At 45.2% G+C, this 208,619-nt stretch overlaps 1 protein-coding gene and 1 long non-coding RNA gene across 11 annotated transcripts; one reads left to right on the forward strand and one right to left on the reverse strand.

Moving 5' to 3' along the window:
* The first annotated feature begins 9,626 nt into the window (after positions 1–9,626).
* On the forward strand, positions 9,627–138,895 carry NACC2 (NACC family member 2). 10 transcript variants are annotated; one of them, XM_044268744.1, is made up of 8 exons: positions 9,627–9,820; positions 98,126–98,349; positions 98,445–98,529; positions 103,465–104,383; positions 115,887–116,069; positions 125,824–125,929; positions 128,117–128,214; positions 129,611–138,895. In XM_044268744.1, the coding sequence occupies exons 4-8, from the start codon at positions 103,522–103,524 to the stop codon at positions 130,114–130,116; spliced, it is 1,755 nt and encodes a 584-aa protein (XP_044124679.1). In that variant the 5' UTR covers positions 9,627–9,820; positions 98,126–98,349; positions 98,445–98,529; positions 103,465–103,521; the 3' UTR covers positions 130,117–138,895. The 10 variants fall into 10 exon arrangements, with proteins under 10 accessions (XP_044124679.1, XP_044124680.1, XP_044124681.1 ...); XM_044268743.1 differs by lacking the exon at positions 9,627–9,820 and adding an exon at positions 89,208–89,315; XM_044268745.1 differs by lacking the exon at positions 98,126–98,349.
* On the reverse strand, positions 132,301–148,041 carry LOC122919621. The gene is made up of 2 exons (XR_006386812.1): positions 147,839–148,041; positions 132,301–132,802 (listed from the first exon to the last, which is right to left on the reverse strand). It is a non-coding gene; the product is annotated as an uncharacterized LOC122919621 (long non-coding RNA).
* Between the last annotated feature and the right edge of the window lie 60,578 nt (positions 148,042–208,619).

Below are 208,619 nucleotides of genomic sequence, written 5' to 3' on the forward strand. Positions count from 1 at the left end.
GACCCATGTCCTTCATTCTCCATGTCAGTACAATTACAACAATACCGCATTTATATACTTTTTATTTTTTTATAAAAAAAACTTTGGAAATAAATATTTTTTTCATTGCATCACCCTATTCTGACCCCCGTTTTTATTTTTATTTTATTTCCATCTACGGAGCTGTGCGGACATTTTTTGTGGGGTGATCTGTAGTTCAGTGATACTATTTTTGGGTGTGTATGGCTTTTTTGGTAATTTTTTATGCAATTTTTTTGGGGGGGGGAGGTGAAGCAACAAAAAAAATGCAAATTGTTCATTTTGATTTTTTTTTGTCTGTTACTGTGTTTACTGTATGGAATAAATACACTTATATTTTACTAGTACAGGCATTTTGAAACGCGGCAATGCCTATGATTAGTGTTGAGCGAACTTGTGTTTTAAGTTCGGCGTCTAAAGTTCGGGTTATCGAAGTATCCCGTTATGGATTCCGCTACCACGGACCATAACAGAATTTAGCATCCATAACGCGATTCTTCGATAACCCGAACTTTAGACACCGAACTTAAAACACAAGTTCGCTCAACGCTACCTATGAACTTTATTTTATTATTGTTTATTGTTATTATGGGGGAAATCAGGTGATTTAAAAAAAAAAAAAAAAAAAAAAAAAAAAAAAAATTAAGCCCCCCCTCCCCCAGGAGGCTTGAATATGTGATCTTCAGATTGCTTCTGCCTTAGGGCTCATTTACAAAACCGTACATTCGGTCTGCATCCAATCTGTTTTTTTTGCGGATAGGATGTGGACCCATTCTTCTCAATGGGCTCCACAAAAAGATATAACATGTCTGCAAAACGGACAACAATAGCACATATCTACTGGAGTAATAACAATAAAATAAATAATTGGCGTGCACAAGGCCGGGTCCATGTTTTGCAGACCCCATAACACATATGGTTGTGTGCATCGGGCCTTACATTGCAATGAATTATCGTAAATTCTGCTAAAATGTTTGCACCAAATCCAAAACTACCGCGTGTAATTCATGCAGTTATATTGCAGATCTTACCCTTCCATTGAAAAGGGCGAGATCTGTGCCATAAATCCACGTCAGGCCAGGAACGAAAAAGCAAAGTGTACATGAGATTTGTCTAATCCCATCCATTTTTCTGGCACTGCGGTTTTTCCCATGTACAATCCGCAATGTGTGCAGATAGCCCAAAGCCGGGACTCTATGGCGTCATACCATAAGCCATGGTAACTCGCATACAATAGAGCAGTAATAAGCAGAGGGAGGGTATTCGGTTGGTCTTTACGTCGTTATTGCACGATGCCTAACAATTTGGGATTTTTGGAGACGGCGGTACGTTTTGTTGCAATGCAGTTTCCTCAACACGGGCAAGAAAACAGCCCCCGGAAAGCCCTGACCAAACGTACAACCATTGTGCCCGGAACCTGTATAATGCACAACACTGGTCCTCAGTGCTATTATATCACATGGAACCTTAAAAAGGATTATAGGGAAACCCCTACCGTACAGCCAGCAATGGAGATCCATATCTGCAGCAGAGAAGAAGATGTGGGCCAGGCTTTCAGCCCCAGGTGGTGGAGTCCATGTGAAGCCTGCACAGGTGTGACAAGGGGCAGGACTGGAGATCTGTGAGCTCTGGTCCAGGTGTGTCAGGAGCAGGTTCTCCAAACCTCAGACAGGAACATCTCTACCTCTATGTCTGGAGCTGTATACTGGCTCTGCAGCCCTCTGGACACCAACCCCTCATGGACTGTTTCTACCAGGTCTTCAGGATGAGGTAAGTCAGATGCAGGAACCCTTGTTTGTAGAGGGTGTTGGGTCTTTTAGTGTAGAAGGTCAGATGAGGCCCCTCTTTTTGTCAAGCTACGCTCCTTCCCACTGAGTGGTGAGCGCTGCTCTGGAGAATTAGCAACAGAGGCACGCCATTGTATTGCACATTTCTAGGTTAGGGATTCTTGGCGTCATTTAATGTCTGTCTATAGTGTCGTTTTGTGTCACATTAATTCCACTGACTTCAATATAAGTTGCGTGCGACACATCTGCAGCTCTGCTGTATTTTCTTAGCCAAACCACAGCTTAAGGGCTCATGCACACCAATGTGGGGTTTTTTCATGTCTGTTCCATTTATTTTTATTTTTTTGCGGCCCATATGCGGAACCATTCACCTCAATGGGGCTGCAAAAAAACAGAAATGACGTTTCCGAATGTCTGCATGTCCGTTTTGCAAAAAAAGTCCACGTGATGGACAAGGATAGGACTGTTCTATTAGGGGTCAGCTGTTCTGTTCCACAAAATACGGAATGTTCACGGCCGGTATCCGTGTTTTGCTGATCTGCGATTTGCGAACTGCAAAACACACCCATGGTTGTGTACATGAGCCCTTAGGCTGGGTTCACAAGTAGTGATGGCCAGTTCGCAGTGTTCGCCGACGAACACATGCGATCTGCCATCTTTATTCCCAAGCCCGGCGATGCAGAGGTAGGTCCTTACCTGTGCCTGCGCCGCGAGCCGCTCTGAAACACATGCGGTCACCGGGAGCAGGCAGTTCCTTCATCGGGCTGTTCTCGGAACTGCCTGCTCCCGGTGACCGCATGTGGTTCAGATTGGCTTGCGGCGCAGGTACAGGTAAGGACTTACCTCTGCATCTCCGGGCTTGGGAATAAAGATGGCAGATCGCATGTGTTCGTCTGCAAACTGGCCATCACTATTCACAAGCGACTGTTTAGCTTTGGATTTTCTGTGGCAGAAAAAAACTCGCCACAGGGTTCGTTCACACACTGCAGATTCTGTTGCAGAAAAGAGGTAGTTTTAGTTTTGCATTGGAAGGGGTGAAATCCGCAGTATAAACTGAAATGCTGCAGAATAAAAATCTGCACCACAGGTCAGTATGGCCGGTCTCGCACAAGCAAGTTCAACGCATTGGACTCGCAGCGTGCGTCAGCGAGAGCACCCGTCCTGACCTCCCAGCACTGCCTGTGTCGCATAGCATTATATTGATTTCTGATGCTTTGTAACCCTTAGGCCTCATGCACACGACCATATGTGATTTGCGGTCCGCAAAAAATGCGGATGACGTCCATGTGCATTTTGTATTTTGCGGAACGGAACAGCTGGCCGTAATAGAACAGTCCTATCCTTGTCAGTAATGCGGAAAATAATAGGACATGTTTTATTTTTTTGCAGAACGGAAATACGGAAATGGAATGCACACGGAAAAAAAACGGAACAGACACAGAAAGAAAATACGTTCGTGTGCATGAGTCCTTAGAAGTCTGGAATGTATGGTATAACTCTGACATAATGCTGTCAGTGTTAGGCTCCATTCACACGTCCGTGGTGTGTTGCGGACCCGCAAATTGCAGATCCACAACACACCCGCCCGACACCCCTATAGAAATGCCTATTCTTGTCCGCAGCTGCGGACAAGAATAGGACATGTTCTATCTTTTGCGGAGCTGCGGACCCGAAGATCGGGGCCGCACTCTGCAATTGTGGATGCAGACAGCACACTGTGTGCTGTCCGCATCCATTCTGTTCGAACCTGTTCCGTAAAATTGCGGAACGGATGCGGACCCATTTTGCGGACGTGTGAATGGAGCCTTAGGCCTCCTGCACACAAACGTGTACGCCCTGTGGCCATGCTGCTGAATGAAGATAGAAGGATCTTCATTCAGAAGGACCTGCGCTGACGTCACCACGCTCACCACGTGGTGAGCGCGATTACGTCATCAAATCTACAGAATACCTAACCCAAACCCGAATTTCAGTGAAAAAGTCCAGGCTAGGGTCTGGGTACCACATTCAGTTTTTTATCACACGCGTGCAAAACTCATTGCACCCGCGCGATAAAAACTGAACAATGCAATCACAGTCAAAACTGACTGAAATTGCGTGCGCACTCGCGCGGGTTTCCCGCAATGCACACGCGAAGCATCCGGAGCAAATCCAGGACGCCCATGTGAAAGAGGCCTAGGTGTTTGAAGAAGACCTGAGGCTATATTCACAGATTTTATTTTTTTTTCCACTACAATTTCAGAGCAGTTTCTGTGCTGAAAAATGGGAGTCTACGCCACCATTCATGCGTTTTTCCAGGCAGCTCCAAGAATGGATATGTCCAATGTCCCTGCGGTTTCTGTGCGAACAGCAAACCACAGTGGGAGTCGGCTTGCGGATTAGCTCCATTGAATGCGCATCCGTCATCACTGAAAACTGTCTAAATTTTTTAAAACAGGGATGTGGCTCAGAAATCGTAAAATGCGCCAAATGTATGAAAGCCGTGCCCTGAGGTCCATGTGTGGCAGAAAAATCACTAAAATAAAGTGGCCTAAATGGGAGGAAATGCTCAAAAACCCCAAACCAGTGCTTATAACCGGGGGAGCAATTCCTCCGCATGTGATCCGTTGCTAACGTCAATCCCCAGCAAAAAAATGCATACAATGGAGGATGTCGGCAGCGGACCACATGCACCACAAAGGCATCCTACACAAGATGGAGCAGTGTGTGGATGAAAATATACAAATACATAAATCACTGCAAAAGGTGATCCCTTTAGCCAATGTATTCCAGTCAGGAACCCAACGGAGCCCTTTTGCACCACCATCGAGGTATCTCAGTGTGGCATGCAGTGCAGTGATTTATATACATGTGTGGCAGCCATGAGGCGACGCAACGAAGGGAAGTACGCATGTCCTCCTTTGCACCAGAGCATTGCACCAGAGATAGAATATACTGATTGTACACAGGTCAAAAAACGCAGTAAATGAAGTATGTCTAGCTCAACCATTAAGGCTAGGGCTACATGGTGACCTATAGGGTACAACTACGTGTGTCGCAACATATTTTGTAAGTCTATGGTGTCGCACTGCGATGTGTGACATACGGCGACACGACTGTTGCACAAAAAAACATCCTGAATGGATTTTTTGTGACCGTTGAGTCGCAGTTGCAGCATTTTGCACATCGTAGTGCGACACCATAGACTAGCATTACAAAATATGTTGTGCGACACGCGTTGCCATGTAGCCCTAGCCGAATACACAGCATGTTGCAGAGGGAGAATCTGACAGGACCAGGACCGGTCTAAAATCCCCTCAGAACCAGTAGGGCCTCATATCTAAGGCAAAGAACAGCAGTCGCCCATAGCAACCAATCAGAATCCAGCTTTTATTTTTCCTGTGGAGATTAGAAGATGAAAGCAGCGAGCTGATTGGTTGCTATGGGCAACAGCTCTGCCTGTTCTTACAATGGAGGCTCTCGGTCTATATAGAAACCCTATGAATGCTTTATAAAGGGGGTTCCATGTTACGGTTTGTACATTTTACAGCTCTCTAATCTACTTTACTTCCTCCCCTTGTCAAGATCTCTGATTGCTGTCAGTAAAAGAAAATATACTGAGGCTGCAGCTGGGGGCTTTCTACAATTATATCCAACCTAGTCCTCTGTGGACAACATACAGCGGCAGTACATATATATATATTTCTATAGTTTGCTGCAATGTATCAGTGCAGGTAAAATATGTCTCACACAGGATTGCCTAGGGTATGACCACGCAGCGTGGCCGCCATGTTTATTCGGAGTTCATTGTTAACGGCCGTGCGGTTTTGCTGATCAAGATAAATTGAAAAGCGAATAAACAGTTTGGTTCTAATTAGTTAATGTGATGCTGCTGCGGCACGTATTGCCATGTGGTACTTGGCCGCGTCCCAATAACAGCACGGCTGCACCGCGTGGCCATGTCCTAAGTCTCAGATGTGAGAACTGCCTATACTGGGTTTTAGTTTCTAAATATAAACAACTAATTTTACATTCAGTGACAGCAAGCAGAAGTTTTTAAAGGAGAAGTGTACATGTTGTGAAATTGTTGACTTCTTTAATAAGTATTCCTCGACTGAAAATTGGGTTAAAACCTCTTTTGCAGCAAGCACATAGAATTCTGCAAGTCCCATTCACAGGAATGCGACAGCCTCAGAAACCTCTGCAGCAAATCTGCTGCATGTGAATACTGCCTAAGAGCAGTTGGAACTTATGGGCAATCTGTGGATGTGTCCCAGGGCCTGTGTTTTGCAAGGGGTGACAGTGTGCCGCCCTATCCTTTTGCTGCCCCCCTTATTTTAATGATGACATATTGAGCTGACGGCATGGTTGTGCACATTATATTAGTGTGTGAATTAAAGCGGTTGTCCAGCCTCTTCTAAGTGATAGCCTAGGCCATCACTAGCTGATTGGCGGGTTTCAATGCTCTCATTAAAAAACGATCATAATTGAATGGTGTTATGTCTGTTAACCACTTAGTGTACTTTGCAGCCATCTTGTGGCCATTGTTATATTTGGTTTATGAAGTTATCTATGCTGTACTTTCTATCATTCATCTGCGAGCTCACATCCTGTGTCTTTCAGTCTTTTCCTGTTTGTCAGACATGCTTCACAGAGCTGGAAAGATGATTTTCCTTTGACCTCTATCTTCATTTTAAAAAGTACATTCAATGAATTAGCTAAAGTGTTAATGAATACTGAGAGACTTTTGAGACTTTCTAGCTAATAACGAGAAGCTGGTAATTTTCTACAGTAACCATAAGGTTAAATATTATTTGGAGGGAAAAAGACAGACTTGTTTACCACCAAAACCAGGCAGACTGATCTTTTTAATGTCTGTCTGGTTTAGCTGTATGGTTATGTCTGGGGAAAACTGCTGGCATTGCCATTGAGTATCATCTTTATAACTGAATTTGTGCTTAAAAAAAATGGTTTTGGAAATTTAGTTGAAAATTTTAAAAATGGCTTCTAACGTCCTAAAAAAAAAAAATGACATTTACAAAATGATGCCAACATAAAGCAGCTGTATGGGGAATGTTGACTGATAACTATTTTTTATGAGGAATTACTATCTGTTTTAAAAAGTTGAAAAATTCAAATGTAGAAAATTCAGAATTTTTTCACATTTTTTATAAATTTGGGATTATTTTATTAATAAAGGTGAAAAATTTTGACTCAAATTTACCACTGTCATGAAGTACAATCTCAGAATGGCTTGGATATGTAAAAGCATTCCAAAGTGACACATCAGCTTTGCAAAAATCGGCCTGGAATTTAAGGTGAAAAGGTGCTCTGTACAGAAGGGGTTAAATATTTATTTATTTATTTATTTATTTATTATTATCATCTCAAATGCAAAGTAAAATAGAGTGTTGTCCATAGTAACCACTCGGATCTCCATTATCTGATTGGTGGCTATGGACTGTTCTCTTCCCATTGCACACATTTATATAAATGCAGGCTTGGCATCTGGGCATATAGCTGGAACCTGGCATCTAGAACACCCTGCTCCTCCTCCCCACCCACCAATATATTAGGACAGCACATTCCTCTGTGATGTGGTCATTGTTACATGCCTGTAGGATATGTGATATGCATGATATGTTCATGTGACGCAGGGAGCTGGTTTACAAGTGCAGAACACATCGGACACTGTTGTCAGATATAGCACATACCAAGCTGGATGATGGTATGGTTACGTCCATGCATGTGGGCGCTCCACCCTGACACTCCTACGATTTTCAGCGTCGGGGCAGGCCGTAAGATCGTTTCACGTTGGATCATTATTTTATTTGTTGTCTTCCTGAAAATGGGTCTCCAGGTGTCGTTCCTGGTGTGGCGGTACTGGTGACCTCCAGCAGTCCAGCTGTTGTGAAACCACAACCCCCAGCATGCTCCATTCACTTCTGTGAACAGCTGAGCAAATATGCATGCTGAGAGTTGTAGTTTCACATCATGATACTGACCCCTGCCTTACGGCTACGACAGGAAATGTAAACTTCTACTGGACCCTCCTCTGTTAGTCATAGCATGGAGCCGGTCACTTCTTGCTCTGGAGGACCCAGAACTTTGGGGAATATCCTGGACAGCCACGTCAAGCTTAATTTCCCCTGAGGTGGCGCTGTAGGAAAATTCAGCATCTTTCCCTGTGATCAATAAAACGGGATTTCTCCACTTGGAACACCTCGTTAAACTCTTAAAGGGAATATCCCTTTACAACAATTTATCCCCTATCCACCGGATATCCCTGATCAGTGGGGCCCCGACTGCTGGGTCCTCCACTGACGACTAGAATGGGGGCCCGTGTCCCGCTGTTTGAATGGAGCATTGCGTCTCCTCTACTCTGTGGAATTGTGTGGGACTGACGGAGAAGATAGTCGAGCGCTTGAACATGGTTATCTCTGGCAGTCACATAAGTTGAATAAAGAGGGGAACACAGGCCCCCATTCTCGTGATCGGTGGGAGCCCAAGCGGCCAGACCCCTGCTGATCAGGCTTTTATCCCCATTCTGTGGATAGGGTTATAGGTTCTTGTAATGGGAGAATGCCTTTAAGGCCTCATGCACACGACCGTTGTGAGTTTTGCGGTCCGCAGAACACAGATGACTTCCGTGTGCGTACTGCAATTTGCAGACTGGCACGGCCGTTGATATAACTGCCTATTCTTGTCCACAAAACGGACAAGAATAGGACAGGTTATTTTTTATATTATTTTTTTTTTTTTTTGCGGACCACGGAACGGAGCAACTCCGTGTGGTGTCCGCATCTTTTGCGGCTCGGATGTAGACCAAAACTAGGGTCATGTGCATGAGGCCTAAAGATGGCCTTCGGGTACTTATGTTTTTTGGGAAAGGCAGCTTGGAATAAAAAAAAAAAAAAAAAAAGAGAAACCGGATTTTTGATATGAGACGTGAATGGGAAAAAAACGTAAAAAAAAAACCATCTAGCGCATGCTGCATTTTGAAAAAAACAACAACATTAAAGCACAAAGATGGAGCAAAAAAGCCACAAAAATTGTGAAGAAAACAGTAAAAGCACAAAAATGGGGCAAAAAGTCACAAAAATATGCGGCAATAAATGCGCAGCATTTTCCCTAAAATCACCCTGTCGAAGGAAACCTTTCACACTGCAGGCAGCAGGTTATAGAGGAGGAGGAGGAGGAGGAGGAGTTGAGCAGATTGACATATAGTTTTATGGCAATAGATTTGAAATGTATTTCTTTCTTTTCCATGTTTTTTCTATGCTTAGGAGTCCAGTAGGCGGAGCTAATTGGTGACCTATGTATAATTATACTCTGGACCGCCCACTGGACTCCTAAGCATCGAAATAGCAAAAAAATGAGTAAAATACAAGTTATACAGAATCTTTTCCCATAAAACTATATATTGATCTGCTCAGCTCCTCCTGCTCTTTCACATGGTGCTGTCCGATTGCACTGCATTTTGTGATGACGGGTGCCCTTTAAGAGAAAGCTGGACTGCACCCATCCTCCTACGCTAATGCATAACTTGACAGATGTACCTTTCAGGACTCTTGTGAAAGCTGAGTCCAGAGCTGTAGTGGCGGGCATATTGATTATAGACACCCAGCTTTCCCAAGAACAGATATGACAAGTAAGAAATAACTGAATTTTAGAAACACTTTTTTTATTTAATTTTTTTATGTTTGTTTTTAGGATTATTTTTAACACTTTCTTTTTTCCTGTGACTGTTTAGATGTTATGACATATTGACACTCAACTTTATTTATACTAATGCAAACTGTTTTGTCCCACCGCAGGACGTGGAAAGCTGTCCCTTTAAATTCCCTGTTGCCATGGAGGGTGAGGTCAGAGAAAGTCCATGTGAGTTGGAATCACTTCCTGCTGCTGCTGTTTGTATCTGTGAAGTCTGAAGACCAGGGAGCGAGACAGAGCTTGTCTGGGTGCCTAGCAGAGGCCTGGCCATCCCTGCCCATCCGAAACCTGGCGGATATCCTCCTCAATGGGCACGTTGGCAGGTACGTCCCCGTCGTTATCAGCAGTTTTGCAGACGCCTTGCTGTTTGCACGGCAGGAGTTTGCTAAAAGAATGCTTGAAGTTGCTGTGGTCGTGTTGTCGCTGTGCTGCAGAGCTTGCAATTCAGTGCAGTCGGCAAATTTTTATTTATTTTTTTTGCAAAAAGTTAATTGTAAATCTAAAGAAGACTGTATCCGGTGTCTCCGCCGCATTGTACGGTTGTAACGTCTCATTTCATCATGTGCCAGCGCTCGTGGGGTTGGCAGATCACCAGCATCACCTGACGCATACAATAAACTACTACTTTCTGCAAGAGCCACGTTAACCCCTTGTGTGTCAGGGTAGCGTTTGCTCCTATTCCGCCGGCGTGGAAGTGACCGCCACGATTGGATCACTTGGGTTGATAATTATTTTTTTTTTATATATTTTTTTGCGAAACCCAATTCGCTTGCATGGAGCCCCCGTCGCTGTAGGTACCCTGTGTGTGCCTATATTTCAAAGCGGAGAATTTACCGACTTTGCATTTGGTAAATTCGCGACAACTAGTCCCCGCCCCTTGGTACACGCCCAAACTGTGCAGGAACGCCCAGTTGAGGGCAGGTTTTACATAAGCCACGCCCATTTTATGTCCAGGACAGTCGGAATTTGCAGGGACTGTCTCTGAAAATTACTTTCTGTCCCTGCGAAGCCAGGACTGTTGGCGACTATGACAATGGCAGCTGATGGAGCGCGCTATGCTAGAAATTGGAGGCATACGGAGGTGCAGTAGGGCTCCACAGACTTCTATGGGCAACATATTGGACATGAGCCCTAAAATCGGCAGTAGGGCTCATTTGTGATTTAAGACTGGTTCATTAGAATCATAGGGGGTCAGGGCCTTGTGTCTATAATATCCAGCTGTATTACAGTCTTAAAGGGATTTAGTAAATGGAATTTATTATGAACAGAAAGTGAATACAAAGTACTTACTTATTGTTATTATACATATTGCTTCCTTTGCTGGCTGGATTCATTTTTCCATCACATTATATACTGCTCGTTTCCATGGTTACAGACCACCCTGCAATCCATCGGTGGTGGTCGTGCTACAGGGAAAAAAAAACCTATGCGCTCTCCCAAGGTCGCACCCAGCAGAGAGGCCAGCGCTTTATTCCTATATTGTGCAAGCGCTACCACTGCGGCTGGATTGTAGAGTGGTCATAACCATGGAAACGAGCAGTGTATAATGTGATGGAAAAATGGATTAAGCCAGCAAAGGACAATACATTAGTAAGTGCCTTGTCTACATGATAAATGCCATTTGCTGAGGTGAGACAACCCCTTTTAAAGAAGCTCTAGGCTGTGGACAATCCCTATTTGTTACAAGGGTCTCTTGACAATACGCTGATTACAAAGCATTCCTCCGCTGAGACCTCCAGGAACCATCTGTAATTTGATGGGAAACTTGGCAGTAAGCGTTCAAATGCCCTGCAGCGCCCCCAGAGGGGGAATAAAGCAGTACACAGTTCCCATTCAAGTCAATGGGGCAGACTTAGTAATTTTATCTAAGATTTAGACAATGAAAACCTTTTTTGACTGTCAGACTAGACTGCCTAGAAATGCGCTAGATTGCTGATGCTGAGTGATAAATCTGGGTCCATTCACACGTCCGCAAGTGTTTTGCGGATCAGCAAAGCATGGATACCGGTCGTGTGCTTTCTGCATTTTGCGGATCACACATGGCCGGCCCTGTGATGCAGATGCCTATTTTTGCCTGCGATTGAAGAATAGGACATGCTTTATCTTCTTCTTTTCTTAATTTTTATTTTAATTTTTTTGCAGGGCAGCGGAACAAAAATACAGATGCAGATAGCACACAGTGTGCTATCCGCATCTTTTGTGGCCCAATTAAAATGAATTTTCAGCTTTGCGGAATGGATGCGGATCCTAAACTACGGACGTCTGAATGGACCCTTAGAATGTCTAGTATTGATTGGTACATCCACTTTGGCGCCGCCGCAGCCGATTCACTTTGGCGCCGCCGCAGCCGATTCACTTTGGCGCCGCCGCAGCCGATTCACTTTGGCGCCGCCGCAGCCGATTCACTTTGGCGCCGCCGCAGCCAATCTCTGGCCGTAGCTGTGAACTACTCCACTGGGGTCACATAGGTAATCGACATGACTTAAGGGATCAGATCACCACTGTGGTCAGCAATTGGCTGCAGCAGTGTCGAAGCAGATATTGACAGCTGGGGACCAAAGCATGGCAGCTGGAGCCGAGAGCAGTACTTCCCTATGCAGGTCTCCCCTTTAAAGGGGCTTTCCTGCTAGAGATATTTATGGCATAAATATCTGATCCTGTCCATTAATCCTATAAATGTCTCTGGCTGGAAAACCCCTTTAAAGTATGCACAGTATAATGTGACTGCTTCAACTACTGTAAAGGCCTTGAATCTTCATACATGTTCTACACACCCAGGAGTGTAATTATAGGGAAATCTGGTATGGCATGTGCCCCGGGTGCTGGGGCCCTCTGGATGGGGACATATGGGGCTCACTCTTTTAGGCCCTGCTGAACTTAATGTCCTTTATTTTTTTACTACTAGCCGTTACTCTTGCATATTTGAGAAGAGAATCATACAGGAAAAAATAGGTGAGTGTCTGACCACAGAGAGAGCTTTGCATTCATAGTTGCGACACCAAATCATGGCTGGGTGGTTTGTGGTTTCCTTGGTAAGAAAAAAAAAGGTGACAAAGAATTCTGCTCTAAAGCAAGGAAAAATGCAAAAATGAAGATTTTAAATATACGGTTTTATGGTGTGTGTTGTCAGTTATGTAAATGTATGGTATTATCATCAAAGGCCCAAAGCCATGACTAACTCATCATGGGGCCCATGAACGGGGACCTCTGTTCCGCCTCATGAAAGTTTGAAGGTATGCAAATGATATACTGAAGAAGCTGAGGACCAAGGACCTCTTTGTGTGGCTACTTGTCCTTTGGGGCCCCATGATTGCTATGAATCGCTAATTTGAAGTGCGGAGAATCTCCGTGGACTGCAATAGTCAACTGTAGTCTATGGTGTACTATAAGCGATCAAACGATCACGATGATGTAAAGAACTAAGACTCCCCTCTCCACCTTTTACATCTGGCACACCTTGGGGGACAACCTTAAATGGGTAGACTTCTTAACCTCAAGACAGTCAATGATGACACCAGGAGATATATAAATAAAGTTCTTTTTGGGTGAGAGGAACTGGAACCCATCTATTAGAAGTTTGTACGCTATATCGAACACTTTGGGTGGTCAGCTCTTCCGTAATCATACATTTCTACACCACCTCCACCCCACATTTCCAAGTGGTCTGAGGAGCTACCACAGGCTACACCTTCTTCACTCTTGAAGGCTTCTTTTCCAATGAATATTTACCCTCTGTGTGAATTGCGGAAATGAAAAATAAATAATTAAAGACCTTGCAAATTATGCATCAGCCTTCTACTACCCAACAGAGATACAGGATGATTGTCTAAGAGACAAGCCCCAGAGATCTATATCATAGTACCATTTATTCAAGCCTTTTGGAACCTTTACTAACACCCTTTTAACTACCTTTACCCCCCACCCTTCGTTGGGCCACATTTGATTGTATTGACCCAGAAAGTCCGGGTTGTCATAGACTTTTGGGACAAAACAATCTTTCAGACTTCTTTCTCCTCCACCATTTAAACTTTTTAGAGAAGGTATCTTAAGTTATGTGTATAGATTGGGTGAATTTGGTTCGGTGAGGCATGGAAACGTTCTGCCAAGTCTTAGTTGTACAGAGTGGCTGTTTTCAGTGGACATCTTGGTTTTTGGTGAAGACCCAATTCCTAACGTGTAACCTTTTTTGGGATCCCGTTCACCAGTGTAATTGCCCTGATGGATTTGATTCTGAGCGCCTCTGTACTGAATTTCAGAACATACATTTGTTTGACTATTGTTTGTACAATTATTTTTTTAATTTTTTTTGTTAGCTTAGACTAATGATATCTCCCAGAACGTGGTTAGCACCTCATATTATAATTTTGTTTTTCATTGTGTAGACTCAGGAATACGTTGGGTGTTGACTTTGTTTTCTGTTCGAAAAAAAACTAGGGGCTGTTTTCTTATTTTATTTGTTTGAAAAGATCAACAAAGATAAGTAAAAATAGTTTTTAAAATATAGAAAAAAAATATGAACATGTATAACAAGTCTAAATCTCTCCCCTCGCAATTTTACAAATAAGAAAAAAATCAAACATCGTTGGTTTCACTACATCCAGAAATGTACATTATGTTAAAACCTAGAAATGGTTTTTCCTGCACGCTGAACACCGTTACAATATCAAAATGCTCAAATTGCCCTTTTTTGGTCATCTTGCCTCCATGTTATACATTTTTTTTTAAAAAGGTGATCAAAAAGCTTACGTACCCCAAGAAGGTACCAATAAAACTACAGCTTGCCCCGCAAAAAAACAGAATGTCAGAGTATAGCAACGCAAAACATTATACTTCAAAGTTATTAAGTAGTAAAGCATAATAAAAACTACCGTATTTTTCGCCCCACAAGACACACTTTTCCCCCCCAAAATGGGGGAAAAATATCCCTGCGTCTGATGGGATTAATACGAATAGTATAGTGGAAGCACTTATAAATGCCGTAGGACCAGGAAGCGGTGAAGGCTCTGTACCCGCTGCTTCCTGGTCCTTGGCTGTGCAGTGGCTGCGCACAGCGTGAGGGCACTTCTGTGACCTCACGCTGTGCGCCTAAGTTCACAGCATAGCTGGCGGCAGGAAGAGCAGGAGGAGCGCCAAAGGTGAGGAGCGGCGGTGTCCGGAGCAGGAGAGGTAAGTGGATTTTTTATTTTATCTGATCTGAGGCTGGGGGCTACAGGCTGCAGACATGAGGCTGGGTGGTTGATCTGAGGCATGGGGGTCTGATCTGAGGTCTGATTGGGGCTGTCAGCTGAGGTCTGATTAACATCGGGGGTCTGATTACTGGTCTGATCTGAGGTCTAATGAAAAATATTTTTTTCCTATTGTCCTCCTCTAAAACCTAGGTGCGTCTTATGGGCCAGTGCGTCTTATACAGGTGTATATATAAATTTGGCATCACTGTAATCGTATTGTGATGTGGGCTTCTCAAACAGCTGATCATGGGGGTGCCGGGAGTAGAACCCCCAACAATCTCATGAGGGTAGGTCATCAATATGTAACTCCTGTAGAACCACTTTATGGCTGGTTGACTTTGGCCCACAACACACGTGATGCTACATCGCTACTAGTGAAAATGAATGGAGTCACATTTTGACCAGCAAGTTACCACAACTTGACAGTTGTGAGGAATCCTGCATAGCCCCAATACAAGATCATCCACATGGCAGTTGCCTCGCCAAGCTGGAGAGGGGCCAGGTGACCATGTTCTTAGCACAGGTGTAGGCCCAGAAGTGGAACCTGCTTTTATCAGACACCCTCACATATCCACAGTAGGGAATTCCCCTTTAATCTTAATGATAGAACATTATGTAGTTAGCTCCCTCTAGTTATGGCAGAAAACAACCATTATTTTATTATTTTAATCATTTATTATTTAACAGAAAAATTTAAAGTCTGACTGCAATAAAGAGTAATGTCTTAATGAACGTTGGACCTAGAAATGAAATGTTGTGGTAAAAGGTGGTGGTTTAAGATTTCTGTGGATGCACAATGGACTTTCACTTCTTGGAGAGCTTCTTCGGGCTGAGACCTAAGTCCAGAACTGTTCTGCAGACACTTTGGACCCAGCAGGTGCTGTTATTTTGGATTCTGACAGTATTCTCACTGGTAAAGTGCTAATTTGCAAAGACCCCAAGATAGAAAGTGACACCCCAACCAGCAAAGCCCTAGCAGTGTAGTTTGTTTCAGGTCAGCAGTAGTGGCGTCGCTAGAGGGGGGCGAGGGGGGGCAATTGCCCCCCCTATGTTGTTCCTTGCCCCCCCGGGTGCCCCCCCGCTGATTCCCCTGAGTGAATACTAATGAGCGCTTCCATTATGGAAGCGCTCATTAGTACCGAAGAACCAGGAAGTGGTAAACGCTCTGTACTCACCACTTCCTGGTCCTCGGCTGTCGGCTGTGCAGGGCTGCGCACAGCGTGAGGTCGCTCTGTGACCTCACGCTGTGCGCGCCAGTTTAGAGCACAGTCGACTGAGGAGGGAGAAAATGGCAGGCGGCGTCCGTCCAGGAGCAGGAGAGGTAAGTGTTTTTTTATTTTATTTTATAAAAAATGTGGCTGCTGGGGGCATTATGGGGGCTAATAGGAGGCATATGGGGCTAATAGGAGGCATATGGGGGCATTTAGACGCATATGGGGCTAATTGGAGGCATATTTGGGGGCTAATTGGAAGCATATTTGGGGGCTAATTGGAGGCATATTTGGGGGCTAATTGGAGGCATATGGGGGCATTTGGAGGCATATTTGGGGGCTAATAGGAGGCATATTTGGGGGCTAATAGGAGGCATATTTGGGGGCTAATAGGAGGCATATTTGGGGGCTAAAAGGAGGCATATGGGGCTAATAGGAGGCATATGGGGGCTAATAGGAGGCATATGGGGGCTAATTGGAGGCATATGGGGTCTATGGGGCTAATTGGAGGCATATGGGGGCTAATTGGAGGCATATAGGGGCTAATTGGAGGCATATAGGGGCTAATTGGGGGCTAATAGGAGGCATATGGGGGCTAATTGGTGGCTAATTGGAGGCATATGGGGGCTAATTGGAGGCATATGGGGTCTATGGGGCTAATTGGAGGCATATGGGGGCTAATATGAGGCATATGGGGGCTAATATGAGGCATATGGGGGCTAATTGGAGGCATATGGGGGCTAATTGGAGGCATATGGGGGCTAATTGGAGGCATATAGGGGCTAATTGGAGGCATATAGGGGCTAATTGGGGGCTAATAGGAGGCATATGGGGGCTAATTGGGGGCTAATTGGAGGCATATGGGGGCTAATTGGAGGCATATGGGGTCTATGGGGCTAATTGGAGGCATATGGGGTTAATTGGAGGCATATGGGGGCTAATTGGGGGCTAATAGGAGGCATATGGGGGCTAATAGGAGGCATATGGGGGCTAATAGGAGGCATATGGGGGCTAATAAGAGGCATAATGGGGGCTAATAAGAGGCATAATGGGGGCTAATTAGAGGCATAATGTGGGCTAATGAGGCATAATGTGGGCTAATGAGGCATAATGGGGCTAATATGAAGAATAATGGGGGCTAATGAGGCATAAGGGCTGATATGGGGGCTAATGAGAGGCATAATGAGGGCTAATGAGAGGCATAATGTGTCATCCACAGATGCCCCCATAACAGTGTGTCTTCCACAGATCCACCATAACAGTGCGCCTGTGCACTGACGAGAGACAGAAAGAAGGGGAAAGAATCCGCGGAAGCAAGCAGAGGACGGCACAGCAGACGACTGAATAGCTTCTTTTGTAAGTAAATTGTTTTATTATAAATGTATACCTGCATACCGCAACTCTCTAGTATTTTGTAATCTTATTTCTATATACTTATTTTGTTTTTGCCCCCCCATTTTTGACTGTGGTATCTTTGTGCCCCCCCTATATATTGTTCCTAGAGTCGCCACTGGTCAGCAGCATCCATACATTTGAACCCTTTATATTGGGCAGGTATATGATGTGATCTTCAGTCTGACCACCAGCCCAGAACATGTTCTCCTGTAGGTCAGTCTATCGATCCCTCCTCACCAAGCTCCACTCACTTTATTCCTCTGTATGTACTTTCATAAGGTGCTGCTGGAGATATGTCTGCCCTAAGACAGCAAGAAAGCAGTCATCTAGTAGGGAGTCCATACAGTGATTAGTGGCGGTTATAAGACTCCCCTCAGTATATGTAAGCACTGTGTGCACAATTTCCAGTGTATCCTATGTGATGCGGCTTCAACCTGTCTCCCCTGCCTCCTGCTTGTAAGAGTTGACAAGTAGAAACTTATCACAAGCAGGAGGCAGGGGAGGCAGGCTGAAGCCGCATCACAATCTCCAAGGTGAGTTGGCCAACAGAAGTTCAAGGTCACTGATCTGTCCCTGGCTAACCTTAGGACCCTGAGCAGAGCAAGTGCGGTGCGAGGAACCCGAGGCATGATGGAAAATGTAGACTGCATAAGGGAACCATATCGGAGGGGAAGAAGGAATCCAAGATGAAGACGGCACATAAATGGCATTACTAAAATAGGTGCTTATATATATAATTATAATGCTCTATATAGGATTTTATTTTTTTGCCAGAGTGCTTCTTTAAGGCCAATCTCAGTCTTTCACCTCAATAAACTAATGCTTTACTGGCACTGGCTAATACCCCTCCCCACTCAATAAAAACTAGCAATATTTTATGCCCCCGGTTTACAATAAATGATTGGACATTTGGCCCGGCCTTCTTAGCAGGATAACTCTGAGTACAATATGTCGCCTTTAAATCATATTTGCTGTTCTTTAATATGCATTATTCAAACCTGCTTATCCCTAGGAAAAAAGAGTCTTCAGACAAGTACTTTATGTTCTCTGTGTAAAATGCTCTCCTTCGGATTGCTTTAAATGGAGACTCCATTACATGCTGACTCATTAATCTGCATACTGCTGGTGTGTTCCTTCCTTTTAAAAGGCATTTATGTTGTGTTGTGGGCAGCGATGTGCCCGTCTGCTTGCCAAGCGGGTATCTAGTGTATTGAGTAATTGATGATCTATCACATTGTTTTATCTTTTTGAAAGCTAAAATATTAAACAGCAGTGAAAGTTAGCGTCAGTAAACCAAACCAAAGCCTTTCTTAAGTTTGTTAGGGAGAAACTTCACTTGGGTTGCAACTTTTGTGCTTTCTGTGCCAGCTTTCTCTGGTGCATCCCTATCCTTCGATGCTGTGCTGACATTTTGGATTATTTCATGAGGAGGGTCATACATAAAATAGGATAACGGGAAACAGGGCCGGCTCCAGGTTCATGTGGGCCCTTGGGCGATAGTCTCAGTGGGCCCCCTTGTGGCATTTTGCACACCGCTTACAGCAATGAAACTGCATGTATTATAGATAAAATACCTTACACAGAGCGGATATATGTGAGTCAGTCCTTATGTGCCTACTTTTATTTTCTATCCAGTGTTTTGGTCTCACAGATATGTGCCCCCCTCACAGTAGATATGTCAAGATATGTGCCCTCCTCACAGTAGATATGCCAAGATATGTGCCCCCCTCACAGTAGATATGCCAAGATATGTGCCCCCCGCACAGTAGATATGTCAAGATATGTGCCCTCCTCACAGTAGATATGCCAAGATATGTGCCCCCCTCACAGTAGATATGCCAAGATATGTGCCCCCCGCACAGTAGATATGCCAAGTTTTGTGCCCCCCGCACAGTAGATATGCCAAGATATGTGCCCCCCGCACAGTAGATATGCCAAGATATGTGCCCCCCGCACAGTAGATATGCCAAGATATGTGCCCCCCTCACAGTAGATATGCCAAGATATGTGCCCCCCGCACAGTAGATTTGCCAAGATATGTGCCCCCCTCACAGTAGATTTGCCAAGATATGTGCCCCCCTCACAGTAGATTTGCCAAGATATGTGCCCCCCTCACAGTAGATATGCCAAGATATGTGCCCCCCTCACAGTAGATTTGCCAAGATATGTGCCCCCTCACAGTTGATATGCCAAGATATGTGCCCCCCTCACAGTTGATATGCCAAGATGTGCCCCCCTCACAGTTGATATGCCAAGATATGTGCCCCCCTCACAGTTGATATGCCAAGATATGTGCCCAGCGCCCCCTTCACAGTGGTTATGCCCAGATGTGCCCCCTTCACAGGAAGTGAAAAAAAACAAGCAATAAATCCTCCTGGCCTCAGTCACCCGGCTCCTCCCATGATCTGCGCTCCCCATCAGCAGCAGCAGGATACTGTGACACATGGCGCTGCTCTGTAGGAGGAGCAGAGGCTGATTCCCAGCCTGCCCCGCTCCTCCTCCTACACAGATCAGCAGGACGATGTGTGAGGACATCGTGCTGCTGCTGCTGTGGAGCGCTGGCGGCTCATTGGTGGAGAAGGAAACTAATAGTTCCCTGCTTTAGTGGCGTGCCTAGGGTGTTTGGCACCCGGGGCGGGTCCTCTCTCTGTCAACCCCCCCCCCCTCCCAAAATTGTACCCCCTCAAAGTAATATTGCCCTCATTGTACAACCTTCGCAGTTGTTTTGTGCATATGTGTGGTGCCCCCTCACAGTAGTTATATCCCCATTGTGCCCCTTCATAGTAGTAGTGCCCATTGTGCCCCCTTAATAGTAGTAATGCCCTCTGTGCCCCCTCCATAGTAGAAATCCCTACTGTGCCCCTTCACATTAGTAATGGCCTCTGTGTCCCCTCCATAGTAATAAAGTCCTCTGTGCCCCCTCTGTATTAAAAAAACTCAGTAACTGCTCACATACCTCTCTTCCCTGCAGACACAGATCGCTCTGCAGCACGGCGAAGCTTATGCAGATTTCCGGGCTGCAGGCTGCGCCCACACAGGCCGGCAGCGCAAACGGTGCCTGCAGGCTGAATGGTGGAGCAGGGAGAAGTCTTCCTGCTTCACCATTCAGAGCGCCTCCGGCCTGAAGGAGGGGAGGAGCCAGGGGAGCTCCCTGCGCTCCAGCAATGAGCGCCTCCATCTGTATTGATGGAAGCGCTCATTGCTTCTGTGTTCTGCTGGCACCCCCTAAGAGCGGGCAGCTGGGGCGAACCCCCCCCCCCTTAAACCGCCACGTCCCTCCTTCTAGTGCTTCACAATTATAATCAGCTGTGCAGTGGGCCCCCGCAGGAGCTGTGGGCCCCGACACTTGCCCAGGTATGCCGGGTGCTGACGCCGGCCTTGACAGGAAAAACAGACCAAAATAATAACTATAATAATCACCTCTATATAGTAGAATCAATATACTTCTCAGCTTCAGGTAAGTTCGGGCAAAATCCTCCCACCTCATGTAGACTACTCTACTCTAAAGTTCCCCTCTTTAGATTATCTTAAACTGACTGCTAGTTGTTTTATAGTACTATTGCTGTATTATTTAGTCACAATATGGCACTATAACTCTATGACCATATGGTGTTGGCGGTATATCTGTGAAGGTTCTCAATCATTCAGATAATGGTATATCAGTGGCAATAAGTCAAAGCTACTGGACATTTTCCCCCCTTGAAAATGTTTTGCCAGTCATCCGACTAGCTTTCTCAATTTAAAAAAACTTGTACAAAGAATTTCCAGCATTAAATACTGAAGACTCATGCTTCAGTCAGCCTAATCCATGAAGCATGAGTCACCAGTATTTAATACTAGATTCTTTGCACAGGTTATTCTAATTGAGAAAGCTAGTGGGATGACTACCGAAATGTCTTTTGTTTTTACTACTTATATCGCGGCAGTAGTTTTTTCCCTTTTTTTTGCCACTGAAGGACAAAACAACAAATATTTTGTAAGATATATACAGTTGAAACCAGAAGTTTACATACACTATATAAAAAGACACATGTATTCATGTTTTTCTCAATATCTGACATGAAATCAGAATAAACCTTTTTGTTTTTGATCAATTAGGATTACCAGTAATTATTATTATTTGCCAAATGCCAGAATAATGAGAGAGAGAGAATGTTTCAAGGCATTTTTATTACTTTCTGCAAAGTCTAAAGTTTACATACATTTCATTAATACTTTAGTTCAATTTCCCTTAAAGGGCTTCTGTCACCCCCCAAAAGTCATATTTTTTTTTAGGCTAAGTAAAATCCTTATACTGCGAATTTTTCAATATATAGTGCTCTTACCCTTTTCTGTTGGCTAGTTTCTTTAAAAACGGCACTTTTATAATATGTGAATTACCTCTCTACTAGCAAGTAGGGCGGTTACTTGCTGTTAGCCGCCACATCCTCCTTTCAAAAAAACGCCCCCTCCTCCTGCTGATTGACAGGGCCAGCGAATGCTCTCCTCCACCGGCTGGCCCTGTCTGCAATTCAAATCCCGCGCCTGCACCTCATTCGGCGCAGGCGCTCTGAGAGAAGGACGCTCGCTTCCTCAGCACTTCCTCAGTGCGCCTGCGCCAATGACGTCTTCTCTTTCGGGTTTAGAGGTGACGTCATCGGCGCAGGCGCACTGAGGGAGTGCTGAGGAAGCGAGCGTCCTTCTCTCAGAGCGCCTGCACCGAATGAGGTGCAGGCGCGGGATTTGAATTGCAGACGGGGCCAGCCGGAGGAGGAGAGCACTCGCTGGCCCTGTGACACGGACGGTGTACAGGAAACAAGACAAAGCAACATGCATATATGACTCACTGGATCCAAAGCTAAGGAACCAAGGGGAGACCCCTGCACAAGACCTAGCCCTTTACCTGGCTGCTCAGCCTATGCAAAGATCCCAGAGGTGGATGGTTGCATATCCACGTACCTCGACTATATAACCCCTGAACACCCTACAATAGTGAGGGGACACGACCACCGGCTCCCTACACCAGACACGGAGGGAGTCAGGGTCACCTGGGATCCAGCAAACAGAAAATAACAGATGAAAGTACAGCACTTAACTTTAGTAGCAGACTGGGAAATGGGATCAGCATGCACACACACTCCAGGAAGAAATATAAGCCGCCCAGTAATGCATCATGGGGAGGAATTTAAAGGGATGCAATCAGTCCAACTACATGACAGCTGAGAGAGGCTAACGAGATGAGGAACTGAACAGCACAACAAAGAAAACTCGAGGAGGTTCTGAAAGGCTTCTGTCAGAGCTTCTCAGCTGTCTGGTTGTGACACCCTGTCAATCAGCAGGAGGAGGGGGCGTTTTTTGAAAGGAGGATGCGGCGGCTACCAGCAAGTAACTGCCCTACTTGCTGGTAGAGAGGTAATTTACATATTATAAAAGTGCCATTTTTAAAGAAACTAGTCAACAGAAAAGGGTAAGAGCACTATATATTGAAAAATCGCAGTATAAGGATTTTAATTAGCCTAAAAATATATATGACTTTTTTTGGGGGTGACAGAAGCCCTTTAAACTGTATGACTTGGGTCAAACATTTTGGATATCCTTCCACAAGCTTCTCACAATAGTTGGTCAGAATTTGGCCCCATTCCTCCTGACAAAACTGGTGTAACTAAGCCATGTTTGTTGCTTGCTTTGCTCGCACCTGCCTTTTCAGCTTTGCCCATAAATTTCCAATAGGATTGAGATCAGGGCTTTGTGATGGCCGCTCCAAAACATTGACTTTGTTATCCTTAAGCCACTTTGTAACCAGTTTGGCAGTATGCTTCAGGTCATTGTCCATTTGGAAGACCCATTTCCGCCCAAGCTTTAACGTCCTGGCTGATGTCTTGAGACGTTGCTTCTGTATTCAATTTTAGTTTGTCAAACCACAGGACATGTCTCCAAAAATATAGGTCTTTGTTCCTGTGTGCATTTGCAAACATTAATCTGACTTTTTTATGTTTCTTTTGGAGTAATTTCTTCTTCCTGGCAGAGTGGCCTTTCAGCCCATGTTGATACAGTACTCATTTCACTGTGGATATTAACACAATCTTACCAGCTTCCGTCATCATCTTCACAAGGTCTTTTGCTTTTGTTCTTGGGTTGATATGCACATGTCGGACCAAAGCACGTTCATCTCTGGGACATGTCTCCTTCCTGAGCGGTATGATAGCTAGACATTCCCATCTTGGTTGTACTTGAGCATAATTGTTTGTACAGATGAACGAGGCACCTTCAGGTATCTTGAAATTGCACCCAAGGTTTAGCCAGACTTGTGCAAGTCCACAATTCTCTTCCTGATATCTTGGCTGACTTCTTTAGATTTTCCCATGATGCTACACAAAGAAGCAGTGGGTTTCAGGTGTGCATTTAAATACATCCGCAGGTGTGTCTCTAATTAAGGCCTCATTCACACACCAGTGTTTTGGTCAGTGATTTTGAGCCAAAACCAGGTGCGGCTCTAAACGCAGAACAGGAGCAGATCTTTCCATTATACCTTATGTCTGTGGAGGTTCCACACCTGGTTTTGGCTCACAATCACTGATGGGAATCACTGACCAAAACACTCACGTGTGAATGAGGCTTAACTCAGATGTTGCCAACAAACCTAACAGAATCTTCCAAACACATGACATCATCATATGGGCAGTCCAGAATTGTTTAACGGCATAGTAATCTTAGTGTATGTAAACTTTTGACATTGTAGAAAGTAATAAAAATGCCTTAAAACATTCTCCCTCTCCCCCTCTCTCCCTCCAAAACTGCCAAGGAGGTAATATAGTGGTTGCCAGTGAAATAGTCCAAATTTTGGTGTTACCTTATATGACACGTCATTATTTACGTGGCTGGTTGTCCTTTAAAGAGCCTTCATCTGCCCTGCCAAACATAATCATTATATGGAGAGAATTTTGCTCCAGTGAACGGAAAAATGCATTACAGAAACCATTCAGAAATTAGGACTGAACAATATTCTACGTTTCAGCATCATATTCCAGGAGCTGTAATCATTATCCTGCCGAGCACAACGGCAGGGGCTCAGTTTATACCGAAACCCACTGAGAATGTTATAGGCTGAGTTTCAGGATTAGATGTAGAGCGGAGCTGTATATGTTGTGGCCGCGCAGCCGTATGCAGTGAATTTTCCATAGCTATAAACCATTGTTACTGATGAGACAGATAAGAATTACAGTGTGCTTTTGCCAGCTTTAAGCAGGGTCAGTCCTGACACTGAGCCTCGTTTGTGTTTGGCATCACATCTTAGGGCAGAATCGTGGGCAGTTGGTTCTGGTTTTGGTGTCATTCACTATAGCCTAACACTAAACTGGACTGTGCTCTTGCCTGGGGGCCTGCCTGTGTTTAATGGAAAATTTGACCTCAAAATGAAAGCGGTTGTCTCGTGAGGTGATGTGGAAGTCACAAAGTTGGGTCTGGATCTTCCTCTAAGAACCAGAGCCCAATCTGGCAGACCTGGCCCATCCATGTAATATGGTCAATATTTTTTGATTTGCTTGTAATACTACATGACCAAACAAATGGTGATTGCATATAGAGGAGGGGTTTGTCTTCATAAGGCCACCTCTTTAAACCAAATTAGTGAAAGACCCTAGTGGCAAAGGCTTTGCTCCAAGATGTGCTTCACAAGGCATCCTCTTCTTCAGAACCTCATGGTCGTGTTGTTAGAGGACCACATTATCACAGGATCTCCATACCCCTGCCTCACTTTCTGTATACAAACCCCATGTAGAAGATATGCTTGATTATAGTACAGTGATACTGTTGGACTCCTACGCTTTGGGTAATGGTAGGGTCTCAAATGAGGCCATAAGGACGGTTAACACGGAGGTTCATAAAGGACCTTGAAGATCTTTACAAAGTGTCATCTTCAGAACCTCATGGTCGTGTAGTGAGAGGACCACATTATCACAAAGGCTGATTCATTCTCCGGATCTCCTTAACCCTGCCCTGCTTTCTGTAGACCAGTTTATGAAGGATATACAGACTACATGTAGATGTTATGGTTGATTATAGTACGATGATACTATTGGACACCTAGGCTTTGGCTAATGGTAGATTCTTTTCAAAAGAGGCCATAGGGACAGGTAACACAGAGTTTCATGATGGGCCTTGCTTACCAAATTGTCAGGGTCCACTGCTTGTATCGTAGAAGAGGGGACATTTATCTTAACTCAGGAGTGACATTGTGCTGGTGAAGATTAGTGAGAGTCCTTCCATGGTAAGAAGTCAACCTCTTTTCACTGTGGTGGTCTACTGGTATAAATATTGTATTGTCGCCCTTGGTTCCTGATTGAACTACTGAACATCAGAGTTCAAGCCCTTTTAAGAATCGAGCTCAATATTTTAGAAATAAAGGGTTAACATTATACCGAACTTATAACTGATGGTTAATAAAGACAGGAAGCAAGGATGAAATCCAGAGGAGCTCGTTACTGGAGCTGTTTTCCCACCTTAACATCTTAAAATAAACTTGACACCTTACTCCTATTTGCAGACTCCTTCTTGAACCGTCAGGCTGTTATTTATCAGATTTGGAGGAAATGGATATTGTGGGAGTAATAATATGTGAGTGATCCAAGGTACCAGGTGCGAAGTAAGTTTAGAAGTCCATACGGTGCTCCTACTGGCTTACTTTAGAGCAGTGACTTTGGGGAGAGAGTGGCACCTATGGAACTCCTATGTGTTCCACCCATTTATATCCTCCTAAAAGTATCCAGTACCTTTAAATCATAAGTCACGTACATGGTCCTTTTATCACACCCCAAAATTAGTTCAGACTGCAAATCTGACGCCAAAGTGTGTGTACCATTACTTTGAGAATCGGTCTGACAGGTTTTAGCTGAGAGTGTAATCCTATGGGGAATTGTAGATCTTCAGTACATGCATCTCATCCACTTGTAGTCCCTTCATTCTGCTGATTGGTAGGGATCCTGGGACCACAACTTGTGCGCCTGGGTGACTCCATTTTGCCAAGTATAATAGATGTGAATATTATTACAGTACGTTGATTAGTTTTCTTCAGGTAGGCCATCAATATCAGATAGGTGGAGGTCCAACTTCAAGGAACTCCACTGATGATTGAAGGAGCCGCATGGAACCCCAGCAAGAACTGCTGCCTCTTCATTGCGTTGTAGGCACCTCTTCATCCATTCTGTACTGCAGCACACTGCTAGTCCCGTTTAAGCAAATATGACTATGCAACCTTTTCACCTGCTAAATGGTGAAGAGGATGCACCACTTACTGAAGGGCCACTTCAAGCATCTGGTCAGTGGCATTGCCAGAAGTTGGGTCCTATCGATCTGATATTGGTTACCATGTTGGCGGGGGGAGGGGGAATGGAAAAGAATTAAATAAAATAGAAAAAGGTAAATTGCTTCTCTGGCAACGCTCCCCACTGGGTGGTGTCTTAGGCATGTGCCCTCAAGTGCCTAGTTAGAAAAATGGCCCTGAGTTTGTGACTCGCCTTGGTCAACGAGTCTTGTTTTGGAGTATTCTGCATGTTCACGTTTCACATTGGTAGCCCCCTGAATTATTCGTAATGACACAAGGGAAGATGAGCCCTGGTAGCTGGATTCACCCACTGATTGAGAAGAGTCCCCACCGTGGGGCCTGCTGTGGTCAGCTCATAATAATTGGGCCCATCCAATGGTGCCTTTTGGAAGAGGAAACTCCAGATATCACAGAGGCCCATTATAGATTGTAAGGACCACTCAGCCAATCCTTGGCCAAATTCGTCACCTCTCTTAGCCGGTAACTGAGCGGTCCTTTCCTGGGCCAGAAGACCAGACCAAGAGGCAGAGACTAGCAGGAACCCGTTAAGCTTCAAAATCGGAGCAGCAGCTTATCGGAGTGGGTGATCAATCGGCCGCCCCTTCTCTCCCCCGGACAACTCCTTTTAGGAAATAATAGAAAGAGGACATTAAAAGTCTGTAAATTCAGAAAAGTACTTGTAAGGTTCTGAAAATAAATGTTTGCTCCTTTTTGTGCTGATTAAGTTATCCTTCACTTCTTCCTAGGGGTGTTATGTTCTGTATCGACTGCTTGAGAATGCCAGGCACATAGTCTGCCATTTATTTATGGTAATCTTACTGCTCAGCAAAACCATTTTGCTTCCACACGTTAGAAAATGCCAGGGGAAAAAAAAAAAAGGGCTTTGTGTATAGTAAGTTCTGGACATCTATGGAGAAGTTAAAAGGATTCCTGCTTCTGGATTACAAAAAATTCTCTAGGTCAGGGATGGACAACCTGAGGCTCTCCAGCTGTTGCAAAACTACAATTCCCAGCATGCCCAGACTGCCTACAGCTATCAGCCTACTGCAGGGCATGGTGGGAGTTGTAGTTTTACAACAGCTGGAGAGCCGCGGGTTGTCCATGTCTTCTCTAGGTGTATTTTACTACAAATCTGATTAGTAAGGCAGAAAGAGGAAACCTTGGTTGGGTTGTTGCCCTGGCTTTTTGCACCCAGCGGTAGTTTTACCTTGAGCTTGAGGCCACCGTCATCTGGCAGGCTTGTCACGGGACATGGGGGTTCTGCAGATAGTTGCGGTTCTAGAGGTGGGACTACCTTTTTTTAACAACCCGTTTTATGCAATTTCCCATCTCTTCCTGCACTAGTAATCAGATTTTCCCCAAAATTTAGTTAGAGAATCTTTGTAAGTAACATAAGATTGTTGCAGCAGTAGGATGTCGTATTCACTATAACCCACCCCAAGGGACTAGGGGGGTAGAGATGTAGCCACTGCACCCCAGCCCTGATTTCTGGGTGGGCCTAGAGGCTGCCATTACTCTAAATGGCACATGGTAGGTGGGAGGCCTTATTGCAGATTTTTAGCACTATTGCGCTTCTGCCCACCCTCTCCTTATATCCAGGTGATTTTATTGGAATTGCCTCCCCATGACTTACTACCCATTCAGCTGCCATAAGCGGAATGTACTGTGTTTCGGCAGGGTGCACAGTATTGTCTTAGACAAAGGGAATATTTCCGAGTGGGGCTGAGGCTCGGTAAGGCAAGACTGTCATGTTACGGGAAGTTCTGTTTGCTTTGGACAGCACTGAATAATAAGACATTTGACAGGCTGTGTGTACAGAAGTAAATCGACTCTACTTTACGGTGACGCCATTAGTAAGGCATGCCCTCCATTTATCTCCATGGTCCGTACATTATATCAAGTGCAGCAATGGTTCAGGCAGAGGCGAGTGTGATTCATGAGCGGGCGATGCCCTTCACAGCCCTGCGCTCCCTGGACGCCAATTCCCTTTCTGTGCCTGCTGTACGTTTTCCGAAACAAAGGAAGAAATTAGATGGGGAAAAAGGTAAAGAGGCTATGGTAGTGGGGCGGTGCGAAATTCCGAAATCTAATATTTAGAATTTGGATGATAAATTTGGTGCATCTTTGGTTTACTTTGCACCAAAATTTTGCCCATTTACCACTAAGTCATGTCCCCTTTCCCGATAAGCCAAGCCCGTGAGGCAGAAAAAGTGCCTAAAACACATAATAAATGTGGCGCAAAGCATGTGCAGTGCCCCGGAGGAGTACTGCAAAGGGTTAATTGTTGTTAAAAGGTTTACTTTTAAGGTCACCGAGTTAAAAGTTGTGATTTATTGTTAAAGCACTTATTTATTTCTGTACTATGCATGCCTAATAGGAATGTATGGGCAACAAACGGTTAACACTGGCAAAACTGGTAATGTTACCAGGGTGATGGACCGGGTCCACCCCTGGTCGATTTAGGAGTCTTAGGCAGCATTCACATCTCCTTTTTAGAGATGATCCGGCATAAGTTCCACGCTGTCGGCCGGACAGAAACTGCTGCATGCGGCGTGATCTGTTGAATCCGGTGAACACCGACCGTCTGGAAATGTGAACGTGGCCTTAACAGAGCTACAGACGAGACCGACATGTGCAAGTTCCTGCAAATTATTTATTTATAGCGCTGACATAGTCTGCAGCGCTTTATAGACATCATCATCACTCGCTGTCCCCAGTGGTGCTCACAATGTAATCTAGGAGGTCAGAAGATCAGAGATAAGGCTTCACATGAGCCGTCAGCTGACGGGACAGAAGTGATACTCTGCAAACACTGACTTTTAAGCCCTGTATCTCAAAAACGCACAACATTTTTTAATAAGGACTAATTGAATTATAATTTTTTTTTGCCTTTTGCCCACAGTGAATAAAATGCAATCATGGGGCAAAAATTGCTCCATAGGTGTTAATAGCCTTTAATTTCTAATAATGTACGGACGGTTACTACTTCCCTGCGTGCACCTTAGGCGTACCTTGTACTGGCTTGTAGAGATGAAAGGGTTAAAGGGTTTGTCAAGGATTAGAAAAACATAGCTGCTTTATTCCAGAAACAGTGCCACCCCTGTCCACAGGTTGTGTGTGGTATTGCAGCTCTGCTCCTTTTGATGTAAATAAGACTGAGCTGCAATACCACACACCATCTTTGGAAAGGGGAGGTGCTGTTTTTGAAAGAAATGGGTTGCGCCAAGTTAATTTATCTACAAGCATCTGATTGGTGGAGGCCCAACCGCTAGGACACTCGCTGATCACGAGAAGGGGGTCCCCTGAATACATGTAGCGGCAGGTCACGTATGACCGCTGCAGCGCCGTTCATTCTCTAGCAGAGGGCTGTACTTGACTTTCTCCACCGGTCCCATGGAGAACGACTGGAGCTGCAGCGGTCATGTGCGACCTGCCACTCCAGTTAAGAAAAAAGGGACCCCCATTCTTGTGATCGGTAGCGGTCCTAATGGTCGGACCTGGGCCGATCATATGCTTATCCCCTGTAAAGAATCTAGGCACAGATGCAGCATATTCACCATTTTTACCCTTCATTGTGCCTCGCATATCTGGTCACCTAGAGAATTGTTCATCCTGGGCCTCCTGGTTCATGGACAGAATGTGGGAATTACAGAAATGCCTGGGCAGTTTTACATGATTTATTTTATTTTTTTACCTGTTGACCCACAATCCCATTTGTTTGAACACCCTATAAGTGAGACTATAGCGTTGCTCATCCTGATCTTTCAGGTTCACAATCAGAATTTCATAGGTGCGGTGACACTTACACGGGCAAAGTAGCAGGAGAGAGAAAATTTGCATGAACCCCCTAGGGGCGCTGTAATATCTGTAGAGGATAATGCGGAGGGGACTCAGGTGCCTTCTGGCTGGTGGTGCAGCAGTCTCCGGCGGTGTCTTGGCATATTCGGCTTTTGCATGCTTGGCCGGTGAAGGCTGCAGGACGTGGCCGCTCTGCCCCATCAGTGATTCAGCCTTGGCTCAGTGCTGGGTATTACCTACAGAACAGGAACTTTTTTAAATCCAGTGTGAGATGAAGACGTATTTTCATCAGCCCCTCGTCATGAAACGCGTAGCCTTCACAGCAAGATGAAAGCCCATGAAATCCAATCCACCTCCTTAGTCCTTCCTCGGCCCTGCAGTAGCAAAGTAGCCTTGTTTCTACCCTTTCATAAAGGGGTTAGAAAAGCAACAGCGCCACACCTGTCTGCAGGTTCTATGTGGTATTGCAGCTCAGACCTATTTGCATTAAAGGGGTGTTCCGATTAGATTTACAGGGATGCTCCACCTGCAGCTCTTCAGCTGTTGTAAAACTACAACTCCCACCAAGCCCTGCTCTAGGCTGTCCGGGCATGCTGGGAGTTGTAGCTTTGCAACAGCTGGAGGGCCGCAACATTGGGCATCCCTGGATTAGAACAAGTTGTCCACTGGAAAGGTGGGGATCCGACTGCTGAGATTGAGACTGGAGGACCCATTGTGCAGCACCCGTTCATTCACCTCTGTGGGACTGCCTCAGATACAGCGCTCCACTATTTCCAATGGGAAAACGTGTTCTAAGGCCTCATGCACATGACAGTTGTTTTGTGCGTCCGCAAAAAAAAACGAATGCGGCATCCGTTTTTTTGGGAGGATCCGTTTTTTTCCACAGATCCCTTGTAATAAATGCCTATCCTTGTCTGCAAATGTGAAAAAAGTAGGACATGCATTATTTAATTTTTTTTGCTGAAGGGAAACGCGGACAACGGACGCGGAACACTAACGGATGAACTATCAGCATTTTTTTGCTGATCCATTGAAATGAATGGGTCCCCATCCTATCCGCAAAAAAAAAAAAAACGGAACGGAGGCCGAGAAAAACAACTGTCGTGTGCATGAGGCCTAAATGAAATACCCCTTTCATGAAACCTAGTTGCAATCCCAGACATAACCCATGGACAGGGGAGGCGCTGTTTCTGGAAGTGAACAGCCATGTTCTTCATTCCTCTAAGGCCAGTACGTGCGGTTTGGGAAATCCGGTACATGTGATGGCCGACCGAACTCGCAGCATCAAGTGATTTATGATGCTGTGAGTTCCAGTCTGAACACGGGCTGCCGTGATCTCTTACCGTACCCGCATGATGCGGTGAGTACAAGATGGTAGACCCGCATCGAGCTGGAACTTACGGTATCATAGAGTTTAGATCAGCCAAGCCGATGCCGATCCAGCAAATGTGCCGGCCGTAATTCCTGGACCACACGCACCTATGACATTAGTATTGATTCAGCACCTTGCAGATTGTAATAAATGTGCTTTATCCCAAAAAATTTGTACCATTAGGACAATTACATAACTAGCAATTCCCACCAGTTATACAGGGCTCTCGTGACCTCCTCCTACTGCTGCTTTCACTCTGGAGGACCCACCATGCCTGTGCATTACACAGCCGCCTCACTGCTTTCAATGGGAACCGTGTAAAACCTCATGTCACCTGTAGGGGCAGTGCATGGAAACGGAATACTTGCTGCACAGAGACCTCAATACTAGGCCGGAGAGCTGACACTCGTATTGGCCCCTCAATACATAGACTTGGGTGGTGTGTGTTGTTTTTTTTGTTTTGTTTTTTATAATTAGCATTGCAGACATGCTTACAGCGACTATTATGTGACTCCAGGTTATCTGGCTTAAACGTCAGGTGAATTACCCACAGTGCACCTGGTTCAGGGCACTGTGACCTGAATATCCTGATGTTTAATAACTGAAGGGGCGGCCCGCAGCGCTCAGAGTCTGGCAGTCTGCCCCTGACATGCTATGCAGATGTCTGCTACAGCGGTGATCATGTGTATAGAGCTATGCCTCTGTAAACGCCACAGGGGTCGCCATGCTCCGATTATATGCACGGTGTACCTATCCTGCTCGGTTATGTTTATCTGTTTTGTGTGTGTGGGAAATAAAGCCACTTTTGATCAGTTTTCCCCTCTGAGGTCTCCATCTCTAACTGTCCACTCGTCCTGAGGTAGTGAGTGGAGACTAGCTGCTCCGATGTCTCCTATACACAGCACACAGAGAGAAGAGGAGATCCTGGAGCAGCATGGAGGACATTATACAGCTACTGTAGTGTAGCTGTGGATCTAGCACAGGGGTGAGACGGTGAAACATTTGATAGAAGCAGTGTCACTCTGTTTCTCTGCCCTTCTCTCTCTCTCTCTCTCTCTATGGTTGCCCACCTTCCATAGACATCTATGTGCAGAAGCTGTAATCTGATCCCTCAGTCTACAATTCACACGGAAAAATCAGCGGCAGAAAAATCAGTAGCAGATTAGTAGCAAATTTCTAATTTGGTGGAAGTCTAATAGGCGGTTTTACAGGAGTATTAGAAAAGTTTTTGGTTGAGGTTTCTCTGACTTCTGTGAAATCCTCAATCAGCATGTCACTTCTCAAGCGTTTTCCAAATCGGCTCCTGAAAAAACCCTCTATCATTTTACACTGTGTGCACGGCGGAGTTTTTAACATTTAAAGGGATATTCCCATCTTGGACCTTGAGGGCATATCGCTAGGAAATGCCCCCAATATCTGATAGGTGGGGGTCCCACCTCCGGGACACGCACCTATCTTTAGAACGGAGTCCGCAAAGTGTCAGAGGGAACACTGCGCATGCGCGGCCGCCCTCCATTCATTTCTATGGGAGGGCTGAAAATAGCCGAGCGCTGGCTCAGTTATTTCTGTGAGCCCCATAGAAGTGTATGGAGTGGTGGCTGCTCTTTCCATTCATTTCAATGGGATTTCCAAAAATTGCTCAGCTATTTTCGGCAATCCCATAGAAATGAATGGAGGGCGGCTGCCCAAACACGGTGCACCCTCTGTCACATTGCGGGCTCTGTTCTAAGGATAGGGTTGGGTCCCAGAGCTGGGATCCACACCTACCAGACATTGGGAGCATACTCCTTTAAAAAGGGCATCTGTCAGCAGTTATGTACCTATGACACTGGCTGACCTGTTACATGTGCGCTTGGCAGCTGAAGGCATCTGTGTTGGTCCCATGTTCATATGTTCCTGAAATTATGTTGTAGTATATGCAAATGAGCCTCTAGGAGCAACGGGGGCGTTGCCTTTACACCTAGAGGCTCAGCTCTCTTTGCAACTGCAGCGCCCCCTGCACTTTGATGGTCAGGACCAGGCAGTGAAAACTTCATCATGTCTGCCTGGCCCTGTCAATCAAGGTGCAGAGGGAGCGGCAATTGTAGAGAGGGCAGAGCCTCTAGGTGCAATGATAACGCCCCCGTTGCTCCTAGAGGCACGTTTGCATATATTATATTAAATCATTTTTCTCAGCAGTGCGGGCACATACGAACATGGGACCAACATGACTTCAGCTGCCAAGCGCACATGTAACAAGTAAGCCAGTTTCATAGGTACAAAACTGCTGACAGATGCTCTTTAAAGTCAATGGGGAAATTGTTAGTGAGTTTTCCTGCTGAAAGTGTTAGATTTTAGCCGTGTGAGCATACCCTTAGTGAGCTGATAATCTGTCCCTGCCTTTCCAAAGATGGATTTTACCAGTGAATTAGGAGTGAGTGATAAGTGCAGGAGACAGACAAGCAAGAGAGGAGTATGATAAGTGGAGAAAGAAGCATTTTTCTGTGATAAGATATATTACAAAGTTTCTTTTCTTTTCTGGTACTATTGATTTATCTACAAATTTCTCCTTCAAAGAGCTGTAACGTCTGTGTATATATGGACCTGTAGGTATGTTCTAGGGACCAAGCTTTTAAGGAGGAGGGGAAGTCAAAATTCCAGCATAGCAGAGGTGTCGTTTTACCATTGATACTAGACTGGGATAAGAACTGGATAGTCTCTGCTAGAAACATATTAGGGAATTGCTATTTAAGCAGTACATTAAAATAGATGTATCTGAAGCCCTTTGACATGGTGAGCCTGGGGACTTCTGATACTGTAATGACTGATTTGATTTGTGTGCCTCGCCCTCATTCTGATGCGGAGATCTCCACGTCAATGCATGTGATCACACACCATATGTGTTTACTTCGTGAGTTGGACTGAGACCGGAGCACTTCTTCACACGACTGGATCCTGCTCCTTCTGCACGGAGGTCTTTTTTTAGGTTCCTTATAAATAGACTGATGTAAAGGTGTGCGGAGCATATGTTCTAATCTGAGAAGCAGTCTGCGAGAATCAGGCAATGGGGTCTGGAGCCGCAGAAAAAGAAGCTGCGAGGGGAATTACGGTGTCCTACTTACTGGATTGTCAGCAGGATCAACCCTATCAATCCTGGTAGGGTTGATCCTGCTGATTAAAACCATATCTTTCTTTCCCCGATCCATTGCTGCGTTTAGGAATTATTTTTTTTTTTTTTACTTAGCAAATTAGGCCTTCAAGGGCAGGCTCTGTCCACTTGGCGCACCTTTGCTGCTCCTCTCTGCTTCCCTGGACACTCCCCTCTCCATTTGATTGACAGGGTCAAGCTTCTGATTTATCTTGTCTGGCCCTGTATCCCCATGCCTGTGCCAGTCAGTTAATCCTCAGCGCATGCGCTGTAGTCTGCTTTGCAGCAGGGCCAGGACCATAAGATGCGCTGCGCATGCCCCAAGGATAAACTGAATGGAGTTACGGGCCAGGTGAGATCAGTCATGTGGAAGCAGGGGGGCTGATGGAAGTAGTGAGGAGAAGCTAAAGTGCACCGAGTGGCTACATCCTGCCTTGGGTGCACTTAAAGGGGTTGTGTCAACTGGAACTTTGATGAAGTCAGATGCAGGGGCCTCCTCTGAGACCCACATTTATCTTTAAAACGGGACCCTAAAAGCTAGGAAACTGCACTGTACATGCACAGTGTGCTGTGCTCCATTCATTTCTGTGGGAGTTCCTAAAGAAGCCAAGCAAGCGAGCTCAGCTATTTTCGTAAGTCCCGTAGAAATGAATGGAGAGCGAGCGCGGCTACCACTCTATTCACTTCTATGGGACTGCCAGAAATAGCCGGCCATAGAAATGGAAGGATGGTCGCTGCACAAGCACGACTGCTCTCCGCTCACTTTGGGGCTCCCAATTCAGGGTTGATCCTGCTGAAAGATGCACTTTTAAAGAGGCTTTTATCACCTGTATGATCACCAGGGGTCCGACCACTGGGACCTGAACACAGATCGTGAGACCTGGGATCCCTGAGTCCCCTGTGTGAATGAAGTGCTGGTGTCCATACGTGACCATGCTGCATTCATGTCTTAGGGACTGTACTCGGGGGACCTCCAGCTTTGTGATCGCCCGGGGGCCCCTGTGGTCATACATTTATCACCTATCCTTTAACCCCTTCAGTTATCAAAAATATTCTGATGAATCTTTCTGTAGGATGGCAAGCACTTTCCCAATGTTCCATGCTTATCAGCACTGTAGGAAGGACCTCTGTTCATCCTGCTCTTCCTGGTTCATAAATAAAATACCAAAAATTAACTATGCAGGCAGAAGAGATTGCAGTAGGGGGCGACTTTAAATTTGCCATGAAATTTGTCATTTTGTGTGTCTGGGATGCTGGGGGACAACCCCTATAGGTACTATAATGGCTGCCATTAAAGGGGTATTCTTATCTCTTAATGTTATAGATAACATGGAGCAAAACATTCTGATTCATAAGTGTCTGTCCTAGCGCTGTGCCTATCGCTGCCTATAGTAGAAACCCAAATCCAACATCTCTATTGTGCAGTTCCTCTGTTATTCCTCCTGGAAATATATGACAGAGGCCGCATTCACACATACGTGGATTTTCACGGACTACGGTCCGTGAAAACTAGGCCTGCTGAGTGCACGTGCAAGCAGCGTCATTGGTTGCTCTTCGTGCCGCCGCTGTACAGTAATACACTTGTATAGATCATACGAGTGTATTACCGTACAGCGGCGGCGGCGGCACGAAGTGCATGGCGTCATAGCAACCAATGACGCCGGGCGCTCGTGCACTCGGCAGGCCAGGTTTTCACAGGACCGCGCTTTAGGAGCTGATGGAGGCTCGGCTTCATACTATACATACAGGGCCTATGAAGGAGCGTTGACCTCTTATATTTTTACTGTGTATAAAACCTATATACTCACAAACTGGAAATAAGACGCATTGAGAAATCGGCACAAATTACGCAATCATTTTATATTTAACATGAAAGTTACAAAACAGACGTCAAATTATCGAGTCATTTCCGTAAGGGAGAAAAATGTGATAAAAGAAACTTTTTGAACCCCATTTGGTACTGGTCTGAGAACTCTGTAATCTGGAGCCTCTGACTTATTGAGCTTGTAAATGCAGATGGTGTTAAAGGGCATCTGTCAGCAGTTTTGTACCTATGACACTGGCTGACCTGTTACATGTTCGCTTGGCAGCTGAAGATCATCTGTGTTGGTCCCATATTCATATGTGCCCGCATTGCTGAGAAAAATGATGTTTTAATATATGCAAATGAGCCTCTAGGTGCAACGGGGGCGTTACCGTTACACCTAGAGGCTCCACTTTCTCTGTAACTGCCGCCCCCTCTGCACTTTGATTGACATGGCTAGGTGAAAACATTATCTCCCCTGGCCCTGTAAGATGCTCTTTAAGGAGCACTTGGCAGCAGGATCAACCCCATCAAGCCGGGCATTCTGCCTGGTAGGGTTGATCCCGCTGATTAAAATGTTACCCATCTTGTGACAATCAGTTGCAGCGTCACTGAGAAAAATTATTTATGTAAATGAAGTAATCAGTGCACCAGGGGGAGTGGCCTAGCCTCTCGGTGCACCTGTTTTCCATTGTTGGCCACGCCCCTTGGGGCACTGAAGCCTTCACTTGCATAAAAGATTAATGGGGTCATTTATCAAACTGGTGTAAAGTAGAACTGGCTAGTTGCCCGTAGCAACCAATCAGATTCCACCTTTCATTTTCCAAAGGAGCTGTGAAAAATGAAAGGTGGAATCTGATTGGTTGCTATGGGCAACTGAGCCAGTTCTACTTTACACCAGTTTGATAAATGACCCGATTTTCACAAGACCGGTATCGTTTTAATCAGCAGTATCAACCCTACCGGACAATAGATCTGGTTTGATCCTGCTGGCAGGTGCTCTTTTTAAATGGGTTTTCTAGGATTATAAAAGTGGGTTTTCTTCCAAAAACGGAAACGCGCCTGTCTGTAGGTTGTATCTGGAGAAACACAGCTGCTTTCTGCCAAAACGCAGTGCGGTATTGCACCTGTGGACTGGTGCAGCGCTGTTTTTGGAAGAAATCCATGTTTTTTCTAATCCTGGACCACTGCAGTCAAATGGAGATTTCTATTAAGGACAGCTCCAGTGCAGTCCAGTTTGCATGGGGCCGAGCTGCAATACCAGACACGGCCTAGGGACAAGAGTGGCGCTGTTTTTGGAAGAAAATCTTATGCGTTTCTGATCCCGTACAAGGAAGTCTCTGCCTGGATATGTTGTGCCCTTATCCCCAGCGTTCAGAAAGTTGAGATATTTCTGCAGGTTTGAACAACAGGACATTTACTTATGCAAATGTCTTCCATCTGGCAGGGCGATAATTGACATTGATTGGTTGCACCAGCTCTGCGGTCATGAATATGAAGACGCCTGGTTTTTACGGAGCCGTATTTTATTCTCATCGATAAATAAGTGGAGTTTATTGCACCTAAAATTACATGGGAAACCGTACCTAGATTTTATGACTCTACTGCTGGGTGTGTCCGAAATTTTTGTATGACGGCCGGCGCGCACAGATTTATAGGCGAATTATCCTGAGATCACAATAAAACGTTCCGCATTGGACAAATGTTCCTTTGTATTATTTAATCGGCCTCTTTAAGGAGACAGTCAGTGAGTAGGTACCTGATGATGTCCACTTAGATTCTCACTATAGTTGTTGACTGCCAAGAGATCTACTGAAGTGATGTCCTCTTTAGATTAGCCCTACTGTGTGCCACTTATAATGCTGGTGTGGTACATGGGCATGTGGGCCCCCCCCCCCCTCCCTTGGACACCTGGGCCTCCTGGGGTATCTGGCCAAGTTGATCCACACCCTAAAGTGGTGTGGCTGTGGGATGTGGCTTAACACAGGGTCGCTATCATACTGTAGCTCCCAATATTAGCCATATTAATGCCCCCATTAGTGCTGCCCAGAATTAATAATGCCCCCAGTAATAGTAATGCCCCCATCAGTGCCCCCAGTGAGATTAATTAGTGCCCCACAGTAAAAATGCCCCCATTAGTGCCCCCAGGAAGAATAATGCCCATATTTGTGCACCCCAGAAACAAGAATACCCCCATTAGTGTCCCCCAGGAAGATTAATGCCCTCATTAGTGCCCCCGCAGGAATAATGCCCCACATTACAGCCCCCCAGTTAAAATAATTCCCCCATTACTGCCCCCAATTAAAATATGCCCCCCATTAGTGCCCCCAGTTACAATAATGCCACCATTAGTTCCCTCTTCTCTGTTTCTGCAAAAAAAAAAAAAAAAACACCCACCTCCTCCATTTGCTCGCGCTGCGGTGAACACCCCCTGCTGACTGGAAGCTCAGGACAGGACCTGCGCTCCAGCATGAGGACATCTCGCAGGTCCTGTCCTCCAGTCTGCAGCGGGAGCAAATGAAGGTGATTTTTTATTTATTTATTTTATCATCATTATTATTATTATTATTATTAACACCGGGGGAGGGGGGAATCATATGTTCTATTTCGACTGTCCCCAAGCCTTCTTTGGGCCCCTGAAGACATGAGCTTGTTCCAGTTTGGTCTTGACGCCGATTTACTGGGTAATGAGGACCTGTACTGGGGGCGTGGCCTCTCCACAGCAACTGGGAAATGGAAAATGGGCTGTAGGCCCCAGCTTGGGCTGTATTCACGCATTCCATCTGGATTTCTCATGTATGTTACGACCCATGGTGGGTTTCCTTGACCCAAATACACAGCATCATAGGGATCTCTGAAGCTGTGGGTTTGGGTCAGTATAAAGGCAGATGGACGTGTGTACATGGCCCACAGAGTGTGGTGGCGTCAAGCAGCCCCTATATCTCTGTAGGGTACAGGGGGTTGGAGAAATGTGGCTATGGTGTGTGACAACCCTTGTGGCTGATGGGAACCATTAGTGGTTGTCGCCCAACATTGGTTTACTGTTGGCCTACATCAGGGATCAGCACCCTCTGGCAATCCAGCTGTTCTGAAACTACAACTCCCAGAATCCTCCTTTCACTTCTATGGGAGTTACAAGAACAGCCAAGAAAGTGTGCATTCTAGGAGTTATAGTTTCAAAGCAGCTGGAGTGACGAAGGTTGCTGATCCCCGGCCTACATGTTAGCTGATGAACTTCTAGGCCCATCGTATCCTGGGTAGGTTCAGTGATGACAAGTCTCCTCAAAGTGAGGGGCGTAGAGGATATTGTCTCCACCTCACCCCGCCAAATGCAGGAATGCTCATGTATTGTGAATCAGTGACGTTCTGGACAGCAGTGAGTTAAGCAGAGGCAGCGGAGGGGCTCTGGGCCAAAACTGGCAAAAACCAGGTCAGCACTTTCTGTTTGGTTTCATGAGATGTGGGGGGAGGACTGTGCGGAAACTGATACTCATTATAGATGCCTCTCGGGACAATTAAAGGGACATGTCTGATGGATTTGTAATATTTGTCTTCATTCATGAACATCGCCTAGTTGGATGGCAGTATGACAACGCAGCCATTGTGGTCCAATGCAACAACGATATGAGGTATGATAACATAGCCATCAAGGCCCAACACAATGACCATATGAGGTATGACAGTGCAGCCATCGTGGTCCACTGCAGTGACCACGTGAGGTATGATAACTCGGCCATCGTGGATCAACATAACAACCATATGAGGTGTGACAACACAGCCATCGTGGCCTAACGCAGAGGCCATATGAGGCATAACAACATAGCCATCATGGCACAGCACAGAGACCGTATGAGGCATGGCAACATAGCAATCATGGCACAGCACAGAGACCGTATGAGGCATGACAACATAGCCATCATGGCACAGCACAGAGACCGTATGAGGCATGACAACATAGCCATCATGGCACAGCACAGAGACCGTATGAGGCATGGCAACATAGCAATCATGGCACAGCACAGAGACCGTATGAGGCATGACAACATAGCCATCATGGCACAGCACAGAGACCGTATGAGGCATGGCAACATAACCATCATGGCACAGCACGGAGAACGTATGAGGCATGGCAACATAGCCATCATGGCACAGCTCAGAGACCGTATGAGGCATGACATCATGGCACAGCACAGAGACCATATGAGGTATGACAGTAGAGCCACTGTAGCCCAATGCAACCCACCATATGAGGTATGACAACACAACCATTGTGGCCCAATGCAGAAGTCATGTGAGGTATGACAATGCAGTCATTATGGCTCAATACAGTAATAATATGAGGTGTGATAACACAGCCATCGTGATCCTATGTAACAATCATGAGGTATGACAATGCAGCCATCGTGGTCCAACGCATCCACTATATCATGTATGACAGCCAACATCGTGGCTCATCTCAACGACGATGAGGTATGACCACAGCCATCATGACCCTTTACGTTGTACTGCAGTCCATAAACAGGTGCATCCCAACTGCAACTTTATGACCTCTACCGCAGCATAGCCTTCACCTGATCGTGCAGTGATATGGCCGTCAATATCATGTCAATGACACCTGCTGCGCTTTTCATGCAAAAACTGTTCCAAGAAAGGACATGTTGTTGTTTTTTCCCCTGTGCCACGGTTTTATGAACCACGCATGGAAAAAATCCACTTTGGTGGATTTCCCATAGAAAACATGATTTGTGAACATATCCTAAAAACATGGATATCTCCTACCCTCCAAAATATAGCTTCTTGCTACTTTTCTCACTTTCTACTTCAATGGATGGTGGCACATAGACTACTCCTTCAATGTGCTGGGGTCTAGCATGATCTTCATCTATGGATGAAGGACCAGAAGGGTTGCCACCATTGCTGGTGACCAGTCATGGATGGTGAATGACCACCTGTTCTTCAATGCATATGATCCTTCGATAACGCTCCCCTAAGTTATATTGACATTCGGGAAGAATTATGACATCGATCCTATCTGGTCTACAAGACCGAGAAACTGAAGTGATGACACCATCGCAGGTGAGTAGTGGAAGGTAAAACATCTACCTGGTCTTGAATGTCCTGGCTGGTCTACAGGCAATTTTTCCATCTTCTATAGAGAAGGGGTTGCTGCCACCACGTGACATTTGGAATGGCTTCTTAGCTTGTCTCCTTCAGACCATTCATGACCAGATATGGCCAACATTTATCAAAAATTTTTGGATTGCACCATTTGAATGGTCTTACATATATGTATATGGCCACGAGGCTCTGAGGTTCAGTAGGGTGACATGACCCGAAATGTGCGGCACATCGAGGGTAGGTGGGTGGGTAGGTTGGTGGTATAAAGAGTTAATGGCGGCAGCTGAAAGTGACATCGACACAGTTTCGTGAAGGCCTCAAAGTACATTAGCTTTTTAACCTTGTCGGATGGAGACAAAATGGGACTGAGAAGAGCAGCGCTAATATGTACATTTAAGTCAGCCTGACCCATCGCAGATAAAATATTTCTCTTTCTCTCTGTGCAAATGTAAAATTATATACTGATTGAATTCTTTTTATGGCTATTAAAATTCAGTTTTGCCCAAGGGTTTTTCCGAAGTCACAGGGACGGTGCCATTAGCATCTGGTTTTCTGCTGCAACGCTGAAACGATAATGCTAAATTGCTACAGCCACTTAGTAAGATATACGGGAGGCGCGCATAAAACAAAAGCGCTTGCTTACCCCACGTAACACCTTCCACGGCATTGTTAATATGTGATTCATAGCCACGGATCGGCTTCATGTGTATTTAGCATAAGCGTGCGCGGCACAGTGACGGGCGGCGGTGGGCAGGCACCAGGCTTTGTAGTTTTTTTTTTGGGGGGGGGGGGGGATTATAGAAATGCAGTTTTAATGATGCTTGAAATGTGAAGAGGTTTAGAAGAATACTCCAAATACGTGTAAAAACACCGGACCACCCAGTGCTTTTGTACAGTCATGTAAAGGAAATACGTCCATTAAGATTACGAGGTGTCGTCTGCGGTAAGCTCAAATCCAGTAGTGCGGTGATAAAAAATATAACTTGAATATCAGATTTTTTTTTTTTTTTAATTTGCTGGTCTTGTGCTCAGTGTCGCCTTCTGCTTGAATCGGGGACTTTCAAGGAGTTTTCCCAACTTATGATGGCCACATATTTCCCATGTAGCGGTCTTGGAAAGGTGGTATTGCATGGTGACCATACATTTGGGTGGGTTGCTCAGACAGCTGACGGTGTTCTTTCGAAGCCTCCATAGATGGTGAGCAGAGCAGTGCCCTAATAATTAGCCGTAAAAGAGCCAGATACACAGCGCTATACGGCATCCAGGGCTTGAACAGTGAAGGTTATATCTCTGGTGGTCTAGAGTAGTTATATGTGTAGAAGAAAAAATTTTGGAGGGTTAGTCCGATCTTAAGGAAAAAAACAACAACCAAAAGATAGGAAAAACTAGAGGCGCCAGTGGATAAGGAGAAATCGGTGGTATATTGGCGATGGATCGATAGCTCCAGGTAAAGGAAATGAGTTGTTGGTACAGATTGTAGAGGGATAGGCAGCTAATGGGATAGCAGTCAGCGTGTATGACAGATGAGCGAGAAGCAGAATGTTTGTGTCAAATGGGTTCAGAGATGAACCCAGGTGGCAAAAAACTATTTTGTGTCCCATATAGTCAACGCCTAGAGTGGAAAAAACTGTGCAACAGAGGCTGATATAGTAAAGGTCCCAATTCTACACCAAAGTTAGTGATCCCCACTTATTAACGTATATTGGAGATGCACAGACGGTGGGCTGTAGTAGGGGCAATGGCCGTCCCGTAGGTGGATAAAGAGAGACAGTGGGACTGATGTTACCTTGCAAGTGACTAGAGCGCAATGGAGAACATTCAAATATCATAGAAAACAAAAAATAAAAAGTATGAACTTCTTTTTTGGAAATATGAGCTTTTACTCACTTCACAGGGGGGTGGTTCCCTGGATAAACTGAAGACACCAGGAAACCTCTTAGCCAGAATCGCTTGTAGGATAGTGGAAGTTGAAGGCAGCCACAACGGCAAGAGCTTCTGTTCAAACTCTTTATTAGTAGTATATCCGGCTCAACGCGTTTCGGGGGGAATTCAGAACAACCCCTTTTATCAGGAGCAACATACAGGAGAATACTAGAGTAGTGAAAAGGTTAAGGTCTGGATCACTTATGGTCTAAGGCAGTGAATGGGTTAATGTCACTATACCTGGTGGTGGTATATGGCCGTGGAAGGGTTTAGGTCAGACTGGATTAGTGAAGGGGTTAAGGACTGTTCCTGGCGATCTAGGGCAGTGAAAGGGCTAATGATAGGTGTAGAGTGGCGGATGGGTTGATTGATGGCTTACATTGTGGTGAAGGGGTTAAAGTAAGGAACCCCGGTGGCATAGGAAAGTCAAATAACTACATTTAAGTCCCTGTTGGGGAGCAGTTTTTAAGATAAGGAACCATGAGGTTGGGGACGTCGGTCCTGTTAACCCCATGGTTTTAAGTGACTTGCATTAACCCATCCTTTCCCACAGGCAGAGGCTGGATGTGTTGCTCATCTGTACATATGGACTGTTGTGTGATGCAGTTTATTGCTGTGAAATATTGGTCATTGGTGCTTTATGTATATAGGCTCAGGCTTTGTAACATATAGTTAGTAAGAGAGTGTTATATTGTGGTTTACTCTTCTGTTCGTATAATATGACCTCCAAAGGGTTAATACCTATACTGCAATAGGCACAGTTTAATCCATCCATCCATCATATGACCTTTATTATATAGAGGGTGTTTCCATGTTGATGTGTGCAGGACCTTTGGTCACATGAGCATCCTAGCAGGTCCTCAAGTCTATAATGTGCTGCTTATAAATAGCAGTATTTTGGCCTCCCCAGAGAGATTGGTTATGTTACTCCATGATGTCCATCTCTATGGGGGAAGGGGGGGGGGGGTCAGGTCCCTGGCATGTGCCTGCTGTGGGAAAGCTTAAAGGTAATGGCTCTGTGAAGCCGCAGAGGTAGGTCAGTCAGCCAAGTATCTCTGCCTGAAGAGTTCTGCAATCTTGATGATGAAGGGTATAGATGAAGCGAGAGAGTTGCAGTGGTGCCAAGCCTGGGGAGAGCAACTGAGAAGAAGAAGTCCCAGTGGAGAGGTAGAGGTCAGTGGCGTAGATACTAATTGCGGTGCAGTAGGGGGTAGTGGCACCTAGCCAGTGGGACGTACGCCCTGGCTCCTGCAACATCCTAGCGCAGATAGAAAAGTCAAGACAGCAGGAGCTACTGAGATAGGACCCTGAGTGTATCAAGACTGAGCGGGTGTTAGTTCTAAGAGGGTGTTAAAATGCCATGACTGAAAGGAAGCCACTGCATGTCATCCGGCTGCTGTAATGGTAAAGTGCTGAATCTTCCTGTGAAAAGACTGAAATGCACTGAGTAAAGTTATCTGTTCTGCACAAGCCGTCTAGTGACTTATCCTCCTGAGTGAAGACCTGTACCCCTTAGTGGTAAATGGCAAACTTCCATACCATGTGGTTGGTACAAGTGGAAGGATTAATGCTTCATACCTAGGTTCCTGTGGTTATTTGTATCTCCAGGCTGTGGCGATATTCTGGCTTATAGCTTCCATTTTCCTCCCAGCACTGATCAGAGGTGAGGGCATGGAGGAATAGAGAGGACTGTGCAGCTGTTGGCTGCACGGTTCTCTCTATGATCTGGTGAAGAAACGTTTGTGTTCTGTCCCAGCATTGTGGGGGAGCTTTGCATAGGGGCAGACTTTCCATAGGTTATGATATCTCCTGTGGGAGGATGGTTTTAACCATGTAGGGTTGGGTGCTTCTTTAGTTTTTCTGCCAGGCAGGGCCCACAACAGTGAGCTCAGGCTAATAGATGGATAGACATAGAGGCAAGAGTTGTCTTGTTAAGCTGTGCCTTTAAAGGGAACCTGTCATCAACTTTATGCTGCCCATACTAACGGCAGTATAAAGTAGAGACAGGTGAGTGGATTTCAGCGGTCGGTCATTTAAAAGTTAAAAGTAAGTAGTTGCCGAGAACCAACATCACAATCATTGCAGACTGGGCCTGGAAAAGAGTCCCGGCCACCTGAGAAGAGTCCTGGTTATTCATATATTCCTGCTCTCCTGCTGATGACTGACAGTCTTCTACCTAGTTTTCTCCCTTTCTCTCTAGGAGACAACAGATGGGCGAGAGAGCAGGAGATTATGAATAACCAGGACTCTTCTCAGGTAGATTTGACTCTTTTCCAGGCCTGGGCTGCAATGATTATGATGCTGGTTCTCAGCAACCACTTACTTTTAGCTCATGGGTGACACATCGCTGACATCAGCATTTCTGTCACTATTTTATGCTGCCCTCAGTGAGGTCACCATAACGTTGATGACAGGTTCCCTTTAAATGAATGCAAAGAAGACTGGTAGGAGAACATCAAATTTTAAAGGAGTTGTCCCATCTAGAAGGCCTTCTTCTTTTATTTATTTTTATTATTTTTTTAAATAAATACGCACCGGACTTGCGCCAACCTGTATGGTTTTCACACTAGGCACTGTACAGTCATATGATGTGGAAATAACTGTCTCATTGCTTTATAGAGGCTAAGCTAATAGAAACCAGCAGAATTAAGAATGGCGCTCTGGATTTGCCGATCATATCTTATAGCCACATAAGTTAATGCCAGATTTCAACAGAGGCTGCAAGACGTTTCAAAAACGCCAAACCTGATCTTTTCCTGGTAGACCCATATCCGGCATCTGTTCCTGGGGACATAACAATAGGGGGTGCCCTGAAGCTATAATTACATAAACCTGGACACTCCCTTTAACTCCATGTAGGGACCCATCCCCATGAATGCATCCTAAACCATGTTGTCTCCATTGTCTCAATCAATATCAGAATATTTGAGGGCCGGCCATTTCTTCGTGGTAATGACGATTTCCTGGATGAATGGAAATCTCCTGCGGCTTTTGTATTCCTGCCAAGAGAGAAAAAAAATTCTGCTGTTCCCGATGTAAAATTTTCTTTGTTTTGAGGTAAGGGGATCAATGGGACGGCTGTATGTCAGAGCGCACATCTGAGCCGGCAGAATTTATTAGGGATCATAAAATATACACTGAGATTTTTCCCTCTCTGCATCTCTTAAATTTGAAGGGATTTATAAAGTCGGGACTTAACCTCACAAGTCGTAAACTCCGGCATAAGTGAAGATAAAATTAGCTAATGAAATCGACCCCTCGTGGAAGCCTCTTTATGGCGATTTATGTGTATTAGTTTAGGTCACGTGCTTCGGTGGGAAATCTCCAGCTCAGTGCGCCCGCGCCAAATGCAGTGGTTTGCAAACAAGAGTTAATGGAGTGTCCTCTCCTTTTAGAAGATGACTTTTTAAATAAATGTCCTGTAAAATCTTCTTCACCACCATGTTTTCTGTAATCTGACAAAACAGTGGTAGAAGATCAACGGGTAATAAGCACAAGTGCGGTGTATACAGCGAAGTCTGATAATTCAGCAACATTGGGACCAGGCGGGCTTCGCGATCATAGATTTGCTCAATGGTTGAAATTTAAGAAGTAAACAAGGAAAATAGAGTTCTAGATTGCTCACATGATTAAGGGGCATACATAGAGCATACTTGTACAAGTATTGGGAACGGCTATCCAGGAAGGTAGAAGTGGGGGCACATGCAGTGTGATGATGCCACTCCGGCACTACACATAATTCACGTAGCTCTCCAGGAGATGTTGGGAGTAGAGTTGAGCGAACACCTGGATGTTCGGGTTCGAGAAGTTCGGCCGAACATCCCGGAAATGTTCGGGTTCGGGATCCGAACCCGATCCGAACTTCGTCCCGAACCCGAACCCCATTGAAGTCAATGGGGACCCGAACTTTTCGGCACTAAAAAGGCTGTAAAACAGCCCAGGAAAGAGCTAGAGGGCTGCAAAAGGCAGCAACATGTAGGTAAATCCCCTGCAAACAAATGTGGATAGGGAAATGAATTAAAATAAAAATTAAATAAATAAAAATTAACCAAAATCAATTGGAGAGAGGTTCCATAGCAGAGAATCTGGCTTCCCGTCACCCACCACTGGAACAGTCCATTCTCAGATATTTAGGCCCCGGCACCCAGGCAGAGGAGAGAGGTCCCGTAACAGAGAATCTGTCTTCATGTCAGCAGAGAATTAGTCTGCATGTCATAGCAGAGAATGAGGCTTCACGTCAGCCACCACTGCAACAGTCCATTGGCATATATTTAGGCCCAGCACACACACAGGCAGAGGAGAGAGGTCCCGTAACAGAGAATCTGGCTTCATGTCAGCAGAGAATCAGTCTGCATGTCATAGCAGAGAATCAGGCTTCACGTCAGCCACCACTGCAACAGTCCATTGTCATAAATTTAGGCCCAGCACCCAGGCAGAGGAGAGAGGTCCCGTAACAGAGAATCTGGCTTCATGTCAGCAGAGAATCAGTCTTCATATCATAGCAGAGAATCAGGCTTCACGTCACCCACCACTGTAAGAGTCAATTTTCATAAATTTAGGCCCAGAACCCAGGCAGAGGAGAAAGGTCCCGTAACAGACAATCTGGCTTCATGTCAGCAGAGAATCAGTCTTCATATCATAGCAGAGAATCAGGCTTCACGTCACCCACCACTGTAAGAGTCAATTTTCATAAATTTAGGCCCAGAACCCAGGCAGAGGAGAAAGGTCCCGTAACAGACAATCTGGCTTCATGTCAGCAGAGAATCAGTCTTCATATCATAGCAGAGAATCAGGCTTCACGTCACCCACCACTGTAAGAGTCAATTTTCATAAATTTAGGCCCAGAACCCAGGCAGAGGAGAAAGGTCCCGTAACAGACAATCTGGCTTCATGTCAGCAGAGAATCAGTCTTCATATCATAGCAGAGAATCAGGCTTCACGTCACCCACCACTGTAAGAGTCAATTTTCATAAATTTAGGCCCAGAACCCAGGTAGAGGAGAAAGGTCCCGTAACAGACAATCTGGCTTCATGACAGCAGAGAATCAGTCTGCATGTCATAGCAGAGAATCAGGCTTCACGTCAGCCACCACTGCAACAGTCCATTGTCATAAATTTAGGCCCAGCACCCAGGCAGAGGAGAGAGGTCCCGTAACAGAGGATCTGGCTTCATGTCAGCAGAGAATCAGTCTGCATGTCATAGCAGAGAATGAGGCTTCACGTCAGCCACCACTGCAACAGTCCATTGGCATATATTTAGGCCCAGCACACACACAGGCAGAGGAGAGAGGTCCCGTAACAGACAATCTGGCTTCATGTCAGCAGAGAATTAGTCTGCATGTCATAGCAGAGAATGAGGCTTCACGTCACCCACCACTGCAACAGTCCATTGGCATATATTCAGGCCCAGCACCCAGGCAGAGGAGAGAGGTCCCGTAACAGAGGATCTGGCTTCATGTCAGCAGAGAATCAGTCTGCATGTCATAGCAGAGAATGAGGCTTCACGTCAGCCACCACTGCAACAGTCCATTGTCATAAATTTAGGCCCAGCACCCAGGCAGAGGAGAGAGGTCCCGTAAAAGAGGATCTGGCTTCATGTCAGCAGAGAATCAGTCTGCATGTCATAGCAGAGAATCAGGCTTCACGTCAGCCACCACTGCAACAGTCCATTGTCATAAATTTAGGCCCAGCACCCAGGCAGAGGAGAGAGGTCCCGTAAAAGAGGATCTGGCTTCATGTCAGCAGAGAATCAGTCTGCATGTCATAGCAGAGAATCAGGCTTCACGTCAGCCACCACTGCAACAGTCCATTGTCATAAATTTAGGCCCAGCACCCAGGCAGAGGAGAGAGGTCCCGTAAAAGAGGATCTGGCTTCATGTCAGCAGAGAATCAGTCTGCATGTCATAGCAGAGAATCAGGCTTCACGTCAGCCACCACTGCAACAGTCCATTGGCATATATTTAGGCCCAGCACACACACAGGCAGAGGAGAGAGGTCCCGTAACAGACAATCTGGCTTCATGTCAGCAGAGAATTAGTCTGCATGTCATAGCAGAGAATGAGGCTTCACGTCACCCACCACTGCAACAGTCCATTGGCATATATTCAGGCCCAGCACCCAGGCAGAGGAGAGAGGTCCCGTAACAGAGGATCTGGCTTCATGTCAGCAGAGAATCAGTCTGCATGTCATAGCAGAGAATGAGGCTTCACGTCAGCCACCACTGCAACAGTCCATTGTCATAAATTTAGGCCCAGCACCCAGGCAGAGGAGAGAGGTCCCGTAAAAGAGGATCTGGCTTCATGTCAGCAGAGAATCAGTCTGCATGTCATAGCAGAGAATCAGGCTTCACGTCAGCCACCACTGCAACAGTCCATTGTCATAAATTTAGGCCCAGCACCCAGGCAGAGGAGAGAGGTCCCGTAAAAGAGGATCTGGCTTCATGTCAGCAGAGAATCAGTCTGCATGTCATAGCAGAGAATCAGGCTTCACGTCAGCCACCACTGCAACAGTCCATTGTCATAAATTTAGGCCCAGCACCCAGGCAGAGGAGAGAGGTCCCGTAACAGAGGATCTGGCTTCATGTCAGCAGAGAATCAGTCTGCATGTCATAGCAGAGAATCAGGCTTCACGTCAGCCACCACTGCAACAGTCCATTGTCATAAATTTAGGCCCAGCACCCAGGCAGAGGAGAGAGGTCCCGTAACAGACAATCTGGCTTCATGTCAGCAGAGAATTAGTCTGCATGTCATAGCAGAGAATCAGGCTTCATGTCAGCCACCACTGCAACAGTCCATTGGCATATATTTAGGCCTAGCACACAGGCAGAGGAGAGGTTCATTCAACTTTGGGTAGCATCGCAATATAATGGTAAAATGAAAATAAAAATAGGATTGAATGAGGAAGTGGCCTGGAGTCCAATAATATATGGTTATGGGGAGGTAGTTAATGTCTAATCTGGACAAGGAACGGACAGGTCCTGTGGGATCCATGCCTGGTTCATTTTTATGAACGTCAGCTTGTCCACATTGGCTGTAGACAGGCGGCTGCGTTTGTCTGTAATGACGCCCCCTGCCGTGCTGAATACACGTTCAGACAAAACGCTGGCTGCCGGGCAGGCCAGCACCTCCAAGGCATAAAAGGCTAGCTCTGGCCACGTGGACAATTTAGAGACCCAGAAGTTGAATGGGGCCGAACCATCAGTCAGTACGTGGAGGGGTGTGCACACGTACTGTTCCACCATGTTAGTGAAATGTTGCCTCCTGCTAACACGTTGCGTATCAGGTGGTGGTGCAGTTAGCTGTGGCGTGTTGACAAAAGTTTTCCACATCTCTGCCATGCTAACCCTGCCCTCAGAGGAGCTGGCCGTGACACAGCTGCCTTGGCGACCTCTTGCTCCTCCTCTGCCTTGGCCTTGGGCTTCCACTTGTTCCCCTGTGACATTTGGGAATGCTCTCAGTAGCGCGTCTACCAACGTGCGCTTGTACTCGCGCATCTTCCTATCACGCTCCAGTGCAGGAAGTAAGGTGGGCACATTGTCTTTGTAGCGTGGATCCAGCAGGGTGGCAACCCAGTAGTCCGCACAGGTTAAAATGTGGGCAACTCTGCTGTCGTTGCGCAGGCACTGCAGCATGTAGTCGCTCATGTGTGCCAGGCTGCCCAGGGGTAAGGACAAGCTGTCCTCTGTGGGAGGCGTATCGTCATCGTCCTGCCTTTCCCCCCAGCCACGCACCAGTGATGGACCCGAGCTGCGTTGGGTGCCACCCCGCTGTGACCATGCTTCATCCTCATCCTCCTCCACCTCCTCCTCATCCTCGTCCTCCTCGTCCTCCAGTAGTGGGCCCTGGCTGGCCACATTTGTACCTGGCCTCTGCTGTTGCAAAAAACCTCCCTCTGAGTCACTTCGAAGAGACTGGCCTGAAAGTGCTAAAAATGACCCCTCTTCCTCATCCTCCTCCTCCTCCTCCTGGGCCACCTCCTGTTCCATCATCGCCCTAAGTGTTTTCTCAAGGAGACATAGAAGTGGTATTGTAACGCTGATAACGGTGTCATCGCCACTGGCCATGTTGGTGGAGTACTCGAAACAGCGCAACAGGGCACACAGGTCTCGCATGGAGGCCCAGTCATTGGTGGTGAAGTGGTGCTGTTCTGTAGTGCGACTGACCCGTGCGTGCTGCAGCTGAAACTCCACTATGGCCTGCTGCTGCTCGCACAGTCTGTCCAGCATGTGCAAGGTGGAGTTCCACCTGGTGGGCACGTCGCATATGAGGCGGTGAGCGGGAAGGCCGAAGTTACGCTGTAGCGCAGACAGGCGAGCAGCGGCAGGATGTGAACGCCGGAAGCGCGAACAGACGGCCCGCACTTTATGCAGCAGCTCTGACATGTCGGGGTAGTTGTGAATGAACTTCTGCACCACCAAATTCAGCACATGCGCCAAGCAAGGGATGTGCGTCAAATTGGCTAGTCCCAGAGCTGCAACGAGATTTCGCCCATTATCACACACCACCAGGCCGGGCTTGAGGCTCACCGGCAGCAACCACTCGTCGGTCTGTTGTTCAATACCCCGCCACAACTCCTGTGCGGTGTGGGGCCTGTCCCCCAAACATATGAGTTTCAGAATGGCCTGCTGACGTTTACCCCGGGCTGTGCTGAAGTTGGTGGTGAAGGTGTGTGGCTGACTGGATGAGCAGGTGGAAGAAGAGGAGGAGGAAGCCGAGAAGGAGGAGGTGGCAACAGGAGGCAAAGAATGTTGCCCTGCGATCCTTGGCGGCGGCAGGACGTGCGCCAAACAGCTCTCCGCCTGGGGCCCAGCTGCCACTACATTTACCCAGTGTGCAGTTAGGGAGATATAGCGTCCCTGGCCGTGCTTACTGGTCCACGTATCTGTGGTTAGGTGGACCTTGCTACAGATGGCGTTGCGCAGTGCACACTTGATTTTATCGGATACTTGGTTGTGCAGGGAAGGCACGGCTCTCTTGGAGAAGTAGTGCCGGCTGGGAACAACATACTGTGGGACAGCAAGCGACATGAGCTGTTTGAAGCTGTCTGTGTCCACCAGCCTAAATGACAGCATTTCATAGGCCAGTAGTTTAGAAATGCTGGCATTCAGGGCCAGGGATCGAGGGTGGCTAGGTGGGAATTTACGCTTTCTATCAAATGTTTGTGAGATGGAGAGCTGAACGCTGGCGTGTGACATGGTTGAGACGCTTGGTGACGGAGGTGGTGGTGGTGGTGTTGGTGGTACATCCCCTGTTTGCTGGGCGGCAGGTGCCAACGTTCCTCCAGAGGCGGAGGAAGAGGCCGAGGCGGCAGCAGCAGAATAGGCCGAGGCGGCAGCAGCAGAAGAGGTAGCAGGGGGAGCCTGAGTGACTTCCTTGGTTTTAAGGTGTTTACTCCACTGCAGTTCATGCTTTGCATGCAGGTGCCTGGTCATGCAGGTTGTGCTCAGGTTCAGAACGTTAATGCCTCGCTTCAGGCTCTGATGGCACAGCGTGCAAACCACTCGGGTCTTGTCGTCAGCACATTGTTTGAAGAAGTGCCATGCCAGGGAACTCCTTGAAGCTGCCTTTGGGGTGCTCGGTCCCAGATGGCGGCGGTCAGTAGCAGGCGGAGTCTCTTGGCGGCGGGTGTTCTGCTTTTGCCCACTGCTCCCTCTTTTGCTACGCTGTTGGCTCGGTCTCACCACTGCCTCTTCCTCCGAACTGTGAAAGTCAGTGGCACGACCTTCATTCCATGTGGGGTCTAGGACCTCATCGTCCCCTGCATCGTCTTCCACCCAGTCTTGATCCCTGACCTCCTGTTCAGTCTGCACACTGCAGAAAGACGCAGCAGTTGGCACCTGTGTTTCGTCATCATCAGAGACATGCTGAGGTGGTATTCCCATGTCCTCATCATCAGGAAACATAAGTGGTTGTGCGTCAGTGCATTCTATGTCTTTCACCGCTGGGGAAGGGCTAGGTGGATGCCCTTGGGAAACCCTGCCAGCGGAGTCTTCAAACAGCATAAGAGACTGCTGCATAACTTGAGGCTGAGACAGTTTCCCTGGTATGCATGGGGGTGATGTGACAGACTGATGGGGTTGGTTTTCAGGCGCCATCTGTGCGCTTTCTGCAGAAGACTGGGTGGGAGATAATGTGAACGTGCTGGATCCACTGTCGGCCACCCAATTGACTAATGCCTGTACCTGCTCAGGCCTTACCATCCTTAGAACGGCATTGGGCCCCACCATATATCGCTGTAAATTCTGGCGGCTACTGGGACCTGAGGTAGTTGGTACACTAGGACGTGTGGATGTGGCAGAACGGCCACGTCCTCTCCCAGCACCAGAGGGTCCACTAACACCACCACGACCATGTCCACGTCCGCGTCCCTTACTAGATGTTTTTCTCATTGTTATGGTTCACCACAACAACAAATATATTATTTGGCCCAATGTATTGTATTCAAATTCAGCGGGATATAAATTTGAGGCCTAGTATTTAGGCGCTGGGTGACCGGTATGGATTTAGTGACAGAATTAGACTTGGAAATGCACAGAAGCGTGTGTGTGAAGTTATTCTGAATGACCCAATGTGCACCTTGAATATTATATACCCTTTTAGGGATAGATTTCAAATAGCTCTGATATAGCAGGAACCACTAAATTATGAAATTGCTAAATTGGGAATTGTACTTCAACCCAGAACAAAAAATGTGCTTTGACGGACACTAAATATCTTGCCCAGCAACAACAGTACAGCGGTAACGAGAGATTTAGCGGGATATAAATTTGAGGCCTAGTATTTAGGCGCTGGGTCACCGGTATGGATTTAGTGACAGAATTAGACTTGGAAATGCACAGAAGCGTGTGTGTGAAGTTATTCTGAATGACCCTATGTGCACCTTCAATATTATATACCCTTTTAGGGATAGATTTCAAATAGCTCTGATATAGCAGAAACCACTAAATTATGAAATTGCTAAATTGGGAATTGTACTTCAACCCAGAACAAAAAATGTGCTTTGACGGACACTAAATATCTTGCCCAGCAACAACAGTACAGCGGTAACGAGAGATTTAGAGGGATTTAAATTTGAGGCCTAGTATTTAGGCGCTGGGTGACAGGTATGGGTTTAGTGACAGAATTAGACTTGGAAATACACAGTAGCGGGTGTGTGTGAAGTTATTCTGAATGACCCTATGTGCACCTTCAATATTATATACCCTTTTAGGGATAGATTTCAAATAGCTCTGATATAGCAGAAACCACTAAATTATGAAATTGCTAAATTGGGAATTGTACTTCAACCCAGAACAAAAAATGTGCTTTGACGGACACTAAATATCTTGCCCAGCAACAACAGTACAGCGGTGGGTAACGAGAGATTTAGAGGGATTTAAATTTGAGGCCTAGTATTTAGGCGCTGGGTCACCGGTATGGATTTAGTGACAGAATTAGACTTGGAAATGCACAGAAGCGTGTGTGTGAAGTTATTCTGAATGACCCAATGTGCACCTTCAATATTATATACCCTTTTAGGGATAGATTTCAAATAGCTCTGATATAGCAGAAACCACTAAATTATGAAATTGCTAAATTGGGAATTGTACTTCAACCCAGAACAAAAAATGTGCTTTGACGGACACTAAATATCTTGCCCAGCAACAACAGTACAGCGGTGGGTAACGAGAGATTTAGAGGGATTTAAATTTGAGGCCTAGTATTTAGGCGCTGGGTCACCGGTATGGATTTAGTGACAGAATTAGACTTGGAAATGCACAGAAGCGTGTGTGTGAAGTTATTCTGAATGACCCAATGTGCACCTTCAATATTATATACCCTTTTAGGGATAGATTTCAAATAGCTCTGATATAGCAGAAACCACTAAATTATGAAATTGCTAAATTGGGAATTGTACTTCAACCCAGAACAAAAAATGTGCTTTGACGGACACTAAATATCTTGCCCAGCAACAACAGTACAGCGGTAACGAGAGATTTAGAGGGATTTAAATTTGAGGCCTAGTATTTAGGCGCTGGGTGACAGGTATGGGTTTAGTGACAGAATTAGACTTGGAAATACACAGTAGCGGGTGTGTGTGAAGTTATTCTGAATGACCCAATGTGCACCTTCAATATTATATACCCTTTTTGGGATAGATTTCAAATAGCTCTGATATAGCAGGAACCACTAAATTATGAAATTGCTAAATTGGGAATTGTACTTCAACCCAGAACAAAAAATGTGCTTTGACGGACACTAAATATCTTGCCCAGCAACAACAGTACAGCGGTAACGAGAGATTTAGCGGGATATAAATTTGAGGCCTAGTATTTAGGCGCTGGGTCACCGGTATGGATTTAGTGACAGAATTAGACTTGGAAATGCACAGAAGCGTGTGTGTGAAGTTATTCTGAATGACCCTATGTGCACCTTGAATATTATATACCCTTTTAGGGATAGATTTCAAATAGCTCTGATATAGCAGAAACCACTAAATTATGAAATTGCTAAATTGGGAATTGTACTTCAACCCAGAACAAAAAATGTGCTTTGACGGACACTAAATATCTTGCCCAGCAACAACAGTACAGCGGTAACGAGAGATTTAGAGGGATTTAAATTTGAGGCCTAGTATTTAGGCGCTGGGTGACAGGTATGGGTTTAGTGACAGAATTAGACTTGGAAATACACAGTAGCGGGTGTGTGTGAAGTTATTCTGAATGACCCAATGTGCACCTTCAATATTATATACCCTTTTAGGGATAGATTCCAAATAGCTCTGATATAGCAGGAACCACTAAATTATGAAATTGCTAAATTGGGAATTGTACTTCAACCCAGAACAAAAAATGTGCTTTGACGGACACTAAATATCTTGCCCAGCAACAACAGTACAGCGGTAACGAGAGATTTAGAGGGATTTAAATTTGAGGCCTAGTATTTAGGCGCTGGGTGACAGGTATGGGTTTAGTGACAGAATTAGACTTGGAAATACACAGTAGCGGGTGTGTGTGAAGTTATTCTGAATGACCCAATGTGCACCTTCAATATTATATACCCTTTTAGGGATAGATTCCAAATAGCTCTGATATAGCAGGAACCACTAAATTATGAAATTGCTAAATTGGGAATTGTACTTCAACCCAGAACAAAAAATGTGCTTTGACGGACACTAAATATCTTGCCCAGCAACAACAGTACAGCGGTAACGAGAGATTTAGAGGGATTTAAATTTGAGGCCTAGTATTTAGGCGCTGGGTGACAGGTATGGGTTTAGTGACAGAATTAGACTTGGAAATACACAGTAGCGGGTGTGTGTGAAGTTATTCTGAATGACCCAATGTGCACCTTCAATATTATATACCCTTTTTGGGATAGATTTCAAATAGCTCTGATATAGCAGGAACCACTAAATTATGAAATTGCTAAATTGGGAATTGTATTTCAACCCAGAACAAGAAATGTGCTTGAACGGACACTAAATAACTCGCCCAGCTACAGCACTAGGGACAGATTTAGCTGGATATAAATTTGAGGCCTAGTATTTAGGCGCTGGGTGACCGGTATGGATTTAGTGACAGAATTAGACTGGGATATGGCCAAAAAATAAACAGACTATTGCTGGTTAAATGCACTTGGTGTGACAGCTTCACCCTGATGTAGGCTTTAGCCAAAAAACAACCACACCATTGAGGGTTAAATGCACTTGGTGACAGGCGCAGCTTGCCCCTGATTTTGTATATGGCCAAAAAATGAACAGACTATTGCTGGTTAAATGCACTTGGTGTGACAGCTTCACCCTGATGTAGGCTTTAGCCAAAAAACAACCACACCATTGAGGGTTAAATGCACTTGGTGACAGGCGCAGCTTGCCCCTGATTTTGTATATGGCCAAAAAATGAACAGACTATTGCTGGTTAAATGCACTTGGTGTCACAGCTTCACCCTGATGTAGGCTTTAGCCAAAAAACAACCACACCATTGAGGGTTAAATGCACTTGGTGACAGGCGCAGCTTGCCCCTGATTTTGTATATGGCCAAAAAATGAACAGACTATTGCTGGTTAAATGCACTTGGTGTGACAGCTTCACCCTGATGTAGGCTTTAGCCAAAAAACAACCACACCATTGAGGGTTAAATGCACTTGGTCGCAGCTTGTGCTGGCGCACCACAAGACACAAAATGGCCGCCGATCACCCCAGAAAAATGAGACTGACAAACGGTCTGTGCAGCCTAAAAACAGTGAGCAATTGAGGATCAGCAGCTCAATGATCCACAGCTGCAGATCGATCAGTTAATCAAGTCCTTTGGAGGAGTTAATCTGCCTAATCTCGCCCTACTGTCGCAGCCGCAACCTCTCCCTACGCTAATCAGAGCAGAGTGACGGGCGGCGCTATGTGACTCCAGCTTAAATAGAGGCTGGGTCACATGGTGCTCTGGCCAATCACAGCCATGCCAATAGTAGGCATGGCTGTGATGGCCTCTTGGGGCAAGTAGTATGACGCTTGTTGATTGGCTGCTTTGCAGCCTTTCAAAAAGCGCCAAGAAAGCGTCACAAAAGCGCCAAGAAAGCGACGAACACCGAACCCGAACCCGGACTTTTACGAAAATGTCCGGGTTCGGGTCCGTGTCACGGACACCCCAAAATTCGGTACGAACCCGAACTATACAGTTCGAGTTCGCTCATCCCTAGTTGGGAGGCTTTACTGGTACCCGGAAGACTTGGCAACTCTTCTGGGAGGCTAGGGTGGTTCAGCAATTATGACATAGAGGTGAGAGGCTCATAGCAAAGATCTAATCTCCAGGATCAGAAAATTGATGGCCAGCAAGATATTTTTTTCAATAATAGTGGCATAAAAATGAAAAAAAAGAGTCATTGCTCACCTCCACTAATCCCCTGCTGCTGCCATTTCACGGCTGCTCTCCTGGTCCTAACTTGACAATCCAGAAATACCAGAAAAGGTCCACTCAGTCAGTCATTGGCTATAACAGTCACTCGCTTCACTGTGTGATTAGCTGGGACCAGAAGATGAAGGGAGCAGGGCAGTGCCAGGGGATGAGTAGAGAGGTGAGTAATGATTCTTCTTTTTTTTCCTTTTTTTTTTTTTTTTTAAGATGGGCGACTAATGTAGTGCCATGCCCCCTTCATCCTTACTAAGCACAATGGTTGTGCCAGGTTTTTCATGCGTCTTGGAGCAGCTCAGTCTTCCTCAAGTGTAAACTGTAACCTGGGAGAGCTTGGTGCTAGTTTGCTCACACCCTTGTTTGCAAATGTTTTGGCTGCCTCTGTTATGTATGCCAATTGGGCCTGTTGCCAGCTGCAGCTTTGGAAGCTGTTGGTGTCGTCATTACTTTAGGTCTCAGAATTTGTCACAAAAAAGTCCTGTGGACGTCCCATGTCTCTATGATGCCCTAGTCACTAAATATTAGGTAGGGATGCAACCCATTTTGTGCCTGTTTTCATAACTCCCTTAGATGTAAATGGAATGGGTCACAAGCCCTGTTCTTTTCATAGATGATGATGTATAGTCTTGTGTACACGCAGTCTTACCCTTCGGGCCTCGATGCGCTTAGCTGACTAATTCAACAGGAGGAAAAAAAGAAGGCATGACACTTTGCCATGGGCCACAAAGGCCTAGAGAATAAGGCACCTATTCCAGAGACCAATTTCCTAGCACTTATCAAATGGAGAGTCAAGAAATAGGGGAGGAAGGTAGGGGGATCTCAAGGTTCAAAGGGTTGCAAGAGGGATGGAGTTGCAAGAGGTGGGTCATCACTGCGGACACTGGTGTCTAGAGGAAGCGGGATGTAGTGGGTGGGAGACCCAGGAAGTGAAAAAATGGGAGCAGCAAGGTATCGGTGAGGTGAATAGGACTTGCTTTATATTATAAAAGCAGTTCTGACCTTTTTTTTATGCAAAAATATAACGTTCTGACAACCCCTTTAATGAAAACCTAGCATGAAATTGAAACAGAAAATAATATTGCCTGCGAGTTTTCATTCCAAGTACAATTATTGCTGCGCGCGGCCTCATTAAAAAGGTAATGCGGTGCAAAATGACATCCGTACCAAGGGCCGGCCGAAGTGGTTTTCTAGTTATTTTTACCTAAACTTCAGTTCCTTGAATGATGGCAGATTAGTATTCTGTCGCCTTTGGGTTGGCGATGGAAGGGATTGAATCTGGATCCCAGCTGAGAGATTCTGGCTGTACGCTATTATGTTGTGATATTTCATATTTTATCTCGATAAACACTCATATGCTGAATCCAAGCTTTAGATTCTGCTACGTCCACCCCCCACCCCCCTCCTTTTGAACGCCAGTTTTTTTTTATTTTTAGATTTCTCTTTGGGTAAAATAAGCCAATTAATTAGTACAACAATCAGGAGACCATAGAGAGATGGCACAAGACAGATTTTTCAGTATATAGACTTGATTTATAAATGCATGGCGTGTACGGCTTCCTGGGCTAGACAGAAACGTCTTCATACACCGCCTCGCATTTCACGTTTTCCTGAGATGTCTTCTGAGGACTGATTTGCATAGAAGCTGCCTTCTCACTAATAGAAAGTAACTTAATGTGTATTCAGGACACCATTATAATAGCAACAGCTTCTCGAATGCACTGAATCTCTCCTCGTGGTAGAAGATGATGATTTTGGATAGTTTTGATGAGTATTGGGGGAGTGTAAGCGGCCAACCTATGGAGATATCTGAGGACTCAATCATCATCAGGTTAAGGCCTCAAGATTGGAGCCTATTGGAGGCCCTATGGTTCATCATACAATGGAAGTTACCGTCTCTCCATATGCTCTCGTGAAATTGGTGGCCTCTATGTGGCAATAAGATTTTTATGGGTATGGTTTGACGGACCCGTAATATGGTCACATACATGAGTCCTAAATTGTATTGCACCTACTGCCTAAAAAGTTTGTTTTGGCCGAAGAAAGAAATGTTGAATTGAGGGGTTGTCCTTAAATGAGGACTCCCTAAAGTTAAGATTTTCGTAGTAGGCAACTCTCTGCTCTGCGTTTACTAAAATTAACGGATGCCTATTGGTCTCGAAAGGTATGCCGAAATACCTGCAGTGACTGGTAACTCACCAGAGGTCAATCAACTGTGTCCATAAAGTGGAGGATACCCAATGGTGAAAAAAATAGAGGCAGTGTTTTACCCCCATGTCTGCTTTTAATGCTCCATCTGATGCTGTACATAAAGTACTGTAATGGCAAAACACCTAATCGGGTCACCTTACCAGGACCCTGTCTCCAGTATTTTGAAACTGACCTAAGTAGGGTACCTCTTCACCACTCTATAACTGGTAGCCTCCTATCCCTGCTTTCTGATCTACCCCATTTGTGAGACACACCCTACTCTAACTAATGTTCCCGGTTTTTGCCCCGCCACCAACCCTTTGTTCATATTTATGCCCCTATCACCAGATAGTACTACACTACAGTTTATAAAGCACTGGCGCTTTCTCATACGTTGAGATAAACATCTTTTTGAGACTTTAGTTTTTTGGGGGGTTTTTTTCGTTCACCTTGATGATAGAGGTTTGCAGAGTCAGCGAACTACAAAATTCAAGCTCATGGAAACATCAAAGTACTTGGAATCATAGGGTGATCAAAATCTTTGGTAGATGAGCAGGAGGAAAGCCAGGGACGTACTGATCTAGAAGTTCGTGCGGAGGGATTCCAGAAGCAGAATAAATGTAAGAAGTGAAAAGATGCAAAAGAGAGTGCGGGATCATTTTGCTAAGTTTTTTTTTCTTGGTCACACAGCAGATGCATGGTTTATGGAGTACCGTAGTATTTTCTGGAAAATATTGTTCGATAGAAGAACTTAATGTCCAAATTATGTTAGTAGGTGAAGCAGTTTTTCTAATCTTGATCTTAATAGGTCAAGTAAATTTTTTACAACAAATTTTATATTTTTTTTTGCAGGGAACATGATTTTTCTTTGTCTGTGGCCTCATTCACATTTCCGTGTCCATTTGACATCTATGGAAAAAACATCCATGTTTTATCCGTGGAGGTGTCCATGAAGAATCTTGGGTGTCCATTTTTATCCTCCGTGTGTCATCCCTATTCCACGTACAAATTAATTTCTAGGGCAATGGTCTGTGAAATGCTGACAGAACACGGATGCCAACTGTGTTGTCAGTAATTTTTCACTGACCCGTAGACTTTAATGAGCATGTTTGGTCCGCATCATGGACCAAAGTAGTCCATGTCTCTGTGTAAACAAACATTGAAAAAAAGTGTACGTGTGCTGCCTGTGGATAATGTGAATAGCACACATCTGTGACAAATGGAAATGTGAGGACTAAATCTGGGGGACCACTAACAGAAGAATTTTCTCCACTGTCCACTAACTGGGTGTTAACCCTTGTGCCATCATGATAAAGTTCTGCCAGGTTCATGGGTTGGTCATGTACTTTAGATTATGATTAGGGATGAGCGAATCGACTTCGGATGAAACATCCAAAGTCAATTCACATAAAACTTTATTTCGATACTGTACGGAGCGAGCGAATTGTAGCACTGTCTTTATTGAAATATACTATATGGGGAGGATATGTAGCCACATCATCATCATCATGTTTCTATGAAGTTCTAAGATGACCATGTATAAGCTATATGTATGTCCTAGTCCAAATATCGGGCAAAATTAGCTCCTCAAGTGCTTTTGAGAAGTCTTAAGAACTCATCATTGAACTCATTGATGTTCTAGCAGCATGACTTTGTCACAATCTGTGGATGTGGATGCACTGTGCCAACCACCCGGTAGTGTTTGGCTGCTAACCCATTTGGCCAGCAGCCTGTCCCACTAAGCTAAGGATTCATAATTACCTGCTGTGGTCCTCCGAGCTGCCTCCGGTGCTTCTTGTGGGCATGTTACCACTGAAGCCAGTCAGCGGCTGCAACAGAGCATGTGACCCTGCCCATGCTAAGCTGGGTGTAACACTGTGAGGCCCAGAAGATGGAGACACCAGAGACAGCGTGGAGGACCAGAGTGGCGAAGAGCAGGTAAGTGAATCCTTAGCTTAGTGGGGCAGGCAGCTGGCATAGTGCCCTGGAGCAGGGATACTTTTAAGTCTGGTAATTTGTTGACATTTGGCTATGTCCCCTTCTTACTTTCACTTGAAAGGGTTAATTTCCACAGTTTTAATACTGTGTAACTGCATTTTATATGTATGTTATGATATATATCCTGATGATTTGCACTGCATTTGCCAGGCTCCGTGGAAAGGGTTATTGAATACTGAGAGACTTTTCGGTCTTTGAATAGGAAGCTGGTAATTTTCCACAGCTACCATAGGGTTTAAAGAAGACCATATTTTAAAGGGAAACAGACAGACTTGTTTACCACCAAAACCAGACTGACCTTATTATGTCTGAAGACCTGTTTTGTTTGGAAAAATTGCTGTGTCATTGCCATTGAGGATCATTTGAAGCTCTAATGCAAGTCTATGAGAGACGGAAAGTGTAACATTGTATTTGTTTGTGCTGAGTTTCTCCTACTCCAGCCCTCCCACTAAAAGGTTCTAGTTCAGACAGAAACTGTATATAAGGAGAGCAGTCTGAGCCCCTAGTGTTCTGCAGATCAGTGCTTGGAGGGGAGACTCATGCCAGTCTGCATGAGTGACCAGAAGAAGACTCTGAAATGGGGAAGCTGAGCCACAGACCATGGGTCACCAGCCCTGTGACCAAGCAGCCACCTGGACTACTGAGCTACAGACCGTGGGCCTCAAGCCTTTGACCAGGGTACCAGTCTTCTGAAAGAGAGAGAGAGGGACAGCTAGCTCAGGCCTTTCCTCAGAATAATACCCTTCTTCTGCCCAGGAGGACACTGGAGAAGCCAGCCCTGTGCCTCGCCTGTATTGTTTTGCACCTGAATTCATCCAGTAAAGAAGCACCCTGGTTACTGCAGACCCTGACTCTGGACTTATTTACCATTGGGGTGCACCACGCCTTACCATCCCTTCCTGAGCAGCAACAGGTGGTAACACCTTGACGGTGTCTGGGGGACCCAGAGTAACGTTGGGGCCACCCCAAACCCGACCACTGCACTGACACTTAGTATAATGTCATTATCACCGGAGAACCCCTTTGATCTATCAGTATGTTTTGGGTGTGTTAGAAGAAACCATAAGAACCCAAAGGAAACTCTTACAAACACGGAGAGAACATACAAACCCTGTGCTGTATATCTTCCCAATATACCTGTATCTGATGGAGCATTATGAGGATACTCACCAACCTTTGATGTTGGTAGGATCTTCATGTTTACGACCCAAAGAACTGCTGCCGGGTGGTTTTGGTTAGATTAGGTTGGCTCCACCGTCCTATCTCATCAGTACTTTCAGAGGGGGAACTGCACCAACCATTACATTGCTTTTCTCTTACAACAAATCAGATTGCAAAAATGAGGAACCGGCTTCAGGATGCCGTCCATATGGATTCATATTACCAAACCACCTCTCAACTTTTTTTTGTGGTATGATAATTTACTGAGCAAATTCTGCTTCTCTTCTCTTTTACGTCAATCCCTGTGACATTTCCAGTATGTGATGCACTGCAGCGTACAGTTCATGAAGATGACTCAGTGCCATGTGAGCTCTCGTCAGGTCTACGTTCCATGCTGAGTGCATGTCGCCCATGTTCATCTCTGACCATCTGCCTCCAAATGTTGCTGGCCAGCCAGCGGGCACTCTTTCCAAACTCGCATGAGCTTACTCCTGGAGGTCTCCTATGTGTTTGAAGGATGGAACCCGAGCATCTTGTCCGCCAGACCGCCGGCTCTCCTGTATTTTGCAAACTTTGGTTAACTTTTCAACATAGCGTAAGCCACAAGAAATCCCTCTTCTTCATTCGGTGGTTGGATTTCGGGTGGGTTTTTGCTCACGGCTGATCCCACGCTATAAGGCAACATCTGCTGGCAATCACAAAAACAATTCCCTTCAGATAATTTTCCACTTTCTGTCAATCTTTTCCTTACTTTATCCTATAGTGTGTTGCTATCTGAAGACTGGCTACCGTACAAGGGGTCAGATTAACCTGACAGATGGGCCAATGATGAGCTTAGAGATGATCTCATTATCTTTTGGGCATTACATATTTTTATTCCACGGAAAGATTTAGATGTGAAAACGTCTGTTGTAATCTAATGATAAGTGACAGATGTTGGGTATTTAACGAAGGTGGCCATACATATGCAGATTGTTCACTTGCTAACAAAGCGTCTGAACAATCTGACTTTTCCGTCCTCGTCACAATTACAATTTTTCCATATTTTTTATTTTTTTTATTGGTATGGGGGGTGTAGGTATCTGCATCCTTGGATTTTACATATGTCTGATTTTCAGTTTCAGATTGCTGAATGTTTTTTCTATATACACGCCTCATGGCAGTTTAAAGGGGTTGTCCATTTTATACAGTCCCTTTTTGTTATAAAGGTCCTCCAAAAATAATCTGATTGTAGTTTTTTCCCCACTTCTGGGAACCCTAGTGATCAGCTTTAATCTGAAGGAGAAACAGACAGGAAGTGTTCATTTCTACAGCGCCACCACTGGAGAAATGAAGCATTACATGGTGTCCATTGGAGGTAACTGGAAATCTAGGTAACGCATGCAGCAGGTCAGGTCCTCCAGAGAGAGGAAGACCCACTTTGCAGCCTTATTGAACTCCAGCTATTAATTCAGAATGGGTATAGGAATATAGGACTGTCTGTAAAGTATGTGCACCCTTTCTGAGGGTTTGTCTGGTTTAGACCGTTATTAGAGGGGGTGTCCAGTTCAGGAGTCTTATCTATAAGCCGGGACAAAGAGCGTCTCCTGTTATGTCTATGGATTAGTTGATTTAGTAGGCAGCTGTCTAAAGCTTCCCATACAGACCGCTATCATATTAAAAAAAGCTTTATTGGCACGTCCGAGTAAAACATTTAGGCCTTTCACACGGGTGAGATTTCCGCGCGGGTGCAATGCGTTCACCTCACGCACTGATGCCGGACCCATTCATTTCTATGGGGCTGTGCACACGAGCGGTGATTTTCACGAATCACTTGTGCGTTGCGTGAAAATCGCAGCATGCTCTATTTTGTGCGTTTTTCACGCAACGCAGGCCCCATAGAAGTGAATGGGGCTGTGTGAAAATCGCAAGCATCCGCAAGCAAGTGCGGATGCGGTGCGATTTTTCCCGCGATTACCATGGTGATGGCTCATGTGATGGACCATGTGATGAGCGCAGTGATGTCATCAAAGGTCCTTTACCCAGGTCCTGAAGAAAGAAGAGATGTCGGCTGCCCGAACAAGTGGATTAAGGTGAGTTAAAAAAAATAATAATTTTAACCCCTCCAGCGCTATTTTACTAAGCATTCTGTATTCAGAATGCTATTATTTTCCCTTATGACCATGTTATAAGGGAAAATAATTACATCTACACAACCTTCAACCACGCGCGTGCAAACAGAACGCAATCGTACGGAAATTGCGTACCTACTCGCGCGGGTTTGCCGCAATGCACCCGGGACGCATCCTGAGCCAAAAAGTGACGTGTGAACGAGGCCTTAGCATTGCAAAATAAATAATAGATATTGTGGACGGGGGTTCTATGTGATTTCTCCCGATCCGCCCAGCCGAGCTTGCACATGTAGTTCATGGAAAGACAACTGGCAGCAGCTTATTACCCCCCCCCCCCCCCCTATAAAAGGATCGGGCAATTGAGTCCAACCTGCCCAATCCTTATCTCTCCCGACATCAGCAGTTTGTTGGGGGAGAGTCTGGAGGCCAGGCACCAGGCGTATTAGATGGTCAGCTGGGCATGCCGAAATCAATGGGTTCAGCCGATACACATTTAATATGACTATCAGCTTTATGCTTCATTTATTCTGCTGACAGTTTCCCTCACAGATTGCTCCTGGTCGATGGGGTTCCTGTCAGTATTATTGATGGACTAACAAAAAGAGTTTGCCAAAAATGCCCTTTAAAGTCTTTCTCAACGGGTGCTAATGGTGCCCCCACCATGCAGATAGGTCCACACCCCCTTTAACCCTGTTATGCGTCGTCCCATGGAAAATATTCAAACCAGAACCTGGATCTGAATACTTTTATAATTGCTTCTAAATAAAAATCTCTGTACAGCGCCACCTGCTGTTTGTTCTTTTTCCTTATTTTTCTGTCAACCTGACTGAGGTGGTCACACATGCTCAGTTCCATTGTTCAACTGACACCAGCCGTATCTTCTGTGAGAAGCTGTGACAGTTACCAGAGAGGGCTGCAGCAGAAAGGACACCCTCCCCTGAGCTGTGATAGGGAGAAAACTGCAGCAGAAAGGATGCATCTCCTGAGCTGTGATAGGGGGAAAACTGCAGCAGAAAGGATGCATCTCCTGAACTGTGATAGGGGGAAAAAGCTGCAGCAGAAGGGACACCCCTAAGAAAGGACATGTCCCCTGAGTGTGATAGGGAAAAACTGCAGCAGAAAGGACATGCCCCTGAGCTGTGATAGGGAGTGAGCTGCAGTGGAAAGGACACCCTCTGAGAAAGGACATGTCCCCTGAGTGTGATAGGAAAAAAGCTGCAGCAGAAAGGACATGCCCCCCTGAGCCAACAGGGAGAGAGCTACAGCAGAAAGGACATGCCCCCTGAGCCAACAGGGAGATAGCTACAGCAGAAAGGACACCCTTCCCCTGAGCTGTGATAGGGAGAAAGCTGCAGCAAAAAGGATGCATCCCCTGAGCTGTGATAGGGGAAAAAGCTGCAGCAGAAGGGACACCCCTGAGAAAGGACATGCCCCCTGAGCCAACAGGGAGAGAGCTACAGCGGAAAGGACATACCCCTGAGCTGTGATAGGGAGTGAGCTGCAGCGGAAAGGACATCCTCTGAGAAAGGACATGTCCCCTGAGTGCGATAGGGAAAAAGCTGCAGGAGAAAGGACATGCCCCCTGAGCCTACAGGGAGATAGCTACAGCAGAAAGGACATACCCCCTGATCTGTAATAGGGAGTGAGCTGCAGCAGAAAGGACACCCTCTGAGAAAGGACATGTGCCCTGAGCTGTGATAGGGCGAGAGCTGCAGCAGAAAGGACATGCCCCCTGAGAAAGGACACACACCCTGAGCTTCCAGCCTGAAGAACATTTAACAGAGCACTAGGAGGAATGAATGGGGAGATTTCTGGATCCATGTGAGGTACAGGGATGGTTCATAGGATAACCCCTTTAAAGGTGTCTTCAAGAGACAGTATACAAATTCCGCAGCTTTGGTCAAGGCTTCTACTCGGTCAAAGGCGTGACAGATTTGGAAAGTCTTGGACGGGGGCAGCCCCTTACTGACGTATCTACTTAACACCGTAATCTTTCTCCATGCTGTATAGCCGCACAGAAGAGACGACGTCAGCGCAACAGGTTCTGGCCCCAGATACAATTTCTGAAACTAATATGGTTTGCGAAGGATTTGAAAAGCTTCATTTCTCTTAAAGAGAGTTCCCTCAATTGCTTCTGTTATTGTCGGTCGTAATACCGTAATAGTTTATGAAGCCATGCGTGCTTTATGACTCGGTATTAAATACGAGCTCTCCTGCCCCTCTCCCATTCTCGCCTGCTATTTCTTGAACCTACAACGCTCCCATCAGGTATGATTGACGACTTATCATACGGGGAAAGGCGGATTTTCTGGAATGGCCCTTTTCAGTGAGGCTCCATTTCAAGGGGCAGTTCGGGATCTTCCCATATCTGGGCTGTATTTTGGGGGCATTTAATGTGCATTTAAAAATAACTATTGGAATGAGCGCCCTCTGGTGTAGAAGATGGCAGGTGGCGATAAAAATGGTCATCCAGAGCCCTGTATAGATTTATGTACCATTTCTAAATTTTGAGTTCAATTCCATCTTAAAGGGGTTTTCCTGAACTTAAAGGGGTTATCAGAAGTCTAAAAGATCCCAGGACCCTCGTATACGTTATACTTACCTGCTCCCCAGCACTCACGTCGCTCCAGATCTCTGAGCGGCCGCTGCTGCATCTCCCCGTCGCGTATTGGGGAGCAGCCAATAGCAGGCCGCGATGGGGACGAGCCTCCCTGCTCAGGATGTTGGCAATATCTGATTGGTGGGGGTCCAACCCCTGACAACCCCCTTGATCAGCTGTTTGAAGGGACTGCAAGCTCTTCATAGTATTCCAAGTATAGCGCCGTGCTTTGCATAGTGGTTGTGCTTGGTATTGCAGTTCAGTCCCATTCGACTGAGCTGCATGATGGACGTGGCCAAGGAAGAGGTTGCAACATTCGCCCAAGAGCCACAGCCCTTTCCAACAGTTGCCAGGAGTCAGACCCCCACCAGATACTGATGACCTTTCGTGAGGCTAACTCCTGATATACAATATGTCCTGGAAACCCCCTTTAAGACTGCATAGTCTTGTTATAATAAATATTCTAAGGCGATTTGTCTTTCCAACTTCAGAGGTCACACTTCCATGCCTATTTTCATTCTCGAGAGGTATTGGTCACCTTCCAATAGAATCTTTCTTTCTCTCACCTTGGAGACATTTACTGGGAAAGCAGATTCTGAGGGTAAGAACACTCCTCTACGGGATGAACACACAAGAGAAATCCACTACTGCAGCGATGGCATATTTCTTAGACGATACACAACAAGGACATTGGAATTGGCAGCGATGGTCTTTGCCAGCTTGTCTTTCAGACGCCACCGCTTTCTTGAGGCCTGCAGTTCTCGCTATCTAGAACAAGCAGGGCTACAGCTCCCGGTATCCGGTCCTGATTTACGTTGCTGCTTCTGGGTATAATGGACGAAGGCAGTGGTATCTTGGGGCTTTGGTGAAGGAGACGTTAGGGGGTTGCAGCTATGGGGATCTTCTGAGATCTCAATGGAACAAGGAAGGGGTTACATAATGGAGGCTAGGGATGTTGGGAGCACAGTTTGTTATATTGACATAACCAGATCTAGTGTCAGTCAAAATTACAGGGAAATATCCGAACCCTTATGGGATTGAATGGTTTAGAAAACCCATCTTCTGAGTAAATTGAGGAGGGTCTTCTGTTCAGGATCCTCGGCTCTTGGCCAGAGTAAAGAATGTCTGGAGGTTCTGTTCTGTGTAATGTTTAGTTTCCCCTGTGGGGGAGCTGCAGGAAAATCAAACACTTAACCTGCCAGGTTTCCAGTTACAGCTGATAGCCGGGGGCACTAGTAGGAGGGCAGTTTGTGATCAGCCATTCGTTAAGGGTCCCTTCTTACAAATAAGACTTTGTCTGAAGCTATTCAATCTGCCAACAGCATGTTCTAGAGCAGGAGGAGCTGAACAGATTGAGATATATAGATATATATATATATATATATATATATATATATATATATATATCTCAATCTCTATCTATCAATCAATCAAATATATATAGCTTTGTGAAAAAATAATAAGCACAACTTGTGATTTATTGATTGAAATCCCTGCTTTTTCTTTACTTGGAGTCAGAGGCCGCCTACTGGACTCCTAAGCATAGAAAGCGCAGGGATTTCATTCAAAAAGATACAACCTAAACTGAATCTTTTTCCTCAAAACTAGATATAAATCTGCCTAGCTCCTCCTGCTCTATAAGCTGCTGCTGGCAGATTGGATACAGTTTTCATAGTGACAGGTCCCCTTTTCAGAGTTTTCCAGAGTTAAAAAAAAAAAGACTGAACAGAACGTCAGTGCTGAGTCTACTTTGTAGGACTTCATTGTCATCTGCTGTCTCGTCAGAATGTAAGTCTGAACAACAGCAGGTCCCGGTGTGGTTTCTACAAGTTAATAATAAGAGAAAGTTTTTGTTATTTTTCAAATCTGAGCCCAAAGGCATACATTTTTAAATCTTGGAAACCCCTTTAGGCAACTATGGTAATAAAAATGTAAAAATATATGCTACATTTTGAGTTGGCTCCACCTTCTTCCTCACGAACGGGTCAGACGACATTGAAACGCATAGTACAGTTTTACAATAAGATTTTTTGCCCACTAGATCCTGCCTTTTTTATTTTTCATTTTGGTGGATGGTTCCTTCGAGGTGTCTGTAGGCTGGATCAGTGGCCAAGCACGCCAGGGGATATGTGCGTTTTCCAAAGTTGTACTTCGTTGTTGTGCTCGCTGTGATGAGCATATCCACAAGTTTCTTCACTGTGGAGCTTCTTCTGTGTTTTATTGTCTGGACAGGCAAAATGTCACAGAATCGGTAAGCCAGTTAGACCATTCCAGGAACAAGCTTTACTTTTTGGGACTCTGCAGTGAGAATTTCCATAGATCTCGATAAAATAAAACTCCAAAAAGTTAAACAACAGCAGCAAACGTCTAGGTTAAGCCCCAAAATGTTTAGGTATCCATATTCCTTCGGTGGTTGTCGGCAGAACGCTTGTTGTTCTTCTTGGAATCTCTTTGCCATACAAGCCATTTCTATTTAGTGCCCCCTCCTCATCTGATATAAAGTATATCTTCAACCTAAAAGAGTCCCCATTGTCCTTTTTCCTCTCGTGCTCTTCCTCCCCCCTCCGCTGTACCAAACGTTAAGGTTTCATCATCCTTACAGCCAATAGTTTAAAATCAATTGCATGACCAAACCCTTAATTTAAATCCCGAAGGCAGCGCTTCCATTTTCCGGTGTAATAAAATCGTAATGAACTAGAAATAAGTGTGCGATTACATATTATGACTCAATATATGTTTTGTTGCAGCAGTCGCTGAATATTTTCGCTCACCGAAAAACAAAATTGCTGTATGCAAGGAGCGTTTTTTTTTATGAAGCTATTACTGCAAATGAGTTAAGGGTGAGTTGGGATTAAAGAGAATGATTTTTCGGTGGGGGGGAGGTCCCCTACTCAAGGTTCCTCTCTGTTACCAAGAGCTGAAGGCCACATAGTGGAGGACCTCTTGGACACCCAAAAAGTTCAATGGACAGTGGGTAATGCTGAATGGGGACTTGACAGCGGACAGATTCCCTATAATCCCCTTCTGAGGAGGGGCGTCCAATCTCACTTATAGCTGTCTACACCCTCTAAAGGGAGCCTAGTCCTAACCTAGTTCTGAAGGCTACTAAGGCGGCCATATACATTAGATAAATGTCGGCCAAGCTCACGGATTACGACCATGACCGAAATAAGGACAAAGAAGAGTAGGTTATGTTGGTTTTTTACATGCCTGGTCAAAGAAGATAAGTCACCACCAAGAGTGTCTAGTAATGACTTATTCCTATTTTTCACTCTGTATGGGTTGGGGGTCAAGAAGATGAGCTGTTATCTGCTCTAACTATCTTTTAGTAAAAGTTTTCATACTTCCCTTTTTTGAAGTGATATTCCAAAATGGGATGGTTCATAAATATGGTCGTGAGGTCACCTATAGTAGCCCATTCATAAAGAGTAGGGTAGTTCTCCATAAAGAGAGGTCTGCTGTCAATGAGACATCTTCTTGTCTATGGCTTACTCCAGAAGGATTAGTTGTGTGCATAATCATGGGACAGAGCCAAGGGTGTATCTGAAGAAGACTGTTATGGCATCCTGAGGCATCGCTGGCCCATCAGAAAGATAAGAACATAGTTTTAAGAGTGTTGTCTTACGTTTGAATGTAGTCAAGGCAGCAACCACCCATGTCACTACAATATAGTGATTATCTGGTCATATTGGATTTTGGTACCATAGAGTCCTCTAATTGTATTCCTTGTAGGCCCCGTCATGTTTCATTATGCCCCTCGTGTTGATACAGTCCATCGACTATGCCTCTCGCAGCTTCTCCTCGGCAGACTTTTCGGCTTTCATGTTGCACTTGAGAATCCTGCAAGTTGGATGGAGGGTGCTTATTGATAAAATGTCTTATTTGTCCTTTAAAGTCTGTCTTGGGAACTTCAGTTTGATGGTGAGATGAAGAAGGCCCTTTATCGCTGCTGTGTAAAGCTGCAAGGGAATCTGGTGTTTGTGGTTAAGTAATCTTCCTCTAATGCAGGAGAAAAAACGCTAAAGCTTCAGTGCGGCCTCCCAGGATTCTTACATTTATCTGTATTTCCTTTTAATTCGCAGGATTTCTAGTAAACAATATTAAAAATAGACCCAGGCTCAATGCCAGAGCGCGCTGTATGTGCAAAGCCGTGAACGTTGACTTTCACTTCTCATTATGCAGAGATTGTATTAACCAGAATCATTGTTAGTGACCGGTGCTGTATTGTACAACCCACTGTTCTTCAGCATTTTGTTGCATCATAATCATAAATGACATTTCTGGTAAAAAAAAAAATGGGTGTTAGTACCAGAAAAACAACCCCAGCACCTTGTCAAAGGAGGCTGCTGATTAAATTGCTCCTCGTGGGCAGTGCCATCTTGTCAACCCACCCCTCTATTCTCTGTGTACACCCCTGGTAAAAAGAACAGGGTGTAATTACCATAGAAGCAACACGGCCCCTTATCACTGGAGGCTGCAGATCAAATTGCTCCTCGTGGGCGGTGCCATCTTGTCAACCCACCCCTCTATTCTCTGTGTACACCCCTGGTAAAAAAACAGGGTGTAATTACCATAGAAGCAACACGGCCCCTTATCAATGGAGGCTGCAGATCAAATTGCTCCTCATGGGCGGTGCCATCTTGTCAACCCACCCCTCTATTCTGTGTACACACCTGGTAAAAAAAACAGGGTGTAATTACCATAGAAGCAACCCCGGCCCCTTATCAATGGAGGCTGCAGATCAAGTTGCCTCCTCATGGGCGGCGTCAACCTGTCAACCCACCCCCACTCCTCTATGTATGCCTCTGAGGGCATGGTTGTGTGTTTTGGTGGATAACCACTAACATTTTTTCCACTCTGACTTCATCTCAGTCAGTTAGAAATGACATAGATTTTCCACTTTTTACAGTCCCTTTTGATAGACTGGTAGCTAAAATTTTTTATTGAAAGTGTTCCCCTAGAGCGCCACCACATACAAAATGGAAACCAAGTAATGCATGGAAGTTATGAGTTCTTCAGAGAGACATTATTTATAGCCAGACTTTGGTAGTTGTTAAACAGGAGACTTGAAGGGTTTTTTGCACAATACAAACCAATATCCACAGGATAGAGGTTAAGTACCTAGTAGGGATCCAACCATTTGAACCGCCACACGTGATGACAATGGGGGTGTCCCATTTACCCATATGAATGGATTGGCAAGTTGAGCATGCACACTTTTTCTGCATTCACTCTCTATGGGATCGCCAAGTTCAGCAATATTCTGGCAGTCCTATAGAGATGGAAGTGAGCGGTTGGACAAGCCCTCTAATTACCGTAGACACACCGCTAGATATTCTACATATCAGGTGGACCTCAATGGATGATGCAAGAGGTAAAATTCACGTAAGAGGTTGTGGAGGTCATATGCTAAGGGACTAGGGAACAACAGTACAAAATCGACTTTGGAAAAGCCCAATATCTGGCACGAAGGGAAGCCATGCTCGGGCTATGAATCCTGGGAGATGAGGAGAATGGCACAGAAACACACTCCTCAGTCTTCCGTCTCCCCTACTGTCAGTATGTTCTCAAGAAGACAGAGCAGGTAGTAACACATGACTACAGGATCCGACTACACAGGGTTGGTTTGTAGTCTGTAACCATGGAGACACAGCTTTACATATGAACGGTAATGGGAGGATTTATATATGTAAAAGTTATTAGCAATTTTTTTTTATGTTCGATACATTTGATCAATAAAATAATGACAAAAGTTTATTTACCCTTTAGATGCTCTATAGGAGACTCCATGGTCTTAAATTTTAGAAGCGCTCCAATGATCAAAATGCGTTGTAGTGTTGGAATCATAGGCTTAAGTCCTGTCCGGGACGTTTTACTGCATACACTGCATTTGCACGTAACCTCCATTTTGACTCCACTTTAGATACCATTTTGGGGAACTGTATTACAAGCGATTGTCTAATATGTTGTCATGAGAATTCCTTGCTTTTCAAGCGGCTGTAAGTCCATAAACTGTGTCACTTGTAAAGGGTCTCTGTCCATTGAAGATATCGAATCTGGAAAATGCTCGTAGTGCAATTCCCTTTATATATTTACAGTGGGTCCAAAATATACAGCTGTATAGTGGTTATCTGCTATAGAGAAAAGTACTGTATGTTAGTGGAAACTTGACATTTTTGGATAAAATACTTATAATCTCACTTTGATTCTAGAATCAGACAGCTCAGCCATGAAATCTCGCATTGATCCGGAGGAGCGTCACAGAGCATTAGTTGCTAGATTTTGAGGGTTTGTTCATGGTGGTGCTGAGCAGGGGGTGATTAGACGGTTCTTTTTTTTCCTTGATTTACAGATTTAACAGGGATGGGTGGATAAGGACTTAACTCAATGACTGCTGGATACTGTTTTTTCGTCTACACACAGATCTTGTATCTCTCACTGGGGTCTGTTTTATACATTTATAAATATATAATGGCTGTGCCTACGTAGATTGGATCCGGTTGAATGTGTCACTGGCTGCATGTCCATTCTAGAAGAGGTAGAAGAATGCATGCAACCCCTAGAAACTAGGTCTTCTAGTTTAGAATTATCCATTGTCATCCTGTTAGGAAATTCTGTGTTAATAGGGTCCATTCTGGGCCCTAATTTATTGGCCTGAGATCATAGCGGCTACAGGAGCACCTCTTTACTCTGGAGGACCCGACATTTCTATGCATCACAGAATTTCAGCATGTAATACTTTGTTTCTCCTGTGGAGGAGCTGTAGGGTAATTGAAGAATGGCTGGATTCTCGAGCAGATTGCAGTTGATCATTGGGATTCCCTGTAATCAGCTTATCTTTTAACTGAAAAGGATGGTCCAAAGTGGACAACCCTTTAATTTTTCTATTATTCTATTGGCTAAATAAAGGGGACCAACTCTATCGCTTTGAGCAACTGGCCCACTGGGAACTCCACTCAACAAATACATTTGAGGCCATATGGAATCCTTGGCTAAAATACAGAGGCCTTGACCCAGATATTCAGAACTCCATATAGCCTATGGGAGCCCGCAAGCGTGTATCACTCAACCTTCATTACACTTTGTATTCTAACATTCCTGACGGGAACAATTCACTTTCCCTATACCCCCCCCCCCATTTTCCCCCCTCCTCCCAACCCAGTTTATATAGTTATTATATCATGGTGAATGGATAATACTCCGTCTAACTGTACATGACCTTTATCTAATTGGCTTTGAGAAGATATTATCTCTCTCTGTGACATGGCGCTAATTGGTCATGTTGACCACAATCTGTATGTGTACTGGGGGGGGGGGGGGACATACGCCAACAGGGTGATTACATTACAGATAAATGTCTTTCACAATAAAAATGTTATAAAAAAATATATATTTTTATATTAAATTTTTAAGAATTGTTGGTGCTTTTAATTTTCTATGTCACTATGTTTGATGTAAAAAAAAAAAAGGCTAACACGTCCTGTTCTGTGAGAGTACTTGTCATCTCATTATCTTCACAGGCCATATTACGATGACAAATATGACACATACTGTATACATAGATAACACCGGATCCATCATTAACAATAGGTAATATTCACAGCTTACCTACTCCCCATCCCTGCCCAATGTCCTCTTCACAGGTCACAGAGTATGCTCGCAACACTCTCCCATAGAAGTCAGTCATCTCTAGTCTATTGTGTCTATGGTGCATGTAGCTGCTATAAAGCATCTCTGTAAATGTTAACAGCAGCTCAAGCAAGATGGACGCCCTCCTAATCAGGGCTGTCCTGTAGGGCCAAATCTTCCCTAGACTTTGAATAAACAGTAGTATCCATAGACCATGTAATGTAGAATGAGTCTTGCCCAGATAGGGCACTATGTGAAACTTTACCACAGTCCATGGGATTGTGAAATTGCAATGAGAGAGGTTCAGCATGCTTTGGAGACCAGTTCTGTTTCTTCTTCAGGTAACGTGCCCAACCACAAAATTCAGTGTATGACGAAAGCTTTCCAATTCATCAACACCAAGCAGATACACATCTGTGGCTGAAATTGAAAGCGTCCTCCAGGAATAGTTCTGCTTAAGAAGTTACTTCTTCTTGAAGACGATTACTTTCACACAATATGTGGCAGGTTGTTAAAGGAGTTGACATAATTTACCATGGTGATCTTTGGACCTCATGTTTACCCTGTGGCATGCCTTTCTGAAACCATGGAGTGTTTTATGTATATACAGTGAAAAGCTTTGTGTTCCCAAACCTAAGAAGATCTGCTCCCATCGTTCTGTATCCAGTGCCTATGAAGAATACATTAGTAGAGATGTCTACTGTGGCAAGTTCATGTCCTAGTGGTGAGCTCCAAGTATTTCTTGAGATGGTTTTTTACCATGTCATCTTACCAAACTTCTGCAACCATATCCAAGTCGTACATCTGCTGTAGAAGTTAGGATGACTAATTCTATGGAGTCCGAGCAGTACTGAACCACATGCCCCATCTTCTCTGCCAGCATTTTGCTCCTTCTGAGCTCAACAAGATCCACCACCCTAACTGAAGACCTGCACATACTCTACCTGCCCCAACTACAACCAACTCATCATCTCGAGACGCTATGGCCATGAGGAGCTTTTTAGTAGGAGCTTTTTATGGTTCTGTGGTCACGGTATCGAATTGTAAAAGTTAATACTTCTTGATAGGTGTTAACGAAAAATGTGGTTTATTTCAAGAAGTTCTTAACTTTGTAAAATACTTTCTTTTTAGAAGAGTCCCTTCACAATAAAGAGATCACAAAATGTCCCTCCACTGGGATCCCCAACCATCAACTGTAATCTGCGAGGAAATCTGGCAGTACTTTTAAATTTCTCTACCCAGAGAAAATTGGGTAATGCACAGTACCCATTCAAACCAGTGGGTTGGTCTGTGTAATACAAGAAAGAACATATCCTCCAGAGGGAGAGACGCTCTTCATAATTGCGCTTCAGTTGAGGACACCCATCTTGAACTTTTACGAAGCTATAAAGGATTAGAAAAACATAGCATGGTATTGATCCCAATGGCCTTACAATTACATTTTGCCCTACATGTATTGTATTTCAATGTAGGGCAAAAGAGTAGCGCTGAGGAGTATACCAATGGTAAGCACTGTTGCATCGCTGGGGTTCTGGGTTTGACTCTATATAAGAGTGACATCTGCAAGTGTTACGCAGTACATGTGGAACCATTGTGTCAACCAAACAGGTTTGACTTGTGGCTACTCCTAAGTGAGTTATCCTAACAGTCCCGTCACCCTTTAACCACTATACAGGGATCTAGACTTTTCAGCAGGGGAACCACCAGACTGCAAACTCCTGGAGTAGTCTGTTTGGTTGACAGCTGACCCATGGAGATCAAGCAACACCATAGTTGGTGACAGGCTGAGGTCAGGGCAGGCAGTGAAGGGTCAATACAGAGCACAGTTCAGGCAGCAGAGGATCAATATCCTGGAAACAGGCAGAAGTCTGTACATGAGCAGACAATGTCATACAGAAGATTTTTTGAAGGAAACAAGTTGACTAGGAACCTATTGCTCAGGCACCTCAAGGTTACCAGCCATTGGCTAGTGAAGACTAGTGTGTGCACGTTGGCCCTTTAAGAACTGGAAGGAGCAGGCGCCCTGTGGGCAGACAGAGAGGCTGAGCCAGCACAGAGCTACCCCAACGGCCTGGAAGAGGAGCGGTGCGGGAGGTGGGTGAATGAATTTAGATTATGGAAACAGGTACTGATGTGAGTGATGGAAATCTCTGTACGGCACTGTGGAATATGTTAGCTCTATATAAATAAAATATCGTGTCCAATCTGTGGTTGCTCCAAAACCCAACTACAGCATCTGCGGAAGACCACCCTTCCCAGATATTCTATTTTCTTTGAACATGAACTCTTTTTAGACATGAAGGGTCCACATCCCGGTAGGTGCCAGATGGCATCACCTTTTTTTTTTTTTTCCTTGTTCCAAGGTGCCCATGGCATTATTGCTTCACCCGCTTCCTTTACACATCCCAAGCAGCCAAAATGAAATAGTGCCCCTTGTTTTAGGTCCCGTTTCCTTAACAAGTGTGTGGTTATGTGGAAATCTGTGTGACACAGGAGCTTTGTTTCACATGATCTTTCTCTGTATCCAGCCATTGCTCAGACAATACGTACATTGTTATCCCCGCTGTACATATGTTACCGGAGGTCTCGGTCCTACAGGAGCGCAGAAGAGACCAAATAAAGTACAAGACGGCGTGGGCACTAACATGTAACATACACATTGTGTGGGTCATGCTCATTGCCGCTTCCTATCATGTGATCAGATGTGACCGGTTTGTGGGATAATGTTATGCATTGTGCCCCTCACCTCTTAGAATATGTGATCCAGGGGTTTGGAATTTCGGCCCCACCCGTCAGAATGTGTTGTAAGATGTCGTTGAATCCCCATAATTCTGGGTTATACAGGGACTGAAGTCTGGTTAACTGCTTGATGACCATCCCTTTAAAGCTGCCATCTCTATCCTGTGGTTCTCCAGCTTGTGTGAAACTACCCAACGTGTCCTCACACATTGGAGACCACTGGGCTAACACAATTTTATCCTGAGTTACAGAGCCACTAGATGATGGCGTTTTACAATCCTACTACTACCACACTAGATTTCACAACAGGGGCCGATCACTAGATCTGTCGTCCAACTGGGGCTTATTGCTAGATCTTAAACTTGCCCATAGATCTCCTGACACAACAGGAAATGGTCTCACACAGGCCCAAAAGGGGCTGATCAAGAGATCACATTGGTCTGATGGGTTAATCACTAGATCTCATTCTAATATGACAGGGCATGATCAATAGATCACTCTCTATCCCAAAAGTGGCCAAACAGTAAATTATACACTGGCCCAGAAGTGGCCGATCACTAGATCACACAGCGGCCCAGATGTAGCTAATCACAAGATCACACACTGGCCCAGAAAGTTCTGATCGCTAGATTACACAGCGGCCTAGAAGTGGCCGATCACTAGATCACCCACTGGCCTAGATGTGGCCGATCACTAGATTACAAAGCGGCCCAAAAGTGGCTGATCGCTAGAGTGCACTGGACAGGGCTTAATCACAAGATCTTACACTAGATCACTGGAGCACACACTGGCCCAAAATAGCTAAGCAGTAGATCTCCCACTGACCCAAAAGGGGTTGCTCACTAGAATCCCAAATTGGTCTGACAGGGTTTAATTATTAGATCCCACACAACAGAAGAAAATCACATTATGAATCCAATAGGGAATTACTAGAGATCCCTTAATCCCATACTGATCCAACAGGTGGTGCTTACTTTCATTACCTGCTCAACTAGGACCAGGCACTAGGTTTTCCATTGGCCCAACAGTATCTAATAACATTTTCAATAGGACTTTCTCTAACAGGAGCTTGGATAGCCACCACGGCTTGGGTTATATGTGACCCAAAATCTCTAGTGCCTGGGATCTCTGTTTTTCCATTGGATCACTATCAGCTGAGAGCTGTATTTTAGGCTGGGATGCTCTAAGGAGTCCTTGAGTTTCCTTCAGAAGATGTTACAGACACCTGAGACCACCACCACCACCACCACCACTAATTAGGACAAAACAAAAAGACTACTACACCAGAACTTTCCCCTTCATGTAATCACCAGCCATCTTGGCCTACACTACTTTGGCATCTTGTTGACATGCACACAGAAATAAGTTGGGGACTTGCCAACATAAATCCTGCTCGGGACAAAGCAGAGCTGAGGCGTTGGACAGGTTTAATGTACAGTATACCATGTCACAAACAGTTCCTCGCAGCTTACAAAAGGCGGAAATAGGAAGACAAGGTACTACAAGCGCTGCTGCCTTGGAGATGTGTTGACAACACAATACAGTCATAACCCAAACGTTGCTGTATAGAGGTGTTGGGAACATTCAGGTCTTCGCACTGATAAAATACTTTACACACCGCAATCTCTCCCTGACCCTTCTTTGCTATGGAAAGGAATTTCTCTGCTTCAGTTTCTCAGCCTCAACCTTCGTGGCTTCACAAGTGAAACATATTTTTCGCATTGAAGGCTTGGCTTTGTTTGGCAGCAAGAATGGACTCCGCGGACAATGGTTGGGAAACTTTTCCATTGTCTAAACTGTTGTCTTCGAAAAATGGACTCTGTTGACCGGATAACGTATTGAATTCCACCGACCTGTTGTCTATGAAGGGTCTTTTCATCATAACGGCCAGCGACCATGACATTTGGGTCTTCAGCATATGATTGAATCCAAGATGCATTGTGTGTCTTCAGCTCTGAGAACATTAGTTCAGTTTCATCTCCATTGTCCCATGTTGTATATAACGGTCAATGATTTGTCATGGCCACTTTACATACAGCAACATTTTGCATGTGTTACTTCTCCGAGCGTTGCGATCTCATAAACCTTCCTCTACTCTCCATCTACACTGATGGTAGTTGTCGTGTAAGGCAGTGGCACCCCGCAGGATTGTCCCAGGAGCCTTTTTGAATAACAAAAGGCTGTATTTTCTTCTTGCGTAGAGGTAGAGCATGCTTGATGGTTACTGACGCTTTTAGGTACATCCACACAGGACATTATCTGTGACTCAATGTGGATTTTCTTTTCCGTGTGGATGCATCACGTAGACATGCGCCACGGATTTCAGACTTTGCACACATTTGTTGGGGGTTTTCCCATGGGTGCCCGGCAAAATCCACTGCAGATTTTTGAGCTGCTTTGTATGTGGATGTACAAGATGCTTGGAAGAAGGCTTCCCTTGTGGCTTCTACAGCCCACCTCACCTAGGCTTTATCCAAGAAGCTGCAGCAGCCACTGGACTGCAGAGGACCAGTGCCTCTTTGGGTCCTTGCCACTGCTAGACTTCTGTCCTTCACAGAATAACCTACCCACGACGGTACATCCAAACATGTACCATATTCTGCCCAACACTTGGTGGTCCAAACAGTCCAAGACTTTTTAGGAGTACCGTACTACAGTACAGTAGCTCCACTTCACTTGAGCTTGACATGGAAGCTGCGTACAGTGTGTTTCCACAACTCCACAGGAGATGACTTGCTCACCGTTGGACCTTCTCGCACGTAGGAGTAGGGTTCACTGACAGATGCTTGGTCTTTGGCTGTCTTCCTCTGTGCATCAGCTTGCTCCTAGATGGTTGCGTACGGTTTGGCTGGAGGCCACCTTTAGAAATTACTGCTTGCCTGGAACCGTTGTAGATGAATACAGATGACTGCTTAACATTTTATTCTGTATGAGGAAGCTGCCCCTTTAAGAAAAGTTGAGGATGATTGTTTGCCCGGTCGCACTGCTGTGGAGTTGTATACACACGTGTACATGGTTTATTTTTTCGAGAAGGTGCGTGGATTGTGAACGGAGAGACGGAGAGTTGTCAGGGTTCACTGCCGCCTGGAGTGGACGCCCCGGCCTGGGAATCATCTCGTGGGTGTCCTCAGTGGGGGCTTCACCTGTAAATAGCAGGAAAGAGGAGGCCGTGTGAGCAACGTCTAGAAGCGGTGAGCTCTGTGGAGCAAGTCTGGATAGCAGGAGCTGCAAGTCTACGTTACTGGAGGTCATCAATAATGTTTTGTTTTTTATTTCTCATTACATAATTGAGCTTTCACTTGTCATAATAGTAGTGAAATTATATTTAGCTCGGCACAGAAAGTCCTTCCCAATAAAAGCCTAATCTAATAATTGGGGCCTGGGAATTACACTACACGGAGCCAGCGCTGCATCCAGATTGTCTGACACTTGTTTAGCGTGGACCCTTTAAGGCCCCCTTCACAGACATTGTACTTTAAATCCATATGCAAATGAGCTCTTAAGTGTCCTGAGGGCGGACCCAGGCCACTCTGTGCACGCTTGCTCCGCCTGCTTCATCTGCCAGCCCCTCCCTTTTCCTATTGATTGACAGGGCCAGGCAAGATGACTATACAGGAACATGTCCCTGGTTCCTCTCTTTCTTCATACTCCTTCTACCAATAGGTATTGGTCCCAGACATGGACCCCCATCTCTCCACCTGCTGACACATCCAATGTAAAGCCTCTCATTAGCATCGTAATATTCTATCACTTCTACATTCAGTCAGGGACAGACATATCATAAAACCCCATAGCAGAAAGAGTAAGCACCCTTCCCCTTTTTTTTTTTAGTATGTTTTTATATATTTTTTATCTCCACACAGTAAATATTTTATACATTTATTGTAATTTTGGCTGTCTGCAGCCACCACTAGGGGGAGCTCAGTATATAGGACTTTATAACTATGATCGAGCTCGGGGCAGCTGTAAAATCTCTTTGCACTAAGCTCCCTCTAGTGTAAATTTGGCTGTCTGTAGCCACCACTAGGGGGAGCTCCGTATATAGGATTTTATAACCTATGTTTGAACTCGGGGCAGCTGTAAAATCTCTTTGCACTAAGCTCCCTCTAGTGTAAATTTGGCTGTCTGCAGCCACCACTAGGGGGAGCTCAGTATATAGGACTTTATAGTTACAATTGGGCTCAGGCAGCTGTAAAATCTCTAAGCTCCCTCTAGTGGTGACTGCAAGAAAATGCTGTGGATTTTTGTCAGAAAGCAGAAGCTTTGTTGCAGGGCCCCCTTCCCCCGTAGGCCCCAGCAGTCCTGTGGTATGTCTCCACAGTAAGTACGCCACTACCTGTTAAAGAGGACCCGTCAACTCTCCTGACATGTCTGTTTTACCATGTAATGAAATTTCGGGAGCATCTATTCCATACTTACCAACATTTCAGTTGCTAAAATAGGGGCATATAAGCCTCGGTCCTGGAAACACCCCAGAAACACCCACCTTGGGGCGGAGTTTGCATGTGCCCCATCCATTTTTTTGCAGGACAGCGCAAATGTGTCGGGACTGTCTCTGAAAGTCAAGAACATCCGAAGTCTATTGGCATAAAACTTTGTTTCAATACTGTACAGAGCGAGCGCTGCGTACAGTATTAGAATGTATTGGCTCCGATGAGAGACTTTGGGTAATAACTTCAGAAATTGATTTATACTGTAAAAAAAAATAACATTTCCCGAACTCTGGTTTGGTTCCAAGGTCCATCAGTATAAATCAATTTCTGAAGTTATTACCCAAAGTCTCGCGAGACTTCGCGAAGTAATAACTTCTGCTCATTGGAGCCAATACACTCTAATACTGTACGGAGCACTCGCTCCGTACAGTATTGAAACAAAGTTTTATGCAAATCGACTTTATTAATTCGCTCATCCCTATAAGGGACAGTTGGCAACTATGTAGTTCCTCTATTATTCCTGCTAGAAGTTATGAATGAATTACTAGCAGTTTGCAATGAAGGTCCAGATGGGTGTGACTAGATGGGGTGGGGGGGGAGGGGTGTCCCTGCACAGTCTAACGCTATCCCGTCAGTGCTGCCGATGCCACATGCCAGGAGAGGTTCCAGGTCCTCTTCGATGAGTTAATTCACTTATGCTTAGAAATTTGTTTTAAAAAATTGCTTTGTATGCATTGCACTTCCATACCTAGACAATATGGTTACTGGCCACGCTACCTTGGCATCACTATATTGCCAAACCAGTTTACCCAGTCCCTTTTTTCTGTGTCATGTGCCCAGGAATACAAATGCACCCTGTATGCCCAGGTACTACACCTCCCAACATGGAGCATGTCTCTCAGAAGAACATGTACAGTTAGGTCCTTATATATTTGGACAGAGACGACCTTTTTCTAATCTTTGTTCTGTACATCACCACAATGGACTCCGATGCGGTTGAAGTTCAGACTTTCAGCTTTAACTCAGTGGGTCGAACAATACGATGGCATAAAAACGTGGGGAACTAAAGCGATTTTTTTTTAACGCAATCCCTTCATTTCAGGGGCTCAAAAGTAATTGGACAAATTAAATAATTGTAAATAAAATTAAATTTCTAATACTTGGTTAAAAACCCTTTGTTGGCAATGGCTGCCTGAAGTCTTGACCTCATGGACATCACCAGACGCTGTGTTTCCTCCTTTTTAATGCTCGGCCAGGCCTTCACTGCTGCGGTTTTCAGTTCCTTTCTGTCTGAAGTTTAGTCTTTAACAAGTGAAACGCTCTATTGGGTCCAGACCCGGGGACTGACTCGGCCATTCAGGAATATTCCACTTCTTTGCTTTAATAAACTTCTGGGTTGCTTTGGCTTCGTGTTTTGGGTCATTGTCCATCTGTATTATGAAAGGCCCACCGATCAGTTTGTCTGGATTTGAGCACACAAGTCTGTCTCTGAACACCCCAGAATTCATCCGGCGGCTTCTGTCCTGTGTCACATCATCAATAAACACTAGGGCCCCGGGGCCACTGGCAGCCATGCATGCCCAAGCATCACACTACCTTCGCCGTGTTCTACAGATTATGTGATGCTTTGGATCATGAGCTGCACCAGGCCTTCTCCATACTTTTTTCTTTCCATCACTCTGGTAGAGGTTAATCTTGGTTTCATCTGTCCAAAGAATGTTCTTCCAGAAGTCTGCTGGTTTTTTAAGATTTTTTTTTTTTAATCAAAGTCCAATCTAGCCTTCTTATTCTGGAGGCTGATGAGTGGCTTGCACCATGCAGTGACCCCTCTGTATTTCCTTTCATGCAGTCTTCTCTTTATGGTAGATTTGGACATTGATACGCCGATATCCTGGAGAGTGATGTTCACTTGGTCGGCCGTTGTGAAGGGGCTTCTCTTCACCATGGTAATTATTCTGCGATCATCCTCCACTGTTGTCTTCTGTGGGCGTCCAGGTCTTTTTGCATTGTTGAGGTCACCAGTGCTTTCTTTATTTCTCAGGATGCAACTGTAGACTTTGCCACTCCTAATAGTGCAGCAATTTCTCGGATGGGTTTTTTCTGTTTTCGCAGATGAAGGACGGCTTGTTTCACCTGCATGTTTACTTCTCAGCAAAATCTTCAAAATGCAAGCACCGCACCTCAAATCAACTCCAGGCCTTTTATGTGCTTAATTGAAAATGAAATAATGAAGGAGATGCCCACACCTGCCCATGAAACGGCCTTCGAGGCAATTGTCCACTTACTTTTGGTCTCTTTAAAAACAGGTGGTCACGGGTAAAGGAGCTTAAACTCCTAAACCCTTCCTCCAATTTTAATGTGGATAGCCTGAAATAAAAGCTAAAAGTCTGGACTTTGTCTACATCCATTATATAACTATAACTTGAATATGTTTTAGTAAACAGGTAATAAAAAACATTTGTGTCAGTGTCCAAATATATATGGACCTAACTGTGAATGCGTGGACAAGAAGCTGCTGAGAGTTGAAGTTTTACAATAGTTAGAGAGCCACAGGTCAGAGACCACACCATAGACCGTTTGCATAGGCCACGCTCCTCTGTAGACCATGCCCTCATTAACAAAGGTGTTGGGTAAGGGCGTATACGCACCTAGTGCACCGCAGCCAGCTCATCCCCAGGCAAGTGAGTGACATTGCGCTGCAGTACCAGCACAGCCCATGCTCAAAGGTGGCGCTCTTTCATAATAGGTTAACAATGAGTCCAATGACAAACCTAGCTCTGCTACATCAGCCAAACATGGTCCTGCTGCATCTGTATACAGGAGAAATCTATGTGCGTTAGAGACTTTGTATGTGGTTGTCACTCATCAGTGTGTGTGTGTATGTATATATATATGTATATATATATATGTGTATATATATATATATATATATATATATATATATATATATATATATATATATATAAATTTATGTCTTAATTATGCATCATCACTAGGGGGCAGCATCTCAGTGACAAGGATCAGAGCTGAGCAGGGGCAGCCGGTTATGAAAGAATTTAGACTGAGGTCAGTTTCATCTGTCTACGATGTTCCTGGTTGGGAGAGTTCACAGCTTTACAGAGTATTTCAGGAGATTTATGCGTTTATTTTATTAGGGCACATCTTATTGGTCTGATCGTAGAAATGGCTTTCAGCCTCTGTAGTAGCATGCCAGTATAGCTGAGAAGACTTCTCCTGCGGGGGAGGTGAAGAGGAGCTACGTTTTCAGCTGCCAGAGGGGGGAAGGAGGCTGATTCTGCCCAGAGCTTTTCCCCAGCAGCACCAAGGGGGGCACATGGAAGCAAAAAATTATTTTTAAAAAAGCATTCAGAGGAAGGATGCTGACCATCAGCTGTGCAAAGTATTCGGGTGAGGCGGCATTTAGTTTATTTGCAGTAATTTATCTTCTGCCACGTGTGAGAGTTTTTATTTTTTATTTATTTTTGCTTTAAAAAACTCCACATGTATCTTCATGAACATCCCGCAAGCAGTTCTGTCACGTCCGAACTCTTAGATCTGTTCCAGCCTTTGGAATGCCAATCAAAATGTTTATTTTAGCTGACCGCAAGCAGAGATATTGAAAAATGGCTGAGTAGAACCACCAGGTTTATTAGAAAGTTGTAGCATTTTAAAGCTTGAAAGGAGGATCTTGCGTTAACGAGGACGCCATGATCAGCAGAATGAAGGGGAGCGATGCGGATAGTCTGTGCTGTAAAATCTCATCCACTTTGCTGCTCCTATAATGTGCTGCTAATGTTTCTGCGTGCCGTTCTGCTGCACAAGATCTGCCACCCGTGTGCTCCTACCCCAAAAGAACCAAGGCATATAGGACCACGTACAAATCATGGAGACGCAATGAGAGCCTGACCTGCTCCTGGACCATACAGATGACAGCGACCACCGGTGACCCAATGCCAGCCCCTCATGCTGACGGTTACCAGTTCACATAGCCTCGGGGCAGCTCCCGTCGCTGCTTGAGAACACTGAGTCTTCATAAAGGCCTTCAGCAGGCATCCTGTCTTCGATGTGATCCTTACAAAATGCAGGCCCCCATGTCGGCACCGTTGTACGCAGTAAACAGCGGTTACACATCCCCTGCCTCCGTCTATGCCTTAAATTCTCCTCCACTTTGCTGCTACTATAATGTGCCTCTGATTTTTCTGCACGCCATTCCATTGCAGAAAATCATCTGCCATCTATAGGGTGCTACCCAAAAGAAATCTAGGGATATGGGACCACATAGTGACCATGGACATGGACGGAGAGTCCGACCTGCTACCAGACAGTACAGCGGCCACTGACCGTCCAACGCCCGGCCGTCATACTGACTGTTTCCTGATTCACATAGCCTTGTGTGCAGCTCCCGGTCACTGCTCAAGAACATGTCTCCAGCGGGCATCCGCTCAGCCTTCAGCCATCATCCTGTCCAGATGTGATCCTTACAAAACTGCAGGCCCCCATGTCGGCACCATTGCAGGCAGTAAACGGCGGTTACACATTCCCTGCCTCCGGCTACCAGTAGTCTATGCAGTAAAATGTCATCCACTTTGCTGCTACTATATGTGGTGCCGATTTGTCACATGCTGTTCTGCTGCAGAAAATCTGCCACCCATGTGGTCCTATTCAGGGATCTAGGGTCATGTAGAGATGATGGGCATGGACTGAGAGCCCGACCTGCTCCCGGACAGCATAGATGACAGCGGTCATCATGCTGACTGTTCTTAGTTCACATATCCCCAGGGCAGCTCCTGGTCACTGCTTGAGAACATTCCTCCAGCGGGCACCAGCCTTGACCAGATGTGATACACAGGCCCCCATGTTGGCACTTTCACAGGCAGTAAGCAATGGTTACACATTCATTGCCTCCGGCTACCAGTAGTCTGTGCCATAAAATGTCATCCACTTTGCTGCTACTCTAATATGCTGCCAATTTTTCACATGCTGTTCTGCTGCAGAAGTTCTGCCACCCATGTGGGCCTACCCAAAAGAAACCAAGGGATATGGGAACACATGCACATCATGGACAGTACAGCAGGTCACCGATCATCCAGCGCCCTGACCCTCATGCTGACTGTTCTCGGTTCACATAGCCCTGGGGCAGCACCTTCATAAAGGCCTCCAGCGGGCATCCCGTCCAGATGTAATCCGCAGACCCCCATGTCGGCACCTTCACAGGCAGTAAGGAACGGTTACACATTCCCTGCCTCTGGCTACCAGTAGTCTGCGCTGTAAAATGTCATCTACTATGATGCACGGCCAATTTTCCGCATGCAGTTCCGCGGCAGTAAATCTGCCACCCATGTGGTCCTACCCAAAAAAGAAACCAAGGGATAGGGGACCACACAGACATCACGGACTGAGAGCTCGCCCTGCTCCTGGACAGTACAGCGGTCACTGATCATCCAACACTCGGCCGTCGTGCTGCTGGTTCACATAGCCTTCGACCATCCTCCTGTCCAGATGTGATCCGCAGACCCCTATGACGGCACCTTCGCAGGCAGTAAGCAACAGTTACACATCCCCTGCCTCCGGCTACCAGTAGTCTAGGCAGTAATTGAAAAGTAAAGGCAATTGAATTACAGTCCGGGGCTCGAGTCCAAGAAAATTCACTTTCTTTTTTTTTTTTTTTCTCCCAGTCTACATTCATTGCATCAAGCTCGGCAGGGCTCCTGATCTCCTCATGTGTGTTACTGCTGACTCACAGACTAACTTGCACAAGACCTAGGGAGAAAACACACGCGCGGAGACTGCTCCTCCATACTAGGTAATGACCGAGCCAAGGAGCTGCGCCGCACATCTTGTAAGATCCTCTACGGCTTTCTACTTTAACCGGGGAGGGGGCTGCTGATTTTCTTTAGCGGGGCTTGGACTGGCTGCCAACCAGGAGGCAGGAGCTGTGCATTGTTCAGACCGGCAAAAGGAGCTCTGGCTGTGGCATTAACCCGTTCTGCTAAAGTACTACAGTCGTTGGCATTTTGCGGGGGAGAGGGGCGACCGCCAAATTGATACCGTGTTTGCGTAGGGTGGCATGTAGCGGTTTCTAAGCTGTCGATATGGCGTTGGACTCTGTATATAGACTGCCGGTGTCTGTGCCAGCTGTATGCTGTCTGCCTGGTATCTGCATGCTGTGTACCCAGCTGCTGTGTCGATGTTAGGGGGGTGGTGGTGTATAATAAAGCCCTTGTGAGAGTTGTAAGCATGGATAAGAGGCTTTTTCGGATGCCGAGATCAGCACCACAGGGCACAAGCAAAGCCCGCTTGTCCATCAGCAACTTTGATTGGCACTTGGGCATCCCCCCCAACCTAAGAGCTCCACAGCAGCTGCGGCAGGTTGGTCTCAGTTGGACTGCCTGGAGGCTGTCAGTGTTTTTTTATTTTTTATTTTTTTGTAAGCGCGAGGGCAAATGCTAGTCTGATGTCTAATTAATTTGCCTCCCAGCCAAGTCACTGCCAGTCTGTCGCCGTTCTTGCTGATCCTGGCACATTTGGAGTTTGGTGGGAGCAGCACCCTCCATGTGAGAGAAGAGGAGAGAGAACTTGTTAGTATGACAGCGCGGCTCGCCGCCTGCACATCCCTGCGGTGTCGCACAGTCTGCCACATGTCTGAGTGCTGCTTTCGTCTGCACCATGGGCTACGTTATCACTACTGCCCTGACCAGACTGCAGCGTCGTCGCCCCCCCCAGGTACTGCAGTGATACATAGCCGGGGTGGATGCCAGTGTGCTGATTACTGTGTCAGCACATACTGCAGTGTGAAGGCGTCTGTGTGCCATGCGAGGACGCCCCGTCCTGTGGGGTATGAATAGCTCATGTAGCATACGGTATATGGTGGGTATATCATGCAGGTTGTGTGCCACTGCAGTACATGGGGAGAGACTGTAACGGTGTGAAGGAACACACTGATGGCATTGTATAGCAACCTGGCACTACACCACACTGTGCAATACCGTGATGCCATGTGCTACAGTATGGAGTATGATCCTTACGTTGTATCCCTTTTTTGCTGCGGTTATGCATGGCTTCTTTATATCCTGGGCTACTACGTACCATAGTGTGAACATAGTGTCTGCCCATATACTGTAGGATACTGACCTGTACTATCACTATACTATGCCGTCATATACTGTAGTATGGACATATATGTGTGTGTGTGTGTGTTATAGTGTGTGGCCATATATTGTATGATACAGTCATATACTATCACAATACTGTGCAACCACATATGGACATAGAATACGGTCATATACTATAGTTCGGACTTATATTCCATTATATTGTGTTCCCATATACTGTAGGATGCTGTTATATACTATCACTATATTATACTACGATATATTGGAGTTAACATATAGGTGTCATATTGTATGCCTATATAGTGCAGGATACTGTCATATACTATGCCGTCTTATACTGTAGTGTAGCTATATATATATAATGTGTACTGTAGAATACTGCCATACTTTTACTATACTATGCCGTCATACACTGTTGTATGGACACATATATGTGTGTCATATTAGGTTCCTTTATAGTGTGATACTGTCATACTACTATACTATGCTGCCATATACTGTAGCATAGACATATATATGTGTCATTATGTGCTGTCATATACTATGCGTCTTATACTTGTAGTGTAGATATATAATTTTCTGTGCCCATATACTGTAGGATGCGGTCATATAATATATGCCGTCATATACTGTAGTATGGACATACAGTATATACTGTATGTGTTATATTGTGCGCCCATGTACTGTAGAATACTGTCATACTATCACTATTGTTGTGTGGACATATACCGGTAAGCGTGCCATATTGTGTGCCCCTATAGTGTATGATACTGTCATATACTATCACTAACAATTGTTGTAGTGTGGACATATATTTAATTGTGTGCCCATATACTGTAGGATACTGTCATATCACTTTACTATGCCGTCATATACTGTAGCATAGACGTGTGTTGTATTGTGTGCCCATATACTATCACTATATTTCGGTAGACATTTACATTCCTCTATACAATCTCATGCCCCCCTAACATTGCCTCTGTGTGTGCTGGTACTATACCGCCATCTATTAAAGTGTGAATGTCCGCAGCACCCCATGTTCTATACATATTCCTATATATGTGTTCCCATGTACTGAGGCATCAGATAACCTGTATATAATGTACACTGTGGTCCTCATACCTGGCACAGTCTGGACGATGTGTAATGCATTGTATCGCTATCTGTATGATACATGGTGGATCCATAGGGAGCCAGGTGCTAGAAATGTATTGTGGCAATGTGCTCCACGGCTCAGGAGTATAGCAGGGCGGTATTATACCAGTCAGGTAATGTCACCGTCTCTTATACTTCAGCACCTCACGGAGGTGAACATCTTATTTTTTATGAAAGTTGTGTACTACCTACTGCAGGGCGGCCCGCTCTTTGCACCTTGTATATGGTACTGCTATATAATGCCGCTGTATTCTGTGAATGGCGACGTCTTTCATATACTGTAACAGTCTGCGGAAGTCTATGACTATGTAACCTTAGCCATGATCTCCCTAACATGGCCAGTTATATTCAGTGCCCCCATAACACTGCCAGCCATGGTCTGTGCTCCAGTGATCTAACCATCCATGGTTGGTGCCCCCATAACATTGCCGAGCATGGTGTGCGCCCCCATAACATTAATGAGCATGCACCCCATAACAATGCCGAGCATGGTCTGGGCCCCCATAACATTGCCGAGCATGGTGTGTGCCCCCATAACATTAATGAGCATGTGCCCCATAACATTGCCGAGCATGGTCTGGGCCCCCATAACATTAATGAGCATGTGCCCCATAACAATGCCGAGCATGGTCTGGGCCCCCATAACATTGCCGAGCATGGTGTGTGCCCCCATAACATTAATGAGCATGTGCCCCATAACATTGCCGAGCATGGTCTGGGCCCCCATAACATTGCCGGGCATGGTCTGGCCCCCATTAAGCATTGCCGTCATGGTTCTTGGCCCGCCATTACATTGCCGGGCATGGTCTGGGCCCACATAACATTGCCGGGCATGGTCTGGGCCCCATAACATTGCCGGGCATGGTCTGGGCCCCCATAACATTGCCGGGCATGGTCTGGGCCCCCATAACATTGCCGGGCATGGTCTGGGCCCCCATAACATGCCGGTCATGGTCCTGGGCCCCCATAACAATTGCAGGACATGGTCTGGGCCCCGAAGCATTGCCGTGCATGGTGTGGGCCCCCTATAACATTGCCGATGCATGGCTCGTGGGCCCCCATAACAAGTGGCCGAGGCATGCGTGCTGGGCCCCCATAACATTGCCGAGCATTGCCTGGGCCCCATAACATTGCCCATCCATGCTCTGGGCCCCCATAACAGTGCCGGCGATGGCTCGTGGGCCCCCATAACATTGCCCGGCATGGTGTGGGCCCCCATAACATTGCCCGGCATGGTCTGCGCCCCCATAACATTGCCCGGCATGGTGTGGGCCCCCATAACATTGCCTGAGCATTGGTGCTGGGCCCCCATAACATTGCCGAGGCATGGCCTCGTGGGGCCCCCATGAACATTGCCGAGCATGCTCTGGGCCCCCATAACATTGCCGAGCATGCTCTGGGCCCCCATAACATTGCCGAGCATGCTCTGGGCCCCCATAACATTGCCGAGCATGCTCTGGGCCCCCATAACATTGCCGAGCATGCTCTGGGTCCCCATAACATTGCCGAGCATGCTCTGGGTCCCCATAACATTGCCGAGCATGCTCTGGGCCCCATAGCAGTGGTGTATGTAAGGGGGGGGGCTCAAATCACAATAACCCCCACGACTCTCCCTGATCCTGGTTTCCCCCAAAGGTGGGCAAATGGCTTTCCTGGAAAGGATCTTGCGTTACTGTAAGTCAGGGATGTCAAACTCGTGGCCCTCCAGCTGTTGCAAAACTACAACTCCCATCATGCCTGGGCATACTACAGCTATCAGGGAATGATGGGAGTTGTAGTTTTGCAACATCTGGAGGGCCATGAGTTTGACATCCATGCTGTAAGTGATGTCATCATGCTGGGTACCAGGATGTCACTACTTCCAGTCCAAGACCATTTGAAGCTCCCTTGGTTACTACGACCCTCAGCATCCCATCTTCGCATTTCTGGAGACACAAGAGGTTAAACAGCTGTGGGCTTCCCTCAGATACTATGAACATCTGCACCTTTCACAGGGTAATCACTGGTGACTGCCCCACTACAGTATAACTGCTGGATCAGCCCTTGCTGTGAGCGCCCTCTGCTGGCCCAGTGCGGGAGAACACAAAGGGCGTTACATACAGAAGGGGTGCATGCATGTTTACATGTCATGGGGTAAAGTTCACGTGGCTCTAATAGATATATGCAGAAACAGCCAAGTGACAAACTCAGCTCTGCTACATCTCATGCTTTACTTGCCAGAAGTTGAAAAAAACTTAAATAAACCTTCGCCGGTAAAAATACATTTTATTCTTCTCCTTCTATCCAGTTGTTTAAAGCTCACGTTTCCTACTTATTTGAACCTGGGAAAGCTGGGTGACAACCAATATGGCTGCTGTTACTTAAAGGGTCCGGTAGCACGTTATCCCTATCCAGTGTCGCCCCGACCACAAAAATTAGGGTCCCACGTTTCAGTGGAGCGATCATCGAGCATGCACCACCAGTTCACGGGGAGCCCAGCGCCCGACAATCTGTCAGCCCCATAGGCATGAATGGCGCTCCCATGTGCATGCTCGACCACCCCTGTTAACCTTAAAGGGGCTGTCCAGAATAAAAAAAACATGGCTGCTTTCTTCCAACAATAGCACCACCTTTGTCCACAGGTTGTGTGCGGTACTGCAGCTCTTCCCCATCTACTCCAATGGAGCTGCAATACCAGACACAACCTTTGGACAGGGACAGCGCTATTTTTGGAAGAAAGCAGCCACGTCTTTCTAATCCTGGACAACTCTTTTTAAATTGAGAACAACCCTTTAATCTGCCTATGGCACTAGCCAGGCTCTGTAGCGGCCATATTGGTTGTCACTCAGCTTTCCTAGAAACTGATTGACTGACAGAAGAAAGCGACTCGGGGGCATTGGCCTCCCCCGTCTTAAGGTACATAATCTGCTGTTAACCTGTTAACCTGTAGCCGTGCCCACGTATTTTGTAAGGGGCGGTTAGTCGCCCCCCTTCCTGACTGCAGGCAGGGATGCCAGTAGGCACTTTGGCCATTATCAGGATAATCTTTGCCGCGTGTGAATAATGATGAGGGGATTACAGATCAGACGCCGGGTAATATTTACTGCGTGCGCTGTGAACGCGGAGAGAAGCGGCGTGATCACAGGTCAGTGTAATGAACGCTGATCATATAGGGTTAATTACACCTTTCCCCTCCTGTCCAACTGATGACTCTATGTAAAAGTTCTGCCGCACCACAGACAACCCCTTTAAGGCTAAACTGTGTCGTTGGGCACGAGACCCTAAACTGGTTTGATGATGGGCCATATACAGTATATCAGAATCCCGGAATGCCCCTTTAAGATCCCAGTCAAATCGCCACCGATGATAACGAGTGTGGTCGCGCCCTTATACGCAAGTCAACATGACCACTATTAGTCTGACCATACACTTCAGATGGCTGGCGGCTATCCCTCCCATACACATGCCGATTCTGCTGAGAGCGCATGTGTTCTGAGAGGGGAGAGGGGAGAAAGCCGCTGGCAGACAGACACCTCTAGTGGTGGCTTATCTTCCCTGAGACTGGAAGGATCAGACCTGTTGGAATCCAGTTGCCCGATTCTTAATCTGCTGTCGGAGGAAGAGTGATTGCAAAGGAAACAGTGGGGCCCGCTCCTATCTCCACAACGGGGCCCCCAAAGTAAAGGGAGCGCAGCTGAGCATGCGCTGCCATCCTCCATTCATTGCTAAGGATGCTCCAGCAGTCCCATGGCTATGAATGGAGACGTGGCCGGGCATGCGCAGTGCGCTCTCCGTTCTGGAGATAGGTACGGGGTCCACCAGTGAGACCCCCTCCTCTCTGACATTGATGGTATATCCTAGTGAGATGGGGGCAGCTGTCTCCTCTCCTGGCAAGTCTGTTTTAGGAAGTTATTGTATTCTCCATGACTGTCCTTTTCTTATAACTCTATGCTGTGCTGTTCCCCTATTACTCCTACTACATCTTTATACGTTACCAGTTGGGGGCGTGTCCCTGTACAGTCTGACACTGGTAGCGCTAGTTGTATAGTATCAGACTGGTAACACTCACTTCTAATAGGAATACTAGAGGAATGGCACAACATAGTCTCCAGAATGGGTATTTCATGGGGAGTGTAAGTAGTTACTACAACAGACATGTCAGGAGAGGCCCCCCCCCTTTGTCTTCATAGGAAACATTGTAACCATTTACCAAAACAAATGTATCCATTTCTGATATAATAGCAAAGTGAAGATGCAGCCGCCGCCCCCCCAGCAGTCGTGGCTAGGAAGTTCCTTGACCTGATAAGAATAACAGCGAAGATGCAGCCCCCCCCCCCCCCCCAGCAGTCATTGCTGGTGATTTTTAACATCATGATAGCAAAAAAATGTTTTAATGTAATCTCTTTTTATTGAATATTGGGTATACAGAAAATAATGCAGTTTAGCAAATCGCACATTATACAGGTTACAATCCTCATGTGCAGTAAGACATTTCTGTCTAAAGAATATGTTCTCAGTTATGTAGCCAGGACACTGTACAAGTCTCAACTATCTGATATTGGCTTACAGTATAAGCTCATCATGATAGCAATTTGACAGTGCAGCCCCCCCAGCAGTCATTGCTGTCCCTTTCTAACATCCTAATAGCAATACGAGGGTGCAGCCCCCCTGCAGTCATTGCTGTCCCTTTCTAACATCCTAATAGTAATACGGCGGTGCCGCCCCCCCCCCCCCCCCAGCAGTCACTGCTGTCCCTTTCTTACATCCTAATAGTAATACGAGGGTGCAGCCCCCCAGCAGTCATTGCTGTCCCTTTCTAACATCCTAATAGAAATACGAGGGTGCAGCCCCCCAGCAGTCATTGCTGTCCCTTTCTAACATCCTAATAGTAATACGGCGGTGCCGCCCCCCCCCCCCCAGCAGTCACTGCTGTCCCTTTCGAACATCCTAATAGTTATACGAAGGTGCAGCCCCCCAACAGTCATTGCTGTCCCTTTTCGAACATCCTAATAGTTATACGACGGTGCAGCCCCCCCCAACAGTCATTGCTGTCCATTTCTAACATCCTAATAGCAATACGACGGTGCAGCCCCCCCAGCAGTCACTGCTGTCCTTTTCTAACATCCTAATAGTTATACGACGGTGCAGCCCCCCAGCAGTCATTGTTGTCCCTTTCTAACATCCTAATAGTTATACGACGGTGCAGCCCCCCCAGCAGTCACTGCTGTCCCTTTCGAACATCCTAATAGTTATACGACGGTGCAGCCCCCCCAGCAGTCATTGCTGTCCCTTTCTAACATCCTAATAGTTATACGACGGTGCAGCCCCCCCAGCAGTCACTGCTGTCCCTTTCTAACATCCTAATAGTAATACGACGGTGCAGCTCCCCAGCAGTCATTGCTGTCCCTTTCTAACATCCTAATAGTTATACGACGGTGCAGCCCCCCCAGCAGTCATTGCTGTCCCTTTCTTACATCCTAATAGTTATACGACGGTGCAGCCCCCCCAGCAGTCATTGCTGTCCCTTTCTAACATCCTAATAGTAATACGAGGGTGCAGCCCCCCCCCAAGCAGTCATTGCTGTCCCTTTCTACATCCTAATAGTTATACGACGGGTGCAGCCCCCCCAACAGTCATTGCTGTCCCTTTCTTACATCCTAATAGTTATACGACGGTGCAGCCCCCCCAGCAGTCATTGCTGTCCCTTTCTTACATCCTAATAGTAATACGAGGGTGCAGCCCCCCCAACAGTCATTGCTGTCCCTTTCTTACATCCTAATAGTTATACGACGGTGCTGCCCCCCCCAGCAGTCATTGCTGTCCCTTTCTAACATCCTAATAGTTATACGACGGTGCTGCCCCCCCCCCAGCAGTCATGCCTGGGCATTTCCTTGACCTGACGTGAAGAATAACAGTGAGGATGGATGCCCTCCCCTCCCTCCCCTTTAAATTGTTATTGCAGATAAACCTCCCAGCTTTCCCCTTGTGTCTGGATTCCTGCTGCAGACCAGATGTCAGGCTGTAGGGACGACACCTCCTAACACAAACTCCCACTCCTGAAAAGTAACAAAGGGGGTGTTGGGGGGGAGAGAAGAAGAGATGCAATCATCTCCAAAGTCCTGGACCCTCTCCAGCCGTCCCTCGCCTGCAAGGAGTTAAAGCTGGTGGCTGCCAGCCCTGCAGACTGTTTGGAATAGTTGAAATGCTTTGACACTCAGGACTGGATGGCAGGAGAGGCAGTTTACAGTGTAATTCATATGCAAAACTGCGCTATAAATTTTCCAACCTGTCTGTGTTGCTGTGGCACCACTAAAGCACTCCATCAGCATACAGTACAGTAATCCTGCCATCTTTGTTTGCATTGCAGTGACTCATCAGAAGTCTGTCTTGTACCAACACTGAAGGCATTATTCTGGCACTGATCTTCCTCTGTTTTTTAAAAGCTTCAGCCCAGAACTGGCATTCACTGCGAGCCTCTAATCAAAGGACTCTATTCATTGCGGAGAGCAAGCTGAATGTTAATCTGCATCCGGCCAATTCATTGACATGCTATGTGCTGCTGTGGACATTTTGACTTGCTAAAACCTTGAGGTTTTTGCATTTTCTTTTTCTGTCTTTTTTTTTTTTCCTCTCCTCTTTTGGACGCTTTAAAATTTTTATTTTTTTAATTTTATTAATTTTTTTAGTTACTGACTGAAAGCGGTGGGTGGGGGACAAACGCAAGGAGGAACCTGACTTCGAAAGACTCGGGACCAGTTTTGGAATTTTAAGGTAGGTTCCCTGGACCCCGTACAAGTTCCTGGTGTCGGTGTATGTGTTCGATTCTGCAGACAGAAGAAAATGGGACATACCCCCCCCCCCCCCCCCCCACCACCACCTCCATCCACCACCTCCTCCTCTTGCCTGTCTGTCTAGTGTCTCTGTTCTCTCGCACTGTCTATTTGCTGCTCATCTACTCAGGGACACAATAGTTTGATTCTTGCCCCCGCCGGAAAGAATATGTCAAGCTGTTTCAGTTTGGCGTTGGATGACGGGTTCCTGAGAAGAGGGGGCAAAGCCGGTGCCGATGCAGGTGCCCGTCGTCCCTGGCTGGTGGTCAGTATGCAAGGAGAGGTGGGTGGGGGGGGGGGGGGGTTCCTTTTTTTTTTTGTGTGTGCAGCGAATATTCTATAATATTTAGGCTGGCATAGTCTTTGTGATTAGTGGTTAGGTGTGTGTGGTGGGTGGGTGAGGGGGGGAGCGCACACTCTTGCTTTGTTAATGCAGCAAAAAGCAAATCTTATTACGGCACGAGCGGTTGTCCTGATTTAGCCCGCCGTGAGGTAATTTGATGCAATACAAGCGCTCGGTCTGGGGATACTGGAGTTGTTTTCAGTGCGAGGTATTAAAGGCTCTACGCGAGCTGCATCGCCTTAGATCCAGACACTGGCGGGCAGGAGAAGAAGAGGGGGGGGATGCATTAGTGGGCTCATGTCTGACTTGAAAAAGCATCTTTGCACTTTTGTCAACTCTCTCTCCGGTTTTTTTTTTCCGAAAGCTTCACGGAGCAGAGATCATAGGAGTCTCCAGATAGAAGTACAGAGGTGCTCGCCGCTCCCCCCCCCCAGTGGGTATTAAAAATTTAGACTCCTCTGTTCGCACTGCAGCATGTTCTATAGGATGTAATGCCCACTCAGATCATTTCACAGGCAGCGGTGGCACATAATTGGCTGTCGGCGTTAACCCCCCCCATCCCCTTTTCTGTCCTGGCACGGATGGCGTTACGAGCTCAGACCGGACATGTTTGCATCCCAAATACAGCTCCGTGGGTTTTTTTTTTTTTTTGGGGGGGGGCTGCTGCCGGATAGCTCTCGAAATCTTACCGGACAGCGAGGAGGCGATCAGCAGCGTGTAAGTAGGAGACCACCGCATGCAAAGCCCAGCCGAGCGCCAGACCCGCTTCTGTCTCGCCGTGACATCTCCATTGTTCATTTTATTCTTCCACGTTACTTGAGAGCGTTAACCCCTTCCGCACCCAGGACCAGGAGGACTCGGCGCGGCTTTTCACAGGGTGAAATCTCAGCCCGTCTATGAAAGCAAAAGTTTGCTCGTTAGGCAAATGTTTACAAGGATGCTGGCGAGGGGGAGAAAAAATTCAGATATTACACCCCCGCGCATGGCCTTTTATAGTTATCTGATCACCTGTTTAATGTACACGGCTTTAACATACGTGTTGGTCGGCGGTGGTAGCGGGGCGAGTATCTAATTACAGGGCAGAGTGCAGTCCGAGCCTTTACCTAGCTACGTGCATGTTGTATGTATGTGTGTATATATGGATCTATGTACGTGTTATTAGCATGTCGCCGCCATATTCCGGAGCGCTGCACGCAGAACGCACCCATAGCCGTCCCCGTCCTCAGCGGGGCTCATAAACTAATTCTAATCCTATCTCAAGCTCGCACCCAAACACCTTAAGGTCAAGGTTATAGGAACCCATCAGCAAGGGAGACCCCAGAGGAAGCCCACACAAACACGGGAAGAACATGCCAACCCCATGCAGATTTTGGCCGGGGTCACTTTCGACCCCCCTGTGCTGCATAGGGGTAGGTAACTAGGAGCTTCATCTTCGAGAGGTAATTTTGGCGTCTTTACCCTGGCGTCAGATACGGTGCCCGTTTTCAGTACCCGAGAGCATATGTTTATACGTTTTTATATACGATGGCCGACTTATCGTTCCTGCGAAGTTCACGTAACGCCGCGATTTGCAGTGAAGGACGTGAAATCAGCAGAATAAACTTTACCAGTGCTGGAGACTTGGGAATACGACATTCATAGGCGACTCCGGCTCCGTTATGGCGGCGTATACCATCATGGCCGTCCCATTGTTTTATAGTATGTGGCGGATGGCGTCGGTGAGGCAGTGGGGTGAAGTCGCGTTTTCTGAGCTGCCCATAGACAACTGCTGTCCGAAAATTGTACCTGTCACTTCCCATCCCCTGTTATCATGCATGTCATTTCTATGGGATTGGTAGGCGGCAGCAAAATTTTTCCACTTGCCCTGTGAGCTCACAATCTAATTTCATAAACACACGGTAGGGTCAATTTCAATGACCTACCAACGCACTTCTAATGCCATCCTTTTTAATATGTGCTACCCTATAGTCTGCTCCTCCTGTAATCTGCCAATAAATCAATTTTTGCAAGGAGCTTGCGTTCCGATTTTTACCCCGAGCGAAAAAGGCACGCGATGTGAAATGGGAATCCGGATATGTGTTGTGTGCATTCGCTATGCAGGTGAATATATTCTATTGATCCCCCGTCATCAGCCATTATGTTGCACATACAGAGGTGTGATTTATTTATTTGAATTTTTCTCCGACGTGGCCCCTTTAAGAACTAGAAAAAGCGACACCAGAAAAGTTTTATCACCATGGTTACCCGACTCCTCTCAGTACATCTCATCGATCGGTTGTTAAAGGTATATTTGCCCACCCGTTTGCCGGCGTGATCCACGGACTTGTCGGGATGGGTTTCGGGTGATCTCTCCACCGCTCCTCCTCTTAGTCGCAGCTGGCGAGATGAAGTGAGTCAGTGCCGAGTCGATGAGTGTTAACATAAGTTGCAAATCCACAACATATTGCATGTGTGAGGCGCCGTATCGAGACGGAGCGATTTAGAGGCTTATTTTGCGTGAACTTGGGCTTTGGAGCGCTTTCCGTGCCAGCACGCAGAATAATTCTCCATCTGCTCTGCGGAAGTTCAGAGCCTCAAGATTCTGGTCGGGGACGTTGGGAAAAGTTAATCTTTTTTTTTTTTCCACGAGGTTCATACGAGATGTGATGTGGTCAGTCAGATGGTGGGGCCACGCTTTATATGTGACTTTTCGGGGTGCAGAGCCGTTATGGGGGTATTCCTGCTAATCACATTCCCAGACCCCCGATCCCCATTTCATGGCAGCAGATGGGTGGTCCTGCATTCTGGCCAGTGGTGGCCTCCCGTCTTTGACCCTTGTGGGGCCTTTTGGCTTGGTCCTTGGGTCGTCTTTCTATATCTGTGCACAATCTTGGGTTGAGACCTTTTTGTATTTTAACTGCTGAGGAACTACAACTCCCAGCATCTCCTGTCATGTGATGGTGGGTAACGTTGCCATAGTCATTGAAAGACCATGGGGTAAGATCATCTTAGGAACTACAAGTCTTAGCATATCTTATCGGCAGAACAGTAGTGGTAGAACTACAACTCTCAGCATTTCCATGTGTGGCCGAGTAGGCTTAAATGTGTAGGGAGAGCCACAAGTTCCAGCATACCCCAGACTGGTGCGACATGCTGGGATTTCAGTCAGTTTTTTTTTATCGGCATGCTGGCACTTGTAGTTCCTCTAGAGAACCCGAAGTCCCTATATACAATGTTTTGTGTCAGGCTGGCAGGATATGCTGGGACTTTTAATTCCACAGGGAGGAGACGGCCATATGATGACCAGTGGTGTTATGGTTTCCTTCCAAATCCTACGTGCCAAATGACAAATTCCACTCTGCTATGTCTGTATCTATTCCGTACTTGATGGGCATGCGTGTACTTGGGTATTCTTTTGCATGCTGGCACCTGTAATTCCTCTAGAAAACCAAAGCCCTCATATACAATGTTTTGGGTCAGGCAGGCAGGATATGCTGGGACTTTTAGTTCCACCATGTTGAGGAGGCCATACGATGACCACCGCTTTGGTCACTTTGCAAATCATACGAGCCAGATGAGAAACTCCGCTCTGCTATGTCTGTATCTAAGGCATGCATGTACTTGGGTTTCCGGTGATGAGGCATCTGTTGACACTCGTGTTAAGAGTCCCATCATTTGATCTGTCGCCTCGTCTGACTTCTGAAGACTTCGCAATGCTCCGTTCCTAAAGCAAATTAATTGCTTAATTAGACCGTAATCACTTGGAGTCCAGGATGCGGTAAATAAAATTATGTGCCGATTTACTCTCAAATTCAAATTACATTTTTTTTTTACTATTCCATTTTGTTATGCATTTTTTATGCATTTTTATTGTGTTTTTTATGATGATTTTTTATGATTATGGAGGAATGCTTGTTAAGTAAAGCACCAGATACAGTTCATTCTCTGCTGGTAATTAGTTCTTTGTTATACCTGTTCCCGGGAAGGCTGGGTGACAACCAATATGGCTACCACCTAGCCTTTCTAGAGTCTGAGTTATGTTCTGTATAATCGATGGAGCTATCATCACGACTATGGGCTGGCAGCTCCTGATCAGTATTCGTGTGGTACTGTGATGAGGTGGAAGTAGCTCAGATACTTCCGATCTGAAGACTAAGCACCCCATAGACCCTCGTAGCATCTCAGGACACTTGACTTTTGGTGGTTCCTAGTTCTTTCCCGTACTAAAAGGTCAGCTTTTGGGTAAAAAAAATAAAAAAACTCACTGGTGGCCTCCACTTCTCTCTAGTCAGAGTTCCTTGTCAAACAGCAACCCATATCTCAGCTCGGCTATAAGGACGTAGAACCCCAAAAAATAAGGGGACACAGTGACAAAATGACCCATGAGGTCCATCAGAAGCCCTCTGAGATATAGTCCCTGGTGACCCGAGTTATACAGATCTCATCTTTTTGCATCGAAATGGAGTTTACAACATATTTTATTTATACTTTTATACTTTTTTTTTTTCTTTTTTACTCATATTTTCTTTTTCTTCTTGCTTTTTGTCTTTACAGATGTGAACTGTCTCCGACCAGATTTTGTTGAATGTCTCTGTAAGCAAAATCCCAGCCATGTCGCAGATGTTACACATTGAAATACCCAATTTCGGGAACACAGTCTTGGGTTGCTTGAATGAGCAGAGGCTCATGGGACTGTACTGCGATGTCTCCATAGTCGTGAAAGGTCAAGCGTTCAAGGCGCACAGGGCCGTTCTGGCGGCAAGCAGTCTGTACTTTCGAGATTTGTTTAGCGGGAACAGCAAAAGCGCCTTCGAGTTGCCGGCTACCGTGCCCCCGGCGTGTTTTCAACAGATCCTCTCTTTTTGCTACACTGGAAAGCTAACTATGGCTGCCAGCGAGCAGCTCGTGGTCATGTACACAGCAGGGTTTCTTCAGATCCAGCACATCGTAGAGCGAGGTACGGACTTGATGTTCAAGGTGAGCTCCCCACATTGTGACTCTCAGACTACTATGATCGAAGATGCCAGTTCTGAACCGCAAAGCCCCTGTAACCAGACGCCGGCCGCTACGGTGCCCTACGTCATGTCCCCTTCTATGCCCATCCCTCTTTTGACCAGAGTGAAAAACGAAAGTCTGGAGGTTCAGCCCATCGCAATGCCTAATTTGCCCGGCAAAAAGCCAACAGAGACCCAAAACAGAGACCATGTTGGGGGCATCACAACGGCTGTTCCACCAAAAATCCCCCGAGTATCATACTATGGCATGTCCAACTTGGCGGCACTCTTTCCCAATGTACAGCAAGTATCGTACACTCAAGGGGAGCGCACAAGCCCGGGTGCAAGCAGTATTCCCACCACCGATAGCCCTACGTCCTACCACAATGAAGAAGACGAAGAAGATGACGAGGCCTATGACACCATGGTGGAGGAGCATTATGGACAGATGTACATTAAATCTACTGGCGGCTATACAGGTACTTGAGCTTTCTAAAAAAAAATCTTTTTTTTTTTACCTTATTCTATGTATGTATGTATGTAAAGGGCACCTGTCAGCAGGATCAACCCTATTAGACTAGGCATACTGCCTGGTAGGGCTGATCCTGCTGATTAAAATGATACCTGTATTGTGAAAATCAGTTGTGGCATTCTTGAGAAGTAAGACCTTTATTCTTTACACAAATGAGGGCTTCAGTGCACTAAGGGGGTGTGGAAAGCTGAGATTCACCGAGGGGCTATTCCACGCCCCTCAGTAAACTGAAGCCCTTATTTGAATAAAAAATACCGCATTTTTCGCTTTATAAGACGCACCCTATGATAAGACGCACCCCAGGTTTTAGAGGAGGAAAAGAAAAAAATATTTTTTATCAGATCCTCAGATCAGACCCACATAAATATCAGGACATCGGATCAGCCCTCCATGTCAGTCCCCATCAGACCTTATATCAGCCCCTTATTTCAGACCCCAATCAGACCTCATATCAGCCCTTTATTTCAGACCAGACCTCAAATCAGCCCTCATTGTCAGACCCCCCCATCAGACCTTATATCGGACCTTTATTTCAGACCCCCATCAGACCTCAGATCAGCCCTCAATGTGAGACCCCATCAGACCTCAGATCAGCCCTTTATTTCAGACCAGACCTCAAATCAGCCCTCATTGTCAGACCCCCCCCATCTGACCTTATATCAGCCCTTTATTTCAGACCCCCATCAGACCTCAGATCAGCCCTTTATTTCAGACCATACCCCTATCAGACCTCAAATCAGTCCTCATTGTCAAACCCCCCCAATTAGAGTTCCTTTCCAGAACCCCCATCAGACCTCACATCAAAATAAAATAAACTCTTTCCTCTCCTGTGCCGCGGCTCCTCTCCATCTCCCGCAGCAGTCGCGCTCCCATGTCTTCCCCGGGCCGCACAACACTGTCACCTGACTGAGTGTGCAGCGTCAGGTCATACTGCATGCAATACGTCCTGACGCTGTACGGGGTCAGGACAGTGCAGCGCCAGCCCCAGGAATGAAGACCGGGAGGGTGAGTATTACAAGCACTTGCAGCACGTCACTCCCTACTCCCGGCACCTAAAGTATTCTAGTGAGCGCTTCCATAATGGAAGCGCTCACTAGTATTCACTTTATAAGAAGCACAGCCATTAAACAATGTGCGTCTTATAAAGCAAAAAATACGTTAAGTCTTTCTTCTCGGGAACGCTGCAGTCGATTTTTACAAGACAAATATCCTTTTATTCAGCAGCATCAACCCAACACGACTGTTTGCTCTGTTTATCAGGGTTAATCCTGCTGATAGGTGCCCTTTAAAGCTGGAGCAAGTTATACCAGCTGAGAGTTTAGCATGAAGTTTTGGTAATTTACTATGAATGTGTGTTTGTATGCTGGGTCCAGTGGCATCAACTGGGCATAAAGGCAACTAACTGGTCCTGACAGAATCAGGATATTTTACTATCCCAGGGCTTGGGGAAAAAAGACAATGGGACCAGATGGGAATAGCATACCAAAATATATATAAAAAATGAATGTCTGGATTACTTAACATAGTTTATAGGACAACAGTAGAAGATGAGTGTTATGACCTTGTAGCAGGCAGTGACTTACCGACTCTTATGATTGAGGAACCCTGGTAGCTATGAGATGGGTAGTTTCAGGATGTTAAGACTGGATGGACGCACGTGGGATGTTACAGAAGGGCCTCAAAGACCCACAGAGGAGTGTTTTGATTTTGTGTGAGGCAGTGACCCGTTCATAGACTGTTCATGAGAGTAGGACAGAATGAGGAACCGCTTCAAGCAGAAAGCCTAAAAATAAGACCTTATTCAAGGAGAGGGGTTCTCTGATCATCTGCTTTGATACGCTGGCCTCCTTTCCCTGGGAACCTTATTAACCTATCCCTCTTCTTCAGTTTGCCTAGTTTTATTGTTTGGTACTTTCTTATTTTTGACTGCCAAAGGGGCCCTACTTGTTAGTGAACTCCTTAAGACCGGAAAGGTCCAAGCTGCTTCGTTAGCATAAGGTCACTGAGAGCGGTCTACCAAGGGAAGACTGAGGAACAAGTTTAGTCTATTGGCTGGGGCGAATGATTATGTTGGTTATAAACCAGCGCTTTCTCTGAGTGATCAAATAAACATATAAGCTACGAGCTGTGAAATGGTGATGCCTCATTCATTCATTAGGCATGCTCCGGTTTAGAGTAAATATCGTTTGTGTGCCATTGCCGTGTACATGGCGTCAGATTTTGGAAGCTGGATTTAAATGTTCTACTGAAGAATTGTAGTTTTATTTGCTTCAAGTTTTTTGCTACCAGTTAGAAAGCTGGATACTTGTCTTTAAGTCTCTTGTGTACATTGACCTAAACAATGACAACCACTTCTTTCTCCTCCATTTCTTGAGATTTCCAACCTAACATGGACTTGGTCACCATCTAAACTTCCATAGAGACCCTAAAAATCCCAAAATATTGGGCACTTCCAGACTTAAAATGTAAGGTTATTATTTGTTGGACCACCAACAATATCCAGAAGCGTTAGGTGGTGGACTGTAGGAACTACCAGTGGAGTTTCATTTGGTGGAGATATATTGAATGACTTCTTCAAGAGTAAAGCTGTGGAGATATGGTGGTCAGATGAAGCATTGGATATGGTGATCTGAAAGGTTTGAGATAATGGTGTCATAGGGCAGCCTCTACTGCCTATCAAGCAGAGCTTCTCGACATGAAGAGTGGCCAATGTATTGGTTAAGTCATGGAGTCATGTTGGGTCAAGGTGTGAGTGACTACAGACTTCCCAGATGAGTAGTTTATGGACTGTTCATGGATCTAATGCCACCTAGGTGGACCGATTTTCTGAGTATTATCACTTGAGGTCCTTCAGAGGATCTCCATTATTAGGTTGACTTGAAGCAGTTGGTGAGTGGACCATCAGATGCTACTTCTCACTCCACCTTGATAAAACAACTTGCACCCAGGTAGATATCTAGACAGCAGGATCGTTTTGTTTATGCAGTAGAATATCAAACCGGGCAGGAGCGTGGAGTAGATCAGAATGTTGATCCAAGTATAGGAGAAGGAGTCTTCTAGGAATGAGATCTGTCATTATGTTATGTCTTGAGATCTTCTGTACTTAGGAAACTGATGTATTTCTCATTTTAAAGGGTTAATGCAGGGTGTGATGCCCTCACCCAGCCCTCCGGTACACCGCCTGCTGATTAGACCGTGCTGTGGGATTAGTAAGGCTTTCATTTCCTTCCTTCCTATGATAATGCAATTTTATAACTTGCATTAAACAGATGTTCTCACAAGTGAATGTATCAGGTGGATGCGGTCCTGAACCGAAGATTACCGGTGGTCAGGGAGATGTTTTGGACATCTTAGCGTTTTGAGGACTTCTTACCCTAATTAACCCTTATTTGTACGCCCAGTCTTGCCGTCCTATTAATAGCGTATCAGCGGATACACGTTTTAAGCTTCTGGAGGTCAACAAGAATTCACTGAAATTAAGCAGATGTCTTACAAGTGGTGAGAAATCCAAACACATGTATATTAGAAAAAATTTAATGAAGATTTTCTGGAGAGGGGCACTCATTCTTAGTCACAGAATATTGACTCTTATCATCAGTAGCCTTAAATTCTTTACCAAATTGGTACCTGGAAACCATCAACATGCAGGATAGCTGCTGAGGACGGTGACCATGCTTTTAAGCCAGCAATTCTCAACCGTATTGCCACGGACGAACTCCTGATTTTTTTTTTTTGCCACTTCTGGGTTCTCCAGAATGTAAATTATGTCACAAGTCCCCTGGGGGTGGTCCCAAGCCCGGCAAGTGCTCCCGATCTTGCTGGTAAACCCTGCCAACGGATTCCTCCTTGGCCTTGATCTATGGCACAAACCTTCAGCCGTGAGCGGTGACGTCCCTAGATTTTGGGCCATCCGTGAAGGCCAAGGGGAGGCATTGGGCAGGGTTAACCAGCAAGGCTCGGAGCACTTAACATACTTTGGACCGCCCCTGAGGCACCTGCAACCTAATTTGCATACTGGGTTAATCTAAAAATGGCAAGCTGGGAGGAGGGGGTAATTTCCTAGCTGTCCCAGGGTGGCTGATTTTGTCAGTCTCGACCAGCGCCTGAACTTTTTGGCCAAAGCTTCTCGGGAGCCTAGAGGTTTCCACCAAAGGCTTCTTGGTCTAAAAGTTGTACGGGGGCCAGTCTGGTGGCACTTTTGGCAGGTCCCTAAATCGTGTGCAGCTTGGAAGAGCGTAAACAAGAGGTTGTTGTGAATGAATCCCTTGTCCTTGGAGCGGTTGAGCTGTGTTTGCTGTTCCTAGTCCTAAGCAGCGTCTGTTGTTTGTACACAGCACAGGTAGGGATTGTGCCGATTTCCCCGTAATGCTCCTGTGTTTGCTGTGATACATAGCAGGTTTTAATCTCTGCGTCTCTGCTATACAATAAGCGCTAAGCTTCCCTCCTGCTACTGCTTCTGTTTACACTGGAGTTGGCCTGGCTTTCATACAACCGCATTCAACCCCAGCAACGGCTCTGTGTCTAGACAGCTAGCAAAGTGCTCTAATTATGGTCCGAGAGCAGCGACATCCGCTATTTCGCACTGTTTGCATGCTATAGCTAATTATTCTGTAGCTTAACCAAGTATGTATCTAGAAAAAAGGTTACAGATGAAGCAGAGCTGAGTTTGTAATATGACAACATACATAGGCTACTACATTATACCAATTCCGGAAGCAAATTCAGCTCTGCTGCATCTTGCCTAATGGTAATGTTAAGTGATTTTTAGCTGAATACGCAGATCTGCAGTTCACTGGTAACTAAACTCGTGTGCCCCTTGAATAGCGTCATCTACTGTTTATTCTTTGGTTAATGGAGTCCTATGGATCTGAATTGAGCCTAATGCGACCTGACCCAAGCCTCAGATTGTCCTAGTGACCTTACCTGGGCCTAAGACTATCATGTGGACCTGACCTGGAGCTAAGGCCCTCGTATAGATCTGACCTGAGCCTAAGGCCCTCATATAGATCTGACCTGAGCCTAAGGCCCTCATATAGATCTGACCTGAGCCTAAGGCCCTCATATACTGTAGATCTGACCTGAGCCTAAGGCCCTCATATAGATCTGACCTGAGCCTAAGGCCCTCATATAGATCTGACCTGAGCCTAAGGCCCTCTTATGGACCTGACCTGAGCCTAAGGCCCTCTTATGGACCTGACCTGAGCCTAAGGCCCTCATATAGATCTGACCTGAGCCTAAGGCCCTCATATGGACCTGACCAGGGCCTAAGGCCCTCCTATGGACCTTAGCCTGAACCCCTCTTATGGACCTGACCTACGCCTAAGGCTCTCTCGTGGACGTGACCTAGACCTAAGGCCCTCTTGTGGACGTGACCTGGGCCTAAGGCCTTATGGATCTGACCTGGGCCTGAAGCCCTCTTATGGACCTGACCTGGGCCTCAGACTTTTTTTTTGGGGACCTCATCTGGTTTTAAGGCCTTCTTATGGACCTGATCTGGGTGTGAGGTCATCATATGGACCTGACCTGAGCCTACAACCCTAGATGTGGAGATTGGTGAGTCTCATCCTTGATCCCTGCTTGTGTTTCATTGATGTCACCTTTGCGCTGTATAATCAGCACGAAGCATAGAGAAATGGTTAGGTGCCCTTGGTAATCACCTCTTGGTGTTGGTATTGTGTGGGGCACCGCTTGGCACAGTGGCCATGGAAATTGCTGTGTATTTTACTTTGTTCGATTTGGCGCCCATTGACAGGATTTTGTAGTTATTTGATTTCGCCTCCATTCACATATAAGCTGGCCTTGTTGCCTATAGCAACCAATCATGGAGCAGGTTTTATTATTCCAGATTACTAAGAGAAATGAAAGCTGAGCTCTGATTGGTTCCTACAGGCCTTGATAAATGTGCGCCCTAGAACATAGATGCTGCGTCACTGGTCTGGTGATTGTGTATGAATGGAGAGAAAGACGTGAAATAACTTAAAATCTCTACAAAATCACTAAAGCAAAGTAGTAGATTTTACTCGATCCATAAAATAGCTAAAAATACATGAATGTTAAATATTTAAGGGGTTCTCCGAGTTTATACAATAGAGGGTCTATAAGCTGGAGATGCCTAAGCACCTGCCTGATGCCATTAATCAGCGCTGACACCCTCTCCTGCGCCTGTCACCTCAGCGGTGATATCAGCATGGACAGGACCACAGGTCCAAGATGTGGCCTCATTGTCCTCTCTAGAGTCCAAAGGGGGAGAACAGGACGAAGGCGCTCGTCTGATATCTGGATGGTTTCAGGTGGATCTAAGTTATTGTAGTGAAAAAGTGGGGACGTCCAATGTCCTTACAGAGGTGTGTGACCAAAATGGTGCAGATTCATCTGTCCATAGCACAAAGTGTTCGAAAATACATCTTCTGGCTGATGAGACTGGGCCTGGATCACATCAATATTATCTAGATAGATGGATAGAGAGATAGATGGATAGATAGAGAGATGGATAGATGGAGAGATGGATAGATGGAGAGATGGATAGATGGATAGATGGATAGATGGAGAGATGGAGAGATGGAGAGATGGAGAGATGGAGAGATGGAGAGATGGATAGAGATGGATGGATAGAGATGGATGGATAGAGAGGGATGGATAGAGAGGGATGGATAGAGATGGATGGATAGAGGAGGGATGGATGGATGGATAGAGGGATGGATGGATGGATAGAGAGGGATGATGGATGGATGGATGGATGGATAGAGGATGGATGGATGGATGGATGGGAGAGAGGGATGGATGGATGGATGGGAGAGAGGGATGGATGGATGGATGGATAGAGGGATGGATGGATGGATGGATAGAGGGATGGATGGATGGATGGATAGAGGGATGGATGGATGGATGGATAGAGGGATGGATGGAGGGAGGGATGGAGGGAGGGAGGGATAGAGGGATGGAGGGAGGGAGGGATAGAGGGATGGAGGGAGGGAGGGATAGAGAGAGAGAAAGAGAGAGATGGATATAGATATATATATATATATATAGAGCGAGAGAGATATTGGACAGATATTAATTTGACATTAGATATTAGACGCCCAGACATTGGCTTAGATCCCTATAGATAATTAGATATAATAGATATACTGGTAGAACTCCGGATCCATCTATAGAGCGGTATACAGGAAGGGACGCCTTCATTTACAGCCCGGCGTATCCTAACATAACCCCGTCCTGTGGTTCTCTCTGGCTGACAATGGGTAAACTCCAGAGATGATGTTTAATTGCACATGCAGCCTGGCAGATGGTTTGACTTTTCCACCAGATCTGAAGCTGCTGAAATACGAGTATTTATAAACCATGAAAGTTGTGACAAGAAGCGAGGTCTAAAAAAGGACAGATAAGGCCGGTTACAAGACAGTGAGAAGAAGTTCTGCTCCCTCGGAATTTATAGGAATAAAAAATCCAGGGAGGAGCTGCCATTTAGGAGAACATCATGTAACCTGTTCTGTAATCCCTTATATGCCGCAGAGATTAACTCCTTGCCGCCCGGACAGCGCCTTCCATCTGACGACCAGGACTTTCTATCAGATTGCCTTTGGCGTCAATTTTTTTTTCCTAATTACAAACCGCATTATACCGGCATTTAGTGCCAAGATGATGCTGCCACATGAAGTGTCCATGTAATACTGCCATACAACTCCAATTAAGTTCCCAAATAGTACCACTACATATTACCAACATGATACTGCCATATAAAGTGTTCATTGGAACTGAATGGCAGTATTATATTAATTTTCCCAATTAATACCACCACATAGTTCCCAGATAATACTGCCCTACAGCTTCCACATATACAATTAACTTCCCAACTAATACCACCATATTGTGCCATATGAAATGTCCGTATAACACGATCATACTGCTCCCACTTAATAATACATTTTAAGATAATACTGTCATATAATGTGTTCATATAATGCTGCCATACTGCTCCCACAATTAATACTGCCATATAATGTGTTCATATAATACCGCTATAACGCTCCAAATAAGTTCACTAATATTACCTCCATATAGTGCCAAGATAATAGCGCTGTAAAAAGTGTCCAGATAATACCGCCATACAGCTCCCTCATAATACAATTCAGTTCCCCTACAATATCGCTATATGCTGCCAACTGAAACTATAGCTGTCACCTGGGGTTCTCGACTTTGGGGACCCCAGTCCGTTGCCCAGTTTGCGTCTTTCTCAAGGGTCCTGTCTCTACAGTAATCTATAGGGCAGCAGCACGTATACGTTGTTGCCATCTAAAATAGATGGTGGTTACATTTTTTAAAGGGACACGTCCTTCAGAAAGGGGTTTTCTCATTTCTTTTCGGCAGTTTTTTTTTAAAAACTTTTTTTTATGTTTTTTTTTTTTTAAATCTAATTTTAGTTGTTTTTTATTTCTTGCAATCTGTCCATAAAGTAAGTGATACATAGCACCACCTACAGGTGCCCAGGCTGTACTGCACTTATCCATGTGCCATGCAGTATTTTTTATGTCTATGAGACACACACCTCTCACACTTTCGATCTCCCGCCCCATTCCTTACTCCCGACCATACCCATTAAAAGTTCATGATTATATAACTAATTAAATAGAAATTGTTAATTGGGTTCTACCAGGAGTTTTACCAGATAAGAAAATTTTGTAGAATCAAAATGCTTCTATACAATGGAGGAAAACTGCCTATTTCTGCCCCCATTGTTTACACTGCTGAGCAGCTCACTGTGGGCGGGGCTGCGGTGTGATTGACAGCTCTGCTGTGTTATGGGAGATCCATGCACTCATGTGAACCTAATGGAGGTTATTTATACAGATGGTGGGCGCCTTGGTGTCACAAAGAAGTGTTGGCTCCTGGTAGAGCGGGTCAGGACGAGAAGAGGCATGATTTGTGGAGGACGCCATCTCCTACCAGGAATAGATCTCCTTTGTACTGTCCCGGGGGTGACAACCCTCTCGGCTATAATTGATGTTTGTTAATGTAGACCCTGGCACTTCGTAAAACAAAGCCTCTCATAGACGGTCACGCCACGTCCTGCTCAACCGTTACCATCTCGCGTGCTTACATTGGGATGGTTTATGTGTGTATAATATGTGCAAACATTGGCAGGGGTGTCCAGCCCATAAATACCCTGGCTTTAGAGCAGCCTCCTGGCATTAATGTGGACCTGTCACCTAAATGCAATACGAGGAGCCATTGGGCTTGCAGAATAGATTGTAAAATTGCATTCTTGGAGGTAGACCATGCAGCCACCTTGGAAAGAGGGGGCCCAGTCCCGGTTGGTCCCGGTCGGTTCCGGTCCCTTTGCTAATGGATGGGGAGAACCTGTTCAGAACCTTCCTATACAGAGGAACTGCATTGTTGGCCAACAAGGGGGCATGAAATAGGGGGCAACAAATACCTGACCATTGTGGTAAATCCCAACATTTCCAGGAGGAATAGCAGAGGAACTGCACAATGTCGAGCCCAAAGAAGGAATGTTGTTGACTTTTTATTGTATAGGGAATACAAGTATATGGCTGGAGAGCTGACAGGTCTTCTTTATTAAAGGGGTTAGCCCATCTGGGACATGGATGGCATATTGCTAGGATAGGTCCCACCTCTGGGACCAGCTCCTATCTCCAGAACGGGGCCATCCCCATGCGCAGCCACCCTCAGTTCACCTTTTTCCAGCAGTCGCATACCAGTGGCTGCACTTTCCGTTCACCGCTATAGGACTTCCAAAAACAGCCAGCTCAGCTATTTTTGGAGCCCCCAGAGCAATGAATGTAGAGCACGCCGCGCATGCACAGTGTGCTCCCCTTCACCCCAGAGGCCCTGTTCTGGAGATAGTACACCTATCTGACATTGATGGCATATCCTACCGATATGCCCTCAATGTCCCAGATTGGGCCAACCCCTTTAAGGAAAACATTGCTGATGTTTAAATGCATTGAGGACCACCTAGTGGTCAGATTACTGTGAAACTGAAAGCACGATGCTATTAGAAGCTTCTTTCTCTGTCAAAACCTTGCTTTACAGTTTCTCGAGATCATATACTCACGTACATATAGTTTATACAAACCTGACTTCACTTTCCCAAGGCAGGAGAGCTTACAATCTAATCTAAAATCAACATCAGGAAAGCCTGAGGGGAGGATGAATTGTGTCTTTTATGTGTGGTTGGCAGAAGAAAGTGTCATTGTTAGTGTCGGTGTTAGTATTCTGCTCGTCGTGCGCGGGGCCTGGCTGTTGGCGTGTTCCTTTCATGGTCCTCATTGAGATGAATGATGTCCTCAGTATGTTCTCCTGACCCCCGGGGGCTGTTTTTCCGAGGTTTGCACAATTATTTGCCTTATTGCACATGTATAAAATTACTATAATGTGTAATAACTGCTGACTTTCTGGTGGTTTGGATTATGTGGTGACCCTTAGCTTTGACCTTCAAGTGTCTTGGTTCTTGGCCTAGATGGTGGGGGTATTCGCCATGGAGATATACCATGCTCTTTCGATGGGTCCCATGACATGAAGACCTCCTTAGTATCCCACCTCATAGCATGATGGGTACCTGAGAATTAGTATTCCACAGATGTCTTCTAGGTTCCCCCCCTTCGTGTGGTCGTCGGGGTGTAACCGGACAGTATAAGACATGATGGCACCTGGAATGAAGGTCCAGATGTCATCCACTCACGTATATCACCAGACCACCTTACAATATAATTTCCCACCCAAGATCAGGACTGCCATAATATGGCCAATCGTTTTCTGGTCGTAGCTTTTTGTTGATCTTTCTTTAGACCCTGAGAACGACGCCAACAGCAGGAGATGAATGAGTTAATCTTGAGGGAGGCAGTGACCTGTCCACTCATGTGATTACATCTGTGTGAACAGGTCTGCAAATGTCTTGGCGTGATGAGTGAAAGGAGTGGAAGGAGCAGCACAGAGTATTTGAGAATATTATTATATTGAATTGGCCAGAGTTGGTGACCTGGTGACTGACGATGGTCAGTGAGGAAATCACCCTTAAAACCTTGTCCCATAGGGAGCGCCCATTATCGTTCGGTAAAGTTTGGTGGGTATTACTTTGATAATTGTGAATGTCTAAGGTCAGGGCCAGACTGAGGATGGTCTGGGACCCCCACTCATTACAGGACAAGACTGCTAGGGCCATGGCCTGCTTGGGTTGGGTCAGTGCCGTACTCTCTGCCAGGCTATATAGCAGAACAGAAGATGCAAGACCCCCATTTTGCTATAAGTTGAGGACCCAGTGGTGGCATATCCTATGAAAACACCATGAATGCCTACTATTTTTGGGATACCCCTTCAAGGACTTCTGTAACTGTGGGCTACCATGAGCTGTGGCCCCAGGATAAATAGATCACATCTGATTATATATGGTCCTAGATATGACTTTGATATTTTTATTATCTTCCAATTAGTGGGACAGGAGAAAGACGTTCAGATTCAGACGTTGCAGAACTCTGTTGAGAACCGTTCCTGCGTCCTCATCCGCCGAGACTTAGTGGCACTTCCTGCCAGCCTGATCAGTCAGATTGGATACCGCTGCCACCCAAAGCTCTACTCGGAAGGAGACCCTGGAGAAAAGTTGGAACTAGTTGCAGGTAACGCCCTTCTGCTACTCAAATATTCTGCTGTGAATATATACAATGAATGTTGATCTGGATGAATATGGCCATCCTCACTGACGCTTTTCTGGATTTTGATTTTACTCATTGGTACTCATTTGATTTTACTCGTTCGTATTATTTTAGAATATTGGGTTAAACATTTTCCCTGTGTTGATTTCCAGACAAATCCTAGACTATGGCAAGAGAATGGGTAGGGTGGAGGCACCAGTGCTCAAGATGCCACAGTGATGTAGACTACATTTCATTGATGGCATTTGAGTCTCAATCAGTAGTGTCCTGGGTTTGGTGACATCATTGGTGAGATCATGAGTTGGAGACAACCACTTTTTCCCAAAGCCTAGAAGAGACTATTTTCATGTTGGAATATCATTTGGATGTTCTGTTACATTAGGTGGACATAGACATACAGATGGACATAGAGTTATTCTGGTAACAAATGATCCCATAACTGTTAGATCACTGGTGGGCCAACTGCTGGGAGCTCTGTGATAACGAAAATGGGGCTGTTGTTTCCCCCGGTTGAATGGAACGATGGCTGGGCATGCATAGTGTATGGGACTTCTGAAGATTGCTAAGTATGCTGCTCAGCTGTGTCCTTCAAGCTTGACCACCTTTCCATTCAGATGTGGGGCACGGAACCCCATTTTCATTATTGGCTGGGACTGACCATTGGGACCCTTACCAATCTAGCTATTGTTGTTACTGGAATACCCCTTCTTCTAAAGGGTTACCAGAGGATTGTTTCTAGAGGATGGACTCACTTGGCTGGACCTGCTTTAAGGTAATTCAAACTAGGTGGAGAACCTACACGTGGAGCAGTATGCCCAAAAGCATGTGGAAGATCACGTATCCTCTTCTGGTATCTTTATATAGATGCCTCATACTGAAGACCTTTCCATATGGGAATGCTGGTTAAAACGTGTCTATATTTTCCCAACTATAGTCATTTGAGACAGAGTAGACACTACTCATTGACCTAAAATAAAGTGCTTGTGTATGGCCACCCAGATTTTATATGAAGTGGGGGAACTAAGAAACTCGAAGTTGGACGCTTAATGTTGATGACAAAAAGTGTGTAGTCCAGTTTGGACAAATAGTGGGACTTTATTGATTGATAAGCCGCGCGTTTCAAGGCCAAACTGGTCTCTTCATCAGGCCGGTTTAGCTGTTTCAGTTAGCACTTAGCACCTCACCCCTTTCATTACAGAGCGAATTCAGTTTTGGTGGATGGAGGCAAAGCAGGTACTGTAGGGTTGGACAAGAGGAATTGGAACCTCTCGTAAAGACTTGAGGCTGCCTCACGTCCCCTCCTAAAATTAGCAATCGGACATGAATATACATAGGATGTGAGGTCTATTCTGTCCGTGCCAGATGCTATCTCTCCCGGGTACAGCTTGTACCAGGTATCTGCAGACCATAAGGGTAGCCAACAACAATTAGAGAGGACACATTCTCGACAGCCACCATGGGTGGTCTTGGCAGCCGCCTCCAAACACAGACATTATCCGGGGACGCTCCGCATCCAGACTTCAGGTTTATCCTTTCTAAGTGGCCTCTCCTGGACTGCCACATCCACTAAACAAGCCTGACGTCCAAAGTGCTCTGCACACTTCCAACAAAATCAATTTGGTTGCGGCGCACAATGGCCGGGCCTGTAAACGCTTGTTAGCATCCAGAACGCCAGCCCTCGTTATGCTGCTAGAATATTCATTTTGTTGCAGTTTACATTTTATGTGCCGCTATTAAATGTGACATGGGTTATTTTCACAGTGAGGCACAACTGTAAATCGTGCCTCGCACACCTGTGGATGAGGACAATTTGCATTTTTCAATCTGCGGCAGGCAGATTAATATCTCCAGCTCATAATACATGGAGCGCCTGTTTTATTTCCTCTCCCCTGCATTAATATCACCATTGGCAGGTGTTGGGGCTTTGTATCCCCCTCCTTCCCTCCCAGAAGCCAACACATTTTTTATTTTTTTTTCCGCTTTCTGAACCTGTCGCATTAACCTCTGAGGTGCCTGATGAGCGCAATTAAAGAGTAGAATTAATTACTTGCATTCATTATTACTGCTACTATTACCACTGTTATTACTATTAATACTGCTATCACCACTACTACTACCACCACCACCATGACTACTGCTTCTATTACCCCTATTGTTACTACTACTGCTACTACTATGACTCTACTACCACCATGACTACTGCTTCTATTACTTCTATTATTAATACTACCACGGCTATTCCCACTTCTACGACTACTACTACTGCTACTACTACTACTGCCATTACAACTATTACCTCTAACACTACCATTACTATTGCCACCACCACTACTACCACTACTGGTATTAATGATAATACTGCCACCACTTCTACTGCTGCTGCTACTATCACCGTAACAACTACATGACCACTACTACTATTATTGGACCACTACTACTACTGCTACCACGATTAGTATTAACATTATTACTACCACCACTACTACTGCTGCTACTACTACTATTATAACCACTCTACTACTATTACCACTAAAACTACCACTACTACTACTACAACTACTACCACTAATACTGCCAAAGGGGTTGTCCAGGATAAAAAAATAAAAGCATGGCTGCTTTCCTCTAGAAACAGCGCCCCACCTGTCTATAGGTTGTGTCTGATATTGCAGTTCAGCTCCAAGTGAATGCGACCCAGCAGCAGTACCGCACTCTGTACAGCGCACAGATACCGTGCTGTTAGTGGAAGAAACCAGCCATGTTTTTCTAAGCCTTCAGATTCCTGTGCAGTGTCAGACCCGCTATTGTTCACTGTGATCTTGCACTGGAGGAATGACAGGTGATCCAGAAAGCCTCCAGCCCTGTGATGACTGCTTTATCTGTAGCTCCGGGAGCCTCCAGAACGTGATAGTCGCTGACAAAGGGCAGCAGAATAGCGGATGTCACATGAAGTCAGATTGAATTTGTTGTATTGGGACCACCCAATTGACGTAGCTAATTGACAGCAACCATATTGACTAGCTATCTATCTATCTAATCTCCTATCCAGGGGCGTTGCTAGGTTAAAACATTCGGGGCCTGGCCCCTGATGTTTTGTCCCAGACCCCGAATGTCCTGCCTGCCAGATACTTTTGTATTGCTGTCCTCGGGACAGCAATACAATTGAATCTAATTGACTGGAAGAGCTGAAGGACCTGTGGTGACATCACAGTTCATGTGACCAGTAAAACAAGCAGTGGTTGAGAAGGACCTGCAATGATGTCACCATCATGTGACCATTGCAGCAGAGGATGGCAGTGAAGAGGAGAAGTCCTGGGGGAAGAAGCTGTGGTAAGGTCTGCTACATGAGGAGAGGTAAGTGAAGGGAGAGGCAGAGCAATGCTGGGAGTTGTGGTTATTTAACTGGGACTGTATGTTAGGGCTGAAGGGAGGGATGTTATTTACATGGAACTGTGTGTTGGAGGGGTCTGGGGAGGGAGTGATGTTACATGGGACTAAATGTTAGAGGGGGCTGGGGCAGGGTGATGTTATTTACATGGGACTGTATGTTGAAGGCGGCTGTGGGAGGGGATTATGTTATTTACAAGAGACTGTATGTTGATGCCGGCTTTGCGGGGGAATTATGTTATTTACATGGGACTGAATGTTGAGGGGGTGATGTTTACATGGGATTGCATGTTGGAGGTGGCTGGGGAGGGGGTGATATTATTTACTTGGGACTGTATGTTGAAGGCGGCTAGGGAGGAGGTGATGTTATTTACATGGGACTATTTTGGAGGAGGCTGTAGATGGAGAGTGATGTTATTTACATGGGGCTGAAGAGATGGTGTGATGTTATTTATATGGGACTGTATGGTGGAGGCAATAATATAACTACAGTGGGTACTGCAGGGGGCATTATAAATACTGGGGGCACTGTGGGGGCATTATAAATCCAGGGGACATTATAGGCATTCTTATTACTACTGGGGGCTCTGTAGGAGGGACTTATAAATCCATTTTATTTCTACTTTAAACACTATGGGGGGGGGGGGCTGTAGCTTTATTACCACTGGGGGAACAATAGGGGGCCAATACCGAAAGGCTCTTCTTCTAATGTGGCCACTCTTGGGGAGCGTTATCACGGTTGGGGGAACTGTAGGTGGCAGTATTACTAATGGGGGCACTCTTGGGGAGCATTATCACTGTTGGGTCCAGTAGGGGGCAGTATTACTAATGAGGGCATTCTAGAAGGGAATTACTGTTGGTGGGACTATGAGGAGCACTATTACTATGGGGGGCACTCATTTTCCTTCAGGATAGTATTTGGGGGTATTGGGGAGCACAGCGAGTGGCAGGATAACACTGTGGGGACTCCAGGTTGAGGGACGATGATAGAAATGTGAGGAACTTAAGACGAGACGAGGTGCAGCTGAAAGAAGTCTGGACCGAGTGGAGATGATGATGACAAAGAAGATCTACATCGGAGGAGACGTCACCTGGAGGCCCTGGATGTGAGAGGTATGTGCTGCTGTATAGCGAAATGCGGTGTGTGTGTGTGGGGGGGGGGGGGGGGGGTCGACTTAGAGAACCGGGCCATATATATTGGGGCTTGAGCCCCGGATCTTTTGAGACCTTAGCAACGCCCCTGCTCTTATCTATCATCTATCTCTCTATCTCTCATTTATCTATCTATCTTTTTATCTCCTGCCCACCAAAATGGCATGCCCATGTGACGCCACCACTGCGCTCCGTACATTGAGTCCATTTTTTTCTCATCAGTCAGCTTACAGTATTATTACGTGTGTATAATAATACCGTTTATTATGCCTCTCCACCCTTAAAAAGGGTTTTAAAAAATGTCAGATTTTTGCTGTTGCTCAGGAATGCCATTCAGACGGCGGTGGTGCCCGCCTATAGCGTAGGGTGAAGCCGTCCGTGTTCTCATGCAGACGCCCTCCCTATCTCGCAGTGTGCATATTGACTTGACTAGCGGGGATGGAGTTCCGCTCCTCTGCAGTCAGCAGTATATAATTAGAATCAATACCCGCAGATCTCTGAGCTGCCGGTCTGTGTGTGGGAGTTCATTCAAGGTAAAGAAGACGAGGACTGGGGAGGGGGAGGCAGAGCGTTCGCCGGAGCCCATTGCTGGCTTTCTGATTCCATCGATTTATCGGGGGCTGTGATTTGTAAAAGGGTTTAACGTCGGCCTCTTCGCAGCCGTCGGGCATCTTTTTTTTTTTTTCTTCTCTTAATGGAGTGAGAAATTATCATTTTCATCCTTACTTTCACGTGACGGTGGGGTTAACCAGTTCAGTTCCAGGGGGAGCTGCATAACTTGAAATCGGTACCAGTCCCCCCCCCCCCCCATGTGCCATTTATAATGCTAATGGGCAGAGGCTCCAGGGCCCGGGTGCAGCCGTTCCCCCTATAGCCATGCCTTACCCAGTGTCAAAAGTTGGAATGCATCGATGTCTATGGCAATGGAGTCTAAATCTGAGGGTTGGTCCGGGATTTAAAAAAAAAGGGGTCTTTTTCTTTTAGTCTTTTCTTACAGAAATATCTCCACATCGGCACCTCACAATCTTTTAGAGACAATACCGCCAAACTTGGGTTATTCAGGTTGAGCCCCCCACCCAAAAACTCTCTCATTTGCCAGGAGTCTGCGACCCGTCCATGCGTTGTCTGGTTTACCTCTATTAAAGTGAATGGGAATATGCTGCAGTACCAGACATGACACATGGACCTGGGTGGCGCTGTTTATAACCAGATAACCCATGTAACTCATCCGATAGTGTGACTATCGCTTATTAAGGACAGTCGCATAATTTTTTTTATAAATATCTTTTTTTTTTTTTTCTAATTCTTTAACTTTATTTTCCGTCTCCCTTTTTGTCCCTTTTCTTGTTTTCTATTAATTTTATCCCATTGTCTTTCCTCTTTTTGTATGTGTTGGTCTGGCATTAGGAAGTGACTACTGTATGGTGCAGCCTTAAAAATGTAAAAGGGTTGTACAGAATTAGAAAAACATGGCTGCTTTTTTCAAAACAGCGCCACACCTGTCCATGGGTTGTGCCTGGTATTGCAGCTCAGCTCTATTAAAGTAAATAGGTGGTAAGACTCTAAGGCGTTATTGACAGGGAGCTTAGGGAAATTAGAAGTGAGAACTCAGGGGTCTTATGCAGTGACAATATCCACGTGAACTACACTCACCTAAAGAATTATTAGGAACACCTGTTCTATTTCTCATTAATGCGATTATATAGTCAACCAATCACATGGCAGTTGCTTCAATGCATGTAGGGATGTGGTCCTGGTCAAGACAATCTCCTGAACTCCAAACTGAATGTCAGAATGGGAAAGAAAGGTGGGCTACAACAGCAGAAGACCCCACCGGGTACCACTCATCTCCACTACAAATAGGAAAAAGAGGCTACAGTTTGCACAAGCTCACCCAAATTGGACTGTTGAAGACTGGGAAAATGTTGCCTGGTCTGATGAGTCTCGATTTCTGTTGAGACATTCAAATGGTAGAGTCCGAATTTGGCGTAAACAGAATGAGAACATGTATCCATCATGCCTTGTTACCACTGTGCAGGCTGGTGGTGGTGGTGTAATGGTGTGGGGGATGTTTTCTGGGGACACTTTAGGCCCCTTAGTGCCAATTGGCCATCGTTTAAATGCCACGGGCTACCTGAGCATTGTTTCTGACCATGTCCATCCCTTCATGACCACCATGTACCCATCCTCTGATGGCTACTTCCAGCAGGATAATGCACCATGTCACAAAGCTCGAATCATTTCAAATTGGTTTCTTGAACATGACAATGAGTTCACTGTACTAAAATGGCCCCCACAGTCACCAGATCTCAACCCAATAGAGCATCTTTGGGATGTGGTGGAACGGGAGCTTCGTGCCCTGGATGTGCATCCCTCAAATCTCCATCAACTGCAAGATGCTATCCTATCAATATGGGCCAACACTTCTAAAGAATGCTATCAGCACCTTGTGGAATCAATGCCACGTAGAATTAGGGCAGTTCTGAAGGCAAAAGGGGGTCCAACACCGTATTAGTATGGTGTTCCTAATAATTCTTTAGGTGAGTGTATATACATCTGATTTTGTAGTCGGGAGGGGAGGAGCGGGAGCAGACATCCTTTTGGGAGGGAAAGGGCTTTATTTTGTTTCACTATATATAATGCTCTGCTTATACCAAATGTATTGTACCTGATCTATGTTTCTGTTATATACTTGAAAATTTAATGCATCTTATTTCCACCTTTATGTAAATGTACAAAAGTAATGCTATGTAAGATGATGCATTAGAAATAAAAAATATTATACAAAATAAAAAAAGTAAGTAGGTAAGAAGTGTAATACCAGACACAATCCTGCGTTCCGGATGCTGCTACTGTATTGTTATTGGCGTTCCTGGTGCTGCTCCTGTATTGTTGTTGGCGTTCCTGGTGCTTCTCCTGTATTGTGACTGGTGTTCCTGGTGCTTCTCCTGTATTGTTATTGCCGTTCCTGGTGCTTCTCCTGTATTGTTACTGGCGTTCCTGGTGCTGTTCCTGTATTGTTATTGACGTTCCTGGTGCTGCTCCTGTATTGTGACCGGCATTCCTGGTGCTGCTCCTGTATTGTTATTGGCGTTCCCGGTGCTGCTCCTGTATTGTGACCAGCGTTCCTGGTGCTGCTCCTGTATTGTTATTGCCATGTCTGTCGCTGCTCCTGTATTGTTATTGGTGTTCCTGGTGCTGCTCCTTTATTGTAACCAGGGTTCCCGGTGCTGCTCCTGTATTGTTATTGGCGTTCCTGGTGCTGCTCCTGTATTGTTATTGGCGTTCCTGTTGCTGCTCCTGTATTGTTATTGGCGTTCCTGGTGCTTCTCCTGTATTGTTGTTGGCGTTCCTGGTGCTTCTCCTGTATTGTTATTGGCGTTCCTGGTGCTGCTCCTGTATTGTTATTGGCGTTCCTGGTGCTGCTCCTGTATTGTTATTGGCGTTCCTGGTGCTGCTCCTGTATTGTTATTGCCGTTCCTGGTGCTGCTCCTGTATTGTTATTGGCGTTCCTGGTGCTGCTCCTGTATTGTTATTGGTGTTCCTGGTGCTGCTCCTGTATTGTTATTGGCGTTCCTGGTGCTGCTCCTGTATTGTTATTGGCGTTCCTGGTGCTGCTCCTGTATTGTTATTGGCAATCCTGGTGCTGCTCCTGTATTGTTATTGGCATTCCTGGTGCTGCTCCTGTATTGTTATTGGTATTCCTGGTGCTGCTCCTGTATTGTTATTGGCGTTCCTGGTGCTGCTCCTGTATTGTTATTGGCGTTCCTGGTGCTGCTCCTGTATTGTTATTGGCGTTCCTGGTGCTGCTCCTGTATTGTTATTGGCGTTCCTGTTGCTGCTCCTGTATTGTTATTGGCATTCCTGGTGCTGCTCCTGTATTGTGACCGGCGTTCCTGGTGCTGCTCCTGTATTGTGACCGGCGTTCCTGGTGCTGCTCCTGTATTGTGACCGGCGTTCCTGGTGCTGCTCCTGTATTGTTATTGGCGTTCCTGGTGCTGCTCCTGTATTGTTATTGGCGTTCCTGGTGCTGCTCCTGTATTGTTATTGGCGTTCCTGGTGCTGCTCCTGTATTGTTATTGGCGTTCCTGGTGCTGCTCCTGTATTGTTATTGGCGTTCCTGGTGCTTCTCCTGTATTGTTGTTGGCGTTCCTGTTGCTGCTCCTGTATTGTTATTGGCGTTCCTGGTGCTGCTCCTGTATTGTTATTGGCGTTCCTGGTGCTGCTCCTGTATTGTTATTGGCGTTCCTGTGCTGCTCCTGTATTGTGACCGGCGTTCCTGGTGCTGCTCCTGTTTTTTCTTACTTCCTGTTATATCTATGTTTTCATGTACTATCCAACAATTCCATGCATTGTAGCCCTTAAAGGGGTTGCCCATTTTTTTTTTTAAGTACTAAAGAGCAGGAGGCTGAATGAAATGAAGAATAAACCCCACACTCCCCTTTCCAATGTCCTGACGCTTCCGCATCACTGCAATCATGACCACTGAGGCCAGTGATTAGCTGCAGCAGGCCCTGCATGGACCATAGGGACCTGCATGGACCATAGAGGCCTGCATGGACCATAGAGGCCTGCATGGACCATAGAGGCCTGCAGGGACCATAGAGGCCTGCAGGGACCATAGAGGCCTGCATGGACCATAGTGTGGGAGTGGCGGAATTTTTAAAAAGTGATTTGAGGTTTTTTTCTTCATACAGCCCTTTGCTCTCTGACCCTTCTTAAAATATCTTTGACAACCTCTTTAAAATCTGTTCCTCCTGAGCTTGTGGTCCTTGTACACACAGGTAGTCGGAGAAGTAGTCAGACCGCCACACTCTACTGTATAGGGGAGATAACCATAGGGAAACAGTCAAGTACAAGCGCTCGGCTTCGCCACCTCCGGCAGCCCCATAGAGTTCAGTGGCTTGTCCTCCGCTTCATTGAAACGGGGGTTAATGGGCCCCTGGTGGTCAGAGGTGGCTCCAGTGGTCGGACCCCACTTATCAGACAGTTATCCCCGATCCTCTGCATAGGATAGAAATTGTAATGGAACAACCCCTTTAAATCTGCAGGTGTGAACATGTCATTATATGAGCCACCCTCGACTGCACCAATAGTTCACGAGAACATAAAGAGAAAATGACGAGATAACTGATGATTTTTATTTTTAGGGGAAATAATCTTTAAACATATGTTTCCATAGGGTCCGGCGTTTATATCACCCGGGGACAACTCATGAACTGCCACCTTTGCGCAGGAGTGAAACATAAGGTCCTATTAAGACGCCTCCTCGCCACATTTTTTGACCGGTAGGTTCCCGAGAAATGGATTCATTCCAAAAAAATGTGTTTGTATTCTGTATCCTACTACCATAAAATAAAAGTAAGCCTATCAGACAGTGGAAAATTCCAGGACAATTATCAGGACCATTCCAGCCAGTTCAGGACTGGTGGCAACTATGGATGACGTCAAATCTCATTTCTGGTAGCTCCACGAAAAAGTCTGATCGTAGACATGAAAAGACTTCACCTCTCCATTCGGTCCACCTTCCCCTGGTTGGTGGGTGTCGGAGAGATGGGACTTTGTTAGAAGCCTGTGGCAGTTATAGGGAAAGAGCTACAGCAGAAAGCTTGCCCCACGGGAAAGGACACCCTCTCTAAATCTAGCAGAATAATGGCAGCAATGAATGAGGAGATCTCTGGATCCATGTGAGGTCCGGGGCTGGTCCTAGCTTTGTTAGAAAGAGTTGGTCATGGACTGTATGTCTGATTTTCATTTTTTATATCAGTCATGGCAGGACCCCTTTAACAACAAACGTAAAGGGGTTATGCTAGATTATAAAAAAGAGCGCCACACCTGTCTTCAGGTTGTATCTGGTGTTGCAGCCCAACCCTATTTATTTCAATAGAGCTGCAATACCAGACACAACCTTTGGGCAGGGGTGGTGCTGCGTCTGAAAGAAACCCACTGTATCTTTCCCCAGACTTGTACAAGCCCTTTAAGAACATGTATATCAAAGTAATGTGCCCCGCTATGGACCGAGACTGTACAGCTCGGGGTTGTAGTCAAATAAAGGCGACAATCAGTCAGATGTGTTTTATTCTACATTACTTGTAGTCGGAGAAAAGCGTATCTGGAGTCACTGGCTCCATCGCGCTGTGTCCAATACGATTCTGGGATGCCCAACCTACGGCCCCCCAGCTGTTGCAAAACTGCAACTCCCAGCATGCCTGGACAACCTACAACTATTAGGGCATGCTGGGAGTTGTTGTTTCGCAATAACTGGAGGGCCACAGGTTTTTGCATCCCTATTTAGGAAAACCTCTGAAGGTACAATTAGCAGTGGCCTGAGCTGGACTCTTCCAGTGCTTAAAGGGGTGTTCCCATCTCAGACAATGTGGGCATTGTCTGATAGGTGTGCGTCCCACCTCTGGGACCGGCACCTACAACGAGAACGGAGCGGGGAAAGCTGTGGCTGGAGGACCCTGGATTTCCCGGGGTCCGTCCACCACCAAGCTCTGCTCCCATAGAAGTGAATGGGAGCGCATGCTCCCATTCATTTCTATGGGGCAGACGGAAATAGCCGAGCCAGCGTTCGGCTATTTTCGGGGGCCCCATAGAAATGAATGGAGGGTGGCTGCGCATGCGCATGGCGCCTTCCATTAATTTCCCCGCTCCGTTCTCATTGAAGGTGCGGGTCCTGCACCTATCAGACAAGGGGGACATATCCTAGCGATATGCCCCCCATTGTCTGAGACGGCAAGACCCCTTTAAGGGGTCACATTGGAGACAACCCCTTGTCAAAATCCCGATCCCGTTATACCTGGAAAACAGGGGATATTTTTCTGAGAAAGCTGTGGGCAGCCAGGCCTTTGCCTCTTCAGTGACCGCTATATAGTCCTCAGATGTAAAAGCTAGCCTTTACATTCTTAGGGCTGGCTCGCGCAACCTTATATTTGCGTGCGCATCCGTTCCGAATTTTGGCTGAATGGATGCGGACCCATTCGTTTCAATGGGGCCGCAGAAGATGCAAGCACCACCACGTGTGCTGTCCGCATTCGCACTTCCGTTCCAGTGGCCCCACAAAAAAGATGGAACATGTCCTATTCTTGTCCGCAATTGCATCATAGGGCTGGCGGTCCCATTCCTCAAAAAGCGGAGCGCACATGGCCGGTATCTGTGTTTTGTGCACCGCAAAAACGGATATGGTTGCCTGAATTAGCCCTTACTTGTATGCACCTTTCAGTTTCCTTCCTGGAAACCATCAATAAGCTGCTGTTAACAGAGCTAAACTGATTTGGGTTGTAAGCCTGACCAATTCACGTATGACTCAGACTATAGATCGTTATGTGTTTGTGAATGCTGTAGCTGTCTGCTCTGAGATGTGCAGATCCGTCAACTAACCTGCTTGTTGATGGGTTCTAAGCGCTGACGCACAATTAAAAAAAAAAAAAAAAAAAAGACTGTAAACTAAATTAGAGTTTTTCTCTTTTCAGGAACACCCTGGCTAATAGCTGCGGGACTGGCATCCGCTCCTCGACCAGCGACCCAAGCAGGAAACCTCTGGACAGCAGGGTTCTCAACGCTGTTAAGTGTAAGAGCACAATATCATTGCTGTATCTGTTGTGTGTGCAGAGATGGAGCAAGCTGAAGGGCTAGCACGCTCTGGACGAGCCATGCAGGACCCTGATTTATAATGGGGGCCAATTAAAGTTTGGTTAGTTGCCACGGCCCTGATGCAAGGATTGTCTAACTTCAGCAAACTAATGTATTGTTATTGTCCATATTGTCTCCTTTGCTGTCTGGATACATTTTTCTATCACATTATTCACTGCTCGTTTCCATGGGTTATGACCACCCTGAAATCCAGCAGAGGTGGTCATGCTTACACACTATAGGGAAAAAGTGCCGACCTCTTTGGTGAGCGGGTCAGTGGGAGCATGCGCAGCAGCTCACGTCCCGGCCGCCTCGTATCTGCGCTGCATGATGATTACCACTTGCTGAAGTGAGACAAACCCTTTGACATTTTAGAGGCGCTGCCGCGAATAACCTATGTATCAGATTTAAAGGGACGGTTGACTTATTTCTTGTCGTTTGTGTATGTATACAGGTTTTACATACATTAGTTTTATGCTCTGAACCGACCTATGGGACGCTTCTGGGTGATTGGCTGGCGTGATAAAGTGGATAGAATACTGTACTTTTTATCTAAAACTTCCCAATAGGCGTGCTTCTGCTGTGACTACAAGGGGAGGTGGACAGTGCATTGCAATAGCAGTGTATCCCTGCATTGGTTCCCTAGAAGAGCGCCTAGATGCCACCAGCTGGGGGAGACCCAGAAAGTGGGAGTAGTGCCGATTTCTACAGACATGACCCTTGGACCATGGGTCGTCTCGTCCACCCCTTAAACGTCTATCCCTTCATATTGTGGGAATGCCTTATCAGAGACTACCCTTTTCCAAAACTCAACCACTGGGGCAACCTCCTCGGGTCTCGTCCTCCAACCCCCAGGGCAAACCGCTGAGGAAGGTACAGCCAGACAGACGTTTTCTATGCAGTGACTGCAATCTACAGTAGTCCTCGAAGTATTTAATATATCAGCATTACATTCTTTTAGTTTCCAACCTGGAAACCGTCATGAAGTTGCTGTTAACGGAGCTAAACTGCTTAGTAACATGGACATAGGTCGATCCAGTTCAGCCTTGGCTGGGTTGTAAGCCAGATTGTCTCAAGTGTTATTTAGACTATTTGGCTGCTAGTAAATATCAGGCTTGTATATTAATGAGCGGTCTGCTTTGGAAACCATAATAAGATCCGTCAACTAACCTGCTTGTTGATGGTTTCCAAGTGGCAACGCCATTATTCCTGAAAACGTACTCTCTCAAAACTTCTGCTCCTAATAATTTTTGGGTGTATCGTCTTGTGTTGTTGCCGTGATTTAATTATTGTTCCGTCCTATTTTGATTTCTTTTTTTGTATTGTTTCTCTAGTATATTGTCAGAATTTTGCACCAAACTTTAAGGAGAGCGAGATGAATGTCATAGCGGCAGACATGTGCACCAACGCCCGCAGGGTGCGCAAGCGCTGGCTCCCCAAAATAAAGTCTATGTTGCCAGAGGGCGTGGAGATGTATCGCTCCGTCATGGGCGCCACAGCCGCTGGGGTGGCGCTAGAGTCCGATTTTCAACCAAGCCCGGCCCAGCCGTTCGAGCAACGGATCTATGCAGAGCGGAGAAGCGATTCTGGCGCCATAGTATCTTTGAGAACTAACACAGCAAACATTGACCTCACCAACAACTCCAACCCTTCCTTCGAACAGACCCAGGAGGCGGAAGGGGCAACAGGCTCTGTCATCCAGGAGGTAGGTGGCGCCGACCCATTGGTCTCGGATAACCAGAGCACACCGCCTCCCCAGTTTGAACAAAGCACCGGCTCGACTAGCAGGCCAGAAACCCCGGCGAGAAGACAAGACACCGCTTACAGCGGGACTTTATAAAAGAAAATGGAAGCGAGAAGACGGCCGAGCGTCCAGACGGTGACCTATAAGGGATGTGTAATATTAGCACCGCTTGCATGAATTACTAATACGAAACAAATGTGATCAGCCACTTACCCTCAGAACTGCTACTTTTGCCTGACTAAAATGTGATTTTTATTCTGCTTGTATTAAAAAAACAAAACACAAAAACTGAAAAAAAACACACACACAAAAAGCAAAATAAGAAAGAAAAAAAATTATCGCATTCGTTATACTGTAAATTACCAGGTCGGAAGCGGCCTCCTTAGATAAGAAGACAAAAAAAAAAACGGGCTCCTTTTTAAAAAACAAACAAAAAAACAGGACTTGCTCTAACGAAATGAATGCATCCATTAGTTTTTTCTCTTCCAGCCAGGTTGAACGATCTATCATTCAAAAGCACGTAAGAAAAAAGCAAAAAACTGAAAAAAAAACTATATAATCAGCGCCATTCATCTTTTCACGGGTAAAACAGATGTCACCGTCACTTGCATCTGTCATTCAAGGTAGAGGACCTAATGGGAAGCGGAGTCTACGGAACAAGACTAGGTGCCATAAGGAGGGTTTTTTTGTACAACGGAGATTATTGGGTTTCACTCATCACTTGGTTTCCTTTTTTGTTTTTTCTCTTGCATTAAGACTAATGTAACTGCTCGTGACAACTGACGATGCAATACGGCTTGTTTTATGGCGCATTTTACTTAAGTAGCCAATTGAATGAATGTAAAAGATGACGGCAGCAGGTGAAGAGTGTGTTTATCAGGTGGGAGGCAGTGACCTGATTACTAGCTACAGTAGGACAAGTCAAGGCTAGACTATTTTAGATTATGGCAATGATGATGACAGCATGAGATGAATGAGCTGATCTTGTAGAAGGCAGTGACCTGTCATTTCCATGTTTGTTAGTGAAGACAGGGTTAAATGCGATAAGATTAGTATGATGAAGTAGAGAAGGTTAGGAAATCCAATAAATGGTCAGATAACAGCAGGAGAGGAGTGAGCTGATCTTCAAAGAAGGCAGTGACCTGTCATGCCTATGTTCATTAGTGAAGACAGGGTTAAATGTGATAAGGTTAGTGTCATGAAGTAGGGATGGTCAGGATATCCAATAAACGGTCAGATGATAACAGCAGGAGATGAGGGAGCTGATCTTGTAGACGGCAGTGACCTATCATTCCCATGTTCGTTAGTTAAGACAGGGTTGAATGTGACTGTTGGCATGTCCAATAAATGGTCAGATGATAACCGCAGTAGATGAATGAGCTGATCTTATAGGAGGGGATATCCAAGAAATGGTCAGATGAGACAGCAGGAGATGAGTGAGCTGATCTTGCAGGAGGCAGTGACCTGCAGTCCTAATGATTACAAATGAGGACAGGATTTGTGTGTAAAAGTGGGAATGGATAGAGTATCCAGTAAATAGATTATGGGACTGGTTATTACAACAGCAGGAGATGAGTGAGCTGATTTTGTAGTAGGCATTCCCATGACTACTTGTGAGGACAGGGCATAATGGGACAACACTAGTGTCATGAAGTATGAAGGGAAGGATATCCAAGAAATGGTCAGATGATAGGAGTGATGACAGCAGCATGAGATGAGTGTGCTGATCTTGCAGTAGGCAGTGACCTAAGTGTTAGAGAAGGGCAGTATGTGATGGGGTATTCAAAAATCTTCAGGGGCAATGACAGCAAAAAGGAAGGTACTAAGTCACTAATATATTGGAGAAGAAAGAGAGGATCCAAGAAGAATTTTAGAGCAGTGTGAAAATATAGTGATGCCAAAAGCACCTCTCTGTATGAAATGAAATGTATAGTTTTCCTACAATAATATGCAATTTTGATAGATAAGATAGCATCAGTAGGCTATTTTCACATCCCAGTTGTTTTATTTCTGCATTTTAGGTACGTAAACAGCTGAAAAACACGGTTGGAGCTACACAGGATGCTGGTCAAATTAGACGGCAAATGTCACCATAGCTTCCATGAGCATATGATGGCTGTCAGACCGCTAAAGTACCAGTTGGGTTTGTTCCATTGGGCTGGTAGAGTTGGTCAAGAATATGGTTAGGCCCCACTCTGGGTTAATCATTTGGGGAATGTTGTCCAGGAATGTGTTGGAAGAACTTTAACCATATAAATGTGGATGATTTTTCTACAGGACTAAAATATCTGTAATAAGTGGTACCATGGAAGTAGTAAATGCGAAAGTTATCTTGAAAGAAAGGCCAAGGACATAATGTATAATACACAGTGAGGGTGATATGATATATAGGCAATGTCAACTTGTAGAGAATGGGAATGACCTTTGCCTCGTTTTCCTATTGTTTCTATGGAATCTTAAAGTTGTCCAAGGCAAACCTTTCCAACCATGCACAGTCAAAAATTGGCAGAATCATTAGGGAAAAATTTTTTTTTTTGCTGATCTCATAATAGACATCTTGACTTGGGGGTTCAATGGTCAATGAAAGTGTTGTTGTTGTAGGCCATGATTGGGGGGTTTATTACTTGATAATGGCTTGGTTGGAGCTTCTGGAACCAAGGTTGTAGGTCCAAAACTTTGAGTTCAAACCTTTGACTGTTCTCTTGGTAGTTCTTTTGATCTGTGCCAGGTTGTCTACTTGAGAAAGGTTGGTCTTTTTGAGCTTGTCCTATAGAAGTTGAACCTGCAAACAATGTTAAAAAAAAAAAAAGGTTTAAGTCGTCAACTTGTCAGGGTTTCAGGCTTAGCAATTGCTTAAAGGAAGTCTGTCATTAGGGACCTCTCTATTTAACCTCATAGACACATAGCTGTGCTTCACCTGATGATTAAAACGCTGTTTGTTTTTCTTTTGCTGATCTGAGGCTCCGTTCTAAAGTTCTGATACTTTTTCTTAATATGCAAATTAGGCCTTTGGTGCAATGAGGGTGTTACCCTTGTTCTTCCAAAGCTCCACCTCTTTCTGTGGCCAGCTCTTCCCTCCCTGCTTTGGCACTGCCTGTCCCCGTCAGTCAAAGCAGCCAAGGAGGGGCTGGCCACAGAAAGGAGCGGAGCTTAGATGCAACGATAACACCCTCATTGCACCAAAGACCTAATTTTATTGGTAAGAAAAAGTATCATATCTCGGGAACGAGGCCTCAGATCAACAAAATAAAAACCGTATTTTAATCAGGTGTACTATAGCTATGTGTCTATGCAAGGGAGGTCGCTGGTGACAGATTCCCTTTAGCTTATTGTTGTTATTACATATGCCTTTGTTTTTTAGTTTTTTACTATGCCTCACATATAAAGTAATCCTCAAAAGTTGGATGTTTATATCCAGGATGAAGTCAGAGGTAATCTACAGAACTTCTAAAAGAATAACATTTGAACCTTGCTAACGCAGCACCAGGCTATCCCAATATCCTCAAAATGGAGTGAGAGTACATTAATTTGTCATGTAAAAGCAGTTTATTGATTTATCAGTCCTAATGTATATTTTAGAAACTGACCCCCCCCCCCCTACACACACACACACACTTTCTGCCGTTGGATACCTCCCAAGCCTCGGCAAATTAATGTAGTCTGCCTTTGATGCATGCGTTTCCCAGAATCCTATGGGAGGTCTTCAGATGAAGGTAATATCAGGTCACCACATCAGGCTCTTCTCTTGTTGGATTGTGTTCAGTCAGATCGACATTAACGTAAAGCACTTTATCTAAAAATGTCGATGGGCTTCTTGAACCCAATGATAGATGGGTGACGGGATCCTCATGGGGAGGGGTGTTTATGCTAGGACAGACTATGCATTTCTGCATGGAATACATAGCTGATCAGGCAGAAGTAGCTAATTGTTGGGATGTTTTTATGGACCTGATGCAAGTTGGAAAATCATGTTAAAGGTACAACAGAACAGATGTTTGTGAAAGGGACCATAACACAAATTATCAGTCATTCACTGGAGATGAGAGTTTGTAAGACTTTAGGTCTTGGGCCATACTCAACCACGTGGGCACTTTTAACACCATTTATGATACAAGCTGGTTTGTTGACCCAACTAACAAACTACATAGGGCTTATCGGATCCTACTGGTCATTACGTGATAATGAGGACTATATGGGACTGGATTTTTGAGATATTTTATTACATAATTATAGCACTTGTTACCAGTCCATTCTAATATTCATTTATTTGGTTATTGTTTGCATGGTGTTCCTGAGGTTTGCTGGACCTATAGCTATGCAGGTGATCAGGACTCAAAAAACAGCCTTAGCATGGAAATAGTATGGCACCAGGTTCAAGATGTACAATTAGTGCCAAAATGGCCTCATCTTAGCTCATTAGTTTAACTCTAGAAAAACAATAAACCATAGTAGTCCCACTGTTGATGTCTGTTTCTTGGCTTCCTGATCTCTAATATTTCCCTATAAGGATCTGCCCAACCTTGTTACAAAATGTGCACAAATTAGAAAGGACCAAAATGCGTTGTGTATCCCAAACTTTAGACAAGCTAATGGGGGGGGGGGGGAAAGCCTCTTGTCTCGGGAGGTGAAACGCTTTGGGTTCCTTACGTTGAAGTCAATAAACTTATCTCTTATCTAATACAGGTACTTCCAGCAGCATAGTGTAGAGATGATTGTAGGCACAAATGACCAGATCTTAATATATATGTATGGAAAAATTGAAAAAAAATAAACAAGGTACCTTCTTGCACAGCGTACCTTGACAGTGGTATCTGCAGTGCAGGTATTAGTATAGCTCAAGATCAATAAGGTTAAACCAAAGCGGTATTAATCTGTAGTAATCTAAAGAATTAAAGCACTTATTATATTGGGTATGAAACGCGTGTGTGTTAGAAATGATCATGATCTGTGAATTAATGGAAGTTATATGGAAAGGTAATGAATGTAAAATACATGAGTTTATGTACGTTCTTTCAACCCCCAATTTCATCCGTACGATAAAGTAATGTTGGGGCCCTCAGGGGCCAGCGTAGAAAAAAAAAAAAGTTATCTTCTTGCACAGACTTGGTGAGAGAGAGGAAGGAGAACCTTCTATGGGGTATTGCTAGGCACCTTGCACAATGGGAGAGAAGAAGAGTATATATATATTTTTTTTATTTAGCTCATTTCTTCCTGTATATATTTTTGATTTTAGGAAAGCAGAATATGTAGGATAAAAATGTTTAAAAAAAAAAAATGTGAAAGGTATAGGACTTGCGGACGTGCGCAAGAAATTTGCACTAACGTTTATTGTGTGTCAAGGGTTAACGACGATTGGAAAAGCAGAGTGGAGAGGTGGCAACAAAAAAGTGGGTATCGAATGTACGGAGAAATGTGATTGTACAGGCTTTCCTGAGTGCCTTAGAGGATTCTTTTTTGCTAAAAATATGTGAAAAAAAAATGTGTAAAAAAACTAAACAAAACGAGTTCCTCTATGTCTGTGGGTGGAAGGTCAAATAATTCTTCCTAACGGGATTGAATAAACTTTATTAAATCCCTCTTGTTTACAACCGTTTGTTCGATGAGTGCTATTGGCTGTCTAGTCTTCGACGAAAAAGGTCTGCCTAATATGACGTTTGTTACCATTGCATGTTTTACTTTTTGGGTTTATTTGTTAGCGATATTAAAAGTATTTGCATGATGTAAAAGCACCTTTTTGTTCCTAGGTCTTGTGAAGATTTAGGATCTTTTAAAAGGGGTTTGGCGCCTTCAGATAACTTTAACTTGCGCATGGCGGCCTCCTGCAACTTTAACTGATTAGCTTGAGATGCGACACTTGCGCGGTGGAATCTCGCGCAGAGTGGTGATAGAAATAGCGAAACCATTATAGCCACGATAACCGATCCGAAAACAGACCCCTTTAAATTAGGGCAGTGCCAATTTTACTGCACGAATAATGCTAACGGAGCCCATCGGTTAACCTGCCTCTCAGACGCAACAAGAATGCCTATGGTTGGACCTGCCCTGCTGATTGGTCAAGAGAGTGTAAAGGGGAGGAGCTTCGTTGGCGCCGTAGTTTAAAGGGGTCTTTTCGGTGGCAAACTCCCTTCAATGTTTTCGATGAGGGTCTGTGCAAGCCAAAAATAATCTGAAGGTCAAAACCCCCTTTAAAGGGGAACTCTATATAATAGGTTTCGTTCCCCTTTACTGTCGAACTTTGATGGACGAAGCAAAAGCTGAAATTCTCGCTGTGTCTTCTTCTTCTTCTGAATTCCACACACATGTAATGACACTGTACTTTTTGTTTTTTTGTTTTTATGGTTACACTGCATTATTAAAGGGCACAGTGACCTCCAGTCTCACTTCGACGTGTTTCATTGTCCAGCAGTTACTTTTGTATCTGTAAAAAAATTGAAATTAACGCCATGAAATTGATCTGTTGGAAACCCTGTGGATCAGGCAGAGAAAGAAGGTCTCCATTTTTTATTTATTTTTTTCTTTCATTGCTTGCTCTCCAGAAAGGAACAAGGTCCTCATTGTTCTTTACAGAAGGCAAGCCACAGTGTGCCGGGTATGGCCGCTGCTCACAAGTCACGCTGTATGCCGACGAATGCTTTCCGATATTATGCAGATTATACATTCACTTTTTTTTTTAAAGAGAGTAATACCCTTTCCAACCTGTAGGGGTCACTATGTAAACATAATGGCGTCAATCACTTGTGTCGATGAGTTTTATTGAATTTTTACGCAAGCTATGAAACCAAAAAGACTCTGCCATAGACTGGTACCGGAGCACATTACCCCCGCCCGCCCCCTAACCCCCCAACAAAAAAAAGCTGACCACCTTGTAAGTTTAAAAAAAAATGTTTTTAATTTAAGTCACAATTTTGTTATGTGTTTTTCAGTCAGGATTCACTGGGATCTGGTCATGTTTGGTCCAGGTTTTCTCATCAGTTTAGAGCCAACCAGAGGTCTCAGCCAGACAGAGATTTTCTATGTAGCGGCCACTGCAGGGGGGATGTGGTATTGCATGACGTCCATTCCCTACAAGTCAACTGGAACAGAGTTTTCTGGTTCACAGCTTAGGAGGTCCCAAGCGAAGGATGTCCATATGTCCTAACAGGGCACATAGACAAGGGTTGTCTTCATTAGACAACCCCTTTAATAACGGAATCCATGTTAATAGTGTGAACATTTAACCCCCCCATTTCTAGCCTGTATAGTCAGTCTGGTGCAACCATGTGACCAGACAGTACGCCGGTATATCATGGCTCCGCGGCTTGTGTTGATCATTACCTAGACCCAACAACTGGGTGACTCCTTTTACCAAGTACCAAGGGCATTTATTCAGCATAAGAAGCCTTTTGTTTCCTGGTGAATCAACTACAACTCCCTCAATACCCTGCCAGCATGTGACAGTGAGAGCACGATGAGAGTCATAGCTGGTTGCAGACAAAAACATGTCCGCCAACGCTACACAAAAGCAAACCGTCATACGATACAAGGTTTATAGGGTGTATAACCTTCTATTAACCTTCTTCAGGTGGCCTATAATATATTGGTTTCTGTATACCACATGGTAGTAACCAATTGAGTCACTGCTTTCATTTTCCCACCTGCACTAGAAGATGGAATCTGATTGGTTGCTCGGAGCCACTGCTCAGCACGACCCTGAGTAACCAAACAAGTCATCTTGACCTGAGAAGATGTAGCTCAAAAAGGAGCCAGAACATCCAATATATTCAGTAAACCTTTCAAAAAGACCTATACAAACCCCAAAATATGGTGGTCTATTCCCTTTAAATAACCTTCCGCTCTAATTATCAAATATCCGCTGAGATGCCCTCTACTACAACATAGTATTAAAACAATTCACACCTGAAGCAATATGGCCACCATAACAGGTCCCTCAGACTCCTATCTACCTAGATATGGTGTAAAAACAGGGTGCCATCTATTGGATTACGCCCATCTTTCCCTTGTTAGGACATATTTATCATAGGGCCCACCAATGAGCCAAGGAGGAGAGTTGCTACCACATAGTGGAGAGCTTCATGATAGAAGCCCTTGAAGTAACTGGAGGACACCTCACTACTTTTTTCTTTTTTCCATCTGGAAATGCCCTTTAATGTGGACTCGACAGTGTTTGAGCTAACAGAACCCATTTACCTCCCCCACAAAAAAATTCCAACCTACATGGTCTAACGCAGTGGTGGTCAACTTCTGTAGTTTCACCACAAAGCTGGAGTACCACCTTGGTAACCCATTGTAATCAGTTTCTTCCATTCAAAGTGTTTTGCACACGACGGGCGATGGCACGAAACGCGTGGAATACTATTTTTAGCAACTAAAATGGCGCAAAGTTGTCTAAATATTTTGACTTGAAGACTTGGATGGCATCGGAGTCAAATAAAACATTAATCCTCTGGACACTGTGTTTAAGGAGGAAGGACAGAGCACATTGTGTTTTTTTTAGGGTTTGTTTAGGTTGGGCCCAGTACTGTATTTCATGACTGTTAGACTTCACCGATCCACTGCTGAGTTATTATTATCCAGTCTCCATTTGCCTTTTTTTTGCCTTTTTTTATGTTGTTTGTATTCCATCCACTGGTACGTATGTGCTGTTACTATGTATCGTTACGACTGTTATTTTTGTGACCATGGCTTTCCTAATATATCAAAACGAGGAGAAAAAAGTCCAACATTTCCAAAAATAAAACATTAAAATAAAAAACACCAGTCACAATGGTTTTTCATATCACGGGCGAGAGATTACGGCTTCATCTGACATGACAATTCATTGTAAGATGCTTTGTAAAATTCACATTTACAGAATAATAAAGTCGATTGAAATTACGCTTTTTTTTGGCTGGTGCTAAATGGTTTGTCGAAAGAAGGCAAGAAGTATGAGGTGCCGGGTACCTCGTGGCTCAGTGGGAGAACTAGCAAAGGGCATTTAGCTTGGGTTTTCCAGGATTATTTTTTTTTTTTACTGATGACCTATCCTCTGGTATCTGATTGTGGCGGTCGTCACTTGGCCTAGGAATAGCTGAGGAAAGGCCACGCACCAGTGCCTTCTCAAACAGCTAATCGGCGGGTGTCGCACCCCCACCGATCAGATACTGATGACCAATCTAGAGGATAGGTTATCAGTACAAAAAACATCTCAGAAAACCCCTTTTAAAGGAACCGTACACAAAAAAACTGATGCTTGTTGAGTGGCCTGAGGGGGCGGCATATGATACTAGAAAATCAAAGAGAATGTGTCATGCTCCTCCCCTGCTCGCATCAGCAGCTCTGTTTTGCCCAGAGTGTTTCCTTAAAGGTACTCTCCACAAAACAAATGCATTCTATTGGGTTTAGTGCAGACCTGAGGAGGCGGAGTATGACTATTCTTTGCGTCCCTGTGTCGTGCTCCACCCATTTCAGGTCCTGCACTAGCATTAACCTACATTATAACTGTTATGCCCAGAGTGTTTTCTCAAAGGTACAACTCATACATGGTGTTACGCTTGGTGCAGGGTCGGAGGCGGCGGCGCCTGACTTATCTCATTGGTATTCTGCGAGCGCCTGTGTAATGCTCCACCCCTTTAAGGTTCTGCACTAGCAGGCACGTACATAGAAATCACTGAGCCCCATACCAAGAATCTAAATTGGGCCTCCATGCCCCATTCATAGCTCCTCCCACTACCCGTTCCTGGCCAATATATATAGCAGTGTACTGATATGGGAGGTATAAATTACAGCTCGTACCTTGTATATCAGTACACTGCTGTATATACTATATACCTGTACACACTGCATCTATTCTACCTTGTACCTCACATATCAGTAAACTGCTGTATATACTATATACCTGTACACACTGCATCTATTATACCTTGTACCTCACATGTCAGTACACGGCTGTATATACTATATACCTGTACACACTGCATCTATTATACCTTGTACCTCACATGTCAGTACACGGCTGTATATACTATATATCTGTATACACTACATATATTGTACCTCACATGTCAGTACACGGCTGTATATACTATATACCTGTACACACTGCATCTATTATACCTTGTACCTCACATGTCAGTACACTGCTGTATATACTGTATATCTGTACACACTGCATCTATTATACCTTGTACCTCACATGTCAGTACACGGCTGTATATACTATATACCTGTACACACTGCATCTATTATACCTTGTACCTCACATGTCAGTACACTGCTGTATATACTGTATATCTGTGCACACTGCATCTATTATACCTTGTACCTCACATGTCAGTACACGGCTGTATATACTATATATCTGTATACACTACATATATTGTACCTCACATGTCAGTACACTGCTGTATATACTATATGTCTTAGCACACAATCTATTGTACCTTGTACCTCACATGTCAGTACACTGCTGTATATACTATATACCTGTACACACTGCATCTATTATACCTTGTACCTCACATGTCAGTACACTGCTGTATATACTATATACCTGTACACACTGCATCTATTATACCTTGTACCTCACATGTCAGTACACTGCTGTATATACTGTATATCTGTACACACTGCATCTATTGTACCTCACATGTCAGTACACTGCTGTATATACTGTATATCTGTACACACTGCATCTATTATACCTTGTACCTCACATGTCAGTACACGGCTGTATATACTATATACCTGTACACACTGCATCTATTATACCTTGTACCTCACATGTCAGTACACTGCTGTATATACTATATACCTGTACACACTGCATCTATTATACCTTGTACCTCACATGTCAGTACACTGCTGTATATACTATATACCTGTACACACTGCATCTATTATACCTTGTACCTCACATGTCAGTACACGGCTGTATATACTATATACCTGTACACACTGCATCTATTATACCTTGTACCTCACATGTCAGTACACTGCTGTATATACTATATACCTGTACACACTGCATCTATTATACCTTGTACCTCACATGTCAGTACACTGCTGTATATACTGTATATCTGTACACACTGCATCTATTATACCTTGTACCTCACATGTCAGTACACTGCTGTATATACTATATATCTGTATACACTACATATATTGTACCTCACATGTCAGTACACGGCTGTATATACTATATATCTGTACACACTACATATATTGTACCTCACATGTCAGTACACTGCTGTATATACTATATATCTGTATACACTACATATATTGTACCTCACATGTCAGTACACTGCTGGATGTACTATATATCTGTATACACTACATATATTGTACCTCACATGTCAGTACACTGCTGTATATACTATATATCTGTACACACTGCATCTATTATACCTTGTACCTCACATGTCAGTACACTGCTGTATATACTATATATCTGTATACACTACATATATTGTACCTCACATGTCAGTACACGGCTGTATATACTATATATCTGTACACACTACATATATTGTACCTCACATGTCAGTACACTGCTGTATATACTATATATCTGTATACACTACATATATTGTACCTCACATGTCAGTACACTGCTGGATGTACTATATATCTGTACACACTACATATATTGTACCTCACATGTCAGTACACGGCTGTATATACTATATATCTGTATACACTACATATATTGTACCTCACATGTCAGTACACGGCTGTATATACTATATATCTGTACACACTACATATATTGTACCTCACATGTCAGTACACTGCTGTATATACTATATATCTGTATACACTACATATATTGTACCTCACATGTCAGTACACTGCTGTATATACTATATGTCTTAGCACACAATCTATTGTACCTTGTACCTCACATTTCAGTACACTGCTGGGTATACTACATACCCAGTGTCCAGTGGCGTACTTCCAATAGAGGCAGACCGTGCAGCTGCTATGGGACCCATGGGCAAAGGTGTCCCCGGTGAACCAAATGCCCCCCCCCCTCTTAATTACACTAATTTCTGTCGAGCTCCAGTATATTATCCCTATCATCAATGGAGTAAGGTAAAGGACTTGTGAAAGGACCTCACTTAGGCTACATGCACACGACTATATGTGTTTTGCGGTCTGCAAAAAAAATAAAAAGGGGGGGACGTTCCGTATGGCATCTGTTTTTTTTTGGGCGGATCCATTGTACTAATGCCTATCCTTGTCCGCAAACTAGAAAAAAATAGGACATGCACTATTTTTTTTGCGGAGCAACGGAACGGACATACTGATGCGGACAGCACACTGTGTGCTGTCCACGTTTTTTGCGGACCCTATCCGTTTTTTGCGGACCCTATCCGCAAAAAAAACGGATTGGACACGGAAACAAAATACGGTCGTGTGCATGAGGCCTTATGGGGTGCAAATGAAGAGAAAAGAGGAAGACCTCCTCTTACCACTCCATTCTAGTCTCGGTGGAGAGCTCATCCTGCAGTTCTTTTCCATGCTGTTGGGGGTTGAAGGACCTTTAAAGATGTTCTGTGCAGTTCCTTTAGTAGATGTACAGGACTTGTGATGATGTCATCATAGGTCCTGGCTGATGCTCCTATCTAATCTGGGAACTACACCATTCTTTGTGCAGTTCCTTTACTAGATGTACAGGACTTGTGGGACCTTTAGCTTTCTCCACTGATGATGGGGTAATAAACTGGAGCAGGACAGTAATGAGTGTAATTATGAGGTGGGGTATTTGGCTCGCTGTGCCTGGTCGGTCTCCATTAGAGGTCCACCACTGTGTACTAGGCTTAACCTACAGTTTTCCAGTTTTGCACAGAATGTTTCCTCAAAGGTGCCTTCCACAAGACTGTTGTGTTAGGTGCAGGGTCTGAGAAGTAGGAGAATGACTCCTTTCTTTGGTGCTCTTTTGAGTCCCTGTGTCATGCTCCACCCCTTCAGGTCATGCACTTGGCATAAGACAGTGTATCAGTTCTGCCCAAGGTGTTTCTTTAAAGGGGAATCTCTACTTTCATGGGATTATACCCACAGAAACAAATGCTCTGAGAACGTCCAGGTGTAGGGGATTCTTCGTATAGCAGTTGGCAACACTAATTTTTATATTCTTCTGAGGAAGTACGTGCATTTGGATGCACCAGGTAGTCTACCTTCAGCACTGTGTATAAAAGCAGGCAAATATAGATATAATCTACATAGAGTATGGTAGCTATAACTTCATTGCATGGTTTATCTTGTACTGATCCTGATTTAGAGTCTTAGACTCCAGAGCTGCATTCACAATTCTGTTGGTTGTCATTAAAAACAAGTCAGGATGTTTGTAGTCAGACACACCCCAAACAGACAACCAACTGGAAAAAGGGTATAAACCACAGTGTGGTGGAAGTATATAACCAACTGAGAGTATAACACCACACATGAAATATAAAAACATGAAAACCAATAAAATATCATTACATAAAATGCAGTATGCGAAGCCCTCCCACCACTACATGTGCAACCCCTCACCACATAACCCCTATAATAACATAATACAATGACACCCAGACATTATTGTAAATGCCCCAAATAAATAATAAATTAATGATGGTAAAATAATTCTGCGGCACTATACAAACATCAAATCGCCTCCTGGTGATGGCCCAAATTGGCAATAAATAATGGTAATAGCACAGTAATTGGAGCAACACAAAGTGGTGTGGGGTCATTCACTCATGTGACATGAATACATAAAGTGGCATGCTAAACACGCACATATAATGTATAGCACATGAAATTACTATCAAAACAGCAAGGTGTGGTGAAGGACAGACCCAGAGTAGGGGGGAGCGCCGCCACCCCGACGTACGTTTAGCCCAGCTTCTTCCTGGGGGCGTCCAATTACTGTGCTATTCACATTATTTATTGCCAATTTGGGCTATCACCAGGAGGCGATTGGAGGTTTGTATAGTGGTGCAGAATTATTTTACTATTATCATCAATTTATAATGTATTAGGAGCCTTTACAATTATGGCTGGGTATCATTGTATTATGTTATTATAGGGGTTGCACTTGTAGTAGTGGTGGGAGGGCTTCACATATTGGGAGTCCATACTGCATTTTATGTAATTATATTTAGTTTTTTATGATATAATAAAGAATGTATTTATATTTCATGTGTGGTGTTATACTTTCGGTTGGACACCCCAAACAGACTAGTTGATCTCTTATGGTGCAGACAATGACCGATCTCCCTACATCAGATGACTGTACGGTGCCTTGTGTAGATGTTTTACTTCCCGGAAAACAAGTCTCTGGAATCTACTCTGTACGCTCACTGGCCTAGCAGGGAATGCTAGGAGATTTCAGCTCTGGAATTTAATACAGGCTTGTAACTCAGACGTGACCAGTCAGTTCTTATGTAAAGGACACCTCCGTTATAATGCAACTTTACCTTGACTTCAATGACTACCATGGAGGCCCACCATGCCATGTGGTCTTCCTTGAGAGAAGAAGTCCACTCTAAATGAGCTTCTTGTCTACTTCTTCAGTTTAGTCTTTTTTTTTTATTTGCTCCAAGCCTGAAGCTTCATGTGCCCAAATGTTGCCTTCCCAACTGAACACACCATGGTGGTCTCCTTCTTCTCGGTTCGCCTGCCCTATAGAAGTCATCTATGTAAAGTTCCTCAATCTTCATATATTGGCTCTACCACTGAACCAAAGGTTCATGCCAGGGCTTTAGGATCCCCACCTTCAGGTCCTTGAGTTGCTCATGGATGTGTCCCCACCAATACCGTGAGACGCCCTGTGAATTGCACCCTTGTACACTATTGTGCCTTCAAATGTATGTTAAAAAAAAACTCTTCTCCGCTAGTTAATGTGTTACTGAGATTCACACATGAGCTGGATTTCACACAGTGATAACACGGGTATCGTGACAGGGCCTCACGTAACAGGACATTCTTCAAATACAGACAGTTTATGGTTTTGTTTGCACAGGTGACTAAACTTGATTGTATGACACAGCAGAAATGGAGACCAGTTTGTGCAATAACAGTAAAACATGCTGAGTGATATGCGAAGGAGCATAGCTAGGGAGGAACTGCACCTTTGATGGGGTACCAGGGGGAAAGAATGCCAACTAGTCCCAGGCCAAGATCGCAAACTGAATCTTTGTCCAAAGTAAAGGAACAGCCTCACAACATTTATGGATCTGGACAACCCTTCTACGCTATAGATCCATGGAGCAGGAGTGGCAGGAGAACATCAATGCCACCCCCAATTTACTCCTGCTTCCATCACCTGGGCCTTCAAAAGTCAAGTCATGGTGTAGCACTACCTAGTACGCAGCAGGATGGCTCTAGGGTTGTGTCATGGCGCTGGTTAGAGAAGGGTAGATAAGGATGGCCATTGGATGGGATCCTGTTTCATTTAGTATGTTTTTTGTTTTCTTTGTACATCCCAGAGAAAGGGGGGTCAGATATTAAAGTGAAGGTTGACCTTGAACCTATAGGTTTATCTTACCTAAGGGCAGCACCAGAGAAATTAAATTCCTTGTGGTTCCCCTTTCCCCAAAATACGTGTATAGGTTCAGGTGAGAACAAAGGTGGTTCCTCAAAGCATCCAGTCAGACTTGATCTTCATTTTGCCACTGTTGCAAAATGGGTACAAGCACCAGACTGGTTGGCCTTGCCCATCGCGTTGTTCCGAGGCAGTCCTTTCTACAGCAGGATTATGTAGACAGGAGGATATTTTTTTTGTGCGCTCCCTGGTTCCTTTCATTTCCTTGTCTCCACGTCAGCTGCCAGGACAAAAAGGCTCGGCATGAAACTAAATCTTAATTAGCCTAATAGCGTACCGGCCATTAGCAACACTTGATATGTACCTGGCAAAGTGTTGTGTTGTGTCTGGTTTGTGACATGAAAGTAATATAGATGTGTGGGATAAGCGTATTGCGGGCGCCAAGTTGGCTTCTCTTACCAAAGTTCCATTTTATTCTGTCAGCAGCTTCCAGCATTTCCATGAATCATTTTGACTATTCAGCTGTACCCGCCGCTGGCATATACAGTACACAGCACACTGTTCGTATACAATCGTGACAAGCTACTGTTTCCTGTATGAAAGATATAAATGATGTGAGTCACCGATCCATGACTCTACATCAAGGAAGTGGGTAACCTATGAGCTATCGTAGTATAGGGCAAGGCCTATAGGATATGGTTGCTGCAGTTATGTCTACAGTGGGCACGACTGGTCATGGGTAATTTATCCATGTGTAAAGAGTAGTGATGGCAATCTGGCTACCCAAACTATAGGTATCTGCTTCATGTGTCAACCAAGTAGAGGCAGCAAGGAAGAAAGAAAGGCAAGAACTGTAGCCTACAAAAGAGTTGCACCATGGGACTTTGAGGGTCTTCATGGCAGGTATTAGTGCTGCAAACCCAATCTGAGAAAGTGTGTTAGGAACCAATTGAGGATCTAATATAACTGAATAGGTCTCAGGCTGAGGAGCTTGTTGGTGGTGCCAAGGACTAGGTAGACAGAGTGCTCTTCAAATTTGTTTCAGGCTCAGCAGTGGAGGTCTCAAGGACGGTGTTGATCGCCCATTGTTGTGTGATTTGGGGGAAGCCATCGGCAAAGATCATTCAGACGGTCAACTACAAGAAGAACATCTGCCGAAGTAACATCAATAGAAGACCTGAAGCCGACCTGAATTATTAGGGGCTTCCTTACCAGTGCAGGAATGAGTGGCATTGGCTGATCCTGACAAACGGAGACTGGCATTTAACGATAACACCACTAGAAATGGTACGTGACTTGGAAGCTGGGATGCCCAGCTAAGGTTCCTTACTCCTAAAAGATGTTCACTGTATTTAGCATTAGTTAGGTTCCTAGCTGTTGTGTCTTGACTCTGTTCAACACAGTCAATAACTTCAGGGGGTAGTGTGATGAACAACCAGATGCCCACTGCTTAAAGTTCTCCAGTGTCTCTGGAACACGCGGCCCTTTATAGAAATGCCTATTCTTGTCCGCAAAGAATAGGACATGTTATTTTTTTTTTTTGCGGAGCCACGGAACGGAGCAACGGATGCGGACAGCACACGGAGTGCTGTCCGCATCTTTTGCGGAATCATTAAAGTGAATGGGTCCGCATCCTATCCGCAAAAACTGCGGCTCGGATGCGGACCAGAACAACGGTCGTGTGCATGAGGCCTAAGGGTCCATTCAGATGTCCACAAAATGGGTCTGCATCCTTTCCGCAATTTTGCAGAACAGGTGCGGAACCATTCATTTTCAATGGGGCCGGAATGTGCTGTCTGCGTCCGCATTTGCGAATCCGCACTTCCATTCCGCAAAAACGAATAGAACAAGTCCTCTTCCTGTCCGCAATTGCAGGACAAGAAAGGACATTTTCTATAAGAGTGCCGGCGATGTGAGGTCTGCAAAATGCGGGAATGCCCATTGCCGATGTCCGCGTTTTGGGGATCCGCAAAACACATACGGACGTGTGAATGGACCCTTAGAGTGATTTAGTTGTTTAGTTACCAAATGGTCTTGGTATCTTTATATTGTAATGTTGTAGTTTAGGCAATTGTAACTATTATTGTGTACAAGTCTCTCTGTATGTGTTATATATTTATGTTCCTTTAAACTTCCATATTTACTCATCGATAATAATAATTGTAATTACATTTCCTCCCTGTACAATATACGTATTTTATAATTTCACTCTTGTCTCATTTATTACACTTAAAGAATCAGACCCAGTAAGAGGGTACAATATATAGAATATATATTAAGATATGTAATAATTTCTTATACAGTTACCGTCCACTGTCTGCCTCCGCCTCTAGGTGGCGCCATCCATGATCAGACCTTTCATCGCCCGTTCCTTGCTCCTTCTGCAACGGACAATTTTATCCTCTTAAGTCTTCTTCATTAATGATAAATACATCTGGCGCCGGCGGCGTGCCACCGCCCGCTCTCCGAATGTCATTACATTTGTTCAGCGCTTTAAATATGGACATAGGATAATTTATCTGCTCCCTGCCTGAATTTGTCTCTTCTTAGCTCTATTTCTGGGCCCTGGCAAGGGCGAGAGGAAGCGGCGATAACGAGGGAAGCATGTCATTTCCACATCTCTCTTAATCTGTTGCTTTCTTTGACTTTTCCTAAAACGCGTGGAGTTGTCTTCCTTTACATTACTAAAAAAAAAAAAAAAAATTCCATTCCGGGCCTCATTTACTCCCAACTCAATAAAAGCCAAGAGTGAATGCAAAATGCCAACGTATACAACTATGGCGAATATTTCCCCGGTCTGATTTATCCTAAATGGCTTGTTATAATAATCAGACTTTGCCGCCGTAGCGACGCGTTTCTTGCCGACTCAGTATTTTCCTGCAAAACGACGCTAAAGCTTTTCACTATTTCAACATGATTACTTATAAACAGCATTTCCAAAATTAGTGCTTTGTTGTACGCGTGGGGCGGGGGATTACGAGCCGCGAAGTGGAGTGGGAAGATAAATGGCTTATTTGAGGAGGTAGAGCTATTGCGCTATAATGCGGCGGGTGAAAACAACCTCTTTTAATAGCTGTATTATGTTTCATTATAATGTAAAGCTATTAGGTTTTTTACACATTTATTTTGCTGCATAGATTTGTTAGCCGGGGCCCCCGGACGAGCGCTCGCTTTCTATAGGAGGCCTGGTGGCTTTTATATGATGAGGGTTTTTTTTGCATTTTATTTTTTTTTTCGTCATCAGGAAAACGGATGGATCGCAGACCCGATGGGTTTTTAAGCAAGGGAGGTAAATCATGAAACGTTTGCAGCTTTCAGAGGCGCGCGGCCTGTCAACATCAATTGTGGACTTCCTGGCATTTGCATTCTGCAGTCTTTTGTTTGCCTTCTTGCACATAGAAGTAATTGAATCAGCAGAAAACTCCAAATGTCCTCGTGTTCCTTTTCGCTGGCTGTCTGAACTGAGTTGTTATCTCTCGCCGACCTGCACATTACCGAGGCTTGCTGCTCAGAACAAGGAGCTTTTAACTGTTGCGCGCCTGAGTTGCTCTTGCGTCGGCCACGGATGCAAAGATTCGGCCCGTTCTATGGGACCTCTAGGCTCTCCTAGTGGAAACATTTCTTAGAACTTTGCGTTCTTCCTCCTGGAAATGTAGGAATAAACATTTGGGCAACTGGGTGTTGGCGTTCCCCTTGTCAAGCTGGTGTGCCCCTGCAAACACTGACACTGTACAGTCAGTGCTGACCACACTCTATGGGGAATGGTGATACCAGGTTGTCAATTGGTTCCTAAAGTTCCAGCAGGAATACCAACGGAACATCATTTTTTTTAAGACATATCTGGGGAATATAAGTATGTGATAAAACAGACGTCAGGAGAGGTGAAGACTGGATCCACCAGAGGGCCCAGGCTCTGATACCATAGTGGGCCCCGAAGGTCTGCCAATGGAACCAGTCACTTGGCACTAGGGTCTGTTCATTTGAATGAAAACCTAATACACTTTATTGATGATGTAAGGGATGGGCCCCAAGAGTTATTTCCTCTGGTGGGCCCCAGGAACCCCAGGTCTGATGCTGTGTGACCGTTCCTTTTTACTACACCATACGCAAGAGCTGACAGGCCCTCTTTAAAGGGCGATCACAAGGAGCAGTGGTGTGATCACCGCTCCAGTCACTGTCTATGCGACCACAGAGCAGAATGGTCCATTTCTGCCAGTTCCATAGAAGTGACTGGAGAGGTAGTTCACGTGCATCTATATTATTATTATTTTATAAATGTATTATTTATATTTCCTTTGATGCAGGGCATGTTCTTGTGATCCCTGGGGGTCTGACATTCATCACCTCTCCAACATAAACGCTGTTTATGAGCCAACCCCTGAGTTGCTGTAAGTGTATCGGACTTTACTATTTTTTTTCTGCCAGTTTATTCATGAACCAGTAAGTCCTGGAGGAATGCTGTTTAGCATTTAGGAAGCCGTCATGGTGCATGGAATAGTTGGAGAACAAAAAAATGATTTTTAAAAACATGATCGTCATGAGTAAATGACAAGGCATCTAAAACTGCAATCATGAGGCCCCTTTAACATGCACACAAGGAGTGGACATACTCGGGTGTGGCAGCTTGGTCCCATCCCCTTTGCTACAAGACCGCATTAAAAATGTAATTTTTAGCAAGTGCATACGGAATTAGCTCAGAAGATGTGGCGAACGAAACCAACATCTTGTCCACCTGTATTGAGTGGCAAAAGTAGCTCCAGGGATCCTTACTATGGCGTCACCTCTCTTCCAGTAGGAACCTTTTCCATTCATATAGTGATGGTATAGGGTATATGCCATGCCTGCATGTCCGCACTCATTTTGTCATCATGGGGGGTGGGTGGACAATTTATCGGATTTACCATCACCTGAGATATCTTTGCATCTATGGCTGGTTTATTGGGAGCCGGTTCTGCGCTTGATAGGGGCAATGCCAGCTGAACTCTTCCCTGTATAGCCCCAATCGTTACTGTACACAGCCATCTGGCACATCATCGTGGAAGAAGTGGCGTGTCTGCCATCCAGATGGGCCGTAATAAACGGTCTGTCCAGAGATGGGGCACTAAAGTGGAGTATGGCCACATGGCACAAAACAGAAAAACACTCTCTTCACAGAAAATGCATCAGAGTTTCTAAATCCAATTACTTCCAGTACATTTAGTGGCTGGCAGCTGTTTAAATATCCATACCGAAATAATAAGATCACACAATGACCATATAACACCGTCATAAGGTGCCCAAATAACGATCCAATCAGTAAACGAGGAGGTCAAGCTACCTGTTTAGTCTCTGTCTCAACACAGCAGCACTCCTAGTGGTGGCTCCTGGTAGTATAAACACAAGTGTCGCGCTGAAGTTCTAATTAGTCACCTGACTTCCGTCCTCCAATAAAGAAACGAGATATGTAAGTTTTGTTATTTATAAGCATTTGCCTGCCTGTAGGTAAGAAATGCAACTCTGCCCTCCAGTCAGGACCAAATCCGCCTGGTCTGGGACTGAAGCCGGGTAGTAAAATTCTTTTACCGTGCCCTATACTATAAACATATATACGACAGAAATTCTCCATTGTTATCTGAACCATAAATTGTTAGCAAGTCTTTACGAGGTCCATAAAATAATTACTGGGGGAAGATAAAGCCGCCTGCTGGCTGTAACGGGTATTACACAGCCAACCCCTTTCTGAGTTGCTGTTCTGCTCTAAGTATATCGGTCTTTACTATTTTTTTGCTGCCAGTTTATTCATGAACCAGGAAGTGCTGGATAAATACTGTTTAGCATTCCCTTCAGTATAGGAAGCCGTCATGGTGCATGGAATAGTTAGAGAACAAAAAACAGATTAAAAAAAAACAAAAAACATGATTGTCATGAGTAAATGACAAGGCATTTGAGACTGCAATCATGAGGCCCCTTTAACAAGCATACAGGGAGTGGACATGCTCAGATGCGGCAGGCGGTCATTAAAAATAGAGTTTTTAGCAAGTGCTAAATACTAACGTACACAGTGCTCTGGCTTGTTCGTGTATACCAAGATTACTTAAGTGCAGTAGAAACTGAACTAGGCTTTACTTGTTTAAAAGCCAGAAAGACCTATTTTCAGTCCAGGACAGCTCAAATTTGCAGGGACTCTCTCTGAAAATCAGGGACTGTTGGCAACTATGCAAGTCCAGACCTTTTCCAGACTGCCATAGTCTCACAGGCCTATCTCAACCAGGCACGATCTTCACATGGTGGCCTACTGCCACACTAACGCTATCTACTCAGGCCTTAGATCTGCCGTATGGACTCATACTTGCAAACTTCTTAATTTTAGTCTCCGAGAGCCATTGCCCCTCCCCCTATAAAAGGTCCCACCCCTTTTTGTGCACCGAGGCTGTGTCTAATGGTGCCGCATTCCAGCACAACATACATGTAAAGTACACGTTCTCCCAGATGACACATGGGAGATTCGCTAACTCTTCTGAGAGGCTTCCTCTTTTTCCAGGAGCCTCCTGGACAGTCCAGGAGAGTTGACAAGTATGTGCTTAGCTCTTCAGGTGTGTAGCCCATGCACTGAACTCTGAATAGTGGGAACAACCAACTGTCACAACCAGACAGCTGAGAAGCTCTGGCAGATGCCTTTCAGAACCTCCTCCTTGAGTTTTCTTTGTCTTGGTTTTCAGTTCCTCATCTCGTTAGCCTCTCTCAGCTGTCATGTAGTTGGACTGATTGCATCCCTTTTAAATTCCTCCCCATAATGCATTAGTGTGCGGCTTATACAACTTCCTGGAGTGTGTGTGCATGCTGATCCCATTTTTCAGTCTTCTACAAGATAAGTGCTGTACATTTATTTGTGACTTTCTGTTTGCTGGATCCCAGGTGACCCTGACTCCCTCCGTGTTTAGTGTAGGGAGCCGGTGGTCGTGTCCCCTCACTATTGTAGGGTGTTCAGGTGGTATATAGTCAAGGTACGAGGATATGCGATCATCCACCATTGGGATTTTCGCATAGGCTGAGCAGTCAGGGAGAGTGCCAGGTCTTATGCAGGGGTCTCCCTTTTGTTCCTTTAGTTTTGGATCCAGTGAGTCATATATTCATTTTGCATTGTCTTGTTTCCTGTACACCTTCCGTGACACCACCATGCCACACACGCCCACCTGTGAACATCAAGCTGTTGCTGCAGGGATCTTCTTGTCCAGATTCCTGTAAGAAGCTAACATTTTCTGTGGCCAGTTCCTCCACAAGGGCACACAATCCATAGTCCAAATTCAGGTAAAAGATCTCTCCCCCTGAGGATACAATAGATTAGATTTTTCTCAATAATCTCTACTTATGAACATATAACATGGAGGGAGTGTTCCTCAGAAGCCAGGATGAGGTTGTATCGAGCAGAGGTTTTATTTCTACCCGACCGTCCCCAGAGATTTGTGTAATTGAGTTAAATCTTGAGCCCGGAGATTGGGAGATGGAAACGTGACATTTTGAAGATGTTTGTGTGAGAACAAAGGCTTCTCAAATCCGAATAAGAAAGTGGATTTCACATGAGCTCCTCATTATAGCTCTGAGAAGATTTACAATGGGAAAGCAACTGCAATGAAACAGAGACGGCTGCAGTCCGCGGACTCTCTAGATGTTCTGTTCTGATGAGATAGATGGGTCAAAAAGTGTCCCTCACAAATGTTCCCCGCTTTACTAAGGTAGTAAATCAAAGGTTATATGTAACCTAGAGGCAACCCCGGGGTCAGGGTGGCACCAACTCTGGTTCACCTCATCCATGTTAACTCACTAATGCTATATTCTTCCAGGTGACCTGGATCCAATTTTTGGACTTCTTTCTGTGCCCCCATCTTCAGTCCTGACAACAGCTTGGGCACTATGTGGGTACTGTAGGAACTCCCTAGGGCTTGTAGTGGAGGGCACCCTTTTTCTTCCCTCAGGGCACACTGAGGTTCTGGGGCTCCTGCCTGATGGTAGTTGGGGTGCTTGTGATGTTAGGTGTTGGATGGGTGCAAGCAGTGGCGTAACTAGAAATGACTGGGCCCCACAGCAAATTTTTGATTGGGTCCCCCAAGAAACTTCTTCGCAACCACCTCCTCCTGTGAAACCCCCACTCTTGTGGCTAGTCAAGATAACTCTCTCAGACCAAACCCAGTAGCTGCTCCATCCGTTTCCTACAGTGTCACGGTCACTGTATATATCGTCATTGTATAATACTGTTATGGGAGCCTTGACATTAAAATCTTTTAGTCCTCCTTCTGGGTGGGCCCCTTCTGAGTTTGGGCCCCAAAGCAGCTGCTTCCCCTGCTTCCCCTATAGCTTTGCCCCTGGGTGCAAGGCAGTGCGTGTAGAGTGCAATGGCCAGAAACTAGGTCAGAATAAATTTCCTTCTTTATTGTAGTGCAAAATAGGAGCTGTAGTACATCCAACGATAGCAAAAACACAGATCACACCATATACAGATGCTTTTATATGGATCTGGGCAAGGATGGAACTTATGGTAATCTTTCCTCTCTATCTTTCTCAAGTCTCTTCCTGCAGAATTTTTTGGCTAGCGATCTCACTTTTGCAATTGTGACTATAATTCGCAACTGAGGAGTAGAGATACGACTGGCCAAATCGTGCCCAAGTGTGAAGTGTGTCTTAGCAGTGTACCCCTCACAGCGGTAAAGTCTAAATAGGTTAGGTAGCAGGATACTTTACTGTCTCCAATGCTCAGTTATGCAGATTTCTGAAGATTCTTGTTTCTTTCTCTCTTTCCTTCTTTCTTAAAGGGGTTGTCGGGATCAAGATTGTGTTTTTTTTTAAAACAGTTAAATCACTGTTAATAGTGGATTGAAGGTCCCCCCAGATGTTTTTAGGTATTTTTACACTTCAGTTGGGCTCCTACAGTCCCCCACTGATTGTTTACCTTTATGTTTATTTGTGCGGTAACTTCCAGCGCAGCATCGCGTTGTTTCCTTCGTGCAGCCGTCCCCCTAATTCATATGCCGCCTCCTGCCGCAACTATTCCTCCCTCTTGGTCACGCCCCTAAGCGCCTCCTGGCTCAGTCCCTCCATCCTTGCTAAGAATACGCCCTGCCCGATGACATCACCGGTCCAGAGGGGCGGGGCTTGGCGCAATGTGTTGCTGCCTAGTTTTCGCCCCTCAGTGCGCTCTGCATAAGCTTTGTTTGCACTATATGGCACTTTCTAGGCACGGTTTGGCAATATGTGATGTTCTTTGGCACAATGTGAGCACAACTTAGCACTGTGTTCTCAAGGTACATTATGGCACTGTATGACCACTCCTTACCACTATGTGGCCCTCTGGAATCCGAAGGGGCCCATCCAAGTTTTGCTTCTGTCTCTTGTTTCACTGTGGCTCTTACAAACATAGCTGGGAGTGGGCACTGTATGATCTGCAGCGGCCATATTGGTGGTTAGTAGCCCAGTTTTTTGTTTTTTTTTACAAAAGTGATGTTGCCTGTAGCCACCAATCACAGCTCAGCTTTCATTTTACATGGGCAGTTTAAATAATGGAAGCTAAGCTCTGATTGGTTGCTGTGGGCAACACAATGAGTTTAAGAAATGAAAGCTGAGCTCTGGTTGGTTGCTATGGGCAACCAACCCCGTTTAAGAAAATGAAAGCTGGACTCTGCTTGGTTGCTATGGACAACAAAGAGCATTTAAGAAACGAAAGCTGGGCTCTGACTGGTTGCTATGGGCAACACATAGTTTAAGAACTAAACGCAGAGCTCTGATTAGTTCCTATGGGCAGCACAGAGTTTAAGAAATGATAGCTGGGCTCTAATTGGCTGTTACAGACAACAAAGTGAGGTTAAGAAATGAAAGCTGGGCTCTGATTGGCTGTTACAGACAACAAAGTGAGGTTAAGAAATGAAAGCTGGGCTCTGATTGGCTGTTACAGACAACAAAGTGAGGTTAAGAAATGAAAGCTGCCCTCTGATTGGTTGCAGTAGACAGTTTTGATAAATCTGCCCCAAAGTAAATGACTGTAACCCCTGGACTTTCTCTATGTCCTCACCCCCCTGAGAATATAATCCGAGGCCGCTGTATCTGATCCTCTGCCCCACCCGTCCTCTCCTATGTACGTCTTACACTGAATCACCGCCGGTATTAGCCTGGCAGTAAATTAGAGGAGGTTTGGCTGGAGACGGGGGACCGGTGATTTACACCCGCGGGTAGCAGATATTACATTTTTTGCAAGCAGAAATAATCCATGTTTCTACTGCTAAAATCTAAATGAGAACCTTGTCGCTTTCCGAGGACGGAGTAAACCTGACGGATTACACGAATGTAAATCCCATTGCCCACATATTAGAAGTGATTGTGCTGTTTTAGTGGCGGTATTAAGTCATGTTCAGCGCTGTAAAGTCTTCCGCTGCCGCCAAAATGTTCCCCTTGTTATGAGTGAAATCTTGTTTTCTAGGATGTTTATGGGCAGCGCAGAACCTAAAAAAAGGGAGCGTTCCCTGGTTAATAGGCACCGGCGGACGTCAGATCGTGCTGTGCCGCCATCCGTTATGGCAACGTTTTTTTTTCACAATGGTCCGGCGTTTGCTTCCTCCTTTATGATTTTTCAGCGACCCTTGGTCTTTCTCACCACACATTAGAAAAAGGGGCAGGACCAACCAGGCATGGGCCCCTTCTATCCAAGGGCCCCATAGCAGTCTGCCTCTACGGTATATATGGCCATGCAGTTGCACACAGTGACAGGAGTGTGTATACTATGGAGAGGATGTCAGCAAAAATCCCAAATTTAGGGGTATTGCGTATGTTACGTTTACCTCCATATAAACTGTCTGCAAATCCTAGGATGTTCTTAAATGAATAAATGTTCGCGATGCGGCAAGGCTGGAATATGGACGGCTGTGTGGGCCAAGACTCCTCTATCCGGCCTCTATTGGTATTATTTGAGCACCGTATGGGGAGGTATTTAGGCACTACATGGTAATACCGACTGAAAACAATATGGTGGTATTATTTGAACACCGTATGGGTGTTATTTGGGCACTTTATGGTAGTACCAACTGAGAACAATGTGGTGGTGGTATTATTTGAGCACAATATGGTGGTATTATTTGTGGACTGTATGGGGTGTTATTTAGACACTATATGGTAGTGCTATCTGAGAACAATATGGTGGTATTGCAGCACTTTATGGTGGTATTATATGAGCACTATATGGTAATATAGAGGACCGTAGGTATGTGGGTGTTATTTGGGCACTGGTATGGAAGTACTATCTGAGCAGTATATGGTGGGTAATATTTGAGCACTGTATGGGGAGTGATTCAGGCACTGTATGGTAGTACTATCAGAGAACAATATAATGGTGTTAAATAAGCAGTGTATGGTGGTATTGTATACTGTATATTGGTATTATTTGAGTACTCTATGGTAGTATTATTTGTATACTGTATGGTAGCATTATGTGGCCTCTGCAGTTTTATCATGGTAATTATAATAGTAATGTATGGAAAGGACTATTTTGTCTGGCTTTTCGTTGACTTTATGTATAAAATGGATAAAGGTTTTATACTGAATTTCTGCAAAATGAAAGTGTTACACAGTTAAGGCTAGTTTCACACTAGCGTTCGGCTGTCCGCTCGTGAGCTCCGTTTGAAGGGGCTCACGAGCGGACCCAAACGCTTCCGTCCAGCCCTGATGCAGTCTGAATGGATGCGGATCCGCTCAGACTGCATCAGTCTGGCGGCGTTCAGCCTCCGCTCCGCTCGCCTCCGCACGGACAGGCGGACAGCTGAACGCTGCTTGCAGCGTGCGGGTGTCCGCCTGGCCGTGCGGAGGCGTGCGGATCCGTCCAGACTTACAATGTAAGTCAATGGGGACGGATCCGTTTGAAGATGCCACAATATGGCTCAATCTTCAAGCGGATCCGTCCCCCATTGACTTTCAATGTAAAAGTCTGGACGGATCCGCTCAGGCTAATTTCACACTTAGCTTTTTTTTGCCAATATAATGCAGACGGATCCGTTCTGAACGGAGCCTCTGTCTGCAATATTATGATCGGATCCGTTCAGAACGGATCCGATCGAACGCTAGTGTGAAAGTAGCCTAATACGGTTGAAAAAAGACATAAGTCCATCAAGTTCAATCAAGGGATAGGTGGGGACGCGAATCCCAGAAGGAAATGAAACTATGATTTCCACACGTTTTCATAAGCATTAATGTTGTTTACTTTTAAGAATTCATCTAAACCCTTTATAAACCCGTCCACTATTGCTGCTGTGACCACGTCCTGAGGAGTCTATTCCACAGATTCACAGTTCTTACAGTAAAGAAGCTTTGACGGCAGTGCCCCCTTGTCTTTTGAGGGCATTTTACATGGAACAGCTTTTCACCGTATTTTTAGTATGGCCCATTTATATATTTGCATAGGTTAATCATATCCCCCTTAGATGTCTCTTCTCAAGACTAAATAAATTCAATTTTTTTAATCTTTTTTCATAACTAAGACCCTCCATGCCCCTTATCATTTTAGTCTCTCTCCTCTGTACTTTTTCCAGCTGCAGTGCATCCTTTCAATGGATTCAAACTGAACTGCATATTCCAGATGAGGCCGCACCAACGCTTAGTAAAGTGGTAATATTACATCCCTGCCCCGCGGGTCCATGCCTTGTTTAATGCAGGACAATATCCTGGTGGCCTTAGAAGCAGCTGATTGACATTGTATGCTGTAATTTAATCTACAATCTACAAGGACACCCAAATCCTTCTCTATATGTGACTTCCCCAGTGCTACATCCCCTAGGACATATGAAGCACAGAGATTATTACTACCAAGATGCAGAACTTTACATTTTTCCACATTGGGCATCAACTTGGCAATTGAGGTTCAATCACTCAGTGTTCAAGTCAGCTTGTAGTTAATGGACATCTTCCATAGACTGTACAGTTCTACATAGCTTAGCGTCATCTGCAAAAATAGAAAAGGTGCTATTGATCCCGTCCTCGATATCATTCATACTCCATTTCTGCAAAATGAAAATGAAATGCAAAAACAGGTAAAATTCTAATTCTGTAAATCGCCTGAGTGGGAATGTAGTGAAATAAAGTGGTATACCCATCTTAGGATGGCATATCGCTAGGATAGCTCAGGGTCCGACTTCTGGGACCCCCAATAAGTGCTGCATCTCCTTCTACCTTTGAAGACAGAAGTGCCACAGTGCAGGGAACTGCATCCGACCTAATACACTGGAGCAGGGCTGCAGCACCGTCATTTACAGGATCACTGACGGTCCAAGAGGTCAGATCTCACCCAGTCTGGCATATCCTAGCTACAGTCCATGACTTTCTAAGATGGGAAAAGCCTTATCTAGCGCTACCAGAGAGGAATATATAATGTACATTATTAAAAAAAAACTAATATTTTTATTACATGTATATTGCCATTCATTGAATGGTAATACTATTAGTGAGAGAACCTCTTTGTGTTCAAGAAACACAACCATACATGATGTGATGAGTGGAAAAGAAACACAATGTTCTTGGAAGTAATTTCAAGATGTTACAAACTGTCCATAAGAGCGACTGTAAAGCCAGAGTTCAATTAAGTTCAGAAATTCCATTTTATATTTTCTAAAATTCCTAACCCAAAAGCAATTTGAAGAAACCTTCTAAAATATGATTGACCATAACTCTCACAGATCTAGGCTGGTCCTCCAAGTCCAGTAGACCGTACTCCTTTGACTCTCCCCATCCAGACAACTGCCCCTCTGGCCTTTCAGTAGGTTACAGTTCTCACCTGTAGAACAATTTTGGGGAAAAAGTGGAGAAAACATTCCTTAGTCTTTTTTTAAAACTGTATTTTTATTAAAGAGTTTTCAATAAAATACAATACGAATATAGTGAGGGTTCAGCACATAGTCAACAAATTGGTAAAATGCAATATATCCATCCAGATCAAAAGATCAAAGCAATATATACGGTAAATTAACAATTCAGAGATACTTACGGGCAAGAATGCCACAAGTAAAAGCCAGAGAAGATAAGGTATCCCTACAAAGCATACAATATAGGCAACGTAATATAACTGTCACAACCAGACAGCTGAGAAGCTCTGACAGCGGCCTTTTAGAACCTCCTCCTTCAGTTTCTTTGTTGTGGTATTCAGCTCCTCCTCTCGTTAGCCTCTCTCAGCTGTCATGTGTTGGACTAATTGCTTCCCTTTAAATTCCTCCCCAGAAGGCTTTTCTGGGCGGCTTATACTACTTCCTGGAGTGTGTGTGCATGCTGACTTTGTTCTCCTGTTTGCTTCAAAGCTAAGTGTTGTACCTTTATCTGTTATTTTCTGTTTGCTGGATCCCAGGTGACCCTGACTCCCTCCGTATCTTGTGTAGGGAGCCGGTGGTCGTGTCCCCTCACTATTGTAGGGTGCTCAGGGCTTTATAGTCAAGGTTCGTGGATATGCAAATCTCCACCATTAGGATCTTTGCATAGGCTGAGCAGCCAGGGAAAGTGCCAGGTCTTCTGCAGGGGTCTCCCTTGGTTCCTTAGTTTTTGGATCCAGCGAGTCGTTTATACATGTTGCTTTGCCTTGTTTCCTGTACACCGTCCGTGACATTATAAGCCGCCATAACCGTCTCAAGCATGGATCCGGTTTCACTTTTGGCTGAACGCTTCCAGGGTCTTTCATTGGAGGTAGCTGACCTCCGTAAGACTTTTTCTCAGCTTCAAGTGACCGGTTCAGCTTGCGTTCATGGAGTTTGTTCTGAGCCTAAGATCTCGCTCCCGGATACGTTCTCCGGAGGTAGTGAGAATTTTGTGCGTTTTAGAGAGGCTTGCAAACTCCATTTTCGCCTTCTTCCCCACTCCTCTGGTGATGAGGAACGGAGGGTGGGGATCATTATATCGCTGCTCAGGGGTAACGCTCAGTCCTGGGCCTTTTCGCTGCCGGAGGGGGCACGGCCTCTCCGTTCAGTGGATGAATTCTTTTTAGCCCTGGGTCAGATATATGATGATCCGGATCGCATTGCTCTGGCTGAGTCTAAACTACGTCTATTATGCCAGGGTAAACAATCCGCAGAAATGTACTGCTCAGAATTTCGGAGATGGGCAGTTGATACTGGTTGGAATGATGCTGCGCTCCGAAGTCAATTTTGCCATGGTCTTTCAGAGGGATTGAAAGATGCATTTGCCTTTCATGAGAGGCCTATTTCTTTGGACTATGCTATGTCTCAGGCCGTTCGTATTGACAGGCGTCTTAGAGAGAGAGGAGAGATGTCCCCTTCCTGTCATACTCAGTCCCAGGACAGTGCAGTGGTCCCATTCTGTGCGCAGGGGTCTGTCGCTGTCAGCCCCTTCTGAGCAGGAGCCCATGCAGCTGGTGTTGATTGCTTCTGACAATAGAAGATTCAGCTCGCATGGGAGGGTTTGTTTTTGTTGTGGAGGTATAAATCATTTGGCAAATATTTGTCCCTCTAGGAGATTCAGGCAGTTTTCTGGGAGTAATAAAGAAACAAACAGGAAAAAATCTTTTAAAAATGTTCCGTCTGTTACTATTGGCAGGGTTGAGGCGGAAATTGAAGGTTTTCCATTTGCTTGTAGTTCCCGTTTTGTCCTGCCGGCTAGGGTGGCGCTAGAGAGCAAGAAAAATTTTTGTGAGATTTTTGTGGATAGTGGAGCAGCGGTTAATCTCATTGATAATCAATTTGCGATAACTCATGGTTTCCAGGTACGCACTTTGGGAAAGGATATTCCTGTTTTTGCTATCGATTCCGCTCCACTTTCTCAAAAATCATTAAAGGGCATAGTTCACAATATCCGTTTAATTGTGAGTGATGCTCATGTTGAGGATGTGTCATGTTTCGTCCTTAGCGGTTTACCTACCCCTCTGGTGTTGGGGCTGCCCTGGCTCACTAAGCATAACCCCACCATTGATTGGCAAGCAAGGCAAATAAATGGTTGGAGTGACTTTTGCAGAGAGAATTGCCTCATGACATCTGTTTCTGAGGTTGCTACTAAGACTGTACCTTCTTTTCTCTCTGAATTTTCGGATGTCTTCTCTGAGAGTGGAGTTCAGGATTTGCCCCCGCACAGGGAGTACGATTGCCCTATTAATCTCATCCCAGATGCCAAGCTGCCTAAATCTCGTTTATACAATCTTTCCCAACCTGAGAGGATCGCTATGCGTGCTTATATCTCTGAGAGTCTGAGAAAGGGACACATACGACCCTCGAAGTCACCTGTTGCCGCTGGTTTTTTCTTTAAGAAAAAAGATGGTTCTTTAAGACCTTGTCTGGATTTCAGGGAGCTGAACAATATCACAATTCGTGACCCTTATCCGCTTCCTCTGATCCCGGACCTGTTTAACCAGGTTGTTGGGGCTAAAGTCTTTTCCAAATTAGATTTAAGAGGGGCATACAACCTGGTCAGGGTCAGAGAAGGGGACGAATGGAAGACGGCCTTCAATACCCCTGAGGGCCATTTTGAAAATTTGGTTATGCCTTTTGGTTTGATGAATGCCCCAGCCGTTTTTCAGCATTTCGTGAACAGCATTTTTTATCATTTGATGGGAAAATTTGTATTGGTGTATTTGGATGACATTTTGATTTTTTCTCCCGATTTCAAAACTCATAAGGAACATTTACGTCAGGTCTTGCTCATCCTGCGGGAGAATAAATTATATGCGAAACTGGAAAAATGTGTGTTTGCGGTTCCAGAAATTCAATTTCTGGGGTTTCTTCTCTCCGCTTCTGGTTTTCGCATGGACCCCGAGAAGGTCCGCGCTGTGCTTGAGTGGGAGCTTCCTGAGAATCAGAAGGCGCTGATGCGTTTTTTGGGCTTTGCCAATTATTACAGGAAGTTCATTTTGAATTATTCTTCTATTGTTAAACCACTCACTGATATGACCAGAAAGGGGGTAGATTTTTCTTCTTGGTCAGTAGAGGCGCGTAAGGCTTTTTCTGATATCAAGGAGAGTTTTGCTTCCGCTCCCATCTTGGTGCAACCTGATGTTTCTTTACCCTTCATAGTTGAGGTTGATGCTTCTGAGGTGGGTGTGGGGGCGGTCTTGTCTCAGGGTTCCTCTCCTGCCAATTGGCGACCGTGTGCCTTTTTCTCAAGAAAACTCTCCTCCGCAGAGAGAAATTACGATGTGGGAGATAGGGAATTGTTGGCCATCAAGTTGGCTTTTGAGGAATGGCGCCATTGGCTAGAGGGAGCCAGACATCCTATTACCGTATTTACTGACCATAAAAATCTGGCCTACTTGGAGTCAGCCAAGCGTCTGAACCCGAGACAGGCCAGATGGTCGTTGTTCTTTTCTAGGTTTAATTTTGTGGTCACGTTCCGCCCTGGAGTTAAGAATGTGAAGGCAGATGCCCTATCACGTTGTTTTCCGGGAGGCGGGAATTTTGAAGACCCGGGTCCCATTTTGGCTGAAGGTGTGGTGGTCTCTGCTCTTTTTCCTGAATTGGAGGCAGAGGTGCAGGCAGCCCAGTCAGAGGCTCCTGATCTTTGTCCTCCTGGGAGGTTGTTTGTGCCTCTCGCTTTAAGACACAAGATTTTTAAAGAACACCACGATACGGTCCTTGCTGGGCACCCGGGGGTAAGAGCCACACTGGATCTCATCGCTCGGAGATTCTGGTGGCCTGCGCTTCGTAAGTCGGTTGAGGGTTTTGTGGCAGCCTGCGAGACTTGCGCTCGTGCCAAAGTCCCTCATTCACGGCCATCAGGTCCTCTCCTTCCCTTACCCATTCCTTCCCGTCCTTGGACACATCTGTCCATGGACTTCATAACGGACCTGCCTCGTTCCTCAGGGAAGACTGTGATTCTGGTGGTGGTGGACCGTTTTAGCAAAATGGTGCATTTCATCCCTTTTCCTGGTTTGCCCAATGCTAAGACGCTGGCGCAGGCATTTGTTGATCACATTGTCAAATTGCACGGTATTCCTTCAGACATAGTCTCTGATAGGGGCACGCAGTTTGTTTCCAGATTCTGGAAGGCTTTCTGTTCTCGCTTGGGGGTTCGGTTGTCATTCTCTTCTGCTTTCCACCCGCAGTCGAATGGCCAGACAGAGCGCGTCAATTAGAATCTGGAGACATATCTGCGCTGTTTTGTGGCGGAGAATCAAGAGGATTGGTGTTCTTTTTTGTCCCTTGCTGAGTTTGCTTTAAATAACCGTCGTCAGGAGTCCTCTGATAAGTCACCATTTTTTGGTGCATATGGGTTTCATCCGCAGTTTGGGACTTTCTCGGGAGTGGGGTCTTCTGGTTTACCTGATGAGGACAGATTCTCCTCGTCTTTGTCATCTATTTGGCAAAAGATTCAGGATAATCTAAAGAGCATGAGTGAGAGATATAAGCGTGTGGCAGATAAGAGACGTGTGCTTGGTCCGGACCTGAATGTTGGTGATCTGGTGTGGTTGTCTACCAAGAATATCAAATTGAAGGTTCCCTCCTGGAAGTTGGGTCCTAGGTTTATTGGGCCTTACAAAATCCTGTCTGTCATCAATCCTGTTGCATACCGTCTTGATCTTCCTCAGACTTGGAAGATCCATAATGTTTTTCATAAGTCTTTATTGAAACCTTATGTTCAACCCATTGTACCCTCGCCTTTGCCTCCTCCTCCGATTATGGTTGATGGGAATCTTGAATTTCAGGTCTCTAGGATTGTGGATTCTCGTCTTGTCCGCGGTTCTCTTCAGTACCTTGTTCATTGGGAGGGGTATGGTCCTGAGGAGAGGATGTGGGTCCCAGTGACGGACATTAAGGCCTCTCATCTCATCAGGGCTTTCCATAGGTCCCATCCTGAGAAGGTGGGTTCTGAGTGTCTGGAGTCCACTCGTAGAGGGAGGGGTACTGTCACAACCAGACAGCTGAGAAGCTCTGACAGAGGCCTTTCAGAACCTCCTCCTTGAGTTTCTGTGTTGTGGTATTCAGCTCCTCCTCTCGTTAGCCTCTCTCAGCTGTCATGTGTTGGACTAATTGCTTCCCTTTAAATTCCTCCCCAGAAGGCTTTTCTGGGTGGCTTATACTACTTCCTGGAGTGTGTGTGCATGCTGACTTTGTTCTCCTGTTTGCTTCAAAGCTAAGTGTTGTACCTTTATCTGTTATTTTCTGTTTGCTGGATCCCAGGTGACCCTGACTCCCTCCGTGTCTGGTGTAGGGAGCCGGTGGTCGTGTCCCCTCACTATTGTAGGGTGCTCAGGGCTTTATAGTCAAGGTTCGTGGATATGCAAATCTCCACCATTAGGATCTTTGCATAGGCTGAGCAGCCAGGGAAAGTGCCAGGTCTTCTGCAGGGGTCTCCCTTGGTTCCTCAGCTTTTGGATCCAGCGAGTCATTTATACATGTTGCTTTGCCTTGTTTCCTGTACACCGTCCGTGACAATAACAATGCACAACGAAACAAAAAAGGGAAGACTTGTAGGGGTGAACAGTAATACCTAATGATGCAAACTTGAATACAAATCTTACGGCTCCCATATGCACTCAAAGCGATCTACCCTATCAGTCATTAGTCATAAGGGTATTCCATTTAATGCTGTGCCTTCATAATATTGCTATGTCACTTATTGTCTGGTTGTACAGAAAGTGGCAGTGTATCTGGCAGAGAGAGATCTTTAGTTAAAATTGAACTTTCCATTCCATTCTCCCCCCTATTGGGCAGAAGTGGGCTAGTCCTGCTTCCTACCAAGGGAGGGGTTGCATGACGCTATAGGAAGTTGCAACATGGTTCAGTGAGGGAAGCATCCCCTCCCCCCCTCCTGCAGCAGGAGTCTTCCAGGGGAAGCAGCTCACAGAGCACCATGACTCCTTGCAGTACCTAGACTGAGTATTATGAGAGGGTCAACAGCCAAAGGGCACCCCATTTAAAAGGTACCAGAACTGCTAGAAAGTCCAGTAACCAGACTGAAGACAAAGAATAGCACATCAGAGAGGGAGAAAGCAAATAGTTTGTTAACCTGCTAGATTACCCTTCGCCTGCCAGAGCCAAGAGAATGCCCAAGATTGTTTGGATGACACAAGGTTATCGCAAGTTTCTTCAAGTAAAAGCCATTGAACTTCACAAAGTCTCAACTGTACTTAATCCACCAACTACAACTCCTTGGATGCTATGGAGCCTAACTCTGGAAAGCGACAGTATCCAGGTAGGAGCACTGTGACACAAAACTGTCAGGCCACATCACCACTCGGCATTCCTAATACTGGGACCCTGGGGGTTGGCACGTTGCATCTGCATCAGCTAATAAGGGAAGGATTGAGATATTGCCAATAAAATAATCGATGCAAGTGTGCTAGTGGATGGGAATAGCAAGTGTAAGATCTAGCCGAGGGGTAGTTAATTCGCCATAAGTCATAAAGAGCAAATTTCCGAACCAGTCGTCTAAACAGTCAGGAAAGTCTACGTTGGGAGTGGGAGGGCATAGAAGATGCAAGAGAAAATCGATCATGGTGTTCAGAAAAGGAAAAATTAAAGTTTCCACCAATAATTAGCGATGCAGGTAAAAATGGAGACAGTTTCAGAAGGACTCCTATTCAAGAAAGGGATCTGAGAAGTGTTTGGGCCATAAACATTGCAAAGCGCGACTGGAGATCCAATTAAAGTAGCTCAGATAATAACATATCTGCCCTCAGAGTCAGCGATGGAGGACACCACCTGTAAAGGACAGGCACAGTAGCAAAATGGTCACTCCAGCTGAATTTCCACCGGCCTGTGTCAGAATACACCCGTGGGAAAGAATTAGCAGCAAATCTGAAAGAGACATCCTGATCAAAGTGGGATTCCTGGACGAAGACAACATCCGCCCTCTGAGAGCGGAATTCTGTAAGGGCCAATATGCTTTTAACATTAGAGATAACGATATCCACTTAATCATGTTATAGGCATAAAAATATAACGGAACCTGCTGTCAGAAGCACATGCATCCTCGCCATCCAGAAAAGATGAGATCAGATTCTGCGGGTGAGGGCGTCTAGAGTCAGCTGTGGTGATCATAAGGCACCTAGAAAAGTCAAGGGAAGGAAAACACACAAGGAAGGGGAAGAACACAAATGCCAGTGAGAACAATATACATTGTGGAAATATTCAAACATTAGGCAACAAAGCCTAGAAAGAGGAAACAATTTGTGCCAAAAGAGCAGTGAACTACTGAGTAAAAAAACACCCAAGGTGACAGCTGAGCCAGAACATAAAAAAAACGTAAAAGAACCTTAAGCAATGAGCCATTCACTAATGGAGATAAGAACGCTTCTCAATCTACTAGTTCAAACTGGGGGGGGGGGCCTCCAAAGGTCCAGGTCTCAGAAGATGGTCTTGAGAAGGAGATCATTGCCTCTTCAGTTGGACAGTGCACCATATTGGAGCAGGCAGTGGAACAGGGACTTCCCAGTCAGCTATATCCGGAATAAGTAGAATAAAGCAGAACAAAAAGCTGGGAGATCAGCATGGGTGCGTAGGATGCTAGTCTTTCCATTTCTGGAAATAAGAAGTGTGAAGTAGAAGCCCTATCTATAATTTATTTTTAATTGTTTACGAAGATGAGCCAACAGTGGGCGTAAAGCCCTCCGCTTCTGCAGTGTCACAACAGATCCTGATATAGTTGTATAGACGAGCCTTGAAAGTCAATGGTGCCCATAGAATGGGCTTTAGCCAGAATGGCCTCTTTTAGCTGGAAGTCATGAACCCAACAGATTACCTCACGGGGCTATATAGAAGTTCCTTTGGAGCGTAGGGTCCAGTTTGATAGATTGTGGGGTCAAGGAGCCCAATATGAAGTTAAAGAGTTCTCCCAACAGATCCTGTAGTTTTTTTTCTGTCGTCGCCCCGGGTAGCCCCCTAATGCGAATGTTATTTCTGCGCCCCTTGTTATTTAAATCCTCTAGGTGACGAGAATTGTCTCTGATGGCGTAAGACTGTTCTGTAGATTACAGCTGTGCAATATATTTGTGAGTAGCATCATTGGTAGTCTCAATAGAACCTATACAGACAGCCATCAACTTATAATCATCGCTGAAAAGTGAGATTTCAGATTTTTGTGTGTCTCTCACCTCAGCCACCAGGGCTCTGAAGTCATCTTTAGTAAGTCGGTGCTGTAGGGTCTGGCGCAGTAAGTTAGAAGCTTGAGAAGAGGGTAGGGTTCCATTGTCAACCTCATCAGTGGATTTGGAAGAGTTCTCCCACATGTCCGGATCCATCTTTGCCCGTGGGGAAGTTTGTGCAATAGCAGGGGGATCATCAGTAGATCCGCTCCAGTTGTGATGCTGTTGTGATAGCGTTGCTGTTTGGCATGCTTGGCTGCAGGCTTAGGCTTCATATTGATGGCCGGAAGGCCCAAAGGGAGGGACCCAAAGCCTCACTCGTCTTAGAATCACAGAAACAAGGGGCGAATTCTTCCGCCGTCCGAGATAAGGCATGCGTCCAACGTTTGAGACACCAGGGTGTGTGCTGGAGAGTTCCCTAAACCAAGCGGAGCTCACAGCTTATGCCGCCATCTTCTCCAGCCCATGCCCCCACGCCTTAGTCTTAAGTCTACAATGTTATTTAGACCCTGAGGGGTCAGGAGAATTCTAGAAAGATTTCTGAAGCCTACAGAGGCCAATTAGCTTCCCTGATTGGTGGTCCAAGATTTATGCCATCCTCTTTTCTTTCAAAGGATGGGACGGAAATTGGGAGTAAACCTTGGATCTCTCTGTCTTGGGATAAGTCGCAGGGTCTTAAACACCAGGAAGGGGGTCAGGTTAGACTTTTGGAGCTCCATATCCTCCATTTATGTATGAAGGACATTTAGTTGGGGCTTAGTTTCAGACTTTTTGTTGCACTTTGGAAAGTAACGATGATCTCACTTGTCTGTAATCTTGTTTGACATCTCCTTCCCTGGCACATTCCCTGGTATCACATTCCAGCCCCTCCAGTCCCTGAGCAGGTTAATAAGGATTCAGTGCTTACTTGGCTCTTCTCAGAGAAAACTTATTTTTCCTTCCGCCACCCCTCGCTCTCCTGGGGAGTTTGCTTCCATTCTCTTGATCCATTAAATGTTCCAGGGCAGGCTGACTGTAGACATGAAGGGGGGCTATAGAGATGTCCCTGACTGACCGGAATTGGCCGCAGTTATTTCAATGTTCATTCTCTAGGTGGAAGAAATTCCATATAAGACGCCTATAAAGACAAAAGATGTTTTCTCATTACTATAGATAATTGTTTCTTGCATGGTATAACCTCAGGTCCTCAGGGGAGGTCCTCTACTAGGCCCACACCAATCACTGAAGGAAAGGGAGTACACACTCTGTTCAGCAATGTTCCCCATGTTCCTCCTTCAAGGCTATGAGAAAGCAGACTTTAGCTTGGAGATCTTGAATTGATTTTAAATGGGAATATTGTTTTCAACAAAATGGGTAGAATGGGTTGAAAATAAAAAAATAATTATGTGTGGGTCTGACCTCCTAGCACCCACTCCTATTTTCGAATGGGGCACCTGAAGTGCTCTCCTTTTACTATGGGACTTCTGAGAATAGCCGAGCAAGTGCATTGAATGGACAAGCGCAGCCACCTCTCTATTCACTTTGGGACTGCCCAAAATAGCCGAACTAGTGGCTGGCTATTTTCGGAACTCCCATAGGTGGCCGCACATGTGCAGTGTGCCTTCCATTTTACTTCAGGGGGCCCTTTTCGGGAGATAGGAGCAGGTTCCTGAGGTGGGACCTGCACCTATTTGACATTGATGGCCTATGCAAGCGATACACCAGCAATATCCCAGATGGGAATACACCTTTAAGCTCCCTAGCTCCCCCTAGTGGTGGTTATAGGAAACCAGCGTTTTATCACTTAACGCTATGATTATGCAGGAGATTTGGAGCTCTGTAGAAGAAAAACAAAGCTCCGACCACAATAAAGAGAGATTGAAACAAGCAAAATGGCTGACATTCAATTTACGGGAAGATATTCTTTAATCAAACGCAGTATTTATGCCTAGACTTTTACCATTTTCGCATAGACCATGTCAACTCAAAGGAACTGTACCTTCACCTCCAGCAAACCACAGTCATCTTGAGGTCCCACACCATGGGGAACACAGTGCCCTCACACGCTGCCACCACCCATCTGTCTCTCCAGAACTCACCAGGGGCCACACTGCAACATACGACCAGCCCGTCTGGTCTATTTCCCTACACCCCGGGACCAGCTCAGTATTAGATTTACGGAACTGCAGAGTGAATCAGACGTCGGCGCTATTGATTATTCCTGAGGCAAATACACTTCATGAATCTTTTTATTTCTTCCCACATATTGTGCAAAGCTATTTTGCTGCAGGAGCCAGGAGTGGAGAACAATGTAATATATTATTAAAGTAAATTTATGTATTTCTGCGAATTCTGTGTGCATTCCTGATACAACGATACAGTCAAGCTCCTGGGCCCCTAGGCAGGAGCTATGGCAGGGTGTCCCACCCCAGCAGCTACGTGTACACATGGGACAGTATGTTGCAGACTGCAGTTACGGTATATGGGACCATGAGATATGTCACTACATAAGGGCTATGGAAAAGTTGGATGACTACTCTTATGGAATATGGTTGTGTTTTTTTAATCTCCTAGCTTTCCTAGAAACTAATACAAACATTTATGGAAAATAACCCAATGACTTGGTGTCTATCTGCTTTAGAAAATCCATTTGGTGAATTGTGACTGGCAGACTTCCTGCTTGTTCTGGGCTTAGGAGTCCAGTGGGCGGTCCCGTCCGTGATTGGCAGACCTTTCACAGACATAGATCCCTGTCAGTCACTGATTAGGACCACCCACTGGACTCCTAAGTCCAGAATGAGCAGGAATTTCATTAAATAAATTACAACGTTCTGCTAAATATTTTTTTTTCTCTCCAGAAAATTATATATCCATCTTGCTCTGTAACATGATCAGACACCATGTTCAACGTGACAGGTCCCCTTTAAGTGTGCCATGTAACAGCAAAATGTATCCTATAGCATTTCATGTGTTGAGGCCATCCTCTGAGATATTCTTGTTATAGTGGATTATAACTAAAAGTTGATTTCCATCTGGATCATCTGGCTGCTGTATGAAGGACCCTCGAAGGGACGCCCCGGGACACACATGATATCATTAAGTCATAGTTGCCAAAAGTTCCAAATTTACCGGGATTGTCCTGAATTTTCAGAGACAGTCCCTAGCAATATTTGGTTTGTTCTGGCCCCAAACGGGTGGGGCTTGTGTAGACCTCACCCAGAAGTGGGAGTTAAGTTAGGTTTTGGACATGCCTGGGGCAGGGCTTCAATGCCAGGAAGAAGTGAACGCTGGAGAGGTGAGGGGATTTCTGATTTTCAAAAACTCCTTTTGAAATAATTATATACAGCGTCAGCCTCCCCCCCCCCCGAGCATATTTCGGGTAGATAAATGTAAGTTGGATTTAATTTTCATGTCACAGAAATGGATGCTTATAATGAATGAAGCTTCTTGTTTTATCTCCGAGTGCAAGTTTATCTCAATATGCCACTTAGAAATCTCTGTTGCTAACAAAATATATTCCTCAGAAATTGTAATACATCCAGCAGTCAATGTCAGGAAGACCAAGAGACTTGTAAAAAAAACGAAAAACTATTTAGTTTTAATTTTTATTTTTTTGAAAATTTAAACTATGTTTTCCCTTCTGCGAAAATTAAAATATCTTTGAGACAACATCCTGACAAGTGTGTTTAGTTCCCTAATTAGCCAGTGTGTTTTGAAAGCCACCAATAAGACAGAATTAGCTGACAATTTCATACATAATTCATAGCCATTCCACAGCGGCTCGATCCTTCCAAGCAGAAAATAAGATTTTATTTTTTTTGGTATGTGTGTTTCTAGTCCCGTTTAATTTATACCTTTTTTTTTTCAATGGAGAGCATAGAAGCGAATGTCACCTTAATAAAGATGGCAGAGTATTTCCCAGCAATCCATAAATGAAGGAGGAGAGCGTTGCGGTCCTAAAAGCGTCCAGGACATTGTGCAAATCGTATGCAGGTAGGAATCCACTGGATGGACCTTCTCACGCCTGGAGACTTGCACTGAAGACCTACAAAAAAGTAGGTAATAGGCAACGTTTACCTTTATCAATATTTTTATGGTATTTTTAGGGAGCAGGGAAGCCTGGACAGTTGCCTGTGATTAGTCTTCTATCCTTACAAGCTTAGTATGTGTTTAATGTGGATTCTTGGACTTCTGATCTACTGCCTGTTAATGACTTCGCCTCTGACTGCTGCTTCTGGTTTTCACCCTGCTTGATTGACGTTTGTTTCTTCCTTGATTCTGATATTATTCTCTGGTTTTGACTTGGCCTGTCTGACTTCCCTTTTTGTCTCCCTTAAGTAGGTCCTGCGAGTCAGGGACCATCGCCCAGTTGAGGCCGTTGTTTAGGGCAGATCATCCAAATAGGGACAGCGTTGTGAGTGGAGGTCAGGCCTGCACTGTTCTCTACCTGATGTTACACATACATTCTGAGGGCTTGCTGAGAACGGATATATGTTTGTCCACTTTTTAAAGGGGTTGCCTGAGATTTAGATATTAATGGCCCATCCTCAGGATAAATCATCAATATCTGTTTGAAGAGGCTGCAGTGCTCAAGTGAGAGGCCATTGATGCCTTATTTGTCAGCCTAGGTGCAGCTCGTACCCATTGAAGTGAATGGAGCTGTGCTACAATTGAAAGCACAGCTGCTATCCAATTATCCAATGTGCGGTGCTGTGCTTGGTAAGCTGTGAGGAGGCCACGGCCTCCTCAAACAGCTGATCACTGGGGATCCAAATTGTCAGAACTCTGAAGATAGGCCATAAATATCAGAATCTGGGAATTTTCAAATTTTAAATAAAATGTGATTTATTTTTTAGATCAGAAAAAACATTTCCAACTTTTTTATTACAAAAATGTTGTTGTTTTTAATTAAAAATCTAAACAAAATGTATATATTTTTTTCTTTAAAACAACCAAGAAACTAAAAAAGAAAAAAATATATAAAAAAGGTAGACATTTATATTACAAAATTTTATTATTTAAAAAAAAGTTATTGCATTTAAAAAAAAAAAACTGTTTGGTCCCATTTTGTAAACAATTCCTTGTGTTGTCTTTTTTTTGTTTTTGTCTTCTATAATTCTGTATCTTTTTTTCTTTTTATTCTGGTCTGATTTTTTATTTTTATTTTCATAGTCAAAAATTTTCTTTTTCACAGTGACAATTCCTCAATGGTCAATTTTTTTTTTGGTATATTCATATGTCTTTTTGCCAAATTTTTTTTTTTTATCTGTCCTAAAACAAATTCTTAATATTAAAATGCTGTGTAACTGATCGCACCCTGAAAAATTTCAGAAAATGCTGAAAATGTCTATTAGTACATACAAGTATCATGATGCAAAAGTCAGGCTTCTCTACTTGGAGACATCGGTCAAATGCAGTAGTCATTTAACCAACCTATTAGGGTATGCTGAGGACATCATGGAGGTGGAGGTCTTCCACTTGGAGACTCTGCTCCTTTAGATAAGAAAAGAGTCAGTTTAATCATAGGAGATCCTGAGAGACCATTTAGAACAAGACTAAACCAGACACCCCCTTTAGAATTGATTAAGTATCATATAATCTGGTAACCCATGTAGCATAATGGTTGTTAAAATACTGGAGGGGTTGAGATAGGTGAGGTAAAAGAATTCAGGAAAGATGGGTGATTTCAACAAAATATAGTTTGCTAAGGCACTTTTCATTAAAATGTATGGGCCTGGTGTTTTATGGAATGGCATGTAGGTGTTGTTAGTGGGACTGGCCATTCCCTCCTCACTCCAGTACAACACTTTCCCCTGAGCTGAACATAGATTGATCCCCCTGATTGTATTGAAGTACCTACGTGAGGTGAACTTCTGAATAGTTAGAGCCCAGATGGGCACGGGATTTCGTTTTGTTGTTCACGTTCTATTTTGATCGTGGATTCACTCAACGTTACTGCCGAACTTCGATGCCATTGTGTCAGTTTGGACCAAAATAAAGTATTGTTTAAACCTGCTAAATCTGGTGAAATCTGCCATTGCTGACCCCATCCACATGCAGACTGGTGACCCCCGGATCTCTGTATAAAATATAAAAATCACCCTGAGTCTACTATCACCAACCCTAGAAGTCCAGTCTAATTGAAGTGACACAAAGCTAATGTCTCCTCCTTAAAGTAGGACTGCCTGTCTCCTATCTAAGGGCAGAATGGTATAGAGTGAGAGATGCTGAGTTTAAATATATATAGTTTTTATGATTTTGATTTGGTAGTTTTATGTAAAAAGCCATTTAATGGCTTCCAGGACTCATAAAGCCTGTGAGTCCTGCTTGCTCCTCCCTCTATACAAACCTATGTAGGAAACAGCTGTCAATCACTGTGTGTGGGCGGAGGCAGCAGGATTCGCAGACTTACTCCCGCAGCAGTTTTTACATGAAAATCAATAATCAAATCATAGAAAAGTATATATTTCCGAGCTCTGCATATCTCCCTCTATCCGATAACATCCTCAAATAGGAAAACTGACAGATCCCCTTTAACCCCTTGACTTCCTGCTGCTACCTTCACTTTGTTTGCATCACTGACTACTCAAAATTGCTAACTTAGATGCTTCTCTAATAAAATTGATTTGGGAACTCATATGACATGAGATAATTTTCCACAATTTGCTAATCCCACCAATGATGTTTCCCACAATTTTTTGCTGGGTTGATAAGAAGAATGGAAATTCAGGAGAACAGTGGGACTGTGCATTTTAATTCGGTTTTTTTCTTCTTCGATTAGCTGCATCTAGAGTGACTGCAGTGGAAGAGCCAATACAGATAGCAGGCAAGGTAAAAGTTCTTGCTAGACTATGTTCTTTGCATCTAACATGCTCCATTAATTCTGTAATTAGGCATTAGGCCTTGCGTTCTTATAATGTAATTAGCAAAGTCATTTAGGAAATGGATAGAAAGCAGTAACAAAGGACAATTTGAGCTCTTGGTATAGGAGTGAGAGGCAACAGGGTGAACCATTCATTTGCACTGTACTATCAGGGTTGGACAAGATTCCAGATTAGTCCTCGCCATTAGTTTCAGCAGCCACATCCTGGATTTGTAGTAGAAAGTTTTGGTGGGATTAAGAGGAAGAAGCCAATGGAGTGACGTAAAGAGGGATGATGAATTTAAGAAGGTCACAGCACTCTCAAACTTCAAGGTTCAGTGTTTTATTACACCAAGATATTCAGCAGCAACGTTTCCACATCCAAGTCTTTATTACATGTAGCTTGATAAAGACTTGGATGTCGAAACGTTGCTGCTGAATATCTTGGTGTAATAAAACACTGAACCTTGAAGTTTGAGAGTGCCGTGACCTTCTTAAGTTCATCTACGGTTTTTGGGGGGGGGTCCCTGAGGCCGGGATCTGACTGCCACGAGCACCGCCGCAAGTATTTGAGTGTTCTCAAGTAAGTGGTGCTGTCCTACTACACATTTCTTTGTAAAGAGGGATGAGAAATAGCTGACTTAATAGACCGCTCAGGACATGTACCAGGTTATTCCAAGAAATATAACAATCTGTAAACCAAGGTGACAAAGAGCTAAGAACAAAATAATCTACATAGAGATTAAGTCTTGTCACCCCAAAAATACACTAAAGACCAACGATAAAGCCATATAAAGTACCATAAAAATAAAGCATGCACTGCCTCTAGGGGTGCCAGTCATTACTTCACTATTCTTTTAGGCCTCCCAAGTGTCTCCTTGTGCTGTTGTTCTAGGTCTCTCAAGTGTTTTTGTGCTTTTGTTCTAGGTCTCCCAAGTGTCTCCTTGTGCTGTTGTTCTAGGTCTCTCAAGTGTTTTTGTGCTTTTGTTCTAGGTCTCCCAAGTGTCTTTCTGTTACTGTTCTAAATCAACCAAGTGTTTCTTTGTGCTATTGTTCTAGGAATCATAAGTGTCTTCTCATACCACTGTTCTAGACCTCTCAAGTGTCACTGTTCTCAGACTGACACATCTATGTGTTTCTGGTTGTTCCAGATCCCTCAGTTGTCAATGGGGCATTGTTCTGTGACTCTAAACATAACCTCCAGGCATCAGTTAACTAACTTTTCTAGAATGCTATAGGATCTTCTAATTGTTGTCAGTGTATAATTGTTTTAGGGTTCCCAAGCATTAGTATCCCTCTGTTCTAGGTTTCTCAAGTGTTAGTATGCCATTGTTCTGCAGCCCAGGTTTTTCTTTTTCGATACCATATGATCTCAAGAACCATCTTTAATGTTAAATTGTCCAAATACCCCATGTCTCAGTGTACTATAGTTATAGTTGACAGTCATTTGTGTATGTGTATGGAGGGCCCCACGTAAACTGGTAGTAATAAGTGATATTAGTGATAAGAATATCAACCTTACAGATAATTCTATATTGGCTTTACCTCAAATAACTGAAGGTAGGAGAGATTGTCTCTTGGGTCGATATTGAATATTAGGACGTGGTTCACTCCAGGTTATCTCCAGCTACATTTATTAATCCCCAAAAACAAGAAGATCTCGAAAATTAAAAATCCTCCTCTGTAGAACCATAGTAGTGTCCAAATAGTTATATCCCTGGCTGAGTGAAACATTAAAACATATAAAATACATTTAGACCTTGACCTATGACCAGAATGGATGAGATCCTGCACATGCCTCCACCACACCCAGTGTCCACATTACCTGGTAACATTATAACAAGGTGTCCATTGCAAAATGAGCACAGGAGCCATGATCACTGCCACCCCAGCACCAGGTTCCAACTGGACCACAACTTGACTGCCAGTGTTGTAGCCACGTAACAATGGATCTACTGGAAATCATGTATTCTGCATAGAATGCCCCATAACCCATGTTGATGTGCATTCAGTGCCATTGGTCAGCATAAAAATATGGTAGGTATAAATGTTGTGTTCATTAATTTTATATTGTATCAGGTTATGAGGCTTGCTCCATATCCCCTGTAATACCATAGTCTTCCATGTTGAAACTCTGACTGCCTGCAGCCACCACAAGGGGGAGCTAAAGGCTTTACTGAAGACAAATCTAATATTGAATTGAATAAATCCATAGCTCCTCCTAGTGGCGGCTGGTAGAATATGCAACCATGCAGAAAGAGGATATTGAGCTTTGTAATGGTAAAACGAAATGTGAAACTCTATGAAGTTACGTAATGAAATGGATCAGCACAAAACTCGGAACCCTCAAAACAAAGCAATGTTCACAGCTGGCCCAAGTGTAGTGAATGGATGGTGCCTATGTTGTCCAAAGTCAGGATGGGCCTCTATAAATCAAAGGTGTTTGTAACATGCAGCTGAATGATGACCGCATCCTGGCAGATGTGCGGATGAAGTTGTCACATCACTTGCACGCCCCCCCCCCCCCCTCATCTTCTTAAGACTTAGGGGGGGATCTGTCAATAGGACTATAATTGTAACTGGAAAATAAATGCCGAATATTCTCCAGTAAAAGGTAAGAAATCCTCCGTTGTGAAGTATATTTATTTATTTCGTTGGGAAGAGCTGGCACTAAAATCTTTTTTTTGCAGATTTATGAGTGGATGTAACATGCAGAAAGGCATTAACATAACGGCACATCAGCATTTTCCCCCCGCTGAAATGCTACTACATGCAAATTAAAATGGAGCATTAGAAGAGGCTGAAGAAATTTTATGATCATTAAAGTTTGTGACAGGCACATCCTAAATCCTGCTACATCGGCGACTTAGACGAAGGTGTGCCTGTAACCGCTTTGCTGCCAGAGTGCCTTGTGGGTCCCTGACAAAATGGCTGCTGCTAGCAAGGGGCCGATGGCTATCAATAGGTAACTGGTGGGTATCCCCCCCCCCCCAGCTGGCCACAAGCAGTTTGGCCTTTCCCAGCTCTACAGCAGTAGCACAAGTACCCAGGATGCACTGCTCAGCTGAGAGTAAGGCTTAGCGGGCTGATGGGGTGGAGCTTAGTAATGCAGCAGGGACAAGACTTAGCGGTTTGACAGGGCGGAGCTTAGAGGTCCCCAGACATAGCTTAGTGCCCCAGAAATGCCAAATCTGCTCATGGTCCCACTCCTGAAACCCCTGCTAGTGAGCAGAACGCAGGGCTCCATGGAACACCATGGCCCTTACACTGGTTTACTTACACAATCCGTGCCGGTGTGCCTGGTACTGCGACTCGGCCCTTACACTGGTTTACGTACACAATCCGTGCCGGTGTGCCTGGTACTGCGACTCGGCCCTTACACTGGTTTACTTACACAATCCATGCCGGTGTGCCTGGTACTGCGACTCGGCCCTTACACTGGTTTACGTACACAATCCATGCCGGTGTGCCTGGTACTGCGACTCGGCCCTTACACTGGTTTACTTACACAATCCGTGCCGGTGTGCCTGGTACTGCGACTCGGCCCTTACACTGGTTTACTTACACAATCCATGCCGGTGTGCCTGGTACTGCAACTCGGCCCTTACACTGGTTTACTTGCACAATCCATGCCGGTGTGCCTGGTACTGCGACTCGGCCCTTACACTGGTTTACTTGCACAATCCGTGCCGGTGTGCCTGGTACTGCGACTCGGCCCTTACACTGGTTTACTTACACAATCCGTGCCGGTGTGCCTGGTACTGCGACTCGGCCCTTACACTGGTTTACTTGCACAATCCATGCCGGTGTGCCTGGTACTGCGACTCGGCCCTTACACTGGTTTACTTGCACAATCCATGCCGGTGTGCCTGGTACTGCGACTCGGCCCTTACACTGGTTTACTTGCACAATCCGTGCCGGTGTGCCTGGTACTGCGACTCGGCCCTTACACTGGTTTACTTACACAATCCGTGCCGGTGTGCCTGGTACTGCTACTCGGCCCTTACACTGGTTTACTTACACAATCCGTGCCGGTGTGCCTGGTACTGCAACTCGGCCCTTACACTGGTTTACTTACACAATCCGTGCCGGTGTGCCTGGTACTGCAACTCGGCCCTTACACTGGTTTACTTACACAATCCGTGCCGGTGTGCCTGGTACTGCAACTCGGCACAATGGACGTTGCAGTGAATACTATGTAGTACTGTGTATATATACACCACTTCTTTATATGCAAGTGTGAGAACAAGGTCTTTCCGCTCTTGGGTGACAACCACTAATACCAGCCATTACATTGCCCACAAGGGTTGTCACCCATCTGGTGAGTCTGCCCTTGTACCTGTCCTGTCACTTGTGATTGGACATTGATTATTTCAGAAATTATCTTTATGGTACTTTCCTCTCTCTTCTGGAGTTTGGATGTTTTTTTTTGTGTTAGCTTTCTGCAATTTTGGATTTCCAATACCATCGGCTGCAAAAATGTTATTGCACTTTTACCATATGCAGTACCACTTTTCAACACTAGGATTCAAATACTTGTCATAGACTCCAAATTAATGGATTACTTGCTGCACTATGCAATGAATGGATCGTGCACATGGCGGAGGCATGTGTTTTTGTTTTTTTTAAGAGTTGTGCAATTTTGGATTTCCAATACCATCAAAAACCTTGTCCCGTCCTGCACAATTAACTACAGACCAGTCTCCAATCTTCCCTTCATCTCTAAACTCCTGGAGCATCTGGTCTACTCTCACCTCACCCGCTATCTCTCTGCTCTCTACTTGATCCATTACAATCTGGTTTCCGCACCCTACATTCTACAGAAACTGCCCTCGCCAAAGTGACTAATGATCTCCTGACAGCAAAATGCAACGGTGACTACTCTCTGCTCATTCTCCTTGACCTCTCTGCGGCTTTTGACACTGTAGACCATCATCTCCTACTCACCGTGCTCCAGTCTATCAGCCTAAAGGACACTGCCCTCTCCGTGTCTTCTTCATATCTCTCTCACTGCTCTTTCAGTGTATCATTCGCTGGCTCCACTTCTTCTCCTCGCCCTCTTGCAGTTGGGGTTCCTCAGGGTTCAGTCCTTGGTTCTCTCCTCTTCTCTCTCTACATAGCCCCAATTGGAGGGACCATCAGCAGATTTGGTTTCCAGTATCATTTCTATGCTGATGACACCCAGCTCTACCTTTCATCCCCCGACATCATCTCTGCTGTATTACAGAACACCAGTGACTGTACTTTTACCATATGCAGTAGACTCCAATGCAATAGGTTACTTGTTGCACTATGCAATGAATGAATCGTGCACATGACGTAGGCCTGTACATATGCACGCTCACCTTTGGCCTATGATTGGCACTTCTTAGGGCACTGGCCAGAAGGGTGCCTACATGTTCTGTTGTACAAGGTTTCATCTTGGTTCCTCTGCAAGGAGTCAAGCACAACTTGAAAGTCACTTTGCTTTCTTGGCATACATATTAATGTAGGACGGGAAGCATGAGGCCAAGACACATCTGACAGGCAGGCAGCTCTCTCTGTACCTCGTGGGAGCAGGTTGTGAGCCATGAATACTACACACACCAGGCTTTCCACCAGGACACCACCTGGCTATCAGATCTAATGAACAGGTTGTGTCGTACAGATCGCTGTGCATCTAGGCCTGACACCATTGTAGCCGCGTCGAAATTGCCCTGCATTGCCGATTTTGAAATCTGCAGAACATCAAATTATTTTTGCAGATTTTCAGTGGAGATTTCACCTTTTGCAATGCAAAAGATAAGATCAGCGGCAAATCCGGGAAAAATCCACAAGTAACACATGCAGCTTTTGGGGCGGAAACGAGGTAAAATCCGCACGGAAAATCTGCGTAAACTACACTGCTGTGTACATGTGCTGTCAATTATTCTTTCTTTAGGGATAGTCATGGGGAGGCATTTAAAAAAAAAATATATAAAAATACACATTAAAACGTGGAAGGTCATTTATGAAGATCAGAGTTTGGTTCCCCCCTGAGTGCGCCTCGTCATATGACCCCCGTCATGCTCCCATCACTCCCAAGTGGCGAGAACAGTGTAAAAATGCCCACGCAACAAAATATTTGTCGCACGGGCGTGTAAAAAAGGTCACAAAACTGGGTCTCAAAACTTTTTTTTGTAAATGTTAGTAAATGACCACCACGGTTCCTTGCAGCGGACCTCAGTGGCGGTAATACCACGTCAAATACTGTGTGGATTTAAAATAAAGTGCATGAGAAACTGCACAAACTACAATGTGTGAACTGGACCACAGGCCAAGCTGCCTGCAGCTGTATGATCTCTGCAGACCATTGCCCTCCGGGCTGTAGGTTCTTTACTAGTAGAGACTGAGTCCTTGCAGGGGGCGTTGGAGCTTCTGTCCTACAGGTGGAATATGCCATGACTGAAGCTTGTGAGGAGCTCAGTTGAGTAGTCTTCTTCTTTCTTTATGCTCTGCTCTTTTAGGTGACACCCCCTTAATTTACTGCAAAATCCACTGGGGTGCCATGTACCCACCTGTGCCCCTTCTATACTTACCGGAGAACTCTGGTGGTCACCCATATGTGGTAACCATAGCAACCGGAAAATGGAAATAATCTGCCTCTAGAGGAATAGAATTGGCTCAGATCTGACCACTATTCCATTAGCTATTAAAGGGATAGGACATTTGGGGTAATTGTCTGAAAATGCAATTTTACTGCTACATACTGGCTGCATTCACACCTCCATCTCTATTTCTTGGCAAAAGTGGGAGCAGATGCCATCAGAGGAAAGCAGGATAACTTCTCTTTCTACTATTCTCTTGTTGGATCGTCTGATTGCGGCTTTACCAACAAATACCCTTTTTCGGGTGGAAATCCACCTTTGTTATGTCAGAGCTGAAGTTCACAGCAGCATCTACTGGCAAAATGGAGAACTGCAACTTCATTACATACACAAAATATTATTACACTCTCCATAGCCATCGTTGAGGTCACGATGACATTTTATGACATTCCTGTCACCCTTTCTGTCTGACTGATGACCGCAGCGACTGGCACAGGAAGCTATACTCAAGGGGCTACTGACTGACCGCAGTAAGTTGTTTTATAAGGCGCTATAGGGCATATTCGTAGCAGTATCTACTTTGTGGGCACCTCTGTCTTCCAGACCAATAGGTGGCACCCATCTTTGCTGGCTCTCACTGGACTCTAGGCTCAGTAGGCTTCAAAAGAACCTTCCACGACCATCAATAGTGAAGCTCTCTCTATCTTCCACAGTCATGTCTAACATTGATACCCAAAGCTTTCCACTCTTAAAGTTTAATAGACCTGCCCATAGTACACAAGACCATGAACATTGCTTACTCCAGTGTCCTCCAGAATTCCCAGGAAGAGAAAGTTCTAGCAGGGCCATGCCTCTGATGAGATGGTGGTCGGGGCCAATACTCCCTTCCACCATCTCATCCTAAACATGGAAGCATAACATAATACGCATATTAAACCCAATCTTCTGGTACGAAGTGGAGCCACCACATTTTGTCCACCATCTACACCTACCCAAAAAAGCCCTCAGCTGGGCTCGGTCTTATCTCAGTGCACCCTCACCGCCTTGAGTGTCTGGCGCTCTGATCTTCCAGACCGCTAGCTGGCACTGATCTCAGCTGACTCCATGCTTAGCACACATGACAATAGCCTTCCATGACCATCAATAGTGAAGCTGTCTTCCATAGTCATGGCTAACTTTGGCATCCAAAGCTTTCTGCTCATAACAGTTTCTAGACCTGCCCATGGTACGCAAGAACATGACGTTCCCATGCCTCTGCTTACTCCAGTGTGCCCCAGAATTCCCAGGAAGAGAAAGTTCTAGCAGGCCCATGCCTCCGATGACATGATGTTCGGGCGGATTCTCCCCTCCACCATATCCTTCTAAATATGGAAGCATAACATAGTACGCATATTAAACCCAATCACCTACTACAAGGTAGAGCCACCACATTTTGTCCACCATCAACACCTACTTAAATAAGCCCTTAGCTGGGCTCAGTGCACCCCCACCACCTTTGGTTTACTAGACCTGCCCATAGTACAGAAGTCCATGACCTCTACTTACTCCAGTGTCCTCCAGAACTCCCAGGAAAAGAAGGTTCTAGCACGGCTATGCGTCCGATGAGATGGTGTTCGGGGCCGATGCTCCCCTCCACCATCTTATCCTAAGCATGGAAGCATAAAATAATACACATATTAAACCCAATCATCTGGTATTAAGTGGAGCCACCACATTTTGTCCACCATGTACACCTACCAAAAAAATCCCTCAGCTGGGCTCAGTTTCAGCTCAGTGCACCCTCACCACCTTGAGTCTCTGCCGCTCTGTCTGATTTTACAGACCATTAGGTGGCATCCATCTCGGCTGTCTCTTGGCTCTCACTGGACTCCAAGCTCAGCACACATCACAAGAGACCATTAATAGTGATGTCCTCTCTCTCTTCCACAGTCATGGCAAACTTTAGCACCCAAAGCTTTCCACTCTTAAAGATTACTAGACCTGCCTATAGTATGCAAGACCATGGGGGGGGGTCCATGCTTCTGCTTATTTCATGGTCTTCCAGAATTCCCAGGAAGAGAGAGTTCCAGCAGGCCTATACCTCTGATGACATGGTGTCCGGGGCCGATTCTCCCCTCCACCATGTCCTTCTAAATATGGAAGCATAACATAATGCACATATTAAAAAACACAGAGAATAGTAACAGGAACAGACGCCATCAACCTAAAAATTATAATCTCCAAAATACTCTGACCTCCCCTCCATAATGGCCGCCATATTGTTTGATACCTACATTGGTGCACATCCCTTGACCACAGGGGGGGGCAGCATTTTGAGAGATATACAGTCCATCCCTGTTCTTCCTATCTCCAACCAGTTTATAAGTTGGTCATTGCCCCATCTCCCCTACTTAAATCCATCTTCACCTTAATTCTGACATGCAGTTCATGAACCAGGAGGCTCAGGATTAACAAACTATTTAGTAAAACAGCCTAGTGTATACAATTATGTGTCTAATAAAAAAATAATTTCATGTGTTTCTTCCCTTTTTCAGAGGAACATGATGTCCATCAGTGAGCAGCGCTCTACACTACTATGTGCGCCCCCACCCCAAGGAATAGCTCTTTCATTTTGAGCTTCTTTCTACATAAAGTGATAATTTCATTATCTCACTGCAGAGACGGCGCCTGCACAATAAACGCCTCCCGGTCGCGAATGTAACCGGTGATGAAGAAATAACCCAGCGCCACCGCACTCACAGGAAATGTCAGCCTAGAACAGACATTATCAATCCACTGCAGAAGCTGTGGGCATTGCCTGGCTGTCAGCGCCCGCTGGGACCCGGTAATTCCAGGACACAGAGTGCTGACTGAGCAATAAAGCTGATCACGTCTGAAGGCGCCGCTCCGCTGCTACTTTATCTACTGACACATTAATATGAATCATGGCGGAAATGTATGTATGCATGCAAATGAATTCACACATTTATGTATGTATGGAAATGTATTAATCATGATTTCTGTATTTCTAGAGCAGGTGTCAAGTTCCGAAAGAGATACGGTAACTTACGTTCCCAATGCAGAGGATTATGGGCGTCCATAAAGGTATGCCTATGTGGAATATTCCCATCTTAGATAAGTTGCTGCTGTAGGACTACAAGTGCAAGCATTGGTCTGTGCAGGTCGTCATTCATCCAGGTCATGGTATATCAGTAGTAATAAGGGTCCATTCACACGTCCGTAAGTGTTTTGCGGATCTGCAAAACACGGACACCTGCGATGTGTGATCCGCAATTTGCGGACCGCACATCACAGACACTATAATAGAAAATGCCTTTTCTGGTCCGCAATTTCGGACAAGAATAGCACATGTTCTATTTTTTTCAGGAACGGAATTGCGGATCTAAAAAAAACGGATCCCTAAAAAACAGATGCGGATACCGAAAATGCGGATTCGCATTCGTTCCAGCCCCATTGAAAGTGAAGGGGTCCGCAAATTGCAGAACGAATGCGGACACAAATTACGGATGTGTGAATGGACCCTAAGTCTTTCCTTTCCCTTTTGTATTTTGTTTGGGTTATGTGTGTGTTAGTCAGAGCAACTGGACTATTTTTCTGGTCCATCATGTTTCAGGTAGCATTTAATGCCGGAGATTCCTTGTACAAGTCATCCCAATTCAGCAGGCCTAGTCGGGTGACTAGCAAAACTTCTTTGAGAAGGAAACAAATGTACAAGTCCAGTTGCCCTGATTTATTACTATGATATACTGTATAGAGAAGTTGCGGTGCTTCAGCTGCCGAACTACAAATCTCAGCACAGGACAGGCTAGATAGGGCTTGATGGCGTTATTACTTTGTTTAACAGCCTCAGAGCTGCAGTTTGTCAACTTTGGTTCTATGGCTCGAGGTCGTTTGCTATATAGAATATGAAAACCTATTTAAACCCCTCCAAATGTTTTACACCAAATAATCCTTAAAGGGGTTGTCCAATGAATAATACTCAGCATTTTTCAAACCAGGACCTGTAGCTGAATACTTTTGTAATTGCATGTAATTAAAAATGTAGTATAGCAACTCAATTATTCAATAAAATCTATCTGTATAGCGCCACCTGCTGTTTGTTCTCTTCCTTATTTCTTTGTCCACCCTGAATGAGGTGGACAGAGAAATGCTTAGGTGCGTCCTTCAACTGCCACCAGCTGGATCTTCTGTTAGAAGCTGTGACAGTTACAGAGAGAGAGCTGCAGCAGAAAGGACACCCTCTGAGCTGCCAGTCTATAATAAATTGTAGTGCACTGGAGCAAGAGTACTTTGGAGTATGGATGTTTGTGGACATTTGCCCCTATTACTGCTATGCAAAGCCATTAACACACTACTTTATTGCACTTTAAAGGGTTAACTGGCCCTATTTATGCTTATACTGTTTTGTATTGTTGAACTTCATTTTATATGTTTACTGTAATACATCCTGTTCATTTGCACTGTAAAGGGTTAATACACAGCCAGCTAATACTGAGAGACTTTAGGATATTTAGCTGTGCACTGAGAAGAAGTCACAGCTACTTTAAGAGAATATGCAGAGCTAAGTTTTGGATGGAAAAAAAAACACTGAGCTTTTGACAGTATGGTTTAGCTCTGACAGACGGTTGTTTATGTCTGGACACTGGTTAGTCATTCCCATTGACTTGTATTGAGACACCAATATAAGTCAATGACAGCCGTGCACTGCAACATTGTTTCTGTTAGACTGTGCATCCCCAGCTTCACCCCTTCCACAGGAAGGTTCTGGATAAGTTAGAAACTGTATAAAGGTAGAGCAGTCAGAGCCCCTAGAGGTCTGCAGATGGGGAACAGTGTTTAGTAGGAGAGACTCTGCCAGACTGAACAAGTCACCAGAAGAAGATGCTGAGGCGGAGATACTCTGCCTGATGACTGAGCCACAGACCCTGGGCCAGAGTACCAGCCTGAGAGAGATAGGGACAGCTAGCTCAGGCCTTTCCTCCGCATCAAACGTCTACCCAGGAGGAGACTGGAGAAGCCAGCCCAGTGCCTTGCCTGTATGGTTTTGCACTTTAGTTCCTCCAGTAAAGAAGCACACTGGTTCACTGCAGACCCTGACTCTCTGGGATTATTTGCTATTGGGGTTCACAACACCTTACTATCCCCTCCAGAGAGCAGCAACACGTGGTAACACCTTGATGGCGTTGGGGTCACCTCAAACCAAGTCACTGCAAAATTGAGCAGAGCAGTTGGAGCTATGAATGGTGGATCTCTGGATCCACGTGAGATTCGGGCCTGGTTCTAGATTGGTTAGAAAGAAATGTAAGGTACTATATGATGTCTGATTTTCATTTATTACATTAATCATGGGATAACCCCTTTAATTTTAAATGATAATTTATCCCGGACAAGCAGCCAAGATGTGATGTCGAGGAGGGAAAAATTAGTCAAGCGGGTTTGATATTTTGCGCAGTATTCCATAAATTTTCTTGAAAAAAGCTAAATATAGACAACTATAGTCCCATTTAATGCTTTAACTGTATCTATTTTATGGTTCTTCATTTATAATAATGAAATGCAGATGGAATCCATATACCGCGGACATGTATGTAAGTATGTGGTGGCTCTAATGGCAAAATGAATCAGCAATAGTAAAGGGCATAGGCCGGGTCACAGTATCAGCTGCAGTAACATCAGAGATCTTGGTAACACTAGTGTTGAGGATTAGCAGTTTTTAGAAGCTGGTAGATCATGTCCATTACAGGGAACATGGTCAGTGTGTACTTCTCTGCAGAATATAAATATGACTGGTTCATGTGAAGGGCAAAAAGACTGATACGCATCACTGTATAGGTGATTGATCATGGGGCCTGACAGGGTCCAACATGGAGCCCAACCGGCTGGCAGTGAAACTAGATAATTTTCTGCTCCTCTAATAGTCTCTGCTAAGCATTGGCGGCCACCATGATGGTTGCTTGTGAACCAGGAAGTGACATCACTGTATTTTCCAGCTATAGGAGAGGGCAGCACGGGAACTACTGTAGGTATCTTGCCTCCTGTATGGCTTGTTCTGTTATGGTGCCATGTGATACTGTCATGGCGAACTGAGGTCACCTCTAATATGTTGATAGCAGATGGCAGGCGCAGAATTGTATTTATGTATGGGCATGTAATGGTAGGAAATATGGATAAGCCAAGCATCCAGCCACATCGGTATTTGAACAGAACATGGTCTCCCTGCATGTAGCTAACCTCCAGCACTCCAGCAATGGTTAAACTACGACTCCCAGCATGCTTCATTCATTTCTATGGAGTTCTGAGAACAGCCAAACAAGTATATATCTTGGGAGTCTTAGTTTTACCACAGCTGGAGTGGCAGAAGTTAGCCATCACAGCCCTATGATGTCTCTCAATCCTTGTCTTGTGCTGTCAATGTATGTGGGACATGTTTAAATGTCAGGATCCATAGCTAACAATCTAATATGTATGGGTAACTTTGGGCAAATACTTTACCCAGAAATGTAGCTTGATGCTGCTGATACGTCAAGCAGAAACCTATGTAGGCCCCAATCATCATCTTGGTACAGTACCCCTATAGCTAAATCAATCACTACCCATAGAGACCAGTATTGCCACAGCCATGGGACTGTTGGACCATTTTTGAACCTTCAAGTACTGATTCATGATCTCAAAGTGCTCTTCAGAAGGGTAGTGCCTCTTGTTTCTGCTACTTGACTTGTAGTGTACCACTACCGACCATTTTGAGGAATTGGTGGTGCAACCATTTCAATGTTTCTTAGATTTTTCTACCTAAAGCTGGCCATAAGATAATAGTTTGCCAAAACCACCAATTTTGGTAGGATTGGCCAATCTTCATGTTATATGGGAACCTCCCGACTCTCTCCTGATGAAATATGTTAAAGGAAAGGTTTGGGCGTGTTAGATTTCAATAAATCATATCCTTTGTTTCCATGGGAGGTGCCAGGGAGGGATGTTTATGGTCCGGTGGGGGCATGGACATAGTTCATGCTTGCCAAATATCCAGCAACGTCTAAGAGGCCTCCTGGACTCCTAGCAGAGCTGACAAATCTCCCGCACTGATCATGGAGGTATGGTTTCTCATGGAAAACAGCCATCCATGAGCTCTAACTGTATGTGTCAATGGCATCCTGCATCATTTTGACACAGTCCTGGCGCTCATACATGCTCTGGAAAGAATCAGGGCCTTGTAAAAAGGGGCATATCCAGTTCCTAAGAAAATTTCAATCTACTAAAAGTTGGGTGCTCCAACAAACCACGGTGATTTGGATACTTACCAACATTTTAGTTGGTAAATACGGGGAATGTAAGCCCTGCCCCAGGAATACAACTTATCGGTCGGGTGTACATTAGCTCCACACCTTGAATTTACTGGGACGGTCTCTGAAAATTAGGAACAGTACCTGCAAACTCAGACCAGTTGGCAACTAGGGAGTAGGCCACAATATTTAGGTCTATCATCTTAGTATGACTGCCTTTAGGCTTTTCACGTGGTTCCCATAGGATACGTTCACCTATGTGGTTGCCGGATTCTACCATTCACATAGTTGGCAACTTTCCCAAATTTGCAGGGACTGTCCCTGTTTTTCAGAAACAGTCCCGGCAAATTATACATATTCATTAGGCCTCAGTTATCAAGAAGAGAGCCTATCTTGTTGCCCGTAGCAACCAATCGGAGCACAGCTTTCATTTCTCAAACAGCTGTGGAAGGATGGAAGCTGCACTGTGATTGGAGGGTTTTCCAGGCAGAGTCTCGATAAGCGAGGCCTTCCATGTTTTGCAGATCCCAACCCACAATGCCTCACTCCTCGAGAACTTCGCCAATTCTGTTGCAGCTTGGCAAGGGTTAACAGGCAGTCGCCCCTCTTGTGAATATTTTCAGCTTAAGATAGGTACATTGAGAGCCGAGCCGCGAAGTACAGGGCTCAATTAGAACACGTTCACTCCTGACTGCCTATTTATAACAGCGGAGTGAGACTTTTTCCACAGTTAATTAACACGGTGTTCTGGAGTGAAATATCATTGCAAGCCAAGGAATAACACTTTTGATGTGTAAATTCCAGGCAAGGGGATGGTCTAAAGTGACCTGAATACATTTTATTAGCCTATAATACGGCACGTTGTGGCGGTACACGGAGAAATTAGCATTCTCCAGAAAAAATAAAATAAAAATCTCTACGACTACGAAAAAAAATGTTTGCTTAAGTTTGAGAATGAAATTAGATCTGAAGGAAGAAGGAATTGCCAAAAAAAACATAATTTCTATACATTCTGATGGGCTGCAGCGCGGCGGGAGGGAAGATGGGGCTGTTTCGGGGGCCATGTTATTCGGCGAAGAATAATACAATGCTATCTCCGTCCTACGCTTTGATTAGACGTTTGTCCACGCCAACAATGACAAAGGCAGATGAAAGGAGTGGAAAATTAGAAGCTGCGGATCTGCCGCATTGTGTGGCGATGTGACGGATATAGGCCATGAAGGACGGATTTGGACGGTGAAGTCTCATGGAGGCATCGAGATGTTGATAGGGGGAGAAGGGGAGAAGGTCAAACGGGTCATGAATGGTGACATGTCTTATCGTCAGCTGGTTTATGGATCATGCTATGCTATGATATCTCCAGCCCTGCGGGGGTGCTATTAATTATTTATGATCGCAAGGAGATTTTCCAACCTTTTCTAATATGGCCGTGCAGCAGTTAAAAAAAAATGTCAACGTCTAAAAGCATGTCACCGCTGCCGGCTAATTGATGGCCACCGCAGTGGGGAACGTAAACACAAGAAAAAGGGAGCTCACCGCTTGAACCAGAGCACCGCTAGCAGATAAAAATTTATTTTTAATCTACTTGTGATCTTGAAAAATGAATAGCACCCCCACTGGGCTGGAGGTATCATAGCACAGCATGATTACAAGTCAGTGGGAATGACTAAGCAGTTTTCAGACGTAAACAACAGTCTAGACCAGGCATGGCCAACCTGCGGCTCTCCAGCTGTTGTAAAACTACAACTCCCACCTTGCCCTGCTGTAGGCTGATAGCTGTAGGCAGTCTGGGCATGCTGGGAGTTGTAGTTTTGCAACAGCTGGAGAGCCTCAGGTTGGCCAGCCCTGGTCTAGACAGAGCTAAACTAGATGGTCAAAAGGTAACAGTGTCTGTATTTTTTTCTCTCCAAAACTTAGCTCTGAATATTCTCTTATGGTAACTGTGGAAAATTACTAGTTTCTCAGTGCACGGGTCAAAAAGTCCCAAAGTCTCTGGCTTTTCACAATGCAGTGCAGCTATAGTGTAATAACAGTGCGCTGTGAACAGGATATATTACAATAAACATATCAAATGCAGCTCAACAATATAAAACAGTATAGGTGTAAACAACGGCATAAATTATAGCGCAAGTTAACCCTTCTAAGTGCAATAAGGTAGGGAGTTGATGGCTTTGCATAGTAGCAATAGGGGTAAAAAGTACTCCAAAGTAGGGCTGAAATGATTACTCGATTGAATCGAGTAATTCGACACAAAAAATCCTCGATGTAAATTTTTGCATCGAAGATTCGTTTGTGTCATGTGACCACGGAGCGGGAGTGAATCGCTTGCTATTACTCCTGCTCCGTGGTCTCCCGCTGGCCCGCAATACTCACCTTTCCAGCAGGGGGCCTCCAGACACTCCATAGCACATCCATGGTCCCGCGCTGCACTGACCTCCTGACGTACGCACGCCGTGACCTGACGCGCTGTGCGACGTCAAACGCAGAGCAGCGCAGAACAATGGAGTGTTGGTGGCGCCCTTGCTGGAAAGGTAAATTGGTGTGACTAAGGCTGGGTGCCCGGAGTGCACAGCGTCATAGAAACCAATGACGCTGTGCACTCCGGGTGTCAGGAGGAGCAGTGGGGGAGATGATTTCACAAGGCTGGCACAAGGGAGAGAGCTGCTGGCACAAGGGAGAGGAGAGCTGCTGGCACAAGGGGGGGAGAGCTGCTGGCACAAGGGAGAAGAGCTTCCGGCACAAAGGGGGAGAGCTTCCGGCACAAAGGGGGAGAGCTTCCGGCACAAAGGGGGAGAGCTTCCGGCACAAAGGGGGAGAGCTTCCGGCACAAAGGGGGAGAGCTTCCGGCACAAAGGGGGAGAGCTTCCGGCACAAGGGGGGAAGAGCTGCTGGCACAAAGGGGAAGAGCTGCTGGCACAAGGGGGGAGAGCTGTTGGCACAAGGGTGGAGAGCTGCTGGCACAAGGGTGGAGAGCTGCTGGCACAAGGGTGGAGAGCTGCTGGCACAAGGGTGGAGAGCTGCTGGCACAAGGGTGGAGAGCTGCTGGCACAAGGGGGGAAGAGCTGCTGGCACAAGGGGGGAAGAGCTGCTGGCACAAGGGGGGAAGAGCTGCTGGCACAAGGGGGGAGAGCTGCTGGCACAAGGGGGGAAGAGCTGCTGGCACAAGGGGGGAAGAGCTGCTGGCACAAGGGGGGAAGAGCTGCTGGCACAAGGGTGGAGAGCTGCTGGCACAAGGGTGGAGAGCTGCTGGCACAAGGGTGGAGAGCTGCTGGCACAAGGGTGGAGAGCTGCTGGCACAAGGGTGGAGAGCTGCTGGCACAAGGGTGGAGAGCTGCTGGCACAAGGGTGGAGAGCTGCTGGCACAAGGGTGGAGAGCTGCTGGCACAAGGGTGGAGAGCTGCTGGCACAAGGGTGGAGAGCTGCTGGCACAAGGGGGGAAGAGCTGCTGGCACAAGGGGGGAAGAGCTGCTGGCACAAGGGGGGAAGAGCTGCTGGCACAAGGGTGGAGAGCTGCTGGCACAAGGGTGGAGAGCTGCTGGCACAAGGGGGGAAGAGCTGCTGGCACAAGGGGGGAAGAGCTGCTGGCACAAGGGGGGAAGAGCTGCTGGCACAAGGGTGGAGAGCTGCTGGCACAAGGGGGGAAGAGCTGCTGGCACAAGGGGGGAAGAGCTGCTGGCACAAGGGGGGAAGAGCTGCTGGCACAAGGGTGGAGAGCTGCTGGCACAAGGGGGGAAGAGCTGCTGGAACAAGGGGGGAAGAGCTGCTGGAACAAGGGGGGGGGGGGGGGAAGAGCTGCCGGCACAAAGGGGTAGAGCTGCTGGCACAAGGGGGGTAGAGCTGCTGGCACAAGGAAGGTAGAGCTGCTGGCACAAGGGGGGAGATATGCTGGCACAAGGGTGGAGAGCGGCTGGCACAAGGGGGAAGAGCTGCTGGTACAAGGGGGAGAGCTTATGGCTCTGGGGGAACGGAGCTGATGGCACTGGGGGATAGTGGAGCCGATGGCACTGGGGGGAACTGAAGCACTTGGGTTGATCACACAGGGGGAAACGAAGGATCTTGGGGACTATAAAGTAGGCAGGGGGTCTGATGAGTTTTTATAAAGGAAAACAGTCTATTAATACATTTTTTGTTATTAGATTACTCGATTAATCGTAAAAATAATCGATAGAATACTCGATTTCTAAAATAATCGTTTACTGCAGCCCTACTCCAAAGTACCCTTGCTCCAGGACACCACAGGAGTACCAGGGCTGAGATGTAACACGGGAAGTCAGGGATGGGCAAAAGAAATGTAGCAGAGCTGGGTATGCAGCTTAGTTTCGAAAGTCAGCAGGGCAATCCGATAACCCAGCCCTGAGTATGCTGCACAATGAGACCAAGCAGAAAAGCGGTATAACAATTAATTTACCAAGGCCTGTGGTTTGCTGTTTTAAATATGGCGCCGTCCTCTGTGGCTGGTCACCCGGTATCCATGCCAGCCCCCACATGACATGATGTGCATCTCGACATGATTATCGACCAGTCATTAGATCAACCTATCATATACAGTCCTGATCAAAAGTTTAAGACCACTTGAAAAATGGCAAGAAATCCTATTTAGCACGGCTGGATCTTAACAAGGTTCCAAGTAGAGCTTCAACATGCAACAAGAAGAGATGGGAGTGAGACAAAACATTTTTTGAGCATCCAATTTAATGAAAACAACGAATAAACTGAAACAGGCTGTTTTTCAGCTGATCAAAAGTTTAGGACCACACCTCCAAAAAAAAACTAAACCCCCCCCCCCAAAACAGAAATCCAACTTCCAAACATGAGCTCAGTAATGAGTAGCTCCGCCGCTATTGTTTCGTCTTGCTTGATGCAAGCGTTTCCATGAGGTGAGAGGGAACATTTCTCCAAGTGGTGAAGACGGCCGCACGAAGGCCATCTACTGTCTGGAACTGTTGTCCATTTTTGTAAACTTCCCTTGCCATCCATCCCCAAAGGTTCTCAACTGGATTTAGATCAGGGGAACACGCAGGATGGGCCAAAAGAGTGATGTTATTCTCCTGGAAGAAGTCCCTTGTCCTGCGGGCATTGTGTACTGAAGCATTGTCCTGTTACCACACAGACGAGGGCCCTCAGTCATGAGGAATGCTCTCTGCAACATCTGGACATAGCCGGCGGCCGTTTGACGCCCCTGCACTTCCTGAAGCTCCATTGTTCCACTGAAGGAAAAAGCACCCCAGACCATTATGCCCCCCCCACTGTGGCACGTAGAAAACATCTCAGGTGGGATCTGCTTGTCATGCCAGTAACGTTGGAAACCATCAGGACCATCAAGGTTACATTTTTTCTCATCAGAGAATAAAACTTTCTTCCCCTTTTGAATGTCCCATGTTTGGTGCTCTCTTGCAAAGTCCAAACGAGCAGTTCTGTGGCGTTCAAGGAGACGAGGTCTTTGAAGACGTTTTTAGTTTTTGAAGCCCTTCAGTCTCAGATGCCGTCTGATGGTTATGGGGCTGCAGTCAGCACCAGTAAGGGCCTTAATTTGGGTTGAGGATCGTCCAGTGTCTTGACGGAGAGCCAATTGGATCCTCCGGCTCAGTGCTGGTGACATTTTTTTGGGTCTTCCACTTGACTTTTTTGTTCCATAACCATCAGGATCATTTAAGAAATTCCAAATGACTGTCTTACTGCGTCCCACCTCAGCAGCGATGGCGCGCTGTGCGAGACCCATCCAGTTCGGCCTGTCATCCTACAAGTTGATCCAGAGGAAGGCAAAAAAAAAAACTGTGAGGTAGAAGCCAATTTTTCTCACTTTAGGGGGAAAAAAATTCCTTCCCGACTCCAATCAGAATAACTCCCTGGATCCCCGACCCCTCTCTAGTAGCTATAGCTGTAATATTATTACGCTCCAGAAATACATCCAGGCCCCTCCTGAATTCCTTTATTGTGCTCACCATCACCACCTCCTCAGGCAGAGAGCTCCATAGTCTCACTGCTCTTACCGTAAAGAATCCTCTTCTATGTTTGTGTACAAACCTCCTTTCCTCCAGACGCAGAGGGTGTCCCCTCATCACAGTCACAGTCCTGGGGATAAATAGATGATGGGAGAGATCTCTGTACTGACCCCCGATATATTTATACATAGTTATTAGATCTCCCCTCAGTCGTCTTTTTTCTAAAGTGAATAACCCTAATTTTGTATTAATGATTGGGACCTAACCTGGGTAAGGTTATTTAACTAATATATTAACAAACAATTAACAGGCGATGAAACCAATCTTGACCCAGGTTAAAATTAATACTTCACTTTTATTATTAAAATCTAGATGTCAGCAAGTGCAGTTTTAAATTTTTTATTAACAAACCAAAAAGTGTTAAAACCCTAATGCTGATAATCTTTCAGGGTACTGTAGTCCCCCCATTCCAGTTATTACTTTAGTTGCCCTCCTCTGGACCCTCTCCAGCTCTGCTATGTCTGCCTTGTATACTGGCGCCCAGAACTGTACACAGTCCTCCATGTGTGGTCTGACTAGTGATTTGTAAAGTGGTAGGACTATGTTCTCATCACGGGCATCTATGCCTCTCTTGATGCAACCCATTATCTTATTGGCCTTGGCAGCAGCTGCCTGACACTGGTTTCTACAGCTTAGTTTGCTGTTCACTAACATTCCTAGGTACTAGGTGCCATGTCTAAGGCCGGCCCTGGCTGCTATTCTCTTACCCAATCCAAAAATTTAAATTAAAGGGGCACTTCAGGAATAAAAAAACATATACAATATGTTACACCTAGTGAAGGGGAGGAAAATGACACAAGCATTCAAAGAATCATGCTCTGGCCTTCAGGCCCTGCTTTAGGCATAACACAGTATATTAGTTTTACACCGAGTGCTCCTTTAACTCCAGTGTGCGTATGGCGATATATAAAAATAATTGCAGGCCATTAGATTGAAGCTCCGTGGGCAATTCCTTATGTAGATGAGTAGGAATTTGTACATTATGTTGGCCAGAATGAACCATATTGTCAGTAATAGCGCAGTGCAGCAGGTCTCTAATAACACTGCCATCTTGTGGACAAATTGGTAATGACCACTTGGATCTTTTAACTGCAAACACTGAAGCAATTTAAAGGAATTTTCCACTTTTCACATTAGGAAATTTGCTGGGGGAAAGATCCTGAACTGCCGATGCCAGGAGCCACAGCTGTGAATTGGTCAGAGAATTAGTTTGATTTTAATGGGTCACATTTTAGAGGCCTACCTTATAATTCTGCAGTAAGACCCGGCTGCGTTAAAGTAAAGGTCCGCTAGTTTTTCTTTAATTTGGGAGGGGGGAGCAGAATGAGGCAATAAATAATTTATTTTTATGGAACTTGTCCACGCAGTGTCCTGTCAGTGTCTCACTTCTTCTGTGATTTTTTTCGCAAGGGGGTCGAGGCGACACAGTCCGGCTATAGACAAATAATCAAATATATATAACGGCACTCCAGCAAGGGCGCCACATTTTTTTTATATTTTGTCATGCTCCGCCCCTCATGTCCTGCATAGACAGACATGATTGGTTTTGCACTGGGAGGTCCTTTAATTAGGGAATGTGCTAAAGTGGCGTTACAGCCTGTAATCTACTCAAGAGCTGCATTCATAATTCTGCTGGTCGTTATTGAAAACCTTCAACAAGCTTTATTAATGACATTAATAAACCCAAGCGCTGGCGATTTAATGTTTAATTGATGGTGACCCTACCTCCAGCTTTGGCACTCCGCTTCCCCTTCATTCCTTGCATAGGCTCAGCTGCTGTGCCTGGTACTGCAGGCCACCAGCGATCACCATCCATCCATGTTTGAGTTTTTTTTTTTCCAGAGTTCGATATTAATGGGGGTCCGACTCCCGGGACCTCCACGATCAGCTGTAAAGCTCTCACGGCGCTCCGGTGAGAGCTGCGTCCTCTTACCATCCCAATGGTGTCACGTTCATTGGTCACATGGACAATTTGCAACTTGGTTCCATTCAAATGAATGGGGCTGAGCTGCAATACCAAGCGCGGCCACTAAGCAACTTATGGAGGTTTGCAGTGATTGCTGGTTGTGGAACCCCACCGATCAGATATTGATGACCTATCCTGAGGATCGGCCATCAATATTGAGCTCCTGGAGAACTCCTGGGCGCCCATATAGTTTCATTTTTTTCTAAGGTCGTTAATAAGCACAGAGGTTTGTCATACACATCTAGACCAGCGGTGGGGACTCCTACCATGAGGCCTGGATCGGGAGCGGTCTATACCACAAGTGGTGCGGCTTGGCTTGGAGTTTGTGTGGTCTCGGTATCTTGAGGAGCTCATTAATTCAGGAGATGCCTCCACGGCGCTGTCAACAGTCTTTGACCCAAGGAAGGAGATGCCGCCTGCTGAAGGTTTATCCCAGATCATAATATCTTGTGCAAACTCAGCCGCTTTCTTAGAGATTCCCCAGCGAGCACGGTTTATACACACGGAGACAAGGAGCGGGGGATATCTAGAGTCAACAAATTAGCTTCCTGATCCGCCAGCAATGAGTTTATTTAAAATGCTCCCGTAATCCGTATAAGCGGAGGGTGATTTCTGCGATTCTGTAGATATGGGGGTGGTAGTGTATTTCCACCCGGGAGCGATCATCATCTCGCATCATCAGCTGGAGGGATTTATGTAGATGGAGGGGGGGTGGGGTTCAGGGTCACCAAATATGGGACCATAATGCTATGCTAGTGGCAAAGCTTAAGGAGAGCGAGTACCTGAAACTATAACTCCCAGAATCCTCCTTTCAAGTCTATGAGAGTTACAAGAACAGGCAAGTAAGTGTGCATGCTGGGAGTTGTAGTTTCACAGAAGCTGGAGTGCTGAAGGTTTCTGATTCCTGCGCTAAGGTAGGCCATCAATGTCAGATAGGTGCGGGTGCCACCTCTTGGACCTGCTCCTATCTCCAGAAGTGAAGGAGAGCACACTGCGCATGCGCGGCCTGCTCTCCATTCATCACTATGGGAGTCCCAAAAAACAGCCGAGCGAGTGCGCTTAGCCGTTTTCGAGAATGGAAAGAGGACCACGCATGCACAGCCATCGCTTCATTCACGGCTATGGGACTGTCCGAAAAAGCCAGGCCAGCGATTGGCTATTTTCGGAGCTCCCATACCGGTGCATGCGCGGTGCATTCTCCTTCACTTCTGGGGGGGGGGGGGGGTGTCCTATCTGACGTTCATTGGCATATTCTAGCAATATTAATTTCTGAGATGGAAATACACCTTTAAGGGGTTTTCTAGTTTTTAGTTACTAAGGCATAATTAGTGTATACATGATACTTTTATAGCTTTCTGATATACTTACACTTTCAATTCCTCTCTATTGTCAAGATCTCTGCTGGCTGCCAGTGAAGGAGGACATATCTTTTTTAAAGGGCATCTGTCAGCAGTTTTGTACCTATGACACTGGCTGACCTGTTACATGTGCACTTGGCAGCTGAAGGTATCAGTGTTGGTCCCATGTTCATATGTGCCCGCATTGCTGAGAAAAATGAGGTTTTAATATATGCAAATGAGCCTCTAGGAGCAACGGGGGCGTTACCATTACACCTAGAGGATCTGCTCTCTCTGCAACTGCCACGCCCTCTGAACTTTCATTGACTTTAGGAGAAGTCAGGTCCAAGTGTGATCCCATTTACCCTGTCTGGTTCTGTCAATCAAACATCCGAGGGCGCGGCAGTTGCAGAGACAGCAGAGCCTCTAGGTGTAATGGTAACGCCCCTGTTGCTCCCAGAGGCTCATTTGCATATATTAAAACATCATTTTTCTCAGCAATGCGGGCACATATGAACATGGGACCAACACAGATGTCTTCAGCTGCCAAGTGCACATGTAACAGGTCAGCCGGTGTCATAGGCACAAAACTGCTGATAGATGCACTTTAAGTTCAGCTAGCTGAGAAGCAGGTACAATTGTGTCCAGTCTGGACAACGCTCTGTGGGCTGAACAGCGGATGTCAGACTGATACACTGTAGCAGATGATACATATAGCTCACAGAGCATTGTCTGACTCTAGGCTGAGAGCAGAACTAGTGATGGACAGGTGTTTACAGCCTCTGAATGTAATGAAGACTGTTCTCTTTCACTGACAGCAAGCAGTGTTCTTAAAAATAGTAAGGAACTGTAGTACAAATTATGCTAGAAAGTTGTAGAACTTTTCATTTTAAGGGACTGTTCCATCAGAACAACCCTAGTCCACATGCTTCCTTTATGAGCCTCCAACAAGCAAGCTGCAGGCAAAATGTCTCGCGAGTGCAATTTCCTGCTGCAAAATCAGCGCTTTGCCAGGGGTCTTGGGAGCCGGCCCTTTTAGGCTGCCCACACCCGTTAATGTCTGAGGATCCCACTGAAAATGGTGACATCAGCTGCCAATCTAAAGTGTATGGAGCCACCTAAATACCCCTTCCATAGATGTTGAATTAGTGGCATATGGATATGATGACAGCAGGAGAGGCGTGCGCTGAGCTTGTGGGAGGCAATGATCTGTCATTTCATGTGGCGGGGCTACTTGTGTAGGACGTATGATATCAAACAGAGAATTGGGACTATAGGGTTATCCCATCGGTAACAGTCCCCCTCCATATCTTCTGTTGGGGCATATGGTAATCATAGAGAGGAGGCCTCATCGCCAATCAGAGAACCAATGCTCTTGCTCTGACCAACATCTGGCAGAACATAGTTACCCTTTGTTTCCAATAGGCTCAGTGTAACACCACATTTCCACTGTGGTTTCAGGTGCAGGATGAAAGGGGCTGCCCTCATAAGAAAACCTCCCATTAGCGGTCATGATCCCAGTCTTGAATCGTAATTCGTAAGGGGGCAACCATTATTACAGAATATTAAGGTAGATTTTCTTACCTTGGTGTCTTTAGATATGTCAATAAAATATAAAGCACCAGTGTCACCTGAGAAAATCTGATGAAGAACATGGTTGCTCTGCTATGAGAAATACTTTTAAGAGGAGTCTGATGACCTCCATTCTCATAAGATTGTCAGTGGTGGTCATTGACTAAGATATGAAGACCTTTGTACATATACATAGACCATTGGGTAGAGTAGAAGACATCTATGGTTGCCCTCCGATGGGAAAGCCTTTTAAGATGAGTCTGATGACCTCCATCCTCATATGATTTAGTGGTGGTTATTGACTAAGATATGAAGACCTTTGTACATATCTATAGAGTGTTGGGTAGAGTAGAAAACACCTATGGTTGCCCTCCAATGGGAAAGCCTTTTAAGAGGAGTCTGATAACCTCTGTCCTCACAAGATTGTTAGTAGTGGTTATTGACTGAGATATGAAGACCTTTGTACATATGTATCTATAGAGCGTTGGGTAGAGTAGAAGACATCTATGGTTGCCTTCCAATGGGTAAGCCTTTTAAGAGGAGTCTGATGACCTCTCCCCTCTCAAGCTTGTCAGTGGTGGTCATTGAGTAATGAAGACCTTTGTACATATCTATAGAGTAGAGCGTTGGGTAGATTAGAACATGTCTATCCCTACTGCTTTGTGATGGTTTCAAAGAGTTAGATGAGTCAAAGAATCTTTTCTCCTGGGTATGTACCAGTGTCCTCGACTGTATCTCACAGCCACACGTAGTCGACTTCTCAGATTTCTGTGTATATAAAAGGAGTTCATTGTAGAATTAACGATTCCTGGCACGTTCCAATTGTTATGTGTTTAACCATGGAGATTTCAAGTAAAAACTGTTAGCAGAAGCAGCTCGTAAACATCCACAAATCCAGCTCATGTCAGCAGCTCCTGCCAACATCTGAACAACCTTTCAGTGGCAACTCATGAATATGGGCCGGTATAATCCTGCTCTGCCCTTTGCAGATGCAGTGTGTGAGGCCCAAGACCGAAAAAGAGGGAGAAATACGTACAGTTGAGAAAACCGTGATGATATGGTGGGACAGGTGATCTCTGGTTTGTCGCATTAGGAATTGGGTAGATCCCATGTTGAAGATTAAGAACCACCAAGTTCTCTATCCCGTGTTCTGACTTGGTGTAGATAATGACTGGCACCTCTATAGGAAAGGTTTGACTATGTGCAATTCAATGTTGGCATAAATCAGGGGTCATCAACCTTTTGGAGGTTGATGGCTTGCATGTCAAATCAATGTGAGTCATGGAATGGTTGAGGTTTCTTCTGCATACTTGGTGTAGAAGGTGATGGCACCTTCTTGGCTGTCCATAAGGGGAAAGTAGCGACTATGCCCAGTGCTTTCCATCAGGGGACAATGGGCAATGAGGAGTTTGACACCAGACGAAAAAATATATCTATCTGGACATAGAACGGTGTGGTTCCTGATTATCACCCAGCATCCAATGTGGTGGAACCAAGATGATAAATAGTGGGACCTCTGCAGTAGACATACGATGTTATGGGTAATTCTGTAAACGGTGACCTGGTGGCTGTCATTGTGGCTTTATGTTCATGTTGGCTGGTTGTCTTGCACTACTGGGACTATGAGTTTGCATGTTCTTCTGATGTTGTGTAGGTTTCCACAAGATGTTCCATATTTTTTCCACACTCAAGTAACATGCTTAAACAGGAACGCAGCTATAGGTGATGCAGAAGTAGAAGTTGTGACCAAGCCCAGATGCCTGAGTGGAACCAAAGACCCCTCTACTACAAAAGTAGATACCGCTGTTGTAGAAAGCACCTGCTAGGTTTGGAGGTAGTGGTGGGGCTATTTAAAGATTTTGTTCTGCCTCCAAAATCTTTAAGTTATGCCTCTGTGCTTATGTTTATTGGCTTCCTACCAAATGTCATATGTTGGCATGCTGTTACGATCAGCAGGAATTCTCCTGTTGTTTCATCTTCTGTCTCTTAGATTGTTTGGGCTAGTTACCATGCAGCTGTCTCACAGCTGATCCATTAGTATGGGACAGCTGACTTTTCTGTTTGTTTGGAAAGGACTTCCTGATTGGTTAGCTTTTTCTTTAAATATTTCTGGCTTCTGCAGTGAGTTGCTGGTTATAGTGTACACTCTGTTTCCAAATCCAATGCTCCTTTTATATTTCTAGTATCGTGTTTCCTTATTTGTTTGTGTGGTACCCCAGAGCGGGCACTACCATTCCTACACCCTACTACTGTCTCTAATAGGCTAACCATTAATGTCCTCTGTGCATTTATACCATGTCTTTTAAACTGTGCATTTATAATATTGCTTTAAAACTGTTATGTTGTGTAATGTGCCAGGTTAACCAGTGGGTGGCTTTATCTGGCAGAGAGAGATCTTTAGATAGAATGAAACTTACCATTCCATTCTCCCCCTACTGGGCAGAAGTGGGCTAGTCTTGCTTCCTACCAAGGGGAAGATTGCAAGAAGCTACAGTTTAGTTGTAGAGTGGATAGTGGAGCTAAAAAGACAAATTATGGTGCATTGAGGGGAATGCCCCCTCCTCCTGCAGCAGGATTCTCCCAAGGGAAGCAGCTCATAGAGCACCATGACTCCTTACAGATACAGGTAGAGTATCACAAGAAGGTTAACAGCCAAAGGTACCATAACGGTTATAAAGTCCAGCTACCAGACTGAAGCCAGAGTCTAGCACAGCAGAGAAAAGAAAGCAAGGTATCCCAGTTTGCCTGCTAGTATATCCCAAAACCTGCTGGAGCCAAGAGAGAGACTACTTATTTTCTGGATGCAAGTTTATTCAAGAACTTTATTGAGTCTGGACTTGACTTATTTTCCACCGCCTACAACTCTCGCCTTTATTGCTATGGAGCCTAACCTTGGGGAGTGACGGTATCCAGGTAGGAGCACTGTGACACACGCAAAAATGTTAAGGCTACATCACCTCTCAGCATTTCTAAAAACCTGGGACACGATCGGCCCCGGGGGGGAGGCGCGTTGCATTTGCTTCTTGTACATGTAGTTTAGTTCTTGTAGTTGTAGTAGTCTTGTAAGTTGTGTTTTACCTGTTTTGTATCTGCCTTGCTTCTAGTTCAGCTCTATTCAGTTTGAGATCCTATTCAGACTGGCATCTTATGGGGCATGTCCTTTCTGCTGCAGCTGTTCCAGCTTCTAACAGTAGATACGGCTGGGGTCAGTTAAAAATTAAACTGAAAGCATGCAACCAGCACATAGAGGTGGACAACAAATAAGTAAAAGAACAAACAGCAGGTGGCGCTATACAGATACATTTTATTGAATACCTCAGTGGCTATACAAAATGTTTAATTACGTGCAATTGCAAAAGTATTCAGACCCAGGTGCTGGTTTGATAAATGTAAAATGTGTTTTGTGGCACAACCCCCTTTAAGTATCTATATAATTGCTCACCGTACAAAAAAAAAAAAAAAAAAAAAGTATGATGTGATCCGACACAATCTCCTTTAAAGAGTCAGTTTAAAATGATGGTTATTAGCCGGGCCTAATCTTACGAGCGGCTGAGGAACTTTGCAAGACGATGCAATTAATGTTTAAGCTTACACTACACATTAGCGCATATGGGAGCAATAGAAAGCAGTGATATTAAATTTAATGGACTTGGCAATAATTTGCAGGCGGCCTCTCTTGGTATTCTCCGGGTACACCCAGGTGGAGGGAAGAATAACAATCGGGATATCTAAACAATTTTGGAGACCAGCGGGGATTTCATGTACAAAGAAGACTTATTAAGGCTGCAGGATTGATGGATTATGTGCGGCGCATTCAGCAACATTTATAGATTAGCAGACAATGCGAACGCGCCGGCGCCCCAGCAAGAATTTATTAGGATGGAAGGATTTTGCAGGTGCATTAGTTGGTGGGCTAAAGCAGCCCCCTGATGTGTCACAATTTCTTATTTTTACATAGGTTACCTGCTAGAAAATTACAGTCCGGGCAGTTATACACAAGGATTAGTTTACATTTTACATAATTTAAAGAGACAGTGCGTGGTTTAGTTTGGACTCGGGTGGGGCATCTTAGAACTAGTTTTTTGGGGGGTTCCACTTGTATTTCTCTATAACATAAGTAGGGATCAATGAGATGTGGGCTGCTTTAGTCTAAATGGGGTTGCCCCGTCAGAGATAACCCCCTACATCAGGCATCCTCAAACTGCGGCCCTCCAGCTGTTGCAAAACTACAACTCCCAGCATGCCTACAGCAGGGCATTGTGGGAGTTGTAGTTTTACAACAGCTGGAGGGCCGCAGTTTGAGGATGCCTGTCCTACATCATGCAGCCCTGTTCCTGGCTGGGGGGGGAAGCTGAACATAGTTTTACATGGTGGCCAAGGTGTCTGCAATTATTTAGGGTCTGGGGGATCTAGTCGTGGGTCTTTATGTATTTATTAAGGCGGTCTGATCCATGGTCTGTATTCCCTCATAGTCTGGGGTCTATATTTGCTAGAGGGAGGGAGTGTCCTGGTCGGGGGAGGGGGTTTCTGGTCCAGGGTTTTATATTTGTTTATGGTTCTGGACTGTGGATATTTAGTGGGTTTGATCCAGGGTCTGGTCTGGGACATATATGTATTTTTCGAGGTTCCCCCCCCCCCCCCCCTTTTGTTTGGGGGTTTGATCTTGGGTCTCTATTTACTTAGATGTCTGGTCCAGAGTCTGGGGGGTCTGTAGGTGGGTGTGATGATATGCCCTTCTTGTTCAATTGGGGATGGTCACTTAATAGAAAAGTTCTTAAAATTGACGTGGCAAAATTGATCAAGAATGCAAAGAGACACCCAGGCCACCGATTTACCACCCCTGGTCTATACCCCTCTCCCCTTCAATTTTGGCAAACAAAAAAAAAAAATATATACTGAATCCTTCTATGCTTCATTCAGCAGGACCTGCGCTGACGTCACCTGCCATTACATCATCAAAAGGTCCTTTTGCAGGTCCTGAAAGAAGATGATAGAAGACTATGCCGGCTGCGGGAACAAGAGGATGGAGGCGAGTTAATTTTTGAATATTTTTTTTTTTAACCCCCTCAAGCCACATTTTAGTAAGCATTCTGTATTAAGAATGCTAATATTTTCCCTTAATTTCATGTATTATAACCATGTTATGACTTTTATCAATTTACTTACATCATCTCCTAACAACCATGCATTTAAAATCGCACCAAACCGCACTTGCTTGCGGATGCTATGCGATTTTCACACATCCCCATTCACTTCTATGGGGCCTGCGTTGCGTGAAAAAGGCAGAATATAGAACCTGCTGCGATTTTCACGCAACGCACAGGTGATGCGTGAAAATCACCGCTCATCTGCACAGCCCCATTGAAGTGAATGGGTCCGGGTGCAATGCAATGCGGGCGCCCGTGTGAAAGGAGCCTTAAGCGACAACGGTGGCCTCTTTGCTTGATGGGACCCAGACCGAAAATTTTTAATTTAGGAAATGGAAAAAAAAACCAGGAATGGAAGTGAAGCCGTTACTGCTGCTCGTGTCGATGAAGTGACGGAACTTCTTCTCCCCGAGTGTCTACATTATTGATGGTGGCCAATGATTTCATATTTAATCATAAGACTATTAATTACATTGCGGAGGAACCACACAATCCTGACTTGTCTCGCCAGCTCAATTATTTAGTGATGTGCCATATTTTAACAGAACGCCGGCGACGACATTAAACACAACCATTCTCCCATTAAACGCCATTTGTCATAGGGGAGAAATTTAAAATAAAATGACAAAAATGTGATCTATTTTGCAGATATGAAATTAAATGTTCGAGGTCCGGCGCTCGCCAGGCCAAAGAAGGTAATCTGCAGTATTTTTCCTGTTGATCTGCCATAAAGGGGTTAATTTAACGGGGAAAAAGTGAAATCGCATAGAAGCAGCGCAAGGGCGGAGGAGGTCCGGTTTATGTATTAAGAAAATCTGCATGGTCTGGGGTCTGCATTGAGTTAGGGTTCTGGTCCAGGGTTTGTAGTTATATAGGGGGTCTGGGTTATATATTTGTTTGGGGTCTACACCGACTTAGGGGTCTGGTCCAGTGTCTGTATTTATATGGAGATTCTGGTGTGGGGTCCCCAAAAGTGATCAACTGAATGCAAGCAGTGCTGGGCCTGAGAGGGTGCGGGTACGCTCTAGTTCCGGCACTTCAGCTATTCTGAAACTACAACTCCCAGAATCCTTCCTACATGAACAGCCGAGGCAGCATGCATGCTGGGAGTTGTAGTTTCACAGTAGCGGGAGTGCTAAAGGTTCCTGACCTCCACACTAGGACCTGGGCGCTGAGGGACCTAAGACATTAGGTTTGGCGTGGATGGGGGGTGCCCCTTCTGGTATATCCACGTTGGCAGCGAAGGGGTGCCTCCCCCATCACGCCTTCATCTTGTACCATTGAGCTCGGTAGTACAAATATATCCCCATATTGTGCTAGGAATAGTCTCGCTGCACAATGAGCGCGTCCTGACCATTTGGCGCTCCGCTATAGACCAATTCATTTCAGAAGCTAAATTAAAATCCTATTGTGCTGTGTTGTTAATATTTTATGCCCTTGTTTTTGAGCAGTTATTACGTGGCACGGTGCCCAATCTGAGTCAAACTTCACAACCATCTGCGGAGGTTCAGAAATAGCACAACAGAGCGGCTTCATCTCCCCTTCAACTAACCTTCCGGACCGGAGGAGAGCGCAAGGAGCGCAGGTAAGACACGAGCTGTCGTAGAAGCCAGATGGGGCCCCAAGTAAGGAGTAAGGGTCCCCGAAAGATCTTGGCAGGACTAGGGACTGGGTTGTGTATATACCACTGATCAAAAGGACTGGAAGCTACACAACCTGGGCCTGGTCACACGACTAAGCACTTGATTGGCACGGCTTCAACTGCCATGTACACCTACGGGTAAAAAAAAATAATAATTATGATTGCATTTTACTTATTGTGGGCTAAAAATTGTTTTTTCAATTGGTCTTTATTTTTTTTTAAATCCATGGGTTAAAAATCAGTCTGCAAGGTAAAAGTTTCTGTTTTCCTTGAATCCCGTCATCTGATGGTTCATGTGTAGCTCTTATCATTGACCTCCTGTGCCCCCTATTAGGGTATATGGCAGGGATGGCCAACTTGCTGCTCTCCAGCTGTTGCAAAACTACAACTCCCAGCATGCCCAAAGAGCCTACAGGGCACCCTGCTGTAGGCTGATACCTGTAGGCTGTTCGGGCATGCTGGGAGTTGTAGTTTTGCAACAGCTGGAGAGCCGCAGGTTGGCCAGCCCTGGCATATGGTCAGGGATTAAAGCGATGAGACAAACCCCTTTAAATATGGGTGTGGGGACCAAAGGGGACCACCTTGAAACTCCATCCTCTTGCGGCCACCTTCTAAACGGTTTGCTTAAATTCCCAGCAGCCTCGCTGCCCAACCCCCACCCCCTATTTTGAGATGTGTGAAAAGGATAGGGGATAACTATTAGATCGGTGGGGGTCCGACCACTGGGACTCCCACCGATTACAAGAACGGGGGCCCGTCGCACATGCGCGTTGCCATTCCATCCATCTCTATAGGAGTTCCAGGGGCCCCAGTTCTTGTGATCAGTGGTAGGACCCTCGCCGATCTAATAGTTATCTCCGATCCTGTGAATAGGGGGATAACTTAATGCAACCGGAATACCCATTTAAGCATGCATATGGGGCATGTAGGCCCCGCCATTGGGAATACCCCGAACTCACCCGCCACTGCCCGCTTATAGGTGGGGCTTGCCCATTTTCAGCTTGTGCTTGTTTTTGTTTTCTGTGCAGATTTTCATGTGGTTCTTAGGCCTCCCATCAATTTTAAAAGGGAATTTTCATGCGGAATCCGTGCCAAGAATGAATGTGTTGCTTCCCCCCCTCCCCCCCCATTCCATCGAAAGGAATGAGTTCGTGTGCATCCGCAAAAAAACAGATCGGACACGGACCAAAAATACGGTCGTGCGCATGAGGTCTAATGGGGCAGTCAACAAAAATCGAAACGCGCTGATGAGCAACTTGCCGGTCGCAACATGGCCACATTAGCGGTCATTAGTTGGGAACCGGACGGCGCACTCTATAGCAGCCTGGAAAACAAGAGCTGGGACCTGAGTGGCTGCTACAGGTAACCGCTCCACGTCTCTCTTCCCGCAGTTTCGATACGACGGGATGTCGTTTATACGGAACCTTTCTGCAGTCTTTGCAGTGTGTTTGTCTTTTTATAGTTTGGAGGAGCCGCCGCCTGGAGCGTCCTTGGGGGATACATTTTAAATATGTAACGTGCATAAATTTTTTTACAATACGCACTTTTACCGAATTTAAATAGCTAACAATTGTATATACGATACGCCCAAACCGCACGCCATAATCATTACACGGCTTCTCGTTTGCATATAGAACTGCAGGTGAGAAATTTCCCGTCTCTCGCCTTAAAATACATCGCGGTGCGAAACAAGATTCTGCGGCGACGTCTTGAGAAGACGATTCCTCCATAATATCCTCCTTGAAGAATCAACCTCTCGTTATTTACAGTGCATAAAACATAAGGAGGTTTATGGGGACTGCCTATGCAAAGAGCTTGTTAAAATTTAAAGGGGCGGCGTGCTAGGACAGCTCTTCGAGGGATTCTCCAAACAGGTCTTGTGTTACAAAATGGGAGCTCTAATCGGTGAAGAGATCGAGAAATGTGTGACTGGAGTACTGCAACATCTTGTATCACTAGGGGAGGCGGCAATTTTATTGGGGTTCCCCTTATTAAAGGGGTTTTCTGAGTTTTTTTTTTTTTTTCCAGATGACCTCTGGATAGGTCATCAGTATCTGATCAGCTGTTTGAGAAGGCACTGGAGCTCGCAGTACCACCACGGCCTTCTCTCAGCTCACCAAGCACAGCGCCGCCCATTGTATAGTGGCTGTGCTTGGTATTGCAGCTCAGGCCCATTCACTTCTGTGGCCATGTGACCAATGATAACTTGTGTAATGTTTCCCTGCAGCAAAATGAGCATTAAAGGGGTCGTCTCAACAAGACAACTTTTATCTAGATTATTAAGGTATAAGGACTAGCAGTGCCCTGGCGCCACCATGCTTGCTCACATTTAAAGGGGTTGAACAGGATTAGAAAAACATAGCTTTTTTTTTCTCTCTAAAAAATAGTGCCACATCTGTCTACAGGTTGTGTGTGGTATTGCAACTCAGCCTCATTACGTTCAGTGAAGCTGAATTGCAGTACCAGACTTGACAGATGTGGTTCAGTTTCTTTAAATAAATAAAAAATCTTATCCTGTACGATCCCTTTAACCCCTTAAGGACTCAGCCCTATTTCACCTTAACCACCTCAGCCCCGCTAGCTTAAACCCCCTTAATGACCAGACCACTTTTTACAATTCTGCACTACACTACTTTCACCGTTTATCGCTCGGTCATGCAACTTACCACCCAAATGAATTTTACCTCCTTTTCTTCTCACTAATAGAGCTTTCATTTGGT

Source organism: Bufo gargarizans, chromosome 9, assembly GCF_014858855.1.
Source record: "Bufo gargarizans isolate SCDJY-AF-19 chromosome 9, ASM1485885v1, whole genome shotgun sequence".
Classification (NCBI taxonomy): domain Eukaryota; kingdom Metazoa; phylum Chordata; class Amphibia; order Anura; family Bufonidae; genus Bufo; species Bufo gargarizans.

Excerpts from the sequence above, each read along its gene's own strand:
- NACC2 (XM_044268744.1), top strand. The coding sequence starts at position 103,522 with ATGTCGCAGATGTTACACATTGAAATACCCAATTTCGGGAACACAGTC. Across the intron at positions 125,930-128,116 it reads CTCGCCACATTTTTTGACCG|GAACACCCTGGCTAATAGCT; the intron begins GTAGGTTCCCGA and ends TTCTCTTTTCAG. Across the intron at positions 128,215-129,610 it reads GGTTCTCAACGCTGTTAAGT|TATATTGTCAGAATTTTGCA; the intron begins GTAAGAGCACAA and ends TTGTTTCTCTAG.